At 39.5% G+C, this 264,776-nt stretch overlaps 6 protein-coding genes and 1 long non-coding RNA gene across 12 annotated transcripts; all 7 read left to right on the top strand.

Moving 5' to 3' along the window:
* The first annotated feature begins 2,044 nt into the window (after positions 1-2,044).
* On the top strand, positions 2,045-2,878 carry LOC141902852 (uncharacterized). The gene is made up of 3 exons (XM_074790772.1): positions 2,045-2,252; positions 2,345-2,516; positions 2,601-2,878. The coding sequence occupies exons 1-3, from the start codon at positions 2,178-2,180 to the stop codon at positions 2,774-2,776; spliced, it is 423 nt and encodes a 140-aa protein (XP_074646873.1). The 5' UTR covers positions 2,045-2,177; the 3' UTR covers positions 2,777-2,878.
* Positions 2,879-3,341: 463 nt separating this feature from the next.
* On the top strand, positions 3,342-4,477 carry LOC141902254 (juvenile hormone acid O-methyltransferase-like). Its single transcript, XM_074789899.1, has 4 exons — positions 3,342-3,536; positions 3,644-3,937; positions 4,044-4,218; positions 4,302-4,477. The coding sequence occupies exons 1-4, from the start codon at positions 3,342-3,344 to the stop codon at positions 4,475-4,477; spliced, it is 840 nt and encodes a 279-aa protein (XP_074646000.1).
* Positions 4,478-5,237: 760 nt separating this feature from the next.
* On the top strand, positions 5,238-10,741 carry LOC141902519 (juvenile hormone acid O-methyltransferase-like). Of its 3 annotated transcripts, XM_074790290.1 has the most exons (6): positions 7,950-7,986; positions 8,172-8,211; positions 8,511-9,370; positions 9,462-9,755; positions 9,835-10,009; positions 10,227-10,741. In XM_074790290.1, the coding sequence occupies exons 3-6, from the start codon at positions 9,176-9,178 to the stop codon at positions 10,394-10,396; spliced, it is 834 nt and encodes a 277-aa protein (XP_074646391.1). In that variant the 5' UTR covers positions 7,950-7,986; positions 8,172-8,211; positions 8,511-9,175; the 3' UTR covers positions 10,397-10,741. The 3 variants fall into 3 exon arrangements, with proteins under 3 accessions (XP_074646392.1, XP_074646389.1, XP_074646391.1); XM_074790291.1 differs by lacking the exons at positions 7,950-7,986; positions 8,511-9,370; positions 9,462-9,755; positions 9,835-10,009; positions 10,227-10,741 and adding exons at positions 5,238-5,551; positions 5,656-5,949; positions 6,029-6,203 and having other exon boundaries at positions 8,172-8,461; XM_074790288.1 differs by lacking the exons at positions 7,950-7,986; positions 8,172-8,211; positions 8,511-9,370; ... (1 more) ...; positions 9,835-10,009; positions 10,227-10,741 and adding exons at positions 5,238-5,551; positions 5,656-5,949; positions 6,029-6,203; positions 6,456-7,165.
* Positions 10,742-15,712: 4,971 nt separating this feature from the next.
* Positions 15,713-38,761, top strand: LOC141901252 (uncharacterized). Of its 3 annotated transcripts, none has more exons than XM_074788371.1 (29): positions 15,713-15,775; positions 16,830-17,183; positions 17,940-18,087; positions 22,910-22,976; positions 23,247-23,331; positions 23,779-23,874; positions 24,303-24,374; positions 24,499-24,576; positions 26,636-26,698; positions 26,835-26,972; positions 27,302-27,470; positions 27,626-27,763; positions 28,057-28,098; positions 28,253-28,315; positions 28,545-28,607; positions 29,916-29,981; positions 30,869-30,931; positions 31,158-31,331; positions 31,420-31,482; positions 31,607-31,621; positions 32,249-32,416; positions 32,978-33,040; positions 33,301-33,363; positions 33,963-34,025; positions 34,107-34,196; positions 34,302-34,371; positions 35,349-35,508; positions 35,696-35,830; positions 36,449-38,761. In XM_074788371.1, the coding sequence occupies exons 2-29, from the start codon at positions 16,977-16,979 to the stop codon at positions 36,551-36,553; spliced, it is 2,727 nt and encodes a 908-aa protein (XP_074644472.1). In that variant the 5' UTR covers positions 15,713-15,775; positions 16,830-16,976; the 3' UTR covers positions 36,554-38,761. The 3 variants fall into 3 exon arrangements, with proteins under 3 accessions (XP_074644472.1, XP_074644471.1, XP_074644470.1); XM_074788370.1 differs by having other exon boundaries at positions 34,107-34,217; XM_074788369.1 differs by having other exon boundaries at positions 34,107-34,217; positions 34,302-34,374.
* A 1,434-nt stretch (positions 38,762-40,195) lies between these two features.
* Positions 40,196-56,765, top strand: LOC141901344 (contactin-like). Of its 2 annotated transcripts, none has more exons than XM_074788532.1 (25): positions 40,196-40,271; positions 40,934-41,028; positions 41,131-41,225; positions 41,320-41,405; positions 41,863-42,023; positions 42,121-42,228; positions 42,346-42,684; positions 43,248-43,343; positions 43,934-44,137; positions 44,258-44,363; positions 45,037-45,221; positions 47,081-47,374; positions 47,909-48,199; positions 48,839-49,014; positions 49,459-49,585; positions 50,342-50,500; positions 51,001-51,126; positions 51,218-51,312; positions 51,931-52,020; positions 52,101-52,251; positions 52,686-52,807; positions 53,351-53,540; positions 54,153-54,268; positions 54,781-54,958; positions 55,041-56,765. In XM_074788532.1, exons 2-25 carry the CDS (start codon positions 40,962-40,964, stop codon positions 55,145-55,147), a joined length of 3,669 nt encoding a protein of 1,222 aa, XP_074644633.1. In that variant the 5' UTR covers positions 40,196-40,271; positions 40,934-40,961; the 3' UTR covers positions 55,148-56,765. The 2 variants fall into 2 exon arrangements, with proteins under 2 accessions (XP_074644633.1, XP_074644634.1); XM_074788533.1 differs by having other exon boundaries at positions 40,253-40,271; positions 41,142-41,225.
* Positions 56,766-59,172: 2,407 nt separating this feature from the next.
* On the top strand, positions 59,173-258,837 carry LOC141902253 (E3 ubiquitin-protein ligase PDZRN3-like). Its single transcript, XM_074789898.1, has 11 exons — positions 59,173-59,871; positions 66,217-66,294; positions 76,804-76,896; positions 224,078-224,406; positions 230,002-230,140; positions 244,212-244,307; positions 247,339-247,401; positions 249,530-249,628; positions 254,459-254,554; positions 256,419-256,550; positions 256,898-258,837. Exons 1-11 carry the CDS (start codon positions 59,173-59,175, stop codon positions 258,377-258,379), a joined length of 3,306 nt encoding a protein of 1,101 aa, XP_074645999.1. The 3' UTR covers positions 258,380-258,837.
* A 3,084-nt stretch (positions 258,838-261,921) lies between these two features.
* LOC141902818 (uncharacterized) lies at positions 261,922-262,823 on the top strand. Its single transcript, XR_012618948.1, has 3 exons — positions 261,922-262,295; positions 262,392-262,515; positions 262,600-262,823. It is a non-coding gene; the product is annotated as an uncharacterized LOC141902818 (long non-coding RNA).
* Positions 262,824-264,776: the final 1,953 nt, after the last annotated feature.

The following is a 264,776-nucleotide window of genomic DNA, read 5'->3' as shown; positions in this document are numbered from 1 at the left end:
TTTCGCGCGGTAAACCTGCGCATGTACCTGCGCACCCGGTCTAGTGTGACAGGGTTTCGTACCGATGCAATCAGGTTAAAATCCCTGCCGATGGAGGATGGCCATTTGAACATAACGCACATTTTCTTATGTTAAGAAGGATAGAAGGATATTGTACCCAGTGCATGAGAAATACGTTTCTCAACAGAAAATCAGATCTTATTAAAATATCTCTGGTGGAATTTTCTGTAAAATTACTTACACAAAATAGACTTTTCCTATTAGCCATAATTAATAGCGTCCTAACCTGAGATCATAAACAGAAATCATTCGCGTTTCTTTTTTTTGTATTCGTACATGTATTTAGTTCTTCGATTCTTCTTTTCTATTCAAATATAGATGCTCATTATTAATCGGTTGGTTCAGTTTACGGAGAGGTTGAACTCTTAACGATCTACTTGATTACTTCTGACTCTAATTCGATTCAAGAGTTTATTCTCTTTAAACGCATTACCTTAAATAGTATCGAGAAAAGTTGATTAGTAATTTTCCTGAATTATAGTTATTGAAATCTCATTCACAATAAAGTGAACGTTCATGTTTTTGTTCGACAATATTTTGGGTGATTTTCTTCGTGTTTTTCATATCGAATGAAACCTCACACAAAAACCTGTGCTCGATTATGCAGAATGAAACCACATCGCAACTTTCGTATTATCATATATGACACATTAATATGTATCATTTCACACGATATTGTTCACGCGATAAATTCCAGTGATCTGTATCCCAGACGAGACTGACAAATATCACTAATAGCATTAATCTTTCGTTTCATAAAATATACCGCTTTACCGCGATGTTTGATTTCACAAATCTAACTATTAAATTAATGACTGTTTCAAACATTAGATATTTACCATAAATATGGATAGTATTCTGATACAATAAATTGCAGCGATCTGTAGCCTATCCCAGATCAGACTGATGAATATCATCAGTACCATTATTCTTTCGCTTTATAAAATATATTTTTATTTTTGCTCGATATCCGACCGGGAAATTTGAAAGTCGATCAGATTAATCCGAATGGCGCGTTGCACATGTTGGTTTTGTGATTCCATCGAATCTAATTACAAAACAAATGATTTGTTTAACTATTAGATATCAACTATAGATATGGATTATTTCTGATAAAATGAAGTAACCAGCTGACCAGACTGACGATATTATCGAAAGCATGAGCACAGTCTCCAGTACATGAGGCAACAGAAACGCGTATTCTCTATCGTAAAACCTAACAAAATAAAAATGTAATGTTATGTAATTCATTTCGTCATCAATTAAAAATAATCACAAATTGAATGCATAACAAATAAGCAGATAGATAACGAAACCGACGACAAAAAAATATACTACGTTTTGTCAACATGAAACGACTCTCGTTTTTATCAATTCATTGGACACTGCAAATAATGACAGTCACAATGTATAAAGTCGAAACGTTGTATAAACTACACTAGCTCCAAAGAATAATTTTCAGACTTTATGTTAAAAAACCATGATCATATCTTTGTGCTTGAGACATTAGATAGTTTTTTGTGAACTGATGAGTATGTGTATTTACAGTTGAACGCTTCTAGAACAGTTATTCGTATAGTTGATTCTTTACAAAAAATGAATCCAAACGCTGGATTTTACTCAAATAACAACGATCTTCAAAGAACATGGGCTACAAATGCTTTATCATCGATAGAATTTCAGCAGAATAGTTACAGGAATGTATTGGATATAGGCTGCGGTAGTGGAGAGGTCACTAATATATTACTGAATCATATCAAGAATATTGAAAATCTTATTGCTTTTGATAAGGTAACAATGCATTTGAAATTTGCAGAGTCGCTGTAAGTTGAGATATTAATTTTGAACGTCATAGACATTAAAAGTCTTTGAATCTACATGTTTTGATATTATTTCAGTATGAATCAATGGTTGAATTCGCTCGGGAAAAAAATCCGAATTCTAAAATTGAATATCTAGTCGCAGATGTGACCAAACCCGACTCATTCAGACCGGAATGGCGGCAGAAATTTGATCTGATAACATCATTTTTTGTCCTACACTGGACTCGAAATCAGTATTCAAATCTAGAGAATATAAAATCTCTACTCTCCCCAAATGGTGAAGTAATCATTTCAATGCCTTTTCCTGAAGAGGCATATCTTCATGCAACCAAAGTAACAAATTTGGCCAAATGGTCTCCTTACTTTCAGGTATGGGAATTGTAATATACTCAATGAGCTTTTGATGTTTAGGATTGGTTTGGCTTACCAACAATAAGCGTGTAATGCTCATCATTATTTAGGGATTTACACCGGAAGGACCAACCAATCCGAGCTGGGAGGAATTCAGTGAATGGAGATTCCCCGATGAAGAAACCGGATATCGACGAATGGCTGAATCATTAGGGTTTACTGTTAAACGATGTACTGTCAGTTTGTCAGATTATGTCTTCCCTGATCACCAATCTGCTAAAGGTGAAAACCTGATTTTAATTAGAATCGACCCTAATTCATTAAACAGTATAATTACTCTGAAATGTGATATCCGTTGATTTTCAGGAATGATAAGCTCGATTTTGCCGCATTCGCAGCGAATTCCAGATTTTAAATTACAGGAATTTATGGATGATGTTCTTGAAATGTATTTAGAACGTTGTCCATTGGATGAAAATGGAAAAATACATCATATAAAGGACATGCTAGTCGTGCATCTGGAAAATAAGCCGAAACTGTAAAAGATGTTTTATATTGATTGTATATCTGAAATAGAACAACCCAAAATGCTGTTACTCTTTCACTTCGTGAAATAAATTCATAATTCAATTTAATAAGAATAAGATGGGTCCTTCACTTTCAATATAATCTAACGTAATCTACGTATTGTATATAATTGTTATTTGAAGTGAAAAATAAAAATTCATTCATTCATTCAATTTGCGTCATTTCGCTGTAATTCGCACACTGTAGTTATACGAGATTGCTGATGCATTTACATAATGACTTAAATACGAGATAGATAATGATTACATGGGACCTGAGCTGCAGTAGCAATCATTTATGAAAAAAAATGAAATTACTTTCAACTTTCAAAGACACGTGTCTTCACATCGGATAATAACAATTGGAATGACAGGTGAAGTAGAAGTAATGATGATGTCCTTTCAAAAAACCTGTAAATAGCTTATTATACCAGTGACCTTAGATCGTTTTCTGTGACCTAAATGATAAGCATATTGATTCTAATGAAAGAGCGTCTCTCGGATCTTTGTATTGTTTCTAGTAAAGTCGATTCTTAACAATATGAATCCAAACGCTGGATTTTACTCAAATAACAACGATCTTCAAAGAACATGGGCTACAGATATTCTATCATCGATAGCATTTCAGCGGAATAGTTACAGGAATGTATTGGATATAGGCTGCGGTAGTGGAGAGGTCACTAATATATTACTGAATTATGTCAACAATGTTGAAAATCTTATTGCATTTGATAAGGTAACAATATATTTGAAATTCATAGATTCATTGTAAGTTTAGTTCACAGTACAAAACGTTATGGACGTTAAAAGACGTTAAATCTACATGTTATAATATTGTTTCAGTATGAATCAATGGTTGAATTCGCTCGGGCAAAAAATCCGAATCCTAAAATTGAATATCTAGTCGCAGATGTGACCAAACCCGACTCATTCAGACCGGAATGGCGGCAGAAGTTTGATCTTATAACATCGTTTCTCGTCCTTCACTGGACTCGAAATCAGTATTCAAATCTAGAGAATATAAAATCTGTGCTGTCCCCAAATGGTGAAGTAATCATTTCTATTCCTTTTCCTCAAGAGGCATTTCTACGTCTAACTGAAGTGGCAAATTCTGCCAAATGGTCTCCTTACTTTCAGGTAGGGAATTTGAAATAAAACAAAATGAGCTTTTGAAAAACTCATGAGATGTTTAGGATTGGTTGGTCTTACCAAGAATGAGGGTTCAATATTTATATCTATTAAGGGATTTACACCGGAAGGGCCAATCAATCCGAGCTGGGAGGAATTCAGTGATGAATGGAGATTCTCTGATGGAGAGACCGGATATCGACGAATGGCTGAATCATTAGGGTTTACTGTTAAACGATGTACTGTCAGTTTGACTGATTATGTCTTCCCTGATCCTCAATCTGCTAAAGGTGAAAACCTGATTATGATTCAAATCGACCCTCATGCATTAAATAGCATAATGACTCTAAATGCGATAAACCTTGATTTTCAGGAATGATAAGCGCAATTCTGCCGCATTCGCAGCGAATTCCAGGTTATAAATTACAAGAATTTATGGATGATGTTCTTGCAATGTATTTGAAACGTTGTCCGATGGATGAAAATGGAAAAATACATTATAAGAAGGACGTTTTAGTCGTGCATCTGGAAAATAAGCCGAAACAGTAAAAATGTTTTATATTGATTGTGTATCTGAAATAAAACAATCCACAATGTTGAAATATTTCACTTCATTAAATAAATATAATGATTAGTTGTATTATTTGTATGAAATATTATTTGCGCATCTTGAAAATAAACTGAAATAGTAAAAGATGTTTATATTAATAATCCATCAGAACTCTTTTAGAAGGAACTTCTGTCAGGCCTTTTCGATGATTGGTTGATGGCTTTTCAGATTCCAGTCTTAATCAAGCACTTTTACATGACGTTTTATCAACTTACACCTCGTTGAAAATATCTTTTTTGCGTTTATTTTGGTAAATGGGAATTATTTCACGATTGAGAGTAATTTTACTATCGATGAACTCGCCACCTGACGGAACATAGTCGGGCCAATTTATGATTATATACTTTTCTTTCCGGGGGGGGAGGGGGGGGGTAGATATTGATGGGTCCTTTCTTACAATGAGAAAAATATGATGTATTGACCAGGATCAAGTGACGGGAATATTAGTTCTAAGTCGAGGAATTCAGGTTTAATGATTTGGTTACTTCTAGATGTTCATTGACCTCCAGATGATCGTCGATCTCATGAAATGCACCATAACATTTTTTCTCGCTTGAAATAGAATATTGTTTTCTGTAGTTACATAAGCAGGCCTAATGCACATATGCTGAACGTATAAATGATGTATCTACAATGTATTCAGCATACTAGCTGTGATAAAAACGTTCGGTAGTCCATGTAGACAATGATTTAGGTCATTTCAAGTCGTTCTATTACAATCGTTAAAGATATCAGAAGACCGGTTCAAGGCTTTTTTCAACAGGTGATTTATACCCGGGCAATAGTTGCTCAGTGGATTGTCGTTTCTTTCGGTCAGCAAAATGAATCCAAACGCAGAGAAGTATTCGAAAAACAACAATCTTCCAAGAATATGGACTACAAATACTCTATCGTTGATAAAATTTCAGCGGAATAGTTACAGGAATGTATTGGATATAGGCTGCGGCAGTGGAGAGGCCACTGATATGTTATTGAGTCAAATCAAGGTTGAAAATCTTATCGCTTCTGATAAAGTAAGAATATGATTGAAATTTATAGATATTCACCGTTAGTTTAGTTCGTACAATACAAAAACGCTTTAAAACTTTGTAGCTATACATGTTTTGATACATTTCAGTATGAATCAATGGTTGAATTTGCTCGTGCAAAATATCCGAATCCTAAAATTGAATATCTAGTCGCAGATGTGACCAAACCCGACTCATTCAGACTGGAATGGCGGCAGAAGTTTGATCTGATAACATCATTTCTAGTTCTACAATGGACTCCAAATCAATATTCTAGTTTAGAAAATATAAAATCTCTACTTTCCCCAAATGGTGAAGTAGTTATTTCAATCCCTTTTGGTAAAGAGGCATTTCTACGTCTAGGTGATGTGGCAGATTTGCCCAAATGGTCTCCTTACTTTCAGGTAAGAATTATGAAATGACGAGTTATGAGCGTCTGACTAAACTGAGGGAATAAGAGCATTTCGATTGTTTTTCTTTAAGGGATTTACAGCGGAATGGACGTACAATCCGGAATGGGAGGAATTCAGTGAATGGAGATTCCCTGATAAAGAGACCGGATATCGACGAATGGCTGAATCATTAGGGTTTGCTGTTAAACAGTGTACTCTTCAGGCTGATGGGGATCATGTTTTTCCGGATCTTCAATCCGCTAAAGGTAAAAATCATAATTACACAGTAGACTGCGCTCGAATCGGAAATCGTGGGACCAATAGATTTTTCCCCGGGGCAGTCGGAGCGATGATGGGTCGTTCTTACATGAGTTGAGTTTGGAAAGTTTTCATCAGATTCCGCAGATAATCTGAGGCAATCGGCTCAGGACATGGGCCGTCAAAATCGACCTCATTGATAGAATTCATGACTCAAAATTGTGATAAAGGCTTCATTCAAAATCTTCATTCATTTCCAGGGTTCATAGGTGCGGTTTTACCACATGCAAATTCAAAGCGAATTCCAGAGGGAAGATTTTCAGAATTTATGGACGATACCATTGAAATATATCTTCAGCATTGTCCGTTGGATGAAAATGGAAAAGTACATTTCTTTCACGATTTGCTAGTCGTACATCTAGAAAATAAAGCATAGATCATTCAATTGCAGAAGTTTAAGACCGGTATTATCTTCAAAATCCAACGATGGAATTGATCATAAAAGAGAGACTTTTAACATTTAATATTTCTACTACAAGTTCATCAGCAAAAACAATACTATGAAATAACGTGTGTGTACGAATACATAAAGTTATATTGAAATTACATTATATAATTAGAAGAAAATAGTTTCATATTTTATATGAAATGAATAGATTTGATGATTGTATTACAATATAGTTAGGTGATCGGTTACTCGGTCTCCCACGCTAACCGTATAAAACCCTGGGTCCAGTTCCACAGTTCTGAGTTAAGATTTAACAAATTGAAAATGAACTAATTTTAACTCAGAGTTATCTCTAACTCTAAATCAGGGTCCAGTTCCACAGTTCCGAGTTAAGATTTGACTCTGAGTTAACTCATCGAAAATGAACTAACTTTAACTCAGAGTTAACTCTAACTCACAACTGTGGAACTGGGCCCAGAACTGTAGAACCGGGTCATGTGTATTGTTGCGCGTTGTACTGTTGCAGGATTTGTAAATAAATCTTTTTTTTTCCACATAAATTGATACATATTTTACTTCTTGAATATATTTTCTCATCGTTCAGTGCGAGTCTCGGTCTATCAACCCCCGACAGAAAACGAGAAGATATAAAAATACACATTCACAGGAGTCAGAAAACAGAAACATATACATTTTATGTCGAAGCATTCAGGTTTAATGATTTGATAACTTCTAGATGTTCATTGACCTCCAGAAGATCGCCAATCTGATAAACTGCGCCATAACATTTTTGGCGAAGCGTCTGGTGAAGCAGTTTTCATTGAAAATGAATAGAGTACCGGTGTGTCAAAAAGGCACAAACATTGGCTGTTGAACCAATAGTGTTGATTTTTGTGTCATGGTTTGGCTTAGTGAGTTCTTGAGCCCACAGAAATTTCATAGTGATCGAGTTATTTTTAGGGAACTTATTCTTGAAAAACACGTAAAAACCCTGCTTTTTAGCACTAAGTTATGGCACGTTTTTACATATGACAATTTGCATACTTGGAATTGAAATATATAAAAATCCAATCCTTCCTGGAAGTGTTGCCATTTTTTGTGCGACTCATCTCGATGTACTTTTCGAACTACAGGCCCTCACTTTATATACCCCCTAAATTTTTTCGCTTCTATTTATCTGAGTTGACCTTGTTACCTGAGCTACAATGAATGTGATTGGCTGTTTGTGGGATATACGGGAAATTCCGGGAATTCCGGCGCTTCTGATGTAATTGGGAAAGCCCATTGGGAAAGCCCCATGCGGAACTCGCTAAAGCAAAATGGCGAGCATTTCATTCGACTAGGTATCGTATGTTGGCTTATAATTTGTTCGGTGTTACGAATATAGCCGAGTAGCTATTCAATTAAGTATCCAAACTAGCAAATATGATGATACCAATGGAGTTTTGGCTTAGATTTGTCTTGTCAATGGCTTTTTTTGTGAACCGTGTTACCGCTCAACTCTAATTTTAGTTCTATTCAATTTTAGGTAGAATCGTGAGCGGTGATGAGACTAAATAGACTAAAAAGTCTGTAGACAATAGCGGGCAGTGGAATGCTCTCAGCTTTTCATCTAAGGCCAAAAAAAATGATACCTTGTTTCTCCGCTCTGCTGAGCTTAAACGTTGACCCGGCCGGCCGCCTATCAACCCTATACATTGCTTTTTTAAAAATCGTGATCAATTTTACCATAACAGACCCGGCCGCTATAGAAATGAACTGTTTATAAATTTTATCATATTTTACAAAAATGACCCGGCTGCTGCGGAGAAACAAGGTATCATTTTTGTTTAGCCTAATCAACAGTCAGTTTTTTCAACTGATTTAGAGGTGGGAGCTAGTCAACACACATATATCGCTATCTTACTACAGAAATCCGTGCGAAGCGATCAGTAGAGCATAGTTATCAGACGCGTGCTGTTAAAAAACGCGAACACAGGAGACTGGGAAACTTGCGCCGCGCGCGTATTTTAATTCAAGGATAATATGCAGTATAATAATAACTTATATGTATTAATCGTTTAATAAGGGGCTAAGGGAATTAATGAAGTTATCAGATTAAGAATAAAAGATTGTTGTTCGGGGACAGCATATCGTCAGTTGATGGTTTTATTTCTGTAATTCTACATTCGATTGCAATCCAAATTAATTCATAGTTAGTATAGTGCTTTTGACAATATACACTCATTTATTTAATGGTGAGCCACAGGGCCGTTGGACCTTAGTCTTGTTCGAAATAGAAAGTTGTTAGGGTTATATACGTAGACTGTGCATATAATGGTGTATCTTTAATGAATATATCCACGATTACCCAGGGTAAATTTACCCGGGGTGACGACAAGTTCAGTAGTTCATATATAGGCAATAATTTCGGTTTATAAAGAATTCCATATAAAAGATATCGGAAGGCCGGTTCAAGGCTTTTTTACAACACGTGATCAATACTCGGGCATTCCTCTGTGCATTGTGGTTTCCCGAACAACAGTCAGCAAAATGAATCCAAACGCAGAAAATTATTCGAAAAACAACAATCCTCAACGAAAATGGGCCAGAAATACTTTATCATTGATAGAATTTCAGCAGAATAGTTACAGGAATGTATTGGATATAGGCTGCGGTAGTGGAGAGGTCACTAATATATTACTGAATCATATCAACAATGTTGAAAATCTTATTGCTTTTGATAAGGTAACAATATATTTGAAATTTGTCGATATTCACTTTAGTTCACAATACAAACTGTTTTAAAAGACAGACACATGTTTTGATATTATTCCAGCATGAATCGATGGTTGAATTCGCTCGGGCAAAAAATCCGAATCCTAAAATTGAATATCTAGTCGCAGATGTGACCAAACCAGACTCATTCAGACCGGAATGGCGGCAGAAGTTTGATCTTATAACATCATTTATAGTTCTACACTGGACCCCAAATCAGTATTCGAATTTAGAACATATAAAATCTCTACTTTCCCCAAATGGTGAAGTAGTTATTTCAATCCCTTTTGGTAAAGAGGCATTTTCACATCTGGGTGATGTGGCAGATTTGCCCAAATGGTCTCCTTACTTTCAGGTTAGAATTATGAAATAACGAGTTATGAGCGTCTATCTAAACTGAGGGAATAAGAGCATTTCGATTGTTTTTCTTTAAGGGATTTACAGCGGAATGGACGCACAATCCGGAATGGGAGGAATTCAGTGAATGGAGATTCCCTGATAAAGAGACCGGATATCGACGAATGGCTGAATCGTTAGGGTTTACTGTTAAACGATGTACTCTTCAGGTTGATCAAGATCTAGTTTTTCCTGATCTTCAATCCGCTAAAGGTAAAAATGATGATTACACAGTAGACTGGTGCATTCGCCTCGGAAATCGTGGGACCAATGAATATTCCCTCCGGAGCAGTCGGAGCGATGATGGGTCGTCCCTACAAGTCGCCCCGGGTACACCGTAATCTGACGCAATCGGCTCCGGTCAAGTGCGAACTCGTTTAGATTAGATCGACCTCTGATAGACTTCAAAACTGTCTTCATTTATTTACAGGTATGATAGGTGCAATTTTACCGCATTCAAAGCGAATTCCAGAGGGAAAATTCTCAGAATTCATGGACGATACCATTGAAATATATCTACAACATTGTCCGTTGAACGAAAACGGAAAAGTACATGTAATGCATGATGTGCTAGTTGTGCATCTACAGAACAATGCATAAATCAAATCTATCCAAATCATTTCGAGTTTTCAGCTCGAAGAAAACCTTCGATTTGAAGATCAGTATTATCTTCAAAATCTAACGAAGAAATTTGTTATCTGAAAGGCTTTCAACATACATTTGTATAAAAAAATCTTTATATCGGTTTTCGTCGTCACAAACGGATATAGTGTTTTATCAGTGGTGATAACACATTTGTTTTGTGGTTAATAAAGTTCATCCGCAGAACAATACTATGAATTAACGTCTGTATACGAATACAAAAAGCGTTATTGATATTACATGAATAGCAGAAAATAGCTTCATATTTTATCCAAAAAAATAATAATAATTCTAATTTTCAATTATGTACATATTAAAGTGAAACAAATACACTTGATGATCGTATTATACCCAGTATTGTTGAGCTGCTAGCACTGGTTGACCGGGAGTTGTATGTTCACTAATCGAAGCCAAACTCTGTTGCATGGTACTGGATAGAGGCTGATGTTCAACCGGTCCAGGATAGAAATGATCCCATTCACACGATTCGGTGATTATACTCTGAATCGACTGCATGGTCGAGTCGAGAGTATGATCGACGGACAGGGCTCGGCGTCGATTCAAATCGATGTGTCTAGTACTCGTATGCGGAGTAGGTACCGATTGACGTCTCGTACCCGGCATCGATAGATGGCCGTAATTGCGTACGAAAGATTCGGATGGACTCGGTACTGGAGCTGATCCGCGGCGACGAGGTTTAGGATTACGAGTTGGTGGAGGTAGTGTAATTCTATGCGCTGTTGTAGGGTTTGATGACGATTGAGGATTTCGGGCCGATATCGAACTGAGGCTGTTGATGAAAACGTCTCCTGGTGATTGCGGTTCAGGCGGAGCGCTCCCACCGGTATGGCTACTGCTCGCTGCTAATGACTCTTGCGAGGCTGAATCTTGACTCTCGTTGACCTCGAGGATAGTATCAGCCGGTGAGACGTTAGGTGCGCGCGGGTAATAACCCGATAAACTATCACTCAACGTAGCTGACGATTGTTGAGCCGAGAACTGTGACGTATTACAACTTCCGACTTGAGGATGTACGGATTCAGTGTTTGAAGTCATTCCGCTCCGAGGCTCGCCATCGCTTTGATAGCGATGTGGAGGATTTCGGTGCACATTGATGCCCGGGTGTGGTGTGTAGGCTATGTAACTTGTTGTACCCGCTGCAGTAGTCGTAGGGTAGGCGTATATTCTCACAGGTTGCATGGAATTGCCGGGTCCGCCACTTGCTTGCGCGGATACGCTCGTCACGTACGAGTCCTGACGATGCATCATAGCGCCGGCATCGTGTCCAGAATGCGGTTCTCGTTGAAGCCCTTCGCTGAAAGTGAAACTCGGATGTGCCGATGCCTCGGTAGTGATGTCAGTAACTGTGACCGTGTCGCTGGGATGTGATGTAAGGTACGACGTGTAAACGGGATCACCCGGTATGATCTCATAGTTTGACTCGTATTCGATCGAATCGACGACGCCGCCGCGATCAGTTATGATGATATTATTGCTATGGAAGGAATCTTTGCTGTGAAGACTGAACGTCGGATGGCTACTAGTATCAATCTGTCGAGCTAACTCTCTTAACCTTTCCGAACTAGCCGTTCGAGTTTGTTCGGCTAAATTGAATATATTCGGATCGGAATGGATACGCGGTTCCTGAAGGGACGTAACCGATGGAATCAAATCGATATCGGTGTTCATCCAGTTCACGTGATTTCCGACGGAAGCTGGCGTTCTCGGCTCGGCGAATAGATACGGATCAGAACGGGTGACTCCGGGTATGTAGCGAATACTCTGCATACTCTTAGTCATCGAGGAGTCTTCCTCGGTGACTGTACTCAGATCCGGAGTGTAGCATTCAGATTCAGCTAGTGACGACCTGCGGTGTTGATATTGCTGAATCATCGGTTTGTTTGTATTCGGAGCTATAGCGCGACTTCTACGAATGGACGACGAAGTTGACGAAGCGGCAGATGATCGATACGACGAAGACGATGATCGATACGATGACCTTGAAGTCTCGTATCGTTTGACGTACCCGGTCACGCTCGGTGTCTGTATTCTCGCTATTACAGTGGGTTGATTATGACCACCATATATTGGTGGTATGTAATCGTTCGGGATCGCGTGATCGCTGAGCGCCTTCTCGGAACGACCCGAAGCTCGTAGTTCGTTAAGTCCCGCTTTGCTTCCTCGCGTGCTCTGGAATCTCGAGAACGGCAGTTTCTCACCGGTCGGGCGTCTTGCTGGTCGAGCTCTGGCAGGCGAGGTCCCGATTCGTCGTGAGTGTATGAGCACGCAGACCAGTACTACAATGATGAACAGTCCGATGAACGTCAGCGGTAGAATCAATCCCAGGCTGACTTCTCCTGGTTTTGTGGTTGAGTCGCTCGTTACATTCGGCTGTAGAGTCGTGGACGATGAATTCCCGATCATTTTGGGTCTGAAAAATGAAGAAAATCGTCCTGTTAGGCAGAAGTTAAAAATTCCGTTTTGGAAACAATGATTAATCACTTTTCCATATTGACCGAGATATTGAGAAACAGGAAATTGCTAATGAGATTGATGATCATCTTGAAATAAACTGATGCATTCTCAGTGTACTGAAAATCCCGCAATTGATGATATCTCAAGATTCATATTCTGAGTTTGGAGATTTATCTAAATCTCATTTACAGAGAAACAGTAATTAATATTCAACATTCATGAAATACAGGATACCGCCCCTCCCCCTTCTGGGCCGAATAATCTCTGAGAATGAAGGTGTCATCGTGTAATCTATGGAAATCCTGAAGTTCGGTATCCTTGAAGATGACTATTCTGATAGAGTCGAAAAATGAATCGTTTACTAATCGGAGACCTTGGTCGGACTCGTTTGTCTTTTCTGAATGTGGGACTATCTTATACTATTTTTACAACAACCGGACTCGGCGTGTTTCATCAGTATATTAAGATATAGAATTGTTTAAGTGTATACGATACCATTTCACAGCGAATAAAAATCCAGCCGATTTCATCAGTGTAGGTTGTGATTGTGTAAATAGAACGGAAGTTGACCGGTGATTTGCGTGATTGAATCCACCATATAATCCTTTATGGTCCGTGAAAATTTACCATTCACATGCCACAGTCGGAATTATCTTCGAGGACGATAGTACTTAGAACGGAACAAGCGATAATACTTGCAAAAAGTCCTTTCTAGTTCGTTACATTTCGGGCCACCAAATTTAGTCTGACCATATCCTGGTCAGTTCTAAATCTGATTATGAATCATTTCTCTGTTCACGAATATGAACTTTCCCTAATCATAGTGATGAATCTACATGTACATAGCTGGTGATAACCTACGATTTAAAAACGCGTGAAGGCCCAGGTCTCGTTTGGTTCGTTTTCAGGTACGGGCCAAATAAGAACGGACTAACGGACTAACTAGCGATAGTGTGAGCGCGTTACATACATGTTGTGCGTAGCTGAAGGTTCGTCATAGAACAATGCGAAAAAACTCCGGATCCTTGAGAGCGTCGGAAACAACCGTCTTTTAATCCGTAATGCATACAATGAATAAAATAAACTAAACATAATTCAGCTGAATTTAGCTTTTATTTGATATCTATTGAATTCCATGATGTAACAATTGTTTTGTTTAGATTGTTTTACTGTTTCTGCTTATTTTCAAGATGCACAACTAGTGTGTCCTCCATTAAATGTATTTTTCCATTTTCATCCATCGGACAACGTTCTAAATACATTGCAAGAACATCATCCATAAATTCTTGTAATTTAGAATCTGGAATTCGTTGCGAATGTGGCAAAATCGAGCTTATCATTCCTGAAAATCAATGAATACCACATTTATAACAATTATACTGTTCAATGAATGAGGGTCGATTCGAATTATAATCAGGTTTTCACCTTTAGCAGATTGAGGATCAGGGAAGACATAATCAGTCAAACTGACAGTACATCGCTTAACAGTAAACCCTAATGATTCAGCCATTCGTCGATATCCGGTAACTACATCAGGGAATCTCCATTCACTGAATTCTTCCCAACTCAGATTGTCCATCAACTCGGATGTAAATCATTTGAAATAAGACCCCCATTCTTTATAACCGAAACCAATTCTAAAAATCTCATCTGCTTCGAAACTCAGACTCACGAATCTTTAATTTCTTACCTGAAAGTAAGGAGACCACTTGGCCAAATCTTCCACTTCAATTAGACGTAGAAATGCCTCTCGGGGAAATGGAATTGTAATGATGACTTCACCATTAGGGGAAAGTAGAGATCTTAAATTTTCTAAATTCGAGTACTGATTCGGAGTCCAGTGTAGGACAAAAAATGATGTTATCAAATCAAACTTCTGCCGCCATTCCGGTCTGAATGAGTCGGGTTTGGTCACATCTGCGACTAGATATTCAATTTTAGGATTCGGATTTTTTGCCCGAGCGAATTCAACCATTGATTCATACTGAAATAATATTATAACATGTAGATTCAAAGACTTTTAACGTCTGTTTTATATTAATATCTCAATTTACAGCGACTCTGCAAATTTCAAATGCATTGTTACCTTATCAAAAGCAATAAGATTTTCAACATTGTTGATATGATTCAGTAATATATTAGTGACCTCTCCACTACCGCAGCCTATATCCAATACATTCCTGTAACTATTCTGCTGAAATTCTATCGATGATAAAGTATTTGAAGCAACAGTTTGTTGAAAATCGTTATTACTTGAGTAAAATTCAGCGTTTGGGTTCATTTTGACGGATAGTCATCTACTGGCTTACATATTACACAGTGCATAAGGTGACCTATTGACACAGATGTACTTTTTTCCGTTCGGTAGAGTAAACGGGGGCGGCCTGATTTAACAGGCACCGATTAGGAATTTCGCTGTCAGAAAACCAAGAAATGAAAGCTACCTTAAGATTTTACAATGACCTGTATTTCTTGATTTCAACAAATTGTCTCGGCTTGATCAAATTGCCACCAGTGAATATATACTCATAGTCGACAGTTTTCCGACACCGCAAACTGGTGTATAATTGCAACTATGTCCGATCCATGCGTCCAAATCTGTTAGTCCTCGTTTTATGCTATTTTATATCGAAACGTCGAATTACTGAATAAAAACTTAATTAGCAAAACTATCTGAAGATTCTATGTGAATAATCATAAATCTTAATTTTACTAGTAATTTTTGAATCCAGTAAATGTTATATATCCATAACACATAATCGTCGTTTCTGGCTCAATATTAGCATTTTTATCGATTGCGAACTATTCAACATGGCTGACCACAAACTCGATACGGTTTACAATCAGTGTTCCTCGAATTGAGTAATTACTCGTTAGTTATTATTTGAATGATGTATCTTTGAACCGGTGCTTGATCTGTTTAACGCTTATAATTTATGATGTTTTTGAGTATTCGTTGATGTTGTTTATTTCGTCTAAAACCGGTAAAAATAGGCCTAAAAATACTACTGATAAATTACAGCAAAACTCAAACTGGAAAAAAGTGACAGTTCAATACCATTTCTGTGGATTCACACATCTATATTCAATAGACTTTGATTCAGACATTAGCGTATTTGTGTCCTCTCTCTTGGCTCGATGCCTACATGTCACATGATGTATGAACGACTGCATAACCATCAAACAAAATAAATAGGCTATGATTTTTTAATCTTAAAAGCTGGCTACTAAAAAAAGTATATTCATTTTTGCCTCGGATTGACTTTTTAAGAAGCAGTGATTTATGCATCATTTATTGGTGTAGGGTGGGGCTGGGAATATGCAGGGTTCTGCTCAACTCTCCGGAACCCCTGCTGGTAGGAGGGGGTAAGGATGTAAGAGACATCCTCAGTCTCAGAGCTGCTGAGCATTTCATTAAGAACCTTGATAATAAAATTACCAGTCTGATTAGAATGTATTTTAATCGCAATTTCTAAGTAAGAAGCAGTTTGAAATTAATAATAATAATAATATGTGTCTTAGGCCTATATTGCGCTAAATCCAGCAAGGCTGCTCAGAGCGCTTTTACATTTTTCGGTATTATTACCACGACCAATTTTATACTCTAACATGTATCAGTCATCTCTCCCTGGGGAGAAGTAACACCGAGCTGCTAACAAGCGCTCGGGAGTCATCTATCAGGCCAGGTATCCATTTACTGGGAGGAGAGAGGCAATGAGGATAAGTGTCTTGCCCGAGGACACGTATCAGCATCGGCGAGCGCTAGGATTGTAGAGAGTCTAGATCACTGTCGATACAACCACTTCCGGGACCGGGTGGAGTCAGTTATACAATTATAAGCGTTATATGTGTAAGATTTGTGAGTAGGTCACACTGATTGAATGATTAAATTATTCTTGCGTTTCTTCTATTTCAGGATTGTTACGCGTTTTGTAGAACCGGATTTTATTACGTCGATAAAAATGAGAGAAATAATGATCGATTGACGGTAGTTTGATTGACAGTTGGTTGATTGACAGGTGCCCGCGAATACGTTAATTGCCTATCGGTATCGTACTACTGGATGGTGCCAGTCGACACTATGGCAGCGCTGGCCATATTTACATGTCGGCCGAACTCGCACCCGTTTAAAGAACGACATGTTTTATTGCACGAACCGGTTAAAGTGGGACGATCGGTCGCGAGAGCTCGACCCGCCGCTAATAACGCGATATTCGACTGTAAAGTCCTGTCGAGGAATCACGCGTTGATCTGGTATGAAAATGGGACGGTAAGTCTAGCGTTCTCCGCATCAAACTTGAAAATCATGAATCAGTGTCAGTAATTGTAGAGAGAATCCCACAATTATAACGAAAAAGTCCAAAAATGTAACTTTTAGATAGTAGTTTATTTCAATGTTTCAACTATATCCTAATAGTCATCTTCAGGAATAAGATTCATTATTCCTGAAGATGACTATTAGGATAAAGTCGAAACGTTGAAATAAACTACTATCTAAAAGTCTCGAAGTTTCTTTTTCGGACTTTTTATCATCATTGTGGGATTCTCTCTACAGGATTGTGCAAATTTAATAGAACGCAGGGATGAAAATCTTCCGACCATAGACGGATTTCCGACCTTTTCTAACATTTTCTTTATTCCTGAGAACAGTGTAAATCACCTCAATCGCTTTAATCACCTGAATCGCGGGCATCACATCGTAGCACTCCGTAGTTAGGAGTGCTCCTTAAGACGGTTTTCGGCAGTTGTTAGCACAACTGTGGAGTCAGAGAAACCAATATGGCGTCTCATTCAAAAAGCGGCTCTAATTCAGTCCCGAAACTATTAATATTTTGACCAAAAGGAAGTAGGTTTCTTGGCTAAAAGTTACTGATTTTTGTTTTCCCAAAAAATTCTTTTTTTTGAAAATATTTTCCGACTTTTTCAATATGGGCCGTTTTCATCGCTGATTCTTGCTGCTGCTGCTGCTGCTGCTGCTTCAACAATCAGTTTTATATCAATCTGTTTTTTTTTCTGTAATTTCCAGTTTTACCTTCAAGATACGAAGAGCAGCAATGGTACATTTATAAACAATCTCCGACTGAGTAAGGGATGTGAGGAGAGTACGCCTCGAGAAATCTATTCCGGAGATATTATACAATTCGGTGTCGATGTGATGGAAAACTCCAGACGAGGTAAGAATCACTTATATTTTTGTTTTTGATCATGAAATAGGGATTTTCCCTGTTATTTATTTGGCTGGTAAATTTCGTTTGATTTTTTGATTGAGTGTCCCATACAGACCCACCACACCTGCCGGGAGCGAAACGGGGTTTGATTTTGAAATCGGAAATCGAAGTACAAATATAGTTGTGTGATCGGCGGTCGAGTTAACAGAATTTTTTTTTTTGAAATCGAAGTACAGAATCACTTATATTAGTCTAGGGGTGAAATCAGAACGGTCCTGTACTGATTGTTCAAGGTAGATCACTTTAAATAGAGGAGAATGAATGTGGCCGTGTGCGAGCCACGATGCAGGTTGATTAGAGGCCTATAATATTGATGAAACACTAGGGTCCAGTTCCACAGTTCCGAGTTAAGATTTGACTCTGAGTTAACTCATTGAAAATGAACTAACTTTAACGCAGTTAACTCTTACTCACAACTGTGGAACTGGGTTTAGGAGTCCGTGATTTATTAAATCCCACAATACCGAGGAAAAGTCAAACCGAAAAGTTTCCTTGAACTGATATTGCAGACCTGACTGCAACTACTATTTGAGAGTAGTATCTACTCCTTTTAAGAACTTGACTAGCCTACTTCCAAAGATACCCTCAAAATCCGAATAATTTCTAGTCTATTTTCAATTTAACATATATTTCTAATGTCAAATTATTATCACCTTTCATAAGAACTACGACATTTAGAGATATCAGATTCAGTCTGGACTGATATTGTATTTGACATTTCGATTATATCCTAATAGTCATTATGACTATTAGTCGAAACGTGAAAAGTTCGGGAATACTTCTGTTTTGATTATTGCGGTTGAAGAAATGCGGTTTGAAATTAGTTTATTTATTGAGCTGTGTTAATGGCGGACATTTTTTTGCCACCTGATAAAACTTAGCCTTGAAAACATGTAATGCATAAATAGCGGCATTAACACAGATCTACCGGTAATACAGATGTTTATTGAGTTGATACAGTTAGCTAGGTCACGCAGAAATATACCTTCATGATATGGTCAGTTAGCAGGAATTTCTGTTCATTTTTAGCAGGAGTTGATTAAAAAGTTGTTGAAGTTTTTTTCATGTTTTCGCGTAGATGAAGCTCGTAAGGTTTATAATCTTATGATTATTAGATAAGAGTTAAAACCCTGACCTGGTCTAAAAACAATTCAGTAAATTATACATAGGCCTATAACATGGTTCCTCCAGCCCCTCAAATCCCTCAAAAACCCCTCGAATTCCAAAATCCATTTGTGAGGGTGCGAAATCCCTCAAATTCTGAGTTTTAACCCTTGACCCTCAAAATACCTACATAATAACTGTAATTTTGTAGGTATTGAATTGGTGCGTGCTAAGTTTCTAAGCCTACAATTTTAACTGCCGTTTTCTCCGTAAAGAAAAGGATATTGTGAAGCACCTTTTAGATATTTAAGTACTCGCAATTCGTTGCCTGAGTGTTGAAGTGTCGTTAAGTGGCAAATCAGATTTCAGTCAATTTACATACATTTAACTATAAAATGTATAGAATCTATTTTTTAAAAGTTCTAGTTTCGAGTATTGAAATTGATGGTTTTACATATTTATTATAACGTGGTTTACTGAACTGCGTGTATTGTGACTGTAGTGGGTAAATGGTTCATATATTACAAACCGTTGTTAAAGGTAGTCAGCACTCGGGAAAATGATTTTCTGCCAGTATAGACACGGTTCTGCTCGTGTTACTGTACCGAACAGGGACTGCGGTTGCTGAAAAGTTGGTTAAAGATATAAACCGGCGGATAAATACCGTAGTAACGATGGACTTTCAATTGTCACTATGTCAACTATCCACCGGTTAACTCTAAACAACTTTTTATCAACTGGCCTATGACCAAATACTTTATGATGATCATCCTTTTATTTATGAATTTATAGGATTTATGAATAATTTTTTATTAGATCGAAAGTTCAGACGTTGAGCGTGGGTTTTGATCGGTGGCGGTTTGATTCGTTAAATCTTTGAATAGTTCTCTTGTGTGAACGCGAAATATGTGAAAATCCTCCGATCGACTCAGATCATCTGCTGTTCCTCACCCCTGGGAATATCGTAATAACTCCTCGTACATCTTCATGTAGCTGTAAGTGGATGAAGCAGGGATACGCTGCAATCTTTCATCTTCATCTTCTTTTCTTATCCACCACCGCTCAGTACTCGACTATCGCAGAAACTGTATCTGATTTGTATCATTCGGGTTCAGCTTCGTTTTTGATTAAATAGTTAATCGTATTATATGAAATATTTTCATATTATAATCAGGAACCTCTATCTACACTGTCTGCTGTTTATTATCAGGTCAATTGCGTCAGACGATTATTTGATTTCCTTTTCCTGGTTTTATATGAACTGATTCATCCTCCCTCGTCCTCAGCTGTACTATTAGTCAATGGATAACGCAATCACACGAATCTGTGCCTGTTTAACCCTTTCAGTGCATAAATCAGTGATGGATTTCGCTAGTACACCGCACTGCGATGTATTGATGTAATTAGTAATTAGTAATTATATACGAACCTGTGCCTGTTTAACCCATTCAGTGCATAAATCAGTGATGGATTTCGCTAGTACACCGCACTGCGATGTATTGATGTAATTAGTAATTAGTAATTATCTCTCTTGAAAAATGGCAGCACCTGTCAAACATAGTGAAATACCGATACACCGCGCCGCGGTGTAGACGCACTATAGTGGTATTCTCGTTATTCAACACACTAGGGTGGAATTTTTTTAAAATTTTCAAATTATCTCTAGCACTATAGGGTACTAGTTAATGCTAGTCAGCGCTGAAAGGGTTAACCTCTCTGGACCAACTGTTCACACGCTGGTGCCAAATCGGTCGCCTTAGGACCAAAAAGTCCGACCAGTGCCAAATTTTAGCCTCGGTCAAATGATCCCATGTCAATGCTAACTAGTTCTGGGAGTGATTCACCTCAGCGTAGTTTTAGTAATGAGTGAATGATTTATCTGTGAACGCATTCTCTAATTAAGCGCAGGTCAAATTAGGCGTAGGTCTGATGCGGGCCAGTTTGACCCAGCGCATGCGAACATGGCTGTTACAATAAGATAAAATCCCACTATTTACAGATTAAAAGAATTAAAAATCAGAATTTATTTATTCAATCTAAAATATATAAAAGACACGACGTTTCGATCTCACCCTAGAAATCATCGTCAGGTGTGATCATCATCATCACCCTAGAGATCATCGTCACACCTGACAATGATCTCTAGGGTGAGATCGAAAGGTCGTGTATTCTATATATTTTAGATTGAATAAATAAATTCTGATTTTTAATTCTTTTAATCTGTAGATAGTGGGATTTTATCTTATTATCCGTTCACCACGTTTGAGTGTGGATATCGTTCTATAATATAGTTCTGTTATAACTGATTCATCATTGGGTTTCTAAAGAGGAAGTTCTGTGTTTTTCCAGTTTGAGTTGTTCATTCGCGCTGCATTCGTTAAACATTAGCTCAGTTGCCTGCGAGATATTCTCGATGTTAAAAATATCTGAATAGGGCTATAAAAATCGCTGTTGAATGTTTACTCACGGCAGCTCAAGCTCACCCGGTATCGGTACCATAGAGGTACAGGTGTTCACAGGTGATCAATGAATCACTGTTTTATCGTGTTATTTTATACTATAAGTTAAACCACTTTCGTAGCCACAGATCTCGATCAACTCTTAATCTCTCTCTCACTCTCTCTCTCACTCTCTCACTCGGTCAGATTCGCATTATCAGTAAGATGTAAGTTTTTCGTTAGTTGTTTCTCTGGTTTTTTTAATGGATCACCTGCTCAGATTAACACTTTCTGTTTATTAAGTATAAAAGAAAGTAACACGCTGTATGTAACGGACGAAGAACTGATGAAAACCTGGTCACAAATCATGTTTAATCTCCTCTTCACAGGATTTGAGTTTGAGGTTTTATCATTGATTATGATGGATGATTCGTACGATAATGAATGCAGGATTTGGGGGGGTTACTGGCTGTTGCTGGGATTTGGGTGGGTTACTGGCTGATGCTGGGATTTGGGCGGGTAACTGGCTGCTGTTGTAGCTGCAGGATTTGGGCCGGTTTCTGGCTGTTGCTGGGATTTGGGCGGGTTACTGGCTGATGCTGTTGTAGACGCAGGATTTGGGTGGGTTACTGGCTGATGCTGTTGTAGATGCAGGATTTGGGCGGGTTACTGGCTGATGCTGGGATTTGGGCGGGTTACTGGCTGATGCTGGGATTTGGGCAGTTACTGGCTGATGCTGGGATTTGGGCAGTTACTGGCTGCTGTTGTAGATGCAGGATTTGGGCAGTTACTGGCTGATGCTGGGATTTGGGCGGGTAACTGGCTGCTGTTGTAGACGCAGGATTTGGGCGTGTTACTGGCTGTTGCTGGGATTTGGGTGGGTTACTGGCTGATGCTGGGATTTGGGCGGGTAACTGGCTGATGCTGTTGTAGACGCAGGATTTGGGTGGGTTACTGGCTGCTGCTGGGATTTGGGTGGGTTACTGGCTGCTGCTGGGATTTGGGTGGGTTACTGGCTGCTGCTGGGATTTGGGTGGGTTACTGGCTGCTGCTGGGATTTGGGTGGGTTACTGGCTGCTGCTGGGATTTGGGTGGGTTACTGGCTGCTGCTGGGATTTGGGTGGGTTACTGGCTGCTGCTGGGATTTGGGCTGGTTACTGGCTGCTGCTGCTGCTGCTGCTGTAATTGATGGATATTTTAATAGTTGTTCAATTTTATATTTTCAGTAACTCATGGTTGTATAATAGCTTCGATAACATTGTTCCACCCTGATGGCAGAGAAGCTAAACCTAGGTAGATATTCTTATATTAACAATCATCCTACAGGTCGGGGAAAATCAGGGAATTTGAATATTTGGGGTCTGGTTGTTCTTGTTGGTAATGAGTGGTACAAGAACCACATGACTCTTATGGATGAATCAGGGGATTTTTGGTCGAGGGTCAGGGAATATTGTGGAAATATGTGGTAATTTAGGATTCCCTAAACTGAAGAATTACATAATTATTTCATGTAAGCAGTTAGAGCGGATTATAACGAAGAATATCTGTTGGTTTTAATTTCAGCTTTCAGAACGGGACATTTTCGGGCACGGGTCCAAGTATAGGGGCATATTCTCAGGAACTTTACCAGTTAGCTCAATATCTACAGGTGAGACTTCCATACGAATAACCGTAGCCTATAATCTGAAATTGCTGTAAACCGTATGATGATTAGTGGTGCTGTATTCACGCAGTCGTTACTGTACAACTCAAATATTCCCATTTCTCTTACGATGATAATATTACAAATATTGGAATCTTTGATTACATTGAACTTGAGATGATGTCTTGAGTTAGCGCAACGTTGCGGTATATTGAATTTAGATTTACTGCGCAATATTGCCGATAGTATTACATGAAATGAGATAATCATTGACATAGCTGCTACTAACATGATCCCAGCGACACCCCCGTAACCCTCTTATGTGTTGTATGTACACACATCTCTTCTGTTTCTCCATTCACCATGAATTTTTGAAAAAAATTTTTGTTTGCTTTGTGTATCTAAAAGATGCGACGATCAGTTTATTGATAGCTGTTACGTTTTGATTTTTAGGAGGCCCTACACAGGGAACAAATGTTAGAAAGTAAATTAGCAATGTTACAACGCCTTGTTCAAAATACTCAGGAAGCGTCGGAGACAGGTTGGCAGGTAATAGATTAAAAACAGCAATTATCATCTCAATCCAGTTCCACAGTTCTGGATCCCAGGATTGCATGAATTGATTTTGTCTGGGTACTAGTGCCACAAGTTCTGGACTCAGTTCCGCAGTTCTGGATCCAGTTCTGGACCTGGATTACATGAATTGATATAGTCTGGATACCAGTTCCACAGTTCTGGACTCAGTTCCACAGTTCTGGATCCAGTTCCACAGTTCTGAACTCGGTTCCACAGTTCTGGACCTAGATTGCATGAATTAAATTAGTCTGGATACTAGTGCTACAGTTCAGGACACGGTTCCACAGTTCTGTTCTGGATCCAGTTCCACAGTTCTGGAAGTGCCTTAGTTCGGTCAGGATTCCAGTTCATTCAGTCACCTCCCCCTATGATTATCGAAGCTATCATCTCTGTAATTGTAGGCTTTAATAGATGAAGATCGGCTCTTGTCACGGTTAGAGGTGTTAGAAAGTCAACTGCAAGTTTATGCAAAGGTAAGACATAAAAGCTGACGTACGTTCACACGTAATCGGATCTAAATATCTGTGAATATTCAAATACCGGTAACTGACGCTATTGTTGTTGTATAATACCGCGAATTCGTGCGTTTATTTTCAGAACCAAACCGAAGATAACTTACGACAAGAATTAGTAGCTTTACAAGATGATAAACATACGTACGAAACAACAGCCAAGGTAATTAAACTACAGTAAACTACCTACAAAACCTTCACACAGGGAGAGACTACTGCGTCCAGTTATACACATATCGGAGATAGAGACTTATACTGATCTAAGACTTGACTGCATCAGGGGCCAGTTGCACAGTTGAGACTTAAGTCCAAAATTGGTCTTAAATCTTAAGACTGGTCTTAAGTTGTTCGACTGGCTATAGAACTAAGTTGGTCTTAGACTAGTCTTAAGTATAAGCCATGACTGTGCAACCGGCCCCTGATCCCACAGTCACCTCTTATGAGCAGTCTATTGCTATCTTTGTTCTATAGGTTATCGAACTAGTTACAAAGACCAGTCTAATCTCATTTTGGTTCTATAGCCAATCTAACCACTTTAGAGCAGTCTAAGCTCATTTTGGTTCCATAGCCGATCTAACAAATTTAGACCAGTCTAAGGCTATCTTTGTTCTATAGCCAATCAAACAACTTCAGATACCGATAATAGGATTTCAGTTCAGTTTTGGGTTTGTCGTGACTGACTGTGCAAGTGGCCCGTGGGCACAGTTGCGACGTAAGATGCCCAACAATGTTTTCAATCAAGTCTTAAAGACAGGGCCTAAGTGGTTTGATGGACCTATGATGGTCTTAGAGACTTGGTTTCAAATCAACCTGGATTTCGAATAGTAAGTAAGCTACAGGCTGTACGTTTAGTGAAATGCAGGTTGTAGCTTCTTCATTCCTCACATTTAAAAATAGTCCTATATAAGATACGTAGGTAGGTAAGATCTCTGGGGTATAAAGGGTTATTGTATGATACACGTATTGCTGTACTGAGTATTCAGTTGAGTTAGTTACAGAATACTGTATTCAGTCGATGCACGATGCTTTACCGATATTCGTTGTCGTAATTACGATGAGAATTTCGAGGGGTTTGTCGATGATTTTTGAATTATGAAAAGTGAGGATTATACGACGTGGTCACTGGTAAAATCTCTTATTGTTTACAGTAGTTTTTCGTGATCGGTTTTTTTTTCTGATCGGTTAGTTCAGGTTGTTCTGTGTTGTAACTCGATTGCTGTTGACAGAAAATCATTTGGCGACTCATAAAAATCTAAAAATAAGTTGACATTTTGTAGAGCTGTACGAGTTTCCGTGAAGCTTGGCGCCGTGAAATCTGAAGCTCGCGAACGCCTTCAATGCGTTATCCATTCATTCTACTGTTTTACCAGTACATCAAAGTTTCTATCCCTAGTGAACTGAGATGGATCTAATGTTCAGATGTTTTTAAATCACTGTCCTGTATTCGCTTTGACAATCTGCGTATGGGTATATTTATTTTGTTATTGCGAGATGTAGTTCATGATTATCTTCTAATACAAACAGATATAACACTTTTAAACACTACCCAGCCCCTCAACCGACTTACTCTATAAGTCACCAATTATTTTAATTCGATATAGTAGACTACTATTTGAGAGCAGTTTCTACTGTTTTAAGAGCTCAACTACTCCCTAAAATAATCGTAATCATATGAATCTATTTTTTTATGCAGCGCTATAAAATAATCATAGCCTTCAATACTCTCAAAATAGAGAATAATTTCTAGTTCATTTTCAACTAAACTACTATTCCTGACATCGAATTGATATCATATTTTGTGAAAACAGCTACAATTAGAGATGTCAGGTGTAGCCTGGTCTGAATGATATCTGACTGATTGAATATCTACCTGAAGCAATATTTTGAATTCGCTGCTCTTTCAAAAGCTGCTCATTAGTTTTCACTCTATTTAACTTCGCGATGACTGATTTCATACAATGCAGTGTGTTAAAGCCGTCGACGGAAACAACGTTTCTCAAAGCGATCGCTGCTTTTTGATAATAATTCCCAGACACTTCAACGAAATCAATGTTGAATCACGCGTGTTCACAGCTTGTGTAAATCTCATCAAAGCGTCGCGCGATATATTTTCTCAAGTCAATTTAGACTGAATTATGGAATTCAAACATTTTCCATCGAAGAACGAATGATGTTTACGGTGAATGATTTTTTGAACATGATTTGATGCGTCTGTTTTTCAGGAGTCGTTACGGAAAGTATTACAAGAGAAGTTAGAAGCCGTACGGAAACTATCCGATCTTGAAGTAAATATATATTGAATTTTTTATCAGTTCTTTCGAAACAGAGGTGGCTCTGATAGCGATAAGATCCAATGCTGTGAAAAAAAGAGGCTGAAATGTTACCTTTTGAGTTTCAAAGTTGTGTCCGTAATTTTTACAGCAATCATTAAGCAATACCGAAGATGAATGTACTCATCTCAAAGAGATGTGCGAGTTGTCGCAAACGGAGCTTAAACAGTTGGCTGAAAAACATGAAGAATCCGTACAAGAGGTGGAAGAACTTCAGCAGAAATTGAACGTATGTTTTTAAGAAGAATGGGTTAAAGATAACAGGGATGTTGTCCTACTATGAATACTGAATGAAAGAAGGGCATTTTTTTCCTGCAAAAGTGGCACCAAAACCACAATATCCAATTTATTCTCCGTTCCTCTGAACTGACACACTGTCTTATAGCAGCTTTCTGGGGTGTAACATATACTTAAGATGCTGTGAATGGTGAAAAACAGCCATGGACAAAGATTTTGTGATCAATTAAAAATGGGTCCTAGTTTCTATCCCGTGCTAACTGCACTACCGTCTAGATCTGCCCCTGAACAGTGACTGTATCTGCCATAATTGATTTGTAGGAAGCTGAAAACAACCACAAAGATGAGTTGCAGAGAGTTGAGCGAGAAAAAGATGAGTTACAGGAGAAACTGAATGAGATGGTCAAACAGGAGGGAATCTTAATCGCTAAAGTTGAATCTCTACAAGCTGATAATGATTTCACGCGGGAACAATTAACAGCTCTGAAAGGTATGTTAATTACTGAAGCTCGTTAGGGGCTGTTCATCGAGTATGTACGCAAAATTGTGCTGAACTATGAAGGAATTCATACGAAAACTTGTAAATTTCTTTATCGTATTACGTACGTTTGAAATGCGAAATAAAATTACGTGAATTTTTTACAGATCGATTAGAATCGGTGAAAGATACGGATAACAGAATAATCAGCGAAACTGAATCGCAGGGTGTACAAGTAGATATGTTAATAGAAAACCTCGAATGTGAACTCAGTAACGATGATCTAGAAACTAAAGCGTTAAAATGTATGTGTATATATCATAAAAAAAGGGTCGTTCAGGGACGTGTGTAGCCAGGTTTAGCCACATGAGTATCAAAATCATGCAATGTCTCACTATGTTATTTTAATATCACAATATAAGTAAATATTCATGACTCAAACTTATCTAGGAAGTTTATGGATTTGAAATTAAGGTTTTTTAGAAATGATAACTTGCCAAAAAAAAGTGTAGGACCTACAGTGCTACTCACTGGCTGCGTCCCTGTCATTGAAAACAAGGAACGGTTTAGGAAATGTTTGATCAATTTTTTTTGACAGATAAATTAAAACAGTTACAAGAGGATATTGAGTCATATAGAGGTAACTTTTACCGGTATCTGTTTATTCAAAATCCAGTTCTACAATTGTGGTTAAGTTTGGCACTAATTGGTCGAAATTGGTTCAACTGTGGAACTGGGACTGTTGGGTGTTTCGTGTGAATTATGACTCAATCATCTCTGGCTTTATTTTTCAGCGCAAATCGTATCTTCAGAAAACAGACTGCGAGACAGTCGCGAAAAAGTGGACCATTTTCAGAGTAAGACATTCTTTAATGTTGACCAAGTTCCATTGCTCACCTTTCGAATTTGACTATATGGCTATAACTATTGAATATGAACTAATTTCAACTTTGGAGTCAAGTAAAACTGGCAACTGTTGATCTGGGTCCAAGGCCGGTTGCACTCTCATCGTTTGGACTTTGATTGTGGTTGGCAATGAAAAATGTTTCATTCGAGTTCTGAGAAATCGTTCTTTACATTTTACAGATGAATTGGAGCGGGCGCAGCAAGAGGCGTCGGTGCATATATCAAAGATAGCTTCGTTAGAAGGTATGATCACTGTTCAAACGAACACGGCTACAGTTCACTTCACGTTTTAGATACACCAAAGTTTTCACGGGCTACATTGGTTTAGCACTGAATAATCAGTAAAAATATCATCAATTGAAAGTCATCCCGTCATATGTCATTCAACATAGATTTTATCTTGCTTTTTCCCGATTATGAATTCAGTAATATTTTCAAATCATTCCCTCCTCCCTATTCCACCTCACACTAGTTTTCGTTTTTGTTCGGTATTCGCAAATTTTGGATTTAGAATAGTCGGAAATATAAGTTTCCTACCGATGTGGTAGAGGCTGATTCATGGTTTAGAATCCCGTGCTATTTAATGATAACATTTCAAAACATTGTCAAAATCATCAATGCGCGACGTTGCTTTGTTGCGCTAGAGAAAATATTTTTAAAGTTTTGTGAGCTTGGCAGTTTTCAGTTATTGTAGCCTCTGCAGCAGCAGCAGCAGCACATAAACCCATCCCTCTACTTCTCTTCACTATAGCATGCTTGCATGATCTATTTCCAAGAAACAATTGAATAATTATTGTTTATCAAAATCTAAATTCGATCAGTGAATGCAGTAGATTCTTCTCGAGTCGAGGTTCTTCTTGGACCATGAAAATTTATCCAACTTTAGAGTGATATCCGATTTGGACGATAAATGGTTCATAAAGAGTCAATATTTCAACAAACTTCCGAGTTAAATGGAAATCTTTTGAGTTAAACAGTTATCTCAATGGTTGAACAAATATCTCAGAGTTTAACGGTTATCTCTGAGTTAAACAGTTATCTTTTGAGTTAAACAGATATCTCGGGACTTAAACGGTTATCTCTGAGTTAAAACGGTTATTTCTGAGTTTAACAGTTATCTTTTGAGTTAAACAGATATCTCGGGACTTAAACGGTTATCTCTGAGTTAAAACGGTTATCTCTGAGTTAAACAGTTATCTTTTGAGTTAAACAGATATCTCGGGACTTAAACCATTATCTCTGAGTTAAAACGGTTATCTCTGAGTTAAGCAGTTATCTTTTGAGTTAAACAGATATCTCTGAGTTAAACAGATATTTCTTGAATTAAACAGATATCTCTGAGTTAAACAGTTATCTTTTGAGTTAAGCAGATATCTGAGTTAAACAGATATCTCTGAGTTAAACAGATATCTCTGAGTTAAAAGGCATTCTCCAAGTTGAGCGGAATCTATTGTAAAATGATTATTCAATTGTTATTTTTAAAGAACGGGCTTTAATCGTCCGACATTTGAATATTATTATTAATGTCATGCGTTTTCATTGTTATCCCAGAAAAATTAAAGCTGTCTGATTTACATATGAATCACATGATGGAGAACGCAGTCGCCGACCTGCGCAGTAAGTCATAGCTTTATAAATCAACTATACAATCATAATAATTTGTTTCCTACAAAGAAAATTGATGAGAATTGAAATAGTTTTGAACCGGATAATGGTCATTGCTGCACGGCTTGATTTTGTGGCAGGAACCTTGTATCCTGAGAGTGCTAGATTTTTTGTTGGGAGACCAAAAATTGAAATGAAACTATCCTGACAGGATATAAGAAATTTCTCATTTAAACAATGTTTGATTTACTTCTTTCATAATGTTTTCTTGCTCAGAAACTAAAAATCAAAGGTAAATTAGGATACAAAACTTTGATGTGGGATACTGACAATATTGTAGGATCTCGTATTCTGAGAAGTTACTCTCTAAAATTGAATAAGATGAGCCTTGTGTGGTTATGATTGTATCGGATATATTTCCCCCTAAAGCACTGCTATCGATATTATACTACTATACCGTGTATTTAGGCTTGGTTCACTATCTCGTGCTTCGCTTTAATTCAGATCACTAGCTCTCAACTAGCGACATACCGTGCTCTAGCGACGGCTTGTCGATTCATTCATTCTCTCATCGTCATGAAATAGTTTTATTTCCAACAGCACAACTATTTATTAGATGATAACTCCTCAATTCATTTCACTCCCTAAAATCCTCATCGAGTCAATAGTCTCTAACGAGATGAAACCCGTAGATTTTCATTTAATAAGTTTTATCTGGATCCCTTTTAGAAAATACACAGCACTAATAATATAACGGTTGATTCACTGTTACATTCAGTTATTTTAAGTTATAACTGGTATTTTTTCTCTCTGTTAATGTCGATGGTTCGTTGCCATTTGTCTCATGTTGTTTCTCTATTAATGTCTATGGTTCGTTACCGTGTTATTTTTATGTATAGTGCAACTGAGCGAATCGAAAAAACAAACCGACAAAACGAATGATCTCTCGAAGAAGTTAGGAGGTAAAGTGTTCTTATCTGTATTCGATGATTCTACATTGATGTAGTATGAAATTGAACTTCCACCATTGATTCTGGCTCTGCTAACATTGATTCAATGCACTATCTCATAGAATCAATGTTAGCAGATCCAGAATCAATGTTGGCAGATCATTATCAGCGAAGTATCTCCATGTTTGAATTCATGATCACCGATTGCGATGAAATAATGAATGTTATTCGTGCGTAGATCATATAGCAGAAATTGAGGAACAAGTTCAACAATATCACAAGGAGGAATCGCAACGTCAGTTGAGCGACGACAGCAACAGTAACACGTTAACGGCTACTGAAATAGAAAACCACTTACATTCAGACACCATTCCGAAATCATTACATTATCAGGAAATTGAAAAACTGAAAGGTACGACTGAGAGTGCACAGAATTTCAACTTAAAGCCGTTCTTTATAGTTCTACCATTTATGATAATATTGTATTTCCTAAATTGTAGATTTACTATGTGAATCTAGAGATGCTTATAAAGAGAATGAATGCGAGCTTTCATTGTGTAAAAGTAAGTCTCCTAGATCTTCCTACCTTTCCCTCTCTCCTTCTCTTCATGATTTCATTAAACTTGTTATGTATACTGGACTGTAGACAATATTTGTCAATGTTGTTGTTTGTCTTATTTCCTATAGAAATGCAACCGGATGGTACGAAGTTATCTCTCGCTTTGCATTATTATTGCTCATGTTCTTCAATCAATCCATCCAATCAATCGATTAGTTCAATCGATCTATTCAGTCAATCAATCTCTTCAATCAATCATTAAATCATTCAATCAATCAGCTTTTAAATGTTTTAATAGTTTGATAAATAATAGCACATGTAGTGCACACGTGCATGATTCAATGTTTTATACATGTGCTGCCCGTCTGGCCACGTCTTTGATACCTCTCAAATTCATCTTTCGATTAGTTCATAAATACATCATTGATTTTTAAACGAAATCCCACAATTAAAAACTTAACTATTGTAACAGCCATCTTCTCAGGTGCAATGAAACTGTTGAAACGTTTGTGCTCTCCATAAACTTTTGAATTTTTAGTCTTCGATTGTGGGATTTCGCTTCAAAATGTTTCTCATGGATAAGTTAGTCTGTTTCATCGAGGCATAATCATTGTATTCAATTCCAGCACAGATATCTCATCTATTTTAAGTAAAATCGCTATAAAACGCTTTTTCCATGTTTGATCTTCCGTTGGAGCACTTTTTTTTTCATCAAACTCTTCATTATTTATTAGGTTGTTTCGTGCATGTATTTATTTGTTATTGTTTAGATGAAGTTGATTTGGTCAACACTCAGATCAAGGCTGCGTCTAGTGAGATCGCCAGTTTTCAGTCTCAACTGGCCGATCTCGAGGAATTGGTTAACGAGAAAACGTTGTTAGTAGAAGAATTACAAGCGACCGATTGTGAAAAAACGTCCAAACTAGACGAATTACAAGGTAACAGTGGATCCGTAGTTGACGTTGAGGAACTTGATATTTTTGATATAAGAGTCTGACTCAAAGATTGAAAAATTGAGTCTGAAAAGTTTCCTTCAGCAGAGCTAGTGTAGTTTATTTTATGTTTCGACTATATTCTAATAGTTATCTTCCGAAAACATTGTTCAGTATCAATAACTAATTAGGATATAATTCAAATGTTGAATAAACTACCTGCCCAAAGAAACATTCCCAATTCCACCTTACAATTCTATTGTAGGATTTGAATTACTGTTACAACATCAGAATCGCGAGTGTTTTTCATCAATGGTTATTTTGATGTTTTTATTTTGCGCTGTACCGTCGCACAAGCCATGAGCCGCTTCTTTCATTGATTTGATATTCATTCAGTTCCCTTCATAATATCAACATTTCAATTATAAACACTCACCCCACTCATCAGTAGTTGCTTTCGTCAGGACTCGGTCCCACAGTCCTCAACAGTTCATATTCGTAATCGTACCACAAGGCCCTGTTTCGAATTTACATAAATTCGTCAGTTAAATTTGATCTTCATTTCAGAGCAACTATCAAAAGCGGACTCATCGGTAAAAGAGGTTAAACAGCAAATGTTGGTTTTAAGAGGTGAAGATTTTTCTCATAACTCTGACATTTTCATTAGTTGTTCGTCATTTCATTACAATATTACGAGCTATTTTTGGAATATGAAATATCATCATATAAAACATTCTAGCCAACTTAGATGTTATGTGTGCAGTTTATTTTGCTCTTCCACTTATACACAATGTTTGCATTATGCATTCATTAACTACTGCCGCATGTTTCATGTTTCACCCTCAACGCACGAAACGCCGACAATATTCTCGTTGTTACGTTTTGTACAGGACAATTGGCAGCGGAGAAAGAATCGCGTAACACGGAAATGAGAGAGAGAGAATCTTTACAGCGTACGTGAACACACTATAAAACAGTAGACTCCGCTCGCTTTCCGATTATCTTGTCTCTTAATGATATTGTCAGACCCTACTAAATTTGAACCTGAAGACATTGCTTGACTCTGCCATGGCATGAAACCCGGTTGCCCAAGTGTGTAGGTACTTGTGCAGGGTTTAGTGCCATTGCTGAGTCTTGCGATGTCATCAGGTTTTCAATCCCTGCTGAAGTAGGCCTTTGAATTTTCATGCCCCCAAGACGTCACCTTGTTTCAAAATCTTCTATTGCGATTTATGTATTGACTGATGAAAGAAGTATTAATAAGGATGATGCCTTTGTATTTTCATGCCCCCAAGACGTCACAATGTTTCAAAATCTTCTATTGCGATTTATGTATTGACTGATCAAAGAAGAAATAATTAGTTCCATAAAATCCGAGACAAGCGGAGTCTATTGTACATCATCTTTATTTGTATATTCACTAACCTTTCTGTCCTTATTGTGAAGTTGCTTGAATTTATTAATGCTTTGAACATCATTGAAATTCGTAATTCTGTATTTAATACATGTTTCTAGAATTTAGAGTTTATCTTCGTCGTTCGATTATTTTCAGATCAACTGTTAGAAGCTCAACAGCTCGCTAAACACAGTAAGAATGAAGCGGAACAGTGTAGAAGTGAGTACCAGCGCACACTGTATAGTTATGTAGTGCGTCAGCGTCGCGTGTTTTACTGAATTATGTCGTTGATCGTTACAGTGAAAATGAAAGAAATCCAGGACGAGCTAGAAACTGAAAGGCAGAGTAACGGAGATGTGACTCCAACCGAGGAACCACCACTCAATAAAGGTCAGATATCAGTTTTTAAAGGTCAGATATCAGCTCAGAAAACAGCATTCCGATTCCCAGCTCGTGAAACTAACGACCGTTTCATTGATTGTTTATATATTGTAGAATTTGCGGCGTTGAAAGAAGAATGTATGAATCTACGAGAGAGGATTCTGAATATCGAGGCTGATATGAGGTTGTGAGTAGTTGTCATGCATGTCGCTAGTGTAGTCTTATGTTTCTAATCGATACATCCTCGTACAGTTTCGTTCAATCGTTCGTGATATCCGTTTCTTGACACGCTCTACACACTGTGTGTAACTGGATGTGTTGATTAGAGTTTGTGTCAGAATTAGAAATTTCTCAGGGTGGCTACTGACCTGGGGCCAGTTGCATAGTCGTGACTTAAGTCCAAAAGTGGTCTTAATCTTAAGACTGGTCTTAAGTTGTTAGATTTGCTAAAGAACTATTTTGGTCTTAGACTGGTCTTAAGTCTAAGCCATGACTGTGGAACCGGCCCCTGGACACTCAGGGAATCAGAAAAATCTAGAAAACTCAGAGAATTTGGTTAATGTTATTGACCATGCGTTTCTTTATCAATACGTGATTGGATAAAAAATGAATGAATTGTAACATTTTAAACTAATTTACGGTAAAGCAATTTCTCTGATTTACTCTGGGAATTTTCTGTTATAACATGGAAAACTCAGGGAATTTGAAAATTGGCGGAAAGTGGCCACCGTTGTGTAGATTTGTATGTTTCGAAATTTGAGTTGTGTTTGTTGAGTTAAACCTAAACGTTTTTCATGAAGTACTTACCGATCCATCAGGCAATTCGGCTCGCATTACAGTCAACCCCTGATATACCTCACCCACATAAAAAGCTATGAAAAGTCATGGAAATTTGCTGAGATCGCTAGATCACGCGTATGACCAAACCGTTTCCTTCTTTGTCTTACGTATTTGACTGTGTTTATTGATTGGATTCTTAAAAGATTGAGTCAGGGAAAATAAAGTGCATGTCGAGGAATGGTCAGGGGAAAAGCAAGTCAGATAAAAGTTGCCCTCCTGGTTGTGCGTACTTTCATGAGACGGCCTATTGAAATAAACGAAGGACATTGATGATTTATTTCCCGACAAGTCGTCACAAGTTATCGAACTTTTGTCTTGCAGAACGAAGAAAGAGAATACTGTATTAACTGCTGACTACGGACGATTGCAAGAGTCTTACAACGATCTAGAACAATTAAAAGAGAGACTCGAAGATAAAGAGTTAACGTGGAAACTTAATTTAACCGATGCTCAGAAAGAAGCTGACCACACGAAAGACGAGGTAGATATAAATCCATTCGAAACCCGGATCCAGTTTGAACATTGTCGGCTGAATTAAACACTCACTGAAACGAGTTCATTTTCAATTAGTTCACTAATTGAGAGTCAAATAAACTGGCGACCGTGAAACCAAATCCCGATCGATCTGATTTATCGATTAACTCTTTTTTTCGTCTGGTAAATTTTAGCTCGAGAATTCCCACAAGGAAATCGTGAATTTGAAAGAGAAAGTAGCGGATTGTACGAGTCAAATATCAGAACTGAAGAATGAAATGGAATATATGTCAGATGAATATAGTGTTTTAGCTGATCGCAGTAAAACTGTAAGTATCAATTCATTCATTCATTCATTCATTCATTCATTCATTCATATTTCATTTCGTTCATTTTGATGTTTATATAGGGGCTTAATCTTATACATAATCAAGGGCATAATCAAGTCACATTCTTTCAGCCAGTGAATAATAGAAAATAAGACTTAGTCAATATACAAAATTGTCAAGTTGGATTCAGGAGCATGATGACTGAACACCTTGAATCTATACTGTGCAATCACATACAGCGATATTAACCTGAAATCTATCCAGAAAATAGACACCCTATTCAAACACAAAGTTTTCATTTAATCAATGATATAATTAGTGAAAAATTGATAAAAAATGAACTAATTTCCATATTTTGGGTCATTTATGTTAATTTAGGCACGAAAGAAATCCCTGGTAAAGATGTAAAATCTTTGAATAAAAGGTTTATACATTTGAGCAACGTTTTGGCATAAGACTATTAGCCATCATCAGGCGTACTGTAGGTGGCTATTACGTTGCACCAAATATATAAACCTTTTACTCAAACACTGATTTACTGTGGGATTCTTGTCATCTTCATCTTACACAGACGGATATTGTGTATTTCTTGACTTATATATATTTATCTATTTTCAGCTGTCGGCGTGTGCAATGATACCAATAATCATGTTAATATTAGCGATAATGTTGGCTTTGTATCCGACATTGGCGACGTTGACCGCTACGACTGTTCCTGAATGACATAAACAACAGTAAATAATAGGTGCTATATACGTACAATGTATCAATGTTTTGTGGATCAATGTCGATGATAAAAGGGACCGAATGTCTACACGATAAGGATAAACAGTCGCGCGAGAAATAAAGAGTCTCTCATTCACTCTCTCTCTCTCTTCTCGCTCTTGATTAGAGTCAATATGTGATAAACGGATCAAAATAAAAGGCGTCGCTTGATGAGAAATGGTGAACAGTCTCTTCTGAGGATTAATGGCAGCAGATGTCAGTCGGATATAAACCTCCGAACAGACAATAGACTGGCAATCATTCGAGTTCTGTATCGCGGTCAGTCAATATTTATAAGTGAGTTCAGAAAGTTAGTTCCCTTCTAACTGGCGATAATGATATGTTTCTAGCTAGGATTTGTATCTATAATAAGCCGCGATCACACGTGAGTTTTTGACCCGGGGCCAAATTAGGCCCTGAACGACTTTCCACACGGGTGCCAAATGGGCCCGTGCCTGTTTGGAATGACCAAAAATGTCAGACCAGGCCCGAGTCCAATTTTAGCACGGGTGAAATCATTGCGCATGAATTGCAACTGGTTCTAGAAGTGACTCGATACACTTTGTTTAGGCATTGTTTAGTATTGAGCGAGTGATCGCGGCTATAGTAACTCCCTCTCTGTCCTGTAATCAAAATCAAATCAAATATTTGTAAAAATTGATTATTATTATTATTATTATAATTATTAGTATTACTATTATCGACAGACTCGTAGATCGGTTGAAAGCGAAGGTGATGGCGAAATTCATGAATTTCATTTCAAAAAATCAAATGTCAAAAATCTTTTGTTATTTTGTTGGTTAAAATTTTTGTTTTTTTTTTTCTCGTTGATATAAACTTTTAGTAATTAGAAATTAGAGGAGATACTTATTAATGATAAATTTAGTTTCTAGGTTTTTACAGGTGAGCGGGTTATTAAAACCCTATTACCATCGCAGGTCTTTTAATGCGCCTTCCATTCGAGGAATGAAGCTTTCATTGATTCAGTTGATCACGGTCCCTACGACTCCTTGATTCCTTTTAAACAAAGAGAATGCTTTTAAAGGTGTTTGAAATCGTTTTATTCGAGTAAAATGCAATGAGGCAAACAATACCAATTGAGAGGAGTCTTCCGGATTATGAAAGTGATGCGGACGCTTCCTAGAAATTTGAAATTTGGTCCTTGAAAACTCCATCGAGGAATCTTGGATGTGTAGGGACCCTGTCGATACTCACTGACCGACCCGTGAATACACAGAATACAGCGGTAGGAAGGAGACAGTTTAAGATGTGGTTAATGAGGGTCGAAATAAGTTGCTTGTAATATTGTTGTCAGCTTGTGTTGAATTTTTCGTTATTTCTGTTTCGTCGCCGAGGGACGCCGAGTCCCGTTCAGCATTAGTTTCGAAGTGTACTCCCAGGTGGAGCTACTACGGATGTATAATTATCTTCTGTCCATTTTATGTATCGTGAAGTAAAAAAAAAAGACGTTATCGTAAGAGTTTTTAGTATTTATGTTGTTAGCTAAACTTTGCTACCTGCACAATTTTCTGTTACTTATTATATGTGAAACAAGCATAAAACACATTTTGTTGAATAAGAGTTTTTATTGAATACGTGTACATTATATATCAATTTCCAGCAGAATTCCTGAAACGAATCCATGACAAATCGGGTGCGGATCCAAGGACTAATTTTGAAGGCGTATTAGCAATAAAGGCGTCGCCTTCGATAATTTGTGGATGGGTTAAGATGCATATTGCAGCAGGGAACTTTACCATATCCTACCTACCATACAAGAGATGTTTATAAGATTCCACAAATAAGGCAGTAAAAAGTTGATAAAGAGTTCTTTCGATCAATGGCAATTGAACTGGTACTTTACAAGACCCCCTGGATCCACACCTGCAAATTACTCAAATTTGACCAATTTTTTGTGCCATCAGAACATTATCATTACGCTTTGCATAATTTGGGTTGTTATCGGGGGAAAAGAGAATGAAGTCGTCGGATCGGGATATTTGTAAAAAGTTGTGGATGATCGATAGGATTGAATATAATGAGTATGGTATTAATTTTGTTTGTAAAGTTGTTGTTGTCGTTGGTAAGTTATATATATTTCATTGTGCTGTGATTTTCTAGAGAACAAATTCTGTATAGATTCTTATTATATTCACTGTATAAATAGATATGATAAATGTATATATATTACATTATTATTATTATTATTATTATTATTATTCATTGTGTAAATAATACTTGCATTGATTATACCTGGTACATGTGTTAGATCGATCAATCCTGCATTCTCTCAATTCATCTTTAATTGTTTGAAAATTATCATGTCAAAGATATATTTGATAATTAAAACATCCACTGTGTCAGGCTGTCATGGGGCCCTACTTTCCCTTATTTTACCCTGGCAAAATTTCCAACTAATTCCTCATAATTTTTGGCGAAAAAAATGTTTTTTCCCTACTCATTTCCAAAATATGCCTATCCACATGCGTCAAAATGATGACGCAAATCTTCGGAAATTCTTGTAAATGTTTTAGATCTCCATATCCTCGATGTAAGTTTTCCTTCTGTCCTTCTTTGCTTATACCTGTCGAATTGCAACATGTTTTGATGGAGCTTTCCTGTACCAATGGAGCGGAGTATTTGTGAATATATTTTCCATATTCTACGCGATCAATCCTAAATCCAGTCATCTAAAATCCCATTCGAAACCTACTTTTTCTAAGGAACTTCTTGACAGCCTGCTGTGTATTAATTGTTGTGTGGAAAGAAACAAACATATCACTTGATGCTGATTTGCGGGGTGGGGGTGATCTTATAACATCGTGTACACATCATCTTGAAATCTAACCAAGGTTTACAACAAGACAAAACTCTGTATAGAATCATATACCGTAAATATAAATTATTATCTCGGAAAAATATCGTTTACCAAAACGTTCTCGAACGCGAGAAAAGAATTGTCTTCTTCGAGATTTTGTATATAAAAAGGAACATAAAAATTACTTTGAAAAATGTCAATTGGTGTTTTTTTTTGGTGTTTTTTTTACTTTTTTTTAATGACTCGAGGAAGATCCGTTGTTGCCTGTGGTCTGACGGTATGTCATCATTTCTACTGAGATAAGTGTTACCCCTCCATCTCCATCCAAATGAGATCATGGAAGCTATTTAAGAGCAATAAATGTTGGCTGTCTTATTCGCTGAGGAAAACTTTAAAATCTGGGCCTTGTCAATCAGAGACAGATACTGGGGCCGGATTTATAGACTGGTATTACCTTTGACCCTGGGGCTAATCCAGTTGAAAATGAATAGTTAGCCTCGGGTTAAGAGTTAATCAGTCTATAAAATAAAACTGGCCCCATGATGTCCGTCTTCAGATCGGATCTGGACATTCATCGTTACCGTTAGTTCATATATTCACCGTCAATCATATTTATAGAGACAGCACTTGACGGACACACTCTGACGGGTACGTCAATCATCCTACTGCGGCATGCGAGTCACTAATTAGTTCTCACGTTCACCGCTACTGGTTAACAGAGAGGCAGCACTTGACGGTTATGATCTGGCTCAGTTTAGATTACCTACTGTGGCACGCGAGTGTATAGCGGCGGCCATATTGTGCTTGATTATTGTATTTTCTATGGGTGGAGGAGAGGAATACGCACAGAATAACCTGGTAAATAAATCCACTATTTATATTATGAGGCTGCTGTTAGATTGTGTTGTTGTTAGATCATAAAACTGATAGAAGATCACGAGTCAGTGTCGCCCTGCGGCTGCTGTAGGTTGCTGTCGGTTTGATGAAAACGGTTCGGTTGTGGGTGTGGGAAGTATTTTGAAATATTTGGCTCGATATATTTTTGGAGTGACTCACCTTTCTATCAATCTGGTTATTTGCTTAATTTTAATGTCAGTGGGGGAGGGGTAGTGGCAGGACTACGGCTACACTTAAATCCGTTGACTAGGCTTGAAATTTGGTTTGTCACTTCTTTCTTGTTTCGTTTGTGATGTTTGAATTGATCTGAATCTGAATCTGATTGATTGATGGCGATCTCCAATAATAATTTCCCGTCCCCCCTCCCAAACCATTTTGTTTCTGCATGCTATTAATCAGGGAGGTCTTTTAGTAAATCTAAATCGATTCCTTTTGGCTATAGATATTGAAATGTTTATAGGCCTATATGTCAAGATTTGGAAAATTTGGGGCTGAATGTTGTCGATTCTAAATGACGTGTGCACTGATTACCGCCTAAAAACGTCTCAACCATTTTGTCAGTTAATTAGATATTGGAGGATAATATAACTGATCTGTTTTCCTCCCCCCCCATATCCCAATAGATCGTGGAATAAAAGAAGACGATTGTTGATGATGTTGAGTTTGGCAGTTAGTTTGTTTTTGCTGTCGACTGCTGTTTCTGCTCAACAAATATTTGGTAAGATCCGATGATGTTCGTTCTCGTGAGAATTCGTCTCACGAAAGCTCAATTTCCTTTAATTCTGCCTACGATAAATCGTTACATGTTGATTGGTTTCAGAATGCCCGCAGAGATGGACGGAATGGCAGGAAAGATGCTACAAGTTTAACATGTACAGTAAACTGAATTTCAAAGATGCGAACGCCAGTTGTGAGGTATTCGACGGCTACGTCATTTATTTTCTCATGATCTTCGATTGCCACAGCCTGTTGCGGAGTCTTTATTCGATTTGGAATTTCTGTTTTTCAGAACCTCGGCGCGAAGATGTTAAAAGTCAATGATCAATATGAACATGATTTCATAAATGCCTGGCTTCGACAGAATGACACTCAAAGGTAGGAATTATCCTGTAGAATAATAATAATAATAATAATATATTCTTAGAATATTCTCCTACAAATTGTTATCAGTGCACTTAACATGAGCTGATAAAATGCGCAGGTTGAAATTTTATGACTAATATTAGTTGCAGTTTAAGATATTAAAAAAAGTATGTTTTCATGTTCATAAAAAAGTCAACTGATGGACCTAAATCGGTACCAAATTAATGGCTAACTGAGATAAACTACCGATTTAGGATATGAAAGTTACGCGGACACTTCCTTGAAATTTTTTCTTTAAAACTCCTTGAAAACTCCAGGAATGACCGATCTGTTGGGACCTTGTAGTCTAGTCATAAATCAGAAGAGAATCATGAAAGAGAAATCTTCAAATTCTTCACCCAACTGATTACTGAAACATGTTCTCAAGATAGTTGATATATAGGGCCTAAGTTGATTATTTAAATTACAGAGCGCCGTGGTACACCAGTGGAATACGCGACCCTACGTTACCTGATCAGTTCATTTGGACGTCGGATAAAACTCCCGTGGTCACGTATTTCTGGTTGCGACCTGCTTTAATCACGGAGAAAAAGGACAAAAATTATTTGGTGTATAACACTGAGGATAATGGTAAGTCCGGGACTGGTTAACCCCCTCCCCCCCAGAAGTTGAATTTAGTTGCATATTTTCTGTATATTGATTTTGTTGTATGAATTTGTATTTTAAGGAATATCGTGGAAGTGGGACTTGGCAGACGGCACCGTCGCGAGGCCGTACATCTGTGAGGTCGCGAAATCTGAAGTATCGAAACTAGTGACGGATGTTCGAGATTGGAGTAAGCTTTAATTACCATTAGTGATATTTGTAATATTTAATTTTTCTTGGTCTTGTACCTTTCAATTTCAATGTGTAGAAATCGAGTCACGAAGAATTTGTTCTTTTTTTTTCTCAGCATTCGGCGCTGTGGATTTGAATAACATCGAACAGGGACCTCATTTCATCCAACAGCCGAAAGATACGTTCTACATGCCGAAAAAGAGAAAATACGTGGAATTGGAGTGTATTACGACCGGTAATCCGTGGCCGAGTTACAAGTGGAAGAGAACGTCGATTAATTCCGTAACGATGATAGAAGCGGACGTTCAGAACGTACAGAGTCATTACACGTTGACCGGCGGTAAACTGGTCATACACCAACCATCGCAGACGACTGATACCGGAACCTACCAGTGCATCGCGTTCAATAGATTCGGCGCTATTCTCAGCGATCCCGTCGTTTTAAATTTCGCGTGTAAGTTATCGATAATCCGGGGTCTGTTCAACCCTTTCAGTGCGTCTACACTGCAGTGCGGTGTATAAATTGATGGACTTTGCTAGTGCATCGCATTGCGGTGTGTTGATGTAATAAGTTATACAACGCATGAGGTTAACCATTTGCGTGTGAAACTCAGTGAAAGGGTTAATGATGGACCTTCCATGGTTCCCACAGAAATTGGGAAAAACTTGTGAATTTTGAAATAATAATTCCCGGTTTGGAAATATTTGGGAATTTGAAAATTTTTCCTCAAATCAGGGAAATATTTGGGAAATTCATTACATTTCACGTATTGCATTTGCCAAGGGCAACTATCTTCAGCGATATCCCTTGAAAATCACCTTTATCAACCAGCCCCCACTAAAATGTTGACTAGCATGATGATATGTGTTCATTTCCATTTGGGAAAATTGAAAAATCACCCGTGAAATACTTGGGAAAATTTTGGGAATTCTTAATTCATATAACTGTGGGAACCATGACCTTCGTGATCCAGAATACTGTGTGTAATTAGTAAACATTTAATTCCTTCATTTCAGATATCAATGAGTTTAATAATAACAGACCATCGCCGACTATAGTTCAACAGGAATACGGTACAAACTTAGCGTGTAATCCTCCACCTCATAATCCAGGTAATTATATTTCACATCAATCTGCAGCCCGGTCGATCCTTCAGACTTTCAATACTTGATTGCAATTTTTTATCGTCCGCACTTCGCATGTGTTCAGAACTTGTGAAGACAATTTTAATCGAGAGGCGCAGTGGCCGAGTCGTTTAAGCCGCCGGTCACTGGTCTCGTCAATCCAGGGTTTATGGGTTCAAACCCTGGTGGCGACAGAGTTTCTTGGTCGAAGGTTCTTCTCTGGTCTCTCCCCGATTGGGAAAAAGAAACATCGAACCTGCTTATAATGCCCTGTGTGGCGCTTAGCGGGTTGAGGCGTTAGAAAAAAAAAAATAAAAAATAAAAATTTTAATCGAAAATCAGTGATTGAACTTTCTTCGACCAACAGTTACTGTCCACACTTCACATGTGTTCAGTTCTTTCTCGGAGACATTTTTAATTGAAAATTGAACTACGAACACCTGGCATTTTATCAGTGTACATTCTTCAACCACACTTAGCGCTGAAGCAAAAGGTGGTGGTTCTAGTTGATAGCTTTATTTTATGTATTTGAGTATTTTTGAAGTATTTCTGATTTCTGATGTATACTTGTTTTGTAGTCGGTGAATACTCGTGGTCTAAAGACTCAATCGGAAATTACGTGCGTCCCGATCTAAAACCGCACGTATTCATCTCAAAGAACGGACATTTGTATTTCTCGCGAGCGAAATTCGACGACGCCGGGAATTATATCTGTATGATCAACATCCCGGGAATCGATGGCAAACAGAGTATGCCGATTCAACTGATAGTCACCGCTGCTGGTACGTAACTAGAATACACTCAGATTCCCTACGATTCACTCCTCGTTTCCTTAAAAACTCCTTCGAAAAAGAAATGCTTTTTAAGGTGCTTGACATTCCTTTAATTTGCGATTGTTTCAGTTGCTAATGATCGACCGCCTCAAATAGTCAGCGGTTTTCCGACAGTATTCCCGAGCTCTCCGCAACGTGGTAAAACAGTTCGTATGGAGTGCTTCGCGTATGGAACGTAAGTTAACCCTTTCAGTGCGTCTACACCGCAGTGCAGTGTATGAATCAGTGAGGGATTTTGCTAGTACACCGCGCTGCGGTGTATTGATGTAATTAGTAAATTAGTAATTATCTCTCTTGAAAAATGGCTGCACCTGTCAAACATAGTGAAATATCAGCAACTAACGATACACCGCGCCGCGGTGTAGATGACGCACTATAGTGGTATTCCCTTTATTCAACACACTACGGTGGAATTATTCAAAATTTTCAAATTATCTCCAGCACGATAGGGTATTAATTAGTCAGCACGGAAAGGGTTAATTTGAAACTCTGTCAGGGTCGGTGGCCACTAACCGGTTAATCAGGGAAAAGTCGGGGAATTTTCTTTTCTTTAAAAAAGTCAGGGAATTTGATTAAAACAAACTAAAAGCCTGGGAAAAGCCGGGTAAATTTGTAGAGATTGCTAGATCATGCGTAATAGTTTCGGTCTTATGTCTTACATATTTGACTGTGTTGATCGATTGAATTCTAAGCAGATCAAATGAGGAAAAACAACGCGCATGTCAGTGAATAGTCAGGTGGAAAGCATGTGTCAAATAAAAGTGGCCACCCTGTCTGATGAATGAAATAAAATTTGAAATAGTTACCGAAAATGAAAACTTGAAATCGTTTCTATAATTAAATTGCAGGGAAACGTTGGTTTACAGGTGGAATAGGAAAGGTGGTCTTCCTCCGACCGCAAGATTATCAGATCATAATCGAGTTCTTATCATCCCTAACGCGAAATTAAAAGATCAGGGACGTTATACGTGTACTGTAACGAGAGAAACTCGTGAGGGCAAGGATGAAAAACCCCTCGAACTGAAATTGCAATGTAAGAACGCACTCTTTATTCTCTTAATAATCACCCAGATATTCCTCCCCTTGAACTGAGATTCGAATCTGAACGTGAGACTCTGCCACATTCCTCCCCTCGAACTGAGATTCGAATCTGAACGTGAGACTCTGCCACATTCCTACCTCATGTTGATTTGAACCTGATGGCACCTTGAGACTCTGTCACATTCCTTCCTCCCGTTGATTTGAACCTGATGGCACCGTGAGACTCTGCCATATTCCTCGCTCACCGTGGATTTGAATCTGATGGCACCGTGAGACTGCCACATTCCTCCCTCGTGTTGATTTGAAGCTGATGGCACCTTGAGACTCTGTCACATTCCTTCCTCGCGTTGATTTGAACCTGATGGCACCGTGAGACTCTGCCATATTCCTCGCTCACCGTGGATTTGAATCTGATGGCACCGTGAGACTGCCACATTCCTCCCTCGTGTTGATTTGAAGCTGATGGCACCTTGAGACTCTGTCACATTCCTTCCTCCCGTTGATTTGAACCTGATGGCACCGTGAGACTCTGCCACATTCCTCGCTCGCCGTGGATTTGAACCTGATGGCACCTTGAGACTCTGTCACATTCCTTCCTCGCGTTGATTTGAACCTGATGACACCGTGAGACTCTGCCATATTCCTCGCTCACCGTGGATTTGAATCTGATGGCACCGTGAGACTGCCACATTCCTCCCTCGTGTTGATTTGAAGCTGATGGCACCTTGAGACTCTGTCACATTCCTTCCTCGCGTTGATTTGAACCTGATGACACCGTGAGACTCTGCCATATTCCTCGCTCACCGTGGATTTGAATCTGATGGCACCGTGAGACTCTGCCACATTCCTCCCTCAGCGCAGATTTGAACCTGATGGCACCGTGAGACTCTGCCATATTCCTCGCTCACCGTTGATTTGAACCTGATGGCACCGTGAGACTCTGCCACATTCCTCCCTCAGCGCAGATTTGAACCTGATGGCACCGTGAGACTCTGCCACATTCCTCGCTCGCCGTGGATTTGAACCTGATGGCACCGTGAGACTCTGCCATTTCCTCGCTCACCGCGGATTTGAACCTGATGGCACCTTGAGACTCTGTCACATTCCTCCCTCGTGTTGATTTGAACCTGATGGCACCGTGAGACTCTGCCACATTCCTCACTCAGCGCAGATTTGAACCTGATGGCACCGTGAGACTCTGTCACATTCCTCCCTCGTGTTGATTTGAACCTGATGGCACCGTGAGACTCTGCCACATTCCTCCCTCGCGTTGATTTGAACCTGATGGCACCGTGAGACTCTGCCACATTCCTCCCTCGCGTTGATTTGAACCTGATGGCACCGTGAGACTCTGCCACATTCCTCCCTCAGCGCAGATTTGAACCTGATGGCACCGTGAGAATGCCACATTCCTCACTCAGCGCAGATTTGAACCTGATGGCACCGTGAGACTCTGCCACATTCCTCCCTCAGCGCAGATTTTAACCTGATGGCACCGTGAGACTCTGCCACATTCCTCCCTCGGCATGGATTTGAACCTGATGGCACCATGAGAATGCCACATTCCTCGCTCGCCGTGGATTTGATCTATCTTGGCATCGTCACACTCTACTGCAGTAGGGATTTGAACCTGATGGCATCATGAGAAACAAAAGTGGAGGCTCTTGATACCAGCCAGTCAAATGGCTGCTGTGACAAGATGGATGCCGATTATGGATATTTCAAGGACTTTTAAGGAATTTTGAATTATATTTAAAAAATAAAGTGTTCATTCATTCATTCATTCAATACCTTGAAATACTTATTGCATGCTCCGGATGTTTCTGATTCCGAAGAGTTTTCTATTTGTAGCTGCTCCATATTTCATCGAGCCGTTGAGAGATCAGTTCATCGACGCGGGCGGTACTATTGAATTACGGTGCGAGGCCGAGTCCAGTCCGTCTGCCATTACGTACATGTGGTATCGCGACGCGAAACCGCTCAACGATTCGTATTACAAAGCCGAGGATTTCGCTCGTATTACCCAAACGAGGAATGTATTACGTATTACGAATGCGGACGATAAGAAGGATTCGGGAATGTATCAGTGTATGGCGAAGAACAGTCTCGGCGAAGCGTTCTCTAGTGCGCAAGTTAATATTCTCGGTATGTATTGCTGACTGGTACTTAAACATCTACATGAAACTTTTCAAACTTAAGCTTTTTGAAATTAAACGATACATTTTACTCGGGATCCAGTTCCACAATTGTGAGTTAGTATTTGACTAGAGTTGACTCATCGGGAATGAATAAACTCTAACTCACAACTGTGGAACTGGATCCAGGATTATGACGGCTCAGGGAATTGTGGATTTATTTTTCCCTGTAGAGAAATCAGGGAATCGTGACTCATCTTGAAAATCAGAGAATTTTAATTTTTTGGTTTCTTGTTGTTTTTGCTGGTGACAAGTGGCACATGGAAACTCTTGATTAGAAACAGCATCCACTGAGGATATCTTATAATTCAATCGGGGAATTTTTGTTCAAATTGTTCAAGTTTTATGGAAATAAATGAGGAAAATTTTGGATTCCCCGATTTGTAATAACCCTCAAAACTGGACCTTGGTTCCAGTTCAATAGAAGTTTGACCCCACAGTTCTGCGTGTCCATAATCTCTTCGAACCCTGGAAATTATTTCAGCCTTCAAACCGACGTTCCGTAAGCGGCCGATGGACCCGATTCGTTTCGCTCCCGCGAACGGCAACGTGACGCTTCTTTGCGGTCCAGAGGGCGCTCCGAAACCGAAATTAACCTGGTTCAAAGACGGCCGACAGTTAATCATCAGTCGAGATAGTTTCCAGAAGATTTATCAACTGCCGAACGGGAATATATTCATTAGAAAGATAACTCAAAGCGACGGAGGAATTTACAGATGTCTGGCCGAGAACTCTCACGGTTCCGCGTATGGAGATACCCAACTAATGATTCTATGTAAGTTTATTCTGAATTTGTTTCATCGTATAACGGTAGTTACGCTATTGTGGCAATAATGGATTCCACTTGTGGCAAGTGAGGATCCACAAGGTGCGCTAGTGTGCATTAGGTGACTAACTACCGCGGCAATTGAGGGTTCCACTGGTGGCAAGTGAGTATCCACAGGATGTGCCAGTGTGCATTAGGGGACTAACTACTGCGGCAATTGAGGATTCCACTTGTGGCAAGTGAGGATCCACAAGGTGCGCTAGTGTGCATTAGGTGACTAACTACCGCGGCAATTGAGGGTTCCACTCGTGGCAAGTGAGGATCCACTGAATGCACTAGTGTGCATTAGGGGACTAACTACTGCGGCAATTGAGGATTCCACTTGTGGCAAGTGAGGATCCACAGTGTCGCTAGTAGTCACAGTTATACGCACTTTAATTTCTTGTGCAGATCGATTAAAACCAAACTAACTTTTCCAGAAATGAATCGATCATTAATGGGAAATATTCCAAACACTGATTTTGTGCAATTTTCATTGAAAGTTTTAACAAGTGTTCAGTGCTTCCATCTGGTAGCGGATAGCTACATTAGAACGAGATCCATGTTGTACTGATATCTTAACGCAAATTATTGTCTGTTACATAATAGCTCGCACATCAGTCGGAAGAGGACCGAGAAAATTGACCGTAGCCGTGAATGAAACTATAATTCTACCGTGCGAGGCTCAAGTTCATCCGTTGTTGGATTACACATATATCTGGATGTTTAATAACTACGAACTTGAATTGGACGATTACAAAACGCGTGTTAAAAATCTAAACAGGGTTCGTAAATTATGATCATCGATTCGATTCAATAGTGAAAATATTAAATCCTACTACAATAAGAAAGAGAAATAGAGTCTGAAATGTTCGCTTGAGCTAATTTGCTATAAAGTTGGTTTAACCCTTTCAGTGCGTCTACACCGCAGTGCGGTGTACGAATCAGTGATGGATTTTGCGAGTACACCCAACTGCGGTGTATTGATTTAATGAGTAATTACTAAATATCTCTCTTGAAAGATGGCAGCACCTGTCAAACATAGTGAAATATTAGTAACTAATGATACACCGCGCCGCGGTGTAGACGCACTATAGTGGTATTCCCGTTATTCAACACACTAGGGTGGAATTATTCAAAATTTTCAAATTATCTTCAGCGCTATAGGGTATTAATTAGCCAGCACTGAAAGGGTTAAGTGAACCAGTGGTTGGTTGAACTAATTTCAGGGTGAAGGTATGAAATGGGGTTATCTGATCATCGATAAAATACAGAGGAATCAAGAAGGTGTTTATCGCTGTGTTGTGAAGACGACCGAAGACGAGGCGTACGCTGAAGCTTTGATAACTGTCGTCGGTAAGTTTATAATCATTCGAATTCTGTGAGCAGCGCATCTTCACCCGAACCAACTATGCTAAAGCACTGTTCCCTGAACCTCTTGACCTTACGAGTCGTTCGAGTCGTTACTAGCCGACCAGAATCCGGTCGTACCAATCACAGCGCTTGTAACAAACAACATTAGACTTCTGTTGGAATTCCCGTTAAATGGACCAATCAGCGAACATTTTACCGAACAAGGAAGTATTTTGACGTCAATGAAATCACAAGTCGTGAGGCCAGGGGGCTGGTGGAAGCGAGTTCTGGAGCGATACAGGACCCCTGGCAAGCGAGGATGTGAGCAGCGGTGAATTCATTCACATACCTCACTATGACTACTACATCTGTTTTAAAGTAATTTCTATTCTTTTCAAAAGCTCAATTACTCACAATTATATCTGAATATACTCAAAATAAGAATGATTTCCAGTTCATTCTCAATATATCTTAACATATTTTGAATTACAATTACTATCATTTTTGGGGAAAACTACTTCAACTAGAGGTATCAGCTAATCTGGTCAGCATTCATTCTATTATTCATTGAAAACTCTAGGAAATTACGCTGACAAATTCCTAAAAACCTTTGACTGTAATGAAGATGTGAAAATGCTTCCTTGATATTTTGTCCCTTTAAACTCCTTATTACCAGGAATAATTGATCTGTAGGCACCCTCTATATGTTGTTCCTGGCACTAGTTTTACTCGGGAGAATGAACGTATTTTGTTTTGTAGGTGCACCTGGTGAACCCGTAAATATACAGGGTGTTATTAAAGGACCTTCGTCTGTTGAACTAACATGGATCCATGGACCGGATAATGGAGCTCCGATTTCAGCGTATATCGTTGAAGGCAAATCTGAATACATGGACAGATGGACTGTTTATAAATCAAGTAAGTGAAAATATCAGGCGATTTGATTGTTGTCTTGTTGTTCTTGCTGGTGACGAGTGGCACAAGGAACCTCTTGATAAGAAAACGCCCTCACTGAGGATATCTTATAATTCAATCAGGGAATTTGAATTTTTGGTGTCTTGTTGTTCTTGCTGGTGACGAGTGGCACAAGGAACTTCTTTATAAGAAACAGCCCTCACTGAGGATATCTAATTATTCAATCAGGGAATTTGAATTTTTGGTGTCTTGTTGTTCTTGCTGATGACGAGTGGCACAAGGAACTTCTTTATAAGAAACAGCCCTCACTGAGGATATCTAATTATTCAATCAGGGAATTTGAATTTTTGGTGTCTTGTTGTTCTTGCTGATGACGAGTGGCACAAGGAAATTCTTTATAAGAAACAGCCCTCACTGAGGATATCTTATCATTCAAACAGGAAACTCTCGATTCCCAGATCAATAAGGACCCCCGAGTGTATTTTCTGTCTTTATTTTTGTAGATATCGTTGGTCAAGAACTAATCGATCGTCGTACGGTGGTAACGAATCTAATTCCAAACAGTTTGTATAATTTCCGACTGAGAGCTATAAACTCGTACGGCATCGGCAAACCCAGCGATACGAGCAGTAAGTTCACAACCTCGTTCAATAAACGATGATGTTTTTTCGATATTTGAATGATATGATTGTTAACCGGTTCTGTTTTGTTTGTCTATAGCCGCGTATAAAACGAGTCCGGCTAAGCCGTATATCGCTCCGCGACAAGTCGGAGGTGGCGGCGGAAAAGTAGGATTGCTCCATATTAAATGGGAGGTGAGTTTAACGAAACGATAGATCGTGATTGTTATTCCACCTGATGGCGTGACAGGCATTCGGTCATACGTTGTCGAAATGAGTTCATTATCGATCGAATTTTAACAGAATTCTTAGGCTCCCGAATCAGTACATTATCATCATAGGACCCCACGAAAATATACCGGTAATTGGTATAATTTCATTTATGGTCAATTCATTTAAGAGAAAAGTCCATTTGATTTCGATTGAAATATAAGAGAAATCGTATGTAGAAGACCAAAGCCAGCGGAACTGGGGCAGCTATGGCTGGGCCAAAAATTTTGCTATCGATCAGGTTTTTCTGAAAACGTTTTTTTGTGATGGACTATGATACAGCTGCCTCTAAAGACATTATGATCCGTAACATCGATAAACGGAGTGAATCAATGAATCTGAATTATGATACTGGAATACTATCGGTCTCGAATAGCCCCAGTCAAAATCAACTTGCTTCAACAAGTAAATGGGTAGTGACCCCTGGTGGATCTTCACTAGCTAGTAGAAACCCCGATTGGCACAGTAGCCTTGTCAGCTCCCTATTGATATCATCTTTTTAAATATGAAGATTTGTATAAAGGTTTTATTGTCTGATTTCAGCCACTGACCAAAGCAGAACAAAACGGTCCTGACTTAAATTACATAGTTTTTTATCAAAATCCAAAAACGTCTACGATCACATTCCAGAAGGTAACGACAGACGCGTTGTTTTATTATCACGTTTCTTCCTAAGATCGTCACGGTTAAATGATCGTTTTTGCTCGTTTCAGAAATTAGTAAAAGGTACCCAGAATGAGATATATATCCTCCTACGCGAGCCTGATAACTACTACCGACCGTACAATGTCTACGTGCAAGCAGTTAACTCAATCGGAAAAGGCCCGGAATCGAATAGAGTAGTTGTTTATTCCGCCGAAGGAAGTAAGTTATTTTTGGTGAACGCAGTTTTTGATTGCGAGTTCTTCAACCTGTTTGGCTTCGTACAAATCGTTCGAACAGAGTGGCCGCCGCTCACCTGAAAGGCTCCGGGAATCTGAAAAAAAACCTAGAAAAAATCAGGGAAAACTCTAGGAATTTGGATAATGCTAATTTGACTGTGTGTTTCTTTATCAATACGTGATTCATGAAGAAAAATGAATAAATTTTAAACCTAGAAATTTGTCAGATTTACTCGCGGAATTTTGTGTTATGACATGGAAAAATCAGCAAAATCCAAGGGAATTTGTAAATTGTTGGAAAGTGGCGTCACCCTGTCAGACATTTGCGTGACTTTCCATAAATATATTTATGAAAAGAAAGTATTATTGATTTTCGTGTCTAAATTAAATTTTGATTTTTATTTCACACGCGCACAGTGCCACAAGCAACTCCTAACAACGTACGCGGCCGTCCGTTTAATGAATCGGCTATCGAGGTCACGTGGAGCGATGTACAGAATACGAGAGAAATGATGAAAGGTGTTCTTCAAGGATTCAGGGTAAGTGTTTTATCCAGTTACTGCTGCAGCTGCTACTGCAAGATCTGACAAGTCACTTAAGTCATTGTAGTTCTAATTCATCCCATGTGTTTTTACAAATCAGTGATTTCCAGATTTATTTCTCCCTACCGGGTGAACCAGGGGAATCGGATTCTTTTCTGTTGATTCTTCGTAAGAGGCTGCCTCCACTGAGGAGATCTTATGATTTAATCGGGGAATATTTGGTCAAGGGTCAGGGAAATATCAGGGAATTATGGATATCCTGAACTGTATGTACCCAGAGGAAACAACGCCTACTGTGGATATCTTATAATTTAATCAGGGAATCTTTGGTCAAGGGTCAGGGAAATATCAGATAATTTTGGATATCCTGAACTGTAAGAACCCTTTATATGCAAACAAATGACACTGAGTAAATTGAATTGCAAATACAAATTGAGACGATTTTTTTCAATGATTGCTCACAGAATTTGACTGTATAAGAATGAAAATCCGTTCCTTACATTTTCGTTGACGTAAATAATTGCGATATTTCGTTTATAGATAAATTACTGGAAACGAGACACAGAGTCGGCGATTTATTCGAAACGTCAAACGATCCTCGGTAACGTTGATTCCGGATTGATTATTGGTCTCGATGCTGATACGTATTATAAGATTAGCGTGCAGGTTTTTAACGGTGCCGGAAATGGTCCGTTGAGTAACGTTCATGAAGAGACTACGTGGAGATTAGGTGAGTAGAATATAATATGAAACTAGCGTTCACGCAAAACTGATCATCGTAGCAATGAGTTTCTTACCTTCCTAATTCTATAGACGTATTACCGGTCAACTCACTAAACTACCGTTCAACTCAAGTGAAATATTTACAGCAGTTTCAGCACTACTGAGTTCCCTGATTCTCAATTGGGTGAAATATTTACGGCTGTCCCAACACTGCCGAGTTCCCTGATTGTCAATATTTACAGCAGTCCCAACACTGCCGAGTTCCCTGATTGTCAATATTTACAGCAGTCCCAACACGCTACCGAGTTCCCTGATTCTCAACTCAGTGAAATATTTACAGCAGTCCTAACACTACCGAGTTACGTGATTCTCAACTCAGTGAAATATTTACAGCAGTCCCAACACTACCGAGTTCCCTGATTCTCAACTCAGTGAAATATTCACAGCAGTCTCAACACTACCGAGTTCCCTGATTCTCAACTCAGTGAAATATTTACGGCTGTCCCGACGCTACCGAGTTCCCTGATTCTCATTATTTACAGCACTGAGTTAAGACACAATTAACTAAGGTACACCTGGATTCAGCATTGAGTGTTTTATACTTGGATATTATTTTCAGCACCGGCGATGGCTCCGTTTAGAGTTATAGTAACACGTGTGTCTCATAACTCGGTGAACGTTGACTGGATGGGAATAACAACTGATCAATCGCAGGAACCGCTACAAGGATACAAGGTATATATCATAATTGGGATTATTAATCTATAGTTCTGGAGCAGGAGCAGCAGTTGCTGAAAAGTTGATTACAGTTAACCAGTGGATAGTTGACACAGTGACAATTGAGTCCTATGGACGGTTATCTTTAACCAACCTTTGAGCAACTGCAGCCACGGGCGGATAGATACCATAGTAACAATGAACGTTTAATCGTTGCTATGTCAACTATCCACCGGTTAACTCTAACCATCTTTTGAACAATCATCCCCTGGGTAAGTTGTTCAAAAGTTGGCTAAATTAAACTGGGGCCAGTTGCTCAAAAGTTTGTTACAGTTAACCAGTGGATAGTTGACATAGTGACAATTACCGGTAAAAGTTTATTGTTACTATGGTATCTATCCACTGGTAATCTTAACCCAACTTTTGCGCAACTATATATATATATATATATATATATATATATATATATATATATATATATATATATATATATATATATATATATATATATATATACTCGCTTCGTATAGATTCGTTATTGGACGGCTGGAGAGAGTATGGAGAAAGCGACCGATAGTTCGGTCGGATTGATCAACAACGCCGTCGTTTCCGGATTAGCGAAAGACACTCGTTATTATCTGAGAGTTTTAGGATTTAGTTTAGGCGGGGACGGAACGATGAGTTCACCGATCGTACAGTTCGAAATCGGTACGTTTTAAACACCCTTCAACGCGCATTTCATATTCAATGATCGTCCTTTTTTCCGCTAATTATGAATATCTCGTTTCAGGTGAATATTATTTCTGGGTTCAAGGTTCGTCCGGTGCTAATTCTATTCGTCCATTGTTGGGAGTCGTCGCGGCGATGATCGCCGCTGTTTTCGTATTGTTGAAATAAACGCGTTATACGTCCGAGCAGACTATCGAAGTTTTAATCGTAAAATGTTTTTAGAACGAAATTAAAGTTGCGTCATCGATGGATTGTCTTTTATCATTTGGTCAAAAAAACAGCAACCGATTTTTTCTGCAGTGAATTATGTTTTACTTATTGGATGTAATCATGTATTATATAACTTTATTTATAAAATGAATATTTCGGTAACTTAGGAATCATCTTATATTCGTATTATTATTATTATTATTATTTTATCAGTTTTAAGCTGCTTCTGTTTATTTTGACTGATATTTTATGATAACGCTTCAAGTTAAGCTACAGTAAACTGCTCTTTCACAAAACCGAATTTTACTAACACTTTTGAGGAAAAGACTCAATTCTGCTGGTGCCAGTAGCTCAAAGATTGGGTTATAGTAAACAATCTGTGGCATGCCATCATAATTATGTATGTTTTATTGTCACTATGTTAGCTATCTACTGGTTCATTTCAACCAACCTTCGAGCAATTGGACCTAGATCTACAACTCGGTATCTGGGCAACCATGTGTCCAGCCAACTATGTATCTGGTTAACTCGGTATCCAGTCAACTCAGTATTTGACCGACTACGTGTCCAGCCAACTCTGTATCTGGCCAATTCTCTATCCGGTCAATAATGTGTCCAGCCAACTTGGTATCTGGTTAACTCTGTATCCAGTCAGATATTAATCGTCCAACCTTGACTCGTTTAGTCTACTGTAGTTTTAGGAGCTACTGCTTTCATCATCGTGTAAATAGATAAGATTTTATATTGAAAAATGATTCGAATAATTTAATGAATTATTAATGAAATTGATTGTGATCATGTATAAATTATTTCGAACGATTGATTTTTTAACTCATACCTCGTATCATATGTTTTTATACGCTTTTTAATTCCCTCCAATAGCGTCGTAGAATTAGGGTATAATTTATTCGATTGTCCATTTTCTATCTCTGTCCAAACATTCCTTGATTATATTATATATATTTATTTATTATATAATTCCATCCAACAGGGTTTGTAGTGAGTCGGATGAATTCTGAAAAGTACTTACTTTCGGAACAATCTATAATAGTACCTGATTAGTGCTTACTGGAACTTATAAAATGTATTTTACTTTTTGGACCCGATCTAATCACGGGGAAAATTTCTACTGACAAATTTTATTGCTTTATTTATATGACTTTAAAAAAGTGCTGACTGCTACAAACCCTGTCCAAACTCAGATTCTCTGTCCGAATTTAGATTTCAAACTCGCCAGTACGTTGGTTAACATTCCAAACAAAAACCGAGCCTGCACTAGAAATCCGTCGAGTTAGAACTGACCAATTCTCAAAACTTTACCGTTTGGTCAATGTCCCCCATTCGTGTGGGTTTATTTTACATATGAATGAATAAATGAGTGAATGTTTTGTCACATTTTATTTGATTGATTTGTGTAGAATTGTTACGACTGTATTATATATAAATCTCTCTATTTATAACTTACTACTTGTACAGTTTATATTATAAATAAATACATTCCATGATTTTACGAATAGGAAATGAATCATTATACACACAATTAAAAAAAATCCGGCATATTTCTATATATTTTGTAAACAAGCAAAATAAAAACTTTATAATGAATTACGATTGTTTTGTGCGAAGTTTTCTGACCTGTTCGTGTGAAACATGTCACACGAGGAAGAAGGAACATTGATCCAATATTGATGGAAATATCGGCTACCGTTGAGCGAAACCTTACTGAACAGCTACATCTTCGGATATAAACCAGATCCCTTATTCATTCGAGCACAAATCAAAAAACGGAAAATCCAGCCTTTCATCAAAACTAGTTAAGATGCGATATATACAGTCAACCCCGATATGCCGCCCCCCCCCATATACCGCCGCCACCGCCTACAACCAGGTTTTCTCAATGTACATCTCACATACCACCACCCTGCCTACCACCAGATTTCTCAATGTACGACTCTATACAAGTACATAGTAAAACACCCCCGATATACCGCCATACTCTATACCGCCAAAATCGTTCTGCACCGATATGGGCGGTGTATCGATGTTGACTGTATTTAAGAAACTGAGCCAATATGCGAATTAGTTTAAGTGATGTCTTGTTTAGGATTACTGGTCCATGAACTAGGTGACGCACTGAACGAATAAGTAGGTTGTGAGTTGTGGACTAATAAGTGTAAAACACCTTCATTCATTCGGAAGTATTTTTATGATGATTGTTTCATATTTCCCACCAGTGGATTAATAATGTAATGTAGTTTTTATGACAGTAACATGACAACAAACAATCGACAGTATTATGCTTTGTCAAACAGAAGTCATGATTTATTTATAACTTTTATTACTCTATTTGGGGATTCAAACGAACTAAATGTATGCACTGATATTTCATGATGGTATTGATAAAACGCTCTAGTCCGTCCCGATATTTAAGGATAGTCGAAACGTTGAAATAAACTACCGGGTGTAGCTCAAGGACGCACGTCGGACACGTTCTTTTGATATTACAGTGCAACCTCGGCCAACTTCGGTTTTCGTTGCTAGTTGACTAGTAGTCGGAACTAATAACCGAACACACTATAGTTCGGTCGTAACGTATTTCACAGTGTCGGCCATCTTGAACCTAGGTCCGAACTGTAGCGACCGTGCTCAATTGCGTGGTCGACCATTTCCGGACAATAGTTCCGACTAACTGACATTCGGTTTCATTTAGTTCAACTATAGTCGACTAACTCCGATAACCGAAGGTGGCCGAGTTACAACGAACTCGGATACAACGATTCATCGGATATAACTATTTCTTTTCTTTGTCCCTAGTAAGACAATTTAATTATTTTCAAACTGAATTTAACGAACTATCGGTTATAACGAACATATTGGCCATTCCGGTCACCGTGAAGTTTGTTGTTCCACTGTACATATATTTCACAATGTCCCCTATTGTGTATTAAAGCCGTCTCTGACCTGAGTTTCCTTGTTCGATGACCCGTCTCGGATCGGAACACTGAAGGATAGGAGATGTCGCGCTAGAGCGTGTTGTGAACTAGCGCTGTATCAGTTGCAAATCGAGTTCATAAATCACTGTCAGTGATAATTTCATTGTTTCCTGATGGTTTAGCACAGAACATCTACGGCTTTACCTCATTCACTGCCTTTGTTTCATCGGGAAAAGAAGATACAAGACTTTCGGGTGCTCGGACTATCGGCTTCTCGTCGTATATCGATGTCTTCATGTATATGTGATTAATTAATATCATTCGAAAAGCGAAATTATAGATCTGGTATTTGTATGAGAAATGGGTTAATTATAGCCGAAACGAAAATGTCGACGAGTGTTTCTGAAATGTTCAGATCGGTAAATGTCGTTTTCATCGCCCGCGTGGACGATGATGGCATATGAAGATGACAGAAGTTTATCTACAATCTATATGTGAGTTATAATAGATAATATATGTATATGTGCTACATTCTGGGAATCGAAGATGGATTGGACTTATCAATCTCAAATGCTTATTTTGAGATATTTCCAGGACCTGATGCCTGAACCTTGGAAGATGTTCTTACTAATAGTAGGAGTTGGTGGTTGTATGTTGGGGATGATTGGTGACTAGAGCTTATAGGAGGTTCATCACTGCGTGCGCTCCCCACTCGTCTAGCTTCCGTCGAGCGACGCACACTCGATAGTTCACTCACTCTCACTCTCTCACTCTGTCTGAGCCTGAGCTTCGTCTCATCTCCGCTCTTCAACTTGAGATGCGAATAATCAAACCTTCAATTAAGGGGCGATGAATTTAACTATATAGATACATGATATATGCATATATACCACTTGCAGTGATTGAGACCGAGTTTGTCTGATACGCGAGAGCTAGTCAGTTAGCTGGCAGCTGATCGCTCGAAGTAGTAGTTGCAGTAACTGAGTCGCTATAACTTTCAGCGAGTTTAACTTTCGCATTATTTTTCTGTCATCTCGGATACGATGAACTATGGGATTACAACCTGACCAGTTTGTAGTCGACGTTGAAGACCAGAAGAAATGTGTTTTGTGTAAAGGTGTCTTTGACAATCCTCTACAAACAGTTTGCGGTCATGTGTTCTGTTCGGCTTGTATCATACAATGGATTTACGATTGTAACGAATGTCCTCACAAATGTCAGAAACTTGTCGTCGATGATCTAACGGATATCTTAGACTTACGAAATATCATTTTAAACATGCAAGTCCGATGTAAATACGCGGATAAGGGATGCAAGGAGGTAGTAACCGTTACTAATTTACCATTACACGCTGAAAAATGTGGTTTTAAACCTATGAAATGTAATGGTTGCGCTAAAGATGTTTGCCGTAAAGATCTGGTCAACCATTCGGCCCAAACGTGCCCGAATCGTATCTTGGGCACTTGCCCGAAAGGTTGCGGTCTGGTTTTGTACCTTAACAAAACCGAGCACGATTGTCTGGAGGCTTTGCGGGCCCACGTCGCCAATCAGGAGATCGAGATCGAATCTTTGAGATCGGAAATGTACGAGGTTTCTGCGAAATTCGTACAGAAAGAACAAGCTTGCCTTTCCGAAATAACCAATCTACACGGAGCGATCCAAGCCCAGGCGGTTCGATTCCAGGAAAAGATCGAGGATTATAAAAAACAACTGGCGAAGTTGTCGGAAAAGGTTGAAGAAAGTTTGAAGGTGAGTAATTTCCAGGAACATCTTTTAAGTTCATTGATAGAATTCGGGCTAATAATTAAAGGGTTCGAACCCTCTCGGATGACTTCTGTGACAGTTATAAAGTAATTGTAATTAAAGGGTGAATTAAACACCACAGAACGATTTCTGATCAATGGCAGCATATTATACAATATATGGTATCATTATTATTATATATGGTCAATCTGTGTGGAATATGATCCCGCTCGTGTCTGAATCAGATATTTGTCTAACGATCACACTATATTTCAACGTCAAGCGATGTCATCATAATAAATCGTTGCTTCTTCGGTTTAACGCATCGAAAACACTAAAATATTCTTGATTCAACACGTTGTGTCATCAAGATCCACTACACGACGTCACTCGGATGATAACTGATGGCCTTTCTTAGACTTAGTCACCGTAATTTCTCAAAATCATTTCAGCTATCGGTTGGCGCGCGTGTGTCGTGAAAAGTATGACAATGAAATACGGATTTTGTTTCGCTAATTTTTAGTTCTGACACGAGCTTATACAATACATAACTTTTAGCTTGAGGTGAATAAGCATCTTTTGGGTGTAACCCGCTCGAACGCGGATAAAAAACCAGAGTAGATCCCGAGGTGAAATTATTCAATCATCGATCGTTCAGTTCGTACTGAATGATCTTAATAACACAAACGAATACAAATAAAATATGAAGATGAAGAAATGATTAAAGCTAAGAAACCAGCTTTGAATGGCTGGTGGTACTGTGATATCTATCACAGCAGTTCAATAAACGCCCGTGGTGATGATTGAAGACTTTTGAACGTCGTGTTTCATGTCGCGCGTGCGCGCTACAGTGATTTAGTCACCGTATCCAGCGCTGATAAAAATTAAGTTTGAGATGTCAAATACCTCCTGTTGACATTTCGATAGCGATCTATTATTCATAGCTCCACGGAGGTTCTCTGTGTCGGTTGAAAAATCATAACGTTCGACACGTAGGTATATATCGTCTGCTAACAGGCGCGTTGGAAGCAATTTTTGATTGCTGCGACCAAATACCGATTTTGGACAGGTTCTAAATATTGCCGCGGCGAATTTACTTAATTTCTAAAAAAACGTGGTTTTTCAAAGAAAAGAAAAAGTCATTCAGTAAATCGTTGCCGCGGCCTTTGCCGCTGCAGCCGCTACTTCCAACGCCACTGGCTAATAGAGACCCCGGATAGAGACAGAGCAAGAATCAACTGTTGAAGATTCCGAACAGAATCACTCACCACACTGCTGGCCGCATGCAACTAGTTCTTCGATTCAGTAATCACTCTTGGGAAGATGTATGCCAACGTGACAATGATTCGACAGTCCGGGCACTTCGAATCACTGACTCGAATCATGACACTATGAGTCAATATTACCCACCCAGCCATCCTCACAGCCATCCCCACAGCTAGTTTCCGTGTCGGTTCCAGTGAAAGGGTGCGTGTTACTTTAAATCTTTATTTCGTTAGGAACCTAAAATCCCACATCAAGATTTATTATAAAACTATACATACCCGGTATATACTAATAATTTATAACAATTATTCATTATCTAAAAGCGCTTTACATTAAAGCAATCTCAAAGCTCTTTACAAAATATGTATTTCTTTAAAACAGTAACTAATCATAAGATTCTTGATGTTCTTAAAGCAAGCTTAAATGACTGCACTGATGATGGTCGGTTTCAGATATATTGGCAAATTATTCCACAAACGAGGTGCTGAGACGCTAAAAAGCTCGTGAAACATGACTGATAAAAATATAATATATATAATATATATATCCATCCGACTATTACATTAAGTACGTCGATTTCCGGAATCGAAATCAAACGGCAGGTGTGCTGCTGGTTTGTAAAGCCCGCCGCTCACGGCAAGAAAAAAACCGTTTTTTCCTCGCCGTGTGCGTTGGGCTTAGGGGACACCAAATCACGCCAGATCGATATCGAATGAATATAAGACGGACAATTCCTATTTGAAGATCAAAAACTATACAAAACTTCATATTCGGGAACAGGCGAACCTTGTTAGGGCTGCTACTGCGCAATCTTTATCGGTAGCTTGTGGCTGTAGCTGATTTCAAGCCCCATATAAAGTGGGCTCACAATTAGGTGTTGGTTATCTGGTTATCGCGCGATACCTCCCGGCCCCTATTATACACTCCGTTCCATGACATCTGAAATAGATCACTTTGTGGAAGTTATATCAAATCATTAGACTCAATCATCATGCACGTCATGTACACGATCACTTCAAAGTCAAAGTCCAACCGTTCGATCTTTACTGACAATATATGCGGCGATGTGGTACCGCCATACATTGCAGTAGGAATCAAATGTATTAGTAATAGAGTCCTTTGTTCTCTGATTGCCTCATGTACCAGACACTCAGCCACATCTGTTTATTGTCTGGAAAGATCGATTAAAAAATAGGAGGATCTTGATCTCTTTGAGATTTTGTCTCTGTTCAGCAGTTTTATCGATGTGACGCGCAGGTGTATCGCTGCTTACTGCGGCATCAAATCATTATCATACAACGTGAAAGCGTCAGTAACGTATCCTCGGGAATGAAATCTGTAAAATAACTGTTTACATTTCTGTGCCGCCATTTTCATACAACCACCGCGGGTCTGAATTTATTGAAATTCAAAACCGTGTCAGCCGCGTGACGCAACGACCGGAACCTGCTCCGGCAAGCGAGTCGTTGTATGGAAGCCGGATGAACTCCGACTTGGAGTCGTTTAACGTATCAAACAATAGAGTCATTATCTTCTTGTACGTCGATTAATATCTCAGCTCCCTCGGGTGCAGAAATATTCCCCTTTTATGGAAATAAATTCGATAATTATGCTAAAATCGGAACCCGTTTTTATTATCGCCGCCATGATTGATATCGACACTGAAGTCTTTTACTGTCTCACTCGCCGGTGATGAGAATTTTAAGCTAATTTCTAAGACAGATGCCGTGCTATTGATAATACATAACCGTACTATAAGATTTCACTCACACACACGCGGTTTGTAGAATGAATGGAAATGTGTCAAAGGAAAGTCTTAATCTACGCATGCTTTTAGTACAAATGTTATAAGACAATTCGGTAAGAAACCCATTAAATATAAGGATAACGTATTAACGAACAGCGGCCTGGAGAGTGTGGCCGTTTAGTACCTTGTCCTGTGATTCACAACCATTGGTCACAGCGTAAACATTTACATAGTGTTAATTACTGGTCGTTAATGAGCTGTTGATGAAGCCAAATGTGCGAAAATGTGACAATCACTATTGACCACCACCAAGAAGTTCTAAGTATAGCCGAAGAGAAGGGTCATTCATCTACGCAGTGATTAGTCACATCCGTTGTATGTATTCTACAAAACTTTCAGAATACTGCAAATATGTTTGACGTAAAGTGTATTTCCAAAATTGAGATCATTTCGAATTATTGGCAAGGAACCGCGGTGAGGTGGATGATATCAGAACAATGATGAACAAACAAATGTATTATCAATGTTGAGAATAATGAACAATCCAACGATACGTGCTTTCTGACGGTTTCGAGTTCCACCTAAAGAGTAAGAAGTATGAAGTAGTTTCAGACAAGCAGTAAAGAGTTAGATAATGTAAACTGTCAGAAAATTGTTATTTTCTAAAATATTCTTCTGTTTCATGATACAATAACACCAGAAATACGCAAAGAATACATCAGAAATACTTACGTATTTTTGATAACACAAATAAATACTTTGAAAATGGATTTAATGAATAAGTCTATTGTGAGTCGATAATTTAAGGCGCTTTTATCTTACACGCAATATCTTAAGAAGTATTTCTCGCGTGATGCCGAGTGGAATGAGAAAGGAGACAGTTTGACATTCTTGTAAAATTACTACGCGATGTCGTGATTGTTTTACTCGGAAGGTAATTGAACGTAATTGCCTTGTGTTGAACAATAACAACGACAATCCTGAAAACTCCAGATTCACTTTTAATTCGATTACGCGCGAAACCGTAACTAGATTAGATTCGCGGTTTTGATGTCGATGACGCGAACAACAGAAGTTCCTACGTGCGATATTGTTAAAGTTAGTTTTTGTTTCTGTAGTCGGGGTTAATACGGTTTTTGTGATGTGATCACGTGGTTGGAATACTTGGCAACCTCTTCACGTCGCGTTCCCTTTGTGCGCAAAACCAGAATGCAAATATTTGTCTCCGATCGAGAGAATGATGAAATGCATTTTTTTTCTCTTCTCGCGGCCGCGCACACGGAATATTTTCAGCTATCTGTAGTTTGTGCAGGCCGTGTTGAGATTGACTCTGATTATCGTATTCAATATGCGTTTCAAATTTTCTTGAAAGGTAGAAGCGTCGGGCGTCAGGACCCCCTCCCTCCCCCTCACCCCACCAGGTTGCGTGAACGTGAAGTCAATTCTTCTGTGATGTCTTATAGCGGTTGAAATGTAATTACAATATGGAAATTTATCAAAGCCCGATCGCAAATTGCATTCCACGTGTGTTTGGAGGATATTTCAATGAACATAATCACCATACCCTTCAGCTTGTATTCGGCTATACCCTTCCAGGCCAGATGTGAATATAGGGGGCCCGGGATCCCCCATTTTTTGCTAAGACAACGACTTTGCATAGGAATTGTGTTTTAAAATCACATGCCAGAATATGATCCATTTTTTTCAAATTTCGCATCTGGAGAGAGGAACCCCAACCCCCAATTATGGGCTTTGCACCTACAGCACTCACTGTTCTTGTACCTAATAATCTGTAATGCAACTAGACCTGGGAGGTTCTGCCCCCCCCCCCCAATTCTAAATTCCTAGATCCACCACGGCTTCAGCTTGCTCAAACAATAGGCCGCGATGATAATAAAACTACACTGTCATCACAAAATCATATTAGTAGCGAACAAAAAACAATATTTCCATAAATGTCGGTATTTTGTGTGATCCATGTCGCTGAACGGTCGCGTTAATGTTGTAAGAAGCCCCCAGGGGCTGTTAATCGTGTCACGTGACACCATTACGACTCCTAAAATGCCATAAATTGTGGATATTTGAACGAGGCGGAATGTGTTCAATGTATAAAACTAACGTCGAGTTCGTAAATAGAAATGAGGGAATTATCGTCAATCTGAAGCCATCATTATCATGTTATATATACCTGTCACCATTAGAGGGAGCTATCTGATTACCAGCAATTCTTACTTTCTCTCCACCCCCCCCCTCCCCTCTACATCCCTACCTCTCCCCACCTTCAAGTCGTTGATTTCGACAGATTAACACAATATAATCTATAAGATGTTTTTTTTAAATATTCACAAGAATTTACATATAGAATATTTACAAAAATTGAGTGAAAGTAGAGATATGTTTACAAATTATTCATTATGGCAGAATAAGGCACAATTCTCTGTCGAAATATTCTTGCATATCAGGAGAATCAGGTCCAGTGTTTAAGTTGCAGTATTTTAGTTAGAGTTTATCGTATCCTGAGGTCTCACTCTCGAGGCCATCATTACCAGGCGGCACATTAACGGCTACAGTGCTTTCTGGTTGTTGTCGCGTTATAAACTCATTAACTGCATCAATTAACGAGTTTTCGGAGTAAATAATCTTACCGATGATTCATACGCGAGAGTGTGTGCTCCTTTAATGGCAGTAAGATGGATCACCGATGTCTGTGTTACAAATAACTGATCATCGTCAAGTTTCAGGAGTTTGTGTAAAGTTAGTATCGCCCCGTATTCTCGTGATAGAATAACTTTACAAGTAGTACCATGAACTTAGTACATATAAAAAACACTACAATCATCATTTGATTTGATCTAATGTGCAAGAAATATCATCAATATCCCTCCGGCTCCCGGCTCCCGGCCCCCGGCCCCCGGCTCACGGGCCCGATGTAACCAGCATTTAAATTCAAGCTTAAGTTTTCTTTTTATGAAAACAATAGGATACAGACACAAGATACTTTGTTTACAATATGGAATATTTTGTACAAAGTTTGATTGAGGATAAAAGTATGATGTGATGATACCTGGCGAGAATAAATGAGGGACGAGAATGCTAAACAATGTATAGACGGCCGCTGCAGCGAACGCCCAGAGAAAAAGGAAAATTCAGATTGATGTAACACTTATCTTCAATCATGTTTTGGCTTTTTATGACAATTCTTTTACACACTTTCCCCCCAACTGCGGCAACCAACTTATTCATGTCGTCAAATCGACTTCAAACACGAAACTCTTATCATAGAAATATCTCCGGCTTTTCGTCTCGTTATTAATACTTTTTTCTTGTATTTTTTCCAGGTGGATAAAGAACAGATAACACTGGTTTTAGATCGCCACAACGGTTCATTAGGATTTAACATCACAGGTGGCTGTTTGGTAAGCAGAACCATACCCCTTATACATATCAATTCTCTCTTTCCACCTGATGCAGTTTGCGTTGGAAATATTTCAGAAGTTCAAAAGTCTGAGACTCTTTAGACAATCTTGACTTCAAAACGGATGAAAAAATGTATATCTGGTCCAGTTCCACTGTTGTGAGTTAGAGTTAACTCTGAGTTAAAGTTAGTTCATTTTCAATGAGTTAGCTCAGAGTCAAATCTTAACTCAGAACTGTGGAACTGGACCGTTGTGAACAAAGTAGAAGTGGAGGTGGGTGTAGGGGGTGGAGGTAAGACTAGAGACGAGAGTGGTGCTTTCATGTGAAATTCTGGTAGAAAAGCGTGGTGCTTTTTGTTAGTTCCTAGAGAATTAGAAAATGTTTTCAAAGGGTTTTTAGTGCTGAGTTATTGATATAAACACAGATTTCAGTCGATTATCGACTCTGTGGATATCCGTGAGGAGGTTGTGACGATTTATCTAGTGTTTGAACAACGGCAAATTCACTTTTGTGTTTGATGTTTAAGTAGACTGTGACTCAACAGCGAAAACGTCACTCATTGTGTGTAAAGTTTTCGGCTTTATTTTATTAACGCGTCAAAACGAGGATTACAATATTCTAGGGCTAAAGATTTTCCATTACTGCAGTGCGATTCAGACGTCGTGCGGTTGGTTTCTGTACGGGGATATTTGAATTATGCAGTACGCGCTTGTTGTTTATGGTATTCCTGTCAGGTTTCTATATGTATAAATCTGTAACATTATATTGTCACAAAATGATGATATATGCAACACTTTTTTCTTTATGGGAGTAAATCAGATTTCGGTTCAATTGTCCTCTATTTGACAGCTGTAGATATTACACTAGACAGTTATCTTGCCCTAAAGCTGCACATGGACATAAAATCCACATTGTGGATCGACATATAGATGCTTTTTTAGATGGACATGACTGTATGAGACCATCATTGTGGATTAGAAAATGTATGGTTTTTCTGATGGACATGGCGTCTATGTATTGAGACCACAATGGTCACTTCCATATCACAGAATATCAGCGCAAATTGATTATCGAGTAATTAAGAAATCCAACATGATTTCGATTTCCTCGTTTCAACGACTTTGATGTCTGAAACGATGAGAAATGCAGATTAATCCCCGCGGATGCGTAATGACTATATATATACGTATTTCACAGATAGACCGTTAAGTGTAAATTGACTGCTGTGTGAATTCTGAATTTTAATCATGGCGACTTATTACATCATGACTCTTCATCTGGGGAGTTCTAATCAAATTAAACCCACGTGAAACTTCATTCAATTCGAACATTTTGGAACAAATGAGCAAATTACTCAGGAGCAACGAAACCTCGTGGGAATATTGATGTCGAAACAATGTGAGTCTGATAAAATCCCACAATATCAGAGAAAACACTAGTCCGAAAGCCGACTTGTCTATGCATTTTCATCGTTTTGCTGTAACCTTAGTATTCCAGAGGTCGCATCCATAGTCATGGCTTAGACTTAAGACCATAAGACCATCTTAGTTCTATAGCCAATCTAACAATTTAAGACTAGTCTAAGACCATCTTAGTTCTGTAGCCAATCTAACAACTTAAGACTAGTCTAAGACCATCTTAGTTCTATAGCCAATCTAACAATTTAAGACTAGTCTAAGACCATCTTAGTTCTATAGCCAATCAAACAACTTTAGACCAGTCTAAGCTCATTTTGGTTCTATAGCCAATCTAACAATTTAAGACCAGTCTAAGACCATCTTAGTTCTGTAGCCAATCTAACAACTTAAGACTAGTAGACAAAAACCCACAATAAAAAGAAAAACTATTTTGTAGTTTAACGTTTCAACTCAATTCTATGAGCCATTTTTGTCTACTATTGATATTGGACAGCCACTTGTCTATGGAAACCAACTTAAGACTATCCTAAGAATTGAGACCACTTTTGGACTCAAGTTTCGGCTATGAAACTGGCTCCTGAAGAACGAATGTGTTATTCTTACATCAAATAACAATTATAGTACATTAGATATCGTTAAATTACATTTCATATAAATGAAATGTGAAGGAGCCGCCTAGAGCTGTAAGGCTGTACAGGAGGTACAGATGAAAGTCGAAACGTCGAATATAGATCTCGAGGAAACATTTCGGACTCGATTTTTGCATTTATTACGTGTGATCTCGTCGTATCAAAGCCCATGGTGTTGTATAATTGGAGAAGAGAATGAACTATAACAGTGACGTATAGCGAGGAATGATGACAGTCGATGTGATACTGATGAAAATGATGCCGATAGCGGAAATGAAGCAAAGACGTGATTCGTAAAACCAGTTGATTGCTTTCAGCCCCCTAAAGGTATCAATATTCGCACATTTATTAGTCACATATCACCGATATACCAATTTTGTTTCTGCCATTATTGCGAGACATTTTTTTGTCTGATTGTGTTCACTGTAGATATATATATATATATAGAGTAAACCTCGCAGACAATTTCGATTGAATTATCGCTCTCTGCGAGTTCGGAACAAAAACTCTTTTTCCCAAAACCTCTCAAATGAAGAACATCGACAGCCCACACCCATGTCTTATTCTTCCGATTCAGTTGCCTTCCTTAATCATGTTGAAGATTTTCAGAACTGCCCATTGCGTAGACCTATTATGGATTTTCGGATTTAAAAAAAAAGTTTTTTTCTAAAACTTTTGTTGATAAACTAGTGATTTTGGGGGAAAACTGACACATCACATGTCCAGGCCGAATGGCATGGCTTCGCTTGGGTTCGAACCCAACTCGATCCTCTGATTGAGGACCCTATGCCACCAGCTATCTCGGGATGGCGTACGTTTTTAGAAAAGAGCCCGATCAAAATTTAGTTAATTTTTCAATTTTCATCTGTAGATGTTTTGCTTTCCACATTAGAAATTAGACAGATTATGTCTCTTGATATAAACTCACATTGATCAGGTGCGATTCATCTTTCATAGGAGTTTTTCGATTAAGTGTTTACCATCAAAATATGATCCAGAAGTTCAGTTGACAAAGAGCAAAAATATGCAGAATTGAACGGAATTGTTATCGAGTATTTGTCGTGGTATTTTCAATTCAACGGCGATGGTTCACGGGCGCAACTGGTACAAATACTCTGTTAATCACCATCATTCAGACATAGCTGTAATTCCGAACACGTAGAATCGACAGAACGATCTCGTTACCTCTGTCGTCACACACACAGAGAGCGTCATTACTCGAAATCTGAGCACTTTAAATAAAAACCGTCTCATAAGACGATGTAACCCCCGTTCCATTAGCTCGACGCAGAAAAATAAATACAAACAATGTTGACGGATTTTAGAATCGGCGTTCATTATTAAGCAACCTTTTAAGTATACTCTTAATGTAGTCGAGAAAGTGTCATCGAAATGTTAATAGGTAAATAATATTCGCTATTTTTCAAGAGTTTATTATATCATTCTAATGTAATATTTAATAAGTACAGTCGGAATGGGTCCAGAACACCTGTTTACCTGATTACCATTCACACACTGTGGTAATTTAAAAAAATCTTATGTCTATGTCTTGTATTTAATGCTTACTTTTGAAATTTAGTCACATTTATTTGCTAATCATCGAGGGCCTCTTCAGTATTCCTGAAGATGACTATTAGGATGTAGTCAAAACGTCGAATAAACTAATACACAAGCTGAAAGAATAGAGTATTCCTGAAGATGACTTTTAGGATAAAGTTGAAACATCGAATAAACTACTGGCATAAGGAAACATTTTCGGACTTGGTATTATTATTGTGGGATGCTCTTTACATTATCGTCACAAAACGCATGTTATATCAACAGTAATTACACAAACATTGGTTTAGAGTTAAGACAAGTTTTAACCCTTTCAGTTCCATAGACAATCTAATAACTAAAAAGGCAAGTCAATGTTATGGATTTAATGAAGTCACTACTGTACAACCAGAGCAGTTTCACTGATTCCTCATCACTGGTATATTTTTTAGTCGACCTGTTTTCACTGTAACGTCGAATAAGCCAGATGCCTGGTTCATTATATTCAATTCGATAAACCTATTTAAACTGAAGCCTCCGCCTAAAGTAAATTCAAGGGGTCGGGTCACATTATCTCGGGTTTGTTAATGATAGTGATTCAGTTGTTTGGACGTCTTTATTTCTAATTCGAGTTGGCGGTTTAAAAATTCACGACGAGTTCGGTTGAGCACCTTCTTGGTGTGAAATGCGTTCATAGAAATAGTCGTATATTTAATGCTTCGTCACCTCTGATGCATTAACGGTTTCTTCACGTTTATTGACGCTATTGGTCTCTAACGCCTCGAAACTCCGAATTCACCGCCTCTTAAAGTTCGCCGGTTTGTAATTTGGAATCGTTCGGTTTATTACGCATGGTTTTGTCCGCTGTATGCCGCGTCTTTATGCAGCTCTTTTTAAGGCAATCGATGCGCGTGAGTTTACCTAAGTAATCGTGAATTCATTTCTTTTTGCATCTTCGGCGACGAAACGAAATTGGTTCGCTAAACATTTGCACCGGCCTCTGATAATCGGATATAAAAAGACACCGACCGACGGCACGGTTGATATTGGTCATAGACGTATAAAATACGATTGTGTACGGTTGTTAAATCGGGTTGAACGCCGCAGGGTTCAGACAGCGGGACGTAGAAACATCTACCTCTCAACTTTTAGCCTAAATTCACGGATATTTACTCTTTTAAAGCGAATGAACGAGTTTACTTTCAAGAAGTGCATTTTTTTTTCAAAAGTCTGAGCCTCGAAGGAACCGCGTGTGTATCGACGACGAATTATGTCCGGACCAGATGTTAATGAAAACTATTGTTAAAAAGCGTGAAAATTGAAGAGCCCTAGCGAGGCAGGTACGGGTCAATAGCTTCATACTGATGTGCCGTACTTTCACAATCATGCTCGAATTCGTCAGCTATTGTAGTCAATTAACTAAAATCTCTTGATGATGTTTTAAGCGAATTTCTTTTTTCGACAGAAATCAATGATCGCCGTAGGGTTCCTCTTTATCTTATCGTTAGAATTAGCAGCAGCAGCAGCGGCGTTTCATCTTTCATCATTTTTCAGAGGATCAAAAACATTGAGAGAGACAGAGTCAATGATAGACACACAACGTACACGTGATGGTCAGTCGTAAGGGTTCTTACCATAGAACTACTGTATGAGCGAACGGAAAATCCTATTCCTAAAAATTTCTAGTAATCTTCAAGTAAAATTAAGCAAATCTTCTAGTAAATTCCGCTAGTTATATCGTGTTTTGTTCGGCACCCTCATTACCGTTTGCGATAAATAGTCATCTTCTGGAAAACTGAAGTTTAGTATTTCATCTTAGTATATCAAAGCTCGTGCTTCTAATAATAAATAGGTTAACCATAAACTTCTTCTCGTTTCGTTGAATTTTAGTATTTAGTAGCATCTTAGTCGAAATCATGAATAAATCATCAGCTCGTGAAAATATTTCGGACTGTTTTTAAATTGTTATTGTGGGATCACCATCGATAAAACACTATGTTCGTGTTGGGACGATAATAATATCATAAAGAGAATCCCACAAAACTAACGAAAGACAAAGTCCAACAAGGTTTCCTAGAGCCAGTAGTTCATTCGAGGTTTCGACTATATTCTAATAGTTGAAGATGGTTAGCTCCAGAAAACCTTTTCGGACTTTGCTTTTCGTTATGGTTGGATTTTATATTGTTGGCTTACGTATGAATTGAGACTTCTAGACTCTTAAAGATTAAGCGTATTTCTGTCTCTCGTCAAACTCATAAAGCGTTGACTTGTGATTTCAGAGCTGCAGCAGCTGCACTGTCGTGTATATGCGCCTGTGTTTCGGAGCTCCGTAAACCGTGACAAATTATCCATTATCTGAATTAAAACAACGATTCTGGGTTTTGTTTCGGTGACAGGTCATCAATTTACTCGATGGGACCCGATTCTTTACCGGTAGTATCACTTCGTCTATACGCGCCACTCTGAATTATTAATCAGCTTGTTTCTTTCGGCAAAGCTTTGACTTTTTGTCTTCTGCGTCGAATTCGTCACAGTCAATGGAGATTTCTCGCTGGTGGATCCGGGAATTTAGAATTTAGAGTGGGCTGAAAACTTGCTACAGTCCTAGCTGTATATGTGTAAAGGGGTTTCGGGCCCCGCAAGAAAATTTTTGAAAATTGATCATTTTAAGAACATCAATTTCTTATGACTTTTCCAGATTTTAAAATGTAATCTTGGCAGAATAGGGGGGCCTGGCCTCTAAATTCACCCCTGTATCTGTCAAAACCGATGAGGTGAAGCAGTTTTGATATATTCGTGTTTTAACTTAATCCCCATTAGCTTTTTTCGGTAAATCTGGGTTCAGTTCATCGTAAGACTATTTTTCGACGACCGTGTGCCCGCCGCCTGCCGCCGCTGCCGCCGCTGCTGCTACTGCTGCTGCTGCTGCTGCCTATGAAGACGTCACTGCCGTAAGGCTGCCCTACAGGGATACATTAATCACATGCGACTAAAGACTGATAGAATTTCGCGATATCTTATGAAAATGAATTTCAATATAACAACTGTCTGTTAGTCGACGTCGTCATCCTGAACCACTGTGCATCTGACATAAAATCCATTCGGCATTATCCGTAAATCTTGAGCAAGATAAGACTTATACTTGAAATTTCAGCGATTTTCAGATCGACTGAGCCGATAAGCATAAGGCACCGTAGCCCCAGGGGCAGTTTTTAATAACGTGACCTACGTAAATCTTAGTCCCCGGGGGTTTTTAAAATGGTCGCCCCAGGTGTAGCCGGTTGGAGTCGAGTGCGTGGAGGAATATTCGATTAGTCCACGCGCTGTTAATCCTTCTCTGCAGGTTAAACGTAGTTTTTTTGTCGTTGAACCGGAAACAGATGTGCTTCAGTTTCAAGCGCTTCAGCGTTTAAACCACTTAACTTTTTGATTTTCAACTACTTATTCTTAAGTGTACTTGTTATCCTTCAACGAGACACTCGAAGAGACGTTTTTTAGATGAGCAACTCGATGAATCTTTGATTAAGCCCCCCACAAAAGCTCGGAAGTAAAGGGAGGAAAACCCTGAGTCCACAGTTGCTGAAAAGTTAGTTAAAGAAAACCGGCAGATCACGGTAAAAAGGAAAAATGTCAACTATATCCACGGTAAACTCTAACCAACTTTAGAGCAACCAACTGGCCCCAAAGATGGTAGATTTTTTTTTCAAAGTCTGACGTCACCGTTATGTCAAGTTAACCTTAGATAAAAAGAGAACTCATTGGAAGTTTAATGCCGCTGGGTTTGACCAAAAGCTTAAACGGCTAAGTTTGAATTATTGTTAACATTGAAAACATGAAGCATGAATTGAACACGAAACTGGATTCTGGAGGAGCTAATAGCCGCTTTGTAAAATGATCACAGCTACAATTCATATGTCTGTAGCTGATGACAATGTCATAGCTCATTTTCCCAGTCGTTTTACGTTACATTTCAGATATGTTAATTAAACGTCGGATTTATCAGAGCCAGTGATTTACGAGTTTATGGGTAACATGTTGCTGAAGTCTCATAGTACAGCAGTATTACAGTCGACCAGCAGTACGAATACCTGATCATTCAAATACGACGTTTCAAAATATATGGCTTTAACTTTCATCGATGACGAATCATTCAAATTGTATGGAGATTAGATACATCAAATCCATCAATCTAACAAATTCGAACTCGAACATATTTCATTTTACACTCAAACCGTGATTCATATTCTAGAAGTGCATTCCAAACACCGCGAAAACGTGTTTCATCAAACATTTCGAATATACTCGAATCTTCTGATTCGAATTCTCCGTCAGATGCCAACTGTTACAGTGTTCAGACTTACCTCATTATAGAGTTGCCATTTGTGAGTCATTACGTTAGCAATTAAAATACCTCGTTAGTAAATGTAAATTACGACTGATTCCTGAGAGAGAGAGAGAAAGAGAGAAAGAAAGATCTCGGTCCTTCTTTCGATCTATCATCAGTCGTTTCATTGAATTCGCCATCTGAAACATGTCAGTTCCGTCTTCATCTTGCGCATTTTAAAAAAAAGAATATCCTCAAGTTTGAGCCATTTCTTGGTTCACGGTAGGAGAGAGGAGTATCAATGAACTTCACGGGGGGGGGGGGGGGGCGAGAAAAAGAAATAAGAAATGTGGTTTGTTGAATGGTAGTCGTATGGGTACGTGCCTATATAATGTGTCCAAATCCGGGATTCGAAACCTATCATAACCTGACATCACGTTAGAAACCATAGACCCGAACCGCTCGACCAAACGCCCAGCTTACTTGCCACAGAACAGAACCGCGCTACGTGACCAGTCACTCATGACGTCACATCAGGCGCGTTGAATTGCGGGAAGTGTCGAATGTCTTTTACTTTATGTCTTACATCGTATAAGTTGTATTAATTAAATCTTTTCCAGTCTAAAAGAGCGTTTGTGATGTAATTGTTCCCGGCGCACGAGCATTCAGTGACATCTTCATCACACAAATTAAAATGACTAATAGAAATATATCAAATCAGAACTGTCGCCACCAATTTCGCTCAGAATCCGCGTTAATTTGGTAAAATTTACCCCCAAATTAAAATATCGAAGTGCGCGATTTCATTAAAGTCGTCAATTATTGGATTGCGTAATTCAAATAATGAAGTCGGTTTGAATTGGAATATTGTTTGCAGTTAGTTCGCCGTCATTGTTCTAGTTGAAATTACCTTCGAGAAACTCTGTTAAAGGAACTTATCGCGATTGACGTCTCTGACATTTAAATGGCAAAAGGATGCTTCGCGTTCTTTGAAGATGACTTGTTAAATAAAGCATCAACATGACGTCTGCGAGCCCATCCAGAATCCGGAGCTACCGCTCAATTAAACTGAACGAAATAGATTTTAAAAATGTTTCCTGCTGTACGAATGAGTTTTTAACAAATGTAAAAGCATGAGGCACTATTTTTTTTTTACTTTGTCATGAGGTCTCAGTCTGATTGCATCAGATTGAGCTTTACGGCTGCGATTGATGTTACAATCAAGCATTCTTTCCACAGTTCGCCACATATCGACTCTCATCAGGGTATCAATATCCGGACCGAGTTCCAGTGGTTTGATATTTTTTGAATTTTTTTAGGGTTAAATCTTTGAAAACGAACTCATTCTTTAAGTCAAACTAAATCATTTAACTGGTCCAGAACTACACTCGATAGTCTCCGAATGAGTCCAGCATAAAATCGGTCATCAGCTTTAGAACTTTTATAGTCGAAAAAAGGAAGATAAGAAATATACCAAGGAAGGCACTTTACATGACTCTGTGGTACTGAAAAAAATCATAACGGTTCATCTAAAAGCGCCACTGCGAGGGAGAAAGAAAGAAGGAGAGAGAGAGACAGAGAGACAGAGACAGAGACAGAGACAGATATTGACAGATGCCGTGTACTTAAAAACCGGAAACTCCACACGAGAGAAGAATATTGTCGATTCTCATATTTTTTTAAACCGTAGATTCGAATCGTCGTTCGTCGTCAGTCGTTATTTTGATGCATCACTTCCTGGCTGCACCCAGTGACAAAGACTGATCGACTTGATTCGCTTCTTCATTAACATTTAACGCAAGAAATCTGCTGCCACTTTTCAATGTCCTTTTGATTCGGTTCCATTCGCTAAAAATTTAGAAGGTTTACGTTCGACAGACATATACGCTTGTCTTTAGGAGATTTACCCGGCGGAAGCGGAAATAGGCACGTCCTTTGTTACATAATACCGTCCTCGCTCAAATTTCCAATTTCTCCTCGCAGCAAATCCGCAGTTATTAATACGAATGTTTTCTTTGCACGCTGCCGTAACTGGTCAACTTTATTCGATATCCATTCGGCTTCGTTATCGCTGACGGTAACGGGATACCCGAGGTTTTTTCAGATTTCCCACTGGGACGCGTCTCATCCCACCGACACTAGCCAGTCTTACAACGTGTCGTTGTTAAAAGAAGCTTTACAACAAAAATATCGTCAAATATTCATTAGTCGCAAGTGTTTTACCCATTTTGTCGGCTTCGTTTTGTAAATCTGATACAATTCTATTTTTCGATGATATCTTCTGATGAAGTTCGATGAAATAAGATATAGCAGAATGTTCTAATTTCTCGTTATCAAACGCAATTTTGTTGCGATTACTCAACAACAGTTCATAATTTAGTGATGTGTTCCATATTTCTTTGGTCTTTTCTCGTGATATGTCATTGTCTTGCTGCAGACAACGTCTTTGATGCGAATGCATTCGTTATCAATCGTTATTTGATGTCGGTCAGTGATACACACGTCGTTTCAGTTACTGATGTCCTTCTCGGTCCATTTCTCGTGATAATATGAATTAAAGGATTTCTAATTAATGCATGTTTGTGTATTCTGTGTATTTAGGCTGACAACTATGACGGTATATTTGTGTCTAGGATTACTGAAAACAGCCCGGCTCGACGACAAGGCATTCAAACTAACGATCGGATAATTAAGGTAATGTGTGAGTTAGTGTTATCTTGTGTTTTCAGATATCCCAAGCACCAGCGCCAGTAATGTTATAGTATCGACTCACTCATCTGCGTATAGGCCTCGATGATTTACATCACAGCATCACCACCGACCCTCCTGACCGCGGAAACCGAGGAGATTAAATATCAAATATAGTTTAGCAATTTCAATTACTTTAATTAATTACAGCAGTAACATATGATGTATATTTGGGTATAAATGTCGGTGTCGAATTAGTAAACTTGACGACTCACTGGTAAGAAATGAGCTTTCGCTACTAGTACATTATAGCTTCATCAGGTGAATGAAGCTACCCGATGAAGCTACAATACGCACTTTAGTAGCGAAAGCTTACGATTTCAGATAAAATCAGTTAACCTACAAAGTACTAAGAGTCTTCTCGTTTACGTATATTCGGATGACGTCTAGTCTACGATATTCTCTGAGGCCTCAAGATCGCTGAGAGGATCATTAAACAATGGAGTCTAATGAACCCCCGGTCAAACTGTTCTGCCAATTCTATACACAATTTCAGGATCTAGTTCCAGTTGATTTCACTGTGCAACTGGTCTTGGTTAGAGATGGACTAATCAGCATCCAGTTCCACACTTCCATAGTTCCACAGTTCTGAGTCAAGTTTGACGAAAAGACATTTAACTCTCATTTTGTTTTAAAATGCGTTGGTTTTTCAGGCTTCAGATTTATGATTAAATTTATTCTTTCAAATGTTTTGCTACGTTTTCACTGCGCGGCTACTGGTCGTGGTTGGAGATGGACTAACCAGCATCCACTTCCACAGACCGTGCTGAAGTAGTATTCAACTCATTGAAAATGAACTGATTTGAACTTAGAGCTAACTTAAAACTGTGGAACCGGGTCCTGACAATCAATTTCATGTTGAATATGAATTGAAATGTCTCAAGAATGAAACGATATATATTTCATTGTATTTCGATATGTCTCGGTGACGATTGTAACAGAAAAGTCAGTAACTGTATCATTGTTCTTGATTCCCGGTTTCTCCGCTGCAGCCGTCTCAGCCGTCTCAGCCTCAAGCTTTCCTGTTTCCGGTCGCTACGTTAACGCCTTCCTAAATTAATGGCTAATTATTCTCCGAACTCAACGGAAGCTCGAAGTCATAGAAAATCAGATCGGAAACCGGCGGTGCTTTGCTCAATATATCGTTACATATTCGCTTATACGACGTAAATCATATTTTCTCAATGCGTGTATGGAGTACTACGACTTGCGAGTGCTCGGGTAATTCTATTTTCCTAAGCCTAACAACAGTTCTATTGCTCGTTCAAGTCTCGTATATTTGCGGAGTAATCGTGCTGATTTCGTAGTCCATTCGTCCATCGATTACGATGATCTTTAATAAGCTTTCATCGTGGGATAAACAGATAATATGAAACAATGATAGTAAGAAACATTCATCATCAAAAGACATTTATTTATCGTTAATTCCTCATCTGGTGTGTCAATAATATCACGATGAAGAGAAAGGAAAATTAGTCTTAAATAGTTTTGAATCGGCTCAGACCGATTATCGTGAAATAGTCTACGAATAATGCATTAGCCTACGCATACATCATGACGTATTTCTCTGACTGACATATTTCCATTAATCAGATTCTGGTAATAATAGTTTTACAACAGAAGCAAATTCTTCATCATCGGTGCATTTTCCACTCGGCGGTTTTCTGTTCAATTATTAAAACTGCTAGTCGATACGTTAAGCGTCAGTGTTTGATGTGAAATTGTTGATCAACCTCCCAACTTCCGTATTGGGTAACGAAGATCTTTTGATCGGTTGGATTAGCGACCTCTGAAGCCTGAATTCTGGGGTCTGTAGAGTGGACATCTATTTGTGATTTACCATCATTTCATAGATTTCAGCGGAGCATACCAATAAATGATGACTTCATGAGATCTATCATAATCTATGAATGTTACTTTGATCTGTGCTTACATTTTCACTTTTAAATATACTTTGACCAGGTTCTACTACACCCTCTAGGGGAGGCTACCCCTCGAGGGGAGGCTGTCATTTCTAGTGAGTTGCACCTGATCAGCTGGTCTGACTATCATCCCACACACCCCACACACATATACATAAAAATCTCCATATTTTTGTTGCAAATACATTTCGGCTGATCATAGAGAAACTATTGAGGAAGCTTGAAACATCATAGCAAAACGAATTCATTTTAGAATCCATGATTTTATCAATGACATAGGAAAATTAGTTGTGTTTGCATCGTATAAATCTAAGTGATGCACTTGGGACTGTATGAACACGTGCTGGTTTGGATTTTGTGCTGAAAGTTCTGGGAGGTAGAATATTGAGTAAGAATGGAAACAAAATATGAAAAACGTAGAGAGTATTTGCGGAATTTGACCCGATGTTATAAACTGTCTGACAAGTGAAATAATCGCTACCCCTGAGAGTTGTTGGTATCCGAGTCTGTGTAAGGTTTGAAACAGGTGGTAGTACAAAACCCTGCAACCATACTGCCGATATTTACCTATTTACTTTTACCTCGATTTCACCTTGAAACAGAACCAACAACGTTTCCACTCTAGAGCATTATTCGTAAACATGTATCGTTTCAAATACCGCAGTATGAAATCAAATGTGTTTCAGTTAAAGACAGTTGGAAGTATGTAAAATTTCATGAGCTTAACGAGAGGAATATTGTGGACTACTTCAAAAACCTATTTTGGCTTTTCCTTTATTCCTCGCATCGATTATTGTTACACTGACTCTGACTTATATATGTAACAATTATCGTGTTCAGTTATCTAAAATCTATATTCCAATTATTTATGCAAAATAAATCAAAACTAACCCAGCGGAAATCAATTCAGTTACAGTCAATGAAGTGAAAGACACACAGAAGATTTAACCACGAAAATCTGTAGCACCGATATTTCGGATAGAATGCTTCTACCCATCTGCAGAGATCTATTTGATAATGATAAACCTCTGTGTAAAGAAGTGTTGAAGCATTCTGTGGGTCTTCTATCTAGGTAAACACAGTCGTCGGGCCTCCATCGACTCACCGAGTCCACAGGGGATTTCAAATTGTTTCGCCTGCTATTTTTCCAACAACTACGTCTATTAGGCCTACGTCACAAAATCCATTTTCCGGATCTGGCGGAAGAAAACGTACACAGCCACATACGAGGGAAATGATGAAATATATATTGTAGCACTCGACTATGAGTATATTGTGTTACCCCGAGGCGGATTCGCTATAAAATTAATAATCTTTTCCCAATAAACTGATCGGACTCCGCTAGTTTTCTGTTCTTCGATTCGAGGTTAATCTAATTCGAGCCGCTGTCCCCCGAATATTGCCTGTAACAAGAGAGACCGATATTGAAATGCATGGTAGGCCTGCGCTTGCTCAATTCAATATTCAAGGGATGCTACCGGTAACATAGACTGGTTGCCGGTCTCTACCTTCAGTTAGATTCTGACTGCGAATGCAGGTGGTGCAGAATTGGACAGGCGACCAGTCTACCGGTAACACCAACTATCTCACCAGATGGCGTGATGAGCAATCGGTCTTAATTTTTTCTCTTGGAAAAGGCAGGAGAGTAATAAGATTATCTTATCTCTTCATATCATACCGTTGTCGAAATAAGTCTTCAATATCGATCAATTTTGAACTGAAATTTTATTAAGCTCCCGAATCCATGCATTATCATAAACCCCACCAGAAATATGTAAAGGTCTATCAAATCCATCCTTTACTCAGTGTTTGGCATAGTTTCCATTCATTTGATAGAAAAGTCAATTCGTTTTTCAAATGTAGAAGTAACTAAACGCGTGAGACCGAATAACTACATAGCGAACCTGGTGGATCCTCGCTTGCCATAAGTGGAATTCTCGATTGCCACAGTAGCCGCCGGAGTTTCCCTATTCAATATAGTTTATTGCTATAGTTTATGTGATATTAATATTTTTACCGAAGAACTCGTTTATAATAAGATTAACGACATTTATAGTTCTTGATGCAGTTTGGATTATTACGGAGGGAACCAGTAATGATCGCTTCTCATTATTATAATGGCGACGTAATAACTTCGATGATTATCAGTAATAGAATCCGGGAATCATCGGTAACGTAGATAAATCAGAGCCCGGTCTCATTATTTGTCTCGTCATCTTTAAGATCTCTCGTACGAAGATCAGTGATTTAATTGATTAGTTTCGTAGATTGATGAATCAGAACGTAATGACGAGAGATAATGATGAAGCATAACGCGGAAAATTGATTCATTTACATGCTGACCCTTGTCCAGTTCTCGGCGTCGCACGAGTTAAAGATGGCGACCTTGCAGCTCGGACGTGGTCGGCAATAAAGTCCCTCCAGCTGGGACGTGTTCAGCAATAACCACCCTGCAGTTCGGCTGTAACGATCTTCTTTGTCTTATTTCATCGCAGAATCGCAAAATTCTCTGTTGTAAGCTGAATATGAAGTTTATTTGACGTATTTTCTTTACTATACCCTCATAGTCATCTTCTGGAGCCGGTTTTACAGACTGATATTATCTTTAACCCGGGGGCTAACTCAATTGAAAATGAATTCAGTTAGCACCCGGGTTAAAGATACCAGTCTATAAAACTGACCCCAGGATTACATTGATCCGTTTTCCTGAAGATGACTTTAAGGATCTAGTTGAAACGTTGAATAAACTACTTTTTCTCAAGGAAACATCTCAGACTCATTTTTCTAATGAATATTGTGAGATTTTTTTAACCGTATAAACGAATTACTGTCTGTTTTACTTATATCGTGCTTGCGACAGCGACTAGCGAAAGACTTCATTTCATCTCTTTGCATATCCAATAATGTATCATATCGAACTTGTTTTCAGATTTCGCAATTTTCTAAAACCAATGATCCATTCTCTTTGCGCCATTTTCTGGGGAGATGACTGATCCAGATAATCGTTTTCGGCGAGGAATACTCACACTCACGCACGCGTACTGGCGCGCGGCTCGTGCATTTTCGCGTTCGGAAATTTAAATGTTAAACATCAATATTTCAGTAAGGCGTTTAATTGATTGGGGCAATGACCCGGACAGGAAAAGGTCCCCGCAGATCCGTGATTAATACGATAATCCAATATCCTGAGTTTCACTCTCGTACAAACAACACAACTCATACAGTGAGTCATCATGTGTATTTTTCATAATTTTACAATGTTGATTTTGATAATTGAAACCCGTTTGATTGACACAACGCGAGACTATCTTTCAATAAGCGATAAACTAATTTCATCAAGGAATGTACAAGTTGTCCATTTTATTATCGACAAAACATCGGCACTCGCGATCGACGGTTATTTCTTCGGAGACCATTCTTTGATTCCGTCAAGAATTTTTCCAATAACAGCGCCATTCTCGTACGCTCTTCGCGTCCTGTGGTTGTACTGGTTTTTAACAATTACTGATCAGAATAGTCCTTATAAAATATGAGATGAAGACTGATATAGAAATAGAAACGACCAAACGTATTGTATATGCTCCGACCTTGGGTTTAGATTTTCTTTTTCAAAATGTTTTGTATTTTAAGAAGATTACATGCTCGTTCACTAACCTAACTTTGACAATAGATTTCCATGAATAAAGTTTAAGGTGTGATTCTGTGAGCGGATTACGGCATTAGAAGGTCGCATCAACGACTAGTGTAACACTGAGCTTCACGCGTATCGTTAGTCTTATCACTCCAACTGCAGTCCTCATTATATGATGTCGTTTGAATTGACGATTTTTTTTTAGAAAAATGATTAGGTTTTTGTGCGCGAAGGACAGACCACTGTAAGAACTAACTCGTACGAGTCCCAGTCCCTACACGATGCTGCACTCTGGTGTTTGAACTGTGAACTATCGATGGAATTCACATATCTCCTCCGATTGAGCGATGAAGATTCTGGCTTAAAAACAATAGCCTTAATAGATTGTCTCGGAGCCGTCCTCGATGGGAGACGTATAGATTAGCGTGGTTCTCATTGAATAAATCACTGCTAGTTAACTCACCGGAGAATCTTAAGTGCTTGCGTAATTCAATTCGGCTCGGTGTTATGCGGAATAGATTGCCGTTGAGGACGGTTTGATCGTTATAAAACACGTCATTGTAAGCTGATTTATGTCTCAAACTTGTCCGTCGTAAAACGTGTTCATTTAATACAGCGACGACAGACCGAGATCTCCTACTGTCGTTTAGCTTAATGTGAGGGTTAATTGATGATATCCATCTTTTTTTATCGTGGCGGAAGCGTGAAATTTATCATGAGGTTTTGAGCATTTCTGAGACATAGGCGTCTATTTCATTTGATAAACTCCCGAAGGAATAACCATCTCTTAAACGTATTGAATAAGGAGCCTTAAGAAAAACCAGAAAACCATTTATGTGTACATACACGGTGAATCACTTCTTGGAGTAATTATCTAAGAAAGTCCAAGTAGTAAATTGGCTAAGCAGTTGAAAATATTGAAGTATACAATCCATGAATATTTTTATCTTTTGATAAACTTTTGAGCACTTGATGCGCAGTTTGACGGCGAAGCAAGTTCATCAAAGTTTCGTTAATACCACGATGAAAATATAATCCCCACAGCAGGTTTCGACATCTTTAGTTGATCTAAAACAAAGCAGATCTCAACCAGATCATCAGAACTTTTAATCCGTTTGATTGCATATACAATATGCATGATACTCTTACAACAATAAAAAAGTTTTCTGTTCGTAAAACTATAAGTAAAATGGAGATATCAGCGCTTTAGTGGATACGAATAATATAAAGTCAGATACTTTATCTTTCATGATCAAAACGTCGCGTTCGCGTAGGCTTACGATTAGATATCTGGGCACAGCAGTTGTCAGTAATACAAGATAAAAAAAACGGAGACAAAAATGCTTTTAAGGGATGTATTTCTTAACAAGCTTGGCGGAGGGAAAAATGCATGATCAATACAGACATATAATCATAGGATAGGAGGATTTTATCATACCAACGGTATTACCGTCATCAAAGGTCACAGTATTCATTGATGTTGTTTTCCTCAATCTTTGCTCATATTCACTGGTATATACGCAACGCGCTGCTGGTGACTTCATGGTCATTACGGCTTTTTTCTCTCTCGGACTATTCGCTGACCTTTCGGTCGAGTCCTGCAGAGTTCTTAGGTGGCTGTATCTTCGTAAGGCGATTACATTGTCTGACACGGTTCTCAGATGTATCAAATCCTCGTAAGAATGCAGAACTAGGATTAATTCCGTCCAATTTCTTTGATCCTTCGTCGACAAATTAATCTTGCAATGAAATCGACCGATAGAATTTACTTAACTAGCATAAAGAGTATTGTTTCGATATTTGATATGTTGCCGTGATGTATTCAAATCGTTGTAAGATCTAGACATGTTTATTTCCAGTTCACATTTCTACAAAAGGTTTCAAGAAAAACCAATAGTACTGTGTTTACCACAGAATCGATTGTCTCGGATTATCCCGTGTCCCGGACTCTGATTACCTAATCATTTCTGGGATTATCCTGTGCTCCGGCTGATAATATATATTACAAATTCATCTTGATAACAACCCATCCCTGCTCCAAATTAATGTCCTGGAATTCGCGAACCAGCTTGGAAATGATTCATTGGTCCTGCGAGAACCGCAGCAACCGCAGTCTACTGTATTTTCAAGACAGTTGAATACCTAATCTATAAATCTATTAAATCTATAACGTGATTCTCATATGGCTCGATGAGGTTTCAATATGTCATTCTTCTCGCCGCAGCATTTCGTTCTGACTACGAAATTTCAGGGCGACTTGATAAGATTTGATATTTCTATCAGTGAAATATCATTCTTCTTGCATCATTGAACGGATTCTATATCATCGCGAACCGCGGCGGCAGTGCGCGCGAAATTTATCGAATTATCGTGGTAATGTTCGGGTTTTTGTACGAACGGCGGTGGAGGCGACTGAGAGAGTTGAGTTGCGTCGTTATGCGGGAACAATTGGTCTGATTGTCGCGCAGTGACGGCGTGTATTGTTACTGAGTCACTAGAATGACAATGATTCACCAGCGCCAAATTTAATAACATACGAATTTCTGAAAATGAAAAAGGTCTTGAGTCAATCAGCGTTCAACCTGCTGTCATTGACGACAAGAGCTTATGACGTTTATTTCAATAAATCGATCAAGAGAAATTTAAACAGATTTTACCGATATGATGAGATCTCTGGACGTCAGCTGATCAATCAATCAGCCCATGACACCCTGAACTACCATGATAAACATTACTCCACAGCTGACCACCCCTAAACCCAACAGCCCGACATACCCTAAACCCGACAGCCCGACATACCCTAAACCCAACAGCCCGACATACCCTAAACCCAACAGCCCGACATACCCTAAACCCAACAGCCCGACATAGCCTAAACCCGACAGCCCGACATACTCAAAACCCAACAACCCGACATACCCTAAACCCTACAGCCCGACATACCCTAAACCCTACAGCCCGACATACCCTAAACCCTACAGCCCGACATACCCTAAACCCAAGAGCCTGACATACCCTAAACCCGAGAAATGTATCTTTGAGAAAGTGTTCTGAGGTCTGTGTGGTGACAACCTTGCTTTGCGCGTGGACATCTCGTTTTCATGGCTTGTGTGAAGGTCCAAAGTCGTGTAAAATGATTCAGGTATATGAGATGGGACCTTTACGCAAACCAAGGTTGCCATCTCATATGCTTTAGGCTGAACGTTAGTGTTTAGGGTAGTCCGGGTTGAGGGCGGGGTAAGGTTTAGTGTAGCTCAGAGGGTATGTCAGGCTGATTGAAAAATCTGCAGACAAACCCTGAACTTACTCAAACCAAAGTGTAACTGCTTAAAGTGTGTGAGATGCACGCGAATGAAGACTATTGTTTACATTAATGATTCCCCGGATGTACTAACCACAGCGCCGTGCTACTCGACTGTTTTGATTGGTTATAACAACATTGATGCTGTTAATTATTAATCGCTGATCCTTTGAAGTGTAAAATGACTATTTGTTTACCATCACCGGTAACAAGGCAATATGATTGCCTCAACCGTAAATATGTGTGAGTCATAACTGTCGCACCCGAATTCCCTGATCCTGATACGTCCCGTATCTAACCTCGAGAATAGCCGCTGCATTGACCTGGTCCACGCCCGCATTTCAGATCCCTACTTCATCAACCAGATTATCGTGGATCCAGTTCCACCGAACAGTTGTGAGCCAGAGTTAAAGTTTGAGTTGTAGTTAGTTTTCGATGATTAAACTCATCGCAAATATCAATGTTCTTATATATGTTACGGCAGATGTGTGACATTCTCATTTTTTTCTAAAAGAATGTCATTCACCCAGGAGGTCGTTAATATAAATTCGATCTAATTAGTTCTATATATAAACAGATGATTAGGAGACAATGATTATTGAATGGACAGAAATCGCCCACATTCACAGCATGTATCATCAACATGTTACCACCAACAACGACAAATGTGTCAAACTGTGGCTGTTAAAGATCTGTTCATGGTGTGAAATCAAATCCCACACAAGAATGAACAAATGAAGTCAGAAATGTATCTCTGAGCTAGTAATTTATTCAAAGTTTCGACTGAAATCATAAAAGCCAAGATTGTGAAATATATATATATATATATATATATATATATATATATATATATATATATATATATATATATAGTAATAATATATATATATATATAGTAATAATATATAATTATTTTCACTCGAACTGGTCAAATGAGAAAATGATTTTACAAACATTTACCAGATGACAGTCTAAGCTGGAGACGATGGAATAGCGTATGGAAATATATATTATTCCAGAACAGGACAACTTGTTAAGTAATAAGATGTGATGCATGCTATGGGTAATAAACACCACAGAAACAGTGCTAACTAAAAAGAAGAATCTATTTTTCACAACACAGTGTTTCATCAATAGTTACGATGTATTTACGAATCTCTGAGTTCATTTGAAAATATAGAACCGAGAAAGCTAAATCCAAATCTCTATCACCCGATTCTACGTATGTTATCAGGTTTATCTAGCTGTAGGGGGAGCTAGTAGTGGTGTCTCAGATTGATAAGGTGGAGATCGCGGAGTCTTTGATGTTTTAGTAAACAATGAAATATTGAAAACTTTCTCTGTTGATGTCGAACATCCCGCGGTCGCTGTCGGTCGCGTATCTCATAAAAAATCTCACATTACTTTGTCCAGCGATGTAGAAACGACATCTGTGTCTCGATAAACGCGAATTTGACCGACTTTATTTAGCGTAAAATCGCCGGCCAAAGAACGTTATTATTAAAGCCTGCTGTTCGTTGCTTTCGCGCCGTAATAACTATCATTATAATCCATTAATAATTCATAACTACCGTCACAACAGGCCCAGAGGATGACCCCCCTCACGATATCAATACATACCAGCTCCGTACACGCCTCCCGGTCCTAAACAAGCATAGAGTGAATGTTCTTTTGAAATATGATTATTGTCTTTTCTATCTAGTGACTTAAGGCTTCGGCAGAAGAAAAAATCATCCCATACATCTCATATATCTACGCAGGCTGAATGAGTCAATTAGATCGAAATATTTTTTTTAATCACAGATTTACCATCTAATTGATGAACAGTTTACGAATGCATATTCATAATCTTGACGAAACTTTCCTCAACGATAATGTGAAATCCTACACTAAGAATGAAAATAAAGTCGGAAGGTTTCTTTGAGCTAGTAATTTATTCGACATTTCAACTGTATCCTTATAGTCATCTTCAGGAATTCGTAAGTTACAGCATAATTATGTGATGAATATACAGCCCAGAATAAAGAGACAGTAATATCAGAAGTGAAACAAACTAAAGGTATCATATACAACATAAAAAGTTGAAAACTAAGCGAATTCTGCTGAGAATTTTCACGACCGTCTTGATGAATCGTTTTCTATGAATAGATCGCTGCTCAGCGCGATGGTCGCCTGCCTCTATTCGTCGATAATTCACCGTTAATTATCACGTAATAGACTACGTTTGTCTGGTAACGACACTTTCGCAGTGGGCGACAACATAAAACTGAGTCAAGCGCAGACGGAGTAAACCGTTAAATGTCAGTTTAGTAATTCATCATTGAGAGGCGACGAAATACACGTCTCTCTCGATATTCAAAATATCTCGTTATTTCCGTGGCGGATATTTCATAGAGACGTGGTTATATTGATAATACAAAATTCTATTGTAAGATTGAAACAATCGAGTAAGAAATATCTCCTTGAGCTAATAGTTATTTCAACATTTCGACTATTTCCCAATGATCATCTCCAGGAATACTGTATTCCTTGAGCTGGTAGTTTATTCCAACATTTCGACTATATCCTAATAGTCATCTCCAGGAATATTTAGGTTATAACAAAATTATGAAAAAAACTAATACGAGACTAATAAGCAATACGATTTGCGTGACAACACTAGTAATCTAGGGTGTAGTCCTTTCCTAATCCTAGTCATCTTCAGGAAAACTTACATTTCAAATTCGTTTTAGAATTGTACATTATGGTTATATCTTTATTTAAGTGTCATCTCGTATATAAACAAGCCAGCCTTAGCATAAGGCACATCAGGTAGTTACAAGTTACACAACAAACATGTGACATACAACTAATTCCATGTTTCAGTTTTAAACTTTTAAACTTTAAATTCTAAGTGGATAAAATTAGGAGTTGCGAAATTTTATCGCAGCTGATATAAATCAGCAAACACTACTTGTGACACGGCTGTTACTAAGTAGAATGTTCATTTTACCGACATAAGATAGAAGCATGGACTCACAGAGTGTTGCATCAAAGGTTATGGTTGTAATAGTGTAAAACATCGTATCCATCATCGTTTACTGAAGTGAAATTTTGTAGACACAAATTAATGTGAGAATCCTTTAGTTAATCCGTATTCTGTATGACCAGTCATGAGCGGTGGTTTAGAGGGCAGGTTTACAGGAATTACCGCGCTAGGTTGAGCAGATTGCTGCTTCGATTGTGCCTCCATTTACTGGCAAAATAAACCGTGAATAGTGGTTAATTACGGCGGACAAGACCGAACACAACCGCGCCGACGTCGTGCATGCAGCCTTTTTTAGTTAATGAAATAAAAGGTCCGTGAATAAAGATGGCTTATTAGAATAATATTCATCCATCCAGCTGAGCTAATATACTCACACTGCATCTATACATCTCAAACAATACATAATTTCATATCTTCTCAAAGCTGCACATCCACGAAAGGTCTTCGTTGTCTATTGTGGGGGCAGTTTCATGAAAAAGTTTTGAAGACTAAGTTTGAATTGTTGTCCTCATTGAAAACATGAAGTAATCAACAGCAAATAAACCAAAACTTTGAGTGAAACTGAAAGATGTTAGATTTTTACTTCTATGAACAGAATTTATATAATAATTCAATAACTTTTTCTATTTTTCTATTTGTATATCGCATCTGCGCGATAATTTGAAAACCAAATTGTTCAAAAGTTGGATGAACATTATCACTACACGGTAACCGTCCGACGGTTAATCATCTGAGACTTCAACTTTTCAAAATAGATTTGTAATTCAAAGGTATCTAAACGGTCGAAATGAGCACGTGACTTCGTGAATCATTCAAAGAACCTTTGCCTATACACGTGACGCCAGTCTAAATATAGATATGATGTAATGCGAATTGGTCATCCCACCTATTGTCGCTCGTGTGACAGAGGTTGAGGTCCACACGCGTTGTAGTCAGTGTTTGATCCGTCTTGTCAGTTGTGTTTACGTGAGGCACTCAATAGTAAAATGTACACACTAATTCCATATATGAATATATTTATCAGATTCAAAAGATGAATCCTTTATTCAAACTGTGCCACGTTTCCCTTTGTCGATTTTCTAGGTGACAAGTTCACACGGCGTCTCTAACGCCCAGGACCCAGTTCCACACTAAGTGAGTTGAAATTTGAATATTTGAAAATGCATCTCTGACTATACGTTACTCTAACTATAGAACTGGCCCCCTGGTTAACTCTAAATCACAACTGTGGGGTCCATCGCGGCTATCCCAGGAACTTTGTCAGAAAGCTGAAAAAGTATCAAGATAACCTACTTGTTGAACTTTATCTAATTTCTAGAAATTAGTGATTCCATTACCACGTGTCCTTGACAAAATAGAGCATCCCTTGTAACCATGATGGCTTCATTTAAATTTAGATGGTTTACCTTTCAATTTCTGCGGAATATCGATATTCATTTATTACATTAACTAGAATAAATATCATTCGTGTAGAAATCAACGTAATTTTATCCTATTTAAACTGAAATAAGAGTCCAATTCAGCGCATGTCGCAATACACCTGTCGAGTTCGATGACTGACCAAGAAAGATCGGCGCACAGCAGGAGGCCCCTTCAGGCTACGGGCACCAGTTGGCCATTTCTATTAGCTAGAAGGCAACAGATGATACGGTCTCCTATAGGTTTGTAACGTCCTGCTGTGAGCGGTATTTCACTGATGTAGATCAGCGATCAGTCATAGGGGCGTAAAGCGTAATTCGGGTGTCATTACCTAACTGTTCATCACGTTGTTACTTAGCAGACGCAGTTGTGATTTTCTGGTTGAAAGCACAGCGATTATCTTAATTTGGATTAGCAATTTTATTATGAGATTCAATTTCTGATCATGATGGTGAATTACACGATTATCAAGGTAAGAGTTTATCGCAGTTCTAGTTTTAACCAAAACATTATTTTACAAAAATATTCAATCGCACAGAAAGTTTCTCTCAAGGTCACAGAACCGACATGATTATCTAACTTTTTAAAATTTTTCATACTCTGTTCCGTCGTCTTTGGAAAATGTTGTAAACTTATATTTCTCCATCAGATCTGTGTGTATCACCGCGATGAGTACAGATACGCGTTACCAGTTTTTAGTATACCGTGAGGTGCTGCCGCTATGCTCATCGTTAACGGAATTTCCACAAACTAACATGAACTTACTCTGACAATCAACGTACTGCTGGAGGTGCTGATTGCAATAGTCGGTTCATATTAGTGCACGGAAATCCCGCTAGCGATGGGTATAGCGGCAGCACCTGGTGGTCGGTATATTGAGGTGGATAAATTCCCTACAATGTGTCGGGATTAGCTCATATTTCGATTCGAAAAACCTTTGAAATGTTCAATGATTTGATATCTTTTGTAGACTAAAAGAATAATGATGGCTACGAGAGTCAAAATATCAAAATGCTCCTTCGGTCGTTCGGTTTCGTTTTTCATATAACTTCTGAAAGGTTGTAGATCAAGCTGCAATCCGCTCAGTCTCTTTACGCAGATCACAATATTGTTATTTCAATTCAGATAGAAATCTGAACTTGCGATGCCTCTTTCGTCGTAACAAATCAACATTGTAACAAAATGAATCATATCTATCGGGTGGATAGCTTACAAGGTTTTGTTATTTTAAACAATATTGGAACTTCGCAGCGAAGCTTGATTCAACTCGATTCCTATTACAGTTCTGTGAATTCCATTTTTGCATCATCTTTCACGAGAGCGAGAGCTTCGGAGACGGATTTCAAAATAATGTTTATTTCTGCCCGCCCTTGGATACAGTATATCATCGCGATATTGTAAATTCACAGCCTTTTATCGTGTTAAATTCTATGAAACCTTTTGACAATAGTTGGGCGGATAATTCCGAATGTTGAATGATAAAAGGTGAGAAAATCAACGGGAGACGGGAATAGTTATAGTTTCGAGCGTTTTCGTTTCATCGCGCCGGCTCTATTGGAATATGACACCTGCAGTTGTCCGCAAGGGATGTTCGTTTTGAAATACGCATTATCACATTCTCGCTGATTATTCTCGACAATATGAAGAGTACTCGTCGATGTTCAAGTATCACCGCGTGGTGTCCGCGTCATCTTTGTCAAAACCGACCTGTTTACTGTCAAATACAAGTTGCGTGTACTTTGCTGCGTGTTCTTGTTGTTTTCCCGACTAAATGTTGTCACATATTTAGCTTTTATCGATCAATTCATTGTTTGATTTTGAAAATCTCGCGAAAATAGATAAATGTGTCGCTGTACTTTTCAAATAATAGAAATTGCCTTTATTCAATTTCCCGATTAACGGACTGATTGAATGATGTTATATAGTTGGGTATAACGAGCCACTAATGATAGTTATCCGACCAATCAAACATAAACCGCATCGGTCACAGTCTGACAAGTCGTAGAAAAATGAAACTCAATATATGAACATCTGATTGATCTATGATTGAATCGATGTGGATATATCGAGTGATTGATCGTCTGCCGATGATACCAGTGCTGCTATCTGGTTGTAAATGCTACAACTAAAACTAAGACATCGTCTCAGGCATGTTGTCACTCCGTGCTGTAATCGGTATTAGTTAACAGAGATTTAGCGAGTTTATTCTTTGTTGCAGTTTAGGGTTTGATGGACAAATTTCGTTAATCGTTCAACATCGTCCGTCGCCAAATCCGTATTTTAGCTTCACTTTCTCGTAAGTTTTGAACCGCTAGACGTCTGAAAATACACATGTAACAGTTATTCTAAACTGTTCACTGTTATACTGTTCTAAAAATAAAAGATATTCATAATCGAATAGAGACGTCATCGCTGATCCGCTCTTGATTGATCGGACACACGGACCGACGCCGGACACATCCGTCGCGGTATTTAGATTGTCATCTCGTGGTCGATTGTTCTTATAGACACAATGCGAATTGCCAATTTCATTATTGGGCAAAATATCTCATAATGAGATTTACTTGGATGAGTATGCGGAGCTGACCTCACGGAGCATTCCCCAGACAATCCTGTTATTGGAAGTAAATGTAATATCAGAATGTATGCCCTGTTTGCATTTCCGACATAAACCTTGACCTAGCGCTTGCGAAGAGGTGTCCACATGGCCTTGGGTATTGTTCTAGTTCAGGACGTCTGTGACGGTTTCAATATTTCGATACAAGGAACCAATTCCACTTGACTCAACAAACACCTTCACTATTCAAAAACTCACCAGCACCTCTGAACATTGTTCAGGCGAAACAGGCGTTTTATGAATGAAAATTTTGATTTGATTGATTTCGCTATTTTACTCAAAGCGTTACCGAGATCTGAATGTGGGTCAGATCTTCTGTCAGTCTTCTGACTGCGGGTCCCATCCAATGAAGGGTGCAGGGGGTCCACACCCCCTTTGCACCCAGCTCTGAATAAGATCCACCCTGAACTACTTATGAATTAGGGATCGTACAATTTTGATTATCGAGACACGTAAAACAACTATTTCATACACAAATACTGCCCAAGATCCGTACGTGTCGCCTGCGATGAGAAAACAAGGCAAGAAACTAGAATTTCGATATCCTTCAATTGCAGCGCAGTTGTTATCAGAACGCTAATGGTATTTGTCAGTTATATTGTCAGCAGATTATTGACCGATTCGATGGTAGAAGAGAGAGGAGAGAGAGAGAGGGAGGGAGGGAGGGAGGGAGAGGGAGGGAGAGAGGAGGGGAGAGAGGGAGGGAGAGAGGGAGGGAGAGAGAGAGGGAGAGAGAGAGGGAGAGAGGGAGAGGGAGAGAGAGAGGAGAGAGAGAGGAGGGAGAGGGAGAGGGAGAGGGAGAGGAGAGGGAGAGGGAGAGGGAGAGGGGAGAGGGAGAGGGAGAGGGAGAGGGAGAGGGGAGAGGGAGAGGGAGAGGGAGAGGGAGAGGGAGAGGGAGAGGGAGAGGAGAGGGAGAGGGAGAGGGAGAGGGAAGGGAGAGGGAGAGGGAGAGGGAGAGGGAGAGGGAGAGGGAGAGGGAGAGGGAGAGGAGAGGGAGAGGGAGAGGGAGAGGGAGAGGGAGAGGGAGAGGGAGGGAGGGAGGGAGGGAGGGAGGGAGGGAGGGAGGGAGGGAGGGAGGGAGGGAGGGGAGGAGGGAGGAGGGAGGGAGGGAGGGAGGGAGGGAGAGAGAGAGAGAGAGAGAGAGAGAGAGAGAGAGAGAGAGAGAGAGAGAGAGAGAGAGAGAGGAGAGAGAGAGAGAGAGAGAGAGAGAGAGAGAGAGAGAGAGAGAGAGAGAGAGAGAGAGAGAGAGAGAGCAGAGAGAGAAGAGGAGGATGTGTAAAGGCTTTGTTCTCCTCAGTGTCCACTGATAGAGTAGCCACATCCGACCGATCGACTGGTCTCCGTGGAATAGAAATGAGTGTAGAAAAAACATCGCGTCGATTCACGCTTCAAATAATTTACAATACAAAACCAGCCTCCACAGTCTCTTCAACTGACGGTAACTTTGTCGCCAGTTTGAATACTGTCTCATGCTCTATTTACAGTAATAGGAGGAATGAATTAGATTTATTCAATAACTGGTGATTGTGGGAAGGAGACATAGAAGGATCAGAGTATCTCGTTCATGGCCAGATACTTTCACCATATCTGAGGTGATATCAATGACCAGGTTTTTTTCAAATTTTTATTTTTTTTTCATTTGCACGAAATAAAAAACCTGACCTAAACCTAAACTTAACTTAAGCCTAATTATGCGTGTTCAAGTGTTGTGGGCAATGCGGTCGTCGATCCCTTCGGCCAGGCTAGCCAGGGCGACAAGACTCGAGTTTGACCGGACCTAGCAAATTCACAACGATCCAGTCATCAATAGAAAGAGTCGTGCATCAATGAATCCCGTTGTGACGTCATCAGTCCTGAATTCACGGTGACGTCACACGGGATTTTACTTACCGAAAACCTCCTCAAAATAGTCTATAAAACTATTCGTCATAATATATGACGAATAGTTTTATTCATGACGCGCTTTAAGTTTGGTTGACTCGAAGATAGATCGCAAAGAAAGACCAAACAGATACTGAAATAATCCTCTTGATATCCTTAATAATCTGTGTAGATCCGAGTCGTGGTCTCTAGAGTCAGTGTTTGTAGTAATGAAATATTCGCACCCGCGGTTAAAAACTACTTACGTGACGTAATTTGAATGGATTACGGCAGAATGTAAGGATAGACGGAGACCAGCGGCGAGGAAGGATTAATAATCAAACAGCTGGTTGTGGTTGTGGATATCTTTGATGTGGTTTTCATAATCATCTAATTCTTATATAAGAATAAAGGCGAATAAGCTCTTTATATCTGCGGAATCAATGCTCTCATGATGTCCGCACACTGGTGATTATGTACCGATCGTGTCGTCACTGGAAAATGTCTGCGCAGTTGGATGTGAAGTCCAGACGTGCTCGATGTGATCGCGGATTTAACCACCAGATTCCGAGGTTTCTTAGGACATAACCTTGGGCGCCTAGTTAACTTACTTAATAATAGTCATCATGATTAAACTATACACTATTTATTAGAGTGTCAAACCATGGACTCGTGGTCAAACCTTGCAGTAATCATCTGAATACGATTGCTACGAGGCCAAACCAACAATGGTAAAACCGAAAGAGTTGAATCATCGAAATATTTATCAAATTTATAACTTATCTGTTTTCAACTTAAAACCAAGCAATGGGGACTGTGCAATTTACTCGGTAAAGTTGCGCGTGGTTTATCAACTTTCCACCAATATGAATCCTATCGTTGAAAATCAACACAAATATTACTATCAGTGCTATTATTATTATTACAGCCCGCGTATTGTATATTCAGCTGGTCTCACTGTGAAACTAAACTTCACAAGAACAAAACCATGTGAGATATCAGCATGTTTTTTCTGGTATTCTCTATACGAGAGATACGAGAGATAGTTCAAGGTTTCGGTCGTTGTTACGGTATGAACTGGTCGTATAATCCTCTCTTGTTTGAGCTGATTGGATTCGACAACGCTTGCCGGAAAATTGTTTGATGTTCCCGCAACCGTCGCTAACGTTCATTGTGTCGCTGTTCACGTATAACAATGGACCAGCGATGGCAGACGTGTGCCGTGGAGGCGAAGTCAGTCTAATCTCGATGGTATTGACATCTCAATCTAGTATACAATATTTTTCTTGTCACAGAGCGAAAGTTTGCAGCGACTCGACCAGAAATTAAATTAATCCATGATTTCTGACTAAATCTATATAAGCGAGTGATCTTACAACAGGCGTAAATTGTAAAAGAGATTTTCTGCGTCACGATTTGCTTCCGAATATTTTCTCAAATACAAGATTAAGATTCATATAATTCTATAATCTTGATATCGTTTTGCAGTCGAAAGATCTAAAATAGTATTGATCATTCGTGGAAACTCCAGACGTCGTTTCAGGAATTGATTTTTTTTTCAGTCGGTCAACCCGCCAGGTGGCGGCGCTGGTCAATTTCCGACCACTATACCCTATCGCAAAAATAACGACATATGGGAAGGTTGTTGTACGCACTCCGCGGCACTTTATTTTAAACGGTTAACATTCATTAGAATTCATACAATGAATTGAAATCGTTTCGGATTCAAATTGCTGCAGGATACGCCTAGGGTTGGTTGACACATCTATAATTCGATTTCTGTTCAATTTCTCAACGAATTCTTTTGATGATGAGAAGTTGAAGGTGGTTTACAAATTCGAAGACCTCTTCGAAATGCACATCTAATTTAACGCATTTTCCCCTAAGAAGATGAGATGTTGATTTGAAGATTATCGATTACTGCATGAAAGGTTTCTGTGTTTTTGTAGCTAGACGACTGGTGATTGGTTGTTAATTTACGTGTGTCATTAGCGGGTCAGTTATTAGCGACAAATATCAAACAATACTTGATTAAAATCCGTCACACGTTGATGCTCGAACAGCCTTTCGTTCTCGACGACGCGGTGTCTCAAACGATAGCGCATCAAAGGTCCCTCTGAGAAAACAAAAAACCGCGCCGCGAACCGTCGTCGATTTGCGGCGAATAGAAATTCCGTTCTTCGGTAAAATGTCTTCAAATGAGTCTTTGTTCTATTGTTTTCGAGATATTCACCGGCAGCCAATGCAGTGATTGGATGCTCTTTGATAACAACTTTCAATGAATAACAAGAAAATCTGGCCGTTTTTTTTTTCAATCATATTTTTACAATTATCTCTGTACCTACGTAGATCCAGAGTTGTAGCGAGTTAAGATTTCCACTGTTTCGTTCCCGGCTGGTGACCGTGTGGTGAGGTTTAGATAGATACTGGGAAAATCCCATCTCAAGATGTGATTCCGTAGAGCTACAGTGGAACCTCGTTACAACGAACTTCAGGAGAACAAAAAATCTGTTCGTTTTGGAAACTCGTTACCACGAACTTCAGGGCACCAGAAAATCTGTTCGTTATAACTGATAGTTCAGTACAAAACACCTTGAAAAATTCTAATTAAAATCCCACTCTCTCGCTCTTATTCTACGTAAGGTAAATTTCTTTTAGGTAATGATAGCGATAAAAATCTTCCCACCCTCGGGAGCCGTTCTTGTTTTAGGTAGATTTCTCTCCGAAAGCGATAACAATCTTCATCTCGAGCTCAAATTCTATTCTAATCTGTAATAACCCACGCGTTAAGTTTAAAAACTAATTGAAGGCTTCAGAAGATTAGACACTGCAGCGAGTTTTGATGTTTCTCAGCTCGCCGGTGCATTAACGTTATTTGAATATCGACGGCGACTATTTCAATCGTGCTCTAGTTATCGCTTCGGTTTTAGAGAAAATGTTAGCTTTCTAATCATCGTTGTTATTTCGTCTCATTGTTATTACGCGAACTTTGGTTCGTTGAACAGATAAACAAGACGAACGTTGATTGAATTGTGTGCCATGCAAAATAAGCCCTTAGTTTCAAAAGTCGGTTGTAAATTGCGCCAATTTCGCGTCGCGGAACGTGGGTTAGTTCAGTTTCACGGATGGGTTTCATCTCCTGTTCCTCGTAATTAGTACGTTCTCCGAACGAACGATAAAAACGTAGATAGCGTGACCTGTGATCGTTGAAGTTTCCTTTGTCAATACGAGTTTAATGGAATCGACTCATTTCTATCGAAATTCGAATTGCGAGAAAAGAGCGAAGCGGCGAAACAGACGTCGCATATTATTTCCAGACGTTAATTAAAACGTTAGGTCACGTCATCTTTTAAAGGCTAATCACTACTTATTTTCCAAAGTGGTACACAACGTGCCGTAGTACAGTCGATCGTTAGTCTCGAGGTCCGGACTCTGCCATCCCATTGAGGTTGCCTTTGTATTATTTGACACTCATTTTTTTTGGAAATTGCATATTTTCGGACGTATTTTATCACAAACATGTATTAGCGATTGCAGGATCCTAATAATAGCCTATATGAGATGGCGGCTTCATCTGAAAAATGCCCTTTTCCATTTCTTTTGGACCCCGGCCTCCCAATTTTCCCAAATCCGTCTCAGTCATGTCATATATAAACAAAAACCCACAATCATATCGAAGAATCTGCAATAATCTATTTAAAATGAATAAGAGACTTAGTTGTACTTACTGTACATAGAAATGTACAAACATGTACGTAACAAGTTTCTATGTACAGTTACTGTCTTCTCATTCTCGTTAGATCTCTGATGATGTTCTTTCCTAAACGTCATTGCAACATGATTTTCCAATTGTTTGTTCGTCAGTATTGTGATTTTGTCATATATACGCGAGGTATTTTGAGTGGTAAATCGCCGTCGCCTCTGAGGTAGAAAACGTTGTTTTCAATGTTGAAATACAAAGCCTACAATCGCGCAAAATGTGTATTATTACTAATTATAGTCAGCTGACTGCGACGGCTTGAAGCCCGGAGACCTTTAACACGACACGACAAACACTGCTGTTATTCGACGTGCGTTTCGAGCCAGATGTAAAACAGATGCCCGGACAGTGTTTGTCTACGACATTGCCGGGCGAGGGATAGAGCAAACCGATCGAGTATTCAAAGATGGAAACTATTGATATGGTTTAGTAACCACACCGCACGACTCTAGGGATATCGGGTAGAATTCTACTAGTTCACAGCTGAATGGACCGGTTTATTGCTGTAATACGTCGCCTCCTGATACAAGACAGATGTCTCTTCCGGCGAGTTGATGTCCAGGTTACCTCCTATACGTGGTCAGCGGGATCTCATGCGTGAAAGAACTCTAACAAAATGATTGATAAACCCTACACCGGTGATCCCACGGCTAAATGGACATCCAGACCGTGCACTCCTTACACCACTTTCAGCAACTTAATGAATTGACCCCATTATAACGCGCAGACTGTAATGACTGTTGTTAAATGAGGCGCGATGTTGACTTTGTGCTGTCCAGTTATTTCACAGTGTTCTCCATTATCAGCAGCCCCTGAGAAATTACGTCAAATTTGATGATATTCGCTGATGACTGTTATACCGCTGTGTCCTGTAGGGTGACCACGGCCTCGGGCTACAACCTCCGGTAATTATTTTTTTCCAGCTCAGCCGCGAATAAATGGAACTCGGCTTTTGTCGTCGACGTCGATTTTACAGGACGCTTTCGGATACGTAATGTCCAAATGTTTCGAGAGCCGTCGGCGATTTTATACCTGACGCAAAAAAAATCGAATACTTTTCTGGTTGATTTCATATCGCATTCGAACAGCGACTAGTTTGACCGGAGGCTACAGATACCGGACATAGCAGACACCTCATCAGAGGACTGATAAAGCCGCTAGCAGTGAAGATACGCTTCACGCCTGCAGCGATACGTCGCTATTGTCTTCAGTTTTCACAATACACCGCTTAATTTGGTCTACTCGAATTGTACATTTCTTTGTCGCACGAATCGCAACTCGTTTTTTCATAAGCCGCGTTAACTCTATCGCTTGTTTAGTCCGTTCTGGTTTGGCCCGTACCTGGAGCGGACGAATCTAAAACGGACCAAACCAGACGTTTATACACACGTTTTTAAATCAGCTGTCATCGCTGGTCCGGCTAGTTGCAACACAGTTTCTATTCGCGCATAGAAATGTGGTCTGGTTTAGACTTTAGAACGGACCTGGATCGGTCTATGGTCCGTTCTAAAATGGAACAGCCCACTGTAAAACCGCCACTAGTGCGAACGCTTTGCCCGAATTAAATTTGAACTGAGAAAACGAAAATTTCTTCGCGCTAAATATTTGTTGTTTCAGATTTTTCGTGGTTGAAAAATCTCAGAAAGTCGGAAGTCGTCACCACCATAAGTTAATCCTCGGAAACGTGACGTCGACTGAATTCGGAAGTTATCATATTTTCCAATAACTGCACCGTGGCGGCAGCAGAGCCGGTGATGGAGAACAGTCTGATAACGATGATGAAGATAGATAACAGTTCATCTTATCTAACGCGGATTGTATTTCACCTAAGAATCCATTGTTTCTTGTCTCCAGGAAGAAGACACCGAACCGATGAAAATGTTTCTACAGCTTCCGAAATGAATTCGAAATTACGCGCATGCGGAATGTGTATGGATTCATGTGAGATAACCAGTAGGCTATTCTATTGTAATGCGTGACCTCTGCTTCCAACCAAACACAAACCTTAGTCTTAAATCTTTAGATTGTCTGCAAAACTAAGATGGTCTTATGTTGGTCTTAAGTTGTTAGATTGGCTATAAAACTAAGATGGTCTTCCAAATTTCATTTCATTTCATTTTCATTTATTTGACAAACCTATGATAATTTATAATACAAAGACAACAGGTATAACGTTATAACATACGTTTGTCAGGGGATTCAAAAAATCCGTTAGGAAACTAAATTGGTCTTAGACTGGTCATTGGTTGTTAGATTCGTTATGGAACTAAGATGGTATGTGACTGATCTGGAGCTGTTAGATTGGCTATTATAGAACTACGTATGGTCTTAGACTCTTGTTAGATTGGCTATAGAACCAAAATGAGCTGGTCTTAAACCAATGACTTTACCATTGACCCTAAGCTTTTACACGGTTTCAAACTCATCTTAATGGGTGACTGTCGTTTGCCTGAAAACATACGAAAACTGAATTGTCACATGGCTTCGGGTTCGAAACTATCTTCCTCCCGCTAAACAATGGGTTTGCGGTGCTGCAGATTTAGAAAGTAGATAATTAGTTTGGTGTAGATTTTCATATACTGACAGATTGACATCGATTGAGGTTGCGAAATTCAATATTGCATCATTGGTTTTGGTTTAATTGGGTTGCCGTGAAATGTGATTTGAATTTCAAGCATTTGATACTTCACTAGGCGGCATTCAAGTCGAGTTACGATATTGTGTTTTTTACGGCGGTCTCCCTGGGGAATTCGGTTCCGTCGACCCGCGGAGTGAAGCAGACCTCACTGCAATACTCCAGTGACAAATCCTGCCAATTGCATTTACAATGTAGATTAATGCATTGTTATGTTCGTTTCTATGCGCAAAATCTGTCGGTATTAAAGTTTTCGTCGGCGAAATAATCTGGAATGTTGTAAAAGGGGGCTCCCCTCGGACCTGATTGAGAAACTGGTGTAAATTCAAAATAATGAATTATTCCTTAAGAAATTAATGACGGTTTGTCGGATTTCCTTCGACTGAAAAACGAGTACAGCTCTCTGTCGCTGAGCTGTAAATCGACACGAATTTGTGAAATTGATCGTTTTATCGATGATGGATTCTAAATCTTGTGTCAATGATTTCATCAATCCATTCCTGCTGCAAGATGACTGCTGAAAATCTTTTAATTAGTTGACCAAGTAAATTGCAGCGCCCGCAGTTAAATGAGGTTCCAGTTTTCCAAAAGGCAGGCGCCGAATTGAGATGACACGAATGCAGCAAGCTTTTCACTTGAACACCGACCAAACACCACGATGGTCGCCGACGCTAGGGGCGAAGTTAGTTATCTCGAATTTAAGAAGCGAGACGATGTTTTGAGCGTGCTGTGACAAGCGTTCGTCTTGCAGAGGTCAATCCAGCAGCCTTACTAGTGGATTGATCAGAAGGGGCAGGTATCTGAACTGCGTGTGATTGACGGGTCGTCGCGAGACGCTGCCGTCGCGTCTGCAGTTGTCGTTGATGTGAGGAGAGACAGTGAGTTTCCCAGAACGATAGCAGGATACCCGGCACACGCACACAGACTGACACACACACAGACCACGCGACACGAAACCAAACCGGACAAACTATAGTTTGATATCTTCAAACTCAAATCGAAATGGGGAAAATGGTGCAGATCCGAGGATCAGCCGATGAAGCAGGAATCTATCAGACCGAAAACGCACAGGTAGGAATCATCATCGACTTTCATATTTCGAATCTCACGATTATACTGCCGTATGATGAAGTAATCGTTGTTTTAACGATGACAGATTTAAATGATTTAACGCGGTTTTTTTTATCGCCACGAGGTTAAATACAGGATAAAACCAGAGTAGTTGATGATGGCTCGGGTGGTTACTGCGTGATGGCATCATTCAGATTGTTACATGCGCATAGCGCGAGTGAATCCATTAATCATTGTATGATGATCACCGGGCGACAGCTCTACCGATGCTGATTACGACCTAATGTTCATCTAGCGTATAAGTGACTGGTCTTATGAGTGTTGTAAACACTGATGGGACCTTGATGAGGTTTTAAACGGCCGCACGTGAATCGAGGGAGGGTTCAATTTGACAGTGAATGTTTTTAGATGTTGTCAAATATTGTTCAGAGATTCAGGCACTAAAAACCGAGACGTAGTTCCACGATTCCACAGTGTTGTCAGTTGATATACGACTGAATTCATTGTAGATAAACTGATTTTAAGTCGTAGATTGATCTAACCATAAGAGTTAGTTTATGTATGCATCTTCTGACTGACACTGTGGAACTGTTTTCTGTTAAGAAACGCAACTAAGTCTGGGGATAAGATAGGGTCCTCCAACTGCATGTTACAAAGATTCCTAGATAAACCCTAGTTAATGAAAGTACTTTTCGCTATCTGACTATTGTGTGTGTTTCTATGTTGACGGATGAATAATTACATCTATTGTGTATAGAAATGGTTTTGCACTGGATTATCTTGCATTTTGCCGACTTCGTCGATTTCATATTCATTCGCCAGTGGACAATAGGATGATGAGTCGGCCGTTTTAATTTTCATGTACATGGATGCCATTTCTACCGGAGACCTGACAAACGTAGCTCGTCTTATAGCGCCAGCTCGCTTCTCTCGAATATCTCCGAAGCCGCAATGAGCTGGTGGTATAGTGGTCGAGCTATGATTCAAGAAGGTAGTGATGCTATAAGAACAAAAAGTGTATGAACTAGAGTTTGAGTCTAGTTTATGTGTGCTAGATCTATATTAAGTCGTCATCAACTCACTTTATCCTCAGCGTTATTGTCTGACTTACGTTACTGACCGAACTCGTTGTTGAGATCTGTAAGCTACTTGATCCGGTGTCGTATTGCGGGACGTCACGATTTTTTAACTGATTGACGGTGAGGTTTATCTCACCGGTTTGATTGTCTCTTCTTCACTGCATCCCTTCAGATCTTATCCCGTCACACACTGGTCATTATACGATCAATTCTCTATTTCCCCGAGACATAAAACCCCTTAACGTGCAGTTAACGCCGTTGTCCTTTGCAATTACACATGTTTTCTGGCGGTTCTTTTGACTGCGCTCGTAGACGCAAGAGCTCTGACCACGCCACGAGATATGACGCAGAGTTAGAGAAAAAAAATCTCTTAGAAATTGACAATGGATCTTTTGTGAAATAGAAATTAAAGACTGCACGATTTCTTGCGGTGATTACGACTGAGAAAAAGGAAATGGATGTGAAATATGAAGTATATCCTGAACTCAGTCGTTGGGGATTTGAAAATGTCATCAAAGAATGTAATATTGTCAGCGGAGAACAGTGGTGCGGATTTCAGCCTTACATCACAGACGATCTATTTCATCCGCATTCTCTCTAAACGATCATATTGCGTCTGTAAAAATCAGATTTTCTCTCTCTAACGAATTCACAGATTATTCACGTCGAACGGAAGAAGATGTAATGGATCCGATCGCTTCACTGAACTATGTGTGATCAGTTCTCTTTCAGTATTTAATTGGGTATTGTCTTACATGAGTATAGCCTTTGATGTCGCTCTCGCTCACGCCGTTCTGCAATCCATCGTCCGCGGTTTAGTGTTAGTTTAGTTGACTCATACCATTACATATTTGGAAGATAGACATTTTTCCGTCCATCTTAAAGAAATTTTTTTCGCAATTTATTTGAAGCTTACGCGCATCATCTTCGTATAACTCGCGTTTTAGATTACAAAAGCTGATGAAATGATGCCCCCTGGTCGTCGTACAGATCTCATGCATAACGAGCAAAAAAACTGAAATGTAACAGTAAATTGTATTACGAGGAACTACAGTAAGACTTTTTGTTGTCGCGAGGCGCAAGTTTGACCGTAATTGACATAAGCTAGAAGCTGGTGGTATAACTGCGGCATAGCCTGCGGAATAAGCGTCGTAGCTAGTTTTACAGATAGGATTATCACGGTTTGGCTGGGATTCGACCTACATTGACAAAAAGGTTTTATAAAAACAATGCTACAGCGATTACTGTTTAAACGCATTGAAGTGTCCGTCCATCTTTCTTTTTTCTTAGGAAAGTCTTGTTACGTGGCATTAGGATTACAAAAACAGTATTGATCCAGTAACCAAATCGACCTGATTCTCGTAAATGGCATTGAAATGTCCCAGCCATGAATATTCTAAAGAATTACTGATTTGTGGTCCTTTAGTTGTGGGGCTTGTAGATAAGTTGAGGGTCGCTTTCCACACGCGATGCTGCATCTACAGCTCAGAATCGACGCAGTAATGGTTCTCAAGCTCCATGGCTGATTTCTATCGGTTTTTGTGAGTAGTTTTCGGGGGCAATATACGGCAATCTCTCTGTCGGTTTCTAGGAGATTACAGGTACTATTATCACTGCGGAGCTTTTAAATCTCTTCAGCGAAGGATTGAGAATTTACGATCGACGAGTCTGTCTCGCACCGCCATCAACATGGCTTCCAGAAATCGATAGCCACGAACAAAAGAGTTCGAGGAGTTTCGTCATAAACAAATCGTCGACTAGTTTGACGACAGTATCAGATTGATACAGCCATTAGGGCCCACAGTTCTCAGTTCCTGGTTCGACTCAGTTCATTCCTGGTATTCTAACTCATTTTGATCATGGACAATGTGATGATTGTTCGTATCACTTGACTTGATTTTAGGCTTATTGGTTTGTCATTTACAAACCCGACTACACCAGCGACACCTGCTGGGAGCGAAACGGGGGTTTGATTTTGAAATCGGAAATCGAAGTACGGATAAAGTTTGATGATCGGTCGAATTTGCAGCATTTTCTGTTGAAATCGAAGTATATGATTGTTCCAAAATTTCAGTTCTAATTCATGTAAACAATCTTTCAACCAGCCTGAACCGGCAAACGACTGATCGAGGTTTTAATTCCGAAATCGAAACCGTGGAACTCGATTCTAGAATTTCGCGTTTACTGCGCGACGTTACTACTGTCGCGTTTTCAAAAGTCTGCTCCGTAATTTTTATAAAAAAAAGGTAATGATATAACCCGCAGCCATCCGCGTCCGTGGTTTCCCGTCTCGGGGACACGATATTAGCATATAGATTTATGCGAGCAGTTTGTACGGGACCGCAGACCCGCCAGCAATACGAACACGCAATCTGTCCCGGCACCTTTATAAACAAATCTCGTCATATTTCTATTGTTTCGATGTCAATCTTAATCACGATTACAACCGGAATTATTCAACATTAATTTTTAGCCCGAGGTAAAAACTGCGGCCATGAATATTAAATACAGTAGCGGGCACCGGCGGCGACCTGACCCCGCGGAGAAACGAACTCCGGCAAGCGAGGGGATGCCATCGTCGATTCGATTCAATTCCGATTCATTTCATAAGAAAACGTGATATAAAGATGCATGATAAGCGCTTAATCCTGTGATGAAAATTATTCACAAAATAAAATGATAAGAAAGATTGAGTGAACTTTTTTCATGAGGGTCATACAATGAGTAAAACTAAAGAAGAGTTGAAAGACAAAGACAATTGAAAGTAAGTGATGCATTGTGACCGTCAAACCATGAATAAATTCTATTACATCGAATAAAGTTAGAGATGGTCATACAGCAATGTCGGGCTGTTTAACTAACTCCGAGTCGGCTGAGATGAAAAAACCCATACTTGAAAATGGCTGCGAACATGAACGTGGTCTCTTTAAAAGATTAAATACATGATGATGTAATTATGAATGTAAATACGGACCACTGATCGGACGGATTCCACGAGGCTTCCAGCCACATATCGACGAGTATTTACAAACGCGAGACTCTCGTCATTCTGAGGTAATTGGACGAGATTTCGAATTTTAATACGACGCAAACACTGAAGATTTGCGGTGAGTGAGTGAGTGAGTTGAGTGAATCATTGAGGGATAATCGAGGCAGGGCGAAGATAATTGTCAGATATTATTCGAAATGTTCATCAGAATGCAATTACGATGATAAGAAGAGGATGGATATTACGATGACCTAATGTTGGCCACGAGGCAAAACAAAGACGAACGAATTAATACCGTGTTTATAGTTGCCGTGTTTGTTATTTGATGTTCTTTAATCTTTAACGAGTTGAAACTTTGATTAGCTCTTTGTAGAAATCAATATTGGATTATACAGATAATTAGCTACAGGATCCAGTTCCACTTTTAACCATTGATGAAACAGATTAAAACTAAGAAAGAACTGTTTCCTTGAACTACTGGTTTATTCAACGTTTCGAGTTTATCCTTATAGTCATCTTCAGGAATACTGTATTCCTTGAGCCAGTAGTTTATTCAACGTTTCGACTTTATCCTGATATTGATCTCCAGTAATGCCGAACACAAAAAACTAGAAAACATTTCGGACACAGTTTTCTTTTCTTATTGCCGTATTTCGTATTTCCAGTTCCGGTGTCTTTGGGCCTATTTCTAATGTTTCCTTTTTTTTAAAGTAAACTCGTCCCACAGTATAGAATGTCAAACCTTAGATTGGCCTACCGCGTCACAGTGGAGTAAAACGCATTCCTGGAGATGACTATTATAGGTTATAGTCGAAACAATAGATTATTAGCTCAAAAGAAACTTTCCAGACTTCATCTTTCTCGCGTTATATTTATGTAGGATTCTTTGTATATTGAAGTAAAACGTAGTTGTCGGTTTATTTGGCCTGATTGATGACCAGTACAGCGTGTCTGTGTGGACAGTAATGAGTAAGCAAAGAAATAATTAGCGTCACTTAACTAGCAATTTGTTAACATTGCATAATTTATCAGCGACGACATCAATCTTGTGTCGAATGTGGAATATCGGATGATTAGTTATTTAGCTCTCTTCGATCATATTGTCATCACGGGGAAATATATCATCTTTCCGAATCACATCCGTGTGTTTACAACATCGACTATTTCTGTGCTCTTCGCTATTTCACTTCTTTACCTTAATCTACTCAAAAGTTGGTTTAAGTTAACTGAATGGATATATGCCAGGTTCGCCCCTGTTAGAAGGGCTGATACTTCAGTTCGCTGCGTCCCCATGTCTTCTAGGAAAAAAACCGAAAGCGGCTATTTAGCCAATTCTCATGCCGTCGTCTCTGTGTCAAACTGGGGTCATTTGCTCAACTAATTTTCGAGCAACTGGCCTCAAACTGACGTCTGGTATTTGATATTGAGTCATCACCGAAAGGTACCTCAATCGTCACCTAAATAATTTAAATCTAAACATTCTGGATAATTTGTTATCATGCAATATTCTAATACACGGGCTTCAAGACGAGAGATGTTAAGTGGGTGATTAAAAAGACTCAGCTAATTCCTAGTTGAGGTTTTACCTGGTCATCGATATCGAAGGGTAAATTGGTTTTCCGTTACAAAACGGTAACGCCGGATAATTGAGGACTGGGTGGTTGCACAAATTGTTCAATGATTCTGGCGTCGATTGCGAGTCGGTAAAAACAATAGCCTCAGCACGAACGACTGTTATTACAGGCAACTCCGTGTAGACAATGTGAATTTGCATAAATTTATCTGATTCATAGAGCGCTTGTTAGTCGATAGGCCTGATCTACTCAGCGCAATGATTCTACCATCGGTTCAATTTTCGTCATTTGTCCAGCGGCGGAACGGATTTTTTTTCGAAGCAAGAAAAAAAGAAGAAATCCTGGCACGCACACACGATCGCGACGGTCACGTGCTTCGGTAAAAAGAGCTTGACCATGCGTCATACACAATTCGATCAGCCCCGACGCGTAATATTCAAATTGTTAGAATCACGGTGAACGTAAACTCTGTAAGCAAACATCAAAATCGACTTCTTTGAAACTCGCTTAGAAATATACTCGATTAACGCTTCCCTCTGTTATGTATCGGCGCGTACCTGACGAGCGTCTCTTGGAGAGTCCGAAACGTGTCCGAATCTCAATTCTTGATACATTTAGTTTTTAATCTTTCGAATTTGTAGGAAAGTGAGTTCGTGACTTCTTTAAAGTTCAGCCGATGCGTGTCGTGGAATCTGGCGCTTATTTTAGTCGTTTCTATTTTTTGTTAAAGCTTATCTCGGTCAGACACGCTCTGAGTCTGCGTCGTAACGATATCCCACACCAGAAAAGGTTTCCTTTAGTAAATGAATTATAGTATTCCTGTCTGAAGCTCAACGAACTCCGAAACTTCCAGTGTTCCTGAAAAATGACTACTTGGATATAGTAGAAATGTCGAAAATATGGCATAGGGAACCTTTGCAGACTCGTTTTCCTATCTGAATGTGAAACTTTTCCTAGTTTCTGTTAAAACTATTCGAAGATACGCTTCAGTTAAATGACAAGGACTGGGTAGTTGGGCAATGTAATTTCTCTAGGCTATAATGCACCTCCTCAATTTACCAGCGCTGCAGTAGATCTTGCGGTTAACTCTCACTCGACGCGAATTATAACGCACGAATCGGCGGATAACTTCGCACGGAATTACGTCTCCTCGATACCGATAACAATACCTCCACCGAATCAGGGCTCGCCGGTTATTTTTTTTTCTGCCGACGAAATTTCGACGCATGAGCCCGCGACGAATATTTGTTGACTTGCGCATTGTGTGAGTCAGAGGCATAACTCGATTACTTTCACGAGGCTCCCGCGCGCACGCGCTACAGAAATTTGGAAAATTCTTTTACATTCATCCTCATCAGGTTTTTGTTCGCTCGGGTTACTCGGCGCGTTCCGTGCTGCTCTGGGATGAGGATGATCTCATCTCAATTATCACTGCTTACATCTGCATCTTAATTACAATAGCGACGATATGACTGACTCGGCGTCTTATTTCTAGGTTCAACGGAGCGACGACCACTTTCCACGAATGTTTCCGGTCCGCCGAACAAAACCGATTGATCTTTTCAGCGTTTCAATTTGTTTGAAACAAACATTTTTTTCTCTCATTTGCATCGACGTCGTAAGCGCAAATTTCTATTCAAATCAAAATTGACACGTGGCGTTAGTTAGCAAGTGAGTTGCGCAGCGCGACTCGACGTTATCACTGATGATAACCGCAAACGTAATAGTTGCACAATTTGCTACGAGATGGCAGCAGCTTCTGGTAAACAGCTGTCTGAAATACAGAATCCAATAAATAGATACATAAAATCCTCATATGTATCAGAGCTCATTCAATAACATTCCTATCACTTAGTAATACTTTCAGTAATATTATCCGTAATCAATGATACCATCTCGAAACTCAGCTGCGTGTTCCTTGAATATATAATGCGGATGGTTCGTTTGTTGGAACTGAACGGGGTCTGGGTTCACCAAGAACCTTTGTGTCTGATGTACCACAGTTGGTTACACTAGGATCGTGTAGAGCGACGGATACAGGAAACAGCCTCTGCGAGAACTGGGTGAAGGGTCGGGGGGGGGGGGGCATTCTCCGGAATGATTTTGAAAAATTGATGTTCTGAGCAGATTTGGCCTTTGAGCGATTTCCCGTTGATGTAATGAAGGTTTCAATAGAACGATATGAACAATATTTGATGTTGTGTTAGTTATAAGCTTATCTTAAAGCCTTAAGTTTCAGCTTAATGATTTTGTGAAATTGAAAAAAACGAGCAGAACAAAATTCGTTCGTTCGACCCCTCCCCTCCTCTCCCACCAGCTACGGGTCTGTATCATATTTAATCTTAACTCATCGCCCATCATTTATTTTATATCCTAGTCAAATTTTTTCTCGTTTATTCTATTTGCGACGTTGTGTCTAGATGACTGTATGGTAATAACATACATCGGTTGACGCTGCGGTCCCGATGTAATCTCGGCAAATCCTGAAAAAAATACGACAGTAAATCCGGCGCTTTGAAATACAACCTCGAGTCATCATTGAAGTCGGCTTTTTAAAGATTTATGAAATTAATAAGTGAATGTTTTTTAATTCTGTGTTATTCAGGTAAGTGGATATGGTATGATTGAAGTGTGGTTATAGAAAGCATGCAAACCAGTTTGACGAATGAGTCACGACTTCACGAAATTGATAATACATATACGTCGCTCGGATCGAATAGAAACTTCAATGCGGGGTCTATTTCTATATGACGAGATATCGGCGACGCCAGTAGCTTCATTTAGCCTCTACTATTCTTTCTTTTTTAAATGTCGAAATAATTAAGGAATTATTCCGTTTTTGATCGATTTGATTTCCAGGCTTTTGTTGTGTCCCTTACAATCCCACTTAACTTACCAACTTACCGGCAACGAAACATGGGTTTTTTCTTTCTTGACTACGTAAGGTTTCATAGAGCCCTAGGATCATTACGGAATCTTTCAGTTTATTGTCATTTTTAACTATTTACTTTGGTAGTTATCACCTAAGATCGGAATTTATCGCATGGGTTAACTTTGATACCCAAGGGTCGGTTTTATAGACTGGTATTATCTTTGACCTGTGGGGGCTAACTCAATTCATTTTCAATATGAGTCAAACCCCGGGGTTAGATAATACCAGTCTATAAATCCGGGCCCAGTCTTTAGATCTACATCAACACCGGCTTCACTAAAAGTTCAAAAGAACTGGCTTTCCGGTGGTTGAAAAATGTTTTTCCGCATTTAATTATCTTGATGGGATCCGTATTTCAAATTATGAAGTGTCATCTCGGTGAAGGTTTTTAGATTTAGGAATTACTGGTATGAAATCCCGAGGTTTCATTCACACTTTAGCAACGCGCAATGTCGACGGTTCATTTCACAATTTCAATATTCATTTTACATTCGATTTTAATGGATTAAATTGCGCTTGAAGCTGATATTTGCGACTGAGAAACAACGACATTTTTCACCAATCCTTTGATGTGCGCCTGATGTTTATAAAGTAATTGGCTTCTATGAGTCAGTGCGCGGTCGCCTCTAGCGCCGCATCGAGCAGTCGCTCAACATCAACAACGTTTCGTCTTAAAAACGACGACATCTTCTTGACGTTTTTCAGATGAGTAAATTAAATTGAATTCATTTATTAGAAATTTAGGACGATGAAAAATATTTCCAACTCGAATGTAATTAATATTTTAGAATAATTAATCGATTCTGAACCGTATTTCGTGTTTTCAGAGAAAGGCAACAAGGTTATGATAACGCTTGTAGCCTATAATGCATTTTGCCTCCGGGTTTTGTATATAGAATATATGTATGTTTTTTGTTAACAATAATTCTCAACATCAACATGACTTCCCCGCCCAATGCTGCAAATCTGAAATATCATATTCATTGCACCTATGAAGCTACGAAACTGCAGCGCGAATAAGCATCATTACATCTCGAGGTGAAATTGATTGAAAGTTTGTCTTTTAGTCATCATATCCATTAAACCACTATTTCGCCATGTTTATTGGATCGCATTTCATCAAAGTTGTCAATTCCCCGGGAGTTTTTTTTTCCTCTCGTCGACGAGTACGATGAAAATTGATGCATATGACTCAATGGAGGTTTCAGATCGCGAAACATTCCAGAACTATCCGCGCGAATACCTCCATCTAATGATCGTTGTTTATTTGTATCTGATCTCATTTCCCCATCGATTTGCGCATTGTTGAGAATGTTACGACATCTGAAAGCTATTGAAATCGGTTTAATGAATGAGAAATCTCTAAAATATCGAGTGGTTTTTCACTGATAATCTCACGACTCCGGCGCTCTGGTAATAACTTGTTGAAAACTGCGCCTTTACCGTATTTGAAGTGAAGTACTCTTTCTTATTACCCTCACTCCCTCTCTCTCTCAATCTCTCTCTCTCTCAATCTCTCCATCGTCTTTTAAGGTAAAATCTAATTCAAAAAGTAACATTGAATGAATGTAGAATATGAATAATGCAAAACTACGGCGGGATTTCATCTTGTTGATTAACAATTGGATAAAATGATGCAACAAATACATTCAGCGAAGCTTGATTCAACATTTTCATGTTAATGTAAATCTCTCTATCGATTACAGCTGAAACTGGTCTTGAGTTGTTATTAGATACGTCTCCAGTCAATATGACCCAGTACGATAGTCTAGGTAGAGTCAGGTTTGGCTGGTTTCATATCATTCTAAGCCATGATTATAAAGTCTGGGCCCACAGTTGCGAGTGGTGACTTAGATACGAAAAAGGTCTTAAATCTGGTCTTGAGTTGTTAGATAGGATATATAGAACCAGGGAAGTTAAGTATCGTTACACTACCCTGATATAGAAGAACTAAGGTGAGCTTAGACTGGGTTTTAATCTTAGCCATGACTGTGCAACTAGATCAATACAATTCAACTAGATGGCACGTTGTAATGATGTTGCAAAACGTAGTTTCAGGATTTTCGATGCGTTTTGTAAATTCGCTCAGGGTGTTGTCGGTACGGCGAGTCGCGTGGTCGTAAAAATTCCACCCTGGAATGAAACAAGCCGCCAAGCAAACTTCGCGAATCTCTCAATATAGTTTCTTAATCTCGCACGAGTTTCTACTCGCGTGCAAACAATCGAATGACCACTCACAAAGTAAACAATAGAAGCCGATACGACGCAACTGCCAGCCCGGTCTCAGTACCGGCGACAACGACGCTTTGTCGCTGTAATTGGCACCGGGGTTGACTAGCTGATGTCGAGTCGGTGCGCGCATTTCACGGCGGAATAACGTGCACAGATCAAACACGCCGCCTGTTTGCAGGGTTGAGTAATAACCGGCGGCTACCACGCCAGCGATGGCGTCTTGCCAGAACTGATGATTACCACTGGACAAATGACCAATAGCGTCTCGGTCGTATATCTTACCGCAGGTTTTTAACTCAGTGAACGGACACACATGTTCAGGAAATAATATAACTTTGTTCGGCGTTTTTTGCGTTTATTAAGTGAACACGAGAGGCTGCGTGTTTTATCACGTGTAGTCCGTAATGAACCCTCGAAGATATTGACCACTTTTCACATAAATGAGAGAACAGACCTCGGGCCACCCTCCCCTGACACAAAACTACGATTTACACCCTCCCCTGAACCCTGACTTTCAGATGAAATACATTATCAAATACTACATACGTCATCGATATTTCAATTTCATTTTATTTCATACGAAAGCATGGCATACAGATTTGAGACATATTACTAGGACATAATGCAGGACCCAGTTCCACGTTGTGAGTTAAGCTCAGAGTTAGCTCATTGAAAATGAACCAATTTCAACTCAGAGTTAACTCATTACTGTGTAACTATCACAGATTCTGAAAGAATCCAGGGCCCAGTTCCACAGTTGTGAGTTAAGATTTGACTGAAAGTTAACTCATTGAAAAAAAAACCAAATTTCAACTCAGAGTTAACTCTTAACTGTGTAACTAGGTTCTGAAAGAATCCAGGACCCAGTTCGATAGTTGTGGAACACAGAGTTAACCCATGACTGTGAAACTGGTTCCGATTTTCGACCCGTTAATGACTTTTCAAACATTTATTTGATTTACGATTCGAACGATTCAATGGTTTTTAGATTCGTAGTAAACGAAGAAAGCGAGACCGGAGAGAAAGTGGTCAGCTGTAATTAATGATGATTAACTGTGGCGACCAGTGGTCAAGCAATCTGCGCCACAGGGAATGATTGTAGCCCATTGTCCACGCGCGCGCTGATGTCCGGTTTAAGCGGATAGCAATGATGATTTAATATCGCGATATTCGAGAGTGTCTTTTAATCTAATTTATTTCGACGGCATCTGTCACCATAGCACCTACTAATAGACCATTGGTCGTCTAATAAATTCACTTACGACAATTTTGACCGAGCATTTTGTACAACCAGGCAACCAATTACTCGAATTGTCTTTTGTAAATAAGACCAAGAGTTTGTCGAATAAAGTCAAGTCACCATGAACGAAACGACCACGCCCCTAAAGAAACGTTTTTGCGGGGCCATCGGGAGATATTTGGAAAGTTTCAAATATCCTTCGCGGCCCCGCAATATATCTTAAATCATATGTACACATTCAAAAGATCAAAAACAAGATCTATTTTTCAAAATTTTGAAATAAAAAATCGCCAAGTGTGACACTTGACTAGAGATGGTCCAAAACAACGTGTCTTGCAATTTTCTGTTCTAAATTCTGATTGATGATGAATTTTGTTTTTAACCTGTTAAATTTGTATAAAGTGAGTTTTTAGTCTATTATCTATTCTATATGGGCTGTTCTACTGGAATTATGGTCTGTTCTACTAGAATTATGGGCTGTTCGACTAGAATTATGGGCTGTTCCACTAGAATTTTGTCAAGATCTTCACAATCCTAACAGTGTTGCACCATCACGAGCATTATCTTAGAATATGTCATACTTTTTCACCCCCCTTTCAACTGCGCGCATGAACTCATACCCCGCGTTAGATCTTCGCTGATCACGCAATATTCGACATGGTTATTAACTCCTAGAAGCCACTCGCGGGTATAAAAGCCCGGCTTCAGCCGCACCTCGCTAGAGCAGAAATTCGCTTTATAACAAACCGGTTATCATTAGAGAGAGCACGGCTACGAGATTGCAATTAGGCGCTGATATAACTACTGCATGATTCATCATTTTACAGGTGGCTTGTCGTCGGTTATGCTTTTTTCATGTTTTCCATATGAAATTCCGGTATTAAATATGCTAACCGTGTGATCTGTCAGGTCACTTGTTCTAGCGTCGATGTGATGAGTAATAATACAAATCTGTGGCCCTGATCCTCGCTTACCGGGGTAAGCGTCGTGACATCGCTTTCATCAGCGAGCTCAGCGCGCGCGACACGAATTATATTTTAGCGTATCTTAGAATAAGCCTATAATGATCAAAGCCGGTAGCAATGATTAGATTTGTTTCGAATTAATCTAGGAATTTCTAGTCGTGTTTCCTATTCTTTCGATAGATTTCTGATGATGCCGAGTCATTGAAACATAGGTATTATGAGGTCCCGTTGCGATTGTGGTGGCACTGGCTGACCTCAGTGACCTCACCATCTTCAACCCTAGTCAAAACCCTTTACTTATTGAGCAGTTGAAATAGTCAGTTATGATCGGATCATCCAGGACTATGATTGTGTATTGATAATTCTCAGGTGACTTATTGAACTAGGATACAACAAGTTTATATACACTTGTAGCGAAATGAATTGATATATTGTGACTGACGAATGAATCGCTTGATAGAATGAAATTCATCTTAACACTGATTACAAAACAAGGGAAGATCGTGAGGACAATTTCTGTCATAAAGAGAAGAAAGGATTAACAGTCAGCATTTAGACTGAGAACCGTACAAGACAGACCCCTCGCAGAGCTCCCCCAACAAAGACTCCTCACAGACTCGTTTCTGCCTGTTTAGAGACGAATTCATCATCAATCAATATTGACCGCTCAGACGGTCAGACGTCAACTTCCGACTTCAGATTAAAGATTAAAAGACGAGCTAAAATTAATCGCGATATAATCACTGAGCGAAAACTGAGAGAAGTGTGAATTGAATGTTTAGTCTCCCGCTGCGGGTTTAGGGGACTACAGCTAATTACTTAGGATTTGTCACACGAATTGTCACCTCTGAATCCGGGATGTAGGAGTTAATAGTGTCAGCGCTATGCGTGACGGTCGTATTCCCACACAAATCTACTGATCTCCGTCCATCCGTCCGTCCAGCCGTCGTCGTCAATAGCTATCAAATATCCAGTAGAAATAAAAAGCGCTGATTTATTAGTGACAAATTGCTGGTGTCTTTTGTCACGAGATTCGGTCATCAGAGTTGATTACGACTGTCCTGCAACCTGGCGATTTGTGAGAATCGCTATTAAATTAGGCGCGAGACGTTCTTTGTTTGTCGAGTGGATTATTTCGACCATTTGGTCTAAAGTCTGTTCCATCGGCGATGAACTTTCTGCATGATTTCACTGATTATGAAAATTGACCGGTTCTATTCCCGACGCATATTCCGCATTGCAAAATTCCGTATCATATTGGTACGTATTTGTAGATGAAAGTTCAGAAAGGTCAGAGATTGTGGTTGAATGAGCCTAATCATGATTAAGACTATATAGCGCTGTAGTGTTTTAATGAGCAGAAAATAGTAACTGTCTGAATTCAGGACTGATGACGCTTCGACCATTAGATCCATTGATGCGCGACTCTCTTCTATTCATGACTGGCTGTAAAGTCACCAGGTGCTGTCGAACTGGCAACTAACTTTAATGGCTAGCTTGGCCGAATAGGTTAGGACGATCGCCTCCGATGTCGGAGGTTCCGAGATCGAATCCGACACTGGATTTCCCAGATTCAATCGTTGCGTCATGCACTGACCACGCAAGCACGTGTCTAGGTCATGTCTTGTCTTAATTTTTCGTAAAAATCAGAATATTTCAATGGATTCTGAATTATTTAGTTAAAATGACTGAATGAGCTTTTATTGACAAACAAAATAAAAACGTAAATGCTTATCACATGGCGCATCACGCGTGTCGAATTCAAAGGTCACCTTCATTAAAACGATGATTGTGTTTTGTATTTGATCGCGTTCGTTCATTCGTGGAACCAGTAACAGGAAATACCGGTGAAGATGATGACATTTTCTACCGTCCGTGTCACGTCGATTCTAGCTCTCATGAGTCAAATCATAAAAATTCGTAGCCGGTTCGTTCGTTAGCTCAGAGCGGGAGGCACTGATCATTGATTTAATTCGCCGTCTGATGATGTGACTTTCGACATGGCGCGCCGCGGCAAAAACTCATAAACGCGAAATCTCTAGTGTTTTGAAAGCGAAGTCGAGATTCTCGAGATTTCTTATTAATAACTGATAATCGACTGGTTTCGGATTACGCAGTCTTCACACGAGTGGATTAATCAACGCCTCTATTTACATCATACCCCGCGGTCAGTGTACAGGCGACTGTTATAGATCAAAGATTCTAGGACTTTGCGGCAGCCCCTTCTGACTGTCTGACGCGTTACAGCACGACATTCCGTTATCTTAATTACAAGGTTCATAGCGAGTCTCCAAAGTGCTTAAAAGTGCTAACTTTTTGGGAAAGTCTGGAAAAGCCATTGAAAAGTGTTTTTCACAAAAACTTCCGTACAAAGTGCTTACTGTTGACCTTTTTAATCGCAAATTATTGTTTTTGGACATATGTGATAAACGTGATAAATATAAGATGTGATAGATGTATAAACTATAGCAGAAAAGCGTCACTTTTTCCTTACAAAAATGCGTTAAAAGTGCCTACTTTTACATTAATTAGCTACAGCGGAATTTCAATTTCATTCATGCGGAAAATGAACTTTTTTCCAATGTTGCGTTTCGAAACTTTTCGACTTTAATTCGGTTAAAGTTGATTCATTGGGAGAGGGAGGGGAGGGGGTGTTAGGGGGGGTTGTAAGGAATGTTTGGAGAAGTGAAAGTGATTGAAGATCACAACCACGCGCGCGCTCTGGTATAAAGGACAAATTGAAAGTGTAAATATTTCCTATAACGTGAGTCACTACTTTATGAAGAAAACGAGATCAGTTGAGACGTTCAGATAAAAGAAACCGAAAAATGACGATGTTTCTCTTTTCGTTTTATTTCCGGGAAAGGTTTCACATTTCATTTCATCCATTTCATACAAACATAATCCGAACATAATCTTACATAATAACGAATTCTATTTCCCTACGATATTTTTGATGAAGAAAAATCGAATTTTTTCTCTTATATGTTTGGTTTGATGGAGTGTCTTTCACAAAGTCACCACACCTGTAATATGCAATGTCCGTTTCGTTACTCTGGTCTTTTCGTGTTCGGTTTGACAATCTTCCATACGCCTGAACGACAGCAAACGACTGGTATCCCCAAGATCTTTAGCAATATAGTCTCTATTAGTATTTCTATTATGTTACCGTTGCACCAACTTTTCAGTATACAGCCTGCTGGCTTTTCACTGGTTCCCTCACAACCTTTTCCATATCAGTAATAGACCCATACCCATACATATACCCTATTACTCATATCAATATCGTATTCATGACCTTTCACCTTTATATGGGGATTACGTAAGAACGATTATACATACTTTTACTTCTATTCGAAAAATTCCGGCCGAATTCCAAAAGTCATTGTCATACACGACACTTCTCTAGCTCGATCGAGTCAGCCGTTAGAAAAAAACCGATTTCCTAATTCGGAGACTGACAGCAATTTTGCTGCATGACCGTGTGATGGAATCTGCGAGGAGATGACTTCTAATCAGAGAACAATGCTGTGAGGCTAATGTGACTCAAGAGTGTGCCAGAGCAACTCAAAACGTATTACTGCAACCTAACGAAACTTGATTGCTTTCTCATCGCGGTATAAAGTAGAAACCCTTTCAGCTAGCAGCGGCTCATTATTAGCCAACACGTTGTTTTATTCAGCCAGGATATGACATGTCATTTTTATATGGCATACTTGACACGCCGAGTCACTCTGCGCGGCCTAAGAAAATAACTAAAAAAAAGGACGCCGTCACTTTTTTGTCGGCCTGACACCCGCATTCCCGCAAGAAAAAGTTCGATGATTCACTATTGATACCCAGGCGTTCGCGCTCCATTCTCTAATAAGTGTTAAAATCGTCGTCGATCCTGTAGCTACTTTCTTGCGCCTTGCAATAACCTAAACTGCTACTGATTCGAATGCACCGAACGACCCTAAATCCGTAAAAGCCTAATGAGTTTTCGATGTGGTAGTTTTATATGACCCAATAAAACGGCGTGTGATGTTGCACCTGAGCGGCCATTAAACGTGATCTAAACGGTCTCTATCATTATCCAACTATCGCGTACAAACATGTTCCACTCACGATTACATAATTTATTAGTTCAACTAATGACTTCCATTTATTCAATACTTTCTGACGGATTTAATCAGTCAGTATTTGACGTGATATGAGAAACTTTGTGTAGAATGATGTAGAAATTCCCAGACTCGCAGATGAAAAACGAGCCCAGTAAGGTTTCTTTCGACGTTTCTACTATTGTTATGATATGTTGACTGATATATTCTCAGTTTTTGAGAAACTGTTAGAATAAACTTTGATATCATCAACTGTGGATTTGTTTAGCTTATCGACTATACTTACATTTACTTCGATTACTCAATTAATTTCTTCGTGCTGAATTGTCGATAATGTCTCATAATTTGGTTATAACATCGGTATTCCTGAGAATAACTGTTAGGATTAAGTCGAAACTCAATTTCAATGGTTGGTTCTAAGATTTCATCATGGACTCGAAAACGTTTTTTTCACCGAAGGGATTCAAAGGGGCGGATCAAGGGTCTGAATTCAGGTAGGTTGCACTCCAAATATTGGCATATCATAAATGATAAAAAGGGCACCCGATCATCGGAAACACTTCATTTTTGGAAGCACAGTGAACATGCTTATGAATTCAAACTTTTTAGTACCATATTCTATAATCGATATTTTTCATTTTCCTTTAGAATTTCTAAGCAACATTTAAGTGGGTTGCACACCCCTGCACCCGTTAATCCACCCTGAGCTACAGAATCTCCGGGTTGTAGCGACGTGAACTGTTTTCGTGCGCGATGAAATAATTTCCGTCAAATGAAACAAAATAATACAAACACAGTCGATATATCATTTCCAGCTCACGGGCTTCAAATGATTTTTTTTTGGAGTTGAAGTCGGTTACAAATAGGTGACCCTTGTAATGCACCTGGAACATCAGATCGTCGGATTGAGTTGTTGCGGCGGATGACGATGACTCAGCGCAGAATTGATTGGTTATTATCCATTACGATGGTTTATTATATTAGATCTCCGAACGCGTTACCTTCGATATTACCTTATAAATCGTGTCTTCAACGTATTACATAGTTATTTCCGATGTTTAGAGCTGATTTCGTGTGTATGAAGAAGTCTTTTCATCCGCGCAACGAGAAAAAATCATCCCATCATAGATTTTATGTTCGATCGAGTAGTTTTTTATTCTGCGCTCAGATTCTATACCGGACTGCGCACGCGAGACGTTAACGAGTAGTTGATTCGAGACAGAAATCGAAGACAGATTTTACTTAACAACTAGAGACGCATAATATATTAAGATGGTAGAATTAGTGACCAGAGGAAGATCAGCAACCTGCACCCGGTTCAACATGTAGCTTATCTAAATCTCCCAAGACTGTAAGTTCGATTGGCTTGAACCAAGATTGACTTAGAAAGCTTAATCCTGGGCCTTGTCGAAAGATCATCTTGATTCCGTAGAGATCATCTAGCAAGTTTGAAGATTTAAGACCAACTTTTGTCACAACTGTGTCCAAAAGTGTCTTCAAACTTACGAGTTATCTTAAGTTGTTAGATTAGCTATAGAGCTAAGATGGGGCTAGACTGGTTTTATAGATAAGCCATGACAATAGAGTCTGCCCCGGGACACTGGATTCTCAGTTTCACCATGGGTATTCAACCATCGTTGATAAAACTCCCAATATTTTTCATTCAGCACAGTTTCGTTAATGAATGAATTGTCCTTCGGTATTAATCGATTATTCTCGAAATTTGCATAAAACCTTTTCGAACGATGACCCGAGCGGGCGCGCATTGTCTAAAGAACGAGTTCGACTCGACGTGCTAGAATATCCCTGTTACAATTAAAACGGGTGTTTTCTGAAGAAAGTAACGCGCCCGCGATTGCAACGATGCCAATCAGCGCTTAGAAACGGGATACCCGGCAGCGTCGCTAACGGTTACTGCCCCGGTCCGTTGCCACGAGCGGCCTCCCAAAAAGACTGCGAGGGCGGCTTCTTTTCATGTGAAGAGCTGTATCATCATCTGCATTATCCTTTGATGGAGAAGTTGTCAATCGCTGTTGGCTCGCTCGTGGGTTGCCTGAGAGCTTTGCCCCGGTGATCGCTCTTTCTATTGTTCCCCTAGAGCCCGGAGCGCCAGCGAACTATTCAACCAAACAGATGGCAGATTCAGCGCGTAGTTTCTAGTTCAAATTCTGCGGTTAATATAATTCACGATTCTTTGTTTTAGAAATATTTCGGCCTTTCGAAAAAATCTTTCATGGCAGGCAAGATTTTTTCGTGGTTTGCAATTTTTGCAATTTCTTCAATGATGATATTGAGAAATCTATTTTGTATTTCAAAGCTACAAAAGGATTTATCAAGTTTTGTATCTATTTTCACACTAGTTTCGCTTATAAGGCCCGCAACCTTCAGACCCGGTAAAATTCATTCATTGGTAGTATTCCGAGTTGTGTAGTTACCATGAATCTTTTATTTCGAAAGCTTTAATAACTTAACAGTTGGCAATTTTGAAGTTAGAAGTTGTAATTGTTCAATGGATTTTGAGTTGATGCTTCGATAAACGGCGTGCGAAAACAAGCAGTAAGTGTCCTTCATTTAGGACACTTCAATCAACGCGAATATTCATTTGTTATTGGTCTGTTTCAAATGCCGATAATTCACGATACTATTGAAATATATGCAAATATTTTCCGAAACGTAAAGATCGAGTTTATGAATATTTGATTGTTCTCGAATACGTTAAACATTCCGCCTGATGATGGCTGCTGTTTTAGTCAACAGTTTAGTTAGAAATTCTATAGTTACGATTATTTTTCATACATTGTGGAACTTGAAAGTGTTTTTTATTTGACTTATGTCAAATGAACGAAGACAAAATTCGATGAAAGTATGAACCGAGTTTGAGCATAGACTGGTGCTCTTGGTTTGAATATGGACTGGTGCCCTTGGTTTGGGTATAGACTGGCGCCCTTGGTTTAAGCATAGACTGGTGCCCTTGGTTTTACATAGACTGGTGCCCTTTGTTTGAGAATAGACTGGTGCCCTTGATTTGAGCATATTAGACTGGTGCCCTTGGTTTAAGAATAGACTGGTGCCCTTGGTGTGAGATGTTTAGCCTGACACGACTCGATGTAGCCAATTGATTCTCGTGCTGTATTAATCTCAATGATAAAAAGAAAACACTGCAGCCAAACGACAAACGTCAGATGTGCGGCTGTTTTTGAAATAAGCCGTTGGTTTGCTGCGAGAATATCAGATGTTGCGTTTGAAGTCGTCGTGACACACGATGTTTATCTGTATGATTCAGACTGGTCAGTAGTGAATGAGGCGTGAGATCAAACTGTGACTGGACGCTGTTACACTCAGTTCGCTCGATCACTGATGCGTGTAACAACCGATCACAGGTATATAATACTGATCATCACCATCTTCAATCAGTGACAGTAATGCACCCGATCTGGCATCAAACAATTCCCCAGTAGCTGAACATAGAATAATTCTCGCGACACATCGAAACTGAATTTGTATTTCTTTTTCATCTTTCTCTTATTGGCGACTTTGACATTAAGGTGTGCACAAAATACTTAAACTATGATCTACACTGGTAAGACGAGCATAATAACTGCAACCCGGCTGATATAGATTCTGCTCAGAACCATGGACTCTAAAACGAATCCATGTTAAAACCAAAGACGTAACTTGCCAATTCTAGATAACCTTTCACCAGGAACAGCACTGATTTAGTTTGTTGCCCCCGGAACGTTGTCTTTCCAATATCAGGGCGATACGATGTCATCGTGTAGGTCATCACTATTTTGTCTAAGACCTCATGGGGGCAATCTGTGGGACTTGCAAATTGACATAAACCGATGATTTGTATTTCTATTACGTCCTCCGTACACTCAACACTTAAACTTTATAGCTGAATAATTACAACGAAAATCTATAACTTAACGAATCATTCTAATCTTAACTATTAAATAGAATTTAATTATGAGCTCGATAGAAACGAATCGTTGGTTATCTACTTTCAATCGAAACCTAAGCTAATCTGAGCGAGGAGACATATTGTCCGGTGGGTTGCCGCTACTTGAGCCCTGTGGACAGTCTCTAGGCGATGTATCAGCGATATTGACGCTGTATGGTTCAGTTGGAATTGGATTGGAATAGTTATAATTGCCGGGGATTAACAGCCTGCAGGGTTTACCTTACAGTCATCGACTCGGACTTTCTCTCTATATCTCTTATACGCCAGATGCCCGCCTGAAGCCCGCCCTCAGCCAGCAGTCTGGCCATCGAGTCAGCCCAGTTTCGGTTCATTCTGTCTGGCGATGATCGTATCAAAAAGTTAAAAAGGAGACCACGGAGGTGCGTTTAAAATTACACTTTTGGAGATAGATCATGTCATTGAAGAGAGATTTATTGAGGATTATGTCATTGTTTGGAAACTGTTTGGCGTCGAAGAAGTGTAAGTATCATTTCTGAGATAACTTCAAATTGTGTTATTACCAAAATACGACAACAAGTTGATTATACGTAACTGTTGGCCAGTGGGCTATTGGTTAGTACGCATGTTTTATTTGTAAGAGACCCGGGTTCGATCCCCGGTAAGTACTTGAATTTTACTGTCACATCATAATCGTTTTTGTTGCCCTGCCTCTGCCTCGTTACACTTCACACTGGCAGTTTTGGTGGTACTTTTTGAACGACCGTGAAGAGGTGTTTCGACGAGGTTTTCTACGTTAAAGAGCGTTTAATTGAATTGAATAACCGGCAGACGATTCAGAGTCGTTGTTGTGCGGCGTACAAAGGAACCAGTTATAGTACTCACACGGGAACTGTTAGGTCCCGGGGGTCACCGTCGTTAAAGTTTTTACGATCGATTTACGCTACTCGTTCCCGGGAGAGAACGGTCGCACCGGTGAACTAAAGGACAATTCATCGCTCGACTTGAAACTGACTTTGATGTCCGTCGAGTCGCCTAACGCCGCTATACCGCAAACAGGCTATCATTTATCTTCAGAGGCAGTGCACATCTTTCTGTACTATTTTTATTTCCGAAAAAAAATTATCCCGCTAAACTGAGATTCGTGCCAGGAAGACAGTGTGCGTTGATGTCCGGACAGACGGACACTCGATGATAATGCAATAACTCTATCTCTGTCCTTGTCAAATACGTCTAGACTTGCTGTGTTTTTATTTCACGAATCTCGGACCGCGCGGGATTAGCGCTGGGGAAAGCGAATATATATCGATCATTCTAGTATTACCTTCGATTGAAATGAGATTGTGAATCACATGACGGATCAGGATCGGCAAGATCTGCTCGTGAAACAACTTCTTTTTGTTTAGATGAATCATGTAATGAATTAGTATTTGTTTAGGCTTGTATTTCACCTGTAATGAGACGCTAGACTGTGCCATACTCGATGACGCCACAAACTTCACCGAGAGCCACTTCATCAACCGTGTTTGATAAATTACCCTTCATTATCAATTAATTGGTTGAAATTCATCGTCTACATCTTGTAGTTTCTTTGCTACTTATGACCAGGAACCAGTATATTACAGTCATGTCCTAGATTTGAGATCAGCTTAAGAATAATAATGAATCTAAATCATTAAGACCGGTCTTAAAATTCACGGCCATTTTAGGACTGAGGTCAGGACTGCGCAACCGAGGCTCCTGGGCCCAGTTCCGAAGTCATTGCTTAGGCTTAAGACTGATTTAAAACCATCTTAGTTCTATAACCAATCTAACAACTTAAGACCAGTCTTGAAATTCAAGACCATTTTTGGACTTAAGTCTCAACTGAGGAACCAGCCCCTGGTCTTGTGATCGTGGCTTAGATTAATAACCAGTCTAAGACCATCTTAGTTCTATAGCTAATCTAACAGTCTTGAGACCAATATTAGTTCTGTAGTTTTTAGATTGACACGAATGTGCCACTGAATCCAGAGCTCTGAGGACTGAAATCTAGGACCGGGTCAGATTAGCAATTAGATGAAGTTTTGGATAAGTCTGTATTGACGGCAATCTAATTTGTCAAAGTCAATAAAGCCCAACGCACACGGCAAAACATTTGTTTCGCCGAAACAGAAAACATGTTTTTCAGAAAACGCTTTTTGCTCGTGAAAAACGTTTTTCAGTTCGGCGTTTTGTGTTTTGCCTCCCCCGCACACGGCATAACAAAAAACATCGAAAACGTTTTTTCACGAGGAAAAACGTTTTTTTCGGTGCCGTGTGCGTTGGGCTTAAGACTGATGGCGTATATAAGGAAGCATCAGCCTTTTTGAGATTTTGTAGTTAAGTCGTAGAGGAGATTGGCAGTAAAGTCGTAGGGGAAAGACTGACAGTAAAGTCGTTGAGAAGAGACTGACAGTGAAGTCGTTGAGAATAGACTGACAGTAAAGTCGTTGAGAAGAGACTGACAGCAAAGTCGTAGGGGAAAGACTGACAGTAAAGTCGTTGAGAAGAGACTGACAGTTAAGTCGTTGAGAAGAGACTGACAGGAGACTGCGACAGAGATGACGCAGGTGTCAGCACACGACTAAACGGAACGCGTGCACTGCGCGCGTGTTATTATTCCTTGCATCTTCAACGTGATCGATACTTCATCTAGCGCCATCATCTCTCCTCTCTCTACCTCTCTCAATCTCTATCTATCTCATTGTTATTTACCGTCGCTACACACGACTGCAATCATGAACGATTCAGACGCCGCGACGACGAACGTTTTCTGACCAGAATTTCTGGGAATAACCGACATTTAATCGTTCGTTCGGATAAACAGTATTATCGAGGTAAGATAGTGTGTCGTGTAGTGGTAGGTTTACGTACCGGTGCTGCTTGTGGTGCTGTGATTTATTACTCGTCATGCTGTATCTGTCAACCGGGTATATTTATCACCGTAGTGCTATGAATAAGAACTCGAGCAGTTTACGATCTATTAACATCTCATCAAAGACTTCCACAAGTAGCAGAGTTTATAACATTAAAAACGCAATTTAACGGTATTTGAGATTTGCGGTTATTATATTTGCGCAATTTTCGGTCGTAATTATTTACGATCTGTAAATTCACCCAGCGCATTTAAACATCATTGAATTAATTGTCTGATTGTGATCAGTGTTTTGTCAATGTTTTCTATGTTTAACGGCTGGTTTCTGTCTCGTGGTGTGTGTGTATATTGATCGTACGTTGTGACAATGCGAGAGTTAAAAATAGACATTTGAGTTGATGCTTGCTTTTGCTTCTGCACCACCGCCAAACACTGACGGATTAGCCGCCACTAGCGGATCTCATCGGAACTAAGTGACTCATTGAGTATTGTCGTTGCGAGTACGTTTGACCTTTGCAACAGTGAATCCCCGGTAATACTGTATTACTGATTTCCATAGTTCAGGATTCCAGAATTCTATTGTCGTTCTCAGGGTTTCCTCCTCGATGCGCGGCGTAGAACCAACGCTGAACCAGCACTAGCAGAAACTACAAAGAATGGCATCGTTTCCATGCGATGTCAACTTCTAAAACATCTCGCATGTTGAAAATATCAAAGCTCAGACCTCAGGGGCTCAGTCTTTAGTCACAACGACACTGTGCGGTGAACAGACAGAAAAACGGGCGGTTTATCAGACTGACTTTTACTGACATCATCCTCAACACTTGAACTCATATTCCACGTAACACGACACCAGATCCAACTCGAAATGGGATTCGATACTTCATGTATATATAAAAATAAATACAGTCGATATCGACTTTGAAAAAAAACGACGACGAATAAGATAACGTTGTCCGCCCATATTGCGTGAGCCTTTCATCTTTATCTCATTCTGTCTGTAATCGAGGCATGAAATATTATAAAGACCCAACCTATATTTGATTTACGCGTTTTTACCTTTTGATACCGAAACTGCTCGAGAAGTCTCAGCGAAAAGCTTTCATCGTTACGCGAATGTTCATTTAAAAACACGCGAAAACAAACCGCTCGCAGAGACACAGGTAATAATGATTATCAACAGAAATTTGGAGTCTTGTGCATTTTGTGGCTTTGATCGATTTGATTTAAAAAGCGAAATTCGATAAGTTTGAAACGAACATTCTTTTGATATAATTCATTTCAAATACATCTAAAGCGCAGAAGTATTCTATTTCAATGGTTCAGGGGGCATTTTCCATCGAGTAATGCTATCAGTGTTTAATTAAGCTTCGTTTTATCCGTTCGATGTACACGGTAAAATCAATGAGGGCGTGCTATGTATTGATCCTTTATTTTAGAAACGAAAATTAATTTTTCGTTTGTTTTCATTGAAGTTTTGTATGAAGTTTTATAATACTAATATAGGTATGCCAGGAATTGATATATAGACAAGGCAAAAAGACAACGCTCTCTCTCTCCCTCTCCCTCTCCCTCTCCCTCTCCCTCTCCCTCTCCCTCTCCCTCTCCCTCTCCCTCTCCCTCTCCCTCTCCCTCTCCCTCTCCCTCTCTCTTCCAGTTCCAGGTTTGCGCTTCGAGTTAATAATAATAATGATGATAATTCATTCAGACTATAATCCAGCTTTCCAAATTGAGTTAGAGCTTCTAACTCAGAGTTCATTTTCATTACTATAACTTAAAAACTGTGGAAGTGGGTCTAAATCATAAATCGCAGGACCTGCGAAGAATCTGCGACCAAGGGACTCGTCAGACGGTAGCCCTAGATTGATAACACCTGGTCAACCACTTCTTGCACGGTAGTCGGAGCACCTTCATGTCGGTCAGTCCGGTCAGTTCATGCAGTGGATCAGCGTTATCTGGTTTTGACATCCGAACTAGATTGAACTCTCCATAACTATTAGGATAATCCGTAACACAATGTGATCAGTTACTATCGCTGAATACTTACCAATCGCTTACCGCTTAGCGGCACCTTTCATCAGTAAACCGAGAACATGTGTTTAGAACTGTATTACTTACCAGTGACCAAATTGCCGACTAATTCTAAAATTCATGTTTACATCGTTAGACGCGGTTTCAGCAAGTGCAATCGGTTTTATGGTAACAGCAAACAATCACTGACGCTTTATGGAAGCTTTTTGATGCTCGTAAAGAGCTCACTACAGTCGAGCTGAGTGGTTTATCGCAAATTGAAAATTCGCTTTTTTCGCAGAAGAACTTTGATCTGCACAATAACAGGATGTTTCCGAGTGCAGTAAAGTCGCATTTGAAGATACGACCGCCACTGCGATATGAAGTGGATTGTGACATCTAAACGGGCAAATGTATCGGAGTTCAAAGACAACGGCCATTTCCGTCGTCATAATAAGATAGAAATTATCTTCCGTAGGTGAAAGTAGAGCGGTGAAATGGACTAGTTATTACTCAGTTTTACAGGCTGTCGTTACATCGAGGCCTTTATACAATTGAGATTCGATTACGATTTCCAGTACACTTAGAATTCGCGTTGTATTTGAAACATATGTTTGGATACAAGACGCACGAAAATACGATATTTTGGTACGGTGTATAAACAGTGTGTTTAACTGGGCTGTAAAATTATTTAAGAGAATCTTCTTTAGTTTTATTACACAAAGAAAACGTGTCTGATGCAATAAAACATGAAAGGAATGAACTGTTTGCGAGAGATTGGCGGCACTGATGGACATCCTACTGATTCGTGGACTCTCTCTCATATATCGTCAGTCATCTCTTTCTTGTCACTTTGATGTGCTTCTTCATTTCACGCGGATTCACCGTCATCCGATCCCTGTTTTAAAGGATGTTATCGTTTGATGTTTTACTCGCGACGTCTAGGATATAAATAGCTTCAAATTTTCGGCAGCGGTATATATACAGTTTATCAGATAGAAATCCTCTGATATTGGACAGATAGCGATTCGAGCTAAAGATGGGATCGAGCGACAGTAGAATTTTAACTGAAATTCAAACTTACGATAAAAACTCTATTGATTATGGCTACTGCACTTTCGGCGATGTTATTGAGAACGACACTGTGATTGTAAAGGTACGTGCGAAATTTAATATCCCCCAAAAGTCTCATTTTTTATATCTAATCACTTCGGGTGGTGACCGTTCATACACTACACATTCTCAAGACAAATCTAAACTGATACAAAAATATACTGGATTTTAGATTTGTCACGAGAATACGTTATAATGGTCACTCGTTCGTCGGAATTCATTATGACGTAAAAATGAAACTGTTTATTCTTTGTTGGATATTCGACTATGTGGACTCTCTACCGAGGATTTACTATCACCATTAAATTCAGTCGCTTTCATCTCCCGAGATTCGAGAGTTTGTGAATCAAACGGTTTTTCCAATATCAATCTATATGTTTTGAGTTTAGTAAAAGCATATGCTGTGGTATTATATTGATTGTAGTTTACAGTCAGTACTGGGTGACCAGATTACTAATTATAAGTCGGTTCCTAGAACGGAAATGTTCTACAGAAACACATCCGTGATTTTCAGTAATCTGATCGATTCGATTTCTATCGAGTACAAGCAAAATACCCGTCTACAGGACGGCGGTTAAAATCTGAATTTAGCTCACAACATCGTGAAGTGATCGCGATCAAGTCCAAGCTCGAAAGTCAGTAGCGACATTCTAACGCGCCCGGGACGGTACTATTAAGATTAACTAAAAGTTACAGTGAATCAATCAGAGAAGATTTACGAAGGTGTTTAGCTAAACGGTGATTTCAATGATTGTAAAGAAAGGTGAACAAAAATCGGAGAAAACATTTCAATCGGAGTCAAACTGGGGTTCTCTGTGAGACGTGAGACGTTTTATATCCCTTTTATCGGTATGTTCACGGTCACGTATACCGGATTCCCGCATCCGTACGTGCCCTGGCTTAAGAGCAGTAACGTGACAAAGATTTAGAGCAAGATCGGGAAATTCATCGCGGAGTTCGAAGTATCCGAATCAGAGTGTCTGCGAGGTGCTGCCATCTACGAGTATACACTGGCAACTAATCGCCGCCGAACATCGTGAGTTACAGGCCTGAATTAGAAGTGAATTAACTCTCGATGATCGTGTGACCTACATTTTAAAATCTTGTTTTCTCATAGATCATTTATTTTAACGACAAGTTGATGATTAGTTCATGATTCGAGTTAATGAGAATTTAATGAACGTGTTCTTTATTCAGGAAGACAAATCGTCGAATTAGACAGATTAATCTATTACATAACGTGATCGCTGCTGCTGGGACGAGTGAGTCTTAATCGCAGTGTTTACGACCCACAAAAATGAGACAATTAGAAAGCATCAACCGATCAGAGTGCCTGGCAATGATTTACTATCTAAAAACATGATTACATGATTATAATTGAATCACGACATCAGTGATTGTAAAAAATCTGCGATCGAAGACATTATTTATCTATTTAGACGGCGCCACCTCCCATTTCATTCATATAACCCGGTACCAGTAACGCAGCTTAGCACCAAGTGCTGGATACATGGTTGAATCAACTCCTTGGTAACATCGGACACTTGGTAAAATTTAAGACGTAAGCGACGTTAGTTCTATATCAAAAAATTCATAACGACTATATTCTTATGAGTTTTGTTATTGACTGGTGAATCTCTTCTACACACGTGTACAGATTATTGCGTGTTAAAAAATCGTTAATTATCAACGCTATTTTTCTATGTTGATTCGACATCGATAATGTATTTTTTCCACTCGAAAAATTGTTTCCGTTCGTTTTTCTGGAATCAGATTTCCTGATCAGCGCCGAGTCGTCGTTTGAAGTCGGATTTAGTTCTCTCTAAAACACGGATTGAACCGATCTATGTTGATGTTTGAATTGAGAGCTAGCTGGCGGTGTTGTGGCTGACGGCGGGGTTTTTTACCCCACGCTGTGGTTTGCCAGTTAGCGGTTGTTTTTTTGCTTGTTTTCCTAAACACCGGGGAATCTTTGTTGTTGGATGTTTACTAAACTCGAAAAACGTAGAATACGAGTTAAAAAATGTAAAATTCTGTAGCAATGATACGCGCGTTATACCATTGAATCTCTCCTCGTGTGGTCAAATTTACGAATAAATATATTTTAAAAGTATTATATTAGTATCATATACATATCAGTTGTAAGGTTACTGGATTAAGTAAACGGCCACAATTCTGAAAATAGTGTTTCTGACCACGCATTCAATATTCAGCTCTTTTGTCGTTGGCTGCAAATTAGTAATAGAACTTGAACAAAATATTTTACTAAAACAAGTTGCGAAATCAAGATAATCAGAGATATTTTAAGATAACTAGTTTTATTTTGAGTTTCGCTAATACTAGTGCATAGTAGGTAAATGTTTCGGAAGATGGGAAGCAGTTTACTGGCTGACATTTGATCGGAGCAATGCACTCAAGTTTCGATCGATACCACAGATCTCAAAATCGAATTTAATTCAATAATTTAGTGCAATATTCCACCGTTTATTCATAATGTCATAAAAGCAACACCTTTTTGAAACTAGAAGCTGTGTAATACCTCTGATCAGTTTAAATCAGTATTCATCTCTATATCAACCGAACGAGTTTAGAAACAGAAATCTGCTTCGAATTAGTTTTTTTCAGACGGTTCATATTTTTTCCTCAACGAAAACGCGTGTATATTTGTATGTATCGGCGAAGAGAAGCGAATGAAGCTCGCTTTCCGATAATGTGGTCAGGTGGTAGTTTAAACATAACCCTAGAAACTCTAGTAAATACAGAGAAAATCGAGATCTATCAGATCAGCATCGTTCACTTGTTCGTTTAACTTGGTTTTTAGTATAAGGATTATAGCGGATACGCGGTGTATCGTAGAAATCCTCATGCGCAGGAGCAGCTACAGAAAGGTACAGAATTTCAGCTCACATTTCAAGATTACGTTAAAAGTTTCGAGTCCGTTAAGCTGCTGAGGAATGGCGTATGGGTTTGCGGCGGGGGGTCGTGCCGTCGTGGTTCCACGCGACATCGATTCGACTCGAATCCGTGCAGCGGGAAGATGGATCTAGGGCAGAGTTTTTGGGCCACCAGAGTCCCAGCCGGGAGATGATAGTTAGTCCTATCGCGCAGCACGAAATATCGAGAGAGAAAATGGCTGGGAAAATGCCTTGGGTTTTATAGAGCTTTGTTTGTGGTTTGTTTTCAAACCCACGTGTCTCTGACAGAAATTTGTTTTACATCTTAAACTAACAGTTGTTTTTTCTTTCTCTTTTTAGGTAAGTTTTCAAAGTACGAACACGATTCGATCCTGCCGATGAAGGTAGAGTGCATTTACTTTCCATGTTTTATAGTTTAGTTCGGCGTTTTTACACCAGGGCGGCGTCGTGGTCGACAGACGCCGCGCGGTCGTCTCTTCACGCGCAGCTCGGCAATCGCTTCTTTCTCTTTCTCTCTTTCTTTCTTTCTTTCTTTCTAAGTAAAATCACAAAGTTTACTCGCGATAAATTTATCATCGATTGTTTTATGATCACGTGCATAGCGGATGTTTTTAAATCGTAAGCGATAAATTTTTCGGCGCGAGCGCGTTTTACATCGGGATTTAATCTTACATCCGTTTCAGTTCGCTAGTCTACCGGAAGTTACAGCGAAATATCGGTCGTAAATATAAACTTAATCTACATTAAATCCGCGATTAATATTTCCCCCCACCTGTTATGTTTTACGGTCAGTTGTAGATTTAATATCGAAAATTATTCGTTTTATTTGATTTATCTGTGAATTTTTGTATCAGGTATTTAAACAGCAGTAGCAGCAGCAGCAGCAGCAGCAGCAGCAGCAGCCACCCCGGTGGTAGCGGGCGGTGACTCATCGAACAGATTTTCTACTTGATATATACGTATTTTGTTGCGATAGGATTATATGTAAAATACAAACAGGAAAAAGCGGATTTGCATGAGATTGATATATCGGCTCATTCATATATCAACTCACTGATATATCATTGATATATCAGCCGTGTAATTCATATACTATAAAATCAAATAAAAAACCCAATACGCTGGAAACCCAATAAATCCAACTGAACAGACGAAGAGTCCCGTCAAATGTGAATGTACTTTTAAATCATTCACCTCGTTCCTTTGTTTGATTTTTGTACGGTACTATGTACTTTTGTCGTTTTTGGCACATTTCAAATTTTCCATAGATGGAATTATTATTTTATGGAAAACCCCTGCACACTCGAAACGCGCTCGCAAAGGGTTCATACAGTCAATTTTATTCTTCGACAGTACGGCCGATGATAGCATTAGATCCGAGCCGAAACGTTACAGAAAAATATCATTCACAATTAACAGAACATTTCGTATTCCTGTTGGGTTTATTGTGGCATCCCCGTCGTATTCGTCGAGGACATTTCGCATTATCTCTATATAAAAAACCCCAATAATTGAATTGATTTAAGATACGAAACTTATGATGATTGAGTTGAATGACGTAATGAAGATAATGAGATAGATGAAGGTTAGTTAGTGGTATTAAAGTTGAAGTATGTTGGTCAGTGTTCCACACGCCGTAGCGCACTCGCTCACTCACTCGTATGTCTGTTGTGTACAAATAGACCGGAATTTAACAGGTTAATATCAGTTTCCACACGAGATACGAACAAAAGTTCAGTCGAGGATTAACTAAGGATAAACACTGAGCGCAGTAACAGTTCGTTCTATCAGGGGACGCGAAACTGGGGGGTCAGTGTTTGAACTATAACCGACTCCTAAATGCAATCCCGTGCTGCACGTGTTTGCACGTATTCCTTCGGGATTTCGAACTACACATATACTAAGTTTTTATCAAACTGCAAACTCTGGTGTAGACCTCCGATAGCATACCTCTAGTTTGTATTGTCGGTTGGGTATATTCGGTTTGAAATGTTGGATTCATAGTTCGTGTGTGATGTAAAGTTTCTCTCGTTTTGTTTACATCTTGTTCGAATCAAACGTTTATTTTTCAGGTTGTTTTATTTCCAGCGTTTTCTATCAATAAGTCTAAAATAGATTGAGAAAGAGAGAGAGGGGGAGAGAGGGAGAGAGAGAGGGAGAGGGAGAGGGAGAGAGAGGGAGAGAGAGAGGGAGAGAGAGAGGGAGAGAGAGGGAGAGAGAGAGAGAGGGAGAGAGAGGGAGAGAGAGGGAGAGAGAGAGAGGGAGAGAGAGAGAGAGAGAGAGAGAGAGGGAGAGAGAGGGAGAGAGAGGGAGAGAGAGAGAGAGAGGGAGAGAGAGGGAGAGAGAACTCGTGTCTGCGGTGCACTTAAAAACAAGACAACTATCTTTATTGACGCCTGCAAAAATAACATTTATTGATGACGTAGTGCACATCGTCTGACACAGTACCATCTGAAGGGCGAGTTTAGAGTAACTACTATACGTAATATTGGAGTAATCGTTTGTGTCATCCATGATAACGTATAATATCATTGGGTCAAACCCACAATATCAATTTAACACGATTGTTTTTGTTTTTTATTAGATTTCAAATTTTTTTTTCTTTCAAATAAATTCTACCCGTAACGTAAGAAAAAAAATTACAGTTGTTTTGAATTGAAATTGTGGGTTTCTGTTGATGATGTTCATCAAGACTTGGAAATGATCTCAACTATATTCATTACGCTATAAAATGCATTAATGTAACGGATTTAACGGCGTCAAAAATCTTCTAACCAGACCACGATTATTTCTGTTTAAATAAGTTTATGATTTACACATCTAATGCGAATCTCATTTCGGGACTTTCCGCCTAAAAGTTTTATTTCGGGAATATTACTATGTGACTCAACCGTAAAGTACCGTGATAAATCTCCAAATGATCCATCAAGTGGCGACAACATTTCAGACCCCGAACTTAATGGGGTGTGGCTGGCGGGTTTGAGTCAGATGTCTATACCGACTCCGCTCGAGTATTTGACTTAATATCGATGACGGATGGATGACTGTGTTCGCCATTAATCCCGGGTTTCTCGTATCCTAGGTGAAATCGCGTATTTTATGGCTCCTACCTGACTCATGCCGAGCCGAGGCAGAGTTACGACCAGTTCATTTTTGACGGCAATAAAAACCGGTGGATAAAGTGAATGTGTACAGAAGATAAGAATTCTCTCTCTCTCTCTCTCTCTCTCTCTCTCTCTCTCTCTCTCTCTCTCTCTCTCTCTCTCTCTCTCTCTGTCAACGCAACGAGTGACAAATTACTGACTGACATCTGATCCCGATGATCGGAGCAATCCACTCAACGCTCCACGCACTCGGGAGTTTTTTTCCCATTCTTCTTTCTGAAATGTGTCTACGATATTTCAGAAAAAAACGGTGAAAAAAATTGTCGAATCAATGGATATTAACAATTACCGACTGACATATGATCGGAGCAATCCACTCAACGCTCCATTCGGCAGTTTTTTACCATTTTTTTCTGAAATCTGTCTGAGACATTTCAGGAAAAAACCGGTTAAAAAAACAAATCAATGTCGAATCAATGGATATTAACAAGAGATCAGTTTCGAGACACGCAATTTGCTAATTCGAGTGAATTACCGTTATTTTCATTCCAGAAAAGGTCATAATACTCGGTGAATTATCATTCTCTTTCCTTACGACTGACCAACAAAACCGGGATAGAATCTTCGGCAAGAAACTGGTCAAGTTCGTTTCACCGAAATATCATCTTATTCTTATCACTCGTTCCGTTCAGAATTGAGTATAGACCTATTCGTGGTCGTCGCCAGTTATCGAAAATGAAACCTTTCTGGTGCGACGGGAGACCGCGCGAGAATGCTGTATATGACAGGAATTGCGGGAAACTCAGCGCATTTTCGCTGGATCTCTTGTGTGTTTTGTGAAAGGCAGTTCTTATTTGTGACTGCGAAACAAGGAAGACCTTTGGGGTGCGACGGTTGAATGCGTCGTCTGTCATCAATCATCGTAGCTAGTGACAGTAAGCGCGGCGTTATCACCTCACTGGGATGCAGCACACATCATTAAGGTGGCGCTCGCTAGTCTTATACACTCATTTATATCAATAAAATCCAGCCAGACTTTTCGTTTCATTTCACATCCGTTGTCGACAAGACGGAAAGACGAAAATTCACGTTGAGTCTCGTTGTTGTTGGTGTGTTGCGCAGAATGATGCATGGTGACGCGTGAATCAGGCTCCCATAGGCGTCGAGTCACTGAGAAACTTTCATCAAGACTTTTGTAACAATGAATCGGTTATTGTATATAGAACATGTTAGATTTCGAAGAATCGTCACACACTCTCTTCAACTCAGCCTTAGAGAACGTGATCGAATTCAGACGTTTGCCAACTGCAAAAAGTCTTCTTCGACTAAAATATCCCATTCTAAATCTTCTATATCAAGTGAGCTATCGGATATAGTATCAATCGGGTGGACAGACGTTCAGCGAATTGTGTTGTCTTCAAAAAGATCCATTCTGTTCAACAACCTGACGTCCATAATATTATTTGAGATACGATCAATCTGTTCCACTGAAAAACTTTAAGATAAAATTTTCTGGTCGAATTTCTCTGGCAAATTTGGCAATGTTGTAACGATGGACTATCTTATCGTGTTTGGAAAAACCCACTCTCAGATAGAAACACGAGTCCGATAAGGTTTCCTATAGTTAAACATTCATTTTCGAAATTTCGACTATATACTGAGGGGCCAGTTGCACAGTCATGACTTAGGTAGAAAAGTGGTCTTAAATCTTAAGACTGGTCTTACGTTCGACTGGCTATAGAACTAAGTTGGTCTTAGAGTGGTCTGAATTCTAAGCCATGACTATGCAACCGGCCCCTGATATAGACATTTCAGGAATATTTTATAGGGAAACCCTTGTGGACTGGTTTTTGTCCACAAATTATCTAAGTTATTGAAATGTCCGTCTGCCTGTTGTAGGATTCTTGTTCCATACCCATGTCCGTCTGTCTGTTGTACTGATATTCTTGTTCGGTACCCATATCAGAATCTCTTCACTTCTCGAAAAGAGACTACTCTTTGACGAGCTGAGAACGCGTTTCTTGAAGGCCCCATTTATAAGATAGTTAACGAGTTTTCGTGCCGTATAAATCACATTCTACACTCGAACAATTCGAATATTGCAATTATGAAGATGCACCGTTTGGGATTTGAACGCGAAGTACCTTGTTTGCGCGAACCGAGATTGAAGTTATGAATTATCCGTCTCGCGGGTGCCACAAATAACGGGATTCTATTTTCTAGCGCAGACGCGGGGTGTATCATTCTCCCAGCGTTCACCGGCAGTTTGTCATCCATCTATTTCAATCCCATCTTGCGGTTTGGGTCAATTCGTTTTATCGCCATCAGCAGAGACGTAACTGCGCAGGAATAGTGAGTCAGGTCATTATAGTCGGAGCGGGCCTCCACCTGAGCGGGAAGACTGAGTTTATGGGTCGTAAATTCTCAGATAATTGGAGACGGGTGTAGTTGTGACAAACGATAATGTCTCTGGTGCAAGAGGAAATGACAATACTGTAGGATGATTCGTTCTCGGGGTCGGGAATGGTCGGGAATGGTGAAATAATGAACGTATAGCATGTTAGTACAACCTGATCTGAATACGCGATACTTGCACAGTACAACACTCCCTCGCATTGTAACACGCCTTTCTTACAGTCTTACTCGGAGAAACGGGGGTCCGAGAGTGAAGTCTGAGATAAACATCGGAAAACGTACGTTAGGAAGTCAGAAAATAATCTAGTTTTTGTCGTAGTTAGTCGAAAGTTTGGGTTGACTATGTCCACCGGGTTCGGCGAGGTTGACCGAATAAAATAATCTTGGTAATATATACGATACAACGAAATACTATCTTATTTAAAATACAAATTATAAATACGAAGTTACGATACAATCCATAGTCTTTGTACGGAACGATATAGCATATTTACAATGCTATATTACATTGTAACAAGCAAAGGCGCCGGACAATACTGGGGAATTAAATCCTATGATAGGATATCTGGTATCCTGTAAAAATTCATTATTTTAAGGTTCTATATAAGGGCTATCGAGCGCCCAAATGAATGTATTAAAAATGGGGAACGACCATGTGAATTATTATACGTATAGCTGTACCAAATACTGACTAGAAATAGCGGCTTGAATAATGTGAGTGCTCACATCATTAACCACGCTACCCGAACTTCATCAAATTGGAATAGATTACCCCGAACCATGGCAACCCTGGGCCGTAACGGTCGAAAACATCCGATCTTAATGCAGTAAAACGTGCAAATATGTTTGCCTGATTCAGTGATTTATAGACATTCAGATCACTTCGTATGCACCAAATATACACAATGACGAAAACTACAATTAATTCCCTTGTAATTTCATGAAATTGCGCCATAAATCAAATCAAGTTGAGCATCGGTAGCTGGTGCGTATCGAGGATAGAGTATATCGGTGGTGTAATACTGCTGTAGCGGCGTGGTGTACATTCCATTAGACTGGGACCGGTTCTATAGCTATCGACACCAGTCTAAGTTCATATCGGTTATAAAGGTAATCTTACAACTTAACACCAGTCTAAGACCATCTTAGTTCTATAACCAATCTAACAACTTCTAAAGAGGGTCATTCTAAAACCATCTCATTCTATAGCCGAGCTTAAAACTTGAGACCAGTTTAAGACCATATAGTTATATCAACAATTTAACAATCAACGATTCTTCTACGGCTATCTTATTCTGTAGTTGAATTAGGAACTTGAAACAAACTAGTGTATCTATTAATCTATCTAATTCTATGATCAATCTAACAACTCAAGACCAGTTTTAAGATTTGACACCACTTTTGGACTCGACTATGGAACTGGGCCATGATCTTACAACTGTCTAAAACAGATTTGTTTCAAAAGTTTATGACACTTTTCCGAGTTATTGCGAAAGCGTCCGGATTTCCGATGTGCACGACGAAAAGTCAATCAAATATTGATCAGCAGCGACTGATTATAAATAAATCCGTCGGGTTCATTTCGGCAAAAACTACAGCAGACATAAACGACGACAGAGCTCATTTCGGAGATACACGAAACACGTTCTATATCTCCACGACTGGCGATGTGACAGTCAACGGGGACCGGCTGAAACAACTCGAATGAAACAAATGTCAGTATTTAAGCCGCTCTAAAGCCGCGCTAGTACGCTTATCGTCGTCATAATGAAAATATCAGATCTACCAAATAATAATCCAATGAGGGTTTATCAGATATACGACTGACAGGCCACACAGACAAGGTCTGTGTTTATAGTTTTCTACGGCGCGCGCGACTTGTAAATTTTCGACTGCGTATTATATTACAGATCCAACCTGACGTGCTTGAATCCCCGATCGTCTCATTAATATTGTCGGATCTCAGTTAGACAATATCTTTTCATCGCTATCGGATTCCTACGAGCTGTCAAATGATATTTGGGGGATTGTTGAGAATGCCGTCGGGACGGTGGGGATAGTGTGGCTCGGTAATAACTGAATGCGAGCCGCGCATTCTTAATCAACTAATAGCTCACCAACATACGCTAACACTGCAGCGTTGAGTGTATTAGTGTCTTACACGTCTCAGACAATATTTCTATCTACGATGAAATGAAAAGGCAAATACTTAAGTAAAGTTCCTCTCGCTGTCACGATTCAGGAGTCAAGGTCAGGGTCGGTCGGTATTTCTAGCATACGCGCGGCTTACGTTACAATAATGGCAGTTCGGTGTAAGTCACGCTGTTGACACGAATTATTACCGACGTAATAAAGATAAATTGCGCCTTGATTATATTCTAAAAAAAAACTCATCTACACAATGCGCTGATGTGTGGTGGCTTAATTTCATCGTATATTCGTTCGATAATTTGAGTTTTCGAATCGACTTATTGGAAGTATCTCAGCGATGGTGTGGTAGTCATGTTGTCGTCATTTGATCGAAAAATCGAAACAAAGAAAACTAACTTTATCGGGATGTTGATAATTGACGCTTTGACAACATATATCTGTTGACAATGAATACTATTATAAAAATGGTCAATAAATTTAATTTGGATTTGAATATGGTGACCATTGATTTGAATTGACCGGTCACCAGTCCAGTATTGATTACATAGTGCTAACAATGCTTTATTACATCGAAAATAAAATTTGATAATTTATAAAAATAAACGCCAATATTCACAATTCTAAGTGTTTTTTTTTGCAACGACAATACTGATGACGTAATGCTCATAGTGCCCCAATAATGCTTAGTAGTCATCAATGCATAAAAACATTTTTGTTACCGGTTTTTATGGCGTCAAAAAATAAACCGACATAATTCGACTGACAGCTACAGAGTGATGTCGTTTATAAAGACTACCGTATCCATTTTAGCTGGACCATTAGTGCGTTACTGAGGCTCGCTGACTGATGGGGCGATCTCAGTGAAAATGGAATCCATCTTTGATGTAAGACTGAAAGGATTAAGTATTTTATCTCGAGACCACCTGTACCCGCTCGTGACGTCTGTCCGTCCGATAACGGCTCACGGAGGATGGGAGATTTATAGTAAATTGATGACACCCTGTCATACCGTAACACCGCCACGCTTTATAAAACCATCTTACGATTCGCTATTCTCAGGTGAAGATAAAAAAATCGCTTAACAACCGTTCGAGAACTGCTCACGTCGTGGCGCGGGAATGCCTTACGTAAACTCTGATCAGAAGATAGTATTCTATCTCTTGAGTTCTATTCTATAGTATATAGTTCTAGCGTTGGTTCAGAGATTGCCCAACACAAGAAAGTGCATCGTTTCGGATTCATTTCTTGAAACATTCCCATTGCCTTATCCGAGAAATTTAGCTTAGATTCAGTTCCAAGTATAGATTGAATTATTCAAATCAGTGATCATAAAACCGTGCAACTACATCTTGTCGAGGGTTTGTTTTGAACTCGAATCTTCAAACCTGTGATGATCGGATCGGTCGGTAATATTTTCCGCGCGTGGCATCATATCAAATCAAACAGACCGTGAATTTACATGTGCAGTTAGACGATCGACATGAGATGACCTGACGATTTTAGACGATTACTCGTCGTGAGCTGTTTCCCTCGCTCTTGTCATGCAACATTAATACGTAGATTCTGCAGGTGGTTTACCAGCTCTCAAATGACAGATTGTATCAAGGTTTCCCCGTGTACAGGTGGCTTCTTTCCATATCCCAATTATGGAAGAGTTTGGTACAAATCGGCTTACACTAAATCCCCTCCTCCTATCCATCCGTGCGCGTGGCCTTTTCCCATTTACAATCAGTAAATGTAACTCTTCAATGTTAACAAGTATTGCGGCGCCAGCTTCTTCATCAGATTCTAGCAGATACGTTGATATGACACTTTATTCACCTTCGCAATCCTCTCTGACCCATTTACTCAGTTCGTATCGTCTCAACTTTCCGCTTGATTTCAACAAGTTTTTCTACATGTTTATAAAACATTGAGAAACGCGTTGAATAGAAGCTTTCTAAATCTCCTTGATAAAACTGATATGTAAGTAAAGATAATGGTTTTTTTTGCGATGACAAGATTCAAAGGATGGGATTACGTTGGTACGCCCTCTGGAAAAATACGAAGTCCTGTCACTAAAAACATCATCCAGCTATCGGGATAACACAGTTACAAAGGTATATTGTCGCTTAAGCCTTTATACGGTTTGGTACTGAAACAATGCGAAGCAACTGAAGTACCCTGCAGGTTATTGCAATATGGATGAACTTGAAAATGTCGATCCTTTCAAGCATATATTCAACGATGTGAACTGAACAATAAAGCAGTTTGTTTGAAGTCGGAAGCTGATTATAAGGTCCCATGATCTTACAGTACGTTGGATTACTGTGTTTTGGTTGAATGTTCGTTGTAACAGTGCTCTGTGATCTTCGAACTGATCATACTCGTTTATAGTTTGCTTGTCTGGACGCTTTTGAAATGTTGCTTCTGAACATGCAGCGACTCCGAGGTTTCCGCGTGACTGGACATGCGCAATGTCAAAGCTGCTTTAAAGTTGGTCAGCGCGAAAGGGGCTCTGGGTACTGCGTCATCAAAGACCTCGTTTATCTCGTCTGCACCCGATGACATCAAATACACAGCGTAATTGTTAAAACTTTTCGTAATTTTTTTATCTCGTGTTTTGTAACGAGATGCGAAGTTGTTGTCGGAAGTTTTCTGATCCAATATCTGGTGTCTGGAAGTTCCCCGTCTAATGTCTACGGCAAAAACGATGCGCTGAAAGGCGTGACATCGGATAACGATAGAACGGAGACTTCTGAAGCCGGCGCAGAAACGATGTAATGTTATATTACGCTTCAAGGATGTTCTTGTATTGTTTGAGTCTCTTGTTCAAACTCGTAATTAGCGCGCTGTGTAATCCGCATTATGTCGCTATACAGATACTAACGCGCTGTATTGATGTCGTTTTCTAGAAGACGTTGCCGCATATCCGATATTAACCTTGGCATTTATTATACCCGGAAGGGTTTAATAAATACGCTATCCTATAATTGTGTCGTTGTCATCCAATCCTTTTTTTCAAACTTCATCGAAACATTTTGTTTTATAAACCATTAACTTTACTTATATTATGTATAAACTCGCAGTATTAGACAACGTCGTTTCAATGCATTCATTCGAATTCAATGCACCGAAGATCAGAGGCATTTCATGTAGTGAAAAAGAACAGCAACGGGGTAGAAAATATATGAACTTAATCGATGGTACAAATAAGAACATTTTATTGAAATTCATATTCAAAGCAACTGGTGTATAGTTGATCGAAAATGCCGTTATCCGTGCCGCGATGCATTTCGAAAAGAGAAAATTATTGAAAAGAGAAAATTCGAACGTAAACTTGACATGTGTTCGAGTTTTCATTAGAAATCAATTGTAATAGGTCGGGAAACACGGCTGTCGATAATGTATGATTGATTGCGACAAACCGTTTGTTTTTAAAAGGAAAACGCAGGCGATTAATCCTTTCCGATAGAATAGCAAAAAACATCGCACGACACCAGATACTGCTCAATGCATCGACACGCACGTATACATACAGCGAAAATAAACATACCGCGAAAATAAAACCGATTTCTCTATGGACGAGAAACTTATGAAAAAAAGTTTCTCGTCTTAGATCGGATCAGGATTCTAAACGTGATGGATCATCAACAGCTGAAGTTTTAAAGCGGTTTCGAATCTGTCTATAAAAATACCGAACAGGTGGTTCAAACAATGATTAATTATACCCACGCATAAAAAGTTTTTATTTACTGATTTAACTGAACTCCTCAGATTCCCCCACTGCGCCGATCATTGATTAAGATATCTACATTATATCAAAGATCAAATTCACCTCTTGTAACATCTAAGAACACAATATCTTGGATATTTTATTTTTATTAACTTTTCTTATTAATTTTCAGTCTACTGTTTGATACAGTAGGTTGTTTGATACAGTAGACTGTTTGATACAGTAGGCTGTTTGATACTGGGTGCTGATTTATCAGGATTCATTAGGAATGAAGAGTTACCCCGACAAGTAAAAAAAAAACCCTCCCTTCGTCGTATTCAAGTCCTTGGGGGTAACTTTTCATCCCCGCTTGTCAACAACCAGGTCCCTCATTAGGTACTGATGGTATCGAGCTTTGTAAAGCCAGGTATGAATGACTAAAACATGGTCGAGACCCATGAACTTCCAAAATGTGGTCAGTATTGTTAGTCTGATGAGCGCACCAACAGAGTACGCCCAGAGTCTACCGTACATACAGTTTGTTGCAATAAATTAGGGGTGCTCCGAGACGCACCGATCCGTCGAATCCCGGGTCATCGTTCGGCTGTATTAAGGACGATTTTCCCTCGACGTGACGGTCATGCAGAGTACAATGCTTGCATGTGCATACCATTTGGTCATTATACTATCGGTGATTCTAGCCGCAGTACTCAGTAATTACTGGTCTGTTAGGGCATGCTACCGTTAACGATCGTGGCCGCGCATTGTCCACTCGTTTAGGCTTCATCCGCAAACGACGATTTAAGTCGGAAATTTCGATAAACACTTGGGTAATATATCTTCCGTTTTTGACAGGGAAAGAATGCAAGACCCAATTGGTCATTAAGAGCAGCACGCACGCTTCTCAGAGCTCACTATATATTGGTTCTCGTGATTATAGCAGTGGCTTTGATGATCGTAATTGCAGCGAGAACCAATACTTGTCATTTCTCTGATGTTCAGATGCAAAAGAGCTTAAGCCCAGTCAGTCAGTACAGAAGGCATTCTATAGGCTTAATAATGTTTACTTTGTCGCAAATTCTAGTAAAGGATCCCGCAGTAATGTATAATCAATTCGCTCAAAGATGCAAGTAGTGAATTCCAGCGGTTGAAACTTTTTTCTCTTCATTTCGTTACTCATATCAGTTCCTCACTCGATCCGAGAATGCACTGAGTCACTAAATTAACATTGACCAGCCTCAACACTTTTTCTAACCGCTCGCGCTCAGTTGGAAGGTTCGATACGATCAGAGCGCGCGCGGGCAACATGTAGTTTATGGATAATCCCTATCCGTAACGATAGTGATTATAATAATCAGTTTGACGATCGTTCGTCGTTTTCTGAGTTGTTTGCTGATGAATCACTGTTACACAGAGGCGCAGAGTTTAAGCCACCGATCGCTTGTCTCGTCAATCCAGGATTCATGGGCTCGACTCCTGGTGGCGGAAAGAGTTGCATGGTTTCTCCTTCTTAATTAGGAAAAAAGAAACATCGGACCCGCCGTGTGTACCGTCAAAACAGGGTTCATGGATTCAAGTCCCAGTGTGGAAAGAGCTGGTGGGGGGGGGGGTTTTCTCAGGTCTCCCCCTTAATCGAAAAAAAACCATCGAACCCGCCGCTCATAATTCTCTGTGTTTCTAACCTACAAATTTAAAAGAATTGAAACGAAATTTATTACTTGAAAAATTAAAGTTTCTGACCAGAGAAATTACCAGGAGTCCATCCACAATACCTGACGATGGTATCTAGAGAGAAAGAGTCCGAAAACCGAGTATCGTTTGTTTTTAATTCTTGAGTAAAAAATATCTAATGTAGCGCTCCTCGGTGGGTCGAGGGGAGAGAATGCATCACTGTTAAACTGCGTTGCTTTAATCGTTTCGCGCTGTGCTGATTATCAGAACGAAAGTTGCAAATTATTTCGGGTGAAAATTTCGCCACCGAAAATCAATAGAAAGTAATTAAATCTGGGCCACACACAAGATCTGATAGATTCAGACGAGAACGTTCCCGAGAGCTGTTTTCTTTGTCAATTAACAGCGAACTGTGCGTAAGATTACGCGGCCGATAGTGACGTCGTCGAAACAGTAACATCGAAGATCGCTGATGATAGAAAAGTGTCACATAAATAAACAAAATGAAATTCGATATTGATTTTCAATACTTCAATTTCGTCACTTCTCGGACTCACTTCAACAGCCAATATTTCAATCAATCTATATTTTTATGAAACAGTTTCAAGTTCAAGTTCTAGTACGCCTTGGTAAAAGTACGATTTTATGAGGCGTTTTTTCAGAATTTTGCGTTCACGAAGGACGAATTTCAAACCTATTTTAGAAGTCTTATAGGCGTTTTTGGAATTGAGATAAGTCATGATGTTTTTTTTTCGCCGTGGGTTCAACTAGTTGCTGTTCGCTGTATGTCAATCAAATCTCTCCAACAAGTCAATCAAATTCCTGAACTGAGCATTAGTCATGGTATTTTAACGGAGAGTCCCATCCGTATGTCATCGATTCTCTAAAGCTTTTAGAGACACTATACTGTCCCTTAGATTACCGCTGAATCATAGCTGTCATCCAAACCGTTCTCGGTAACAGAAATATTTCAAAATCTCTCAAACATCTCCTACTATCTGGACCGGGATTCCTCGGGGTCCGAGAAGAATCATCTCTATGTGTGCTTGTATCTATAATTGGCGACGGAGAGCTGTTCATGACGATACCTCGAAGGTAACTATGCGTTTATCACTAGATTTTTAGCGTTTCCTAAGTTAAGCGGTGTGCGTATTTCGGGCAGAGCTTGGCTTTATAGACTGGCTACAAAGGCAGACCAGGAAGCCTAGGGGTTAACGTGTTCCCTGTTGCCTTACTTAGCTCCAGGGTTATCAGATTTAGCCCCCGTATTAGAAGTTAATACCGATCTTTAAAACTGGGCCTAGGGTCCACTTTCATGAAAGCGCTAAAGCTTAAAACTGTTTAGTTTTAAACATCAATAGAGAGCAATATAGGTCAATAGGGCAATCAAACCAGAAACTTTTGTTAACTTTTTCCTGTAACTGGAGTCAGAAGCTGAGTTTAAAACCTAAATTTGTATGATAGCGATTTAGTTTTGGATTTCAACTAAACGAACCAAATAGAAGCGAACATTTGTACCGCAACGATTCGGTTTGGTTTGACATATTCGACCTCCGAAACTGAAGCGATCATAAAATGCTTAATTACTGTTTTATTTTGATAACGCGGGTATCATCCACACGTAACGGCAAAATTCAATGTTACCGGAATTCCAATCAGCGAAATACCGAAATACCAATCGGGCTGATTTATAGCTTTTGACCGTGCGAGATATTCACCAACGGAATTCCATTGTCGTCACATGGGGATAAAAATAAAACAGAAAAAGGCACAAAATCTCAACTTGAGCATTTTTTTATCAATTAGAGAAACTAATGCATTGATTAAACTGTAGGCTTACTGTGAGTCAGTCGTGCTCCGTAATTTGTTAGTAAGATTTAACCCAGATTACACTAGAACTTGTCCCTATTCACTTTATCTGACAAGATGATAAGAATCTTGACGAAATTGTGACAGCGGATATTTTCTCCTGCGAGATCCGCGTTCGACGTCGAGTTCATATTCTTATAAACCGACTAAATCAGTTTAATGAGATACCCGCGCGTCGCGATACCAAAACGGTTCATCCTTTTCAAGGGTGTTTCGTGTACGACTTGTCTATCGTAGCGCTAAGAGCAATGGGTCGACAGTAGTTGACATAGTGACAATTGGTATTTATCCACCAGTTAACTGAGGTCAACTTTGAATTAGAGACACTGACCGGCAAGTTGTGAAGGTTTAACTGATTTCCTCGCTACATATATAAACTCATGTATCTCAGTCTAAAGTAAGAGAAAAGTATAAAGTGTTCATGTCTTAATTCATTCATTTCGCGTAACTTTTAGACTGGTTATAAGGGCCAGTAGCGACCTATTTTTGATAAGCTTTTTCGTGAAATGACTGCGGGATTTAGTTCCTAAGGATCAGTGATTTGGTTTTGTTTTTTTTTGTGTGTCTGGCGGAATTGATGGTCGAGTATACTGATGTTTGCACGTTGTGGACGCAGGCGTGGGTTGATGAGATTATGATATGTGAGTTATATACGCGGTGTCTGTCTGAAAATTCCTCGATATATCATATACGCGGCTTATTCGACAGACTTGAACTATTCAAACTTTTATTTATAGAATTTTGAACACTTTACAGTCTTAATGAAACTCGATGTCGACGGATACAGTGAATTCAAGTTTTTGAGCTAAAGTACATAGTTTCAAATTCCTGTACAAAGCTCAAAAACTGATTTGACTAGATTTATCAATTCTTATTTTACTGTTCATATATTTAAAAAGTCTTCTAAGATCGTTCTCACTGGAATGTTTATCAGGTTAAATTCGCCCTAAGAGTATCGACGCTCTACGCCTTGTCGTCAGATACATGAAAGCGTAGTTTTTGCCTAGTTTCCCATATGAAATCAGGCGAGTATTCATCTTGTCAAGTTGCTATAGATATGACGACGACGACGACGACGATGATCAAGAATTTCGATGCAGAAATCACTGTCACCGTTTATTAGCGTGTTTCCTGCGCATCTGATCTCCACACGGCCTTGGAACTATCAACGTATCCTGTCGTTAAATATGTTGGCGATACCGTCATATTCTTTCATCATGAAGTCTATTGAAGCACTTTTGAAGAGCAGCAGCCGCTGCCGCATTCTCCACCGGGATCAAGCTTATTTAGATTAAAGACTTAATCTTTTTTTCGTTTCTTCCTTTCGGATAAGAAGCTTTTTATAGCGATACTTTTTCCCATGGAAATCACCATCGATGCGTTGGCTGAGCGATCACCCTCGGTACATTGGCTGTGTAGGAGCGATCACCCTCGGTACATTGGCTGTGTAGGAGCGATCACCCTCGGTACATTGGCTGTGTAGGAGCGATCACCCTCGGTACATTTGCTGCTTAGGAACGATCACCCTCGGTGCATTGGCTGTGTCGGAGCGATCACCCTCGGTACATTGGCTGTGTAGGAGCGATCACCCTCGGTACATTGGCTGTGTAGGAGCGATCACCCTCGGTACATTGGCTGTGTAGGAGCGATCACCCTCGGTACATTGGCTGTGTAGGAGCGATCACCCTCGGTACATTGGCTGTGTAGGAGCGATCACCCTCGGTACATTGGCTGTGTAGGAGCGATCACCCTCGGTACATTGGCTGTGTAGGAGCGATCACCCTCGGTACATTGGCTGTGTAGGAGCGATCACCCTCGGTACATTGGCTGTGTAGGAGCGATCACCCTCGGTACATTGGCTGTGTAGGAGCGATCACCCTCGGTACATTTGCTGCTTAGGAACGATCACCCTCGGTGCATTGGCTGTGTCGGAGCGATCACCCTCGGTACATTGGCTGTGTAGGAGCGATCACCCTCGGTACATTGGCTGTGTAGGAGCGATCACCCTCGGTACATTGGCTGTGTAGGAGCGATCACCCTCGGTACATTGGCTGCGTAGGGACGATCACACTGGATGCGCCGGTTCTGCATTCGTTAAGGAAATAAAACCTTCTCATAAAAACATCAGAAATTTCATTAACTTATTTTTGATATCGCGGTCTACGCAACAAAACAACTCATTTTTCGGTGTTGGTTCGGTGACGGATTGATGTGGGAACTGGAAACTCCCTGTAGTTCACGCGCTGTTACACACGAACGCTTCACAGTGACAAACACAGATCGCTGTTATATCGTGAATTAACGTCGTTACTGGTGGCAATTCCGGACCTATATCAATCTTACATTCAGTACGCGGCGACGCCCTTCAGGTCAAATACCCCGCCAGTCAAAACTTACGAATCTACATCTGTCAGTTGTTGTCAAAGCGAATTCGTTGAATCTGATGGTTAATATTAGTACGTGCACGTAGAACAACCCGAACACTCACTCCTGATGGAAGATAAACTTACATCCTCTACATACACATTCAGAGGGATAAAATTAATTTATCAAAATCAAAATCAGAAGATACGATATTTCGGACTCTCTGTCTCTATAAGTGACTCTCGAGGTCGAGGTGAGATGAGTTGACGATGGTCGTCTCTATAGAGAGAGCATCCAAAACCTCATGTCTACTGATTTTAATTTTGAAAATCAATTTCGCTTTAAACCATGATAGCTGATTCGGGCCACACGAAAATACGACATTCAAGCTCAACCATTTTTTTAAACATTTTTCACTTTTCGTTTCAACGCCACGTTAGAACCAGTTTCTCTTTTTAACGTAGTCTATTTGGTTTCAACGCTACTTTAGAAAAGTTGGTTCAACGCGGCGTTAAGATTTGTATCTAGTGTTTTTTTTTTAACCCTATGCGGTGTACGCAGACATGTATCGAATTTCGGTGTAAAGCCTAAACGCGTGGACGGCGTAGGGATGAAACAGTCCCGGAGCAGTCCCCCGAGACTGGAACAAACCCATTTATCTCGCCGTTACAGCGACGTACATCACTGTGACGTCATCTGGAACTTCACCAGTTTCAGCAGGCGACATCGCTTACAACGTACATCTATCAATTGACTGGTTAATCTAGCGTGGACCCTTGGGTTGTAAATCAACAAGCACACAACACAGATGGCAATGATACTGTAGGATCGTTTGAAAGACAGTTCGTGACATCGAAATCCTTCAGGAAATCACCGACAACTTCAGCACATAGAATGAACCAGTTCAATCCAGTTCATACATGTACATGTACCAGACACATCAAAATCTTGGTGTCAATTTTCACCGTATCCAAAAAGCTAAATCTTGACGTCTTTGAATTAGATTATCTAAAAATATATAATATCTTTCTGTGATCTGTCTGATGGAATAGAACTACTAATCGAAGATGAAATATGATTTTTTCTTTTTTAACACTAACCAGGGATTTGTCGTGGCCTTGTGACTGGGGGTCACGCGCAGTATCTGCAGAATCCAGTCAGAATCGCCTAAACTTATTCATTTCGCGGGTTTCATGACTTGCTACGCTGTGTATTACAGATGACAGTTTGGACATGTCAAGTTGCCGTAGGAAGGGTTTATCGAGGGTAATTATAGAGTAGGTTTCAGTGAGCCGATTATAGAATACTAGGAAACTAGGCTAGTGGCTATACATATATACATATACCGAATGACCAAACTGTGTGGGTTTAATTAGAACAATTACTCTTACATCGAGATAAGAGGATTTTAATCATTAAGTCGAAGAACACAATGAATGCAAATCCCTCTCTCCCTCTTTCCCTCTCTCCCCCTCTCTTTGTCTCTCCCTTTCTTCTTCCCTCTCTATCTCTTCTCTCTAACCCTCTCACTTTCCTCTTTCTCCCCCCTCTGCCCCCTCTCTCTCTGACGTTCTCTCCCTCTCTTCATTTCTCTCTAACTCAGTATCTGTTTGTATTCTCGAGTATTAGACGCTGTTTCAGTAGCAATAGTAAAATTCAGTGATCAGATAGAGAGAGAGAGAGAGAGAGAGAGGGGGGAGAGAGAGAGAGAAGGGGAGAGAGAGAGAGAGGAGGAGAGAGAGGGGGGAGAGAGAGAGGGAGAGAGAGAGAGGGGGGAGAGAATGTCTCAGTAATGTCTCGTCGTGCCTCCGATCATCGTTACAGTATCCTCCACCCTGGGAAGGCGTGTAGTGTCTGTGCGTGTGTGTCACAGGTCGCTGTTGCGATGTAGAGTGGATGTCGAGCAGTGACTGCGATTATTAACGAAGCATGTGTAAGTGCAGCTGCAGAGACCTGTAGCATCGCTGCTGATGCTGCAGCTACATTTACAGCAGGTGCCCCGCGGGTGACACCTGTTAATTCGTCGGCGTCACAATCAGACATTCACTATGGTAACCTAAGTTGCGGTAACTTCGCGCGGACTTTTAATTGTATTCAGTCGGTCTTAACTCATCCTCGATTTAGCGATGAATGACGTATAGACTCGAGTTTCTCGTCGGGAATATTTTTGCGATCATGGATTCGTGTTGTCGGTTTCTAAACCTCACGTGCCGCAGTAAGGTCAGTATTTTAAATGGATGATCATGCTGTCAGTTTGCGCGCTAACAACGCTCCGTCGATAACTAGCGCTCAATCTTTTCCTTTTTATTTTTCTCGATAGAGAATAACGATAATGATCGTTTTGCTTTCTGTGGATCAGTATCTGATTTATTTTTTCGTAATCTCTTTATTCCATGTGATCTTAGCAATAAGAAATTTGGTTCTTTTTTCCTTTTGATTTTCAGTAAAATCTTGAAAATCGAGAAAAAAAATCCATCTATTTTTATCTTTTTTCTCTCTTTGCTTACTGAATTTTCATATATTATTTCCGATATTTCGATAAAGATAAAGATCAAGAATAAACACAAGCGTATAAAGATTCAAAGAAAAAAAGTCACTTTGAAGTACCGATCGCGGAAAGACGCGCTCGAAGTCGAGTCAGTTTGTTTGCACTTGAATTGATTCAGAAAAAAAGCGAACTGTTTGCGTCTCTGGAAAGTTAACATTTATTTAATAGATGTTAGATGTGATATAGTAGTTCGGTTGTCAGGTGCGTTTCATGCAGTAATTGATATGATTAAAGCGAACGCGATCATAAATAGAAGTCGTGTTAATGAATTAATTGCGGGTTGATGTTACTACTGTAATATTATATGGTTGATCGTGCGACCGTTGAAGGGGAGGTGGGGGAGGGAGGGGAGGGAGGTGCCGTGTGCTGCCCTTATAAACCTTTTTGACCGTGAAACGAACTTCCTTTTTATGAACGGTAATTATCATACATCAACTCATACAACCAGACCAGACCTTCACATCTGACTGTAAGTGAATATGAAATTTGAAAACAAACCATACATTTGTGGAGCCATACTTTAGTGGAACCATAAACTGGTGGCACCATATACTGATGGAATCATAGATGTAAAGTGCCACTATTATTGAAAGACTGAAAGTTTATTAAGAATTATAGAAATATTTCGGGTGGTTCCTACCACATTTCTTCACCCGAAATATGTCTAGTATTTTGAATAAACTTTTTAGTTTTTCAACAATTGTGGGATTTTCCATTCATTGTTTCATTATGGATAATGTGATCTTACTAATTAATGGTGGAACCATATACTGGTGAGGGACCATACTGCGATGGAACCACACTTTGCTGTACCATACTTTATTAGAACCACACCGGTATTGAAACTGGTTCCCTGCTCATCCATTGTGAACGAACGATCTACTTGCCATTTTCAGATTCTTTTATTTTTTTCTGATGTTTATATTTCCTACGAATTCGAAAAGAATATCGTTGCGTGAGAACGGTAGTTTTTAGAATAGTGTTTTATCGCGGAACTCGGGTTTTTTTTATGCGAGATTTAAGAAGAGTATTGGGTATAAAATCCAAATCGAGCTATGAATATTCCCGGCGGGGTACACGAGTATTCCTGTGTAATCCAGTCAGCCAAACGATGCAATTTCGAAATTGAAACCATTAAACCTGTAAATAAGAAGAGTGCAGTCCACAATTTCACGGACACCATTTCGCTTTCGATTCGTAAATGGAGAATTATGAAAAGCACCGGTGAATAATATCAGCGCCATAGACGAGTATAACATCCGTTAAATCGAGATAAAGAAAATGTCGAAAAGATTTATTACGAGGTTGTGCGGACGTACTCGTCACAATGGCCGTCAGCTGTGACTTTTTGACGGCCATCGCGACGGGCTGTGACGTCACGAGTCTGTGGTTCTGGGTAAAGATTTCACTGAACGGAAAAGCGATGGAAATAAATCAGATTCTTATTTAGAAATCGGAATTCGAGGTACAGATAATTGGACGATAAGTCAATAGTAGAATAGTCTGTACACCCTGACGTGGAGACTAGATAATAATTTTGTCGATGGTTGGTGAGAGTCCGAAACAAGCGTCTTTCGATTTCGATTTTTGATAAATAATTTTGTATATATAATAGATTTATTACGATCAGTCAAATTAACAGAATTTTTTTGTTGATTTTAGCTGGCTAGTGTCGGTGCTGCGTTCATTATTTTAAAGAGAATTTTGAATTTGTTTAAAACGAATCGGTATCAAATCACTTGCTACTAACGACTTATAACGAATACAGCTTATGAACTGTGGAATTAGGATATGATTTGAACAGTCATGTTTCCACAGAAATGCCATTAATCCTCGTGATATGTTATATCGGAATTAAAGTGGTTGGTAAATCCCATAAATGACTTTACCGTTATGCCGGTGACGTATAATGAAGTTTCCCTGTAAGACTTACAACATTATTGCAGCGGTCGCAGGTCAATATAATATCCTCTAGTCAGCAAACTTTGGGAGTTCTTTAAGAAATAAACTCTACACTTAGACAATATGCCTTTTTACAGTGATGAGGCGCCATTTTTGGGTACCCACTGGGTTGTTTAATTTTTTCCACTTTTTTCCAATTTTAATTGAATCATCAATACGCCTGATGATGGTTAATAGAATTTAGCCGAAACGCTGCTCGAAATATATACCAATTTGCTATAGAACTTTTTATTTTTTCGGATGAATTTAAGTGGGATCTCTCTCTCGATATTCATCGTACACGGATATTGTGTATCTTCTCAACTCAATCAATTTGTTCTATTTCGTTCATATAGTGAAAATATTCTTTTAAATAGGCCGAGAATTACCTTTTTATGATATAACTCATTTATATATTTATACAAGTCTTGACATGTGTTTCTAGAAAATCGAACAACAGCATTATAAGAAACGGCATTATACATATTTGACCTTGACCCACTGTTTGACGCATCTTGAAATTGAAATTTGACTTGATCAACCGTAAAGTCCAACTTCCTCCGAGTACGGGTGGTACCGGGTTCGGTCCGGGAGTACAAGAAAGATAGAGAAGTGTTGTTTTTGTCAATTCTGTATTCCCTGGGTGGAGCTTACGATCGTGTTTAGGATGAGACAGGATTGATACAAACGACTTCAAACAAATACTAGTTTTCAAACGCGTATAACGTATATTGTGTTATTGATGATTAATTAGTGTTCTCTCTCTCCCTTCTCTCTCTCTCTCTCTCTCCCTCTCCCTCTCCCTCTCTCTCCCTCTCTGTAAGAGTATCATCGAATCTTCTATGAGTTTGATTAGTTTTTCCTGCTTTATGTATCCAATCAACAACGGAAACAATTATGAGTTAGGTTTACAGGTGAATGAACCTCATTACAACTGATGCACGTTGCCTCATGAGACAAGTCACGAGATCTAGCAACAAGCTCTTCCTCTCAACGACCAGTCAAATCCCAACTCTTCATTCGACGTCGAGTCAATGAAAAACAACTCGACCGTTTGCTTTTTTCAATCGGGAACGAAGGCTACGAAGGAGTTTTTCATCTACCCTGGGCGACCGGGGTGAAGACTGGGCCTCATGAGGGAAAGTAGGACCTAGTTCAATGGTGAATCCATGATCCCCCCAAATGTTGCAGACCAAATACTTTGTCAACTTTCAAAAAATATTAAGGGCTTTTCTCTGTCTCATTCATAATGTGTAAATTCTCCGAGAAGCATCTAAATTCATTTATAGTTTCAAAATAATTTTCTAAGAAAGGGGTCCCCTCGACCCTTGCGGTGCAAAACTTCTTCCTTCACCAAAATTCCGGACGTGCCCTTGAAATTTGTACACTTCACCTTCCTTACCTACATTACGGACAGTCCACTCGGAAACCTGTCCGCTTATTTTTCGAAGCTATCATCGAAAAGTGTTTTCTGCGCGCATTCAGCCACACCGCCATTAGTACTGGACATTCAATTATCGATAGGGAACTGCCTGATAGAAAAAAATCATTATATCTAAGATGAATGTAGCGTGACTGACCACTGCCGGGTAAAACGACAGTCGTTGTTTATCGTTATAATATAGCCGGGGATTGTAAGATAGATGGTTTAGCGGACATGTCATGATAGCTAATATATTGAACATACAAGCAGCAGAGATGCGGTGTCGGATAACTAGTGAATTATCATCCATTTATGTCACGGGCGCTTAATGCTTCATCAAATCGCAATCACCTATCTCAGACTGAGGCGCTCGCTGAATGAACGTGTCATACAACATTCCATTCTGAGCGCAGTCTGACAACTGTCTTATAGTTTCACGTAAAATACGGATATTGCCAGCGTCAGTCCGCAACGCCATCGATGACTGAGAATTTGAAGAAGAAATCGAGACGGTTTATGATTATAAATCTGCATCATTTGAGAAATCTGTATGTATCAAAATCTTCTTGGAATTTTGGAGATTTTAGAACTCGAACTGTTTCTCACGGAACGGTGGCGGTTTTAGGGTTGGTTCGTTGAATGTTTCGATTTTGCAGATATATCGCCATTAAAGGATTTATTTTCCTAATCTGAATCAGAATCAACGGTGTATGTATCGAAATCTTAGTGGACTTTCGGAGATTTTTTTATCCGGGAGTCCAACCACATTGCCTCATTACGGTGGCGATTCCCGGGATTGTTTGCTAGTTGTTTCGATTTTAGAAATTCTTGGAATCGCGGTCATTATCTTCCCTCGGCTGGGATTCGAACCTGATGGCGCGGACACTTGCTTCGTCCGATCGGAGCCACCCTGCTCGATAGTAAAAAGAAACTAGGAAAACCCCGATTTTTTCAATTACAGATTTTTCTCATCAACAAAAAAGTATCGGTGACACGAATTTACGCGCTGAACCAGACAGATGAGTAATTAATGTGCGGCAGTATGGAATTAAATTTTCTAGACTTAAGAAATTGATTAAGGATTGATTTTATAATTTACTGGGAGTCTGAATTGATGATGCCTGCATGACAGTAGTGATCGCTGTGTACATCGCGGCTACAATACTCCTCGCGAACCAGACACAAGTTAATTACAGTATTCGCGAATCAGATGTTTTTCTAATCAAACCTAACTGTGTAACATTGATTCCTGTGATCCATCTCAATTTAGAATGTCTACAGGAGTTAAGTCGATCTACAGATTCTGATATTCGACGTAGTAATCTCCCAAATCGGACAATCATTCCGGACACTAGTTGAGTATATATATGATCAGAGTTATATCTCGCAAAAGATGGTTATAGACTTAGCATCTTGCAGGATAGGGTTCAGACATTCCGCAGTATCGCTGTATCCTGAGGGTACTAGATGTCTTGTTGTGATACTAAAACTCTGCCGACCCCGAATACAAGAAATTTCTGATTTAAAATGTTTATTAGAAGATGTTTATTGAAATTCTTTCCTGAAGAATATTTTCTAGGCACCGGGTCCAATCGGTCGAGACTTAAGTCCAAAAAGGTTCGACTTTTGAGTTATTAGATTGACTATGGAATTAAGATGGACTTAGTTAGACCGGTCTTAAGTCGGTTCATTGGCTTTAGAACGAAATTGAAGTCAGACTGGTTTTAAAGTTGTGTTAGATTGGCTATATAATTAAGAGGCCTTAGACTTGTCTTAAGTGTAGGTTGTGACTAGCACAAGAATTGCATATTCCCTGGTCTGGTATAGTTATATGTAAATGAATGTGGAAGTTGAATAGATAATTGACATCGACTTCATGAGTCGCGATATTCCCAAGATAAGAAGCTATTTCGTCCATACTTTTTACTGTGTCTGCTGTCGTCACTCGATGTTGTGTCCCTATAGAAATTTAGGATAAATCCCCCGGCTCTCGGTAATAGTGAAATGATGGATAATGTCGTCGATACAGTTTGACGCCTGCGCTTTCCGGATTTCGGAGATAGAGCTTTTAAAATATTAACTTTTGCTAGTTCGATTTCGAAGATGGATGTCACTTCAAGATTGATTTATCTCAAAGCAATTTCTACATTGAAATTGAGATTGAATTTAAATATTTATTTCCACGAGATGTAAGCGGCACATTTTGAGGAGAGACACTTTGGCGATCCGATGTCACCGGCATCTGTTGTTTACAGAGAGTTTAATGCAATCATTCATTTCATTAAAATATCCGATGAAGTCGATGGACGAAGTCGACGGGACGAAGTCGAGACGTCATCGCTGTTGCCTGAAATTCATAAAGTAATACAACTTATATTTGAAAGTTCAGGGTTGTAACGGGTATCAGAAAAAATCGGAATTCCGACTTTTCTTGAAATTCAGGGAAATACAGGGAATTTAAATTGTTGGTGTCTTATTGCCATTGCTAGTGACTCGTGGCACAAGGAACCTCTTGATAAGAAACAGCCCCCACATAGGATATCTCATAATTCGATCAGGGAATTTTTCAAGTTGATCTGGGATTTTTGGTCAAGGGTTCGGGAAATATATTAGGGAATGATAACTCTATTGTTAAAATTCAAGGAAAAGTCAGGCAATTTGAGTTCTTTGGTGTCTTGTTGTTCTTGATGGTGATGAGTGGCACAAGGAACCCCACCACTAAGGATATCTTTCAATTTAATCAGGGAATCTCCCCTGATCTGTGAGAACCCTGAAATTCTTTGAACATAAAGTTTAACGTACAGATAAAAAAAAATTGTTTTCTCCGTTTCAAGTTTCGGCTTCACGTTAAAATTCGATGATATTTATCTTAAAAATAAACTAGTTATTCAAACCGTTCTATATAAACGTTGATCTTGCAGAAATTCTAAACAGCGCTGCGATGTTTTTTTATAAATAATGCATTCTTATAGTGTTTGAATGACAATTCTGTCGCGTCTCTCTACAATAGACCCAGGTGTTATTTTTCATTTAGACAAAGCCGCTCCGTACACAAACACGGCGCGTTTCGCCGACTTTAAATAAATTGGCAATAGTTAAATCGAGACGCTGTTTTAATCATTACGGCACCGAATAAATTCTCGTAAAGTGTTTGAAGACGGATCGAATTCTTTACGAGTCTTTATTCTAAAGTGTTAACTCGTCCCGCGACGCGTTATCGAATCAAATATGGATCGCCGACATTTTCGTTTGAAGTGGGCTCCGATTTCCAGACGTTAAAACAATTCCCGCTTTCAGTAGTGAAGCGTTCGCGTCGGCTTCACCTGGGCTAAATTCAATAATCAATTTCTGTCGTCAGTAATTAATTACTGATACACAGACGGGTCACGATGTCCGAGGATTTAATTGCAATTGTGTAGCCCTGACGCATCAGTGGTGACATGAATCGCGTGTTGTTGGCTCCGCCGCCGCTAATGGAAGTCGCAGACTGTAGAATTACTGTCGGGTCATAAACAAAGTTCAAACGATGTCATGCTCTGTAGTAGTGTCTGAACTGATGTCATTGATGTTGTTGCCAGTTGCATAAAAGTTATAGTTGATCGGATCCAGAATCAGATTTTAATTCATTGCTCCAGGAATTTTACAATTTTTTCGAGCACGGGATTCAAAAAAATAAACAGTTTACAGTTTAGCGAGGGAACGTTGTGTGTCTAGTCATTCATAATTTCCTCGTTATTACCCAGCCCACTCTGTATTCTCCAATGAGTGTCACTTAGATATTGTAAATTTCTCCAATGACTTAATCAGTGAAAGGTCGTACTTTTGTGCTAAAATCTAGTAAACCTTCAAAGTATTTGTATTCACATATTCCTGTTGTGTTACTGTCTCATCAATTTGGTGTGGCCCTAACACACCCAGCACACCTGCCGAGTAAGCTGGGGTGCTGAGGAATCGGAGTACAAAATATCGATAGACGACCGAATCTACGGAATATTTCGTAGAATATTCTATTTGAAAGTTGGTCGATTTATATATACATTGAGAGACTTGCCCGGGTCTCAGTCTAATGGGTTCAGGTTAAGATTTAGACAAATTTCTACTGCCTAGTAAAACCTGACTGTGCGAGTGAGTATTGAGTAATAGTTGTAAACTGTCGTCGTATGAATTCTGCTGGTAACATCTGTGCCAAGGTCGATCATCAGTCATGTGACGCTTTGTCGCCTGCGACCGATTAAAAACTGCTTGTCTTTCTTTTAGTTTAAACTAGAAATAAACGACTAGAATCAATCACCGGAGCACGAGGGATAGAAAGAGGGAGAGAGGGAAGTCAGCCGGTGAAAATATTTTACTCATGCTTAAAATGCGCGTTGTATGCGAGTTTCATCCGAGTGCGGGTCGGTTCTAACCGCGACGGTGAAACCGATGTCGTGTGGTCGCAGAACCGTAACTAACCCTTACACTGCAAAGTTATTATATGCGGTGAGTTGGTATTCCACTCGCGGAGTGGACGCTAAGTGCACTTGCTGCGGTCCATTAAGCTCTTCAAGCTGCCAGCTACTGCAATCGTTTTCTAGCTGAAAACTTGTTCTCTCGATCCGCCGCGGGTTTTCTTATCACGATTCTTGCAGTACTTGTTATTTGTGGATTTATCTATAATATGGTCTCCTTGACCACGCGTTTATTGTATAAAGAATAGGAAATTTGGCGCCGTCGCGAAGAACACTTTTCTGCGAAATTGCGCGAAATGCAAATTGAAAAGGGAAGATATTATTACTTCGGTTTAGGTAGTCAGTTCACTACGGTTCGATCTAGTGTCATTCAATATTCAAAGTACTTCTTTCGTTACAGTAGACATTGCAAACTGATATAATACTTCAAAACATAATCACGATATTTCAATATTATGCATTACCAGCCCGGCACAATATAGACGGGAACTTTCGCTTTAAACCCCCAAAACTGCCTTTGAGAATATTCCTGAAAATGGTAAAAAATCATGACATCGGACAACAGGGATCCGGCCACTGACCACTGACCGCTAGCCTCATGACAAACTTCTAAACCCTACCCTACCCTAAACCTACGATTTGGTGATGTAGTAGTTAGCACAAGTTGTTTGAATGTTGGTTTTCCGAGTTCTAACCTTGAAACTGCAAATCAAAGTTTTACAAGTCTTTTTTGTCACCATTGACCGCTATGGTCTCATACAAAAGACAAATTTCCAAACTGTTGGTCAGGATCTGACTGTGGCGTGTGCTATTTCTCCGAGTTTCAAGAATCTTATTTCAAATCCTGTTTATGTACTGTTGAATAATATACGGTGAAATCAGTGAATTTCAGCTATAGTTTACGATCAATTTCTACATAATTCGATTGTGAATCATAATTTTCTCCGAATTTGCCAAAGCGGATAACATGCCATAAACCATCCCCTAACGTGGCCACACCATTTACAGCAGTAGCGATAGTTTGACAGTAATTACTGCGCTATTCGTCTGGGGATTCGGAGTAGAGAGTTTTCGGTAAGTATACTCTATCAGCCTGTAGAAGGGCTAGCATGACAAGTGACGATAAAAGAAGTCAATTATTCTGGATGTAATCACGGATTCGTGGCCATAAAAACCTGCGTTGAAATCACCCAACAACGGCACAAACTGCGTTCATATAATTAGTTTTATATATGCAGGCGTATAGGTACGAATATCAATGTCTCAAAGGATACGGGTCCAATTGTATTCCATGTGTTACAGTTCTACATAGATCTCTTGAGTTTACGAGTTTAGTTAACTAACGATATTGCAACCCTTTATTTAGTCCGATCAGGACTTTGACTCAAGACCAGTCTAAACTCATTTTGGTTCTATAACCAATGTAACAACTTGAGACCAGTCTAAGCTCATTTTAGTTCTATAACCAATCTAACAACTTAAGACCAGTCTAAGCTCATTTTGGTTCTATAACCAATCTAACAACTTAAGACCAGACTAAGCTCATTTTGGTTCTATAACCAATCTAACAACTTAAGACCAGTCTAAGCTCATTTTAGTTCTATAACCAATCTAACAACTTAAGACCAGTCTAAACTCATTTTGGTTCTATAACCAATGTAACAACGTGAGACCAGTCTAAGCTCATTTTAGTTCTATAACCAATCTAACAACTTAAGACCAGTCTAAGCTCATTTTGGTTCTATAACCAATCTAACAACTTAAGACCAGACTAAGCTCATTTTGGTTCTATAACCAATCTAACAACTTAAGACCAGTCTAAGCTCATTTTAGTTCTATAACCAATCTAACAACTTAAGACCAGTCTAAGCTCATTTTGGTTCTATAACCGATCTAACAACTTAAGACCAGTCTAAGCTCATTTTGGTTCTATAACCAATCTAACAACTTAAGACCAGACTAAGCTCATTTTGGTTCTATAACCAATCTAACAACTTAAGACCAGTCTAAGCTCATTTTGGTTCTATAACCAATCTAACAACTTAAGACCAGTCTAAGCTCATTTTGGTTCTATAACCGATCTAACAACTTAAGACCAGTCTAAGCTCATTTTGGTTCTATAACCAATCTAACAACTTAAGACCAGACTAAGCTCATTTTGGTTCTATAACCAATCTAACAACTTAAGACCAGTCTAAGCTCATTTTGGTTCTATAACCAATCTAACAACTTAAGACCAGTCTGAGATCATTTTAGTTCTGTAGCCAAACTAACAGGTTAAAGTCACCACTGTAGAACTGCACCCTAATGATCTTTAACGAAAGTAGAAGTAACTAACATTGGAACGTTGATATGACGCCAAATATGAAGAAAAACTTCGAGAGTTCCGACGGTTCTACTCGATTCTATGCGCCATTTTATCCAGAACTTGTCTCAAAATGGCGCATTTGAGTAGAAACGTCGGAACTCTCGTAGTTTTTCTTCATATTTTGGGTGATATTTCTTTAAACTGTTGGTTGAATTAGTCATTTACTTTGAATATATTGAAACCGATCTAATATCTGTATAAAAGTTAAACAGTTTTAGTCGTCGTTCGGTTAATTGAAACGAGTAGTCTCAGGCTCGGTTGATGGATATACGGACGTGTACTAATCAACGTTCTCCCTAAGCTCTACTACGGGTTTGGTGTTTCATTAAAAAACCATCAACACATGGCCGGATAAGCTGATAATCTCGAGTCCCCGGAGTCACTGATAATCAAATATATAAACTGTATGTGAATGTTTTCTGAGACACTAAATCAATAAACAATCCCCCCGTTTCTCTCAACGCAGTAGACTTCGTATCCAATAAATTGTCTCTTCCCCTTCATTATCCTAATTAGAAATGACTTATCAACGAACGCCCGAATGTCCCACAACACTATACGAGGCCTATTCATAAATAAAGAACTAAGCTCTCATTGTCCGATGGTGCAAGTCTTCAGCAGTGTTTAATGATGAAATAAGTCGATGTTGGATTATACTCGGTTCGAATCTGAAATGTTATATGGATTGTGCGTCTAAGTGGTGTCTGATGACACGGCGGTCGCGCGGCGACTTAACGGCAAACATAAAACGCAAACTGATCGTGGTATTAGTGAGATTTTTTTCGAAAAGAAATATAGACGGTAGTTTTCGTTCTTGTGAAATCATTTCATAGTAATGGGATCCTCCGACGGCTACTATGGCAATCGAGGATTCTACTTATGGCAAGCGAGGATCCACCAAATGTCGCTAGTAGTTATTCGGTTTTCCGCGTTCAGTTCCTCCTACATTTCAGTTATAATCGAATGAACTTTTTTCTTGAATAATGATAGAAAGATATTTCAGTATATTTGGTTTCAGTTCAAAGTTGATCGATAATGAACTAATTTTGACGACGTAAGTCTAATTGGCGATCACGCCATCTGGTGTTGCAGTTTCCAATAGCGCAGAGATGTTGCTGTTTACTAGATGGAATTGTAAATTCAACGCTTTAGGCTTTTTGAATTCCTGTCAACGGAATCCAGTAGTAATGTTTCTAGGCTGTTATACGTCGATTATGGCGGTAAACCTCGATAACCTTCGCAATTTCGAAATTTCAAATATACCGATCGTAACCGCCGCTCTGTCGTCTGTTATCCCTCGAGACAGACGACGTACCTATCCATTATCTCAGCGATCTTCTGACACTTTGATTGCCCCGAGACGTTAGGTCTGGAAAATCACGATGAAATTTCGTGCCTTGCTACTTCATTGCGCAGTTACGGCTCTCTCCGAGTAGCGACGAGAGGCAACCGATGATTTATAACCTTTCTTCAAAACGTCGACTTTGAAATCCGCAAACGCAAACAACATACGCTCATCGCGGAGCGTGCAATTTCTCCAGACTTTATTCAATCAGAAATCTCTACCTTTAAAGAAATCACGTTCGATAAAGAAATTAAAGTCGATTCTAACTTCATTCAAACACCTGCTGATATTGAAATGAATTTGTTAGGTTCATTGCGCTCCCAATCATCACGCTGTACCTACCCTACACCACCCCCCAAGCGTTCTAAACCCGATTGATCTTTTATATATCATATCAAAAAACCGTTTGTAAAGACATCGCCTTGAGATATAGTCTCGAGTTAACTTCGAGTGGTCCGCAAATATTGCCGGCCACAATCGACATTGTTCGGAGAATTTCACTTTAGTTCAGACCGCCGGAAGTGAGGACGTATTGTACAAATACTCGTAGTTTGATGTTCCCGTGGCCCGGAAGCTCCGGTACCGGTCGCATCATCAGAGAAACCGAATTCTAGGTTAAGTGGACTCAGTGACGGTCGCCAGTCTCTACACACGAGTTCGCGGTGATCGCAAACAATCAGTTAATTCAATCAACTCTTGACCAGAGGCTCGCCGGCCAGCCAGAAACATTCAAGGGCCTCAGTATGAGCACATCTACGAATGAAATAGTTTTATTTTCTGACGAGACATTAAAAAAATCCCTAAAACGTTATTTTCCGTCATTAGACGATGATGGCGTTCCTTTCAAACGCAAGTCGGGCCGACTCTGATCTTCGTGTTAAACGAGCTCCGAATTCACCTGAGGAACCAATTAATCCTTAAATGCGTTCATTATTTATAACTCGCCAAAAGCGAAACTTCGTAGACGGCTTTGGAAGTCTAAATTTAACCCCGTAACCCTGAAAATAGTTTGAAATACAGGAAAATGCACCGAAAAATTTACTGTGGATAAGCGATATTATTGTATTGAAGCGGGAGAATTTATACATGGTTATCATATCAGATTAATCCAATCAAATGTAACTGGTACTTGAGCGTGTAAGGGGGTAAACACCTCAAGGTATAGCCCTCCCTTCCCTATAGAAATTCGTATACCGCCGGCACAAGACGAAGCGGGCAAATAATATCAATGCATTCTATATTTACGCCCGCAGAAATGCCTGAGGCATAGGAGAAAAAACTAACACCGTGAGCCTTCGGAGGCGAGGGCTCTCGCGAACCTCGGGGAACACTATATAGTGTGCAATATTGGACCTGACGTTCACTTAGAACTATAGTGTTGCCAACCAGCCACTTGCAGAACTGAGTAAAGGACTGATATAGAGTGGGCGGGTGGGGGTTTTATCGTTGTAAACAGACTTCGGACAACAATAAATAACTGTAGAACTGTCTACTGCAGATATATCTGATGAGAATAAGTAGATGGTTGGCTTGTGGGGGAGAATAGAACAAGATATTCATTTTATAACTGATAGAACATAACTGTTGAACACCACATCGCGACCATGTTCGTCAATACTCGTCCAGATGTATTTGTCAAGGCCTTTAGGGATCGTCTGGCCATCGAGAATATAAGAGAGTTTTACTCTCGAGGGAGGTAAGAGATTCTGATCTCTGTCAACTGTGCTTTTTATGGAAATCGAACAAAAAAAGACTGTAGGACTTTGTCTAGAATAGACCACCTATGATTATTTTATGTATACTAGACACTCGAGACAGTCTCTGAATTAGTTTCTGAACATAATACACCACAAACCCGCCCACAACTTCTAAATTTACAATCTAATTAAATTTTTCCCGCGGCCAAATTTTCAACGTATATCTGGGTTAAAATTTTACATGGTGATGGACTAGATTTGATATTAGATTCGGCTTTAAGACAATCTCGCTGAACTCTGATGCTGATAAAACCTACGTTTACCTAATCGCTTGAATAACGTTTCCGTGGAAAATGGTCGAAAACGATACGAGAAAGTGACCCGCTGTCGGCTGCTTTGATCTATTGTCTGTAATTTGAATATTAATCGCCGTACAAAACGACATCGATGTTTATATATTGTGAAAAGAAGCTGCTCTCCCGCTATTGGAAATTGAAAACGTGTCATAGTCATAAGCGCACGGATCAAAAAACGCCGCCAACACGCTAGGTTTAACAGCAATAAAACGACGCGATTTAAACGCTATTGTTACGGCGTTTATTTCAAATTGTAGCGTTCGTCGCTTAGCTTCCTGATCAAACATCGAGCAGTCCCGCCGCCGGTTTCGATTGTTGACGTCGTATCCCTTGACGATGCGTATCAAAATGCGTATGAAACGTTGGAATTTCACGGACGGCTTTGTGATTTTTACGACTCATTTTCCAGACTATTCATCGAGTCAACATTATCATCGGCACAACATCCTGTTTATATTTATGATAGGATGTTTCGAGTCTCCGGGCGTTTGTTTAGCGGGGCTTTGAAGCGTTTTACCCTTTTCTGGCGACGATGCCGATCCGTAACTTGTATAAATATTTGAAATGATGTGGCCAGCTGTCCATGAAATTGAAAGTATTCACGTCTATTATTGAAAGATATTTCACTGGTTTGATGGACCGACAGAAGTGTGTGTTTTAATGATTCTATAGTCTAAGTAACGTACCTCGGAATCTGTCATCTTTGTTGACGATCGTTTTCATTTAAATCCATTTGTAGTTGAAACTCACCATAAACGACATCACAGCTTAAAGATTACAATTTATACTCCGTTTCGCCAGTTCAATGACGATAATTCCCTAATGAGTCCTTCAACACTTATATCATACCGCATTAGAGTTATACATTAGAAATGAACACGACGAATAATAATAATAATTTATTTTTCATTTAACTACATTTCCACGAATGAAAAATAAATTGTTATTGTTATGATATAGAAGATGATATAAACATAGAGACTTCTGCATGATATAAATTCATCTTCATTTTTCATTATCTCATCTCTTTTCATTAGTTTTTTTTCTATAATTTGTTCATGTTTATGTCAAGGTGTCTGAACATCCCTTTGGATAAACAGCCTTTATGGCTCTGCCCAGGCTGTCAGGCTGTCTCCTCAATGTTTATAACCTATTGTTTATAACCTATTTTGTTATTTATCATTTGTTCATTTTGATGGTGACAAATAAACTACTATACTATAGTTATAATCTTAACTGAGAAAAAAAATCAGAAAAAAAACTATTCAAATCATCGTCGACAATTTGTTTCTTCGATCGAATCTGAGACGTTTGTTTATATATGCGTCGAGTTGACTCAGCTGCTGGCGGAGTATTCTATTTCATTTTCTGGCACCTTCAGCGCCGCTTTACGACCGCGTTGTAGTAATATCTTTTGACGGCGTTATGAAGCGTGTAAAGAACGACGTGTGTTTTGATAGTCCCCGCGGGATGCTCGGTGATAATTTGCCAAGTTTTTACCGACGAAGTGTTAAGAGAAACTGCGCAAAACATATGATGATGTTTCGCGCAGAAATGAACCCACATAATCATCCTTCGTTTCCTATTTCAAATAGTCCTCTTTTATGCATTGTCTCAATTTAACGGTATTTTGTGGGAGGTGGGGGAGGGGTGTGTCGAAGGTAAAGTTACTGTCTTAAAGCCAAGATGATAAGTAGAATTGATGATGTTTCTTTGTAATAAGACTCTAAATAAAACCTTGTTTGAAATGAACGTCGAACCCGTGACGAGCTCCGATGTTTGTTATATACACGTACTCGTGATCATTATTACACGGTATAAACTTCTAGAGACTTTTAGAAATTAATGAGTTTTAAAAATTGATTTCCTCGTTGAATGGAAACTCTGAGGACTTGGTTTAACTAGTTTCTGATCTCCTAAATAAACAAATTCACATTCAAGTTAACAGCTTTTTATCTATATGATTCTTAGAACAAGATACATATAACAGATGGAAATTAGTGTGACGTCATGAGTGACTGGTCACATAGCGTGGTTCTGCTCTGCGGCAAGTGACCTGGGCGTTTGGTCGAGCGGTTCGGGTCTACGGTTTATAGATTAAGGTCAAGTTTGATCGCATTTCGAATCCTGGATTTCCGGGAAAGTCCCTCAGGCCCTCGGATTTTATCAACCCTCCCCTTATGTATTTTGCGTAGTATTTTCTTTCCAATTTTCTCCAGCCTTCTGCGTTTTAGATAACAATTTCAACGTATCATTTTTTCAAATGTTACCCGCCCCAATGTAGTTCTAGTCTTAGTTTAGTCGATATTAGTCGCGGGCTGGTGCAGTAACTTCACTCATGTTGTTTCGAATGCAGCTCATGCAGCGAAAGCAAAAAATGAGTCAGTTTGCAGTAAATAAATGACAGTTTTATTGGTGACGATTTGCCCACCTTTAACGGTATTATAATACCGTTTTATAGCCGATTTACATGCCTAGTCATTCACACTATCGACAAATTGGACGAAAAACGATACGGAACGAGTCGCGATTAGCATTTAGATGAGTCCCCGATAGCGACATTAATCAACTGTTCTACATATAGAATCACTGGTTTCCCCTTCTATATAAGTAATTTATGACCGAAGATATTCTACATCGGCGGCTCTTTCTGGTCGATATAGCCGCTGAAAGAATTACAATTCCAACAGCCTCAGATATACAGATATATTTCATAGATTTTTTATCGTTGAAATGATTTCATTTTTTACGAATGTTCTTAACGAAATTATTGAATAAACGATATATTATGTAAGTGGTACTCATAGCAAACATTGATGATGTAATAATATTTGATGAATGACGGCTTTGAAGCAACAGTTTGCTCGTACAAACGAAAACAGCCCTCAGAACAGACAGAAAATCGAGAAAAACTGAATAGAAACGGCAGACACAAAGCGAGCTCGATAGCTTTTCACAACACATGAGTGATGTAGCTTGGAGTCCTGAGCAAAAACTGAAAAGATCACATCAAGTAAACAGTAGTTCTATGATGAAGGCATAATTATACAGTAATAATGATTGTGGTGATAATAGTTAAGCTGAAAACAATAGTCATAGCAGGAATACATGAAAGACAAATCAAATACGCACAAAAACTCTGTAAACTTGATAAGACAGTCGACTGCTTCTTGCCGGTGATATGTTTATTACTGTCTCCATGATTTTCATATCGATAAGCCTTAACAAGCTTTCGTGTATTTAAAGATTCATAAATCCCTGAGCGTCTGTTGTAGTAAAAAGAGCGCAAAGACTCTTTCTCTTGTCGTTAACTCTAAAAGCCTATTTTAAAAGTCAGCAGACGACAAGTCGGTAGATACAACACGTTGATCACCTTACTCTTGCGGTGGATACAAACCCGTTCACTCATAAATAGCTGCAATAGACATTAAGTCGTCGAGGTTGTGGTTAAGTCTCGAAGGAATAAACTTAGCGAGATTAACGAGTTATTAGTCAAATCTCTTAATGACCACTGATACTGAAAAAAATACCCAGATTAGTTCAACCTGACCTTGACCACTTGTGTCCTTATACTCTGAATATCCTGCGCAGATCAGAATCCACCATGCCACCAGAGATGGGGTCGATACCAGTCCCTCCCCCCATTTTGGCACGCATTTGTGTTTTCTACATTAATAAAGATCCACGGATTTGGATCGAAAGCTCCGGTGAGTTTTCTCGAAATTTATGAATACTTCAATTCTTATCTAAGTATCTTGATACATCTGTGTATGGAATTCATTAGAATATCAAGAATAACTTAAAGGAGATGTTCATTGAATTTGTGAATCAAATTGGTATAGATTTATATCATAGTATGATGTTTTAGATGTTTTCTGACAATTTGTAGAGTCGCACAGAACCTCTGACACTTGTACACAGCCACACAGAACCGGCTTATGGACCAGGACGGACTCGCTAGGAGTTCATGGTCCAGATAAGCTTCTTGTTGTCATCAATTATGAGTTTATTGCGTATCAGTAAGGATAAGTCTATAATTGATGGCTTACACACACAGATCAATAATGAGGGGATATAGAATACACCGTTAAAGAGTATTATACGGTTTTCTTTATGCAATTAACAATTCCGTGTCTTATATATAGAATATGAAGGGAATTGAAAATGACGATCACTTTGAACTGTGTATCATCGCTGAAATTTTGGATTCGTGTTCATTTTGTTATTCGTGAAAAAATTATCTAGATCCGGCGTCGACTTGTCGTAGAATATTCAATGAAATATTGAAGATTCATTCCAGCTTTACAAGGATCGATGTCATTTTTTCTAAGAATTGAGAAGTTTGATGTTTTCATTTACAAACGTTAGAGTTTTGACACGACTAAATCTGACACTTAGATGAATGCTGCTGAAGGGATTATTGGTGCAACGCTACGTCAAGTCACTTTTTGAAGAATTCAGAAATAATGTCAATTTTTTTTATTTACTTATTCTAAAAGTTCGACACGTCCGAACCTGAACTTTCTTAAGCTCGACATAGTATTGTGACAATGGATGGAATTACATATCCCTATGTTTACTCAACGCATTATTTATTAGGTAATAACAATGCTGCTAGCCTGCTCTAAGGCAGCCAGAAGACAAGAGTACCACTTAACCAAAAAGTGACCTAACATAACGTTGCACTCGTCTCTTTGATTGACAGTGGTGTTTTTTTTATTTCGCATATTGCACTTATCTGGGATGTGGTGCCGATTTGGCGGTTCTACTACCGGGGTTACCGTCCCTCGAGCTGCAGTTGAATGCGGACATTTCGCGGATCAAAGCGCGATGACTCACAGCCGTTCGAGCACGGTCGAAATTATGTTTCGTTAAGTCGGTTAGTCCGTGGGGGCTGTAGATCTTCAGCCGCTCCCGCGAGAGACGGACGGTCGGTCGGTCGGCTGAATAAAATAACCTGCTGGACTTAGTGGTTTTTAATAGTTAATAGATAGTTGGGGATATTCAATGTAATCGCCCGGTGTCATCGCTTAGCCGGGAGTTCACAACAGACGCATCACGATGAGCAAAGAATCTACCCTCGGCAGGGATTCGAACCTGATGGCATCGAGAGACTCTGCCACGTTCCTCCCTCGGCAGGGATTCGAACCGTTATCGGGTGGGGAGAGTGTCGAGATGCCATCACGTTTGAAGAATTATGTCATCAAAGATGTATCTTTAACTTATTTCTGCCATTTCATATTGACTTACATTTATTTTATTTTTCACATAAGAAAATTCAATCAATTTGACTTCGAATCTTGAGTGACAATGGTGCAACTGACATTTGCGGATTAATAAACATTAATAAATAACTGCCATGAACTATGGAGATATATATAATCGCAGCTTATGTTGAACGAGAGACAAATGTGTGTGTCGTGTACACGGTCACCTGATAGATGAGTCGGCTACATGAGAGATATAACCACGTGGTATCTGTCATTGCAACCCTCGCACTGTGAGAACGAGAAACAAATGATTTACAAACTCTGCCTCATTAATTTCTCACGTTCACACATGTTCCGTACGTATTGCATATATCAATATAATCTATTGTCGACTGTATTTTAGTTGACTTACTATAGATAAGTATTATCAGAAATATCGTAAGTCTTCTTTTCCGTACTTCTGCTAAAAAGGCACCACACTGATATTAGTTTAGTGTAATGTAACACATGTATGTTAATATGTGTATCCCATCACAGCTGTTGTCCACAATGGTCTGATGGGATTCATGATTTTGAAAAGACACTGAAGACGACGGAATAAGATTATGGAAATGATAAAGTTATAAATGAAGATTCAATTTCTGACAGTATTCTGTCGGAAATTCCGTAACATTTTTTACAGTGATATATGGGTTCGATGGCCGTTAGAAAGAACTTTCTACGTGTCTAAGTATTTTCATAGAAAAAAGGCATCCGGATTTTCTATATTGATCTAGCGAGCTAGGAGGCTGATGAAGTTGTATAAGACATCGCGAGCCTCTTGCGATAATTGTCATTGTTTCATTTTCTGCAAAAAAAAGTGGAAAAGAACTCCTCCGTTTGGATATCTACCATTTTCGCCCATATCGTTTGACAAAACTTCAATATATTTTTACAAATGGTTCTGCCATAGAATAAGACACCGTTATATGATTATCTATACAAAAGTGGCTTATCAAAATAGCAGGATCGTGTTATATATTCGTTCTATTTCACAGAAAGCTCATTCAACAATCTCGATCCAAACTGCTTCATTTTCCATCGTGATTTCGGTTTTGAAGCGCATACAGGTAGCTCCAGTATCCCCGTACAGACTCCTCGCGCGTCTCATTGTTGACGGCATCAACCTGAGATATTTCCTGAACTAATATCGAATATTGTTGAGATATTTGAGATCGCGACAGTCGACAAATACCTCGTTTCCGTTTTCGAGAATCAAAGGCAGTGAAACAACTCAACACAACACAACACAGCGGCGGCGGCGCGCACACCGATACAAAGTTAGCAATCAAATTTCATTATTCAGATCACGCTGAGCTTCACGTCAGCAACGTATAAAAAAGCAGATATAATTTCATTATATACATTTCAAGCTGAGAAATAACATTTACGAATACGCCGAAAGTATTTCTATGTTCGTATTTGTTCCAATGAATTCATTTCCTTTATTTTTTTTCATTGAAATAATCGTCTGTACGAGTTTTACACTTGTTGCTCGGTCCCAAGCTGTGAAGCATTGATGCCTTGAAATTGCGCGAGTTGCGATGATTTGTTTTTCATTTTTAAAACTGTGTTACATATACTCGCGCTGAATAGTGACTGCGTTATTTCCATTGTGACTAATACCAGACAGTTGCACTTAGCAGACGGTTTTGAGAATTTTTCCCTTCTCTCAAATCCATTTGCTACTAAAAATTCGGTGCAGATTTTTTCGCTCTTTTTCATCGCGTCGTCGTCGTTTTGAGAAGTTTCTGATTGTGATTTTGTTGACAGTTTTCGGCGACGACGGATTCGACGACTAAATGTAAATTGCCGATTATCGGTGACTGGCGCCATTTTCTTTTATATTCGCGTCCTCTTGAATGTTGCATATCGGCTCTATACATCCGTGTGACACATTAGACTAGTATCAGAGATGGGACATTAGGCCACAATATTCATTCTAGTTTCTACGTACAAATACTCGCTTACCCGGTACCTGTTCCGATCGTGCAACTTCTCCTTCTTTCTATTTGAAGTGTATCTGAACAGTTAAAACAGGAATCGCCCCTCTCATTGGATTGGTAGATATTTGATTTGAAATCTGAAATCTAAGTACAGATAGTCAGGTGATCGGTCGAATTTACAGAATTTCTTAAATTGAAATACATAATTCGGCTTCATGTAAACAATCTTCCTTCCAGCCTGAACCGGCAAGCGACTGTTTGGAGTTGATTTTTTATGGCTGCCTAATTTGATAATTCGATATTTTGACGTTATTAGTTGACTTCCTGCCGGATAAAATTAGGTCGATTTCAAATAATGATCTGAAATCTTAAAACAGATTCGAATAAGATTTGAAAGGAAGAAGACAGTTTTTCTCTCTGAGCGGATGATCATCAGGCCCTCTCAAAATCGACGCACGGACGCGGCGTTTTGATTTATAATTCATTTCCTCGTATATTTATTGTGCTAGTTTTCTTTTTCTGAGCGGATGATCATCAGGCCCTCTCAGAATCGATTGGTTGATAATTCATTTTCTCGTGAAAGTTTTCTTCATTTTTTTCTCAAAAGAAACTAGGTATCAACGTGCGTCGGCCTGGATATCGATTATTGGTCCCCTCGTGATTGTTGGATATCACGCACTGAGATTCGAAATTACCCATTTCTGCTTTGCCTTCACGACAAGTCAAGTACGGCATTATGATGCTTGAAGGCGATGCCGTACATTGATCAAAGTCGTCGCGAAATGCTCCGTTCTGTAATTGCAAAAATAATTGACACGTCATTTAAAAGTACATGTTGCTTAGTTTCGAGATTATGGAGACCGGTTTATGTAATATACGCGAGCGCGCTATTATTCCTGGAAAACTCGTCGAGCTATTTCTGGAATAGAAAATACCGAAAGAATCTGCGCGGTGACATTTTCATGGATTTTTTCGAACGTCTTAAACAAGAAGGCTTAAATCTGTCTGGTTACATTTCACAATATCACAAAAGATTTAAGATGGCATCGTAACGCATAACATATATTCACAATTTTATAGAACTTCGGTTTTCCTGAAGAGGACTTTTAGAATATAGTCAAAATGTCGAAAATAATGTATAGGAAACACTATCAAAATAAACCTTTTCGGATTCTTTTTTCTTTCGCATTTGCAGATTCTATCGTTATCGTTACAGCGCGGTGCGTTTCATCAAGAGTAACTGGAGTTATTGTTCTTAGGAGAATTGATTTGATAAGGGTGGTTTTTAAGGGATTGAATTGATTCTGGTGGTTTTTAAGAGATTGAATTGATGCGGGTTTTTAAGGGATTGGATTGATGCTGGTGGTTTGGTTTTTAAGGGATTGAATTGATGCTGGTGTTTTGAATGGATTGAATTGATGCTGGTGTTTTGAAGGGATTGAATTGATGCTGGTGGTTTGGTTTTTAAGGGATTGAATTGATGCTGGTGTTTTGAAGGGATTGAATTGATGCTGGTGATTTTAAGGGATTAAATTGATGGTGCTGTTTTGAAGGGATTGAATTGATGCTGGTGTTTTGAAGGGATTGAATTGATTCTGGTGGTTTTTAAGGGATTGAATTGATGCGGGTTTTTAAGGGATTGGATTGATGCTGGTGGTTTGGTTTTTAAGGGATTGAATTGATGCTGGTGTTTTGAATGGATTGAATTGATGCTGGTGTTTTGAAGGGATTGAATTGATGCTGGTGGTTTGGTTTTTAAGGGATTGAATTGATGCTGGTGTTTTGAAGGGATTGAATTGATGCTGGTGATTTTAAGGGATTAAATTGATGGTGCTGTTTTGAAGGGATTGAATTGATGCTGGTGTTTTGAAGGGATTGAATTGATTCTGGTGGTTTTTAAGGGATTGAATTGATGCGGGTTTTTAAGGGATTGGATTGATGCTGGTGGTTTGGTTTTTAAGGGATTGAATTGATGCTGGTGTTTTGAATGGATTGAATTGATGCTGGTGTTTTGAAGGGATTGAATTGATGCTGGTGGTTTGGTTTTTAAGGGATTGAATTGATGCTGGTGTTTTGAAGGGATTGAATTGATGCTGGTGATTTTAAGGGATTAAATTGATGGTGCTGTTTTGAAGGGATTGAATTGATGCTGGTGTTTTGAAGGGATTGAATTGATGCTGGTGGTTTGGTTTTTGAGGGATTGAATTGATGCTGGTGTTTTTAAGGGATTGAATTGATGCTGGTGGTTTTTAAGGGATTGAATTGATGCTGGTGGTTTGGTTTTTAAGGGATTGAATTGATGCTGGTGTTTTTAAGGGATTGAATTGATGCTGGTGTTTTTAAGGGATTGAATTGATAGTGCTGTTTTTAAGGGATTGAATTGATGCTGGTGGTTTTAAGGGATTGAATTGATGCTGCTGTTTTGAAGGGATTGAATTGATGCTGGTGTTTTGAAGGGATTGAATTGATGCTGGTCTTTTTAAGGGATTGAATTGATAGTGCTGTTTTTAAGGGATTGAATTGATGCTGGTGGTTTTAAGGGATTGAATTGATGCTGCTGTTTTGAAGGGATTGAATTGATGCTGGTGGTTTTTAAAGGATTGTATTGATGCTGCTGTTTTTAAGGGATTGAATTGATGCTGGTGATTCTATCGCGGGTGATGACCCCGTAATTCAAAACCATTAAATAAACATTGATTTGATCACATTTACTCGTGATGCTGTAAATTGTTTGATTGTAGCTATTCATCATTTTCAATCAATTCGCGTCGTCTGACAAATATTTCCGTGTTTCTGTTACACGCAGGTTGTTTCTTCGTGTCCGGTGTTTCTTCGGCGTGCGCGCGATTTTTCCTGTTGCAAGTCAGATTTTAACGGTTAATTTATCTGATTGTCCTCATTGATTTATCCGGTGCATCCGATGGTTTCCCGTTTCGTCAGAGACCACACCTTGTGCGTCTAATTCCCTGTTATTACTTGTTTTTTGTTTTCAATCAATTCATTCTTTCGTTTTTGAATTCAAAATTTGCCTCGGGCTCGGATCTATCAAATCTCTAGTACCGAACTCCATTAGTTATCGAACGAACTTGTCAGTGTTATTTGTGGAAGATTTGAATACATGACCTTGATAAAAGTCTAAAATCATCATTTTCTATGTTCGCTTAGATCTGCTTTCAAGTAATGTGCAATAAATGTATTTAAATACGGAGGGTCCCGCAAAATAGAGTCTTCTAGATACAACATAGTCTTCTAGATGCTACAATCTTTGAATCGTAACCCTGAACTAAAGGATCTCAGGTGTGACGATAGAGTCAATGTTTTTATTCATTTCGAAGATGAAGTAAAATAGAGGCAAAATCCGGAGAATGTTATAAAAGATAAAAACAAGATTTTTCATCATTTGTGGCATTTTCATTTGATCAGGCATAATCTTTGTTAAGTCAGAAAGATACACGATATCCGCGTAAGATGAATATACGAGAAAATACGACAATAAATTCAGTCTAAAATGTAAAGTCCTTGAGTAAAAAGTTTATTTGAGCAACGTTTCGGGCTTAAGAATATTAGCCATCATCAGCACGCCTGATAATTGCTGGTAAAGTCTGCAGCTGAAACAATGCTCAAATATATAAACATTTTTCTCAAGAACTTTTCATCTTTGGCTGATTTATTGCGGTTTTTGTCTCGTATCATTTTTATGTACACAGATCTAGTCATTTACGAAGCCTTCACGCTTACGCGCATCGCTGAAAGATGCAATGGCGGCGCACTATAAGAGATTGAATGTCGCCTTTTGAAAAATGTTTTCTCTGTATTTAATCATATTCATTATTCATCGAGATCCGGGGTTCAACTCGTGTATAAGATACAGATACTGCGCGGCGTTCTATATCGATAAGCCTCGGGGGTGATTTTGTCACCGAAGTATCAGCAGCTGACTAAACCTAGGATATAACTTGATAATTAATTAGAGATGCGTCGTGTTTCCTTGTGAGATATACGTGAACATCGATTTCAAACTCGCACGCAACAACTTAGTCATAGATACCCGCAGTATCTCAGTAACAAGTGTTTTTCGCTCTAAAGCATTTCAGTTTTTAAATCTCTTACTTATCGAAGTTCAGAAAATTCAGACGCTCGTCTCGACGGATCCTACTGCGGTAAGTGGATAACAACTTTAAGTTAGAGTAGATTTTTGATAGAAGTTGACAAGTCACGCTATCTAGTTGTTCGAAAAAAACTCATGTATTCTATGGAAATTTCATTAGAAAAAATATATCATCTGTCTTAGGAACTGTAAAGCTATCATATATGGATCTTTGCCTTTATTGTGTAAAGTGTTATCAATTCTGATCCAGTATGAAGTGTCTATTGTAGACATTGCATTCCAGCAATGATTTAATAAGGTAATACCGAACTGTCACCTACTTCGGTCCTGTCGAACATATACTCACATAACTTATTTAGACGACCTTCTAAGACGGTACTAAGTAATAAATATGGCGATATCTGCTTACAAAGATCGTTTATCACATTCAACCAACGCCCATATATTATTTACATCTTCGACTTGAGAATGTTGTTCGTCGCTAATCTAAATTGATGCGACAAATCTCAACAAGCCGCTAACGATACACAGCGAATGTTAACTACACGAGACACGACACTGAAACATGTTTAGTAGATTATTTCAGCATCTTTACAACTGTTTAATGTCACCGTTTCGTACAAAGTTCAAATATTCATTATGTTCTTTGTGTTGTTTATGGAAATGTCTCGGATGAAAATGGAGGGAAAGTTGAAGAGCATATTTTGGGTTTTTAGGGTCAAGCATATACATTATGGTCATCGCGGCGGTTGGTCCGGGCAGATTATTTCTAAAATAGGCAACTCTCCAACTTCGATTCGAATAAAAAAATTCAATCAACACTGACCTTCCGACTATATCTTTACTTCGGTTTTTAATTTCAAAATGAAATCCCCAGTTTAAGGTGGGCAGGTGTGGTGGTCTTGTAAAGGACACCAAATCGAATCAAAATTAATCAGAGGGTCTATTCTCTCGGGATCAAAATAGGCAACTCTTAAAATATCGTTACACACAATTCTAAGAAAGTCAAACGTCCCTTGTTTGGCAACAGTCGATTCGTTAATTATCCCGTGAAGAGATTTGCGGTTTTTTTTCAGTAGTTATTATCGGCTCGTCGCGGGAATTAAATAAGCAAACCGCTGAGAGGCATAAAGACTCGACTCAGTTCAAAGTTACTGAACTTACATATAATAGGCGACCACCTGCAGGGCGTGTCTGGTTCCCACAGAATGACATTTGAAACATTTATAGAACATCTAAATGATCTCGAATATATACCGCTCTTTGATCACGCTTAAATTGGCTAAAAGAAACACGTCGCTTGTTATTTCGTATGGTTTAATTCTCGCCGGTTTTATCTGTCTGAATATCTGCGCCGTCGTCGTCGACTCGACGAGCTCGAATTCGATATTTTACATGCCGTGATAATTTCTTGTAAATATGAATTTATTCTCGGTCGTCGATGTTGGCGCCACGATTCTTCAGTGTAAGCCTCAATAAGATACTGGTTTACTATTAGAGTTAATGATCTCTTAATTTCGTCGGTAAATCCTGGAGTGCTTTCATTGCAAAAAGGCAATCATAGAATTTCGACGAGAAGGACCCGCAGTCAGTATTCCACACTTGTAGTTCTAGATTGTAAAACATATAAATGCACTATAAATTGGAAGTCAGAGACAAAGTCAACAACTGATCGAACCATGGTTGTGAAACCGACAACTGGTGGAACCACAGGTGTTGTCAAACCTTGAATTGTTGAACCATGGTTGTGAAACCAACAACTGGTGGATCCACAGTTGTGAAACCAACAACTAGTGGAACCATAGTGTGTGAAACCTTGTTGGGCCATGGTTGTGAAACCAACAACTGGTGGATCCACAGTTGTGAAACCAACAACTAGTGGAACCATAGTGTGTGAAACCTTGTTGGGCCATGGTTGTGAAACCAACAACTGGTGGATCCACAGTTGTGAAACCAACAACTAGTGGAACCATAGTGTGTGAAACCTTGTTGGGCCATGGTTGTGAAACCAACAACTGGTGGATCCACAGTTGTGAAACCAACAACTAGTGGAACCATAGTGTGTGAAACCTTGTTGGGCCATGGTTGTGAAACCAACAACTGGTGGATCCACAGTTATGAAACCAACAACTAGTGGAACCATAGTGTGTGAAACCTTGTTGGGCCATGGTTGTGAAACCAACAACTGGTGGATCTACAGTTGTGAAACCAACAACTAGTGGAACCATAGTGTGTGAAACCTTGTTGGGCCATGGTTGTGAAACCAACAACTGGTGGATCCGCAGTTATGAAACCAACAACTAGTGGAACCATAGTGTGTGAAACCTTGTTGGGCCATGGTTGTGAAACCAACAACTGGTGGATCCACAGTTGTGAAACCAACAACTAGTGGAACCATAGTGTGTGAAACCTTGTTGGGCCATGGTTGTGAAACCAACAACTGGTGGATCCACAGTTATGAAACCAACAACTAGTGGAACCATAGTGTGTGAAACCTTGTTGGGCCATGGTTGTGAAACCAACAACTGGTGGATCCGCAGTTATGAAACCAACAACTGGTGGGACCACGGTTGTGAAACCTTGTTGGGCCATGGTTGTGAAACCAACAACTGGTGGATCCACAGTTATAAAACCAACAACTGGTGGGACCACAGTTGTGAAACCTTGTTGGGCCATGGTTGTGAATCAGAGTAAGGATTGAACTCAAGATTTCATAATTATATCGGAAACGAGTTAATTTGAGTCAAACTTAGCCATGAACTGTGTAACTAGGTCCCTGCTACTAAAAGCACTTCATTTTTAAGATGTAAGACCTTGGGTAGAAATATTTCAGCTCAGAAGTGTTGAGCCGCAGTTCCAAGGGCGCCACCCTATTGACAGGTATTCACCACAACCCGTATAGCATATGGATGCGTAATATCCGAGAGTTTCGTCGCGGAAACGAATTGAATAATGAGAATAAAAAGTAAATTAGCAGTAAATGAAAGGTTTGAGGGTCGGTTTAATTGCTATTAACTATGCATGAAAGCCAGATCAATAAGAAGTGGTCCTGAAACAAACATGCATGAATCATATGTACATCCGGAACGTTATCGCGAGATGTTAGACAAGTGCGTGATATAAGCGGCCAATTTGACATGTAGAAATCAGAAATCCACTAGTGAAGAGGCCGATTGTGCATTATACATTTTACAAATCTATGTAGTACGCTGAGCTGACGCGTATATTATTTACAACTGACTCTCTCTCTCTACACTAACTTTTCATTCCGATAGATTCAAATGCAGCTAATGACTCTAAAATCGATTTGAACCCCCTGTTTCGCTCCCGGCAGGTGTGGTGGGTCTGTAAGGGACACTCAATCGAAAAATCAAACAAAATTTACCAGCCAAATAAATAAATAATGGGGACAATCCCTATTTTAAGAACGAAAATCGAATTGAACAAATTATAATCAATATCGTGGATAATATCGTGGATCCCTGTGCGGAATATACGCTTTTATTTCATGTGGATTTGATAGTTTTCGATTTAAAGCCAAATAAAGCGTATTTTTAAAAGGTTACGTAATATGAGATTTGGCGGCTTTTAGCGCGCATGCACCGCCTCAGCAGAGAGCTCAGTTTAATTCGTAGTTAAACATGATATTTTTTTTAATTCGCGTTCGAGTAAACAAATCCTATCGAATTGATTGTTCGGTGGATTGTCTCCGGTTGTGGCAACAGCAGAAGTTCTCGGGCTGTCGAGATCCGATGATAAATTAGAGTTCGACGCTGAAGATTTACTGGCGTGCGGTCCCGTTGAGAGAGAGAGAGGGAGGGAGCGAGACGAGATCCGTGTCTAGTCGTCGCACAGCGCGCTTGGGAGATCTTTCTACTCGAGAAATATGACTCACAATATCCTAACCCTGGCTTTATAACGTACCGGGATCTCGCGCGCGGGGGATGCATGCACGCTGCTAAGCTTCAGATACCGTCGCAGGATTTTGTCCCGGGTTGATTAAAGCGCGCTTAGGTCAACCGCTTGATTATATCGGTCTTTACGGTGTTATTAAGAGACTCATCGTGGAATAAGTTGCGTAATAACGTGATTTCTGGACCAGAAAACCGGATCTTTCGATCTTACAGTATTCAACTGCAGCAACATGTGATGCGGACTTTTGGTGCATGGATTTATGAATGGAGACGTGCTGAATTGATCGTTACATTCTCTCTCTACTCGGCGCTTTGGCTGACGACGAATTTTAACGAATGTTTCGAAATGAAGGAACTGTGTCAGTAGTCGTGTCTGTCTTATTTCCAGGAGAGAATAATCGGTAAAATTGGGCTGTGAATTTCCGCGAATATTTCATCGCCGTCGTCTGCGAGTAAAACGATTTCTCTTGTTTCGGCTGCTGCGGAGGGAAAGTCTCGTTCGTTCGGCTCGAAACGGCGAGTTCATTTCGGTGCAGGCGGTCAACGCTTACCTGTCGTGTCGGTTAACGATAAGATCGACGGTTAAGTACATGGTCAACGTGGGAACTGATAAGAGTTGGTTTAATGATAAGCTCATTGTATTGTTGTCATTTTTACAAGCAATTATTTGCAATGTTGAGACATCTTTATTCTGTATTGTCGAATCAATCCTGGGTTTGAAACGTAAAATAGTCGTAATTCTTGGAGGGAATTTGGACCGATTTGAGCATCGTGAAGGACTCTGAAACCGAGTTGAGATTCGCGAAGGAATCTGAGACCGAGTTGAGAATCGTGAAGGAATCTAGACCGATATGAAAGTTGTGGCACTTTTTTTCTGTTTTCATCGTACAGTAAATTCGCTCTGGTGACCTCTCGGAACTCGAATTTGATGACGTTTTGTGGCTACGCGTGAATCCGTAACAAATCGTACGCGTGTCCCAATGAACACTGACACTCGCGACACCTGTCAAAAACATATATTTGTGTCACCTTTTGACCCAGCGTGGTGCCACCTGTGAGTGACTCGGTGAACTAGTTTATATACGTACACACATTCGCACTACTACTATATGATTCACACTCATTGATAACAAACAGACCTATAGCGCGGCTAGTCCTCGCTAGTCTGACAGAGATCAACCGCTATTCGATTTCTCAATCTTTCTTCTCTCTCTCTCTCTCGCTCGCTTAGCGATGAAATAATCTTCGAATCGCAATAGAAATAATCGCGATATAGAAATATCATCGTTACTAAAGTATATATAATCTTCATTCCGATAAGCAAAAATAGTTTGGATTTTGGATTTATCTCGCGTTTGTTCTCGGGAAGATTTTTTTTTTACGTGGCGCGATTACGTAAGGGATCGAAAAAGCGATTTAGACAGCGCTGTCTAATTGAGAGTCGGTGTATCGTTATGAGAAGGATGTGACGATTGTGTCTTTCATTACGGGGGTTATTTGAAGAGTTATGTTACAATGACTAAGAGGAAATACCAACCAATAATGGATGAAAAGTGTAGGAGTATATAGATCATGGACTTTATCATACTTAAGGTAAAAACAAAACAGTTTGATAATCTTTGTTTATTTTTTGTTTTTTTCCTATAGTTTATCAATACGATTTACAATATTGATATTCGAAGTTTATTAAGGAAGTTTTCAAAAGATTTGTTGAATTAGATTTTGATTATCGAGCATAGGAAGTAGGGATAAACGTTTTTTTTTTTTTTTAAATCGTAATAAAGATATTTATAAGTCCAAATGTGTAACTATAACCTCTACACTATTGTGTATATATAGAATGAATGGATTCGTCTGTCAATTTGCGGTTTATGAACAAAATTGCACAAGCGACATCTGTGTTTTATTCGCTTTTCCATTTAATGAACAATTCTCAAAATAACCGATATTTCCTAAAACGATTCCTCATCGCGGTTTGGTATTTGCGACACTGTTTTTGATGATGTATTTGGAAAGTTCGTGAACTCATCAAACTGCGGTTTGCGCGTAGTTCATTTTTCACTATTTATCTCTCGGTTGGTGAAAAGATGAAAAGCGCCGCTGCGCGTGCAACATGTTGAAATTCTTTATTTTAAAGATCAAATCTCGCGTGCGTCGATTTATCTATGTTCCTAACCACATTCATTACGGGAACAATAAACGTCTATTTTTCAATTTCGACTATTAATGAAAAGCCGCTCCATTAGCGCGCGTTTCTAACAAATGTCAAATTTCTGCGTTATTTTCAGAGTTAAAAGCAATTCCTTTATTAGGTTAGTTATTTGTTTAATACAAAAACGGAGAATACGGTTCTGTATTTATACATTGTTACGGGAATTAGATTTAGAATCCATTTTCAGTCGCAAATATACATATGCGACATTTTTTCATAACCCGATCCGCCGAGAATTAGACCGCGTTGTGAATATAGCGAATGAACCGAGCGGTTTTCCATAGTAAAAGATCAAAATCCAGCTTTACAAAGACCCCTCGCTGGTGTTTTTCTAACCACTATAGTCGTAGGTTCTGTCGGTTTCAATACTAACCCCGATGAATGGAGCTCCTATAACGTTTTTAGTTTCGAGTCTGGTTTCTGATACCCGTGTTGAAGAAGCATCAAAGTCTATAACTCTATATATTGTATTTAGGTGTTTTTTTATCAGTATTGATAACATATTTACAGTAATTGGATTATCTCGCTGAAAATGAACTTTCTCGCTTCAATTTCCATTGATCTATTGCGCCGGTTGTGTATTGTATTGTCGATGTCACGTTCTCTTGTAAACACGGTTTCTCTTCATTATTTTCAAATAATTCAAATAATGAATTCAATTTGAATCCAAAACCGCTTTCAACGCGGCGTCAATAGAATTGAATGAAATCGTGTTGATATTGTGGTCAGAACAGTTACGAGTACCAGAAAGAAATAACGGTTTAGAACTTGACCGTTTTATTGACAGTCCACGTTTTAGATATACCTTAGTCTGAGATACAAGGCCTACTTTTGAGGGTCTTGCGACATAGTTAGGGCAGATCGTTGATCAATGAAAAGGCATTTTGAAGGCTAGGCGGGACGTTGCTTTTGAAGAGAATTTGATGGGTTAGATGCATTTTACTACATTTCCAAGTAGACAACTTATTTTTATCCTAACAATTATGCAAAAGAATTTTATTAAGATTCCATATAATAAGGCAGTAAAAAGTTAAGAGCTCATTCAGTAAAAGACAACTCGACGGCCTTGTGCAAGACTAGGGAACAGCAGATCGTCCAGTACCGCGTATAAAACTGTATCTTTCGTATTGACGAAATAATTGAAGCTCTTGTTAATGTTTACATCGAAGCCGCAGCATACGGGTAAACAGAGGAATTTTTGAGTAAGTTTTCGCAGCTGACTGATATCAGCTCAGGTAGAACCTGCTTCTCTCTCTCTCTCTCTCTCTCTCTGCTGCTGCTCGCCGAGAGCTGAACTTTATTTAGCTAACCGCTGTAATTCAAGATAGCAGTGGCTATTCGAGTGTCTGCGATGACATGATGAGATCGGTAGAAATGAAACAGGGGCTTTCGTACCGATGTCGATTACACGGTAATGTTCGTCTAGTACTTGTAGCATCTCTACCGGAATCTGTTGATTATGTACCTGTGTGCATCGAAGCTTGTTACCGCTAGATCTTCCATCGTTTTATCCTTATCTCTAGTTTCGTATTCTGCGGTGTTTGATTTGATTGCACCGATTTGAGGAGGTCAATGTACATGTATATAATGTGTATATTACAAATAGTAGAATCCACAAGCTCGGTGTAGTAGATGGATTTGAGGATTTGAGGATTTTGTCGATCGAATGGCTTAATTTCTACCTGGTCTTCATCTAACTAGACAAGGAAATGCTTGTCTGTCGAGTAATGTTGGTGTTGGGTGCGGTGGTCATGGGGCCTTTCAAATCGCGCAACCAATTTTGCTAGGTCGATCCTGAATGGGCCAAAGATAAGATAGCTTTCTTCAAGAAAGGACAGCTATGAAACTAGCATAATAGCCCTGGCAAGTTCCTCCAGGCCGGACCCCTTAAATCTATCATAGCTAGCATACTACTCTGGCTAGTTCACTGGGATTAGACCCTTAAACCCACCACGGCTAACATATGCTTCATGTATGTATGAAATATAGGACTCTGACACGTTCAATTCCGTGACTGGTTTGTTCTAATATGTAATTGGATACGGATAAGGTCACTCTCCATTACATCTTTCTTTGTTTCAATTAAAACGCGACTAATTGGCTTGTAAAGTACTACACTGTACCTCTGTGCATATTAATTATGTAGGTCAATAGATTAATGTAAATATAATAAGAGGCCATATTTATATACATATATGTTTCGACGACTCATTTACTCAAGCAGGTGTTGTTATGATAATTTCGGCACCTTTACGAGGTTCTGATCGTCTGCTCGGGAGGTTGGGATGAAGTCAACTAATGATATTTTCGCTATCATATCGGCAGATATGATATTCATAAAGCGATGTTTGATCTCATTGTCAGAATGAAGACGATGTGCCTCGGGTGCAAAAAGACCCGAGAGTATTAGTTAAACGTTTTTAGATTAGGAACCAGTGAATGGGGAAAGGCCTCGAGTTTTCGACGGTGGTCATTGTTGATTAGTGTACACTGGCTTCACTAATTCTATTCAAACATTTTTACAATAATCATCGGCGATTTTGAAAAGATTGTCGGAAGTGTTGATTTTCCGGAAGAAACTGGACGTATTGTCGGTCGATGTAAACAAATAGAATGAAACCCGTTATTATACCTAACCACAGTCCAGCCTCTATTCACCTACGTCTATTCTCCGCGTTGACGTGTCCCGTAATAGTCTCCAGGTATACATCACAGAAATAATGAACGCAATTGTTAGCGTTTCCTGTTGAACTTGTAAAATAATCATCAGAAAGGATTAGTATTAGTATTAGTATTAATAATATTGTGTAGGTTTTATGATGATGATTTTATATGACATTTTTATGGGTTTTAGAAGTAAGAGCTGGCATGAATGAAGAAGATGAATACCTTGTTTAAAACATAATCAGGGCCCATTTAATACATAATAATAATTGTAATAATGATAATATTTTATTTACGATCTAATAAGAAGAATATAACAATAAGAAGTAGCATAATTGAATACAAAATATTGTAATATAAGATGCTGGATGACTTGGTAAAGTTTAAAGAAACTTATGACCTAAAGGCCCTGTTGTTCTTTCATATTCATGCACTTTCATACCCCTTACAAGTTACAGGACAAAAACATCGGAAATGCATAATAACCTTTAATTTAATCATATTGGGAAAATAATGAGGTAATTTCTTAAAGATTCGAAAAGACGTTATATAACTACATAATCTTAGATTTTTCTTTTTCTTTTACCGAGGTCTAGAGTCGTGGGCGTTTATTATTATTGTGAATTGGAGACATTAGAATTTCATCTTTATTGTGTTATTGCGACTTCCCCATGTACATACCAGTTCCACAGAGAGCGTGGTCATAGAATCGAGGAAACTCCTGACTGTCCGTCGACGGTCAATTAATCACAAGATCATTAGCTATATATCTATAAGTTATAAAGTATCCGGATAGTTACTGAGGTATTGATCTCGGAGAGGTTAATCACGAAGCTATAATAAAAGCTACCGCGGGTTAATGAGGCCTGGACGTCTTGGATGCTATAACGGTTAGTTATTACAGGACATGTACATCTTTGCCTTGAGTTAATGGCAAATCTTACCAAAAAATCGCCAATACAACATCGCTTTCTGCGGAGAACGGATTTTCCGCTCAGAAACGAAATATGTCTGATGATAAAAATTAGCGATAAACCGTGAGTTCAAAGAGGAACGAACAGAAATCCAGAAAGAAATAGTATATAATTGCTGAAGAGCTGAACATATAGCGAACCATCTGTTCTAATTCCGCGAGGGACCCTTTAAGCATGCTTCTCTTAGATAAACCCTATAGTAAACATCCTTTGATGTTTCATAACCTACGATATGCTTGATAAAATTATATTTGCTCACATGACCAGATATCTTTATTGTGAATTTATCTTCTTTACTGAAATCATTGAGCATTTATAGTAGTATCCCTACTATATATTTCGATTTCATGGCAGTTTCTACAGTCCTTGTCTAAGTGTTTAGAATCATATTTGTCGATACGGTTTAGTAACAGATGGACCTAAAATGCTCCGTACAATACGACGTAATATCGTTTTACTATTTTCATCTCTAATGATTAAAATTTGATCCTTCGGACTGAAAACTTTTAACAGAAATTAACAACTGCACTGAATAACCCAGACTTTAGATAGGTAACATATGTTTTAGTAATTCGCTACAACGTTTTGTATAGAAGTAACTGACATAATTCCTTGGATAGGTGATCCATTAAATTAAATCAATTCTTTATTATTACCTGTATATATATATATGAATATATGAAACGTAATGCAATACAGCCCCAATCGATCCTAGATGGAATATGATTATTAAACTATTGCCCGAAACAAACTCTCGTGGTATTCAAGATTTTCATGAAAAACAGAGGTGGATCTTAGAAAATGGGAGGGAAATGTCTCAAACGAACATGAAGCCACGGCGCAGGCTCGTGTTTGATACGGGCCAAATTTGACCCGACCAAAAACACCGTACCAAATTCTAGCACGGTTCCGATCATTTCGTATTCTGTAAGTGACTCGCCTCACGGCGTCATAAATGAGGATGGCTCCAAAATGTTAGCATAAGTTCGCGGTACATATTTCATTCTAGAAGACCCTCGTTATTATGTAACACGAACCACCTGAGAACGTGGCTGCATCTACAGGACGCTGAGACTCTTGAGAAATCGGCGATTTTTCAAAGCAGACTTTGTTGCGTTTGAAAACAGCAGTTGTTCGGAGATCTGGGTGGAAGATCTCGACTATAGTGAAACCGGGCCACCTCACCGAGAGAACGCAACATTGCCAACGTTTGATCCGTTTATGTAACTGTTATTCTAAACGCGGGGTACATGCTTTTTGATCTGAGGTATCGGTAACTTTGAAATTCGCGGTCGGGATATTTGTAACAGATGATCGCGATAAAATTCTCAAACCGTCGTCTTCGTTTCCGTTAGTTTCGTAGTTCTGGTATAGTGCCAGTATAAGTACCACTCCTCTGCCAAAATTTATCGAACCCATACGTTATTATGATAAGTAATTGATAAACACCTATTCACTTGTCACCTAGATAAAGAAAGTTGACACCTTCGCGAGTGCTGCTTACCAGTTCTTATCAGTTTGACAACTGACCAAAACAATACGAATGTTTACATCGCCGAAGTTCACGACCACTCGAAGGCCTATATTCGTACAGGATGGCCAGTTGTTGATAAACTCATGACCTGTTACTTACATAAAGTGTCAAGTTAATCTAAACTTTATAGGTGCGCTCATGATTAATATCAGTAATGACGCAGTATTGGTCGACGATTCGGTAACCTATATCGAAATCAGTTTCCATTTTCAAGGTCAGGAGGATGGCTCGTTAGGGATGTCTTAGTTTTCGACTAAAATTTCAGCTTGTTTGAACGGAAGCCGGGTGCCTTAACGGGTTGTATATATCTGATCTAAGATGACCAGACGGTTGAACTAAAATATCGATTGCGAATTCATTTTCCGCGATATTGAAGGATTATCAAAAACCTATTAGATTGAAATAGACTCCAACGATTCATCAGCTGCTGAGGAGAGAAGAGTTCTATTCTATAATCAGTTCAGTCGTAGGCGTATCTACTCGAGTTCAATTATGAAACAAATTCGAATTATTTTGAATAATTGAAATCGTCATAATTACGCGTATTGATCCGAGTTTTACTGAGTGGTTCTAACCAGGTTATAACTGGACGAGATATCAACCATCAGCGAAATGGCATAGGGGTAATTGTGCCAGCACTGCCAGGCAATCATGCCACTCGATAAATGTAACGTATAGGTTGTTAAACTTTACAGGAGGAACTTGTCGAGACTTAGGAATTCAAATTAGAAAAGGCTTAAAACATTTTTATCTTTTTTTACCTTTTCCTTGTTAGATAGGTTTTTTGTATGTTTATACTTTTTAATCTATGCAAATCATTTTTTGTGGGCAGTAAAATATATGAATATGAATATGATAGTACAAGTGACCTAAATTACACGATATTAATTGATATAATGAATGAACGTATGGATCACCCTCCCCCCATATAGAGAGATCGACTAATACGATGAATAGCTTGTACCTCGTTGACCAATATAAATAATCGCGATCGAATCTCGGATTGATATGTTCTGATATTTGACGGCGGGAATGTTTAATGAGTGTATTGTTGATATCACCACCGATGAGTGAACACGATCCCTTTCATGTTTAACCGCCCGGGATTCGCTTTCATTCTATCGCCGGTGAAAACTGAACCGCTCGAGAGCGATAAAAGACCCGCCGCATTATCAACGGTTTCCAATTAATGTTATACTATATGCTTTATGTATATAAGCGAGTGTAGGCATCGCAATGGTGTCACAAATAACACGATAAATCAGTGTTTGTTTCTACGGGACCTGTTTCTCCTAATCACCTTCCTGCTATATATCTAAGACTTCTAGATTGTAGTTCAAATGGACCAGTTAAGAACTTCTAGAAAATGAATTTGGTCCCAGCGTTGCTCAGTCCCGACTTAAGTGCAAAAGCGGTCTAAAGACTGGTCCTAAGTGCTTAGATTGGCTTTAGATAGCATTAAACAGACATGACACTTCAAAGCTATGCCAGTAAAGAACTTAGATAAAGAGACCTCATGGAAATGATAATTGATTCACGAACAAGGAGTCAGTAGTTGCTCAAGAGTTGGTCAGAAGTTATTGCCACCATGGTACGTAACTGATGGTTAACTCTAACCAACGTGAACTTAGACCAACCTAAACATACTGGTCCCTGAACACTGGTACATTTGGGTTCTTTAAGTTTCCTGCATCTCTCGTAAAATGTAGAACAACTCGTAGAAATCATATAGAATTGTATTCGTCTGAAATGTTTGAAATGCTGTAGGAATAAGACGGTCGTCTAATCCGCCGATCGATCATCGCTCTACCCCCATTAATCCAGCAGCTATCAAAATAATAATCCGGCTTCTTCCGTGCAGGAAGATATTCAAACGACGCCGCGATTCATAGAAATACTCAAAAAATAACCTGAAAGTGGAATAAACCCGGACACTCAGACGCGCAGAAAAAGATTACACGATCTACAAAAAAATATCTCTATAACATCCAACCTAGATCTTCGATGAAAAATATACTTTTACGCAACCAGAGACTGAGGCAAAAACAGATCGATGGACAATTTCCCTTTTTTGGGATAGATTTGAGACATGGCTCTGAATTGTGTTGATCTCCACCCGATTCTCTGCACGGTTGGTTGGTTAACGCCGCGATTTTGCCGCGTTGCCAGATTTTTTTTCCGAGTTCGCTAAAAAACCGCGCCGTAACGTAAGAAATTTGAACTTTATTTTTTAAATTACCCCATACGTTCTAAAAAACAACTCGCAAACAGGTGTTATTGGTTTAACTTGAAATTCAAGGCAGAGATAGCGATATTCTGAACACGAGTACTGTAGTTATTTCTGCGTGAATTCTTGAATTTAAAGCCCTTCATTTCAATACACCGCACGGCGTGTTCTACCAACCTGCTGCTGTATTTAATATTTTGAAAATGAAATTAAATCCTAATTCGATTGTCGGTGAGAATTAGATTGGAATCTGTACTGGTAATGATAAATGACTGCGGGTATATCGGCTATAGTTTAAAGCTCGGCTTTGTTCCCGGTGCGGTTTCTAGCCGCGATCAAAAAGAGCCGACCGCTCGAAGGAATCGGACATGAAATTTGATTAATTTCAATATGTATAGTGATTATCGGTTAATGAGTTTGTGGGAGGCTATCTTAATGAAGGCTGGGGGTGACTGGGTGACATGAAGCGGACAATAGATATCATATGTGCATTCGTAACATTGTAATATACAAGCCTAACGAGCCATTTAAACTCTCAATTTCTTCAGCTTATTCACGCAAATACGAATTACATTGTTTTTTTGCGACTTGAACATATTACATGATATTAGGATACAAAAGACTCTTGATTTTGACCGGCAACACCACCTGGCGAGTTGACTGATTAAAAAAAAAATCAATTGCCGAAACGACTGCTATAGTTCCCCCGAAAGATCAATGCTATTTTAGATCTCTCGATTGCAAAACAACTTAAAAATATACAATCATTTCATCGTTCTCTGCCAATAAAATCGTGGATGCTTTGTAAATCTACGCGTGTAACTCGAATACATAGGAAGTTCAAACGCTGTGCCTCGCCTGCCCCAGGTCGGCTCTGTTTGAAGTATTCGACTCTCTGTGGTGAACCGCTGTATTGTCGTATGTGTCTCTAGCTTCTGGCATGTTGCGAACGGGATAATAGCTATTTTCAACTGTTTATAAAAATCTCAATCAATCTATCCGGGAGGTCTCGTTTCGGCTTCGAAACTACATGTACTTATTTTTCGAATATCAATTCTTGAGTTGCCGGGAATTTGTCGCGAAGATACGACTGCATTGTCAAAGATGCTGGGCGGATGTGAATGTATTCCGGTGACCTGGGGATATTACAAAGGAACCGGTACATTAGCCATCATTCTCCTGGCCAGAATATTATCTGTGAGATCGATTGTAGATCTGTTCTCTGTTTTGAGACATAAAAAACGCACCGAACTCTGACAAATCAAGTCACCGCCCATGTATTTATTTGATAATCAATCCGATGATAAAAACTGCACTTTTTAGCTCCCTCGATTTTTCTGTCGGAGAAAGTTTGCCCGGTACAGTTACACAATGAGCGCTCTAGGAATACTATAAAATACACGCGTGATCTCTGGTTATAAAGTAAAATTACTGCTCCACACCTGTATCAATAAAATCCGAATAACTATTATTATAGGATATCTTAAAAATGCGGTAGTACTGATCATAGTAATCATGCATTGTTAGGATTCCATCTCCAGACGCCAGACATTAGGCTTACCCCCTCCTTGTTTTAGTCTTCCCAAGTACATTCGTTTTTTAGATTTTCTGTTCGCGAACGAAGCGAATCGTTTTTTACAATCTAGACATGAATTGTCGATTGAGGCCGTAGTAACAAAGTACGATTTTTTAATCCTATTCGGCGAATTCTGCTTAGATTTAGAAGTCGTGGAAATGTTTGCAAAAAATGATACCACGAAGATCATACTGTTTACAGTGGCTATTGTAATCGACGTAGACCTTTCTGCGAAGTCAAACCGCCGGCGCGATGGAAATAAACCTCAGATATGAAAAGAATCTTTTTGAATTGAATTATGAAACCGATAACTTTGTGCCGCTTCGAGACGTAACAAATCCGAGCAGCATTCATCGCCGCAAAATAGTTTTAGAAACTGTTTTTTTTTTACATCCGCGATGAATGATGATAAAGCAACAAAAAAAAAAAAACGGGCAACGTTTTACAGTGTGTTGTGTAATGAATGTTATAACCGATTCTAGTCCCGATTTACCATCAATTCCTTTTGTCGAATTCAACTGTAAAAATATGTCGCGATTATGTAGATGTCATCTTCGTCAGATGTTGACGGCTAGGTTTAGTGACAGGTTTTGAAAAGAAGTCGGACGTGAACAAAACGTCTCCCGGCAGCTATCCCCCTCACATCTCCTTAGGTGCAGCTAATTGTCTTGTATTCATATCCCGTTCTAAAAAGTCACCGACGTAAGCATAATATATTTTTTTTGTAAAATGTTCGCATCACAGACAGGTTTGCCAATCCCTCGATTCATAAAAAATTTTAAATAATGAACGCCTTTAAAACAATCCATTGATAATAGCGGATTTACGTGTGAAATACGAATTTTTTCCAACTTCAAAAGGAAGGACTCGGTTGACCCCGGTAAACAGCATGAGGCGGAGGACGTTACCCAACCCACTAACTGTCACTTAAACCGCAGATTCATACAGAGTTGAATCAAGTTTTCGTTTTAGTCCGATGTTTAGTTTTGGTTCCCACGACAAAGTGTGGTTTGCGCGTCATTCGTGACGATAGTTCGGGTAAAACAAACACGAAATGTGAAAGTTCTCGATGTTTCGGTGCAATACAATAGCCGCGCATTTGCAGTACTGGAAAACCTGATGAACTTTTAAAAAACCTCATTGATATTTTTGCGCTGTGAATCACTCGCGTAAAAGCTTTTTAGGTAATATTACCTCTGTGGCCAGTGTGTCGCCGCGTAAGATGGGTATTAGGATCAAGCGTCTACTTTTTACAAAAACCGCAAGATCAAAGCACATATACTTTGAAAACTGAATAGTCATTCGCCGAGTGGAGTAGATTTCAATTACGAAGCGGAATTGTTTAAATACGAGCCTCTTGATAAAAAGTATCGAAAGCCAATTGTCATCGATCGTGACATCAGAGAAAGAAAATGGATAGAGTTTTTTTAAGACTAATTCTACGTTCGGTCGTAGATTTTGTAGGTTTATTGTGACATGTTCTAGAAAAGCGCCATATCCTTCATTAGATATCTATTCATACATCGCACAGAAAGTTTGGTTATCAAAATGTTTTCGTAACTTTCTGAAATAGATTTTTCCGCGTGTGGCGCGAAATGAATGGACTCGAATAGAATTATAGAATCGGGTTGGCCTAATTAGCGAACTAAACCTTGCGATATTCAGATATTCGCGTATTGAAGGAATCGATACACGCTGAGTTTAAACTATGAACCCCCTGCGGTAAAAACGACACCATTTCATTTTAGACCGAGTCAAATTTGGGTCGTTTAAAATTTACAGGTCATCGAATCATGTCAGATCGCAGCGGACGCGAGCAGGGTTCTCTTCGTGGTTCGTTTGATTTTCCATTTTTAGTATATATCTTATCTAAAAATGGAAATCAAACGAACCACGAAGAGAACCCTGCTCACGTCCGCTGCGATGTGTGAGTACGTGTGTCGCGTAGAAAACGTGGAAAATTGTTAGCAATTTTTTTTTTGTTTATTCATTCGACAGCAGATTATTCAATAAATTCTATATAAAGATTGCATGATGGTTTCAACCTCTCGTGCGGCGTTCGATGTTATGTGATATTGATGTTGGGGTCGCGTCTGAACCGATGCCACCGATGACAAAATCGTCGATAAATAGTTAAAAGTGTCAACACATGAACGTCGAGCGTTTTAGTTCGGGTCACGATTTTATAGTAAATCTATTAAATTCATGCATCAAATACTACCTTTACTTAATCTGCGCGAGATATTAGAGAAATCTATGGAATACGTCATATTGAATATCCCAGGGCTTGGTTTTGGCAGCATCCTGGTATTCTGAGGGTACTAGATGTTTTGTTAAGACAATGAAATTAAAATTAAACTATTATGACAGGATTCAATATATTTCTGATTTCAACATTGGAAGATATTTTAGTCACTTCTTTTGTGTGTTTTCTTGATTGGTAACTCAAATCAAAAGCAAACTGGGACAGCACCAAACTTTGATACGGTGTGATACTGACAATGGTGGATCTCTTATCCTAAGAAAAGACTCTATATACATAATTGTCGAGCTTTGAATCTATATCTAAAAGGTTTTCTTTCTCGAATTTTTATTAAGTTATTGCTAGACAATGCGCGCAGTTCTACGCGTTAAGTAAATTTACCTATTGTATAAATATTATTCGACCACTGTTGACACGAGTTCGCTACGATATTCGCATAGCCTTTGATCCGGTTACTGGTTTAAGTGTTCGATGTCTTCGGGTAGTCTCGAATTTCATTGCTACAAAAAGTGAATAATTGAATGAAACACTATAAGGATGTCTTTCAGTCCATTCATTATTTAGTTTATGTGTACTCGACTGACAAATTATTTTTTAATGAACTCAATTGCTTTTAACACAAATAAAAACCCACACAGTAGATATGTAGAAAAGTATATTTTCTAGCAGTTTCGGGGTTACTTCTAAACCCCATCATTCAGAGAAACTTAAAAAAAATAAACTTTTCTATACATCTACTGTGGGTTTTTATTTGTTAACTCTACACTGAGATTTATATCATTTCACTATCGTCAATTGCTTTTAGATTAAGTATCATATTTGTGAGTTATCAAAAGCTTTTGAAAGGATACTCTAGTGTCTTACTATTTCGCCGGGTCGTATCAGGCTAGAAATCCTGGCTGCATATATCTTCGACTTAATAAGAGCTTAGTTAGAAATGTGTTGGGTTATTCACTGACTGCAAGACAGGTGTAAATACTAGCATATAAATATATGATCCGGATAATTCCGTGTGTCTGGTTGCTGAGCAGAAAAATTAGCTTTCCCCGCATGGAGTCTGCAGTTTATAACAAGTGTATTCGTCATCCAACGCCGGGCTATTTTCATTCACGAAATGTGTGGTTTAAACCGCGTATTATCTGAATCGTAAAGAGACCTATAGATCTTTATACCGAAAACTCTTCATTTATTCGAGAAAATCGGCTTTTCAAAATAGCATAAAGAAATCCTATGGAAGATATTCAATTCATAACTGATTTTTACGGGTAAACTAGTCCCGGCAGTCAGATAACAACAATCTTTGGGCATAATCTTCATACTTGATAATATTGCTTACAATCTATAGTCACGCTAGCGGACATCAAATGAAATAAAACTCAATAAATATAAACGAAATATACTGCCAACTTTTATTGCACGGCACTTGTGAAACCAGACGCCGTTTCGAATTGACTGTAAGACGTTAGACACCTTCAATGTTTGCTTTGATTTATACCAGTTCTTATATCAGAATTGAAGTGTCATTACTGAGGATCTTATTGCGGTTATTGAGGGCACAGTTCAGTGTCCTTGCCGGGGTCTGTGGCGGCATTATAGACTTGACCCCTTACTGGGCATACCATATCTAATCTAATCAGTCTATTTTCTCCACTGCAATTATGTATCACTTCACTGTCCTTTTAGACCGCAATATACAACGAATTTAAATGAATATCGTTTCGCTGGTTCATGAAGACAATTATTTCAACCGCTCCGAAAAACAACGCCACATATTTTAACTAAGATCTTTGTCGTCTGCTCTAAGCGACATTTCTTCGTCTGTCGCGTAATGAAAACACGTCACGTAGAAACAGTGTCAAAAACGATACTTCAAACAGTCTCCAGATCCGTGTTAATACGACGCTTGCAAACAAACGATTCGGCCCGAATATTTCGTAAAGATTATGGTCGAGTGTTTTCCACATTTAAAAAATGCTCACTTATTTTTTTCCTCAATTCTTCTGATATTATTCGGTAGAATTTCCGAGTGTTTATTCGACTTGTTTTACTGATTTCTAAGACGCGTCTTGTTATTTCTATTTTGTAGGTAAGTGAATGCAGACTGGCAGTGATGAACTATATGTAGTATAAAGCGAGTACGGTAGGAATTGAATTGCATTTCGATTTTAAGGTTGAAAGGGTTTGAATTCGAGCTACGGACGAGAGTGAATGCTTATGAAAAATCAATAATCAATAATCGATAATCAGCTGTTGTCCACTTTAGTTGTGAATTCGGTTTAAGTCAAGTTGATGCGGTTTCACGCGCACCTGTTACCAAAACTGAGTTCATACCGGGGTTACCAGCAGCAATATGAACAACATGGACCGCAGCTTACACCGGATTATGCCGACACGCAAATTCGAAACCAGACAGATTAAGCAGATCACTTTCTGATCATTCAAGACATTTTCACAAAAGCCCACTAAGGTTTAACTGCACATTTTTGTCAATGGGTTAAGTTGCCGAGCGGGTGTTGATACTGTTGTCTGCACCTACCCGCGGAATCTGATCTCAATCGCGTAGGTTTGAAAGATTTATACAAAGCACTAGTAAAAATTCCCAGAATAAGTTCTCACACTCCTCACTCTAGTTATCCGATATTGAGACGTTCTCTTAACGTTGTTGCTCAATGTCAAGCGTGGGCTAATCTTCCTGTTCGCTGGAATATCTTGATCGAGGTTTTTTCCACGATTCTACGAATTAAAAGAAGAAAACACATTTCTAAGGCGATGGACCAATTATTTATTGTCTTCTTATCGCGTAGGTTTAAATGGCTCATTATAGAAATTTCCAAAGAGCCAAATCGGGAAATTCTTTCTAACTCTGCCCCGATCCCCCAGTGTCTGACCTCCCGTCCCTACTCACGGGAAACCCATCGATATCGTCGTCAATCTATCGCGAATAGCAACCCGGCGAATTGCGGCCGAGTCGCCGACGCAATTTAGCTTCAAACTGGAAATAATTGCTTTCTGCAAATACTCTGATTATTTTCTTATAATTACGACCTAATATCTGATGGTTTATCGACATCACGTTTACAGATCCCCAGCGTCAATAATACATATATATATATATATATATATATATATATATATATATATATATATATATATATATATATATATATATATATATATATATATATATATATATATATATATATATATATATATATATATATATATATATATATATATATATATATATATATATATATATATATATATATATATATATATATATATATATATACATATATATATATATATATATATATGTATATACATATAATAAACATGGCGGCCCAGACAGACACACTAGATGAGACGAGTGCGCCGGCCGGATTTATGTAGCTGCTGACTACATTAGAGATGATTGCTGCTTATAATTGATGTTCATATCTATTAAAGATCAATCAAATCTCGATCAGGGAATTGTTTTTCTGTTCGATGAGGCTCAGATGTCTGTGGTATAACTAAGTATTCTGGGGATGATCGCAGAGGAGAGGATGTAGTACTCGGGTTATTCGTCGTGATTTTAGGTCCGAAACCGTGGTGACCGAACATGAAATTGACAGTTGTTTTTGCCATATTTGCACAGGCATGACGATGTAGGTCATAAATCATAACTGGCGTTTAGTCTCTAAGACTGGTGTATACTCGTTAGATTGGCTATGAACCACAGACCGAGATTGTTTTACATCGCTAAGCCTTGCGAGCTACTGGCGACCGCTGAGCGAGGTTGACAATCTTACATAAGAATAATAATCAACAAGCGAAAAATATGAATATTTCGTTCACATCGCAGCACGGGATGTGTGCGTGAAGTGTGTCCTCGCAGTCACACCGCAGCACGAGACGTGTGCGTGAAGTGTGCCCTCGCAGTCACATCACAGCACGGGATGTGTGCGTGAAGTGTGCCCTCGCAGTCACACCGCAGCACGGGATGTGTGCGTGAAGTGTGCCCTCGCAGTCACACCGCAGCACGGGATGTGTGCGGTACGTGTGCCCTCGCAGTCACATCGCAGCACGGGATGTGCGTGAAGTGTGCCCTCGCAGTCACACCGCAGCACGGGATGTGTGCGTGAAGTGTGCCCTCGCAGTCACATCGCAGCACGGGATGTGTGCGGTATGTGTGCCCTCGCAGTCACACCGCAGCACGGGATGTGTGCGGTGTACGTGTGCCCTCGCAGTCACGCCGCACACGGTATGTGTGCCCTCTCAGAGTCAGTAGACTGTCTCTGGATTACAACTCTCTGTGTCGTTTGACGATTCCGGTTAAAACCGCGTAATTGCATTTCTGGTGATACGGATCTGCGACTTAGTTCATTCCGTCGCGGGTTTCTCGGTGATTCTAGCTGCGCCGGGGGATTATTCGCGGTATCTACGAGTTATTTTATATAGCAAACTTCAATTACTCGTAATTGGAGATTGTTAAATTGGTTTGACACGAGTTTACGCTTACATACAGCAGACATATCACCGAGCGTTCGATTTCACGATGCCTCGGAGACATATTTACGACCGGTTTGATGGTTGTGCGATTCTATTTTATTATTCCTCTAATTTGTCAGGGATTTTATAGCGGATTTTTGCTAGATATTATTATAGACACTTAGCTTGGAATATGCTTAAATAGACGTAATACGGGGTCCATCAATTGCACAGTTAAAGCCAGTCTAAAACCATCTTGGGCGTGTTCCATAGTCTAGTCATAGACCATCTTAGTTCTATAGCGATCTAACAACTTAAGACCAGTCTAAGCTCATTTTGGTTCTATATCCAATCTAACAACTTAAGACCAGTCTAAGCTTATTTTGGTTCTATATCCAATCTAACAACTTAAGACCAGTCTAAGCTCATTTTGGTTCTATAGCCAATCTAACAACTTCAGACCAGACTTTTGATTTAAGACGACTTTTCAACTTAAGTCTCGGCTGGAACGGGCCCTTGATTCTAAGAACCTAGACTTAAGGTGATTAGAATTATGATCATTTTTGGACTCGAGTCGTCACAACTCGCCCATGCGCTCTGCGTCGTGACCTTTGGATTCGAAAATAGGATACAAGGTTGTATGCACATCCTATACTTGAGGGATACTTGTTAATATTTACAAATTCGCTAGACAATTCACCCTCATGCTCGTAAAACCGGGCAAATATTTTCAAAACCATCCGAGCAATCTGTAACATGAAATGTCGAGGTACTTCAGATTAATCCAAGTTGCCATCCGTCGCTTGTTCGCCGGACGGTACAATAACATCGTTGTCAATACCTCGTAAACAACAGCGTCGACTTCTTCTAGTCTGTTCGCAAATCTCTCAATGTAAATATTGACTCGTTACCACAGCTGTTGCTCATCGCGGCTTTCTTGAATAAATTCATTAACGGATATTAATTGTCATTGACTGTTTACCTATTTTCGATCGGTGACTACCCGCGAAACGGTTTTGTTCGCCTGATTAAATATAACCCAGCTCACGTTTGATATATCGAATTTCTTGATTTTCTTTCGTTTTACCAATAAATCTACAGTTTACACTGTGTTAACTGCGCATTTATTCAACGTATTTTATCGGTATCGATTTTAATGGCAATATTTTAATTGAATAAATGAAACGTGGCATGTGTGGGAACTGAGTTTGGTCAATAACAGAAATACGTAATTTTGGTTTCCACAAACAAGTCTAATTCAATTGAAGAAAATAATGAGAGAGTATTTGAAGTTTCTACTCAATTCTATGAGCCATTTTCAAAAACTAAGAGAGTCGTTTAGACTCAATTCTATGAGCCATTTTCAAAACTAAGAGAGTAGTGACGTTTAGACTCAATTCTATGAGCCGTTTTCAAAAACTAAGAGGTTAGTGACGTTTAGACTCAATTCTATGAGCCGTTTTCAAAACTAAGAGGTTAGTGACGTTTAGACTCAATTCTATGAGCCGTTTTCAAAAACTAAGAGGTTAGTGACGTTTAGACTCAATTCTATGAGCCGTTTTCAAAAACTAAGAGGTTAGTGACGTTTAGACTCAATTCTATGAGCCGTTTTCAAAAACTAAGAGGTCAGTGACGTTTAGACTCAATTCTATGAGCCGTTTTCAAAAACTAAGAGGTTAGTGACGTTTAGACTCAATTCTATGAGCCGTTTTCAAAAACTAAGAGGTTAGTGACGTTTAGACTCAATTCTATGAGCCGTTTTCAAAAACTAAGAGGTCAGTGACGTTTTGACTCAATTCTATGAGCTATTATCAAAACTAAGAGAGTTAATGATGTTTAGACTCAATTCTTTGAGACAATTTGAAACTAAGAGAGTAGTGACGTTTAGACTCAATTCTACAAGCCATTTCCAAAGCCGCTTTCGTGGTTTGTACTTCAATTTGTGGGTTTTCCTCAAAAGAGGAAATACGCCACGTAGAAAAAGGGTTTCGCACAATCAGAAATATTGCCCGCCGTGCATGAAGCAATTCACACGATGAATTCAATAGAATCGCTCAAGGATGGAAAATCGTTGCTTGTAAGTAGACTGAGGGCGACCATTAAGTAGTCTAGAGCTGGATAGAAGTTGGTGCTGCGATGGCGAACTTGTAGAAGATAACAGGAAATGATTACAGGTTAATGGAAGCAAGTTACCTGTAACTACACAGTAGTCAAAACAGCCTGAAATATTCGCTGATCGACTAATTTTGTTCGCGCGATTTTTTCGAGGAAAACGAACAAAAAGTTACGCCAATCGCGAGGGCCTCATCTTGTCTCAAAGCAATCTATCTTAGCAAAAACAGAACTTTTTCCAATACGTATAAAACGCGTTCTCTTCTGCGGTTATTTCACCTGTTTCTTGTGTTTGTCATCGGAAACCCCGACATGTCGAGGGATTTACTTCTTGGAATTTTCTATCTCCAAAACGATCGGACGTAATGAGATACTGATTACAGCAAATGAAAAAACGAAGTAAAAAAAATCATTTTTTTTCGCTTCCCTTTGTCATCGGCGGGCAGGATGTCAAATAATCACATATACTGAATGAAGCCAACCAACCTTTGCATTTTGATTCAGATACTTCACAAAGATCTGAATCTGATAAGTATCGTGTCGTGGAAATCAATGCAAATAGGGCAACATCTTTTAAGGTTTTTAAGCAAAATGAAATGGTTTGAATTTGAAGCACAGCTTCGCAATTTCTACACGTCGTCCTCGTGAAAACGCAAGTTATAGTTGATATAGTACCGCGTATAGTCGATTCTTCCCGGTTAAAACCAGTCGGGATTCATAAATCTCACAGGAAGTTGTGTGAGATACTGGGAATGGTGTATGCGATGTGTAACGGACGGTTCTGTATGTATTCTACCTGTGAATTTCATGTGTGTTTTGTGAGGTGGTGATTCAACCAGACATCTGGAAACTGCTGACTACTGTTCAACTTCACCCTCAAGCTGCAAAAACAAGCTACAGCGCACCTTTTCTTCTGGCTTTTAAATATACGCCACTGTGTACAAGAAACAAATACCAATAGCCACTCAACTATATCTTTATAGGTACTTTTACTGCGTTCTCTGTTGCGGTTATTCCTGTCATTTTAAGAGGTGATCGAGGGTATTTTACAGCGCTGAAATCTATCTGAATAGAATCTCGATGAAGATGTGTGTTTCAGGGGGCTTTACTTCTATAGGAGGGGGGGGGCTAGATGTTGGGCGCATTTCAACGAGTCTGGACTGATTTACTCCCGAATTGAATCATGGTCAAATCACAGCGGACGAATTTGTGTTCCAGGTCTACAGCCTGATTCATCATTTTTTACCAGTTTATGTTTATTGTTGTCATTTCGAACTTCTATCTGTTATATCAACAAGACATTTCCTACACTCTCAGGCGTGGCGCTCTGTACCCTCTCCCTCTCCCTCTCCCTCTCCCTCTCCCTCTCCCTCTCCCTCTCCCTCTCCCTCTCCCTCTCCCTCTCCCTCTCCCTCTCCCTCTCTGCCTTTCTTTCATCTAGTGCTAATTAATCACTGTTCCGTTCACTTCATCGTTCGCGTTAATTACTGAATAATTTTATTAATATCAGTTGACGCTATTCCGTCGTCCGTCGCTCGACGACTCGGCACTCGACGACTCGGAGTGTGGTAGTGGTGTCTTACAGCCCCCGATATCGCACCACATCTCACCCACCTGACTTAAACTACTACAGATAGCCAACAGCACGTAACCATAGCAACATACAAACTAAGCGAGGATGCTTGCATCACCGACGATGACGATTTAATGCTGCAAAACTTAGAGACATCGATGATGCGGCAGCAATCACCGAGCGCGACGGCTGCTGATGCTGCTGCTGCTGCTGCTGCTGCCGTGGTGGCGAGGTTCGATTAAAAAAAAGTCTATATATCTTGTTGCCGGGTGAAGTTTGATCGCGTGTGTAAATCGTTGTCGCCTGAGCTGAACCCGCAGTTCACAGAACAGTTTTCCATTTCATTTCTGTGAACGAACGCGAATTAAACAGTCAGTCGTCTGGGGAGAGACAGACAGACAGACAGACAGACAGACAGACAGAGCGAGAGAGGGAGTTGACAGATCGACGACGACGCCAGCGATTGCGCAAGACATTTTTAAATTCTCATCCAATCCTCGTCGAACGCTAATGGCGCTAGTTCAAGGCTGAACGACAGGTGGTTGCGCGCCGTGAAGATCATGTGATTATCTATCCGGGAGACGCTAGCGACGACAAGCAGCCTGACTGTAAGGAGCGCAGACTCAGTACGCGATGAGCGCTCAATCGCCGTGCACATCTATAGCTGTAGATTTGACACGTCTTCAGGTGAGTTTAATCATTGTCTCGTCTCCCCGTAGACTCTCAGTTTCGAAGTTTTTTTTGTCGGTTTGAAATTCATTTCCGTCGTCGAATCATTCGGGATTTCGAAATAACTAACTTCGGAAGTTGTTTTTAGTTGTAAATCTTGGTGAAGCAAACAGAAGTTCGTTTATGAATTCTGCCGGCTGGATCAGAATTCTCTGTAACAGAAACTAGGGTACATCCTTAATTACTGTACATAACATTTCCTTCGTATCATCATCTGTTTCTTAAAGACGGCATTCATAATTTGTTCTCTGAAGATTGGGGTTAAGATAGATATCTCAAACCCACCACACCTGTCGGGAACGAAACAGTTTGATTTTGTAATAGTCGGGTGATCGGTCGAATTTACAGCATTTTTGTTTCTCAATCGAGGTGAATTAATTGGTTCCAATTCGTGTCTTCAATCTTCCATCCAGCCTGAAGCGAGATTAGAATTTCACTAAACACTCTCCAGTTCTGTCGTCTGTCGTGATTTTCCGTGTTTTCTTGCATAAAAAGTAAATCGAGATGGATAGTACTTTATAGGTTTACTAGTTTATGCGAAGAACGAGCTTTCGCTGCTAATAACGAATAGTGCTTCATCAGGTGAATGAGACTTTTAGCTATGAGAGGTATATCCGATGAATCTGTATTAGTAAACGTATTTGTCGTGATGTTTACACCTTCTCTCCCACTCCTCTCTGTATTGATGAGTTGGTGTCGATGTCGCTTGGATATTTTTTGCTGACCTGCGCAATATATCTCCGCATCAATTTTGTCATCACATTAGAATTATGAATTAGAAAAAAAATCAGCCTTTCATTATAACATATATATATATATATATATATATATATATATATATATATATATATATATATATATATATATATATATATATATATATATATATATATTATAATGAAAGGCTGATTTTTTTCTAATTCATAATTCTAATGTCAAACGTGACTGCAGAACATCAATACGTTGCATGACAGAATATTATATAACATGAGGAAAAATCTATAAGCGACAAACAAACCTGGATTTGAAATCTTCGTGTTTCATAATGAACAGTTGTGTTAAACCGACTGCTTGTATCACAACGCCATAATTCACGAGGAGAATATTGCGTCTCGGCGAATACTGTTGAGACTGTCTTCTTCCTTTGCTAAATCAAAGCTATTTTCCAAGCACGCGACTTCCACGTATATAGTGGAAAAAACTTGCAGAAAATGGACCTATGTCCGTTCGATTGCTGATAATTCGCTCTAAATGTTGTACTTTTATTATAGACTCAACTAGAGCAGTCGAAATGTGGAATACTGGACCCGTTTTTACCGCTAAGATGAGTCCAATTACATTGTTTTAACTCAACTTAACTCATCACATTTATTGCGCCGGGTCCTGGAGTCTTTGAGCTATCCGATCAATCAGTTTCAATACACGTCACATGGTACAGAAATCAAAAGTTTTAACCATTTGACTCTCAATCATTGAATATCGATTAGTACACTGATATCACTTGGATCGTATTTTAAACCTCTGTATACAATGGTGTATTTTGATTTTTTATTTTTATTAACGCTTCGCCTGGTACTTGAATCCTTACTAAAGTTTACCCCTTTGAAACTAGAAACAATTTGCATTACAGAAAGGTGTGGCGACGTTTTCTTGTCTGTTGAATATTGGATATCAATGGCTTTAAAGCTGTCTATTTTTCTATATAATTCCGCAATGTCCTTTGTACATCTTTCTGTGTTATTACGATCATACCGATTTGAACTGTATGTAAAATTCCAGCCCGAGGCGATGATAACAGTTTACGAATATTACATAAATATAGTAAAGCGTCATCAGTGTTTATGGCTTAAAGTAGAAGTCAATTGAAAAATGCGTTTTTGCGAATTTTGTTTGTTTGTCGAAAACCGTTTTATTTATATACAAAACTCTGTATCTATATGTACGACACTTAGAATATTATCAATTAGGTACTTAGAATTTTTGTGTTAAGGTTTACGATTTACGAATTTATCTCGGTTTCTTGGTCACACCTAGCATTGTATCTGATAGATCGATAAGTTTAATCGAGCTGGGATAAGTGTCGGCGGTAAATCTATCAAAATATCATCATACGTGTTTATCGCATTGCGCGGTATTAGACTGTCGCAAGGTGAAAGCCTATTTTTTGTGAGACTCCTCTCTCTCTCTCTCCCTCTCCCTTCCACCTCTGAGAGCAGCGGCTTAAACTTTGATGATGTTGATATTGCCCACAGCGTTATCCATAATGTGTACATATATGTCTCCTGTATGATCTTTACCGAGTGTCTGCGGTAAGATGTTGTCAATGTACAGACATAAAGCAAATATCGCCGGCACTCATTTTCCCCATCAAAGCACCAAAAAATCTGCCGACTTTATACATACATATATATGTATATATATATATATATATATATATATATATCTTAATTTGTCTGAAGATCATGATCGTTGACTTGGTTTCTCTAGTGCACGGTGAGCTATATAAGAGCTCAGTTAGTTCCACATTTTTGAATAAGGTTTGGGCTCACAGTTATCTCATTAGAAATGAACTGATTTTAACTCTAAGTTAATTGTAATGCCCAACGCACAAGAAGAAATGAGAAACATGGTATAAATTCGGGAACGAAGTTTCCCCAGATCAAACATGTTTGCTTCCATGTTTCTGTGTTTATCTGCGCTGTGTTCGCCGGGCTTTGCTTACAAGTGAATCCAGAACAAGAGAAATCCCACAATAAGTTCAGCCAAAACGAGAAACTTGAATAGAAGAGTTATATATATTTGCGCAACGTTTCGGCTAAAGACTATTAGCCATCATCAGGCGAGAGCCTTCACGCCTGATGATGGCTAATAGTCTTTAGCCGAAACGTTGCGCAAATATATATAACTCTTCTATTCAAGTTTCTCGTTTTGGCTGAACTTATTGTGGGATTTCTCTTGTTATCTTCTTACACGGATATCGTGTATCTTATCGTCTCATCGTGAATCCAGAAATTTCTATCCAAGTATAGAATTTGTCGTCTATTCAAATGACTTCTTTCGCTTTCGGTTTTAGACATTTTACCGTTGTTGTAACATCCACGGGAGACTTACTATGCTCGGAAAAAATAGTCTAAGATCTTGTCTCAGAAATCACCTGTGAAATAACGATCAAAGTCAACTACTTCATTCTTGCTTTGAACTTACATCTCATCATTCTCCTCGGAGATTTTAAACGCGTAGAGCTGAAAATAAACTTCAACACTGTGAACCGTAGACAAACTGATCACCGAAATTAACTGCATTTTACCAGTTAATTTAGCAGTAACATTGTGAAATGGATTAAGAATAAAGAATTTGTAAGATAATGACAGATAATGGCCTTGTCCGGATGCGAAGTCGGGTTTCCCGTGGTAAAGCCGGGTAGTCAAACCGCAGATATATCCAACACTTGGCTCAGATCCTTCACAGTAAGGTATAAGACACTAATGCACCTAGCGTATATAGAACCCCTAATTATTACTACTGAAATAACGATTTCACGGGTTCACGCGTGCAAAAACAGATACATTCTCTGCAGAGACTTCGGGCGTACGTGAATCTGGTTTCGTTAATATTGTAGAATATACCGTGCGCGGAATGGAAAAAATAATACAAAAAAGTTCTCTCAGTTTATGATAGCAATGATGTTGATGATCAGTTCCTGGACTCGACTATTAGGATATAGTCAAAAAATAAATCATTAACCTTTTCGGACTCTATATCTTTCTATATTATTGCCACAACACGGACTCAGAGTGTTCCATCAATGGCTATCGTCTTGTTATCTTTATATATATAACGTTATCTTGTTATCCTTATCCTTATATCACTTCTGGGAGACGAAGCCATATTTTTCCAGCGCGTTTGACAAATTTGAAGTGTAAGTCATTAGAAACGAGAATTTGAAATTGCGCCTTGCGTCAACTCAGAACTGGCGGTCGTGTCGTCTTGCAGTGTTTGAGAAATGGATTTTAATAAGCGAATTCCGTGAACGTTGATCAATCATCTCATGAACACCAGCACCGCTGGCCGACTGAGCTGACGACATTCCAAACTATCGTCGTATTAGTCGTCTTCTAGATGCGAATTATCTTCTATATTTAAATGAATTCGTTGTGTGATCATTAAATTCTCTGATTTCACATTTCTACGAATCGATATGTTCTGTGAATTCGAAATCAGGAGCCGTTGGTTCGTTAAACGCATAGTAAGCAGATCAACCGAGAGGGTTCGAACCCGCCCCTGACTGCCTTTTTGATAGAATCACCGGTAGCAAAACAAATATGTTAATTGAAATATGCAAACGAAGAGATTTTGACTTCAAAAACCCTCAGATAGTATGAAAATGCATCTTAATTTTCAGACCACACTAACTTTCGAAGAATTTTTTTGAAATCCCAACTCTTTGGATGCATATTAAGACTCATTAAACTCACATGACACCCCCAAAATATAAGTATATTGTGTATATGCAATAAAATGACCCTATAAAAAGATGGGCAACTCATTTAATGAATCTCTCAGCACCGATTCCGAGCCGAGATTCATTTTCCGCATTTTTTTCGTGAGATTTGCAATTTTCCGGATGACTGCCGTTTCATCCGGATGAGCGAACTGATGCTGCGCTGCTGCAACGATAATGATGCTGGAAAGATGTCGATAGATGCATCGAGACTATCATCTGATGCTTCAGATCCACCTGATGCAGCGGGTGACGCGCGGGCATACATCTGTACGCACACACACTCGTTACAAGCTGTCTTCCTCCTGACGCGCTTGAAGATGGTTTTTTTATCTTAAAAATAGGAACTTAAATTTCCCTCTTGTTTATCTGAGGGATTGATAAATTTTTATTTGATTAGTGCCCTCCACAAACCTACCAAACCTACCAAACCTACCGAGAGCGAAACAGGGGGTTTGATTTTTTGTTTAGGACATTTCGTTTCGAGTTCATTTTTCCAACCAGTCTGAATGGGCAAGCGGCTGATTTGTGCGAAAGACCGAATCTCCGTGTCTTACATCGTGTTAATCTTTAGCCGCGATCGCACGTGCGTTTATGGCCCGGGCTAACCGTTCACACCGGTGCCAAATATGCGGGCCAGTGTCGTTTGACACCATCTAGATCATTTTTAGATTTGTTTATTTGTTTATAGTGAGTTTTTTATGAAATTGTTTCTACGCGCCTCAAGTAACAAAAAAAAAACAGCTTTGTCTTTGCTCATCGAACGGTTTATGCAGCCAAACTGCTATGATAATTTATGTATGTAAAGTACTGTACTATCTATAGCCGTTTTACTTATGAGGAAATATAGCATTATGACATTTTTACTGGTGATATTTGAAACCGGAAGAAACACGGACGCCGAAGTGTCAACGAAAGATTATATTTTCTGTTATCTTCACAGAAGAATCAGACACTTCTGACATTTGTGATTCACATGTAACGAGAAGTGAACTGCCGTAGATGATTAAAACTGCGACGATAATGGCGCTTTTTAAAGGGTGAAGACGACGGGCTCGTTATAAGCGAGGGAAATTAGTTGAAAGTGTTGAATAAGCTGCCAGAAAATTTCAAACGTCGGAAAGAAGAAAAGACGTTTCCACTTCTTCACGAATATAGAAATGAGGAAACTTTTTTCGATGTGAAAATCGAGTGGAGTATCGATAGGAAAGTCTACCGTACGGCGAAGAGTTAGAACAGCCGCCATATTGCGCGCGCCGGGTCTCTTCGAACTCAACACTGATATCCTCCACATGATGGAACGCTCTGTGGCAATAAACAGGAAAAATTGAGTCCGAAATTCTTCCTTGAATTAGTAGTTTATTCAGCGTTTCAACTTTATCCTAAAATTCATCTTCAGGAACTCGGAGAAACCTTTCAGACTTTTATGTCTCTCATATGGTGTGATTTTATCGTATCCTCCTGCACTATATCGGTGTCCATTTATCCATTTTTCCTGCTGCCATCTCAGTTTCTCGCTGGCAATTAGCGGCACTGCTTTAACAATTTTCTCTCCGTTCGTGTGTGGCGACATTAGTTCGTCGTCCTCGTTCGGTGTCTCTCGATGTGAGTCGTTTGAAACCGACACGGAACATTATATCTATGAGTCATCTCGGCGTAACCGGAAAATACGAACATTCGCCGTCTTATAAAGGGATACGTTGGTTCTCAGTGGAAACGTCCACACGAGTCTCAGTCGTTATAGTGACCTTCACCGCAGCGCGATTATAACTGCCATAGCGTCCTTGAATACTCATAGAAAGCAGAGAAAGCAACACATAATACGAGCATTCTCCTTTTATCCCGCGATAGATTTCCTTTCCAATTCACTGCATATCTTTTTTTTACCAATCGCAATGTACTGCCGTCATCGTCCACTGGTTAACGTTAACCGTATTTTGTACATCCTACGAGCAATTATCTGAACATGATTTCTCGTAGGTACACCCGAGCCCAATATTAAAGGGAATCCCCGTGTTAAGCCCAACGCAGACGGCAAAACATTTGTTTCGCCGAAACAGAAAACACGTTTTTCAGAAAACGTTTTTTGCTCGTGAAAAACGTTTTTCAGTTCGGCGTTTTGTGTTTTGCCTCCCCCGCACACGGCATAACAAAAAACATCGAAAACGTTTTTTCGGTGCCGTGTGCGTTGGGCTTTAGCAACACGCGAATAATCTTGGGTCAGTGTAGTTAGTGTTTACCATCGGATAATAAACACCAATGCGACAGTACAGTTTTAATCATCGCCGCGTCAACTGTTCGTCGGTTAAATCTGACCATCTTTTGTACAACTCGTCCTTGAGATGAATAATTCATTGACAAACAACAAGAAAATTAAGAAATCATGGATGACATTTTCAGCCGCGATCAGCTAGTTCGTATAAAGATATAAACATCATGAATGGGGTGTCCGTGTGTGTAGGCGACTGGACCTTTGAGGTCATAAGTTTTTTTAACTTCACGAGTCGTCCAACATCTTATATTACAACATTTTGTATTTACTCCTCTTATCATAATTCAATTCGCTAGTAAAATTATCATCTGCTCAGATGTAGGAATATCTTTGCGTCCTATACGATACTCCGACTAGCGATGATTCGTAAATCAAATCTCGACGCGGCGTCACAGACTGTGATATTATTAACACACAGTGTTTCAACCGTGAAGAGGTAATTCAATATTAGTGAGGAGACTAAGCACTGTCCAATATTACACACATCATAGCGACAAGTGTTCGTGTCAGTATATCGTGATCGACGACTAATATTGACCCAAGCGGCAGTTCTTCAACCAACACGTTTATTGTACCCTCAGCACAGTTATTCGCTAATCATCTGAAAAGGCGGTGCTGAAAAGGTGGATGATGGCGGTGTTGGTACCTTCGTGAATTTGTGTCTGTCGCTAATTGACTTGGATGATGACCACATCCCCGGAATTAAGCTGACATCGTGACTATACAGTGTCAGGCCGCAAGCGAAATGGTAGTCCTATATTGGGCCAGTTATCTAACGGGTGCTGTGGCGTCTTTAGGATCGTTTTTTCTTTACTCTAGATAAGGATGCGTTGCTGTGTTATACAACATATAAAAATGAATATCTTACAATACTCAGATTGCCGCCAGATTTCCCGCAATATCAGTTTTCAGATCGACAAAAATTCAGCTACGACGTCGCACAACCATATTCGTTGCGAGGTTGTATTCGATGATCATTTCGAGCGTTTCCGCAGTCGTAGCTCGTGTGACGTCATCGATAGAAATCCGTGGAGAAACCTTGTAACTTGCAACACGCTACAGAAACGCTAGATAATGATGTACGCCGGGACTGAATAACAACGAGCATGAGCGAGTTATTGTCACGCAACAACTTGTCGGAAAAAACCTCGTCCTTATTCGACGACTCGATCTCTCAGTAACTGGAGTTTTTTTTTCTATTGAGCATGTATCAACGCATTCCATAGCGTTACATTCTGATAATCGGTAGTTGACTATTCGCATACGACCGTTGCATCTGTTCGCAACTATCAAACTTTTCTCAGAAAATTCTCGCTCGATGCGAGCTACTTATTGGTATTAGATCTGACCGATTCGGTGTGTGCTTTCTGACCACGCTTTCTAGATATTAGCTGTTCACATCCCGCGTGCCTTTGACATTTGGACGATAAGTATATGTTTCTTGTTCAGCCCTTAGGCGCAATACTTACTTAGGGGCTGAGTCTGCGATTACTTAGCGCTCGTCTCTCGGTGAACAGGATTCGTCTTTGAGTTTCTGATCTGATAGAGTGCGAGTAAATGGACTGTATTTGTACGTATCAACACTGAAGGATTGAACCTCAAGCGAATGAATAAATTCCTGTGTGAATTCAATTCGCGAAAAGTGTTTAGTGATCCGATCTCTCCTAGGAAAAGAACTGCGTTTTAGTCGACGATTCGATGTAGAATTCTCGTGTACAGAACTGGTCCCACACGAGCTTGTACAGAACACCCGACGGAGCCGGAAACGTCCGAGCCGATACTGCGTTTATACCAGAACAATCCAAAACTGACATATTTGGTCAATCTATAGATTGCGCATGAGTGGTCCGTGGAAGGTTCGTTTACCGCTTCAACATGAATGTGATCTCACGGACTGTGGCCACATAAAGTGATATTGAATTATCACAGAAATGCCACGACGACAATTTCATTTAATTGATAATCATAAAAAAGAAAACCATAAAAAAACGTCCAAGCCAAAACTGCGTTTATACCAGAACAATCTAAAACTGACGTATTTAGTGAATCATGAACATGATCTCATAGACGGTGGTCACATAAAGTGATATTCAATTATCACCGAAATATCATTTTCATTTGATTGGTAATCATTAAAAGAAAATCCTAAATATCTTTCAATTAGATCAGTAGATTCTACAGTCATCGCGAAAATGTGAAAGCAGAGTATGTGATACGTATCTGATAGTTCTGTTCGTGGCTAGTGATATTCTATAAAGGTCCAAACTACAAAATGTCATTCGATTCGGTTTTATTGTAGGTATAGATTTGTCTCTGTTTCTGTGTCTCAGTGTGCGTGTGTTGTTTGTACATTAACGGTTGACGCTCACTCGCGCCTGATTTGTTTTTACCGGTGATGACAACGTCTCCGGTATTGCCGTGGTTTCTGATCTTCGCGTTCTCGGATGCTGCGAATTCAATTTGCCGTCGTGTAACGCAGATTTGATGATCAATAGTCTACCGTTGTTCAGTCAATGGTACCACACACTAACACGATTTACTAAATCTAATTGTTCGACAATCTTATTGCCACCGGTTACATGAACGTATGCATAGTCATTGTCGACGTCTCAAGGCGTTTTACAGCAGTCAGTCAGTCGGGTATCGCTACCAGTCACCATACGTCATCGACATACGACATACGTCTGCCTGTACAATCTGTAAGCAACGAGCATCGTCTCGGCTTTGTTTTCTGCACAATCCAGGAAACAGTTTAACAAAAAAAAAGGCTGAACAACGTGTCGGCAAAATGGTTTGCCTTCGCTTTGTTGTAACTGTGCGAGCGGCGCAGTATTTCATACCCCGGGAACACTTTCAAAAATGGTCTAACCAATATATAATATACATCACCAGCGGCTGTTTGGCAAAATGCTTCGTCTCAACTCTGTTGCTAATGTGAGAGCTGCACAGTTTTTAAACCAGGGTCCGATTTAACGAAAAAGAAATGTTGAGCTCGATTTCACAACGTTCTAATTTTCTTCATGATTCAGTTAAGAACCGACTTAGAATCGTGATTAAGTATCAATATCATTTATGCTGCATATATACATAGCGAAATAAATATTGTAACTTCATTTTTGCGAAGCTCGAAGGTGACTTAACTTTCACTTGATCGGTATTCAGATGTGAGTAAAGTGACTTCAACCTGAAAAGTTTTCAGATGTGAGCGAAGTTTGTAACGAGCTATTCCCAATTCATTCAAACATGTAGCAATTGTTATAGTTGCAACATCTTCATCAATGAATATATAGAACCTACAATAATAAATATCATAATTAACCGTTTGGCTTTACATCGAACTAATCGATAACTTAATATTGATCTCCGGTAATTAAGTGGTTAACACTGATTGATTGACGGTTCCTCACAACTCGCAAATATTCTTGTTATATCAGCTGCCTTGAACCACCTCGTTTCGTCTCTGCTGGAGCTTTCCGTTTCAGCTGTTGCTTTTACGAAAATTAATCAAGGGCAACTAACAAACGTTTTAAAACGAGAGCTTTCCGCGCACAAATTTCGTTCCGACTCGCTCGGGTAAAGTGGTTGTTTAGGGGTAGGTCCTCTGGTTTAGGATATCGATGGTAACTTGATAAGGATAATTTTCCCGTGTTTAAAGATCTTTCCGATGGAATATAAACCTTAGACCGGTGATGTGTCGTTCCCGCAGTGAATTATCAGGTGGAGTGGTCGCATTTTTGAGTCGGTCATGGTTTGTTGCGCCATTGAAGTAAATTTGACCGTCAGAAAAATGCCTTCCTGCTGGTGTTGTGGCCTTTCCTGGCTGTTCTACTGCGTCTGGTGTCCTCCCGAGAAACACGCCCGTACACAGGTAAGCCGTGATGAGGTACCACGCTACCCGTACAGTCACCGAACAAATATCGGGTTTTTTTCGCTCTCATGAAATGACGTGTTGCATTAAACGCGAACCATCAACGATATCATTGAAATGCCTGAAACCTTCGTAGTATTATTATACATGTAAAAATCGACGCGCTTCGGGCACAATAGCTTGTGATCAGCTAGTAATTATTTTACATGGTTTTCTGTTACTTCATCCTCGTATATGAAAAAAGATAGAAACCAGACAGCTAGTCGTCCGTGAGATCAGTAAATCAATATTTATTGTATAAACCTATTCTACGGTTACACGGTCACTTGTTCGGCGAGGTTTGTTTACATCGCCACGGCCCCTGGCGGTATGCGCAGAAGTTAATCCTATTAACGACCGAAGTAACCAAGGAAACAATGCAATTCTTACTTAATCTCTTATATATGATCTTGTACAATATCGGAGATCAATTCAGCTACATTTGGCTAAAACTGTGCCGAGCGATGACTGAAATTGGAGTCAGTTGCCGCGGATAAATACGTTCCCATAGCTATAAAAATGGCGGCTACTCGACGCACGCAAGACGACTATAATATTCATAGGGCGATGTAAATGAATCCCGGTTCTTATAGAGTTGAAGTCTACTCCACGAAACTCTTAGACGCCAATTAGTAGAACTTACCGTAGTAAAGTATGGATCGTGTATCAAAACTTGGCTACGATTGGAAGCTAAATGTTTATCGTGAATAATGGAAACATCGCGTGCGGAAGGTCAAGTTCGGTGAGGTATTGAATGAGTTCGGTGAGGTATTGAATGAGTTCGGTGATACTCGGATGGGGTAGAAAGAAAGATAAGATACATCAGTTCATGGACTCTATTGTTTAGAGTTCATGATCGGCTGAGTCAATCTATTAAAATCGTATTGAGAAAATGCGCTCCGGTCACATTGCGTTCAGTGCTAAAAGTGGTGGTCATTAATGGCACCGCTTTGGAGGAATGAGTTTGTAGCTCTGGTTTTGTTTTGAATCTTGTCCCACTCTCTCCGTATAGCTGTTGTGTTATGGTTAGAGATGACGGAAAACTATTTGGCGAGTTTTCGTAGATGGACTGCCGCAGAAAACAAGCATACTTCAGTTGGATGGATGGGATACCTGTAATACAGCGCTGTATGCGTGTTAGTTATTTTTACCTGGGAATGATTCTCGAGTCTAATAAACAACACCCTCTCCTCCTCTCCCCTCTCGCACTCTCTTTTCCCTCTCTTCTTCTCTATTTCTCTACCTCTCACACACACACTTTCTCACTCTCTCCTCTGAAAGTGTAAAACTTTAAAATAGACCACCACCGCTAGCTGTGTATTTGAATATTCGTATATTCAACACTTCGTCATAACACTTCGAGGCTATACTGTTTATATTTCTAAATATTTCTGATATTTCTCCAGGCTATCATCGATCGATATTCTTTAGAAACGAATACCTGATATCAGTGTCGCGGGTTAGAAAGTTTATCGTGGATCTTCCCGAGTTCTATGATGTTCAAGTTAGTTTATGCCCGCGGTTAGAGGAGCTATTGCTGTAGAAGAGATGGTACCTGTACAGTAGCTTGAAGTAGCTTGTGCAGTAGCTTGTTTCCTATCATTTATTCAAGACTGTAATTAATTCAAACCGCCTTTTTAAAATTCAAATCGTCAACTGACGGTTGAACAGGAAGTCATTACAGGTCGTTTGTGATAGTCACAACATGGCGGATGCTTACTTCCGGCTGAAATGGAGATCCGTTGTTTTTAATAAATTTCCGCGTTGTAATCGTTAACTTCACAGGCGAACTCGACCACGCCTCGGTCGATAAAATGAAATTTATCGTTTTTTTCAAACCGTTTAAACATCCGCATCGCGTGCGCGGGGGCAACGCGGCAACAATGCGAAAAAAAACTTGAAAGGTTTCGATGCAGGAAATGCGCGCGATAAAGAGACGAAACGATGATGTCACATAAACAACGTCCAGTTCGAAAAACGATAAACTTTTAAAGAAAACCGACATCGACTGAAATAAAGCGTTATTGTTATTTCAATGAACACACGTCCGGTCCCGTTCGCGTGTTCATAATACAATCATTCTTCTTGCATAATTGATGGTTTTATAATCGAGCAGCGTTTTTTTTTTAAAGGTCGGATCCGAGCGCGGCAAAGACCGGGGAAACATCAAAGACATCCGAAGCGTGGTCGTTCGGAGAATGTCTCGTTTATGGATCTATGACATTTACAAGATTGTGCGCAAGCCACGTGAATCGATTCATGTAGTTGTTACAATATGCGAACCTACGCTATTGTTTTTCCAGCCTTGTATTTTTACGGGCCTCAACTTTGCATCTACGGAGAATATTTGACAAAGATATTTCCGGCGACAGGTCGATTTATGTTTGCAGCTGTTTTGTAATCAAGAAATCTAAAATAGCATCGAACATTTGGGAACTCTAGACGCCGTTTCGGCAATATATTCTTATTTTCTTGCCAGTTTTCCCGCCAGGTGGTGGTGTTGGTCACGATCAGGAGTCTTTCAGGAGTCCCGGTGTCGTGGAGCTGTCCCAAAAATAGAATGTTCATTGAGAAAACTTTAAAGAAATTGAAAATAGCGAAATCATGATATGCATCATGCAATTGGTTCATAGGCCAGACCACCACAGTGCGCGGTGATTGGCACTTTTAGTTGAAACTGTTTCATCAACAAAACGGTTTTTCTAATTTCGTATCCGCCTCAAATCTAATAGTTAACCGGAGCAGAGAATCTAATGCGAGCTACAAATGAAAATAGTTGCTCATCTATTCCGAGAATGAAGTCTCTTCCTCGGCAGCAGTCGGAGCGCAGTGAATGGAAACCAGGCCGTCGATATTCGCCGGATTCATTTAAAAGAAACGCAAACTGGTTATTGATCGGAAAGCGTTTCCAGTAATTACTCTTGTGTTATCTATCCAGAAACTCTTGTTATACTACTAGTAAAATACGCGACGACGAATCCATGATAGTTTTTGTCCGCGAATCGGATGCAATTACTATCGATACGGGTGAGACGACAGTTAATCAAGCTAAAGGCAGCGACAGGACTGATGCCGCCGCTGCCGCCGGCCGCTGCGAGCTGCTGCTGGTGGTGGTTACTTGTGCTGCTGTTCTGCTACAGTGTAATTTCGCTGTTTCTCTGTCGAGACAGCAGCCGACAACTGATCAACACCGATACGATGACACGAACACAAATAACAGACAAATAGTCGCTGATGTTGAACTGATAGGTTGCTCTTTTACGCCGCTAGTTTATGACTTTCTAGAGCGATACATAGCAAAAAGCCTCGGAAACGACGGGTGTATTTTAGCCCAGGAACTACAAACCTTCAATTGGGGTTTATTGAGGCTCGCATAATTGTTTTCGCAACAAACTAGATTATTCAGTTCACCATCAGTTTAACCAACCGGGAATGAAAGGGTTTGATTCGAAATCGGAAATCGAAGTACAGATATACTCGAATGATCGGTCGAATTTTTACTTTATTCGAAAACGTAATTGGAAATCTAGGTCCCGGTTCGTTTTAGAGAATCTTCCATCTCCAGCCTGAACCGGAAAGCGACTGATTGAACTCTGACCCCGTGCTGATAACACTGACTAATACTTCAGGCGGACAACACGAGCCGTCTGCGCTTAGAAAAACGATATGACGTCCCAAAATTAATACAAATTGATTGATTGAAAATCAGGTTCCTGGTGGTTAATTTCCGATAGTTCTATAGATAATCATTGACGTGAAACATCTCTGCGCGCGCGCGGCACAGCGGAGCACAGCCGCGTCTGGGATATTCATCTAGTCATTGACTAAAAACGACGCGACGGCTTTGATTGGTTTCTGCCAAAATAAATATATCTATCGACTTTGTCCGATCGATAGGAACTCTGTAAGAACTTTATGATGAAAGAAATTTGTGATAACGGTTTTTTCTATATATCGCTTTATGCGCTGATTTATCTCACATCCGCGTGTGGGACATCGGCCTCTGCTATCTGCTGCGAGACCATGGATTAAACGATATCGAATTTGAAACTATATTAATCAGCTTGATAACGATCACCAGTTTATTGCTATTGCAGTTTTACCGTTCCAAAGTTTAGAAATGACCTGAGTCGGTCTTTTAGGTCGGTCCAAAATTGACCCGGTCTAAAATGAAACGGGTTAATTTGGGACAAACTTTTCGCTGGTGCATGCGAACGCTAGGTCCGTTCTAAAGTGGATCCGACCGAATTTAGACCGTTCTAGTAAACGCGGCTCGTGTCTAGACCAAAAGCTAACCAGACTAACCTCTCACGATTTACATCATAAAAAGCCCACGCTGTCATAAAAGATGATGGCGAGTTTTTGGATGTATAATTTTCGAATTCATCTATTCACGAGCCGTCAATTAAAGTGAATCACTTCACGTCACTTCACTCGGCTTCATTATTATACATTACGCAACATAAGATCGGTTGACTGTGAAAGATCTTGACATTTTTCACGTCTACGAAAATGTGGCAATTTTCGATAATAAATCGATGCAATTATAGAATTAATTCACGTGTGAACAATAGATGAGTAGAGAACGGTGCATATCCTTATTCAGCCCTTATTCATTTTGATGAATATTGACCCGCTATAAGAGATTAGTAGAATATTCTCTGGTCAATTTAAAAGAGCGTCTTCAATTCTTAAACATTTCCGGCTTAATCTACGATTAAGTGCGGACTACAAAATGCATATTAATTAAAGAATTACCGACTCGTATGATTGGGAATCGTATGGGGAATTTTTCACCGCTGATTCCGACGTCTTTGAGGAGTTCTATCGCGGCGAATGCGAACCAAATTCTGGAGAGGTTTTAAGATACGGCAGTCGTCGAAATAGAGACCACTTGTATATATGTTTTATCTCCAGAATCTCAGTCGGTTTATATCTGAATTGTTTTTCCGTCTCGGGCTGATATAATCATAAGAGTGAGTATGATGTTGTTTCTTTTTTAAATACAAATGGAATTCTTTTTTTTGCTTGGTATTTACATCGTGTAAGCAACTCACCCGAGTCAGACCTGTCAAAACTATGCTTCAATTTTACTCGCAGATTTCTCGGGCAGATGGCAACCCTCACCGCGGTATGTGTGCATACGTGTAAAATTTAAGTAATGACTCTATCACTACTGTAGCTGCCAGTCATACCCCCTACCTATCTTACTCATCGAGCAGGTAGTCTAAGGTGCTGCTCCCTAGTGGTATATAAACCACCTATAATAAGACCCCCGGTACCAGTATCATGAAAAAGTGTAAGCCTAAATCGGTTGAGTTTGAATTGTTTGAAAATGTGAAGTAACTTTAAGCAATCGAACGGAAATTTTGTAAACTATGCCCCTGAGCTAAACACTGCTGAAATATGCATTTTGATCGCGTGTTCTTCATTCGCTGGCATCGAAATCAATCTACGATTCCAACCGCAGACCACGTTCACATCTTGGAATTTATCCAACTCGCATCTCGTATAAATCTTCAGCTATTTCTTCATTCAATGGAGTTTAAACTCGAGGAGAACGCCGCGTATATGTAATAATACTCGGGTATGCTTTACGAGGTAAGCTTCTATCGTCCTTTGTCTTTATTCCGGTTTACTCGTGAATACATATAATATTTGCTAATCGTGAGAACAATTCGTTGTATCGGAGATAGTTATTGAAATACTGATGATTTCCCCTTTCAATGGTTTCACTATTTATACTAAATACCGTACTACAACCTCTCGTAAAAGACAGTTTTGTATAATCGAGTTCTGTCGAGGATGTCGTTGAAGTAAAAGTCTTTTTCCTCGACAACGTGTAAATAATGGCAAACACTCGAATTATTGTATTTTACCGGCTGAATATCGAGTTTTAGTGATGTATAGTGAGTCAGGAATAACAGGAATAAACGCGTGACATGTTGATTGCGAACAGGTCAATGACAGACGGTTCAATATATGGTCTTGGTTATTTTCGATACAGTTGAGTTTTCTACTGTCCTCGGTAGTGAGTTTAGTTAGTTAACTCCGAGTTGAAATTGATGGTTCATCTCGAATGTTTTGACTCAGGGGATCAGATTTTAACTCGCCGCTGTTAAACCCGGTCCAGAGGGCCGTACAGCGATGACTTACACCTATGACATCCTAAGACGATCTTAGTTCAATAGCTACTCTAACAACTTGAGACTATAGTCTTAAGATTAAAAACCACTTCTGAACTTTTAGTCACGTGGTACTGGACTAGCTGTTCTAACATTACACCATTCAATGAAATAAAAACTAGCCCGTATACGGGGTAGTTTTTATTTTCATTATGTCAGTCATCCACTGGTCAACTCTAACAACCCTTGAGCAACTGACCCCCTGAGTTATTAGTGCGACCACTTACGCCCCAGCCTCCTGATAAAACCGGAGATCGCGGCCGCAAGGACGATCACATCGTTCAGATTATTGGACTAGATCCTCTTGAAATGATTCTGTTCGTAGAACCCTGGGAATAAATAATACGTTTTTCGTTATATCTCTGGGACGTTCATAGCGACCGTCTCTTGTTTGGATAAGCTCTATATCCTTCGTCGCGGTTATGGAATCTTCAATATAATATCGCTGGTTCGGTTACTCGCTCGGAGAGTCTGCGGAGAGTAGCTCGTCGCATTCCTCGCCTAGCGTATATCAAACTCATAAACCTGAGAGTATTAGTCGACGAAATTGACCATCACCTCCGATAATACCGTACACACCGAATATCCAGCTATTTAATGAAGTTTCTTATTGCGTATACCGGCGACAAATTGTTTTTCTGTGATAGGCTGAAGTTGTGTTAGAGAGGTTTTAATGAAGAGAGTTGTCCAGCCAGCTGTTCAGCCGTGTAAAATTCGCATGCTACTTCGCGCTCTCTCCCTCCGCGCGCAACACACAAAACTAATGCCAGGCCAAATAAGATGCAACGGTTGATATACACGCGAGAGGAAATAGTTCAAGTAATCCTCAATCAGGTGAGGATTTGAGGACGTTGACAATCGATGGGACCTTGGACTATTTTTTTCAACAGTTATCCACAAACTGGATTTATAGAGAAAATGATTTCAGGGAGTGTAAATGCGCTCAACCAAAGGCGCTAGGACTGGTGTGCGAGTAGTCACTGTCCAGCTTCACTTGCCACGCAAATGGAATCCTCGATTGCCAGAGAAGCGTTCGCCGGTACCGAAAGAAGAATCATTAGCGGATTGGATCAGGTGTCGGGTACTTCAACGACCGGGCATCACTTCAATATCACACGAAATAAATGTAGTTCTTCCTTCCGTCAAATTAAATAGAATACAAAAATCAAATATAAACCATTAAAAATCGTGGAAACAATGCGAGAGTTTTATCGATAAACTCATTGAAACATGATCGCGACCGATATTGAGAGAGATGATGTTTCGGCTTCATGATTTCCATATCAAACTCTCAAGGGTCGAGAAGCGATCAGTAATGGATATATGACTGCCCGCTCGTTCTCTTCTGCGTTGCTGATTTCTACCGGCGCAGATGAAGGGCCGTAAAGTGATTTTTTTCCGGTGGCAAAAAGGGACTCGCAATTTAATGGATCCGCCGTGAATCATGAATCGATGTGATAAAAAAGGCGATGTGTGCGTTATCTGTGCGAACTGTGGAACGAGAGGAGAGACACAGAGATACTCGCGCTGCCTGTTGACTGGAGTAGTGAGTGACTCACTCGCGCCAGCCACTCTAGATTCATCCAGCGGTTTTTAAGACGAGTGTCAACCTTGCGACAACATCCAGCCAAATTACCCACTCTCTCACACTGCACCGGCGCACACGATACGACGGACATTTATTATGTAACCATGGTTACTAATAAGCAACACTTGACTTCCGTCTTGACGAGTCAACAATCGCGAGGCCGCCATTTCTGACGAGTTCTTCAAAGAAGAAGTTACATTAATTTTGCCATTAGTCACTTTAAGATGTTTGTTGGAACTCGCGCTGCTGATGTCGATGATGTCGGTGTAGTGTATACGGATAGGGCGGGTGGGAGGGGGCAATTCTGATTAATACCGAATTGATTGGTGTATAAGTTACTGATGTAGTCATCAATTGGTGTAATGCACTGATGACAAGATTCTGCTAGTGATAAGTGCCACCAGTATCCTGACGTGTTCCGTTACGTTTATCGTTATCTGATGACCGACGAATCGCTTCTATCGGGGCCGTATGTGGCCTTCGCTTTTTCCAATTTGTCATTTTTGAAACGCATATCTGTAAACTTGCTGGACGAGTTTAAGAGTCTTTGCCTATAACTACTTTTAAATCCAGGCCACGACTGTCTCTGTATCTCTACTCTCAGAAATGTCTAGAATCCAACCCGATGTTTTTTCAGACATCTTTCGTTGACGCCTTAAACCTCGCCATACATATCCGATAACTGCAAAATGTGCAATGAATTAATTACGTAAACTTAATCTGTTGTATGTGTTTATTATCTTGACATTCACTCGTGTGGTCATATCTAATAACTAATGCAAAATGTGCAATGAAATAATTATATATCTGTTGATTCCATTTTCAATCACTTGTGATCAGCTTTCGCTCAGGTAGAAATTCGATTGCGTGAAGTCGCACTGTGTATATAGTCACTAGTTGTTTTTCACGAGGATTTGTTTTTTTGAGTGTAGCCACCAAACACTACCTCTGAGTCTCTGGAATCTCATCTGAAATTAATTTCCTACACCGACTTCAATCGAAGTCATGGTCCATTTTCTAAGGGTCTGGGGTTTTTTTTAGATGCTCTGTATTTGTACATAGAGAAAACGCAATATTTCTGTCGCCTTCGCACTTTATTTACAGTTCAACAATTCATTCATCTCTCTGGTTTCATTTATAACATATTCATTAACTCGTCTGAAACTCGGATATGTCAGTTTTCAACCTATTGTTTGTTGCGACTGGGAATCTAATTTTAGTCTAGACAGTCTCACCTGGGATTTCGGAGGTATTAAGATTTGAACGATCGCTGGCTGCGCAGACGGATTTATAAAAATGACTCGAATTAATATTCATCGATATTGATCCCCGGTGTGGGGGCTGCTGCTGCTGCTGTCAGATTTAGTCAGATTAACGATAAGCCACAGCCATAAAGGGTTAGACACAGGTATACACTGCTGGTGGAGACACGACACGCGGCCACCCACATTGAATCGCTCGTTCTCGCTTTGTCGATGATAAACTACGAGCTGTGTCGATATTAAAAATCAATCGTATTATTAATTCACGATTAAATGATGCACAAAACGCTCTCGGTAGGAGAGCTTTACAGCGGCAATCTGTCCCGTCACGCATTCCGACATTCAAACATTAGTTACAGCATTCATAGCGACATGAAAAACACAGTGTAGCCGTCACTCACGAGTATGAACAACTTTTATCGGCCAATTACTCTCAAAAGTTGGTTAAGGTTAACCAATGCATAGTTGACGTGATCGACGATTGAAATTGCATTTTACCGTGGAATTTATCCACTAACTTTTGGGCGATTGCACCCAGTTTTAACTTCCAAGACTTTGTGGGTCATAAGTGGCCCAACTAGACTTTGTGGGTCATAAGTGGCCCAAAAAGTGTAGGTCGGCTGAAAAGCAGGATGATAGCTCAGAGAATTGGTCGATTCTACCCACGCCTAGGGAAGGAGGCCCAAAGACTTTGTCACTTAAATCAAATGTGGTTGGGATAGCAAGTTCTAGGTGAACTAACAGTTAGTTAGCGGATTACATCTACTATTATCAGCCATTTATATATTCGACTTAGATAAAAGGATGAATTATTTCTATAATTTAAATGATGTATTATTATCGGCAGCAGCAGTAGTTGTAATGAATCTTTCGTTTTATTTCTAACGCATGTTTCAAGCACGACTTCATCAACGTTGCTGTCATCATCAGCCGTAGGGCTTTTAACTACGATTGTTCTTGAATCGTTTAAGAGAACCACTTTGCCCGTAGACTGACTTGTCTGTTTTAATTTTGATTGACAATATTCACGCCGAGCTAACGGCAAAAGAGTTGCTCATCCACTTAAACTGTTTGAAAAATTAGCCCGCGCTGCGCTTTTTCATCCACTATGATAATTGTTTCTAAATGTGGAGTTGAATTCGCCTGCCAGTGGCGGCTTCTTTGAAGACCTTCCAGAAACTAATCATAAATCCATCGAAAGATTTTAATCGACGATGTTAATCAAAATGTCAATTTTGTTTTTATTTTTCTAGGTAAATGGACAGGACCTGTCGAAATCGTCTCATGAAGAGGCCGTCGAGGCGTTCAGGGCAGCTAAAGAGCCCATAGTAGTCGAGGTGTTACGTCGTAATAACAACAGCAGCGCCGCCCTACCCCCTCAACACCACCACCACAGTAAACATAACACAACAAGCAGTACCAGTAGCAGCAGCAGCAGCAGCAGCAGCAACAAAATGAAGAGTCGAGCACCAGCGACCCTCGTGTCGGTGTCGACGCAAACTGATGACATCATCGAAAATCAAGCTTATTACGGCATGTACAGACCGCCGACACCGCCCCCTATGTACAACTACAGCAACGGGTAAGAGTCGATTTAGTAAACAAATAGTAGTTCAGTAGTTCGCGGTTAGGTTTTCGACTTAACTGTCAAAAATGCGTCGATTTCCAATGCTTTGAATGATGCCAAATTTTAGCCGTTTCCAATGGGGCTAAATCCTGTGTTAGTGTCAGATTCTAACTGAATTACTGGTCAAATCTCTCATGTTTGTTAGTGATGCAATGATTTCCCTGAAACCACTGAGCGCCACTTACGAATGACAATCAAACGGCTTCTTAAAAACCATCACAAGATCCGCGACCCTTTAATATCGGATGGTTTGAAAATGTAGCAGTTTTTCCGCCGGGCAACTCTTTAGATCAAGCGGGAATTTTTGTACGCACAAAGCGATGGTAATCATTCAGAGCGCCGGTTATGTCTCTAGACAGTGACAGCGCGTAGTAGATTGTGTGTAGTCCGGTATCTTGTATCAACGTATTTTCGTGAACGATGAAATTCTAGTTACAATGTGATAATTTTCCGAATGGCTGCATATCACACACGAAACAAAGATATTTCATGAATGATGATCTTGTCTTTGATGATAAATCGTGCTCGTGCTCGATTCCCGCCGCTGGATTCCTGTAATTGATCAATGATTTGGTGGCTGAATTCGATGCGTATTTTTCTACGCCAAAGAAATCTGACCTTCCTTTGGGTAATAGATAGAAACGCAGTTCATAATGATACTCGCATAACTTATATACAATATCTGTTCGGTTTTCTTGCTGGCGATGTTAAGAATTGTAACGGAATTTACGCTATGTTGATTGTAGGTATATCGCAGTTATTAGCAGATAGTTCCGTTCTCGCGTTAAAAACCTCGAATCCCGCATTCAGAAAAAAGAACAGTCCGAACAGGTTTCCTTGAGTTATGGATTTATTTCAACTGTTCAACTATTGATAGTCATCTTCAGGAATAGAGGATTCTATAGTTCCGCACTGTTCTGATTAAGGGTTGAAATTGCGCATCTGGGTCTTTGCAAACTTTTTGGACTCAATTTTCAGAATGTGAGTGTTTCTATTGACTATTTTAAGTGGAATTTTTAATCTAATTGCCGATTGCCCTTTCTAAATGAAATATAATTAACCTTGGAATAAATCTACGAGATTAAAAATGCTTCGATTGAGCACAATTGACTTTTTTTTAGAGTGCACGGTTTGAGCTGCCGTTCGAGCGTCAGTTTCGAATCGAATCGACAGATGGCTGTGTTTTGAATTGAATTTCAGTTGCGAAAAACAATGGTTCGATGGGCGGAACTGAGCTTCTTCGCTTGCCGATATTGCGCACTTTGGTTCTGATTATAGAACGAAGATCTTTCGTTTGATCTCGCCGACACCTTTCTTTTCCCGGGAGGTTCCTCCATCGCTATTGTCAGTTAATCCCGGTCCTTAGTGTCGCGGACTATTGACAGTGATTGGCCCGTTCAATATGGACCCGAGTCGGGTTTCACGAGCCGGGCCACTTAAATCCGTGTATTCGCGAATTAAATGAAATTTAAGACTGAATCGTCGGCAAATACAGCGTTGAATGAAAACCTCTACACCGGCTTACATAGAGCGGTGACCAGTCTGAGCTAAACTATAAATATTTGCTCAAATCCCGACATTTTGGTAACTTGTTTTACTAAATGTATTCGAATTAAGTTCATGATCGTTAATGATACTTTTCAATGCGAATGAACGAAGGATCCATCGTAAAGCCTTCTGCAAAGCTTGATTATTATTGTTATTATTATTATTATTATTATTACTATTATTATTATTATTATTATTATTATTATTATTATTATTATTATTATTATTATTATTATTATTATTATTATTATTATTATTATTATTATTATTATTATTATTATTATCATTATCATTATCATTATCATTATCATTATCATTATCATTATCATTATCATTATTATTATTATTATTATTATTGTTATTATTATTATTATTATTATCATTATAAAGCCCACACTCCACCCTCATAATCGACCGAGTTGTCTCGCGACTTTCATCATTCGACTATAGTTTTACAACGCTTTAAACGTTTTACTGTTTATAGCACCCTCCCTCTCCGTACCCCTCTCGCTCCGCCAGACAATCATTTATAACAGTTTATATAACTGTTTCTCACGGGTCGGTATAAAATGTCAACCTGTTCATAAAAACGGCAATAAAATATCGGTTGAGTTTCAGTTTATTGTCCAATAAACTCACCGTAACATTCGCTACCAGTTAATTCGTTACTCATTTAATCGTCAATTAATGGTCGACCACTAAACGACCCTGATATCATAAAAACTAATGTCTGAACCATAAACTGGTCTATTAACAGGGAGAGATATTTGAAATGTCTGTGGCCGCTCTTCATCTCGGGGGACGAGTTGCTCGTAGATTAGTCGACTAAGCGATGGATGAAACTTCATTTATATCGTAGCATTTTCCGACCAACTTTTCAGCAACTTTTTAACCTTGAGTTTATCGATAAGATTCACGGGTTATCACTAAATTCTCGTGTTCAAATTTCAAAATTTTATGTTATTCGAAGTTTAATGAAGGATGTTAGTAGAAAACCTTATCTACATCTTACACAGAAATTGCGTGTTATCTTGACTTATACAATATTGTTAATCATAAAATTTGAAAAAAATCTAATATATTTTCTTGCCTCCATCTCGGAACCTTCGGTGTCGGAGGCCATCGTTGCACCCGTCGACCACGCCCGGACTTTACTGAAAGCTACGTCGCATTAGCGCCTGAGCTTTACTGAACGCTAAGTCTGCATAACGCATAGGAAAATATTGCTTTTGAGATTGAGCCGTAAGAAACGTCGAATTAACCTGCCGAGTGTGGATTTCTGATTGAAACCCGCGTACCGCCATCGGCTAGTTTTCATTTCACGTCAACTCCCTGCGTATCGTAACTGGGGAAGAAAGACATACTGCACAGAATGATTCTCAACGCGTAGAGCTTTTACTGCTGAAATCAGTATGAAATTTCATAGCTTTCACAAGTAATAACGTGTCTGAAATATGGATTTTATCGTTTTCTAGTTGACGCTATTCGATATTGTCGCGTAGATGAAATGCTTTCAGTGTAACTTTGATGTCGGGGACTCCGCGCGCGCGCGAGAGAGAGGCGGCGACGGCAAACTGATTTTATTAGATTTTTATCAAAACGCCATTTCATTTCAGGCAATAGAATTACACTAAAAGCTGATTGTAACGCGCGAGTTTTGATTAGATCGTATTTTAAGGCTCGATAAACCAATTTCGTAGCCGTTAAATTCTGATGCAAATTAAATGCATAATTACAGTCGAGGTTTCGAATTCTCCGGACAATTTCAGATGTTTGAACCAATTAGTAAAATGCGGGCTGTTATCGTGGAAGTTGTCTCGCTGTGTTTCTCAACATCAAAGCAGCGCCGACTGTCTCATTATTGAACGTCGCTATTGTTCATTTGCGAACAGAAATAACGAGGTTGACGGTCATAAGAGACGGTGCTATTCCCCGGCGAGTCGGCGGCCATCGTGTTCAATCAGTGACCTATGACCTAGCGCATCTTCTCCGGCTCGTATCCGTCCCGGTACTAGATCAATCGATACCGGCATGTCAGTGAAACATGTCATTATTAACTATTGTCCGAATCGACAATGCTCCAATTATGAGCGGATAAAAAGCACTGCCGGCGATGTCTTTGTAAATGGGGTAAACATGAGCCAAAGTGATTAGTTCTCGACAATGTAACCAGGTGCGTCTATGAATACGGACAATGCTTTTCCATCATTGTAAGCCTATGAAACGCCTTTGTCTCGGTTTAAGATGCGCGATAACCGATGCGCTTCCCATGCGCCGACCCCTAAAACCTGTTTACATCGAACTCGCTCACTATTCCAGGGTAGTGGTCGCACATTAGCCGCTATGATTGCCGGGTTCACGCGATAGTCAAACCAGACATCGCTTATGATATATAGTCGTTCTCAACTCCTGACAATTTCAGCTGTGTCATGTCGGCGGATATAGTTGATGAGCGGCTATGAATTATTTCTGTGGCGTGTATCCATTATTCATCGTTGAATCCACGTGAAAAACAACGAACAAAACGAATAAAAGAAAACTATAAGAGAATTTAACAACACGTGAATATTGAGGATGTGTTCAGCTGCTGGATGTATAAGACTTGATATAAAAACTAGGCGCAGATCGTATTCTAGGAATATGGATCGTAATTACGATGCTAACACGATGATGACTTCGAACTGTCCAGATTTGAAAGTTCTGTCTTGGTAAGAGTTTTCACATATGCATTTCGATTTACGAGATACATTGTCGAATAGTAGAAATCCATACTTAACAATTCGCTAGATGCATTTTGTATTTTCGGATTTTGTTGTGTTTTGTATATTTGCCCGAGGAAAATAGTATCGGATAAACGATTATGTTGTAGTCTAAGTTGCTAGAAAATGAGTTTAGTCTAGGCGGATATATGATTCCTCTAGGGCCCGGGTGCGCCTCATAAAGAGGTCACGTATAGCTACACAGTCTTGTATTCAGAGTTCACTTCACAATTGTCACATGTTTGCCATTTTTGCCATTTTTGCCGGCCATATTTATCCTCGAAGAGGTATGTTTGGTACTTTTCACACGAAACAATGGCTTCGGGCGGCGACGCAGGCTGATCCAGTCACCTCGGGCCACTCGATCGAGTTGCTGGAAGCGGTAGTCATGAAAAGAACAGTTAGTCCTGAGGCGCAGTTAGAAAAGGCATATCGCTACAGGCATCTTTTCAAAACACGAGTTTTCAATGGTAACTTGGTCCCCGGATATTCTTTGGCTTTTTTTGTGACAGATTCGATTTTCCCATCATTAAACGCTATTCTGGACATCAAATACTGTTTTCACTGACCCTTTTTATACGACAATTCGTTTGTATCCTATAACCTTTCTTTTTAACTTCTCCATTTTAATCCATATAAATAATATGAATAGCGAAGAAAGTTCTAGTGTTGTTTAATCAATACTTCAATCGAGCTCTTCGTTGAAGGTTAATTCAGTTCGAAATGAACGTATCTATTATCAGCGAAATCATCAGCAATTTGATCGAAAACACGAACAACCACCGCGCGCGCGGTGCACCGAGCACGGGCAGTTTTTCCAACTATAAAACTTCTATTTACAGAATCTATATTGGCAGCAAGAAAACATTGACGTTGTTTTGGTTAAATACAAGATTCAGAATGTTGTATACAAATACCGGCGTTATTCAAGGGCGAATCTAGGGTTAGCTTTAGGGGAACCAACATAATATATAGATGGGACCTCTTCGCATTATTAGGGGTATCCCGACGAAACGAACGCCGAAGGTTCAGCAAATCTTGATGATCTGAGGATATGTCATATGAAATCTAAACAAAATATTGATCACGAATCATGAGAAATTTGTCAAAACTTTCGTCAACAAAAGTATCAGGGGGACCCTTTGCCCGAATCCACTGTTAATGTTTATCGTATTCTATAGAATTCTGCTCCTCATAATGGTTTTTTTTCCGCTGAAACATGTAACGATGTTGTATATTGTAGGTTGTATCAGCCTGCCTCCCGACAACCAGTGGCATTTTCACCGAGCGCAGACCTCGGACTAACGGATATAGAAATGGCTAATGGTTACGAGTACGACGATACTTACGACGACGATCGACCTTTTGAGATGGAATATGAGGTAAGTCGGGAATCTTTTCTTAATTTCTAATGTGTCTGGTAGTCGTAAAACCGTATCTGGGCCTAGGGTCATATCTTGTAGCGCAGAAGGGTAATGTATGTCTATATCAACATTCATTGTTATTTCTGATAACCCATCCGCGGATAGACTCTTCTATTCGTTAATGATTTATGCATAATTTCCGCGAAACAACTCTTTCTTCTATCAACAGATCGGTAATAGAAGATTAAGCTAATATTGACCGTTATGCATTAATCATTGAGCTTCGCTAACAGTTCATCGGCTCCTCATAAACCACTTGTAGATCAAGTAGTTATCAAGACTAACCACTGCCAATATTTATAACTGCTAGATCGATGTTGTAGCGGTTCTCTGTAAACTTTACTCGAAAATGCGTGGAGCGCGTTGATAGGGGAACTTCTCCGAGTAGCTCACTTATACGAGTGAAGAATATCGTCCGTGACCTTCGTGTGGTTAGGAAGTGACAATTCACTATTAGAAGAAGAAGCTCCCTGCGCTCTTTAACAAATTGGGGAAGGAAAGAGCAGGCAGCGAAACATAATTCGCCCAGTCGGAGAATGCTTTTCGATTGCGGCAAAATGGACTCGTTTCCTGATAGACTGATTTGGATCTCATGACGTATCGTCGCATTTACTCGTTTCCTCGCCAATGTAGCCGACATCCATTTAGAAAATGAGTGTATGTCACTACCAATCAAACCGCTACTATCGCGATGCGAGTGCAGACGACAAAAATACTGCATAGAACTTGCGACTTTCCCTTGAGAAGCTTAGCGCGAAGTGAACAGTGAACAATTAACTTAAGTGATATCCGCCAATTCAATGGTGACATTTGTAATTTTTTTCGGTATTTGCAACATGTGAAGCCCACCGCGCACACGGCGCAAGGAAACAGACGGAAACACGAAATCAAGCCGTGTTTGATATCGGAATGTTCCCGAAACCGCATTTCTCGATTCACGCACACGACATTGGGAAACACTAGAAAACATGTTTCTGTCCCTGTTTCCGTGTTTTCTGCATCTTAAGACATTGCACCCATAACATGTATTCAATTCATATACCTTCATTCGATCAGGAATTTCACCTTGAGTTTATTACTTGAGTGCCTTATCGATACCTCACTCTCCACGCGTCAATAAAAATAGAGCGGTGCGCATGTTTTTAAGTCTAGAAGGAAATCAACTCTTAAAAAAATATATACGTCCGTAAATGGAGCAATGATTTAGTGTAACACGATATAACGTGGCGAGTGTATTTAATTCGTTGGAGAGGTCGTTTTGACACGATGACGGAAGGCAGTTTGATTGCGACTAAAAGCTTTTTGACGACTGTGTGATATTATTGAAAACGCGCAGCAGCCAGTGGGAAATGTTACGGGAGACACATTTGACATCGAATCCGATATAGCAGTGTTTTTCACCGAGGCATTTATTTTACTCTCTTAGTTTTTTCGCTGCGGTGTCGTGCGTGAAATGGAAATACGGCATTAATGAGCCACTTAGTTTTTTTTCTACTTGCGACCCGTGTGAAGTGTGACCACGATACTCATCTGAGGAGCTAGGGGCGCGCGCTTCTAGGAAATGGCTCTAATCATAACTGAATCATTAATCGTTAACATTCGGAAATATTGACGTGTAATGAGGCACTTCATTTTGTCAACGTGTGACCCGTGAAGATATTAATCTGAACAGCAGTGGTTGAGTCCTAGTTCCATAAATGGGTTCTAGGGTCAAATCATAACTGGATCCTTATCATGTAAACTACCCGTAATTTCCACATTTTCAACGCAGGTGTCTTATTTTATTTAGCCCAGAACGATTCATTAGACTGTAATTCGTCTTAAATAGCTGTTAACAGTTCGGGAGATGTCGGAACAACTCGGGCCGGTGAATTCCCATAGTCTATAAATAGATTCCGTAGAAAATGTATGGAATTCCTCTTCAAAAGCTCCTTTCCCAAATATCTTTCGTAATCATAATGGTAGGTTATGAATACCGACGCATACTCCAAATGTTAGTATCATTTTGAGGTTATCGCGCCGATAGTTTAGATTTTTGCGGTAGTTTGTTGCTTCGATTTAGTTAAGATATCGCGGAAGCCTGACGACGAATGACGGACCGAAAAACAGCTCTCCGCGAATAACGTCATTTTCCCTGACGCCCGCCGCATTAACTCAATTAACAGCTGCGGCTCCCGATGTGAGATTATAACCACTGACGCGACCTAAAAAAGACATTTTTGTTTCATTATGATTCAACACGGTCCGATAAAATACGAATTGAGCGATGGCTAAATGGTGTGCAGCAGATCCCGTCTGGCGACCGCCTTACAAACAGACCATGCGAATCGCTCATCTATAACGTTCGGTTATACAGTTGTCACCAATAATCACCTCGTGGCGATGATACCATTTTGATCTTGTTGATTCTTCATTTCCTTAAGGGAACAATTCGTTAACGCGTTGTCTCTCGAAGTCTTCGTCGAATCGCGCCGTCAGGGAAATCATGCGAACTGTACAGTTCCGACTGAGCGCAGTTCGCGTTTTTGAAGTGTCAACTCGGGCGATTATTTTTCTTCAAAATATGAAACGCATCCGTTTGAATAGTGAATCATATGCTTGTGCTGTCAATTCGTGGATGTAACCGAGATGGGAAGTTAGCTGGTGAACCTAGTTAGTCAATGGTAGCGAGTATATCACCTTGCTTCACCCCTCGGTCCCGATCAGCTTTGACCGTGTAGTGTTTTTCTAATTGAGATTTTGCCCAAAGTGTACCGAGTTGAATTTTTTGTTAATCACCTTGCACTAAGAGTAAGAGAGGAGAAAGAGATTGAGAGGAGAATAAGAGTCTCTAAGTAACATGGTAATTAACGAATTACGCTTGATTTCTCTCTGATGACTCTTGCGCGTCCGTGTAACACTTCAGAAAGTGTAATGATCTTTGTAGGAGCAAAGGTTATTCAGTCCATTTCGTCAGGGATCTTTGCTCTCGGACCAGGGAGGTGAGAAAGAACCTCTCTGGTGTCCCTTACAAACCCACCACACATGTCGCGAACGAAACAGGAGGGTTTGATCTTAAAGTCAGATGTTGAAGTACAAATATTAGTTGTGAAAGACTCGATCTAATTCCCGTGTTTCATTTTCGCAACTGTAAAAGAATCCTCCCATTTCGGCTAGATTATTTGTATAGAAAATTCCTGCCGACTGTCGATGAATTGAATTGAATATTGTGCGAGTTGGTGACGGGTCGTCGGATGATGTTCGTCTGAAGAAGCACAAATTAGATTCGCTGAAGACGTATTAGAAAAAGCGCTGAACCACGAAACCGATTGATCGGCGACGAGCATTGAAAATTTATAGAATTCTGATGAATCGATGAAATTAACTTTAGAATTACCGCTACGCTGTATTTCTTCTCGCGAGATTATTCGAGATTGTGGAGAACTGATTCGTATGTGTCGAGTTAAATGTGAATCGTATACACAGCGAGATGAGGGTCGGATGTCATATCGCGCCGATAGTGTAACGGGAAACAACAGGGGTAAATTAAATTAGTTCATGCTTCGTTTGAATGAAAATGAATTCAAAAAGAAAAATTCTCGTGTGAAAAATCCTAAGCGATGTGGTTTGTTGATTGATAGTTGTGTGCGCAAACCTTATTTCGAAACCTAACCTAACTTAAAAACCATAGACCCGAAGCGCTTGGCCTAACACCCAACTTATTTCCACTGAGCAATACCACACTGTGACCAGTCATGTAGACACTTACCCTTGGATCCTAGGAAAGCTCCGCTACTTTGAATGTGAATTTGTTTATAAATAAACGCAGCAGATCAGAATCTAGCCAAACCAAGTCCTCAGAGTTCCACTTAAAGAGGAAATCAATTTTCCTTATAAAAAATCATTAATTTCTAAAAGTCTCTAGAAGCTAATACCGTGTAATAATGATCACGAATTAGTGTATATAGCAATCATTAGAACTCGTCACGGGTTCGACGTTCATTTCAAACAAGGCTTCATTCATTAAGAGTCTCATCACGTGATGAAATAAATCACTGATTATTGCAATTATAAGGAAAATACGAAGAAATCGATAGTTTTTATATGCCATAAATCGTTCTCATCGGAAGCAATTGTAAATCATATTTGACGATATTGTACGATTTTGCCGGTGAAATTCCTGTATAACACTGACGCTCGATGACTTCGAACAATAAACTGAACGGGAAAAACAACCGGCGATCAATCGGAAACAAACCAGCGATGTATATCTTTCTGGACATTAAAGCATCCACGATAATCGGTGCATGGATTCAGTTTCTAACAAGGGTAAATTCTAAAAGGGATTTCCTGCGACGCAGGTCGCGATTTGCCTTCGAAAAATTTTTCAAAAACAAGATTAAGATTCATATAATAATATAATCTTGAAATTGTTTTGTAGTCGATAGATCTAAAATAGTATTGATCATTCGGGAAACTCTAGACGTCGTTTCAGCAATTGATTCTTTGCGTTAGAATCAGTCAAACCGCCAGGTGGTGTTGCAAGTCAAGACCAACGACGAGTTTCTCTGTCTTAACATAATAATTAATGGCGACGTTTTTTATGCTGAGAAGATTGTGTAATCATCAAAAATCATCTCGAATAAGAATCTTCATTTAGCGAAAAATGATCATTCCGTACTGAGAAAACTTTACAAAAACCCCACAGGAGCCAAAAATCTTAATAAGTCTTCTCGGTTTACTTCGAAGAAGCGATGATCGCGGATCATATTTTTGTTCGGAATTAATTAGTATGTCTCATGTGTATTTCGTAACGGACGAGACACATCAGTGACACATTGATCTTTTAAAACTACAGCGACAACATCGACGTTTTTCGCTACGGCGAAACAAGTATCAAAAGGTACAGGTCTTTTCCACGATGAAAGTAGATTTTGCTTGAAGCGGGAGCGAGAGAGAGAAAACTTCAAAAAACTTAAAAATGCTGGGGGCTGGTTCTATACCGGTATAGTCTTGGCTTAGACTTTGATTATCGTCAACTAATCTAACGACTTAAGACCTGTGCTTAAGTCTAAGATCGTTTCTTGACTTATGTCTATGGAACTATATGGAACTGGCCCCATCGCTATAGAGTTTGAAAGAGACTTTCGTCGCGTCGCTGTTAAATTTTTTCCCCGATCTTCGAATACAGATCGGTGATAATGTTTTTTTACAATAGTTGCTGCGAGATCACCCTCCGCCTGCGCGATTCATACTACATTTTTACTACTGATCGTATTTTTCCAAGCATTCCCTAAGCGCTGTTGGCATTTCTTCTCGTTGTTTTGCAGTTCCGGCAGCAGTGCTAATTGGATTGGAAGAGACACACATGGCTTCTCTAGTCTGTCACGTGTGTTCAATGCACCTTTATCTTGCTTAATTGGCGTTACGAAGAGAATAAAAAATCCAGTCGCACAGACCTGTTCTCTCTCACATCTTCGCTAACTTCCGACCTAATTTAACCAATTCCCGCGGAGTTACTTATTTCATGTTTGTTTTGGCCAAGTTTTACTAAAACCCATGGAATAGAAATTGAATCGCGTTACACGGTGGGTTATATATCGTTAACGCCAGTCTACAGGCACCGAGGCTCTCGACATTAACATCACCCCAGTGACGTCACACGTGCAACGACTTATCTGGAAACCAAGAAAAAGTCAAGAAAACTTCTTTTTTTAATAAAGTCAGGGAATAGTGAGGGAAATTTATCTCTATTTCTAGATCGCGCATGAAATCAACTGTTTCCAAGTTGTACGTATCAGAAGCAAAAGCAGGTCAAATCAAAGTGGCCCATTTAGTATTGTTTATATACGTCATATCGGGCGCGAAATTGCAGTCAGTCAACTTTTGCTGTTTACTTCAGTAAGCTGTTATAGCGCCTGACGTCCAGTATGACGCGCGTTGTGGCGTCAGGTGTATTACCTCGGAATCCAATCTAGCGACGAATGAAGAATAGTTGAATATTGTCTGATATAATGAGTAGTCGTTGTTCAGACCACGCCCGGGTTACTGTCCACGTAACCTTTTGATCTGTGCCGACTCTAATTTACTCGGTTTCCTGCTGTTAATATCGTATTACTCTCGCCGGCAAACATGACATCGTTGTGGTCAATAATTATATACCTTTATTGCGGCCAGCGCGGTGAATGTTGCATTAATGTTTGCAGTTCTCATCAATTTCAGTCACTTCTGCGGTGCACTGTACGCGTCCGGTGGCCGGTTCGGGTTCTTTGCGTAAGCGGGAAAGCGACCCGCTTGATCGGTCAGTCGTATCAGTAGCGGCGAGTCGATTGCTACGCGGTGGTCATCTGTACATTGTTGAACAGTTGTCAATGACGACTTGTCAGTGGTCATCTGATACATTGTTTATATGTTGTTCGCTTTCTGTTGCAATTACATCGTTTAAACCGAGGAACGGAAGGGCGTTTTCTGACAATGTCAACAGCAATTCGCAAGTTTTCTGGCGCCATCGAGGACCGAATATAATATTTGAGAATTATTCCATGATAATAGTAGGATAGATGCTTCGTTCTCGAGTTTAAGAAGTTGCTCGTAGACGTGGAAACGGTCTCTTCAGTTAAAAGGGTGACATTTGAGAGAAAGAAAGGTCGCGTTTAGTTGACAAACATGTCAATTAGAATATCGCTGTTTCGAGGAATTCAAATTCGAATTGTGGATTTGTTGTCGGATTTGAAGCGAAGATAACCGAATTGCCTTAACGCGTAAACGATGACTGGTACAAGTCTGATCATTAATAGCGCGTTAATTAGCGGATTTAGAACTAAAAACTCGCGGGACACTCAGAACAGTTAAAGTTTCCTCCATCTGTGAGTAATGAGGGTAGATATAATATGATTGTCAGCTGGTTGATATTCATACGGCCGATGTGGGTGAAATAACATCGTACGACAATAGGCGGTTAGATTAGAGCCGTTTTTCTGCGCGTATATTCGAATGATCGTTATCGCGACTTTTACTGGCGGAAAGTGAACCGTCCTGCGACCGATCGCTAGATTATACTGTCGCCGATCTCAATAAACTAGGGAGTCGTCTCCGTCACGTAGTTATAATAGCTTACTACAGCGGTTTGTATAAATATTTGATACGTTACGGGCTAAACCCATCGCGTACAGTGTCCGTCCATATACACTGTTATTGATAAAGGCGTTCGCATCGTTGAATTACTGATAGAAGGAAGTTTATCTCGCGTGTTACTGTGGGATTGAGTAATTTTTACTCGAATATCGGCGGTTCTGACGGATAGAATAATGCCAAACGAAGAAATGGCCGTTCTCTTACCGAAAAAGAAGCACCAGTGGCGCCCTTCTTGGATACGACCGTGTTGTTTGACCGTGATGTCCCCTGATGGCGAGGAACGGCCTATCACAGGTATCAAGGTAAGATTGACGAGGTATTTACGATGATGCTTGCTACACGAGTTTCGGGTTTATTTTGTACGTATGGTATTTTCGTGATGTATAAAATCTTGAAAGGCAATCGGTTTTAGATGATTTATCTATTCTATTCAGAATTCCAATAGTCTCTCTCCGGGTTATCGAACGCCACCAAACCGGCGTTACAACTCCGACAGGCGGTTCTGAATGGTTTTTAAAGTTTTAAGCGCTCGGCGAAAAAACCACTGTATGATAATGAGATTTTCATTGATGTCGTTCTCGCTAGCTGGCTGGCTCGTTGTCATCGACGGGTTCACAATCGAACCGTACTGTAGCAACTAGCAACAGCGTTACGTCAACTTAATAGTCCGTATCATCTCAGAGACCATCAATAAACAAATACCAGCATCTCTCTGTGTCTCTGTCTCTGCTTTATTCATCGACAGAGAACTAGTCGCATTCGTTCGATACGACGGCGAAGTTTCACCTGAGAATTATTAATTGGTTGAATCAGCCGAATGAAGAACTCGTTTCGGCTTTGATTCCGTTATGGAATAATGTTTTGATATGGATTTAACGACGCTTACCGCCGTTTCATCAAACTTCGATAGTCTTTTTTTTCAAAGATCGCGTAATTGCGTCTAGAAAGAAGCTAACGATCTTTTAATCTTCTAAACATACGGTGCCCGTAAACGAAGACGTTTCTTTTTTCAAATCTTTTAAAAAAACGTTCGTAAAAGGTCACCTGGTCGTAAGGCATGCAGAAAACTAGCTATAGTTTATACTTCCTTGATCGGATCTTGGAGTATCCAAGATCGGATCCTGGTTTCCCGAGACTGACCACGGCTTTAGCGCCCGCTATCAACAGCCAGCAGGACTCGAACCCTGTTGTCTCTCGGCACTGATCACGCCCTGTCCCACCGAGCTACCGAGGCTTCATAAGTCTCAGTTGCGGATTTTCAATTCTGGAATGTCTTGGAAAGAAAATCCTGCTAACTCAAAACTATGATAGAAAGGTTTCTGCAACATCACGAATATCTGCGGCTATTACTGAAGGGATATTTTGATGTTATCTAAGCGTGCTTGTGTTTCTTAGCAACCGGTTTACAGGTGTTTCGTTCCTGAGACGCGAACGGTGACTCACAGAGAGCAACAAGCGAAACTCAAACTCCACAGCAGCAGCAACAGCAACCGCAGCAGATCGGCCCTGATCTCACTCCTTCCTCAGACTCCTGCTCTCTCTCTCTCGCTGAGTCACCCGATGCCTCGTCAGCAATTAGTATTGACTGCGCAAATATCAAAATGGCAAAATCTTCGCGCTGAAAATGGTTCGTTAATGTACGGTATTCACATCTCTAAATGCTCGTGTTTGATTGGCTGTAAACGATCTAGTTTTGTTAGCTCTCGCCATTTAAGCGGCGGTTTCGTCTATTATTTCTAGCCGCGCGGATAATAATTTCGAAGCCGATCAATTTCATCGATCGATCCTGAGTCTGCGGCTAAACATTCAATTTGATTTAGTCAGAAGACGCGAGAATGAAAAGAAGATATCCCGATAAAATGAATATATCTGCCCCGACGCAATTATTCATTATTTCGGTGTAAATTAGAATACGATGGTTGATTTTATATAAAATGTTTCACTGAATTTGAATATGTTATGATAATAGATAATGTTATAATAGATAGTGTTATCAAATATTTAGCACATCCTCCCTCGGTCGGGATTCGAGCCTGATGACATCGTGAGACTCGGCGCGTAGTAGACTGGTTGCTAGAGACCGGTAACCAGTCTATGCGCGAAGCGGGTCATGCTAAGGTACGTCCCTGGATATATCAGAAGCCGTACGAAACGGTGGTAGAGTCTCAACACTCCATCGGGTTCGAATCCCTTTACTACGGAGAATAAGTTCAAAGGCGGCGTGACGCTCTGGCACATGCGGCAAAATTAGACGGAAGAAAAAGCGAAAAAACGTTTGTTCGAAGTTAGTTCGAATATTTTGTCTTCAAATAAGAAGATACCCACACTCGTCGCATAAGTTTGAAATATTCGATTGGCAAAACCCTTCGTTAAGAATCTGACCGAAGGATGGTACAAAAAGTCGATTTCAGAACAACAGACCTGTTGCCTCTCATCCACAAGAAAACGTGTCGTGCGTTATCTGTGCGCGCAGAAATCAATCTTGAAGATATGAATAATGAACGATATTTAATTGTGTCTCAACGCGTATTGACTATAGAACCACCGCCAATATGACATCATCACTAGATTAATAATTATTTCATCGAGAACTCGCGGAGAGAGAGAAAGAGAGCACGACAATAATAATAGAGACCATTCAATTATCTCGACAGAGCGCGTATGTGTGGTCTTAGCGTCGTGCGCTGAAACTGAGCAGTATTAGGCTACTTCATACTGTTTGAACGATATAGTTTAATTAAACATAAAGGTTTAAAGGCTTTGCGCGTTACTGAACGACTCGAAATGTTGCGGTAACGATACCCGAATCTAAATGATTAAAAACGAATCTAACTTATCAATGATTGAAATCAGAAGACATGATGTTGGACTCTCTCTAGATACTTTTGTCAGGTGCTTACACACATTTTCATTTTAATTTATTCATTCATCGTATCAATTCATACAAAAACTAGAAAGATACACACAGGTTTATAGGATAAAGAAAATATCACAAGGTTACAACTAAACCCCAAAAGAACTTATTCTATTCTATGTTATCATTAATTTTTTTAATTCTTTTGTTTTTTTTTTCTAATTTCATTTTTATTAATAAACTTTGTTTTAGATTTTTGAAATTTGTATATTGCGGGTTTCAATCATACGAGCTATTCTCCGCGTCTGGGTTTATGCGAGCTCGATGCTAACCTCCCGACAGTGTCGGCTAGTGATTCTACATTTCGCACATATATTACGATAGTTTATTGAAGTGGAGTTGTAACAGATGCCTGCAGGCTGAAAACCACCGTATTGTTAAATCGTATAAATTTGCGATTAAATGCTGAAATTAAACTGATATATTCGACGATAAAACTCTCACCGGCTGCTTTCATATCACCACACGTTAAGGACATAAATAACAACAGCAGCTGTTATCGTTACTACCAATATCATTGTCACCCGGAATAATATCGTCTTTGAAATATACCGCAGTACTGAAAATATGTTACACCGAGGGTTCATATACTGCACTCGCAGTCAATGAACCAAATCAAAATAAAAGTTTAGGTACAATAGCGCTAACAAACAAAGGTAGATTGTCTTTCATCGGGATTGTCGGTACTTATTGTGAAGATTGTCCCGAACTTTTGACTTTTAACATCATTCTCTCTCTCTCCTCTATATTTCTCTCCCTTTCTATCTCTCTATCTTTCCTCCCCTCTCTCCCTCCTCCTCCCCTCTCCCCCTCTCTCCCTCTTCCTCCCTCTCTCTCCCTCTTCCTCCCCTCTCCCTCTTCCTCTCTTTCTCGCTCTCCCCCTCCTGTCGGTCTCTTCCTCTCTCCTCTCCCCTCCTACCTTCTCTCTTCTTTTTTCCCATTCTTTCTCTCCTCTCCATCTCCCTCTCTCCCTCTCTCTCTCTCTCTCAAAGACTCTGGATATCGGGATTGATTGTAGTTGAATTACACTGGAGGTTTCTGCCGTGTTGTGATAAAATTCAGTCAATTACGTGTGTATAGGGTGTCCACGACGACCTGACGCCTCATTTACATGACCGATCAGCCGTGACGTCATGCATTCATCACGCATTCCGGCGCAATGTGGAAATCTTAACTATACCCGAAAACTTCGCAAATATTCAATCCATTTTCTTGTGTAGATCATGATAGAAAATCGGATACGCCATAAGAAATCAAGTAATAAGCTCAATCTCAACGATATCGGAGATGAGATTCATTCTATACCAGTATTTTGAAAAGCTAAGGCGTAGATATATAGGAACTTATTTTACTGTAGCTCCTACAAATTGTAAATTGCGCATCCTCTCCAATTCTTACAGAAAAAAAAACCCAATGAAGGTGGCTTTGTTTTTACAGAAAAAAGGCAAGCCCACTCTTATCTAGGGATAACACCACGCTATGACTGTTCCAATAATGGCCATAATGGAAAAGAGAGTAAATTATCCTTTAATCAATATTCATGTTTATCCTACATGTATTTGTTCATAACATATTGTAAATTTATTGCCGTTCTCTGCGCAAAATGTTTATACGTTTTGGGGGCAACAAAATTGATTCTGGTTCTAAAAGAACGCGTTTTAAAAACTCATAAAAAAACTGCATTTTTACCGCGAAAACAAAGAATCGCGTATAACGATTGAACTAGAGCATCCCGAGACTGCGAACGATTCGAAAAAAAGGCCCGTAGATGGAAATGCGCGTGATGGATGGGTTTTGTGACAGGGCCATTATTTGGTCGTTATTTAATACGACATCTCGCGGAAATCATGAAGCTTTGTTAATGAAATATATGGATATTGTTCATTTCCCTCGTCAAATACGCGCGGTCTCGTGAAATAATGATTGCTGTGTCAATTCTCTACAGTGCGACGACTGCTGCCGCTGCTCGACTGCCAGTGCACGCTTTTATCTTTCTCCCTCTATTCCCCGCCGCCATCAAAGACGATGTAATTGCACGTGACAGCCTAACAACAGTTCTGACGCAAAATTCATCAATACAGAATCCCCATTCTATTCCGAACTGACTATTGTATTCTATGAGATAATGTTATGAGGTTTTTTTATACAGATTGAGTGAGAATGTAGTAGTTGTTCATGGGAAGAACCGCATTTTCATCGACAATTTTCTTAAGTTTATGTCGACTATTATTCGTTTGAATTTTCTACAGCCTATTTTCATAAAGAAATATTCCCGAATTATCCGTCCCAGTAATAGATTATACAGAAGAAAAATGAATCCGTTTCTTTTTTCTGTTCTTTTGTGTCGTGAGATTTCAACTAATATTATCATTACAAGACGGACAAATGGTATTTCGTTCAAAATATATCTCGAATATTCATGAAAAAAAGAAAACTCTTCGCACATTTTTTCGTTTCTGTGTGTGGGATTCCATCTTATATTATCATATAACGCCACGGATTCAGAAAGTTCGATCGAGATTGCAGGAGTTGATGATAAGCTTTTACTCATTTTAAACTAGTGTTTAGAAAACCGTGTGAAATTCCTGTCGATTTTGAGAAGGGATTTGCGCGGAGTCGGTCGATTTTGCCCGATAGCGCGGCACGAATTCCTTCGGAAAATATTCCCATTTCGGATGAATCATATTCGAATTGAAATATTTCCTATCGCTGGTTCGCATCGGTTTGATGAAACGTCGATAGTATTTTTCAATCTTGAACCCGCCGCGCAGTTTCTCGGTGTCGTGATTCATAGGATAGGAATCCGTCGATGATTCCCTGATATCATAGCGCGACCAATGGTGACCCCGAACGAGACGACAAAGACTCGCACGAGACAATATTACCTCATTCGCTGCTGATACGGGTGGAGAAGTGACAATATACGTGATGAGATAACGCTCAAATACGACCAGCTTCCAGCGGCATCAATTGACCATTAGAAGAACCGTCGTTAAAGTGCTACTCACGCTGGAAACGATCTTCTTCATTCGAAGAATTTGAACTTGTCACCGAGGCGAAAATGGCGGTGATTGCGGTCGCGATTGTAAATGGATGCGCCTTTTAAAAAATGCTCTCAGTTACGTCGAAAACTATATGCGTGACTCACTGCGTCACGTACGGGTATTTAGAACGTTCTGTTCGGTCTAATCCGAGTCAATTTCCGTCGGACATCGCCTTCTGTGAATAGCACGTTCACCGTAAGAACCCGGTTCAAACCCCGCGCTGATGACTTCTTTCTCACTGCGTACTATATACTGCCGACATTAATCACTGAGAGACTACGGAATGTTAGGACATTTCCGGAATCTATCACGATTCTGTGAATTAGACAATTTCTGTCGTCGCATTTTTTTATTTTTCGCTCAGATGTCAATTGCAGGGTCTTATTACTTACTCGTGGACGGCAACGGCTAATGGCTTGCTCTGTTGATTAACTTCTTACAGTTGTAATGAGCTCCTTTATAATTCATTCATAGCTACATTACCATTGATGAAACACTTCGAGTCCGTGTTATAAAGATGATATAAAATCCCACACTGAGAATGAAAGTATTATAAGAGTCTGAAATGTTTGCTTGAGCTAGTGTGGTTTATTCAACGTTTCGACTTTATCCTAATAGTCATCTTCAGGAATACGTATTAAAAGTCTCTCTCATATTTTTGTTAAGGCATAAATATTTCCGAAGGTGACAGTCGAAACGTCGAACACACTTCGCTGAAGGAAACACTTTTGGGGGTTTTTCTATTCTTAGTGTCGAGGGATTTTACATTTTTCATAGCTACAATTCATCTGGAAATAAACAGATGTATCTGCTTAATGACCTGTAAACTGGGCCCAGATATCAAGATTGTTTATGTAGTTTAATTTTAGGAGCATTATTTTGCAGAGTTTTTACTTGGAACTTTATTCTGATATTTCCATTTGATTAAACATCGTTTTAAATATTCGTCTATTTACAGGAGGTGTCATTGCGACGAACTGAAGAAGAGAAACTCGGTTTAACTCTAGTTTATGGATCTGCTGTGGATGAAATAACAGATATTTTCATAAGCGAGGTAGATATCTAGTAATTCATTCAGTTTACCTTTAACACCTCAAGTGACAAACATGGCGACCATTATTGATTAAGAAGCACTTATTAAACTTCAACCTTTTTACATCTATACACTGCCCAGAAAGTAAATCGTAACCTTCTAAACGCGCAAACTTTTCCACTTATGGTTCTCTTAGAAATTTGAATACCCTAGAACCGTTTTATTGTACATATTATACCCACCGGTTTAGTTCATCCGTTCCCTTGGGCGAATTTTACGAATTACGATGGGACAAATTTAGAAACTCGCTGCTATATTTACGAAGTTGTCAGACGCCGATATATCGTAATTTCATAAAAAGTTCCCGTAAGAAAAAGAGCTTTAGTAACCGCTAATACCGAAATCGATACGCGAACCGTCTTATGTTTTGTGCCCGAGCGTTTGAAGCTTATATCTTATGTAACAAGATTACAATTGATGCAGAAAATACCGAGTAACAAAAGGATCTATAATATTCGGAAAAACGAACATACATGTTCGGTGTTATTATGATAATTATATTGAGATACGTCTAGACGATGCCGCGATCGGTTTTTCTGCTTTTTCGACGAAGTATAACTCACCGAAAGCTGATTAGTGGCCGAAATTCCGAATCGTTTGGCGACAGGCTTACTTTCCGGTTGGCTGGAAAATCGATGTCCATTAGGAAGATGGTGGCCAGAATGCGGCGTAGACAAATTGATTTAACCCCCCGCGAGGAGTCGGCCGTCAGAAAAAAAAATAATCAGCAAGTTGCTTTTAATGGAGTATTTTCCGGAGAAATTGTCCGTGAACTTTTCGAGTTGCTGCTGGTGGGTGTTGGTGCTGTTAGTTCGACGCTACTGAATCAGGTGGCAGCATTTACTGGTTATCAGTGTATCAAGCTCTGTGGAGTAACACGTCAGATGCTGATGTTTACTCGCGGCAAAATCGAATCACTTTTCAATTATTTACTTCGATTTTATCAAAAATTTCCGTCAATTCGACCGCCGAGCGCCGATTTCAAAATCAAATCCGGTTTCGTTCCCGGCAGGTGTGGTGGGTTCGTAAGGGACACCAAATCAAAAATTCAAACGAAATCTACCAATAAATTAAATAACAAGGACAATCCCTATTTCAAGATTTAAAGACTTTTTCAAGATAGTTTAGTAGGAAATTGGAAATTTTTTGCGGGAAGCGCTGTTGCCGAAAAACAATTTTGCTTTTATCCTCGGGCTTGGAATTCTACCAACAGATGGCTGTTACTTTTCTTATCGACTTCAAAAGACGACTTTCTTTTTTTCGAAGTTGAAATGGGCAGTTTTTCGTAGAGTATCCAATCCAATCATTAATTCTGTTTATTCGACTGAAAATCCCACTCAAATCAAACGCGGACGCGTCTATTTACGATGTCCGGCGAGCCTTCTAAAACCAGCGCCCTGCACATATCGAATTCCGCCAACAACTTCAACCTGAACAAACATCGCCTGAATTACCTTTTGAAGAAATTAATTTTCATAGAGCTTGAAAGAAAAATATTGGCCATGGAAATAATGTTATCTTTAGTCGGCAAAAAAGCGAAGGCAGATCGGTTACTTCGTGTGGACATTCGCTATATAAACATCGCTAGCTTCTCCGGGTTACTTTGATCTGCTCATAAATTGAAAGTCCTCGTGTTTTTAATCCAGGGTTCTATTTTCTTATCGTATTCGCCGACTGCGATCTGGTTGACGTTTTAAAGGCCGCTCCTGTAGTTATCCAGTGACTGACAGCTACGACACACAATGAACCGACGACTGACACTTGGCGACCGCTTACTGATCCGTGCCACTAACAACAACGAACTTCGCTTTCAAGTCAAAAACATCTCCGTATCTGAAAGCCGCGCTTAATAATAGGCTTAGTTTCGCGTTTTCTGATATTTCAACTCATTCGATATCGCGATGTCGCGGCGGGTCGATGGCTCGGAAACATCCTCTGTTTTCCACGTTATAATTAAGCTTAAAGTCGACTTAATGAACCGATGCTTTGTGTTTCCAACAAGTGCGGTGAGATTCCTGACTGAATTCGTTTGATGTTTGATCTGATCTTGCGTCGAGCCCAAGGGTTATTTAGTCTTGGAGAGAAAGTTTGAACTGTTGTGTCTGCCGGCCAGCTCGGGATATCTATACGGCTCCGCTCGCTCACGGAACTAATTCGTCATTTCGTCGGAAGATGGTTCAAGAAACTGCATCTGAAATGGAGGACCGGGTACTTTTCATTTATTTTCATATATCATTCTTAGACGTTTTTGAATTGTTTTTCTCTACCTTTTCGGGCTTCAAACACCAACAGCTTTTAGTTCTTTGGTGGCTAATCAGAGCCAAGTAACGCAGTCGTGAATTCAGTCTAAAAGTGCTCTCAAATCTAAAGACTGGTTTTAAGTTGTTATTGGCTATAGAACTTAGTTGGTCTTAGACTGGTCTCAAGATACAGCCAGTAATTTTTAGTTGGCTGTCCACAGCCAAGTTAAACAGGCATGACTTCAGTCTAAAAGTGGACTGTTCTTAAGTTGTTAGATTGGCTATAGAACCATAATGAATTTAGACTGGTCCTGAGCAGACTGACCCCTGACCCATAGCGTTCATCATCCATAGTTGATGATGTTATATATGTATTTGAGTTGATGACGGAGGCTGGAGATGGATCGATACTGCGCGACGAGTCGGCATCACTCACACAGTCTGACACTGCCGCCGGTTACTGATCACAGAAACACCGTCAACAGTCGCAGTACTTATTTCTAGGCTGAGGCAATTCTCAACGCGTATGTTTCACACGATTTCACTAGTAATAACGAAGTTATACGCATGAATTCAGAATCGAGAACCGCGAACGGGACGATAGAATTCTGAATAAAAAAATCAACGCGCGTCTGAATCTGGTGATCCGTAAAAAGTGAAGAATTTCAGCAATTAAATTCCTGTCTATGTTTGACGATGTTTTTCTCACGCGGAGTCAGTGTGATTTGATAACGGTTTTCTGATGTTTTTAGATTGAACCGTACAGTATTGCTGCTCAAGACGGCCGAATAAGAGAAGGAGACCAAATACTTCAGGTAAGATTACATTTTTAAGATTTTTTCTAACTTCTAACGTTTGTAATTAATAAGCATTGCTTAAAGTGCTTAATAGATTACTAATTTGAATTAGTAAGTAGTATAATCTAGTCTGGTGATACCTCTTTTCTCGTTCATTAAGGTACTCATTTCTTCATTATCATTGTTTGTTGTTTATGGGGCCCAGAGGTCTATGCATCTACAGCCTTAAGGCTTATCCGTGGTCCCCTCCCCCTAAGAGTCTGACTATTGAAACACTATTCGTCGTATAAGAATTTCTTTCTTTGGGACACGTTGAATCAAGGGACATGTATATCATATGAAATCAATTATTAAATCTTATGGGCCTCGTTTATGTAATACATTGTCTGCGGACATGAGAACAGTTGATAACATCGAGACATTTAAAAACTTAGCTAAAAACTATTTAAGAAGGCCTTCGGGGAGATCAGAGCAATGAGCTAGTTTTTCGGAATATCGCTTTACAAGATACTTATTATCATCATGATTATTATTATTGCAATTAAAACATTGCAATCGAGTTGCGCAACAAACTAAGTAATATATCATATACATTTCTGAATCCAAACTTTACAGAGATTTGTCTTTGTGTTCGTCATCAGATTCGTTTGACTTTGAAGTTCCGTAAAATTTCAATATCGTGTACTTTTTACGCATGCGTGAATAACACGCGGGGTTTTACAAGTCATATCAAACGCGATCAGATAAACGCGAATAATAACCGAGCACCGAGGAAGACCGCATGAGATATCTAATTACAACCGTGGTTTCTGCGACGATTTTCCCGTCCTATAAACCTCTCGCCGAACAGCGTCTCTGATCTCCGCAGCTTAATCTTAAACGATGGGTGTATTATGAACGAGCATGAAATAGAATATCGTTGAACCAGGCGGAGAATTGGTGAAACTGGTTACAATGATCAACTGGACAATAGGCGGTTTGTCTTTGTCGCTTACAATGCTGACTATGCCTCGGCCCGAGTCGTGTTTGCTGTATCCATTTCGCACAATAAGACATCGTGTACGCTTTTTGATGTCTTTTAAAACGTGCATTCTCTGTATAAATGGAGAATAGTCGACCTTTAACGTCGTGTCCTAAATTGAAAAAAAAAATAACAGTCGGCCATCAGAGTCCGTAGTTACAGAACTTTAACCTTCAGGCGAGTCAGCATCGCGCATAACAACCGCAATAAAAGTCCACTTAATTCTTCTCAGGTGTAAAAAAAAATATCTCTCTTTCGAAAAACAAAATTTCTAAATTCGTTGCCAAGGTGAATTTCATCTCGGATATTCTTAGCCTTAGGTAGTAGAATTTGAATGTTAATTCACGACCTCGATTCGAAGTTAAAACTCGCCCGTGGAGTTATTCTTGAATTTGTTATTGAGGACGATACGCTATTTTTGTCTACTGTCTCGATTTCGCGACTTCACGAATTCAATCTATATTTCAATTGTTCGCCGTATCGAAGATGAAAGCGTCCTTTCTGAATATCCGTAATTGAAATTATGACGATTTGCTTTTGATGTTAGAATACGCGTAGAATTAAGAACATCAGCAGAATCCAATGACTTTTATTCAAATTAACAATCAATTTGCAGTAAAATCGCAGAATTATTCATTTATTTGCTGCTAATCTTTTCGTCAACGCGCACGTGTTCACAACCTCCAAAATCGGCTTTTATCTCATTTCGATTCAGAACCTGCTGAATCCGAGTCGCGATATGTAATTAGACGGATGTCAATTAGCCCAGCTCGCTGAATTTAACGAGTATAAATATAAATCTTACGGGTCGCGGCAGATGTCAGAATTTGTACTATTCAGTTCCATCGAAAATTGGATTTTAATCATCGAATTAGCGACTTCAAAATGTACCGCGCTTTGCTCATCATTTCAACGTAAATGGAATATGATGACAACACGGTGTCAAACATGGGGCGGTCATTGCATCTGTCGAGTTACCAAATCAAGTAAAATTCTTATTTTCAATTCGGCCATCTGGCATTTACAGACTCTATATTACTCGCCACTGAATGATAATTTCACCGAGGACCTGTTCTGAGGAACCATCCGAAATTAAACGCTTGAAACATTTTCTTATTTCTGCAGATAAACGGCCAGGAGGTTCACAGCCGCGAACAAGCGATCCATTTATTCAGCCAGAACCGCGAAGAAATTACATTGTTACTCGCCAGACCCCAACTACAGGTAAGGAAAGCGATTTAGATTACACGCGATAAGAGTAAACCCTCTATATGATAGTTGATAAGATTTGAAAACAAAATTTACATTTCAAGAATTGAAATATGAAGATACGACATTTCGAACTCCCAGTAGAGACAGGTTGCGATGAGGCGATAGCGAAAGACACATTTTTCATTTATATTCTTGATAAATGAATTTCTTTTTAATCTTTTGAATTTGTATATAATGTGTTTTGATATTATCATCTATTCCCCACGTATGAGTGCACCAGGGCTATTCTTAATACTGCAAGTATTGCAATACATTGCTGGTCATTCAAGTGACGTAACAGCGCGTCGTACTGGGCGGCAAGAGTGAGTATTTTCATAGAAGCGTAACACTCTTCGTCACAGTTGACCGCCTGTATGACGCGTGTGTGACTGCTGGGGTCAGGGTTGGTTGTGTGGAGCACGTGTTCTATTGTGTCTCCACGTGTCTGTTTTAAGACGCGTCTGGACCTCACTCGAACCTCTAATTCCGCTACATTCGTCATTAATTTGGACGAAATAAACTAAAACACCGTCAAGCAATTAGTGCTTTTCTATTGTGTCTGATGCGGAGAGTGGGAGAGAAGGATAGCGAGTTCGATAAATCGTTCAGGTACCTGGAATATGAATCGATGTCCGCTTACGCGTCTTACATCCATAAATAGTCGCCCCACTGATTATCTGTCGATAAGTCAACCGGTACAAATACCTCCGCACACAACATCATCATCATCACAAACCCGATTTATCAATCGTCTTAAATCTAACTTTCTAATCACAAGCAGATATCGGTTCATTATACTCAATATATCGTCATCTGATTTTACACAGGGTGTGTATAGCTTATAGCGTACGAATTCAAATTGTGATTAGTCTCACTGGGAAACTGACTCGTGTTAGGGTTCATTTCCATCTCCGATTGTTTAGTTATTGACAGGTGCGGTTTGTGATCGACAAAAATGTTATGATAAAAAGCGGATAAGTCGATTTTGGCATCGATTCGACGAAGTGACATTTCAGCAGTCAATCAGTGTTTGGGTTATTCGGTTCTTGTCTGCGACGGAAAAAGTCGCGACTTCATTATATATAAATGTATTGTGCCAACTGCGTAAAAGCTTAAAAAAAAGCGAAAGCTTTTAGCTTAATATAACACATAAATAAACCAAAAACGTGTTTAATAAATCAGAGATATATTCCTGGAGCAATTCGTCTTATGCCCTTTGATAGCCTGGAGTATTTTCGGCAGGTTCGAGTTGTGAATCTTCGAAGGTCATATGCCATCTGGTCGGTTGAGAGTAGAATACAGTATGCCCCGGGGTTCGACTCTGGGGCACTATCGTGCACAGGGGGTCCTCAGTCGAGTGGACCTTTTAAATTCCTTCTACGGCTTTTCATTATGCGTTTAGGTTTACATGTGCGAGGTTGTAGTCGAATAGAAACATGCGTCAAACTGCGTCCTGGCGATGTATATAAATATGAAATACTTACATTAGCTCCGGTAGTTATCAAAAGATTGGCAGAAAACTGATACGATTGTAGATTGCGCCTTATAATTAGACGCGAATTATATATCTTATGCCTGCTGGGCGAGGGACGTTTGTGGTCGACGTTCACAATGAAAGCGCCGCATACTCGACTAAACTCTGCGGTTCTTCTTTCTTTCATCGGAGGAAAATATAAAAATGTGTCCTAAGTATTCGAAGTGCTCGCGATTCCGATTGCGGAATTTATTCAATAAGTCGACGATAAGTGTCCGCACCGGTTGAACTCTGTTTATACAAGCCGGTGTGATAAGCATTAATTACTATAACTGTGGTTAATGATTTTCTTATCATCAGTCCCGTAATTACTATATGATCCTGTCGAGCGCGGTAATTCATTGTAGTGTAGTCTGATGAATGGACGCAACTCTAATTATGAACTGTGGTTTCGGTTTCATACAGTTTTGGCCGTTTGACTAATAGTACATGATCCATTTGAAATATATAGAAGTCGAATATTTGAAAAGGTGAAAAAGGTCAATTTTGTCGAATCGATACTATCGATTCTTTAAGAAAAAGAAACTTGAATCCCCTGGAGGCAGATGTGCATTCATCGCTTTATAGATTTTAAGACCCACTCAGTTCTGGAGCCAATAAAAACCACTTTTAAGGACTTTAATCCCGTCTGTGAAACTAGGCCCGGCTTGGGTTTTATCTGTATGGTGGTATATATATATTGCGGTTACCGGGCTATCGAAAGTGAATACACCTTGCGATTTGTAGGATTAAGAGTTTTTAATCCGCCGGGATTAGCCGCTTAATAATCATTAGTTGCGATTATCTTCGATAGTTGAACTTTCATTGCGGTTACTAGGGCACTAGGATTCCACGTTCACAACTATAGGTAATCTAAACTCGACTCGTCTGGAGATAATCCGATGCGAGGATTATCCGGGCGGATTATTATTATTGCAGGTAATTGGATGATGACAGGAACATAATAATTAGGCACTTGTATCTAGGTGTAAAAGCTATAAGGAGAACAGGTCTGTAGAGGTGGTAGTCGAGGTACTGGTTACCCGCGCGCCGACGCGTTTGAAGTACCGACCTACGAGCATCCAGCTGATAATCATTTACCTAACTCTCCCCTATCTCATCCGCGTGGCTAACATCAAAGACTAAACTCTCAGTATGACCGCCACAACCGATTATTTGTCTTCGGACCATTATAATACATTTACCTGCGTAACTTAAACATTAGAAATTAATATACACAACCCGATCGCCGTCGGAATGAGCCGATCTCGAAGTGGCTTCGGCGATAACTAGTCAGATGTGATTGGGTTTCGAGAGGCGGGCGAACTTCAAAGGGATTTTGTAATTAAGGCAACTGTCGGTAGGTCAGCTGTGTTGAGGGAACGAGCGGCCGTTTGGTTGGCTTCTCAGCGCGTTGATTTAATGAATCGAATGAATGAACGAACACCGATCATAAAGGAAAGGGGTGTGATCCAAAGTTCATTCTCTGGCTATAATCTGGCTGTCAATTTTTGACTGGCTTCAGTTCGGATTTGGGCTTTGTGTCGGACGGGTGGTTCTCTCCGCAGCGGCATCAACCGATACTCCGCCGTATAGTGAAGAAAAAGCGACGCGCCGGCTTTCTAAAAACCGCGTGTAGGAAGGAATAAACGACGGACTTTTTGACAGTTGAATGAGAGAAGTAATCAAGACAGGTTACGCGACGCGTAAAAACTTCTCTAAGAACTCGGATTAATATCAGATCGCGAATCGGATTGTGAATGAACGCGGATTTCGACCGATCCTAAAACGCGTTTATGAATGAAAGACGAATCGTAGCCAAAATTTTTATGACACGAAAGACAGTGTTATTGTTATTGTGTAGTGCCGGTTTTATGTTTACTAAGATCTGATAAGGAAAAGGAACGACAGTTTAGACGGAATAAGTCTTCGCCAGTTTTTGAATTTTGTTAGTTCGAATCGAGCGGAATATGATCATCGATGTTTAGACGAAGTTTGTGAACAATTCTCATGAAATAGTTTTCTGCCTGTAAAAAAGAGTTGAAAAAAAATATTAAAATGAAATTCGGTCGACATCGATTGTATAAAAGTTTACAGCGGCGGATGATTTATAAAAAGGAATCAGGAATAATAAAACGTAGGGGCTGGTTGGTTATTATGCCGAATTTGATGAAGGTAAGACTCATTTTCATTTGTTAATTTCCTTTGTTTTTCCGCTCTTGAAATAGGGGAAATATGGATTGACCCTGTTATTTATTTATTTGATTGCTAGAGTTCGTTTGATTCGATTTGGTGGCCGGGGGCGAAACAGGGCGTTTGATTTTCAAATCGAAAATCGAAGTAGATATATCTGTGTGATCGGCGGTCGAATTTACAACATTTTTTTAATTGACTCGAACAGAATTGGAAAATTCGAGATATCCGTTGTTTAGCACGGGGGGGATTTAAAAGTCTATAGATTGTTCTCGCGTTACCTTTCGTTCTTTGAACTTGAAATGTATGCATAAATAATGTTTTGATTTAGAATATAAGCTCCAGGTCTATGTTTACATAGCTGACTTCATTGTACACAGTCTCCCATGACACTAATGAAAGTGATCTGTACAAAAGCCTCTAGGACTTTACATCAACAATATACCTTACTGTTATTATCGGGGCTTAGGCTTTGTTCTATATAGTTACATAACTGGCTGGTGTGAAGTGAAGGTCAGTTTCTGTTCCCGGTAGGAGGTGCCTGGGTTTAAGGCAGGTGATAAAAGGTGCTATAATCGAAATACTAATCACCGTCACATTAGTCAGGGCCAGTAAGCTGAATCATTTAGGGCGCGTCGCGGAGAACCGGTGGGCAAATTCACACGCAGTCGAAATGCCAGTTAGGAATATATCTCGGGAGGCCAGCTGCTTTTGGCTGAGTTGTTTTTCAAAAGTGAGTAACAGAGGTTAATATGGAAAAAACCTGAAGTCGTTTCAATTTCGTCGAATCTATGCGTCGCGTTTAGAATAGGAAAACGTTTATCCTCGAGTGAAATGGTAGAATAGTCCTGGTACACTCTGACGTGGAGAACAGACTATAAGTTTATAAGCCACTAGAATTTAGAGGTGAACCGAACTAGTTAGTGAGAGTTCGAAACGTCGTGTATTTTTAATTCTTGATAAATAGAATTCGTTTTTAATATCTAAATTCTGTATATAGCCGGTTTTCAAACTTTTCTTCGAGTAAAATGTTGGGTCTGAAATGAAAACATTTGTGAATGAAAATCAATCAATTTGAAAAAAAAATCTAATTTCAGTTTGATGATGGTTTTATGGAAGAGAGACAGTGTATGCTAGACGACCTCCACATGGAAATGTTAGATCAACACCATTCGTACCCTCACTTGCCGCGGGTAAGTCTTTCACACTTTATATCGTCGATATTTTCGAACCAGTCTTCTTACTTTTATCGGAAGGCAAAAAAATCTCTTCTCAGCCAAAACACAAATAAACAAATACCTACTTCACGTAGTACAGATATGTATAGAGAATAGATCGAGGTCTGAATTTATGAATAAACCGCAGAACCCCGAGGTGCAGCTGTGACTGGTCCTAAGACAAAGAGTCCCTTGTTAACAGCACTGTACCGGGGCGGTGACGATCAAGGGTATAAGATTAACGACGTATGTGCTCGTCTAAAGGTACAATGAATAGTTGGTTGTTTTTGAAAAGTATTCTTCACTTTGTCCGATTGAAACTCGATCGAAATGATTCATAGCCCGAACCCCGTTTCGAGGAAAGAATATATCCGCAAAATGGAATGATGATGATATATATATATATATATATATATATATATATATATATATATATATATATATATATATATATATATATATATATATATATATATATATATATCGTGTTGTTCGCGGCCATTTACTCATTAGATTTAGTGTTGTATACACAAAATAAAGCATGGCTAATTACACGTCAGCGATCCCCTGATAATCTATGGTAATCCACGATCATTTCGTTATAGATGGCCGTTGCTGTTAGTCGGGGTTTTATCTCTATTAGATTTACGAAGCGCGCAATCAGTAGAAATGAGCCCCCAGCCGCCGGTTTCCGTAATTTACTAACGTTTTTTAGCCGTAGCGAAAAAGTAATAAAACTTTACACGCGATTTAACAAGATTGACTTCTGAACGTTTGGATCATTGTGTAACATTGCCGTCTAGTAATTAGGACTTGACGATCAGAATCGAGTTCCGTAGTTCTCGTACGGAATTTTAAACATAAGCAACCTAATTCAGAGGCCAGTTGCAAATTCAGCCCAGATTTAAGACCAGTCTAAGCACATTTTGGTTCTATAACCAATTTAACAACTGAAGACCAGTCTAAGCTCATACCAGCTCCTTAACCATCTAATAACTTAAGACCAGTCTAAGCTCACCTCAGTTCTATAACCAATCTAACAACAACTTAAGAGCAGTCTAAGCTCATATCAGTTCTACAACCAATCCACTTGGTATCAGTTTGATGATTGCCAGATGAACTTTGACAATAAACTAATCGAATCCACTCCACTCCAACTCAATATATATAGAACTTGGTCCGTGGTTGAGTAACGGATCTAGTTCCACAGTCTTTTGGACTTAAAATCAATTCATTACAAATGCTATAGTCAAATCATAACCTAACATATTTGTTGAACTGGATCCTCGAAATCTATTAACGTCTGCGCGCTGATAAACGACTTACGTAATATCAATATCTACGGATACAATAGAAATATGATAAGTTCGAGTGGCATCTAGAACCAGCAGACATCCGATCCTTCCGATCCTAAACGACTGTATTTATAAACGGAAAAATGATGTAATGTTATGTTTGATCACGGGCGAATAAACTATAGACGCGCGTGGTTTGATTAAACGATCAATAGTGTCGTCAGCTGCGCAGGAAACACCTAGTTCCGGTCATTCTCAATCTACATTCATGACGTAATGATCTCGACCCGCATCGCGTGGACATAGAAGCGAAATTTAGTATTCGAAATTCAAAAATGCTTTTTCGTGAGATTAGAGCGTATATAATCGGAAAATGAAATTGATTCCAGTAGAATGACCGCGATTTGACGCGATATATTGAAAATACATAATAAATCCACTATTTACACATTTAGAATATCAAAAAGCGATGTTTATTTTCGGATTAGAATCAATGAATTAATGATTTAAACAGTAGAATGATGAATAATGTTTATTTTCTTCAGGGGTTACATCACGACGAAGAGGGAGGAACGACAGATACGGCAACTACCGAAAACTCTTCGCATAAACACGAGAAAGACAGCGGAGTCGGTCGTACTGATGACAGCACTAAAAATGACGAGAGCTCTGAACAGGTAATTTATTCAACTAAGGGTCAATATGTACTACGCTCATAGTTCATAGCCAGCCTTCTAGTGCAGACTTTTTTGAATTATTCATTAAATTGTTTACTTGTCACAAAAATAAATCGAAGTGCTTACTTATGACCTTTGGTATCCCATATTATTATTTTAGACAATTGAATTAATTAATGCTTAAGCTTCACCGCTCATGCTATGGATTAGGATGAAGACTTATAAAGCACTCATTTTAGTGCCTACTTTTACTATCGAAAAGTGCTTACTTTTGCCTCGGCCAAACCTGTACACTACGGCGCCATCTATGTGAATTCATTGACATTACTCGTTTATTATATTTTCAGGAGCTCTTGGAAAACGAAAGCATGTCGCCGGCCCTTGTTCACAAGTTCCAAGCGAATAGTAACCTCGGTAGCGGGGAACTTCACCACAGCAACGATAGTTTCACATCGAACGATCAGGAATACCCCGCGAACGAGATCTCCGCCGAGGAGTGCGAGAAATTTCGAGAAGTTTTAGAAAGCCGTTGCAGTAACGTAGAAAACTCGCTTTCGTCGTCGTCAACTCAGAAAAACCTGTCCAAAAACGAGTCGAACAGTCAGAGCAGTTTAGAAAAAGAGTTAGCCATTCTAAACAAAGAAATGGAACATATTCAAATCGAATGTCAAGAAATCGTCGAGACTCATCTTCGCGAGCAAACTAAGATTAAATCAGACATTGCGCGCGAACCAGCGTTCCGAAGCCCGCGGCTCGTACCGCGCATGGGCACCAGACTCGAATGTTTAAAAATGCACGCCCAAAACGGTGATCAAATGTGGCTGCGTAAAAACGAGTTTTCGAACACGAGCGGAAGCGGTTCGAATACTAGCGCGTATAATACTGGTGATAGTTGTAGAAGTACCCCGTTAACGTTAGAACTCAATCCGCAAATGGATCAAGAGAACGGCAATGGACTCGGAGGCTCGATGCTGTGCCTAAACGCGCCCTGTAAACCGTCCTTGCAAACGAGCGACTCGGAGAAAAGCACGCAGACAATCGGGCCGAAATCGCCGGCTCGCTCCGGTAAGGAGCAACAAAAAGACGATCACTCGGCGGGAGTGCAACAGTCGCTAAGTAGCGACAGCATCGCGCGACATCAGGCCGCAAACGACGGTTCTAATACCTCATCGATCTACGATAAATATGCCACGGTCATGTACACTAACAAAGCTAACCTGGAACACACTATTCAGGTTCAACAGCAAATGTTTCAACAGCAAATCAAGTTGAAGCAAAAACAAGGCTCAACTTCGCCGCCTACCGGTCAACAGTGCGAAACGCCGACCAGCCCAGCTGCGCCCCCTAGTGAAAGCGGTAATATATCGGGAAGCACGCAGCAGATGGAATGGGTGGTGAAACGTCGCGCGGATGGATCGCGGTATATCACGCGCAGACCGGTGCGTAATAAACTGTTAAAAGAGCGCGCGAAAAAACTATCGGAGGAGCGATCGGGAATGACGACAGACGATGACGCGATGAGCGAAATGAAACTAGGACGTTACTGGAATAAAGACGAACGTAAAAAACATCTGGAGAAAGCGAAAGAGCACAAACGACGTAAGGAGATCATGCGTCAAAAGATGGAGACTCTGAAAGAAACGAACGCCGACACGGAACCGGTCAAAAAGGAAGCTACGATCGTCGAACTCAGCCACCGTAAAATGAACAAACATAAAACGAAGAAGGTTTTCGACGATTTTACGACAGTGCAAGAAATGTTAGCGCACGGGAGCAAAGTCTCCGACGGTAAAACGTATAACCCGCTGTTATCGGTAACGACCGTGTGATAGGGTTCCGACCGACCGACACGAGACAATTCGACGGTGGTTGAGAGGAGAGTCAGTGCTTTTTAATTTGTGATCTCATTACGATGACTTTATTCGCTAATCTCTCTCGTGTTTATGTTCACCTGTGTATACTATGTGTTGTATATCAGACGTTTCTATAAAATGCTTGCTCCAGAATTGATGTAATAATTCAGAGAAATGCCCGTCAAGATTATTGTATCGTATGGTGATAGACAAGTTGAGCTCATTTCTGCTTCTATAGCCTTCCGTAGTTTGTCTACCGGTAAATCTTTCTATAGGTTGTCAGTATTTTGAATTCTAATTGGACTTTAAATTACCAGAATAGAGTTTTTGTTGTCCGGTTTCAAATGGTGTAACACGCTGTATTAGAATTGACAATTGACGATAAGTTACCAAACAACTGTGATGTTCACAACAAAAAAATAGAATCCTAGTATAGACGCTTCTAATGTAGAACTATATTAGTGAAGTATATTTTTCTCTACGCCTCAGAAACATCTCCCAAATATTAAACACAAAGCTATCCTATATAACTGTGTACAACGTAAACAGTGTCTTTTTAATGTCTTCATTGATAGAACGCGTGAGTTGAAATAATTTTAGTCGGATGCAGAATCTTCCATTTTGATATAACTTAGTTTTATACGAATGAAATACACACAATGCCTCATCGAGTTTGATGCACGTATGATTTATAATATCGAGTATCTGTTTGTGGCAGAGATTGAAGAAACTTCTACCGATGGCTTTTGAAAAATAAGTCTAAGCAGGGTCTGTTGTTTTGGATTTACTGGGCTCGGTCGCACAGCCATAACTAGGGTCCAATAGTCTTAAGACGCTGGCTTGGCTATTGAACCATCTGGATTTAGATTGGTCTTGAATCTGGGCTTTGACTGTGCACCTCCAACTTTCAGTTCAAGGCGCATAGATAGATCTACATGGCAGAAATCATGATAAGTCGAACAATTCCAATCAGAGACTTAAGTTATAAAAAGTTTCTAAACTTAAGATACGAAAGTCAGTGTTGTAATGGCTGACCATACTGACTTCAAATAAATCTAGTTTGTATGTGCTCGGATAATGAGAGTGTTTTACTATGCCAGGGATATATACATATTGTGTGAACATCGAAAAGTGTATTATTGAAAATCTATGCTGATACTGTATATACAGGCGTGGTGTAAAAGAGTCTATTTTACTGTAAAGCTCAAAACTATTGTCACATCCTGAGGCTTTTATAGAGAGTATGAAAAGAGAGTATGAAAATATGAATATCCAACACGAATAAATGGCTTAACAAAAAAAAATCAGAAACATGCACGGCCTTATAAATACAACACTGATGACCCCTATGGGGTGACGGGGCACTTTTGAGATAGCGTTGACGACGTATTGCTGTATAAAAGAAATATTAAGAATTTAATATAATATAAAAATACATATATAGAATGATTATCTATTAGAAATGGGTGTACGAGTAATTACTAATGATTCAAATGATAATTAATTGAATAATTATTTGTGTATAAATGAATGTAAATATAGTTTGTCCGTTTAACTGTGCTCTATTACTGGTATATCATCATCAAACATCGTCATCTTCATCATTATTATCATCAGGATCATCGTCACTTTGACAATCACTTTCGCTGTACGATAATGAATAACTTATAATAGAGACCTCCTTTCACTAACCCCCCGCCTCAGCGCTGTCCCCTCACTGATGATATATGAGACCCCTTTCCCGCTACTGATAGGATATCGCAATGGGTCCTAGCTTAACTTTTCGAGGTAAACATATTTCGATAATGAAGCTCGATCACATTGAAGCGAAGAATAGTCCATTATCAACGTCATCAGTCCATATGAAATTCCATTGCGATCGTAGTATTGGACACTGTAGTTTCACAGGCCTGCGTAATTAAACGATTTAGTTGACATTATATCGTGTATTCGTGTTAGAGAACTGATAACTCTCCGAATCAGAGAATCATCTCATTTCTTATACAGAGCAAACTATTGCATTCAAATCGGTCGATTTTGTCGGTTTTTTCAGTGTTTGAACGTTATCTTTTCTCCTTTTTCTCAACATTATTCGTTGATTGAAATATTAGTTTCGTGTGTTAAGTTTCGAGTCTTATGCAGACGTGAACCTAGTCAATCATCAGAGGGTCGTCGAGTTAGTTTCGTTATTTACAGTTAGGAGGCGTGTCTCCTCGGGTTCAGTTACACGAAAAACGTCGGTTAAGTAACTATTAGTTGTTTCATGTTTTCAGTATGTACAACAATTCAAATTCGCGTAGATTCTTGGAACTGAACTCTGGTTTAATCTGTGTATCAGGCTTTCCAATGCACAGTTGAATTCTGACTAACATGGCTAGGGGTGCTGCCTCACTTCACCGTGAGGTGCTGCCACTATGCGGGATTATCATGCACTAATGTGAACCGACTCGGGCATTTATACCGAGAGGTGCTGCCCCCTAGTCACCGAATAGGTTACCAACTCACTAGGCACTAATTCGATCTTCAATCGATGAAAAAAGGAGAAATCGAAACAAATTCACGTTGAATATTTGTAATTAATTTTGTGGCACATCGTGTCAGTGTTGTAAACTCGGAAACAATCATTTGTGTTAAAGATTACTTGTTAAAAAAGATGATTTAATTAAATTTCTGTTTAATAATCGTTCGTCAGGGTAAGAATTTCTATCCTGCCAACAGTTTTATGTCTAATCAATAGATTGGACGCGATATCCCAGAAATAGAGATAACAAACTGATTAATGTCTTACTAAAAATCGTAAATTATTAAAGAGTTTGATCGGAATTTCAAAAATTAACGAATTGAATTGCTAATAAGCGTGTGAAGTCTATACTTATTGATAATGGAAGTTATGTACCTGTCTCAATGTTAATGGCTTTAAATCGCATCCCTCAAATGCTGCTGATTATTGGGATGTGCGCGCGCATGTGGTATCTTTCCATGACAACGCATTTTCACACCACAAACTGTCCTATCTATACCTACTATATATAAGCGAAAAAAATATATCTAAATCATGTCATAGATAAAATAATGTACACTAATAAATACAACATCATATTATGTCAGATATGGGAGGGATATTCTAAATAAATTATTGTTTTATATTCAGAAAAGTGAAATAATTGTCGATGTGTTCGTTTCAAAATGTTTGGTCGTCTCTTCTGAATGAAGGATATTTGCTGCACCATCTATTGGAAATCTGCTGAACTAATATTTCTTCCATCTTCACCCGTCAAGGGATTCGAACCCACTCTGCTAAAGCCGTTCCCCGAACCCCTTGACCTCACGAGTCGTTGTAGTCGTTACTAGACTGGTCGCCTGTCCAATTCTGCGCCACCTGCATACGCAGTCAGATTAGGACAGGTTTAACCCGTCCGCCATCTTCCGCGGAACATACGGATCCAATCAGATTTCAGTATTTCATCACGTGAACAATGTAACATGGCCGCCTCCAAAGTGTCTCGATTTACGTTCCATGGACCTCTTAGAAGTCGTTTTTTACATCAATGGAAGAAAGAAACTCGACCAAAACTATCAGGTAACGCTTCTGCGAGAACCTGTACTGCGTGTGGCCTCGAAGATATCGACAGACAAGGCAGTATGTCTCCGTTACAGCAGGATCAAAATCTACCCTGTTCAAAGGAACGGTCGTCATCGACAACAACCGACGAACTTGAGATGGAATAACCAATTTCTACTGACTGACTTACTGAACTGAACCTAGCCATGCAGCAGAGGCCACGACACCGGCAATTTGTTTGTTCACTTAAGATGACTGATTGATTATGCTGAATGTGACACTAGATATTAGGAGTCAATTCGGTATGGTGAAAATATTAGCCTACGACAGGTAACTTCACTTACTTCACTTCAATGTCTTTTATTAAAACTTGTGAACAGTAAATGAATACTTATTTACAAATATTCTGTTGATTGTCTATTGTAGGCCACTGTGTGTGTTCTGATATTGATTTTCTGAGATACAACTGAGGTTTTCTTAAGAATGAGAAGTTATACGTATTAAATTGAATGGGCTCAACATGCACAGAATGAATTGTTGTTGTATCACGGTAAGTTTGAAAAACGGATAAAACATGAATTGAAAACTCAATCCAGGTTTAATTGTTAGTATATGTATATCGGTTTAATTTCAGAAAGTAACCTCAATCACAAATCAAAGAGATTACTACACGAGCGAGCATGCAATTGGAATTGAGATTGGATTTAGGCCTACTTTCTGGTCAAGACTTGGTCTTTGTGATTCGAGTTAAGTCAGAGATATCAGTGACATTCTGTTGTCACACACAATTTGCTGTCACAAAATACGTATGTCACCGTCTTGTCAGGCAGTCTGTATATTGAATAAGATTTTGTACTAGATAGTCGACAATAAATATGGATTGCCAGTAAAAAAGAGTTTGTCGTGATGGATTTAATACTCAATTTCTAGCAAAAATCATGTATGGACCATGAGGAGATGAAAATATTGCAAATATCCAGTTGATCTGAATAACTGGTCTATCCCAACTTGCTGTCTGTATCATAAGGAATAAATGTAGAGATGCAGCGTTGGATCCAAATATCCGATATCAAAAAAACTGACAAGGAGTTCAACTATTGTTAACTTTATTCAGACTTTAGTCATTTTCACATCATCAGAAACACAACAATTGAGTGAATATATTTTACATATGGTTGACAAAGAAACCATGTCGCCCTTCAGCCAAGTTCCCTCAGAATGTCTATCACAGCTGATCCCTTTTTCTTACCTACAAAATTAATAAGTATCAATTCATTAGTGGCTATTTGAATTCCGAGTAATATCAGCGGATTAATTCGATACTCACAGCAATTAATGCCTTTTCTTCGGTCTTTAAATATCTGTTTGTTTGCTGATTACATTTATGATTCATAGATTATCAGCTGATTTACTGTAATCAATCATTCCAGTGCGATTTTGATATTACTCTTAGTTTCGCTTATTCGATGAGACGCCATTTTAACCCGGAACTAACTCGATACTGACATGTTTGACATGCATCGAAAATGTAAAATGGAGGATGGGATCAACCGGTCTCTAACTGAAGGTAGAGACCGACAACCAGTCTAAGTCGTTACTAGCCGACCAGAATCAGGTCGGGCCAATCACAGCGCTTGTTACAAACGACATTAGGCATCTATGGAATTTCCTGGTAAATGGACCAATCAGCGAACACGTAGCGAACGCGGAAGTATTGTCGCGTGTTGATATATGACGTCATGCGCAACAGCGCCAGTAATGAAATCACGCTTCGTGAGGCCAGGGGCTGGTGGAAGCGAGTTCGGGAGCGATACCGGACCCCTGGCAAGCGAGGATGCATTTCTTCAAGAAGAGAGAGGAACGATGTCGGACAGCGTCGGATACAGCATGAACTGACAACAGCGCGCAGCCTCACTCTACCGTAAGGTGCTGCCGCAATGCTCAACGTTAGCGGATTTTCTACAAACTAACACGAGACAGCGAGCGTCGACTGCCAGAGTCGATTCATCTTAGTGTATGAAAATTCCGCTATTGATGAGCATGGCGGCAGCACCGTACGGAGTAGTTAGGCAGCAGTTGATTCTGCCGCCTTTGAGTCTTCAACTACTAACACCTACAGCTGCTCGGAGACCCCTTCGCCCTCTTTCAACGAACCCCAACAGTCCCCACACTCCTCTACCCTCATCCACTTATCCGAGATAAACCAACATTGGAATAAACCTCGAGTTTTTTTGGAAATAATCTTCTCGTTCGATTGAAATGGATTTTTGTGGCCACGATAACTCTTTTTCTTTACGAAGTAAATAAACAACAGAAAACAATTACATGTAGAAAGTTTAAGACCAAAGATGACTTGTGCATGAACATGTAAATACTTGATGTCGTATGCCAATACACGGAGTATATGGAAGTGGATCCTTGATAGATAGTTGCATTTTCAAATGATTATCAACAGTTTTAGTGGAGTCGGGTTAACCTGGTATTTATATGACATACCGTAATTACTTAATGTCACTGTTAATTACTCTTAATCGAATAAGTCAACAATGGTAACAAGGTCTCATCCTGCTCGCTAATTCTCTAATTAGTGTCACTCTTCCAATACTGTTCTCCTCATTACCTGATGAAGTAACTACGTCGCAGCACTAAAAGCAAAATCTCGTATTTTTAATTAAATCAAGTTAACCTACATAAAGAACTTTCAAATGATAATTGTGTTGGTCACATGTAGAAGCCGCCAATACGACACCCTGTGACGTCATACACGTCATGAAAAACATAAAAACGTTTTACGTGTATTGTTAAAATGTG

The sequence above is a fragment of the Tubulanus polymorphus genome, chromosome 3 (genome assembly GCF_964204645.1).
Source record: "Tubulanus polymorphus chromosome 3, tnTubPoly1.2, whole genome shotgun sequence".
Taxonomy (NCBI): Eukaryota; Metazoa; Nemertea; class Palaeonemertea; order Tubulaniformes; family Tubulanidae; genus Tubulanus; species Tubulanus polymorphus.
This window is presented reverse-complemented; position numbering and strand designations above follow the sequence as displayed.

Coding starts and splice junctions, on each gene's coding strand:
- LOC141902852 (XM_074790772.1), top strand. CDS start 2,178: ATGCCTTTTCCTGAAGAGGCATATCTTCATGCAACCAAAGTAACAAAT. Junction 2,253..2,344: donor AATGGTCTCCTTACTTTCAG/GTATGGGAATTG, acceptor ATCATTATTTAG/GGATTTACACCGGAAGGACC. Junction 2,517..2,600: donor TGATCACCAATCTGCTAAAG/GTGAAAACCTGA, acceptor GTTGATTTTCAG/GAATGATAAGCTCGATTTTG.
- LOC141902254 (XM_074789899.1), top strand. CDS start 3,342: ATGAATCCAAACGCTGGATTTTACTCAAATAACAACGATCTTCAAAGA. Junction 3,537..3,643: donor ATCTTATTGCATTTGATAAG/GTAACAATATAT, acceptor ATATTGTTTCAG/TATGAATCAATGGTTGAATT. Junction 4,219..4,301: donor TGATCCTCAATCTGCTAAAG/GTGAAAACCTGA, acceptor CTTGATTTTCAG/GAATGATAAGCGCAATTCTG.
- LOC141902519 (XM_074790288.1), top strand. CDS start 5,360: ATGAATCCAAACGCAGAGAAGTATTCGAAAAACAACAATCTTCCAAGA. Junction 5,552..5,655: donor ATCTTATCGCTTCTGATAAA/GTAAGAATATGA, acceptor GATACATTTCAG/TATGAATCAATGGTTGAATT. Junction 6,204..6,455: donor GGATCTTCAATCCGCTAAAG/GTAAAAATCATA, acceptor ATTCATTTCCAG/GGTTCATAGGTGCGGTTTTA.
- LOC141901252 (XM_074788369.1), top strand. CDS start 16,977: ATGGTGCCAGTCGACACTATGGCAGCGCTGGCCATATTTACATGTCGG. Junction 23,332..23,778: donor AGTTAGCTCAATATCTACAG/GTGAGACTTCCA, acceptor TTTGATTTTTAG/GAGGCCCTACACAGGGAACA. Junction 28,316..28,544: donor AAAAGTGGACCATTTTCAGA/GTAAGACATTCT, acceptor TACATTTTACAG/ATGAATTGGAGCGGGCGCAG.
- LOC141901344 (XM_074788532.1), top strand. CDS start 40,962: ATGATGTTGAGTTTGGCAGTTAGTTTGTTTTTGCTGTCGACTGCTGTT. Junction 48,200..48,838: donor TACCCAACTAATGATTCTAT/GTAAGTTTATTC, acceptor GTTACATAATAG/CTCGCACATCAGTCGGAAGA. Junction 54,959..55,040: donor GATCGTACAGTTCGAAATCG/GTACGTTTTAAA, acceptor ATCTCGTTTCAG/GTGAATATTATTTCTGGGTT.
- LOC141902253 (XM_074789898.1), top strand. CDS start 59,173: ATGGGATTACAACCTGACCAGTTTGTAGTCGACGTTGAAGACCAGAAG. Junction 76,897..224,077: donor CTAACGATCGGATAATTAAG/GTAATGTGTGAG, acceptor TTATTTTTCTAG/GTAAATGGACAGGACCTGTC. Junction 230,141..244,211: donor CTTTTGAGATGGAATATGAG/GTAAGTCGGGAA, acceptor GTCTATTTACAG/GAGGTGTCATTGCGACGAAC.